This window comes from Ranitomeya variabilis, chromosome 3 (genome assembly GCF_051348905.1).
Source record: "Ranitomeya variabilis isolate aRanVar5 chromosome 3, aRanVar5.hap1, whole genome shotgun sequence".
NCBI classification, from domain to species: Eukaryota; Metazoa; Chordata; class Amphibia; order Anura; family Dendrobatidae; genus Ranitomeya; species Ranitomeya variabilis.
The window spans coordinates 435,350,768-435,639,125 of NC_135234.1; positions in this window are offsets into that span (position 1 = coordinate 435,350,768).

Genomic DNA, 288,358 nt, shown 5'->3' on the forward strand with positions numbered 1-288,358 from the left:
CAAGCCAAAAATGGCTGATTTTCAGCCAAATTTTTTTTTTCCACAAATCAAACATGCACTATACCCCCTCTTTGGGAACGCTTTTGGGATGCTTTACAACACAGTTTTAACCCTGTAGATGTAGAAGTAGGAGAATTAAGTGATTTTTCGCAAAACCTGAAAACGACAAAAAATCTAATACCCGGCCAAGCCAAAAATGGCTGATTTTCAGCCAAAATTTTTTTTTCCACAAATCAAACACGCACTATACCCCTTCTTTGGGAACTCTTTTGGGATGCTTTCCAACATAGTTTTAACCCTCTAGATGTAGAAGTAGGAGAATTAAGTGATTTTTCGCAAAACCTGAAAACGACAAAAAATCTAATACCCGGCCAAGCGAAAAATGGCTTATTTTCAGCCAAAATCTTTTTTCCACAAATCAAACATGCACTATACCCCCTCTTTGGGAACTCTTTTGGGATGGTTTCCCACATAGTTTTATCCCTCTTGATGTAGAAGTAGGAGAATTAAGTGATTTTTCGCAAAACCTGAAAACGTCAAAAAATCTAATACCCGGCCAAGCCAAAAATAGCTGATTTTCAGCCAAAATTTATTTTTCCACAAATCAAACACGCACTATACCCCCTCTTTGGGAACTCTTTTGGGATACTTTACAACATAGTTTTAACCCTCTAGATGTAGAAGTAGGAGAATTAAGTGATTTTTCGCAAAACCTGAAAACGTCAAAAAATCTAATACCCGGCCGAGCCAAAAATGGCTGATTTTCAGCCAAAAATTATTTTTCCACAAATCAAACACGCACTATACCCCCTCTTTGGGAACTCTTTTGGGATGCTTTCCAACATAGTTTTAACCCTCTAGATGTAGAAGTAGGAGAATTAAGTGATTTTTCGCAAAACCCGAAAACGACAAAAAATCTAATACCCGGCCAAGCCAAAAATGGCTGATTTTCAGCCAAATTTTTTTTTTCCACAAATCAAACACACACTATACCCCCTCTTTGGGAACTCTTTTGGGATGCTTTCTAACATAGTTTTAACCCTCTAGATGTAGAAGTAGGAGAATTAAGTGATTTTTCGCAAAACCTGAAAACGACAAAAAATCTAATACCCGGCCAAGCCAAAAATGGCTGATTTTCAGCCAAAATTATTTTTCCACAAATCAAACATGCACTATACCCCCTCTTTGGGAACAATTTTGGAATGCTTTACAACATAGTTTTAACCCTCTAGATGTAGAAATAGGAGAATTAAGTGATTTTTCGCAAAACCTGAAAACTTCAAAAAATCTAATACCCGGCCAAGCCAAAAATGGCTGATTCTCAGCCAAAAATTTTTTTTTCCACAAATCAAACACGCACTATACCCCCTCTTTGGGAACTCTTTTGGGATGCTTTCCAACATAGTTTTAACCCTCTAGATGTAGAAGTAGGAGAATTAAGTGATTTTTCGCAAAACCTGAAAACGTCAAAAAATCTAATACCCGGCCGAGCCAAAAATGGCTGATTTTCAGCCAAAAATTATTTTTCCACAAATCAAACACGCACTATACCCCCTCTTTGGGAACTCTTTTGGGATGCTTTCCAACATAGTTTTAACCCTCTAGATGTAGAAGTAGGAGAATTAAGTGATTTTTCGCAAAACCCGAAAACGACAAAAAATCTAATACCCGGCCAAGCCAAAAATGGCTGATTTTCAGCCAAATTTTTTTTTTCCACAAATCAAACACACACTATACCCCCTCTTTGGGAACTCTTTTGGGATGCTTTCTAACATAGTTTTAACCCTCTAGATGTAGAAGTAGGAGAATTAAGTGATTTTTCGCAAAACCTGAAAACGACAAAAAATCTAATACCCGGCCAAGCCAAAAATGGCTGATTTTCAGCCAAAATTATTTTTCCACAAATCAAACATGCACTATACCCCCTCTTTGGGAACAATTTTGGAATGCTTTACAACATAGTTTTAACCCTCTAGATGTAGAAATAGGAGAATTAAGTGATTTTTCGCAAAACCTGAAAACTTCAAAAAATCTAATACCCGGCCAAGCCAAAAATGGCTGATTTTCAGCCAAAATTTTTTTTTTCCACAAATCAAACACGCACTATACCCCCTCTTTGGGAACTCTTTTGGGATGCTTTCCAACATAGTTTTAACCCTCTAGATGTAGAAGTAGGAGAATTAAGTGATTTTTCGCAAAACCTGAAAACGACAAAAAATCTAATACCCGGCCAAGCCAAAAATGGCTGATTTTCAGCCAAATTTTTTTTTCCACAAATCAAACCTGCTCTATAACCCCTCTTTGGGAACTCTTTTGGGATGCTTTCTAACATAGTTTTAACACTCTAGATGTAGAAGTAGGAGAATTAATTGATTTTTCGCAAAACCTGAAATCGTCAAAAAATCTAATACCCGGCCAAGCCAAAAATGGCTGATTTTCAGCCAAAAATTTTTTTTCCACAAATCGAACACGCACTATACCCCCTCTTTGGGAACTCTTTTGTGATACTTTACAACATAGTTTTAACTCTCTAGATGTAGAAGTAGGAGAATTAATTGATTTTTCGCAAAACCTGAAAATGTCAAAAAATCTAATACCCGGCCAAACCAAAAATGGCTGATTTTCAGCCAAAATCTTTTTTCCACAAATCAAACATGCACTATACCCCCTCTTTGGGAACTCTTTTGGGATGCTTTCCAACATAGTTTTAACCCTCTAGATGTAGAAGTAGGAGAATTAAGTGATTTTTCGCAAAACCTGAAAACGTCAAAAAATCTAATACCCGGCAAAGCCAAAAATGGCTGATTTTCAGCCAAACTTTTTTTTACACAAATCAAACATGCACTATACCCCCTCTTTGGGAACGCTTTTGGGATGCTTTACAACACAGTTTGAACCCTGTAGATGTAGAAGTAGGAGAATTAAGTGATTTTTCACAAAACCTGAAAACGTCAAAAAATCTAATACCCGGCCAAGCCAAAAATGGCTGATTTTCAGCCAAAAATTTTTTTCCACAAATCAAACATGCACTATACCCCCTCTTTGGGAACAATTTTGGAATGCTTTACAACATAGTTTTAACCCTCTAGATGTAGAAATAGGAGAATTAAGTGATTAATCGCAAAACCTGAAAAATTCAAAAAATCTAATACCCGGCCAAGCCAAAAATGGCTGATTTTCAGCCAAAATTTTTTTTTTCCACAAATCAAACACGCACTATACCCCCTCTTTGGGAACTCTTTTGGGATGCTTTCCAACATAGTTTTAACCCTCTAGATGTAGAAGTAGGAGAATTAAGTGATTTTTCGCAAAACCTGAAAACGACAAAAAATCTAATACCCGGCCAAGCCAAAAATGGCTGATTTTCAGCCAAATTTTTTTTTTCCACAAATCAAACCTGCTCTATAACCCCTCTTTGGGAACTCTTTTGGGATGCTTTCTAACATAGTTTTAAACCTCTAGATGTAGAAGTAGGAGAATTAATTGATTTTCCGCAAAACCTGAAAACGTCAAAAAATCTAATACCCGGCCAAGCCAAAAATGGCTGATTTTCAGCCAAATTTTTTTTTCCACAAATCAAACATGCACTATACCCCCTCTTTGGGAACTCTTTTGGGATGCTTTCTAACATAGTTTTAACCCTCTAGATGTAGAAGTAGGAGAATTAAGTGATTTTTCGCAAAACCTGAAAACGACAAAAAAATCTAATACCCGGCCAAGCCAAAAATGGCTGACTTTCAGCCAAAATTATTTTTCCACAAATCAAACATGCACTATACCCCCTCTTTGGGAACAATTTTGGAATGCTTTACAACATAGTTTTAACCCTCTAGATGTAGAAATAGGAGAATTAAGTGATTTTTCGCAAAACCTGAAAACTTCAAAAAATCTAATACCCGGCCAAGCCAAAAATGGCTGATTTTCAGCCAAATTTTTTTTTTCCACAAATCAAACACACACTATACCTCCTCTTTGGGAACTCTTTTGGGATGCTTTCTAACATAGTTTTAACCCTCTAGATGTAGAAGTAGGAGAATTAAGTGATTTTTCGCAAAACCTGAAAACGTCAAAAAATCTAATACCCGGCCAAGCCAAAAATGGCTGATTTTTAGCCAAAAATTTTTTTTCCACAAATCGAACACGCACTATACCCCCTCTTTGGGAACTCTTTTGGGATGGTTTCCCACATAGTTTTATCCCTCTAGATGTAGAAGTAGGAGAATTAAGTGATTTTTCGCAAAACCTGAAAACGTCAAAAAATCTAATACCCGGCCAAGCCAAAAATAGCTGATTTTCAGCCAAAATTTATTTTTCCACAAATCAAATACGCACTTTACCCCCTCTTTGGGAACTCTTTTGGGATGCTTTCCAACATAGTTTTAACCCTCTAGATGTAGAAGTAGGAGAATTAAGTGATTTTTCGCAAAACCTGAAAACGACAAAAAATCTAATACCCGGCCAAGCCAAAAATGGCTGATATTCAGCCAAAATTGTTTTTCCACAAATCAAACATGCACTATACCCCCTCTTTGGGAACAATTTTGGAATGCTTTACAACATAGTTTTAACCCTCTAGATGTAGAAATAGGAGAATTAAGTGATTTTTCGCAAAACCTGAAAACTTCATAAAATCTAATACCCGGCCAAGCCAAAAATGGCTGATTTTCAGCCAAAAATTTTTTTTTCCACAAATCAAACCTGCTCTATAACCCCTCTTTGGGAACTCTTTTGGGATGCTTTCTAATATAGTTTTAACCCTCTAGATGTAGAAGTAGGAGAATTAATTGATTTTCCGCAAAACCTGAAAACGTCAAAAAATCTAATACCCGGCCAAGCCAAAAATGGCTGATTTTCAGCCAAAATTTTTTTTTTCACAAATCAAACATGCACTATACCCCCTCTTTGGGAACTCTTTTGGGATGCTTTCTAACATAGTTTTAACACTCTAGATGTAGAAGTAGGAGAATTAATTGATTTTTCGCAAAACCTGAAAACGTCAAAAAATCTAATACCCGGCCAAGCCAAAAATGGCTGATTTTCAGCCAAAATTTTTTTTTCCACAAATCGAACACGCACTATACCCCCTCTTTGGGAACTCTTTTGGGATGCTTTCCCACATAGTTTTAACCCTCTAGATGTAGAAGTAGGAGAATTAAGTGATTTTTCGCAAAACCTGAAAACGTCAAAAAATCTAATACCCGGCCAAGCCAAAAATAGCTGATTTTCAGCCAAAATTTATTTTTCCACAAATCAAACACGCACTATACCCCCTCTTTGGGAACTCTTTTGGGATGCTTTCCAACATAGTTTTAACCCTCTAGATGTAGAAGTAGGAGAATTAAGTGATTTTTCGCAAAACCTGAAAACGTCAAAAAATCTAATACCTGGCAAAGCCAAAAATGGCTGATTTTCAGCCAAATTTTTTTTTTCCACAAATCAAACATGCACTATACCCCCTCTTTGGGAACGCTTTTGGGATGCTTTACAACACAGTTTTAACCCTGTAGATGTAGAAGTAGGAGAATTAAGTGATTTTTCACTAAACCTGAAAACGTCAAAAAATCTAATACCCGGCCAAGCCAAAAATGGCTGATTTTCAGCCAAATTTTTTTTTTCCACAAATCAAACACGCACTTTACCCCCTCTTTGGGAACTCTTTTGGGATGCTTTCCAACATAGTTTTAACCCTCTAGATGTAGAAGTAGGAGAATTAAGTGATTTTTCGCAAAACCTGAAAACGACAAAAAATCTAATACCCGGCCAAGCCAAAAATGGCTGATTTTCAGCCAAAATTTTTTTTTCCACAAATCGAACACGCACTATACCCCCTCTTTGGGAACTCTTTTGGGATGCTTTCCCACATAGTTTTAACCCTCTAGATGTAGAAGTAGGAGAATTAAGTGATTTTTCGCAAAACCTGAAAACGTCAAAAAATCTAATACCCGGCAAAGCCAAAAATGGCTGATTTTCAGCCAAATTTTTTTTCTCCACAAATCAAACATGCACTATACCCCCTCTTTGGGAACGCTTTTGGGATGCTTTACAACACAGTTTTAACCCTGTAGATGTAGAAGTAGGAGAATTAAGTGATTTTTCACTAAACCTGAAAACGTCAAAAAATCTAATACCCGGCCAAGCCAAAAATGGCTGATTTTCAGCCAAATTTTTTTTTTCAACAAATCAAACACGCACTTTACCCCCTCTTTGGGAACTCTTTTGGGATGCTTTCCCACATAGTTTTAACCCTCTAGATATAGAAGTAGGAGAATTAAGTGATTTTTCGCAAAACCTGAAAACGTCAAAAAATCTAATACCCGGCCAAGCCAAAAATAGCTGATTTTCAGCCAAAATTTATTTTTCCACAAATCAAACACGCACTATACCCCCTCTTTGGGAACTCTTTTGGGATGCTTTCCAACATAGTTTTAACCCTCTAGATGTAGAAGTAGGAGAATTAAGTGATTTTTCGCAAAACCTGAAAACGTCAAAAAATCTAATACCCGGCCGAGCCAAAAATGGCTGATTTTCAGCCAAAAATTATTTTTCCACAAATCAAACACGCACTATACCCCCTCTTTGGGAACTCTTTTGGGATGCTTTCCAACATAGTTTTAACCCTCTAGATGTAGAAGTAGGAGAATTAAGTGATTTTTCGCAAAACCTGAAAACGACAAAAAATCTAATACCCGGCCAAGCCAAAAATGGCTGATTTTCAGCCAAAATTTTTTTTTCCACAAATCGAACACGCACTATACCCCCTCTTTGGGAACTCTTTTGGGATGCTTTCCCACATAGTTTTAACCCTCTAGATGTAGAAGTAGGAGAATTAAGTGATTTTTCGCAAAACCTGAAAACGTCAAAAAATCTAATACCCGGCAAAGCCAAAAATGGCTGATTTTCAGCCAAATTTTTTTTCTCCACAAATCAAACATGCACTATACCCCCTCTTTGGGAACGCTTTTGGGATGCTTTACAACACAGTTTTAACCCTGTAGATGTAGAAGTAGGAGAATTAAGTGATTTTTCACTAAACCTGAAAACGTCAAAAAATCTAATACCCGGCCAAGCCAAAAATGGCTGATTTTCAGCCAAATTTTTTTTTTCAACAAATCAAACACGCACTTTACCCCCTCTTTGGGAACTCTTTTGGGATGCTTTCCAACATAGTTTTAACCCTCTAGATGTAGAAGTAGGAGAATTAATTGATTTTTCGCAAAACCTGAAAACGTCAAAAAATCTAATACCCGGCCAAGCCAAAAATGGCTGATTTTCAGCCAAAAATTTTTTTCCCACAAATCGAACACGCACTATACCCCCTCTTTGGGAACTCTTTTGGGATGCTTTCCCACATAGTTTTAACCCTCTAGATGTAGAAGTAGGAGAATTAAGTGATTTTTCGCAAAACCTGAAAACGTCAAAAAATCTAATACCCGGCCAAGCCAAAAATAGCTGATTTTCAGCCAAAATTTATTTTTCCACAAATCAAACACGCACTATACCCCCTCTTTGGGAACTCTTTTGGGATGCTTTCCAACATAGTTTTAACCCTCTAGATGTAGAAGTAGGAGAATTAAGTGATTTTTCGCAAAACCTGAAAACGTCAAAAAATCTAATACCCGGCCGAGCCAAAAATGGCTGATTTTCAGCCAAAAATTATTTTTCCACAAATCAAACACGCACTATACCCCCTCTTTGGGAACTCTTTTGGGATGCTTTCCAACATAGTTTTAACCCTCTAGATGTAAAAGTAGGAGAATTAAGTGATTTTTCGCAAAACCTGAAAACGTCAAAAAATCTAATACCCGGCAAAGCCAAAAATGGCTGATTTTCAGCCAAATTTTTTTTTTCCACAAATCAAACACACACTATACCCCCTCTTTGGGAACTCTTTTGGGACGCTTTCTAACATAGTTTTAACCCTCTAGATGTAGAAGTAGGAGAATTAAGTGATTTTTCGCAAAACCTGAAAACGACAAAAAAATCTAATACCCGGCCAAGCCAAAAATGGCTGACTTTCAGCCAAAATTATTTTTCCACAAATCAAACATGCACTATACCCCCTCTTTGGGAACAATTTTGGAATGCTTTACAACATAGTTTTAACCCTCTAGATGTAGAAATAGGAGAATTAAGTGATTTTTCGCAAAACCTGAAAACGTCAAAAAATCTAATACCCGGCCAAGCCAAAAATGGCTGATTTTCAGCCGAATTTTTTTTTTCCACAAATCAAACACACACTATACCTCCTCTTTGGGAACTCTTTTGGGATGTTTTCTAACATAGTTTTAACCCTCTAGATGTAGAAGTAGGAGAATTAAGTGATTTTTCGCAAAACCTGAAAACGTCAAAAAATCTAATACCCGGCCAAGCCAAAAATGGCTGATTTTTAGCCAAAATTTTTTTTTCCACAAATCGAACACGCACTATACCCCCTCTTTGGGAACTCTTTTGGGATGGTTTCCCACATAGTTTTATCCCTCTAGATGTAGAAGTAGGAGAATTAAGTGATTTTTCGCAAAACCTGAAAACGTCAAAAAATCTAATACCCGGCCAAGCCAAAAATAGCTGATTTTCAGCCAAAATTTATTTTTCCACAAATCAAATACGCACTTTACCCCCTCTTTGGGAACTCTTTTGGGATGCTTTCCAACATAGTTTTAACCCTCTAGATGTAGAAGTAGGAGAATTAAGTGATTTTTCGCAAAACCTGAAAACGACAAAAAATCTAATACCCGGCCAAGCCAAAAATGGCTGATATTCAGCCAAAATTTTTTTTCCACAAATCAAACATGCACTATACCCCCTCTTTGGGAACAATTTTGGAATGCTTTACAACATAGTTTTAACCCTCTAGATGTAGAAATAGGAGAATTAATTGATTTTCCGCAAAACCTGAAAACGTCAAAAAATCTAATACCCGGCCAAGCCAAAAATGGCTGATTTTCAGCCAAAATTTTTTTTTTCACAAATCAAACATGCACTATACCCCCTCTTTGGGAACTCTTTTGGGATGCTTTCTAACATAGTTTTAACACTCTAGATGTAGAAGTAGGAGAATTAATTGATTTTTCGCAAAACCTGAAAACGTCAAAAAATCTAATACCCGGCCAAGCCAAAAATGGCTGATTTTCAGCCAAAATTTTTTTTTCCACAAATCGAACACGCACTATACCCCCTCTTTGGGAACTCTTTTGGGATGCTTTCCCACATAGTTTTAACCCTCTAGATGTAGAAGTAGGAGAATTAAGTGATTTTTCGCAAAACCTGAAAACGTCAAAAAATCTAATACCCGGCCAAGCCAAAAATAGCTGATTTTCAGCCAAAATTTATTTTTCCACAAATCAAACACGCACTATACCCCCTCTTTGGGAACTCTTTTGGGATGCTTTCCAACATAGTTTTAACCCTCTAGATGTAGAAGTAGGAGAATTAAGTGATTTTTCGCAAAACCTGAAAACGTCAAAAAATCTAATACCCGGCAAAGCCAAAAATGGCTGATTTTCAGCCAAATTTTTTTTTTCCACAAATCAAACATGCACTATACCCCCTCTTTGGGAACGCTTTTGGGATGCTTTACAACACAGTTTTAACCCTGTAGATGTAGAAGTAGGAGAATTAAGTGATTTTTCACTAAACCTGAAAACGTCAAAAAATCTAATACCCGGCCAAGCCAAAAATGGCTGATTTTCAGCCAAATTTTTTTTTTCCACAAATCAAACACGCACTTTACCCCCTCTTTGGGAACTCTTTTGGGATGCTTTCCAACATAGTTTTAACCCTCTAGATGTAGAAGTAGGAGAATTAATTGATTTTTCGCAAAACCTGAAAACGTCAAAAAATCTAATACCCGGCCAAGCCAAAAATGGCTGATTTTCAGCCAAAATTTTTTTTTCCACAAATCGAACACGCACTATACCCCCTCTTTGGGAACTCTTTTGGGATGCTTTCCCACATAGTTTTAACCCTCTAGATGTAGAAGTAGGAGAATTAAGTGATTTTTCGCAAAACCTGAAAACGTCAAAAAATCTAATACCCGGCCAAGCCAAAAATAGCTGATTTTCAGCCAAAATTTATTTTTCCACAAATCAAACACGCACTATACCCCCTCTTTGGGAACTCTTTTGGGATGCTTTCCAACATAGTTTTAACCCTCTAGATGTAGAAGTAGGAGAATTAAGTGATTTTTCGCAAAACCTGAAAACGTCAAAAAATCTAATACCCGGCCGAGCCAAAAATGGCTGATTTTCAGCCAAAAATTATTTTTCCACAAATCAAACACGCACTATACCCCCTCTTTGGGAACTCTTTTGGGATGCTTTCCAACATAGTTTTAACCCTCTAGATGTAAAAGTAGGAGAATTAAGTGATTTTTCGCAAAACCTGAAAACGTCAAAAAATCTAATACCCGGCAAAGCCAAAAATGGCTGATTTTCAGCCAAATTTTTTTTTTCCACAAATCAAACACACACTATACCCCCTCTTTGGGAACTCTTTTGGGACGCTTTCTAACATAGTTTTAACCCTCTAGATGTAGAAGTAGGAGAATTAAGTGATTTTTCGCAAAACCTGAAAACGACAAAAAAATCTAATACCCGGCCAAGCCAAAAATGGCTGACTTTCAGCCAAAATTATTTTTCCACAAATCAAACATGCACTATACCCCCTCTTTGGGAACAATTTTGGAATGCTTTACAACATAGTTTTAACCCTCTAGATGTAGAAATAGGAGAATTAAGTGATTTTTTGCAAAACCTGAAAACTTCAAAAAATCTAATACCCGGCCAAGCCAAAAATGGCTGATTTTCAGCCAAATTTTTTTTTTCCACAAATCAAACACACACTATACCTCCTCTTTGGGAACTCTTTTGGGATGCTTTCTAACATAGTTTTAACCCTCTAGATGTAGAAGTAGGAGAATTAAGTGATTTTTCGCAAAACCTGAAAACGTCAAAAAATCTAATACCCGGCCAAGCCAAAAATGGCTGATTTTCAGCCAAATTTTTTTTTTCCACAAATCAAACACACACTATACCTCCTCTTTGGGAACTCTTTTGGGATGCTTTCTAACATAGTTTTAACCCTCTAGATGTAGAAGTAGGAGAATTAAGTGATTTTTCACAAAACCTGAAAACGTCAAAAAATCTAATACCCGGCCAAGCCAAAAATGGCTGATTTTTAGCCAAAAATTTTTTTTCCACAAATCGAACACGCACTATACCCCCTCTTTGGGAACTCTTTTGGGATGGTTTCCCACATAGTTTTATCCCTCTAGATGTAGAAGTAGGAGAATTAAGTGATTTTTCGCAAAACCTGAAAACGTCAAATAATCTAATACCCGGCCAAGCCAAAAATAGCTGATTTTCAGCCAAAATTTATTTTTCCACAAATCAAATACGCACTTTACCCCCTCTTTGGGAACTCTTTTGGGATACTTTACAACATAGTTTTAACTCTCTAGATGTAGAAGTAGGAGAATTAAGTGATTTTTCGCAAAACCTGAAAACGTCAAAAGATCTAATACCCGGCCAAGCCAAAAATGGCTGATTTTCAGCCCAAAATTTTTTTCCACAAATCAAACACGCACTATACCCCCTCTTTGGGAACTCTTTTGGGATGCTTTCCAACATAGTTTTAACCCTCTAGATGTAGAAGTAGGAGAATTAAGTGATTTTTCGCAAAACCTGAAAACGTCAAAAAATCTAATACCCGGCCGAGCCAAAAATGGCTGATTTTCAGCCAAAAATTATTTTTCCACAAATCAAACACGCACTATACCCCCTCTTTGGGAACTCTTTTGGGATGCTTTCCAACATAGTTTTAACCCTCTAGATGTAAAAGTAGGAGAATTAAGTGATTTTTCGCAAAACCTGAAAACGTCAAAAAATCTAATACCCGGCAAAGCCAAAAATGGCTGATTTTCAGCCAAATTTTTTTTTCCACAAATCAAACACACACTATACCCCCTCTTTGGGAACTCTTTTGGGATGCTTTCTAACATAGTTTTAACCCTCTAGATGTAGAAGTAGGAGAATTAAGTGATTTTTCGCAAAACCTGAAAACGACAAAAAATCTAATACCCGGCCAAGCCAAAAATGGCTGATTTTCAGCCAAAATTATTTTTCCACAAATCAAACATGCACTATACCCCCTCTTTGGGAACAATTTTGGAATGCTTTACAACATAGTTTTAACCCTCTAGATGTAGAAATAGGAGAATTAAGTGATTTTTCGCAAAACCTGAAAACTTCAAAAAATCTAATACCCGGCCAAGCCAAAAATGGCTGATTTTCAGCCAAATTTTTTTTTTCCACATATCAAACACACACTATACCTCCTCTTTGGGAACTCTTTTGGGATGCTTTCTAACATAGTTTTAACCCTCTAGATGTAGAAGTAGGAGAATTAAGTGATTTTTCCCAAAACCTGAAAACGTCAAAAAATCTAATACCCGGCCGAGCCAAAAATGGCTGATTTTCAGCCAAAAATTATTTTTCCACAAATCAAACACGCACTATACCCCCTCTTTGGGAACTCTTTTGGGATGCTTTCCAACATAGTTTTTACCCTCTAGATGTAGAAGTAGGAGAATTAAGTGATTTTTCGCAAAACCCGAAAACGACAAAAAATCTAATACCCGGCAAAGCCAAAAATGGCTGATTTTCAGCCAAAAATTTTTTTTCCACAAATCAAACATGCACTATACCCCCTCTTTGGGAACGCTTTTGGGATGCTTTACTTAACCCTGTAGATGTAGAAGTAGGAGAATTAAGTGATTTTTCGCAAAACCTGAAAACGTCAAAAAATCTAATACCCGGCCGAGCCAAAAATGGCTGATTTTCAGCCAAAAATTATTTTTCCACAAATCAAACACGCACTATACCCCCTCTTTGGGAACTCTTTTGGGATGCTTTCTAACATAGTTTTAACCCTCTAGATGTAGAAGTAGGAGAATTAAGTGATTTTTCGCAAAACCTGAAAACGACAAAAAATCTAATACCTGGCCAAGCCAAAAATGGCTGATTTTCAGCCAAAATTTTTTTTCCACAAATCAAACATGCACTATACCCCCTCTTTGGGAACTCTTTTGGGATGCTTTCTAACATAGTTTTAACCCTCTAGATGTAGAAGTAGGAGAATTAAGTGATTTTTCGCAAAACCTGAACACGTCAAAAAATCTAATACCCGGCCAAGCCAAAAATAGCTGATTTTCAGCCAAAATTTATTTTTCCACAAATCAAACACGCACTATACCCCCTCTTTGGGAACTCTTTTGGGATGCTTTCCAACATAGTTTTAACCCTCTAGATGTAGAAGTAGGAGAATTAAGTGATTTTTCGCAAAACCTGAAAACGTCAAAAAATCTAATACCCGGCCGAGCCAAAAATGGCTGATTTTCAGCCAAAAATTATTTTTCCACAAATCAAACACGCACTATACCCCCTCTTTGGGAACTCTTTTGGGATGCTTTCCAACATAGTTTTAACCCTCTAGATGTAGAAGTAGGAGAATTAAGTGATTTTTCGCAAAACCTGAAAACGACAAAAAATCTAATACCCGGCAAAGCCAAAAATGGCTGATTTTCAGCCAAAATTTTTTTTTCCACAAATCAAACATGCACTATACCCCCTCTTTGGGAACTCTTTTGGGATGCTTTCTAACATAGTTTTAACCCTCTAGATGTAGAAGTAGGAGAATTAAGTGATTTTTTGCAAAACCTGAAAACGACAAAAAATCTAATACCCGGCCAAGCCAAAAATGGCTGATTTTCAGCCAAAATTTTTTTTTCCACAAATCAAACACGCACTATACCCCCTCTTTGGGAACTCTTTTGGGATGCTTTCTAACATAGTTTTAACCCTCTAGATGTAGAAGTAGGAGAATTAAGTGATTTTTCGCAAAACCTGAAAACGACAAAAAATCTAATACCCGGCCAAGCCAAAAATGGATGATTTTCAGCCAAAATTTTTTTTTCCACAAATCAAACACGCACTATACCCCCTCTTTGGGAACTCTCTTGGGATGCTTTCTAACATAGTTTTAACACTCTAGATGTAGAAGTAGGAGAATTAATAGATTTTTCGCAAAACCTGAAAATGTCAAAAAATCTAATACCCGGCCAAGCCAAAAATGGCTTATTTTCAGCCAAAATCTTTTTTCCACAAATCAAACATGCACTATACCCCCTCTTTGGGAACTCTTTTGGGATGCTTTACAACATAGTTTTAACCCTCTAGATGTAGAAGTAGGAGAATTAATTGATTTTTCGCAAAACCTGAAAACGTCAAAAAATCAAATACCCGGCCAAGCCAAAAATGGCTGATTTTTAGCCAAAATTTTTTTTCCACAAATCGAACACGCACTATACCCCCTCTTTGGGAACTCTTTTGGGATGGTTTCCCACATAGTTTTATCCCTCTAGATGTAGAAGTAGGAGAATTAAGTGATTTTTCGCAAAACCATAACGTCAAAAAATCTAATACCCGGCCAAGCCAAAAATAGCTGATTTTCAGCCAAAATTTATTTTTCCACAAATCAAACACGCACTATACCCCCTCTTTGGGAACTCTTTTGGGATACTTTACAACATAGTTTTAACCCTCTAGATGTAGAAGTAGGAGAATTAAGTGATTTTTCGCAAAACCTGAAAACGTCAAAAAATCTAATACCCGGCCGAGCCAAAAATGGCTGATTTTCAGCCAAAAATTATTTTTTCACAAATCAAACACGCACTATACCCCCTCTTTGGGAACTCTTTTGGGATGCTTTCCCACATAGTTTTAACCCTCTAGATGTAGAAGTAGGAGAATTAAGTGATTTTTCGCAAAACCTGAAAACGTCAAAAAATCTAATACCCGGCCAAGCCAAAAATGGCTGATTATCAGCCAAATTTTTTTTTTCCACAAATCAAACACGCACTATACCCCCTCTTTGGGAACTCTTTTGGGATGCTTTCCAACATAGTTTTAACCCTCTAGATGTAGAAGTAGGAGAATTAAGTGATTTTTCGCAAAACCTCAAAACGTCAAAAAATCTAATACCCGGCCGAGCCAAAAATGGCTGATTTTCAGCCAAAAATTATTTTTCCACAAATCAAACACGCACTATACCCCCTCTTTGGGAACTCTTTTGGGATGCTTTCCAACATAGTTTTAACCCTCTAGATGTAGAAGTAGGAGAATTAAGTGATTTTTCGCAAAACCCGAAAACGACAAAAAATCTAATACCCGGCCAAGCCAAAAATGGCTGATTTTCAGCCAAATTTTTTTTTTCCACAAATCAAACACGCACTATACCCCCTCTTTGGGAACTCTTTTGGGATGCTTTCTAACATAGTTTTAACCCTCTAGATGTAGAAGTAGGAGAATTAAGTGATTTTTCGCAAAACCTGAAAACGACAAAAAATCTAATACCCGGCCAAGCCAAAAATGGCTGATTTTCAGCCAAATTTTTTTTTCCACAAATCAAACATGCACTATACCCCCTCTTTGGGAACAATTTTGGAATGCTTTACAACATAGTTTTAACCCTCTAGATGTAGAAATAGGAGAATTAAGTGATTTTTCGCAAAACCTGAAAACTTCAAAAAATCTAATACCCGGCCAAGCCAAAAATGGCTGATTTTCAGCCAAATTTTTTTTTCCACAAATCAAACACACACTATACCTCCTCTTTGGGAACTCTTGGGATGCTTTCTAACATAGTTTTAACCCTCTAGATGTAGAAGTAGGAGAATTAAGTGATTTTTCGCAAAACCTGAAAGCGACAAAAAATCTAATACCTGGCCAAGCCAAAAATGGCTGATTTTCAGCCAAAATTTTTTTTCCACAAATCAAACATGCACTATACCCCCTCTTTGGGAACTCTTTTGGGATGCTTTCTAACATAGTTTTAACCCTCTAGATGTAGAAGTAGGAGAATTAAGTGATTTTTCGCAAAACCTGAACACGTCAAAAAATCTAATACCCGGCCAAGCCAAAAATAGCTGATTTTCAGCCAAAATTTATTTTTCCACAAATCAAACACGCACTATACCCCCTCTTTGGGAACTCTTTTGGGATGCTTTCCAACATAGTTTTAACCCTCTAGATGTGGAAGTAGGAGAATTAAGTGATTTTTCGCAAAACCTGAAAACGTCAAAAAATCTAATACCCGGCCGAGCCAAAAATGGCTGATTTTCAGCCAAAAATTATTTTTTCACAAATCAAACACGCACTATACCCCCTCTTTGGGAACTCTTTTGGGATGCTTTCCAACATAGTTTTAACCCTCTAGATGTAGAAGTAGGAGAATTAAGTGATTTTTCGCAAAACCTCAAAACGTCAAAAAATCTAATACCCGGCCGAGCCAAAAATCGCTGATTTTCAGCCAAAAATTATTTTTCCACAAATCAAACACGCACTATACCCCCTATTTGGGAACTCTTTTGGGATGCTTTCTAACATAGTTTTAACCCTCTAGATGTAGAAGTAGGAGAATTAAGTGATTTTTTGCAAAACCTGAAAACGACAAAAAATCTAATACCCGGCCAAGCCAAAAATGGCTGATTTTCAGCCATTTTTTTTTTTTTCCACAAATCAAACACGCACTATACCCCCTCTTTGGGAACTCTTTTGGGATGCTTTCTAACATAGTTTTAACCCTCTAGATGTAGAAGTAGGAGAATTAAGTGATTTTTCGCAAAACCTGAAAACGACAAAAAATCTAATACCCGGCCAAGCCAAAAATGGATGATTTTCAGCCAAAATTTTTTTTTCCACAAATCAAACACGCACTATACCCCCTCTTTGGGAACTCTCTTGGGATGCTTTCTAACATAGTTTTAACACTCTAGATGTAGAAGTAGGAGAATTAATAGATTTTTCGCAAAACCTGAAAATGTCAAAAAATCTAATACCCGGCCAAGCCAAAAATGGCTTATTTTCAGCCAAAATCTTTTTTCCACAAATCAAACATGCACTATACCCCCTCTTTGGGAACTCTTTTGGGATGCTTTACAACATAGTTTTAACCCTCTAGATGTAGAAGTAGGAGAATTAATTGATTTTTCGCAAAACCTGAAAACGTCAAAAAATCAAATACCCGGCCAAGCCAAAAATGGCTGATTTTTAGCCAAAATTTTTTTTCCACAAATCGAACACGCACTATACCCCCTCTTTGGGAACTCTTTTGGGATGGTTTCCCACATAGTTTTATCCCTCTAGATGTAGAAGTAGGAGAATTAAGTGATTTTTCGCAAAACCATAACGTCAAAAAATCTAATACCCGGCCAAGCCAAAAATAGCTGATTTTCAGCCAAAATTTATTTTTCCACAAATCAAACACGCACTATACCCCCTCTTTGGGAACTCTTTTGGGATACTTTACAACATAGTTTTAACCCTCTAGATGTAGAAGTAGGAGAATTAAGTGATTTTTCGCAAAACCTGAAAACGTCAAAAAATCTAATACCCGGCCGAGCCAAAAATGGCTGATTTTCAGCCAAAAATTATTTTTTCACAAATCAAACACGCACTATACCCCCTCTTTGGGAACTCTTTTGGGATGCTTTCCCACATAGTTTTAACCCTCTAGATGTAGAAGTAGGAGAATTAAGTGATTTTTCGCAAAACCTGAAAACGTCAAAAAATCTAATACCCGGCAAAGCCAAAAATGGCTGATTTTCAGCCAAATTTTTTTTTCCACAAATCAAACATGCACTATACCCCCTCTTTGGGAACGCTTTTGGGATGCTTTACAACACAGTTTTAACCCTGTAGATGTAGAAGTAGGAGAATTAAGTGATTTTTCACTAAACCTGAAAACGTCAAAAAATCTAATACCCGGCCAAGCCAAAAATGGCTGATTTTCAGCCAAATTTTTTTTTCCACAAATCAAACACACACTTTACCCACTCTTTGGGAACTCTTTTGGGATACTTTACAACATAGTTTTAACTCTCTAGATGTAGAAGTAGGAGAATTAAGTGATTTTTCGCAAAACCTGAAAACGTCAAAAGATCTAATACCCGGCCAAGCCAAAAATGGCTGATTTTCAGCCCAAAATTTTTTTCCACAAATCAAACACGCACTATACCCCCTCTTTGGGAACTCTTTTGGGATGCTTTCCAACATAGTTTTAACCCTCTAGATGTAGAAGTAGGAGAATTAAGTGATTTTTCGCAAAACCTCAAAACGTCAAAAAATCTAATACCCGGCCGAGCCAAAAATGGCTGATTTTCAGCCAAAAATTATTTTTCCACAAATCAAACACGCACTATACCCCCTCTTTGGGAACTCTTTTGGGATGCTTTCCAACATAGTTTTAACCCTCTAGATGTAGAAGTAGGAGAATTAAGTGATTTTTCGCAAAACCCGAAAACGACAAAAAATCTAATACCCGGCCAAGCCAAAAATGGCTGATTTTCAGCCAAATTTTTTTTTTCCACAAATCAAACACGCACTATACCCCCTCTTTGGGAACTCTTTTGGGATGCTTTCTAACATAGTTTTAACCCTCTAGATGTAGAAGTAGGAGAATTAAGTGATTTTTCGCAAAACCTGAAAACGACAAAAAATCTAATACCCGGCCAAGCCAAAAATGGCTGATTTTCAGCCAAAATTTTTTTTCCACAAATCAAACATGCACTATACCCCCTCTTTGGGAACAATTTTGGAATGCTTTACAACATAGTTTTAACCCTCTAGATGTAGAAATAGGAGAATTAAGTGATTTTTCGCAAAACCTGAAAACTTCAAAAAATCTAATACCCGGCCAAGCCAAAAATGGCTGATTTTCAGCCAAATTTTTTTTTTCCACAAATCAAACACACACTATACCTCCTCTTTGGGAACTCTTTTGGGATGCTTTCTAACATAGTTTTAACCCTCTAGATGTAGAAGTAGGAGAATTAAGTGATTTTTCGCAAAACCTGAAAGCGACAAAAAATCTAATACCCGGCCGAGCCAAAAATGGCTGATTTTCAGCCAAAAATTATTTTTTCACAAATCAAACACGCACTATACCCCCTCTTTGGGAACTCTTTTGGGATGCTTTCCAACATAGTTTTAACCCTGTAGATGTAGAAGTAGGAGAATTAAGTGATTTTTCGCAAAACCTGAAAACGTCAAAAAATCTAATACCCGGCCGAGCCAAAAATGGCTGATTTTCAGCCAAAAATTATTTTTCCACAAATCAAACACGCACTATACCCCCTCTTTGGGAACTCTTTTGGGATGCTTTCCAACATAGTTTTAACCCTCTAGATGTAGAAGTAGGAGAATTAAGTGATTTTTCGCAAAACCCGAAAACGACAAAAAATCTAATACCCGGCAAAGCCAAAAATGGCTGATTTTCAGCCAAAATTTTTTTTTCCACAAATCAAACATGCACTATACCCCCTCTTTGGGAACACTTTTGGGATGCTTTACAACACAGTTTTAACCCTGTAGATGTAGAAGTAGGAGAATTAAGTGATTTTTCGCAAAACCTGAAAACGTCAAAAAATCTAATACCCGGCCGAGCCAAAAATGGCTGATTTTCAGCCAAAAATTATTTTTCCATAAATCAAACACGCACTATACCCCCTCTTTGGGAACTCTTTTGGGATGCTTTCTAACATAGTTTTAACCCTCTAGATGTAGAAGTAGGAGAATTAAGTGATTTTTCGCAAAACCTGAAAACGACAAAAAATCTAATACCCGGCCAAGCCAAAAATTGCTGATTTTCAGCCAAAATTTTTTTTTCCACAAATCAAACACGCACTATACCCCCTCTTTGGGAACTCTTTTGGGATGCTTTCCAACATAGTTTTAACCCTCTAGATGTAGAAGTAGGAGAATTAAGTGATTTTTCGCAAAACCTGAAAACGACAAAAAATCTAATACCCGGCCAAGCCAAAAATGGCTGATTTTCAGCCAAAAATTTTTTTCCACAAATCAAACATGCACTATACCCCCTCTTTGGGAACAATTTTGGAATGCTTTACAACATAGTTTTAACCCTCTAGATGTAGAAATAGGAGAATTAAGTGATTTTTCGCAAAACCTGAAAACTTCAAAAAATCTAATACCCGGCCAAGCCAAAAATGGCTGATTTTCAGCCAAATTTTTTTTTTCCACAAATCAAACACACACTATACCTCCTCTTTGGGAACTCTTTTGGGATGCTTTCTAACATAGTTTTAACCCTCTAGATGTAGAAGTAGGAGAATTAATTGATTTTCCGCAAAACCTGAAAACGACAAAAAATCTAATACCTGGCCAAGCCAAAAATGGCTGATTTTCAGCCAAAATTTTTTTTCCACAAATCAAACATGCACTATACCCCCTCTTTGGGAACTCTTTTGGGATGCTTTCTAACATAGTTTTAACCCTCTAGATGTAGAAGTAGGAGAATTAAGTGATTTTTCGCAAAACCTGAACACGTCAAAAAATCTAATACCCGGCCAAGCCAAAAATAGCTGATTTTCAGCCAAAATTTATTTTTCCACAAATCAAACACGCACTATACCCCCTCTTTGGGAACTCTTTTGGGATGCTTTCCAACATAGTTTTAACCCTCTAGATGTAGAAGTAGGAGAATTAAGTGATTTTTCGCAAAACCTGAAAACGTCAAAAAATCTAATACCCGGCCGAGCCAAAAATGGCTGATTTTCAGCCAAAAATTATTTTTCCACAAATCAAACACGCACTATACCCCCTCTTTGGGAACTCTTTTGGGATGCTTTCCAACATAGTTTTAACCCTCTAGATGTAGAAGTAGGAGAATTAAGTGATTTTTCGCAAAACCTGAAAACGTCAAAAAATCTAATACCCGGCAAAGCCAAAAATGGCTGATTTTCAGCCAAATTTTTTTTTTCCACAAATCAAACATGCACTATACCCCCTCTTTGGGAACGCTTTTGGGATGCTTTACAACACAGTTTTAACCCTGTAGATGTAGAAGTAGGAGAATTAAGTGATTTTTCACTAAACCTGAAAACGTCAAAAAATCTAATACCCGGCCAAGCCAAAAATGGCTGATTTTCAGCCAAATTTTTTTTTTCCACAAATCAAACACGCACTTTACCCCCTCTTTGGGAACTCTTTTGGGATACTTTACAACATAGTTTTAACTCTCCAGATGTAGAAGTAGGAGAATTAAGTGATTTTTCGCAAAACCTGAAAACGTCAAAAGATCTAATACCCGGCCAAGCCAAAAATGGCTGATTTTCAGCCCAAAATTTTTTTCCACAAATCAAACACGCACTATACCCCCTCTTTGGGAACTCTTTTGGGATGCTTTCCAACATAGTTTTAACCCTCTAGATGTAGAAGTAGGAGAATTAAGTGATTTTTCGCAAAACCTGAAAACGTCAAAAAATCTAATACCCGGCCGAGCCAAAAATGGCTGATTTTCAGCCAAAAATTATTTTTCCACAAATCAAACACGCACTATACTCCCTCTTTGGGAACTCTTTTGGGATGCTTTCCAACATAGTTTTAACCCTCTAGATGTAAAAGTAGGAGAATTAAGTGATTTTTCGCAAAACCTGAAAACGTCAAAAAATCTAATACCCGGCCAAGCCAAAAATGGCTGATTTTCAGCCAAATTTTTTTTTTCCACAAATCAAACACACACTATACCCCCTCTTTGGGAACTCTTTTGGGATGCTTTCTAACATAGTTTTAACCCTCTAGATGTAGAAGTAGGAGAATTAAGTGATTTTTCGCAAAACCTGAAAACGACAAAAAATCTAATACCCGGCCAAGCCAAAAATGGCTGATTTTCAGCCAAAATTATTTTTCCACAAATCAAACATGCACTATACCCCCTCTTTGGGAACAATTTTGGAATGCTTTACAACATAGTTTTAACCCTCTAGATGTAGAAATAGGAGAATTAAGTGATTTTTCGCAAAACCTGAAAACTTCAAAAAATCTAATACCCGGCCAAGCCAAAAATGGCTGATTTTCAGCCAATTTTTTTTTTTCCACAAATCAAACACACACTATACCTCCTCTTTGAGAACTCTTTTGGGATGCTTTCTAACATAGTTTTAACCCTCTAGATGTAGAAGTAGGAGAATTAAGTGATTTTTCGCAAAACCTGAAAACGACAAAAAATCTAATACCTGGCCAAGCCAAAAATGGCTGATTTTCAGCCAAAATTTTTTTTCCACAAATCAAACATGCACTATACCCCCTCTTTGGGAACTCTTTTGGGATGCTTTCTAACAAAGTTTTAACCCTCTAGATGTAGAAGTAGGAGAATTAAGTGATTTTTCGCAAAACCTGAACACGTCAAAATATCTAATACCCGGCCAAGCCAAAAATAGCTGATTTTCAGCCAAAATTTATTTTTCCACAAATCAAACACGCACTATACCCCCTCTTTGGGAACTCTTTTGGGATGCTTTCCAACATAGTTTTAACCCTCTAGATGTAGAAGTAGGAGAATTAAGTGATTTTTCGCAAAACCTGAAAACGTCAAAAAATCTAATACCCGGCCGAGCCAAAAATGGCTGATTTTCAGCCAAAAATTATTTTTCCACAAATCAAACACGCACTATACCCCCTCTTTGGGAACTCTTTTGGGATGCTTTCCAACATAGTTTTAACCCTCTAGATGTAGAAGTAGGAGAATTAAGTGATTTTTCGCAAAACCCGAAAACGACAAAAAATCTAATACCCGGCCAAGCCAAAAATGGCTGATTTTCAGCCAAATTTTTTTTTTCCACAAATCAAACACACACTATACCTCCTCTTTGGGAACTCTTTTGGGATGCTTTCTAACATAGTTTTAACCCTCTAGATGTAGAAGTAGGAGAATTAAGTGATTTTTCGCAAAACCTGAAAACGAGAAAAAATCTAATACCTGGCCAAGCCAAAAATGGCTGATTTTCAGCCAAAATTTTTTTTCCACAAATCAAACATGCACTATACCCCCTCTTTGGGAACTCTTTTGGGATGCTTTCTAACATAGTTTTAACCCTCTAGATGTAGAAGTAGGAGAATTAAGTGATTTTTCGCAAAACCTGAACACGTCAAAATATCTAATACCCGGCCAAGCCAAAAATAGCTGATTTTCAGCCAAAATTTATTTTTCCACAAATCAAACACGCACTATACCCCCTCTTTGGGAACTCTTTTGGGATGCTTTCCAACATAGTTTTAACCCTCTAGATGTAGAAGTAGGAGAATTAAGTGATTTTTCGCAAAACCTGAAAACGTCAAAAAATCTAATACCCGGCCGAGCCAAAAATGGCTGATTTTCAGCCAAAAATTATTTTTCCATAAATCAAACACGCACTATACCCCCTCTTTGGGAACTCTTTTGGGATGCTTTCTAACATAGTTTTAACCCTCTAGATGTAGAAGTAGGAGAATTAAGTGATTTTTCGCAAAACCTGAAAACGACAAAAAATCTAATACCCGGCCAAGCCAAAAATTGCTGATTTTCAGCCAAAATTTTTTTTTCCACAAATCAAACACGCACTATACCCCCTCTTTGGGAACTCTTTTGGGATGCTTTCCAACATAGTTTTAACCCTCTAGATGTAGAAGTAGGAGAATTAAGTGATTTTTCGCAAAACCTGAAAACGACAAAAAATCTAATACCCGGCCAAGCCAAAAATGGCTGATTTTCAGCCAAAAATTTTTTTCCACAAATCAAACATGCACTATACCCCCTCTTTGGGAACAATTTTGGAATGCTTTACAACATAGTTTTAACCCTCTAGATGTAGAAATAGGAGAATTAAGTGATTTTTCGCAAAACCTGAAAACTTCAAAAAATCTAATACCCGGCCAAGCCAAAAATGGCTGATTTTCAGCCAAATTTTTTTTTTCCACAAATCAAACACACACTATACCTCCTCTTTGGGAACTCTTTTGGGATGCTTTCTAACATAGTTTTAACCCTCTAGATGTAGAAGTAGGAGAATTAATTGATTTTCCGCAAAACCTGAAAACGACAAAAAATCTAATACCTGGCCAAGCCAAAAATGGCTGATTTTCAGCCAAAATTTTTTTTCCACAAATCAAACATGCACTATACCCCCTCTTTGGGAACTCTTTTGGGATGATTTCTAACATAGTTTTAACCCTCTAGATGTAGAAGTAGGAGAATTAAGTGATTTTTCGCAAAACCTGAACACGTCAAAAAATCTAATACCCGGCCAAGCCAAAAATAGCTGATTTTCAGCCAAAATTTATTTTTCCACAAATCAAACACGCACTATACCCCCTCTTTGGGAACTCTTTTGGGATGCTTTCCAACATAGTTTTAACCCTCTAGATGTAGAAGTAGGAGAATTAAGTGATTTTTCGCAAAACCTGAAAACGTCAAAAAATCTAATACCCGGCCGAGCCAAAAATGGCTGATTTTCAGCCAAAAATTATTTTTCCACAAATCAAACACGCACTATACCCCCTCTTTGGGAACTCTTTTGGGATGCTTTCCAACATAGTTTTAACCCTCTAGATGTAGAAGTAGGAGAATTAAGTGATTTTTCGCAAAACCTGAAAACGTCAAAAAATCTAATACCCGGCAAAGCCAAAAATGGCTGATTTTCAGCCAAATTTTTTTTTTCCACAAATCAAACATGCACTATACCCCCTCTTTGGGAACGCTTTTGGGATGCTTTACAACACAGTTTTAACCCTGTAGATGTAGAAGTAGGAGAATTAAGTGATTTTTCACTAAACCTGAAAACGTCAAAAAATCTAATACCCGGCCAAGCCAAAAATGGCTGATTTTCAGCCAAATTTTTTTTTTCCACAAATCAAACACGCACTTTACCCCCTCTTTGGGAACTCTTTTGGGATACTTTACAACATAGTTTTAACTCTCCAGATGTAGAAGTAGGAGAATTAAGTGATTTTTCGCAAAACCTGAAAACGTCAAAAGATCTAATACCCGGCCAAGCCAAAAATGGCTGATTTTCAGCCCAAAATTTTTTTCCACAAATCAAACACGCACTATACCCCCTCTTTGGGAACTCTTTTGGGATGCTTTCCAACATAGTTTTAACCCTCTAGATGTAGAAGTAGGAGAATTAAGTGATTTTTCGCAAAACCTGAAAACGTCAAAAAATCTAATACCCGGCCGAGCCAAAAATGGCTGATTTTCAGCCAAAAATTATTTTTCCACAAATCAAACACGCACTATACTCCCTCTTTGGGAACTCTTTTGGGATGCTTTCCAACATAGTTTTAACCCTCTAGATGTAAAAGTAGGAGAATTAAGTGATTTTTCGCAAAACCTGAAAACGTCAAAAAATCTAATACCCGGCCAAGCCAAAAATGGCTGATTTTCAGCCAAATTTTTTTTTTCCACAAATCAAACACACACTATACCCCCTCTTTGGGAACTCTTTTGGGATGCTTTCTAACATAGTTTTAACCCTCTAGATGTAGAAGTAGGAGAATTAAGTGATTTTTCGCAAAACCTGAAAACTTCAAAAAATCTAATACCCGGCCAAGCCAAAAATGGCTGATTTTCAGCCAATTTTTTTTTTTCCACAAATCAAACACACACTATACCTCCTCTTTGAGAACTCTTTTGGGATGCTTTCTAACATAGTTTTAACCCTCTAGATGTAGAAGTAGGAGAATTAAGTGATTTTTCGCAAAACCTGAAAACGACAAAAAATCTAATACCTGGCCAAGCCAAAAATGGCTGATTTTCAGCCAAAATTTTTTTTCCACAAATCAAACATGCACTATACCCCCTCTTTGGGAACTCTTTTGGGATGCTTTCTAACATAGTTTTAACCCTCTAGATGTAGAAGTAGGAGAATTAAGTGATTTTTCGCAAAACCTGAACACGTCAAAATATCTAATACCCAGCCAAGCCAAAAATAGCTGATTTTCAGCCAAAATTTATTTTTCCACAAATCAAACACGCACTATACCCCCTCTTTGGGAACTCTTTTGGGATGCTTTCCAACATAGTTTTAACCCTCTAGATGTAGAAGTAGGAGAATTAAGTGATTTTTCGCAAAACCTGAAAACGTCAAAAAATCTAATACCCGGCCGAGCCAAAAATGGCTGATTTTCAGCCAAAAATTATTTTTCCACAAATCAAACACGCACTATACCCCCTCTTTGGGAACTCTTTTGGGATGCTTTCCAACATAGTTTTAACCCTCTAGATGTAGAAGTAGGAGAATTAAGTGATTTTTCGCAAAACCCGAAAACGACAAAAAATCTAATACCCGGCCAAGCCAAAAATGGCTGATTTTCAGCCAAATTTTTTTTTTCCACAAATCAAACACACACTATACCTCCTCTTTGGGAACTCTTTTGGGATGCTTTCTAACATAGTTTTAACCCTCTAGATGTAGAAGTAGGAGAATTAAGTGATTTTTCGCAAAACCTGAAAACGAGAAAAAATCTAATACCTGGCCAAGCCAAAAATGGCTGATTTTCAGCCAAAATTTTTTTTCCACAAATCAAACATGCACTATACCCCCTCTTTGGGAACTCTTTTGGGATGCTTTCTAACATAGTTTTAACCCTCTAGATGTAGAAGTAGGAGAATTAAGTGATTTTTCGCAAAACCTGAACACGTCAAAATATCTAATACCCGGCCAAGCCAAAAATAGCTGATTTTCAGCCAAAATTTATTTTTCCACAAATCAAACACGCACTATACCCCCTCTTTGGGAACTCTTTTGGGATGCTTTCCAACATAGTTTTAACCCTCTAGATGTAGAAGTAGGAGAATTAAGTGATTTTTCGCAAAACCTGAAAACGTCAAAAAATCTAATACCCGGCCGAGCCAAAAATGGCTGATTTTCAGCCAAAAATTATTTTTCCACAAATCAAACACGCACTATACCCCCTCTTTGGGAACTCTTTTGGGATGCTTTCCAACATAGTTTTAACCCTCTAGATGTAGAAGTAGGAGAATTAAGTGATTTTTCGCAAAACCCGAAAACGACAAAAAATCTAATACCCGGCCAAGCCAAAAATGGCTGATTTTCAGCCAAATTTTTTTTTTCCACAAATCAAACATGCACTATACCCCCTCTTTGGGAACGCTTTTGGGATGCTTTACAACACAGTTTTAACCCTGTAGATGTAGAAGTAGGAGAATTAAGTGATTTTTCGCAAAACCTGAAAACGACAAAAAATCTAATACCCGGCCAAGCCAAAAATGGCTGATTTTCAGCCAAAATTTTTTTTTCCACAAATCAAACACGCACTATACCCCTTCTTTGGGAACTCTTTTGGGATGCTTTCCAACATAGTTTTAACCCTCTAGATGTAGAAGTAGGAGAATTAAGTGATTTTTCGCAAAACCTGAAAACGACAAAAAATCTAATACCCGGCCAAGCCAAAAATGGCTTATTTTCAGCCAAAATCTTTTTTCCACAAATCAAACATGCACTATACCCCCTCTTTGGGAACTCTTTTGGGATGGTTTCCCACATAGTTTTATCCCTCTTGATGTAGAAGTAGGAGAATTAAGTGATTTTTCGCAAAACCTGAAAGCGTCAAAAAATCTAATACCCGGCCAAGCCAAAAATAGCTGATTTTCAGCCAAAATTTATTTTTCCACAAATCAAACACGCACTATACCCCCTCTTTGGGAACTCTTTTGGGATACTTTACAACATAGTTTTAACCCTCTAGATGTAGAAGTAGGAGAATTAAGTGATTTTTCGCAAAACCTGAAAACGTCAAAAAATCTAATACCCGGCCGAGCCAAAAATGGCTGATTTTCAGCCAAAAATTATTTTTCCACAAATCAAACACGCACTATACCCCCTCTTTGGGAACTCTTTTGGGATGCTTTCCAACATAGTTTTAACCCTCTAGATGTAGAAGTAGGAGAATTAAGTGATTTTTCGCAAAACCCGAAAACGACAAAAAATCTAATACCCGGCCAAGCCAAAAATGGCTGATTTTCAGCCAAATTTTTTTTTTCCACAAATCAAACACACACTGTACCCCCTCTTTGGGAACTCTTTTGGGATGCTTTCTAACATAGTTTTAACCCTCTAGATGTAGAAGTAGGAGAATTAAGTGATTTTTCGCAAAACCTGAAAACGACAAAAAATCTAATACCCGGCCAAGCCAAAAATGGCTGATTTTCAGCCAAAATTATTTTTCCACAAATCAAACATGCACTATACCCCCTCTTTGGGAACAATTTTGGAATGCTTTACAACATAGTTTTAACCCTCTAGATGTAGAAATAGGAGAATTAAGTGATTTTTCGCAAAACCTGAAAACTTCAAAAAATCTAATACCCGGCCAAGCCAAAAATGGCTGATTCTCAGCCAAAAAATTTTTTTTCCACAAATCAAACACGCACTATACCCCCTCTTTGGGAACTCTTTTGGGATGCTTTCCAACATAGTTTTAACCCTCTAGATGTAGAAGTAGGAGAATTAAGTGATTTTTCGCAAAACCTGAAAACGTCAAAAAATCTAATACCCGGCCGAGCCAAAAATGGCTGATTTTCAGCCAAAAATTATTTTTCCACAAATCAAACACGCACTATACCCCCTCTTTGGGAACTCTTTTGGGATGCTTTCCAACATAGTTTTAACCCTCTAGATGTAGAAGTAGGAGAATTAAGTGATTTTTCGCAAAACCCGAAAACGACAAAAAATCTAATACCCGGCCAAGCCAAAAATGGCTGATTTTCAGCCAAATTTTTTTTTTCCACAAATCAAACACACACTATACCCCCTCTTTAGGAACTCTTTTGGGATGCTTTCTAACATAGTTTTAACCCTCTAGATGTAGAAGTAGGAGAATTAAGTGATTTTTCGCAAAACCTGAAAACGACAAAAAATCTAATACCCGGCCAAGCCAAAAATGGCTGATTTTCAGCCAAAATTATTTTTCCACAAATCAAACATGCACTATACCCCCTCTTTGGGAACAATTTTGGAATGCTTTACAACATAGTTTTAACCCTCTAGATGTAGAAATAGGAGAATTAAGTGATTTTTCGCAAAACCTGAAAACTTCAAAAAATCTAATACCCGGCCAAGCCAAAAATGGCTGATTTTCAGCCAAAATTTTTTTTTTCCACAAATCAAACACGCACTATACCCCCTCTTTGGGAACTCTTTTGGGATGCTTTCCAACATAGTTTTAACCCTCTAGATGTAGAAGTAGGAGAATTAAGTGATTTTTCGCAAAACCTGAAAACGACAAAAAATCTAATACCCGGCCAAGCCAAAAATGGCTGATTTTCAGCCAAATTTTTTTTTCCACAAATCAAACCTGCTCTATAACCCCTCTTTGGGAACTCTTTTGGGATGCTTTCTAACATAGTTTTAACCCTCTAGATGTAGAAGTAGGAGAATTAATTGATTTTCCGCAAAACCTGAAAACGTCAAAAAATCTAATACCCGGCCAAGCCAAAAATGGCTGATTTTCAGCCAAAATTTTTTTTTCCAGAAATCAAACATGCACTATACCCCCTCTTTGGGAACTCTTTTGGGATGCTTTCTAACATAGTTTTAACACTCTAGATGTAGAAGTAGGAGAATTAATTGATTTTTCGCAAAACCTGAAATCGTCAAAAAATCTAATACCCGGCCAAGCCAAAAATGGCTGATTTTCAGCCAAAAATTTTTTTTCCACAAATCGAACACGCACTATACCCCCTCTTTGGGAACTCTTTTGTGATACTTTACAACATAGTTTTAACTCTCTAGATGTAGAAGTAGGAGAATTAATTGATTTTTCGCAAAACCTGAAAATGTCAAAAAATCTAATACCCGGCCAAACCAAAAATGGCTGATTTTCAGCCAAAATCTTTTTTCCACAAATCAAACATGCACTATACCCCCTCTTTGGGAACTCTTTTGGGATGCTTTCCAACATAGTTTTAACCCTCTAGATGTAGAAGTAGGAGAATTAAGTGATTTTTCGCAAAACCTGAAAACGTCAAAAAATCTAATACCCGGCCAAGCCAAAAATAGCTGATTTTCAGCCAAAATTTATTTTTCCACAAATCAAACACGCACTATACCCCCTCTTTGGGAACTCTTTTGGGATGCTTTCCAACATAGTTTTAACCCTCTAGATGTAGAAGTAGGAGAATTAAGTGATTTTTCGCAAAACCTGACAACGTCAAAAAATCTAATACCCGGCAAAGCCAAAAATGGCTGATTTTCAGCCAAATTTTTTTTTTCCACAAATCAAACATGCACTATACCCCCTCTTTGGGAACGCTTTTGGGATGCTTTACAACACAGTTTTAACCCTGTAGATGTAGAAGTAGGAGAATTAAGTGATTTTTCACAAAACCTGAAAACGTCAAAAAATCTAATACCCGGCCAAGCCAAAAATGGCTGATTTTCAGCCAAAATTTTTTTTCCCACAAATCAAACACGCACTATACCCCCTCTTTGGGAACTCTTTTGGGATACTTTACAACATAGTTTTAACTCTCTAGATGTAGAAGTAGGAGAATTAAGTGATTTTTCGCAAAACCTGAAAACGACAAAAAATCTAATACCCGGCCAAGCCAAAAATGGCTGATTTTCCGCCAAATTTTTTTTTTCCACAAATCAAACCTGCTCTATAACCCCTCTTTGGGAACTCTTTTGGGATGCTTTCTAACATAGTTTTAACACTCTAGATGTAGAAGTAGGAGAATTAATTGATTTTTCGCAAAACCTGAAAACATCAAAAAATCTAATACCCGGCCAAGCCAAAAATGGCTGATTTTCAGCCAAAATTTTTTTTTCCACAAATCGAACACGCACTATACCCCATCTTTGGGAACTCTTTTGGGATGCTTTCCCACATAGTTTTAACCCTCTAGATGTAGAAGTAGGAGAATTAAGTGATTTTTCGCAAAACCTGAAAACGTCAAAAAATCTAATACCCGGCCAAGTCAAAAATAGCTGATTTTCAGCCAAAAATTAATTTTTCCACAAATCAAACACGCACTATACCCCATCTTTGGGAACTCTTTTGGGATGCTTTACAACACAGTTTTAACCCTGTAGATGTAGAAGTAGGAGAATTAATTGATTTTTCGCAAAACCTGAAAACGTCAAAAAATCTAATACCCGGCCAAGCCAAAAATGGCTGATTTTCAGCCAAAATTTTTTTTCCACAAATCGAACACGCACTATACCCTCTCTTTGAGAACTCTTTTGGGATGCTTTCCCACATAGTTTTAACCCTCTAGATGTAGAAGTAGGAGAATTAAGTGATTTTTCGCAAAACCTGAAAACGTCAAAAAATCTAATACCCGGCCAAGCCAAAAATAGCTGATTTTCAGCCAAAATTTATTTTTCCACAAATCAAACACGCACTATACCCCCTCTTTGGGAACTCTTTTGGGATGCTTTCCAACATAGTTTTAACCCTCTAGATGTAGAAGTAGGAGAATTAAGTGATTTTTCGCAAAACCTGACAACGTCAAAAAATCTAATACCCGGCAAAGCCAAAAATGGCTGATTTTCAGCCAAATTTTTTTTTTCCACAAATCAAACATGCACTATACCCCCTCTTTGGGAACGCTTTTGGGATGCTTTACAACACAGTTTTAACCCTGTAGATGTAGAAGTAGGAGAATTAAGTGATTTTTCACAAAACCTGAAAACGTCAAAAAATCTAATACCCGGCCAAGCCAAAAATGGCTGATTTTCAGCCAAAATTTTTTTTCCCACAAATCAAACACGCACTATACCCCCTCTTTGGGAACTCTTTTGGGATACTTTACAACATAGTTTTAACTCTCTAGATGTAGAAGTAGGAGAATTAAGTGATTTTTCGCAAAACCTGAAAACGACAAAAAATCTAATACCCGGCCAAGCCAAAAATGGCTGATTTTCCGCCAAATTTTTTTTTTCCACAAATCAAACCTGCTCTATAACCCCTCTTTGGGAACTCTTTTGGGATGCTTTCTAACATAGTTTTAACACTCTAGATGTAGAAGTAGGAGAATTAATTGATTTTTCGCAAAACCTGAAAACATCAAAAAATCTAATACCCGGCCAAGCCAAAAATGGCTGATTTTCAGCCAAAATTTTTTTTTCCACAAATCGAACACGCACTATACCCCATCTTTGGGAACTCTTTTGGGATGCTTTCCCACATAGTTTTAACCCTCTAGATGTAGAAGTAGGAGAATTAAGTGATTTTTCGCAAAACCTGAAAACGTCAAAAAATCTAATACCCGGCCAAGTCAAAAATAGCTGATTTTCAGCCAAAAATTAATTTTTCCACAAATCAAACACGCACTATACCCCATCTTTGGGAACTCTTTTGGGATGCTTTACAACACAGTTTTAACCCTGTAGATGTAGAAGTAGGAGAATTAAGTGATTTTTCACAAAACCTGAAAACGTCAAAAAATCTAATACCTGGCCAAGCCAAAAATGGCTGATTTTCAGCCAAATTTTTTTTTCCACAAATCAAACACGCACTATACCCCCTCTTTGGGAACTCTTTTGGGATACTTTACAACATAGTTTTAACTCTCTAGATGTAGAAGTAGGAGAATTAAGTGATTTTTCGCAAAATCTGAAAACATCAAAAGATCTAATACCCGGCCGAGCCAAAAATGGCTGATTTTCAGCCAAAAATTATTTTTCCACAAATCAAAAACGCACTATACCCCCTCTTTGGGAACTCTTTTGGGATGCTTTCCAACATAGTTTTAACCCTCTAGATGTAGAAGTAGGAGAATTAAGTGATTTTTCGCAAAACCCGAAAACGTCAAAAAATCTAATACCCGGCCAAGCCAAAAATAGCTGATTTTCAGCCAAAATTTATTTTTCCACAAATCAAACACGCACTATACCCCCTCTTTGGGAACTCTTTTGGGATGCTTTCCAACATAGTTTTAACCCTCTAGATGTAGAAGTAGGAGAATTAAGTGATTTTTCGCAAAACCTGAAAACGTCAAAAAATCTAATACCCGGCAAAGCCAAAAATGGCTGATTTTCAGCCAAATTTTTTTTTTCCACAAATCAAACATGCACTATACCCCCTCTTTGGGAACGCTTTTGGGATGCTTTACAACACAGTTTTAACCCTGTAGATGTAGAAGTAGGAGAATTAAGTGATTTTTCACAAAACCTGAAAACGTCAAAAAATCTAATACCCGGCCAAGCCAAAAATGGCTGATTTTCAGCCAAAATTTTTTTTTCCACAAATCAAACACGCACTATACCCCCTCTTTGGGAACTCTTTTGGGATACTTTACAACATAGTTTTAACTCTCTAGATGTAGAAGTAGGAGAATTAAGTGATTTTTCGCAAAACCTGAAAACGTCAAAAAATCTAATACCCGGCCGAGCCAAAAATGGCTGATTTTCAGCCAAAAATTATTTTTCCACAAATCAAACACGCACTATACCCCCTCTTTGGGAACTCTTTTGGGATGCTTTCCAACATAGTTTTAACCCTCTAGATGTAGAAGTAGGAGAATTAAGTGATTTTTCGCAAAACCTGAAAACGTCAAAAAATCTAATACCCGGCCGAGCCAAAAATGGCTGATTTTCAGCCAAAAATTATTTTTCCACAAATCAAACACGCACTATACCCCCTCTTTGGGAACTCTTTTGGGATGCTTTCCAACATAGTTTTAACCCTCTAGATGTAGAAGTAGGAGAATTAAGTGATTTTTCGCAAAACCCTAAAACGACAAAAAATCTAATACCCGGCCAAGCCAAAAATGGCTGATTTTCAGCCAATTTTTTTTTTTCCACAAATCAAACACACACTATACCCCCTCTTTGGGAACTCTTTTGGGATGCTTTCCAACATAGTTTTAACCCTCTAGATGTAGAAGTAGGAGAATTAAGTGATTTTTCGCAAAACCTGAAAACGTCAAAAAATCTAATACCTGGCCGAGCCAAAAATGGCTGATTTTCAGCCAAAAATTATTTTTCCACAAATCAAACACGCACTATACCCCCTCTTTGGGAACTCTTTTGGGATGCTTTCCAACATAGTTTTAACCCTCTAGATGTAGAAGTAGGAGAATTAAGTGATTTTTCGCAAAACCCTAAAACGACAAAAAATCTAATACCCGGCCAAGCCAAAAATGGCTGATTTTCAGCCAAATTTTTTTTTCCACAAATCAAACACACACTATACCCCCTCTTTGGGAACTCTTTTGGGATGCTTTCTAACATAGTTTTAACCCTCTAGATGTAGAAGTAGGAGAATTAAGTGATTTTTCGCAAAACCTGAAAACGACAAAAAATCTAATACCCGGCCAAGCCAAAAATGGCTGATTTTCAGCCAAAAATTTTTTTCCACAAATCAAACATGCACTATACCCCCTCTTTGGGAACAATTTTGGAATGCTTTACAACATAGTTTTAACCCTCTAGATGTAGAAATAGGAGAATTAAGTGATTTTTCGCAAAACCTGAAAACTTCAAAAAATCTAATACCCGGCCAAGCCAAAAATGGCTGATTTTCAGCCAAAATTTTTTTTTTCCACAAATCAAACACGCACTATACCCCCTCTTTGGGAACTCTTTTGGGATGCTTTCCAACATAGTTTTAACACTCTAGATGTAGAAGTAGGAGAATTAAGTGATTTTTCGCAAAACCTGAAAACGACAAAAAATCTAATACCCGACCAAGCCAAAAATGGATGATTTTCAGCCAAATTTTTTTTTTCCACAAATCAAACCTGCTCTATAACCCCTCTTTGGGAACTCTTTTGGGATGCTTTCTAACATAGTTTTAACCCTCTAGATGTAGAAGTAGGAGAATTAATTGATTTTCCACAAAACCTGAAAACGTAAAAAAATCTAATACCCGGCCAAGCCAAAAATGGCTGATTTTCAGCCAAAAATTTTTTTTCCACAAATCAAACATGCACTATACCCCCTCTTTGGGAACTCTTTTGGGATGCTTTCTAACATAGTTTTAACCCTCTAGATGTAGAAGTAGGAGAATTAAGTGATTTTTCGCAAAACCCGAAAACGACAAAAAATCTAATACCCGGCCAAGCCAAAAATGGCTGATTTTCAGCCAAATTTTTTTTTTCCACAAATCAAACACACACTATACCCCCTCTTTGGGAACTCTTTTGGGATGCTTTCTAACATAGTTTTAACCCTCTAGATGTAGTAGGAGAATTAAGTGATTTTTCGCAAAACCTGAAAACGACAAAAAATCTAATACCCGGCCAAGCCAAAAATGGCTGATTTTCAGCCAAAATTTTTTTTCCACAAATCAAACATGCACTATACCCCCTCTTTGGGAACAATTTTGGAATGCTTTACAACATAGTTTTAACCCTCTAGATGTAGAAGTAGGAGAATTAAGTGATTTTTCGCAAAACCTGAAAACGACAAAAAATCTAATACCCGGCCAAGCCAAAAATGGCTGATTTTCAGCCAAAATTTTTTTTCCACAAATCAAACACGCACTATACCCCCTCTTTGGGAACTCTTTTGGGATACTTTACAACATAGTTTTAACTCTCTAGATGTAGAAGTAGGAGAATTAAGTGATTTTTCGCAAAACCTGAAAACGTCAAAAGATCTAATACCCGGCCGAGCCAAAAATGGCTGATTTTCAGCCAAAAATTATTTTTCCACAAATCAAAAACGCACTATACCCCCTCTTTGGGAACTCTTTTTGGATGCTTTCCAACATAGTTTTAACCCTCTAGATGTAGAAGTAGGAGAATTAAGTGATTTTTCGCAAAACCCGAAAACGACAAAAAATCTAATACCCGGCCAAGCCAAAAATGGCTGATTTTCAGCCAAATTTTTTTTTCCACAAATCAAACACACACTATACCCCCTCTTTGGGAACTCTTTTGGGATGCTTTCCAACATAGTTTTAACCCTCTAGATGTAGAAGTAGGAGAATTAAGTGATTTTTCGCAAAACCTGAAAACGACAAAAAATCTAATACCCGGCCAAGCCAAAAATGGCTGATTTTCAGCCAAATTTTTTTTTTCCACAAATCAAACACACACTATACCTCCTCTTTGGGAACTCTTTTGGGATGCTTTCTAACATAGTTTTAACCCTCTAGATGTAGAAGTAGGAGAATTAAGTGATTTTTCGCAAAACCTGAAAACGACAAAAAATCTAATACCTGGCCAAGCCAAAAATGGCTGATTTTCAGCCAAATTTTTTTTTCCACAAATCAAACATGCACTATACCCCCTCTTTGGGAACTCTTTTGGGATGCTTTCCAACATAGTTTTAACCCTCTAGATGTAGAAGTAGGAGAATTAAGTGATTTTTCGCAAAACCTGAAAACGACAAAAAATCTAATACCCGGCCAAGCCAAAAATGGCTGATTTTCAGCCAAATTTTTTTTTTCCACAAATCAAACACACACTATACCTCCTCTTTGGGAACTCTTTTGGGATGCTTTCTAACATAGTTTTAACCCTCTAGATGTAGAAGTAGGAGAATTAAGTGATTTTTCGCAAAACCTGAAAACGTCAAAAAATCTAATACCCGGCCAAGCCAAAAATGGCTGATTTTCAGCCAAAAATTATTTTTCCACAAATCAAACACGCACTATACCCCCTCTTTGGGAACTCTTTTGGGATGCTTTCCCACATAGTTTTAACCCTCTAGATGTAGAAGTAGGAGAATTAAGTGATTTTTCGCAAAACCTGAACACGTCAAAAAATCTAATACCCGGCCAAGCCAAAAATAGCTGATTTTCAGCCAAAATTTATTTTTCCACAAATCAAACACGCACTATACCCCCTCTTTGGGAACTCTTTTGGGATGCTTTACAACATAGTTTTAACCCTCTAGATGTAGAAGTAGGAGAATTAATTGATTTTTCGCAAAACCTGAAAACGTCAAAAAATCTAATACCCGGCCAAGCCAAAAATGGCTGATTTTCAGCCAAAATTTTTTCTCCACAAATCGAACACGCACTATACCCTCTCTTTGAGAACTCTTTTGGGATGCTTTCCCACATAGTTTTAACCCTCTAGATGTAGAAGTAGGAGAATTAAGTGATTTTTCGCAAAACCTGAAAACGTCAAAAAATCTAATACCCGGCCAAGCCAAAAATAGCTGATTTTCAGCCAAAATTTATTTTTCCACAAATCAAACACGCACTATACCCCCTCTTTGGGAACTCTTTTGGGATGCTTTCCAACATAGTTTTAACCCTCTAGATGTAGAAGTAGGAGAATTAAGTGATTTTTCGCAAAACCTGACAACGTCAAAAAATCTAATACCCGGCAAAGCCAAAAATGGCTGATTTTCAGCCAAATTTTTTTTTTCCACAAATCAAACATGCACTATACCCCCTCTTTGGGAACGCTTTTGGGATGCTTTACAACACAGTTTTAACCCTGTAGATGTAGAAGTAGGAGAATTAAGTGATTTTTCACAAAACCTGAAAACGTCAAAAAATCTAATACCCGGCCAAGCCAAAAATGGCTGATTTTCAGCCAAAAATTTTTTTCCCACAAATCAAACACGCACTATACCCCCTCTTTGGGAACTCTTTTGGGATACTTTACAACATAGTTTTAACTCTCTAGATGTAGAAGTAGGAGAATTAAGTGATTTTTCGCAAAACCTGAAAACGACAAAAAATCTAATACCCGGCCAAGCCAAAAATGGCTGATTTTCCGCCAAATTTTTTTTTTCCACAAATCAAACCTGCTCTATAACCCCTCTTTGGGAACTCTTTTGGGATGCTTTCTAACATAGTTTTAACACTCTAGATGTAGAAGTAGGAGAATTAATTGATTTTTCGCAAAACCTGAAAACATCAAAAAATCTAATACCCGGCCAAGCCAAAAATGGCTGATTTTCAGCCAAAATTTTTTTTTCCACAAATCGAACACGCACTATACCCCATCTTTGGGAACTCTTTTGGGATGCTTTCCCACATAGTTTTAACCCTCTAGATGTAGAAGTAGGAGAATTAAGTGATTTTTCGCAAAACCTGAAAACGTCAAAAAATCTAATACCCGGCCAAGTCAAAAATAGCTGATTTTCAGCCAAAAATTAATTTTTCCACAAATCAAACACGCACTATACCCCATCTTTGGGAACTCTTTTGGGATGCTTTACAACACAGTTTTAACCCTGTAGATGTAGAAGTAGGAGAATTAAGTGATTTTTCACAAAACCTGAAAACGTCAAAAAATCTAATACCTGGCCAAGCCAAAAATGGCTGATTTTCAGCCAAATTTTTTTTTCCACAAATCAAACACGCACTATACCCCCTCTTTGGGAACTCTTTTGGGATACTTTACAACATAGTTTTAACTCTCTAGATGTAGAAGTAGGAGAATTAAGTGATTTTTCGCAAAATCTGAAAACATCAAAAGATCTAATACCCGGCCGAGCCAAAAATGGCTGATTTTCAGCCAAAAATTATTTTTCCACAAATCAAAAACGCACTATACCCCCTCTTTGGGAACTCTTTTGGGATGCTTTCCAACATAGTTTTAACCCTCTAGATGTAGAAGTAGGAGAATTAAGTGATTTTTCGCAAAACCCGAAAACGTCAAAAAATCTAATACCCGGCCAAGCCAAAAATAGCTGATTTTCAGCCAAAATTTATTTTTCCACAAATCAAACACGCACTATACCCCCTCTTTGGGAACTCTTTTGGGATGCTTTCCAACATAGTTTTAACCCTCTAGATGTAGAAGTAGGAGAATTAAGTGATTTTTCGCAAAACCTGAAAACGTCAAAAAATCTAATACCCGGCAAAGCCAAAAATGGCTGATTTTCAGCCAAATTTTTTTTTTCCACAAATCAAACATGCACTATACCCCCTCTTTGGGAACGCTTTTGGGATGCCTTACAACACAGTTTTAACCCTGTAGATGTAGAAGTAGGAGAATTAAGTGATTTTTCACAAAACCTGAAAACGTCAAAAAATCTAATACCCGGCCAAGCCAAAAATGGCTGATTTTCAGCCAAAATTTTTTTTTCCACAAATCAAACACGCACTATACCCCCTCTTTGGGAACTCTTTTGGGATACTTTACAACATAGTTTTAACTCTCTAGATGTAGAAGTAGGAGAATTAAGTGATTTTTCGCAAAACCTGAAAACGTCAAAAAATCTAATACCTGGCCAAGCCAAAAATGGCTGATTTTCAGCCAAAATTTTTTTTCCACAAATCAAACATGCACTATACCCCCTCTTTGGGAACTCTTTTGGGATGCTTTCTAACATAGTTTTAACCCTCTAGATGTAGAAGTAGGAGAATTAAGTGATTTTTCGCAAAACCTGAAAACGTCAAAAAATCTAATACCCGGCCAAGCCAAAAATGGCTGATTTTCAGCCAAAAATTATTTTTCCACAAATCAAACACGCACTATACCCCCTCTTTGGGAACTCTTTTGGGATGCTTTCCCACATAGTTTTAACCCTCTAGATGTAGAAGTAGGAGAATTAAGTGATTTTTCGCAAAACCTGAACACGTCAAAAAATCTAATACCCGGCCAAGCCAAAAATAGCTGATTTTCAGCCAAAATTTATTTTTCCACAAATCAAACACGCACTATACCCCCTCTTTGGGAACTCTTTTGGGATGCTTTACAACATAGTTTTAACCCTCTAGATGTAGAAGTAGGAGAATTAATTGATTTTTCGCAAAACCTGAAAACGTCAAAAAATCTAATACCCGGCCAAGCCAAAAATGGCTGATTTTCAGCCAAAATTTTTTTTCCACAAATCGAACACGCACTATACCCTCTCTTTGAGAACTCTTTTGGGATGCTTTCCCACATAGTTTTAACCCTCTAGATGTAGAAGTAGGAAAATTAAGTGATTTTTCGCAAAACCTGAAAACGTCAAAAAATCTAATACCCGGCCAAGCCAAAAATAGCTGATTTTCAGCCAAAATTTATTTTTCCACAAATCAAACACGCACTATACCCCCTCTTTGGGAACTCTTTTGGGATGCTTTCCAACATAGTTTTAACCCTCTAGATGTAGAAGTAGGAGAATTAAGTGATTTTTCGGAAAACCTGACAACGTCAAAAAATCTAATACCCGGCAAAGCCAAAAATGGCTGATTTTCAGCCAAATTTTTTTTTTCCACAAATCAAACATGCACTATACCCCCTCTTTGGGAACGCTTTTGGGATGCTTTACAACACAGTTTTAACCCTGTAGATGTAGAAGTAGGAGAATTAAGTGATTTTTCACAAAACCTGAAAACGTCAAAAAATCTAATACCCGGCCAAGCCAAAAATGGCTGATTTTCAGCCAAAATTTTTTTTCCCACAAATCAAACACGCACTATACCCCCTCTTTGGGAACTCTTTTGGGATACTTTACAACATAGTTTTAACTCTCTAGATGTAGAAGTAGGAGAATTAAGTGATTTTTCGCAAAACCTGAAAACGACAAAAAATCTAATACCCGGCCAAGCCAAAAATGGCTGATTTTCCGCCAAATTTTTTTTTTCCACAAATCAAACCTGCTCTATAACCCCTCTTTGGGAACTCTTTTGGGATGCTTTCTAACATAGTTTTAACACTCTAGATGTAGAAGTAGGAGAATTAATTGATTTTTCGCAAAACCTGAAAACATCAAAAAATCTAATACCCGGCCAAGCCAAAAATGGCTGATTTTCAGCCAAAATTTTTTTTTCCACAAATCGAACACGCACTATACCCCATCTTTGGGAACTCTTTTGGGATGCTTTCCCACATAGTTTTAACCCTCTAGATGTAGAAGTAGGAGAATTAAGTGATTTTTCGCAAAACCTGAAAACGTCAAAAAATCTAATACCCGGCCAAGTCAAAAATAGCTGATTTTCAGCCAAAAATTAATTTTTCCACAAATCAAACACGCACTATACCCCATCTTTGGGAACTCTTTTGGGATGCTTTACAACACAGTTTTAACCCTGTAGATGTAGAAGTAGGAGAATTAAGTGATTTTTCGCAAAACCCGAAAACATCAAAAAATCTAATACCCGGCAAAGCCAAAAATGGCTGATTTTCAGCCAAATTTTTTTTTTCCACAAATCAAACATGCACTATACCCCCTCTTTGGGAACGCTTTTGGGATGCTTTACAACACAGTTTTAACCCTGTAGATGTAGAAGTAGGAGAATTAAGTGATTTTTCACAAAACCTGAAAACGTCAAAAAATCTAATACCCGGCCAAGCCAAAAATGGCTGATTTTCAGCCAAAATTTTTTTTTCCACAAATCAAACACGCACTATACCCCCTCTTTGGGAACTCTTTTGGGATACTTTACAACATAGTTTTAACTCTCTAGATGTAGAAGTAGGAGAATTAAGTGATTTTTCGCAAAACCTGAAAACGTCAAAAAATCTAATACCCGGCCGAGCCAAAAATGGCTGATTTTCAGCCAAAAATTATTTTTCCACAAATCAAACACGCACTATACCCCCTCTTTGGGAACTCTTTTGGGATGCTTTCCAACATATTTTTAACCCTCTAGATGTAGAAGTAGGAGAATTAAGTGATTTTTCGCAAAACCTGAAAACGTCAAAAAATCTAATACCCGGCCGAGCCAAAAATGGCTGATTTTCAGCCAAAAATTATTTTTCCACAAATCAAACACGCACTATACCCCCTCTTTGGGAACTCTTTTGGGATGCTTTCCAACATAGTTTTAACCCTCTAGATGTAGAAGTAGGAGAATTAATTGATTTTCCACAAAACCTGAAAACGTAAAAAAATCTAATACCCGGCCAAGCCAAAAATGGCTGATTTTCAGCCAAAATTTTTTTTTCCACAAATCAAACATGCACTATACCCCCTCTTTGGGAACTCTTTTGGGATGCTTTCTAACATAGTTTTAACCCTCTAGATGTAGAAGTAGGAGAATTAAGTGATTTTTCGCAAAACCCGAAAACGACAAAAAATCTAATACCCGGCCAAGCCAAAAATGGCTGATTTTCAGCCAAATTTTTTTTTTCCACAAATCAAACACACACTATACCCCCTCTTTGGGAACTCTTTTGGGATGCTTTCTAACATAGTTTTAACCCTCTAGATGTAGTAGGAGAATTAAGTGATTTTTCGCAAAACCTGAAAACGACAAAAAATCTAATACCCGGCCAAGCCAAAAATGGCTGATTTTCAGCCCAAATTTTTTTTCCACAAATCAAACATGCACTATACCCCCTCTTTGGGAACAATTTTGGAATGCTTTACAACATAGTTTTAACCCTCTAGATGTAGAAGTAGGAGAATTAAGTGATTTTTCGCAAAACCTGAAAACGACAAAAAATCTAATACCCGGCCAAGCCAAAAATGGCTGATTTTCAGCCAAATTTTTTTTTTCCACAAATCAAACCTGCTCTATAACCCCTCTTTGGGAACTCTTTTGGGATGCTTTCTAACATAGTTTTAACCCTCTAGATGTAGAAGTAGGAGAATTAAGTGATTTTTCGCAAAACCTGAAAACGTCAAAAAATCTAATACCCGGCCAAGCCAAAAATGGCTGATTTTCAGCCAAAATTTATTTTTCCACAAATCAAACACGCACTATACCCCCTCTTTGGGAACTCTTTTGGGATGCTTTCCAACATAGTTTTAACCCTCTAGATGTAGAAGTAGGAGAATTAAGTGATTTTTCGCAAAACCTGAAAACGTCAAAAAATCTAATACCCGGCAAAGCCAAAAATGGCTGATTTTCAGCCAATTTTTTTTTTTCCACAAATCAAACATGCACTATACCCCCTCTTTGGGAACGCTTTTGGGATGCTTTACAACACAGTTTTAACCCTGTAGATGTAGAAGTAGGAGAATTAAGTGATTTTTCACAAAACCTGAAAACGTCAAAAGATCTAATACCCGGCCAAGCCAAAAATGGCCGATTTTCAGCCCAAAAGTTTTTTTCCACAAATCAAACACGCACTATACCCCCTCTTTGGGAACTCTTTTGGGATGCTTTCCAACATAGTTTTAACCCTCTAGATGTAGAAGTAGGAGAATTAAGTGATTTTTCGCAAAACCTGAAAACGTCAAAAATTCTAATACCCGGCCGAGCCAAAAATGGCTGATTTTCAGCCAAAAATTATTTTTCCACAAATCAAACACGCACTATACCCCCTCTTTGGGAACTCTTTTGGGATGCTTTCCAACATAGTTTTAACCCTCTAGATGTAGAAGTAGGAGAATTAAGTGATTTTTCGCAAAACCCGAAAACGACAAAAAATCTAATACCCGGCCAAGCCAAAAACGGCTGATTTTCAGCCAAAAATTATTTTTCCACAAATCAAACATGCACTATACCCCCTCTTTGGGAACTCTTTTGGGATGCTTTCCAACATAGTTTTAACCCTCTAGATGTAGAAGTAGGAGAATTAAGTGATTTTTCGCAAAACCTGAAAACGTCAAAAAATTTAACCCCTTCACCCCCAAGGGTGGTTTGCACGTTAATGACCGGGCCAATTTTTACAATTCTGACCACTGTCCCTTTATGAGGCTATAACTCTGGAACGCTTTGACGGATCTTGGCGATTCTGACACTGTTTTCTCGTGACATATTGTACTTCATGTTAGTGGTAAAATTTATTCGATATAACTTGCGTTTATTTGTGAAAAAAATGGAAATTTGGCGAAAATTTTGAAAATTTTGCAATTTTCCAACTTTGAATTTTTATGCCCTTAAATCACAGACATATGTCACGCAAAATACTTAATAAGTAACATTTCCCACATGTCTACTTTACATCAGTACAATTTTGGAACCAAAATTTTTTTTTGTGACGGAGTTATAAGGGTTAAAAGTTGACCAGCAATTTCTCATTTTTACAACACCATTTTTTTTAGGGACCACATCTCATTTGAAGTCATTTTGAGGGGTCTATATGATAGAAAATACCCAAGTGTGACACCATTCTAAAAACTGCACCCCTCAAGGTGCTCAAAACCACATTCAAGAAGTTTATTAACCCTTCAGGTGTTTCACAGGAATTTTTGGAATGTTTAAATAAAAATGAACATTTAACTTTTTTTCACACAAAATTTATTTCAGCTCCAATTTGTTTTATTTTACCAAGGGTAACAGGAGAAAATGGACCCCCAAAGTTGTTGTACAATTTGTCCTGAGTACGCTGATACCCCATATGTGGGGGTAAACCACTGTTTGGGCGTATGGCAGAGCTCGGAAGGAAAGGAGCGCCATTTGACTTTTCAATGCAAAATTGACTGGAATTGAGATGGGACGCCATGTTGCGTTTGGAGAGCCCCTGATGTGCCTAAACACTGAAACCCCCTACAAGTGACACCATTTTGGAAAGTAGACCCCCTAAGGAACTTATCTTGATGTGTGGTGAGCACTTTGACCCACCAAGTGCTTCACAGAAGTTTATAATGCAGAGCCGTAAAAATAAAAAATCATATTGTTTCACAAAAATGATCTTTTCGCCCCCAATTTTTTATTTTCCCAAGGGTAAGAGAAGAAATTGGACCCCAAAAAATGTTGTGCAATTTGTCCTGAGTACGATGATACCCCATATGTGGGTGTAAACCATTGTTTGGGCGCATGGCAGAGCTTGGAAGGGAAGGAGCGCCATTTGACTTTTCAATGCAAAATTGACTGGAATTGAGATGGGACGCCATGTTGCGTTTGGAGAGCCCCTGATGTGCCTAAACATTGAAACTCCCTACAAGTGACACCATTTTGGAAAGTAGACCCCCTAAGGAACTTATCTAGATGTGTGGTGAGCACTTTGACCCACCAAGTGCTTCACAGAAGTTTATAATGCAGAGCCGTAAAAATAAAAAATCATATTTTTTCACAAAAATGATCTTTTCGCCCCCAATTTTTTATTTTCCCAAGGGTAAGAGAAGAAATTGGACCCCAAAAAATGTTGGCCAATTTGTCCTGAGTACGATGATACCCCATATGTGGGTGTAAACCATTGTTTGGGCGCATGGCAGAGCTTGGAAGGGAAGGAGCGCCATTTGACTTTTCAATGCAAAATTGACTGGAATTGAGATGGGACGCCATGTTGCGTTTGGAGAGCCCCTGATGTGCCTAAACATTGAAACTCCCTACAAGTGACACCATTTTGGAAAGTAGACCCCCTAAGGAACTTATCTAGATGTGTGGTGAGCACTTTGACCCACCAAGTGCTTCACAGAAGTTTATAATGCAGAGCCGTAAAAATAAAAAATCATATTTTTTCACAAAAATGATCTTTTCGCCCCCAATTTTTTATTTTCCCAAGGGTAAGAGAAGAAATTGGACCCCAAAAAATGTTGTGCAATTTGTCCTGAGTACGATGATACCCCATATGTGGGTGTAAACCATTGTTTGGGCGCATGGCAGAGCTTGGAAGGGAAGGAGCGCCATTTGACTTTTCAATGCAAAATTGACTGGAATTGAGATGGGACGCCATGTTGCGTTTGGAGAGCCCCTGATGTGCCTAAACATTGAAACTCCCTACAAGTGACACCATTTTGGAAAGTAGACCCCCTAAGGAACTTATCTAGATGTGTGGTGAGCACTTTGACCCACCAAGTGCTTCACAGAAGTTTATAATGCAGAGCCGTAAAAATAAAAAATCATATTTTTTCACAAAAATGATCTTTTCGCCCCCAATTTTTTATTTTCCCAAGGGTAAGAGAAGAAATTGGACCCCAAAAAATGTTGTGCAATTTGTCCTGAGTACGATGATACCCCATATGTGGGTGTAAACCATTGTTTGGGCGCATGGCAGAGCTTGGAAGGGAAGGAGCGCCATTTGACTTTTCAATGCAAAATTGACTGGAATTGAGATGGGACGCCATGTTGCGTTTGGAGAGCCCCTGATGTGCCTAAACATTGAAACTCCCTACAAGTGACACCATTTTGGAAAGTAGACCCCCTAAGGATCTTATCTAGATGTGTTTTGAGAGCTTTGAACCCCCAAGTGTTTCACTACAGATTATAACGCAGAGCCGTGAAAATAATTTTTATTTTTTTTCTCAAAAATGATTTTTTTAGCACCCAGCTTTGTATTTTTACAAGGGTAACAGAATAAATTGGACCCCAAAATTTGTTTTCCAATTTGTCCTGAGTACGCTGATACCCCATATGTGGGGGGGAACCACTGTTTGGGCGCATGACAGAGCTCGGAAGGGAAGGAGCGCCATTTGGAATGCAGACTTAAATGGATTGGTCAGCAGCCGTCACGTTGCATTTGCAGAGCCCCTGATGTACCCAAACAGTACAAACCCCCCACAAGTGACCCCATATTGGAAACTAGACCTCCCAAGGAACTTATCTAGATGTGTTTTGAGAACTTTGAACCCCCAAGTGTTTCACTAAAGTTTATAGCGCAAAGCCGTGAAAATAAAAATTCTTTTTTTTTTTCACAAAAATGATTTTTTAGCCCCCAGTTTTGTATTTTTACAAGGGTAACAGGATAAATTAGACCCCAAAAGTTGTTGTCCAATTTGTCCTGAGTACGCTGATACCCCATATGTGGGGGGGAACCACTGTTTGGGTGCATGACAGAGCTCGGAAGGGAAGGAGCGCCATTTGGAATGCAGCCTTAAATGGATTGGTCTGCAGGCGTCACGTTGCATTTGCAGAGCCCCTGATGTACCCAAACAGTACAAACCCCCCACAAGTGACCCCATATTGGAAACTAGACCTCCCAAGGAACTTATCTAGATGTGTTGTGAGAACTTTGAACCCCCAAGTGTTTCACTACAGTTTATAACGCAGAGCCGTGAAAATAAAACATCTTTTTTTTCCCACAAAAATGATTTTTAGCCCCCCAAATTTTTATTTTCCTAAGGATAACAAGAGAACTTGGACCCCAGAAGTTGTTGTTCAATTTGTCCCGAGTACGCTGATAACACATATGTTGGGGTAAACCCCTTTTTGGGCGCACGGGAGAGCTCGGAAGGGAAGGAGCACTGTTTTACTTTTTCAACGCAGAATTGGCTGGAATTGAGATTGGACGCCATGTCGCGCTTGGAGAGCCCCTGATGTGCCTGGACAGTGGAAACTCCCCAATTCTACCTGAAACCCTAACCCAAACACACCCCTAACCCTAATCCCAACGGTAACCCTAACCACACCCCTAGCCCTGACACACCCATAATTCTAATCCCAACCCTAATCCAAACGTAAATGTAATCCAAACCCTAACCCTAACTTTACCTCCAACCCTAGCCCTAACCCTAACCCTACCCCTCACCCTAACCCTAAACGTGACTGAAATACGTGTCACTAAAATACGTGTCACTAAAATACGTGGCACTGAAATACGTGGCACTGAAATACGTGGCACTGAAACACGTGGCACTGAAACACGTGGCACTGAAACACGTGGCACTGAAACACGTGGCACTGAAATACGTGGCCCTAAAATACGTGGCACTGAAATACGTGGCACTGAAATATGTGGCACTGAAATACGTGGCACTGAAATACGTGGCACTGAAACACGTGGCACTGAAATACGTGATACGTGGCACTGAAATATGTGGCACTGAAATACGTGGCACTTAAATACGTGGCACTGAAATATGTGATACGTGGCACTGAAATACGTGGCACTGAAATACGTGGCACTGAAATACGTGGCACTGAAATACGTGGCACTGAAATACGTGGCACTGAAATACGTGGCACTGAAATATGTGATACGTGGCACTTAAATACGTGGCACTGAAACACGTGGCACTGAAACACGTGGCACTGAAATACGTGGCACTGAAATACGTGGCACTGAAATACGTGGCACTGAAATACGTGGCACTGAAATACGTGGCACTGAAATACGTGGTACTAAAATATGTGGCACTGAAATACGTGATACGTGGCACTGAAATACGTGGCACTGAAACACGTGGCACTGAAATACGTGGCACAGAAATACGTGGCACTGAAATATGTGGCACTGAAATACGTGGTACTAAAATATGTGGCACTGAAATACGTGATACGTGGCACTGAAATACGTGGCACTGAAACACGTGGCACTGAAATACGTGGCACAGAAATACGTGGCACTGAAATACGTGGCACTGAAATACGTGGCACTGAAATACGTGGCACTGAAATACGTGGCACTATGACTGTCAGAAAATGTTCATTAAACGGTTAGGGGTGAGGTTAGGGGTAGAGTTAGGGTTAGGGTTTGGATCCCTTTATCACCTTGATGGTGGTGGGTGGCTTTTCAGTGTGTTTTCTGTTTTTTTTCGATAAAAATGCATGCGTTTTTAACGCAAACAAACGCATGTGCTTAAAAACGCAAGAAAATACTGCAGGTTGTATTTCTGAAAATGAACGCATGCAGAAAAAAACCGCATGCGTTTGAAAACGCGACCAAACGCGTACAAAAAAACCGCATGCGTTTTCAATGTCAAATATAGGGAAAAAACGCATGCGGTTTTTTGTGCAAAAAACGCTGCAGACAAAAACGCAAGTGTGAAACCAGCGACGCTTTTTATAGCAAAAAAGTTTTTGCGTCTCCACATTTTGAGACCTATAATTTTTCCACATTTTGCTCCACAGAGTCATGTGAGGTCTTGTTTTTTGCGGGACGAGTTGACATTTTTATTGGTAACATTTTCGGACACGTGACCATTTTTGATCGCTTTTTATTCCGATTTTTGTGAGGCAGAATGACCAAAAACCTGCTATTCATGAATTTCTTTTGGGAGAGGCGTTTATACCGTTCCGCGTTTGGTAAAATTGATAAAGTAGTTTTATTCGTCGGGTCAGTACGATTACAGCGATATCTCATTTATATCATTTTTTTATGTTTTGGCGCTTTTATACGATAAAAACTAAAATATAGAAAAAATAATTATTTTGGTATCGCTTTATTCTCAGGACTATAACTTTTTTATTTTTTTGCTGATGATGCTGTATGGCGGCTTTTTTTTTGCGGGACAAGATGACGTTTTCAGCGGTACCATGGATATTTATATCAGTCTTTTTGATCGTGTGTTATTCCACTTTTTGTTCGGCGGTATGGTAATAAAGCGTTGTTTTTTGCCTCGTTTTTTTTTTTTTTTTCTTACGGTGTTTACTGAAGGGGTTAACTAGTGGGGCAGTTTTATAGGTTGGGTCGTTACGGACGCGGCGATACTAAATATGTGTACTTTTATTGTTTTGTTTTTTTTATTTAGATAAAGAAATGTATTTATGGGAATAATATATTTTTTTAATATTATTTATTTAGGAATTTTTTTTTTATTTTTTTTTACACATGTGGAAAAATTTTTTTTTTACTTTTTTACTTTGTCCCAGGGGGGGACATCACAGATCATTGATCTGGCAGTGTGCACAGCACTCTGCCAGATCGACGATCTGCTGTGCAGGGCTGCAGGCTTTCCAAGTGTCTGCTCTGAGCAGACACTCGGTAAGCCACCTCCCTCCCTGCAGGACCCGGATGCCGCGGCCATCTTGGATCCGGGACCTGCGGCGAGGAGGGAGGTAGGAGACCCTCAGAGCAACGCGATCACATCGCGTTGCTCCGGGGGTCTCAGGGAAGCCCGCAGGGAGCCCCCTCCCTGCGCGATGCTTCCCTATACCGCCGGTACACTGCGATCATGTTTGATCGCGGTGTGCCGGGGGTTAATGTGCCGGGGGCGGTCCGTGACCGCTCCTGGCACATAGTGCCGGATGTCAGCTGCGATATGCAGCTGACACCCGGCCGCGATCGGCCGCGCTCCCCCCGTGAGCGCCGCTGATCGATGATGACGTACTATCCCGTCGGCGGTCATACGGGCCCACCCCACCTCGACGGGATAGTACGTCAAATGTCGGGAAGGGGCTAATACCCGGCCGAGCCAAAAATGGCTGATTTTCAGCCAAAAATTATTTTTCCACAAATCAAACACGCACTATACCCCCTCTTTGGGAACTCTTTTGGGATGCTTTCCAACATAGTTTTAACCCTCTAGATGTAGAAGTAGGAGAATTAAGTGATTTTTCGCAAAACCCTTAAACGACAAAAAATCTAATACCCGGCCAAGCCAAAAATGGCTGATTTTCAGCCAAATTTTTTTTTTCCACAAATCAAACACGCACTATACCCCCTCTTTGGGAACTCTTTTGGGATGCTTTCCAACATAGTTTTAACCCTCTAGATGTAGAAGTAGGAGAATTAAGTGATTTTTCGCAAAACCTGAAAACGTCAAAAAATCTAATACCTGGCCGAGCCAAAAATGGCTGATTTTCAGCCAAAAATTATTTTTCCACAAATCAAACACGCACTATAACCCCTCTTTGGGAACACTTTTGGGATGCTTTCCAACATAGTTTTAACCCTCTAGATGTAGAAGTAGGAGAATTAAGTGATTTTTCGCAAAACCCTAAAACGACAAAAAATCTAATACCCGGCCAAGCCAAAAATGGCTGATTTTCAGCCAAATTTTTTTTTTCCACAAATCAAACCTGCTCTATAACCCCTCTTTGGGAACTCTTTTGGGATGCTTTCTAACATAGTTTTAACCCTCTAGATGTAGAAGTAGGAGAATTAATTGATTTTCCACAAAACCTGAAAACGTAAAAAAATCTAATACCCGGCCAAGCCAAAAATGGCTGACTTTCAGCCAAAAATTTTTTTTCCACAAATCAAACATGCACTATACCCCCTCTTTGGGAACTCTTTTGGGATGCTTTCTAACATAGTTTTAACCCTCTAGATGTAGAAGTAGGAGAATTAAGTGATTTTTCGCAAAACCCGAAAACGACAAAAAATCTAATACCCGGCCAAGCCAAAAATGGCTGATTTTCAGCCAAATTTTTTTTTTCCACAAATCAAACACACACTATACCCCCTCTTTGGGAACTCTTTTGGGATGCTTTCTAACATAGTTTTAACCCTCTAGATGTAGTAGGAGAATTAAGTGATTTTTCGCAAAACCTGAAAACGACAAAAAATCTAATACCCGGCCAAGCCAAAAATGGCTGATTTTCAGCCCAAATTTTTTTTCCACAAATCAAACATGCACTATACCCCCTCTTTGGGAACAATTTTGGAATGCTTTACAACATAGTTTTAACCCTCTAGATGTAGAAGTAGGAGAATTAAGTGATTTTTCGCAAAACCTGAAAACGACAAAAAATCTAATACCCGGCCAAGCCAAAAATGGCTGATTTTCAGCCAAATTTTTTTTTTCCACAAATCAAACCTGCTCTATAACCCCTCTTTGGGAACTTTTTTGGGATGCTTTCTAACATAGTTTTAACCCTCTAGATGTAGAAGTAGGAGAATTAAGTGATTTTTCGCAAAACCTGAAAACGTCAAAAAATCTAATACCCGGCCAAGCCAAAAATGGCTGATTTTCAGCCAAAATTTATTTTTCCACAAATCAAACACGCACTATACCCCCTCTTTGGGAACTCTTTTGGGATGCTTTCCAACATAGTTTTAACCCTCTAGATGTAGAAGTAGGAGAATTAAGTGATTTTTCGCAAAACCTGAAAACGTCAAAAAATCTAATACCCGGCAAAGCCAAAAATGGCTGATTTTCAGCCAATTTTTTTTTTCCACAAATCAAACATGCACTATACCCCCTCTTTGGGAACGCTTTTGGGATGCTTTACAACACAGTTTTAACCCTGTAGATGTAGAAGTAGGAGAATTAAGTGATTTTTCACAAAACCTGAAAACGTCAAAAGATCTAATACCCGGCCAAGCCAAAAATGGCCGATTTTCAGCCCAAAATTTTTTTCCACAAATCAAACACGCACTATACCCCCTCTTTGGGAACTCTTTTGGGATGCTTTCCAACATAGTTTTAACCCTCTAGATGTAGAAGTAGGAGAATTAAGTGATTTTTCGCAAAACCTGAAAACGTCAAAAATTCTAATACCCGGCCGAGCCAAAAATGGCTGATTTTCAGCCAAAAATTATTTTTCCACAAATCAAACACGCACTATACCCCCTCTTTGGGAACTCTTTTGGGATGCTTTCCAACATAGTTTTAACCCTCTAGATGTAGAAGTAGGAGAATTAAGTGATTTTTCGCAAAACCCGAAAACGACAAAAAATCTAATACCCGGCCAAGCCAAAAATGGCTGATTTTCAGCCAAATTTTTTTTTCCACAAATCAAACACACACTATACCCCCTCTTTGGGAACTCTTTTGGGATGCTTTCTAACATAGTTTTAACCCTCTAGATGTAGAAGTAGGAGAATTAAGTGATTTTTCGCAAAACCTGAAAACGACAAAAAATCTATTACCCGGCCAAGCCAAAAATGGCTGATTTTCAGCCAAATTTTTTTTTCCACAAATCAAACATGCACTATACCCCCTCTTTGGGAACAATTTTGGAATGCTTTACAACATAGTTTTAACCCTCTAGATGTAGAAATAGGAGAATTAAGTGATTTTTCGCAAAACCTGAAAACTTCAAAAAATCTAATACCCGGCCAAGCCAAAAATGGCTGATTTTCAGCCAAATTTTTTTTTTCCACAAATCAAACCTGCTCTATAACCCCTCTTTGGGAACTCTTTTGGGATGCTTTCTAACATAGTTTTAACCCTCTAGATGTAGAAGTAGGAGAATTAATTGATTTTCCACAAAACCTGAAAACGTAAAAAAATCTAATACCCGGCCAAGCCAAAAATGGCTGATTTTCAGCCAAAAAATTTTTTTCCACAAATCAAACATGCACTATACCCCCTCTTTGGGAACTCTTTTGGGATGCTTTCCAACATAGTTTTAACCCTCTAGATGTAGAAGTAGGAGAATTAAGTGATTTTTCGCAAAACCTGAAAACGTCAAAAAATCTAATACCCGGCCGAGCCAAAAATGGCTGATTTTCAGCCAAAAATTATTTTTCCACAAATCAAACACGCACTATACCCCCTCTTTGGGAACTCTTTTGGGATGCTTTCCAACATAGTTTTAACCCTCTAGATGTAGAAGTAGGAGAATTAAGTGATTTTTCGCAAAACCTGAAAACGTCAAAAAATCTAATACCTGGCCGAGCCAAAAATGGCTGATTTTCAGCCAAAAATTATTTTTCCACAAATCAAACACGCACTATACCCCCTCTTTGGGAACTCTTTTGGGATGCTTTCCAACATAGTTTTAACCCTCTAGATGTAGAAGTAGGAGAATTAAGTGATTTTTCGCAAAACCCTAAAACGACAAAAAATCTAATACCCGGCCAAGCCAAAAATGGCTGATTTTCAGCCAAATTTTTTTTTCCACAAATCAAACACACACTATACCCCCTCTTTGGGAACTCTTTTGGGATGCTTTCTAACATAGTTTTAACCCTCTAGATGTAGAAGTAGGAGAATTAAGTGATTTTTCGCAAAACCTGAAAACGACAAAAAATCTAATACCCGGCCAAGCCAAAAATGGCTGATTTTCAGCCAAAATTTTTTTTCCACAAATCAAACATGCACTATACCCCCTCTTTGGGAACAATTTTGGAATGCTTTACAACATAGTTTTAACCCTCTAGATGTAGAAATAGGAGAATTAAGTGATTTTTCGCAAAACCTGAAAACTTCAAAAAATCTAATACCCGGCCAAGCCAAAAATGGCTGATTTTCAGCCAAATTTTTTTTTTCCACAAATCAAACCTGCTCTATAACCCCTCTTTGGGAACTCTTTTGGGATGCTTTCTAACATAGTTTTAACCCTCTAGATGTAGAAGTAGGAGAATTAATTGATTTTCCACAAAACCTGAAAACGTAAAAAAATCTAATACCCGGCCAAGCCAAAAATGGCTGATTTTCAGCCAAAATTTTTTTTTCCACAAATCAAACATGCACTATACCCCCTCTTTGGGAACTCTTTTGGGATGCTTTCTAACATAGTTTTAACCCTCTAGATGTAGAAGTAGGAGAATTAAGTGATTTTTCGCAAAACCCGAAAATGACAAAAAATCTAATACCCGGCCAAGCCAAAAATGGCTGATTTTCAGCCAAATTTTTTTTTTCCACAAATCAAACACACACTATACCCCCTCTTTGGGAACTCTTTTGGGATGCTTTCTAACATAGTTTTAACCCTCTAGATGTAGTAGGAGAATTAAGTGATTTTTCGCAAAACCTGAAAATGACAAAAAATCTAATACCCGGCCAAGCCAAAAATGGCTGATTTTCAGCCCAAATTTTTTTTCCACAAATCAAACATGCACTATACCCCCTCTTTGGGAACAATTTTGGAATGCTTTACAACATAGTTTTAACCCTCTAGATGTAGAAGTAGGAGAATTAAGTGATTTTTCGCAAAACCTGAAAACGACAAAAAATCTAATACCCGGCCAAGCCAAAAATGGCTGATTTTCAGCCAAATTTTTTTTTTCCACAAATCAAACCTGCTCTATAACCCCTCTTTGGGAACTTTTTTGGGATGCTTTCTAACATAGTTTTAACCCTCTAGATGTAGAAGTAGGAGAATTAAGTGATTTTTCGCAAAACCTGAAAACGTCAAAAAATCTAATACCCGGCCAAGCCAAAAATGGCTGATTTTCAGCCAAAATTTATTTTTCCACAAATCAAACACGCACTATACCCCCTCTTTGGGAACTCTTTTGGGATGCTTTCCAACATAGTTTTAACCCTCTAGATGTAGAAGTAGGAGAATTAAGTGATTTTTCGCAAAACCTGAAAACGTCAAAAAATCTAATACCCGGCAAAGCCAAAAATGGCTGATTTTCAGCCAATTTTTTTTTTTCCACAAATCAAACATGCACTATACCCCCTCTTTGGGAACGCTTTTGGGATGCTTTACAACACAGTTTTAACCCTGTAGATGTAGAAGTAGGAGAATTAAGTGATTTTTCACAAAACCTGAAAACGTCAAAAGATCTAATACCCGGCCAAGCCAAAAATGGCCGATTTTCAGCCCAAAATTTTTTTCCACAAATCAAACACGCACTATACCCCCTCTTTGGGAACTCTTTTGGGATGCTTTCCAACATAGTTTTAACCCTCTAGATGTAGAAGTAGGAGAATTAAGTGATTTTTCGCAAAACCTGAAAACGTCAAAAATTCTAATACCCGGCCGAGCCAAAAATGGCTGATTTTCAGCCAAAAATTATTTTTCCACAAATCAAACACGCACTATACCCCCTCTTTGGGAACTCTTTTGGGATGCTTTCCAACATAGTTTTAACCCTCTAGATGTAGAAGTAGGAGAATTAAGTGATTTTTCGCAAAACCCGAAAACGACAAAAAATCTAATACCCGGCCAAGCCAAAAATGGCTGATTTTCAGCCAAATTTTTTTTTCCACAAATCAAACACACACTATACCCCCTCTTTGGGAACTCTTTTGGGATGCTTTCCAACATAGTTTTAACCCTCTAGATGTAGAAGTAGGAGAATTAAGTGATTTTTCGCAAAACCCGAAAACGACAAAAAATCTAATACCCGGCCAAGCCAAAAATGGCTGATTTTCAGCCAAATTTTTTTTTCCACAAATCAAACACACACTATACCCCCTCTTTGGGAACTCTTTTGGGATGCTTTCTAACATAGTTTTAACCCTCTAGATGTAGAAGTAGGAGAATTAATTGATTTTCCACAAAACCTGAAAACGTAAAAAAATCTAATACCCGGCCAAGCCAAAAATGGCTGATTTTCAGCCAAAAAATTTTTTTCCACAAATCAAACATGCACTATACCCCCTCTTTGGGAACTCTTTTGGGATGCTTTCCAACATAGTTTTAACCCTCTAGATGTAGAAGTAGGAGAATTAAGTGATTTTTCGCAAAACCTGAAAACGTCAAAAAATCTAATACCCGGCCGAGCCAAAAATGGCTGATTTTCAGCCAAAAATTATTTTTCCACAAATCAAACACGCACTATACCCCCTCTTTGGGAACTCTTTTGGGATGCTTTCCAACATAGTTTTAACCCTCTAGATGTAGAAGTAGGAGAATTAAGTGATTTTTCGCAAAACCTGAAAACGTCAAAAAATCTAATACCTGGCCGAGCCAAAAATGGCTGATTTTCAGCCAAAAATTATTTTTCCACAAATCAAACACGCACTATACCCCCTCTTTGGGAACTCTTTTGGGATGCTTTCCAACATAGTTTTAACCCTCTAGATGTAGAAGTAGGAGAATTAAGTGATTTTTCGCAAAACCCTAAAACGACAAAAAATCTAATACCCGGCCAAGCCAAAAATGGCTGATTTTCAGCCAAATTTTTTTTTCCACAAATCAAACACACACTATACCCCCTCTTTGGGAACTCTTTTGGGATGCTTTCTAACATAGTTTTAACCCTCTAGATGTAGAAGTAGGAGAATTAATTGATTTTCCACAAAACCTGAAAACGTAAAAAAATCTAATACCCGGCCAAGCCAAAAATGGCTGATTTTCAGCCAAAATTTTTTTTTCCACAAATCAAACATGCACTATACCCCCTCTTTGGGAACTCTTTTGGGATGCTTTCTAACATAGTTTTAACCCTCTAGATGTAGAAGTAGGAGAATTAAGTGATTTTTCGCAAAACCCGAAAATGACAAAAAATCTAATACCCGGCCAAGCCAAAAATGGCTGATTTTCAGCCAAATTTTTTTTTTCCACAAATCAAACACACACTATACCCACTCTTTGGGAACTCTTTTGGGATGCTTTCTAACATAGTTTTAATCCTCTAGATGTAGTAGGAGAATTAAGTGATTTTTCGCAAAACCTGAAAACGACAAAAAATCTAATACCCGGCCAAGCCAAAAATGGCTGATTTTCAGCCCAAATTTTTTTTCCACAAATCAAACATGCACTATACCCCCTCTTTGGGAACAATTTTGGAATGCTTTACAACATAGTTTTAACCCTCTAGATGTAGAAGTAGGAGAATTAAGTGATTTTTCGCAAAACCTGAAAACGACAAAAAATCTAATACCCGGCCAAGCCAAAAATGGCTGATTTTCAGCCAAATTTTTTTTTTCCACAAATCAAACCTGCTCTATAACCCCTCTTTGGGAACTTTTTTGGGATGCTTTCTAACATAGTTTTAACCCTCTAGATGTAGAAGTAGGAGAATTAAGTGATTTTTCGCAAAACCTGAAAACGTCAAAAAATCTAATACCCGGCCAAGCCAAAAATGGCTGATTTTCAGCCAAAATTTATTTTTCCACAAATCAAACACGCACTATACCCCCTCTTTGGGAACTCTTTTGGGATGCTTTCCAACATAGTTTTAACCCTCTAGATGTAGAAGTAGGAGAATTAAGTGATTTTTCGCAAAACCTGAAAACGTCAAAAAATCTAATACCCGGCAAAGCCAAAAATGGCTGATTTTCAGCCAATTTTTTTTTTTCCACAAATCAAACATGCACTATACCCCCTCTTTGGGAACGCTTTTGGGATGCTTTACAACACAGTTTTAACCCTGTAGATGTAGAAGTAGGAGAATTAAGTGATTTTTCACAAAACCTGAAAACGTAAAAAGATCTAATACCCGGCCAAGCCAAAAATGGCCGATTTTCAGCCCAAAATTTTTTTCCACAAATCAAACACGCACTATACCCCCTCTTTGGGAACTCTTTTGGGATGCTTTCCAACATAGTTTTAACCCTCTAGATGTAGAAGTAGGAGAATTAAGTGATTTTTCGCAAAACCTGAAAACGTCAAAAATTCTAATACCCGGCCGAGCCAAAAATGGCTGATTTTCAGCCAAAAATTATTTTTCCACAAATCAAACACGCACTATACCCCCTCTTTGGGAACTCTTTTGGGATGCTTTCCAACATAGTTTTAACCCTCTAGATGTAGAAGTAGGAGAATTAAGTGATTTTTCGCAAAACCCGAAAACGACAAAAAATCTAATACCCGGCCAAGCCAAAAATGGCTGATTTTCAGCCAAATTTTTTTTTCCACAAATCAAACACACACTATACCCCCTCTTTGGGAACTCTTTTGGGATGCTTTCCAACATAGTTTTAACCCTCTAGATGTAGAAGTAGGAGAATTAAGTGATTTTTCGCAAAACCCGAAAACGACAAAAAATCTAATACCCGGCCAAGCCAAAAATGGCTGATTTTCAGCCAAATTTTTTTTTCCACAAATCAAACACACACTATACCCCCTCTTTGGGAACTCTTTTGGGATGCTTTCTAACATAGTTTTAACCCTCTAGATGTAGAAGTAGGAGAATTAATTGATTTTCCACAAAACCTGAAAACGTAAAAAAATCTAATACCCGGCCAAGCCAAAAATGGCTGATTTTCAGCCAAAAATTTTTTTTCCACAAATCAAACATGCACTATACCCCCTCTTTGGGAACTCTTTTGGGATGCTTTCCAACATAGTTTTAACCCTCTAGATGTAGAAGTAGGAGAATTAAGTGATTTTTCGCAAAACCTGAAAACGTCAAAAAATCTAATACCCGGCCGAGCCAAAAATGGCTGATTTTCAGCCAAAAATTATTTTTCCACAAATCAAACACGCACTATACCCCCTCTTTGGGAACTCTTTTGGGATGCTTTCCAACATAGTTTTAACCCTCTAGATGTAGAAGTAGGAGAATTAAGTGATTTTTCGCAAAACCTGAAAACGTCAAAAAATCTAATACCTGGCCGAGCCAAAAATGGCTGATTTTCAGCCAAAAATTATTTTTCCACAAATCAAACACGCACTATACCCCCTCTTTGGGAACTCTTTTGGGATGCTTTCCAACATAGTTTTAACCCTCTAGATGTAGAAGTAGGAGAATTAAGTGATTTTTCGCAAAACCCTAAAACGACAAAAAATCTAATACCCGGCCAAGCCAAAAATGGCTGATTTTCAGCCAAATTTTTTTTTCCACAAATCAAACACACACTATACCCCCTCTTTGGGAACTCTTTTGGGATGCTTTCTAACATAGTTTTAACCCTCTAGATGTAGAAGTAGGAGAATTAAGTGATTTTTCGCAAAACCTGAAAACGACAAAAAATCTAATACCCGGCCAAGCCAAAAATGGCTGATTTTCAGCCAAAATTTTTTTTCCACAAATCAAACATGCACTATACCCCCTCTTTGGGAACAATTTTGGAATGCTTTACAACATAGTTTTAACCCTCTAGATGTAAAAATAGGAGAATTAAGTGATTTTTCGCAAAACCTGAAAACTTCAAAAAATCTAATACCCGGCAAAGCCAAAAATGGCTGATTTTCAGCCAAATTTTTTTTTTCCACAAATCAAACCTGCTCTATAACCCCTCTTTGGGAACTCTTTTGGGATGCTTTCTAACATAGTTTTAACCCTCTAGATGTAGAAGTAGGAGAATTAATTGATTTTCCACAAAACCTGAAAACGTAAAAAAATCTAATACCCGGCCAAGCCAAAAATGGCTGATTTTCAGCCAAAATTTTTTTTTCCACAAATCAAACATGCACTATACCCCCTCTTTGGGAACTCTTTTGGGATGCTTTCTAACATAGTTTTAACCCTCTAGATGTAGAAGTAGGAGAATTAAGTGATTTTTCGCAAAACCCGAAAATGACAAAAAATCTAATACCCGGCCAAGCCAAAAATGGCTGATTTTCAGCCAAATTTTTTTTTTCCACAAATCAAACACACACTATACCCCCTCTTTGGGAACTCTTTTGGGATGCTTTCTAACATAGTTTTAACCCTCTAGATGTAGTAGGAGAATTAAGTGATTTTTCGCAAAACCTGAAAACGACAAAAAATCTAATACCCGGCCAAGCCAAAAATGGCTGATTTTCAGCCCAAATTTTTTTTCCACAAATCAAACATGCACTATACCCCCTCTTTGGGAACAATTTTGGAATGCTTTACAACATAGTTTTAACCCTCTAGATGTAGAAGTAGGAGAATTAAGTGATTTTTCGCAAAACCTGAAAACGTCAAAAAATCTAATACCCGGCCAAGCCAAAAATGGCTGATTTTCAGCCAAAATTTATTTTTCCACAAATCAAACACGCACTATACCCCCTCTTTGGGAACTCTTTTGGGATGCTTTCCAACATAGTTTTAACCCTCTAGATGTAGAAGTAGGAGAATTAAGTGATTTTTCGCAAAACCTGAAAACGTCAAAAAATCTAATACCCGGCAAAGCCAAAAATGGCTGATTTTCAGCCAATTTTTTTTTTCCACAAATCAAACATGCACTATACCCCCTCTTTGGGAACGCTTTTGGGATGCTTTACAACACAGTTTTAACCCTGTAGATGTAGAAGTAGGAGAATTAAGTGATTTTTCACAAAACCTGAAAACGTCAAAAGATCTAATACCCGGCCAAGCCAAAAATGGCCGATTTTCAGCCCAAAATTTTTTTCCACAAATCAAACACGCACTATACCCCCTCTTTGGGAACTCTTTTGGGATGCTTTCCAACATAGTTTTAACCCTCTAGATGTAGAAGTAGGAGAATTAAGTGATTTTTCGCAAAACCTGAAAACGTCAAAAATTCTAATACCCGGCCGAGCCAAAAATGGCTGATTTTCAGCCAAAAATTATTTTTCCACAAATCAAACACGCACTATACCCCCTCTTTGGGAACTCTTTTGGGATGCTTTCCAACATAGTTTTAACCCTCTAGATGTAGAAGTAGGAGAATTAAGTGATTTTTCGCAAAACCCGAAAACGACAAAAAATCTAATACCCGGCCAAGCCAAAAATGGCTGATTTTCAGCCAAAAATTATTTTTCCACAAATCAAACACGCACTATACCCCCTCTTTGGGAACTCTTTTGGGATGCTTTCCAACATAGTTTTAACCCTCTAGATGTAGAAGTAGGAGAATTAAGTGATTTTTCGCAAAACCTGAAAACGTCAAAAAATCTAATACCTGGCCGAGCCAAAAATGGCTGATTTTCAGCCAAAAATTATTTTTCCACAAATCAAACACGCACTATACCCCCTCTTTGGGAACTCTTTTGGGATGCTTTCCAACATAGTTTTAACCCTCTAGATGTAGAAGTAGGAGAATTAAGTGATTTTTCGCAAAACCCTAAAACGACAAAAAATCTAATACCCGGCCAAGCCAAAAATGGCTGATTTTCAGCCAAATTTTTTTTTCCACAAATCAAACACACACTATACCCCCTCTTTGGGAACTCTTTTGGGATGCTTTCTAACATAGTTTTAACCCTCTAGATGTAGAAGTAGGAGAATTAAGTGATTTTTCGCAAAACCTGAAAACGACAAAAAATCTAATACCCGGCCAAGCCAAAAATGGCTGATTTTCAGCCAAAATTTTTTTTCCACAAATCAAACATGCACTATACCCCCTCTTTGGGAACAATTTTGGAATGCTTTACAACATAGTTTTAACCCTCTAGATGTAAAAATAGGAGAATTAAGTGATTTTTCGCAAAACCTGAAAACTTCAAAAAATCTAATACCCGGCAAAGCCAAAAATGGCTGATTTTCAGCCAAATTTTTTTTTTCCACAAATCAAACCTGCTCTATAACCCCTCTTTGGGAACTCTTTTGGGATGCTTTCTAACATAGTTTTAACCCTCTAGATGTAGAAGTAGGAGAATTAATTGATTTTCCACAAAACCTGAAAACGTAAAAAAATCTAATACCCGGCCAAGCCAAAAATGGCTGATTTTCAGCCAAAATTTTTTTTTCCACAAATCAAACATGCACTATACCCCCTCTTTGGGAACTCTTTTGGGATGCTTTCTAACATAGTTTTAACCCTCTAGATGTAGAAGTAGGAGAATTAAGTGATTTTTCGCAAAACCCGAAAATGACAAAAAATCTAATACCCGGCCAAGCCAAAAATGGCTGATTTTCAGCCAAATTTTTTTTTTCCACAAATCAAACACACACTATACCCCCTCTTTGGGAACTCTTTTGGGATGCTTTCTAACATAGTTTTAACCCTCTAGATGTAGTAGGAGAATTAAGTGATTTTTCGCAAAACCTGAAAACGACAAAAAATCTAATACCCGGCCAAGCCAAAAATGGCTGATTTTCAGCCCAAATTTTTTTTCCACAAATCAAACATGCACTATACCCCCTCTTTGGGAACAATTTTGGAATGCTTTACAACATAGTTTTAACCCTCTAGATGTAGAAGTAGGAGAATTAAGTGATTTTTCGCAAAACCTGAAAACGTCAAAAAATCTAATACCCGGCCAAGCCAAAAATGGCTGATTTTCAGCCAAAATTTATTTTTCCACAAATCAAACACGCACTATACCCCCTCTTTGGGAACTCTTTTGGGATGCTTTCCAACATAGTTTTAACCCTCTAGATGTAGAAGTAGGAGAATTAAGTGATTTTTCGCAAAACCTGAAAACGTCAAAAAATCTAATACCCGGCAAAGCCAAAAATGGCTGATTTTCAGCCAATTTTTTTTTTCCACAAATCAAACATGCACTATACCCCCTCTTTGGGAACGCTTTTGGGATGCTTTACAACACAGTTTTAACCCTGTAGATGTAGAAGTAGGAGAATTAAGTGATTTTTCACAAAACCTGAAAACGTCAAAAATTCTAATACCCGGCCGAGCCAAAAATGGCTGATTTTCAGCCAAAAATTATTTTTCCACAAATCAAACACGCACTATACCCCCTCTTTGGGAACTCTTTTGGGATGCTTTCCAACATAGTTTTAACCCTCTAGATGTAGAAGTAGGAGAATTAAGTGATTTTTCGCAAAACCCGAAAACGACAAAAAATCTAATACCCGGCCAAGCCAAAAACGGCTGATTTTCAGCCAAAAATTATTTTTCCACAAATCAAACACGCACTATACCCCCTCTTTGGGAACTCTTTTGGGATGCATTCCAACATAGTTTTAACCCTCTAGATGTAGAAGTAGGAGAATTAAGTGATTTTTCGCAAAACCTGAAAACGTCAAAAATTCTAATACCCGGCCGAGCCAAAAATGGCTGATTTTCAGCCAAAAATTATTTTTCCACAAATCAAACACGCACTATACCCCCTCTTTGGGAACTCTTTTGGGATGCTTTCCAACATAGTTTTAACCCTCTAGATGTAGAAGTAGGAGAATTAAGTGATTTTTCGCAAAACCCGAAAACGACAAAAAATCTAATACCCGGCCAAGCCAAAAACGGCTGATTTTCAGCCAAAAATTATTTTTCCACAAATCAAACACGCACTATACCCCCTCTTTGGGAACTCTTTTGGGATGCATTCCAACATAGTTTTAACCCTCTAGATGTAGAAGTAGGAGAATTAAGTGATTTTTCGCAAAACCTGAAAACGTCAAAAAATCTAATACCCGGCCGAGCCAAAAATGGCTGATTTTCAGCCAAAAATTATTTTTCCACAAATCAAACACGCACTATACCCCCTCTTTGGGAACTCTTTTGGGATGCTTTCCAACATAGTTTTAACCCTCTAGATGTAGAAGTAGGAGAATTAAGTGATTTTTCGCAAAACCCTTAAACGACAAAAAATCTAATACCCGGCCAAGCCAAAAATGGCTGATTTTCAGCCAAATTTTTTTTTTCCACAAATCAAACACGCACTATACCCCCTCTTTGGGAACTCTTTTGGGATGCTTTCCAACATAGTTTTAACCCTCTAGATGTAGAAGTAGGAGAATTAAGTGATTTTTCGCAAAACCTGAAAACGTCAAAAAATCTAATACCTGGCCGAGCCAAAAATGGCTGATTTTCAGCCAAAAATTATTTTTCCACAAATCAAACACGCACTATAACCCCTCTTTGGGAACACTTTTGGGATGCTTTCCAACATAGTTTTAACCCTCTAGATGTAGAAGTAGGAGAATTAAGTGATTTTTCGCAAAACCCTAAAACGACAAAAAATGTAATACCCGGCCAAGCCAAAAATGGCTGATTTTCAGCCAAATTTTTTTTTCCACAAATCAAACACACACTATACCCCCTCTTTGGGAACTCTTTTGGGATGCTTTCCAACATAGTTTTAACCCTCTAGATGTAGAAGTAGGAGAATTAAGTGATTTTTCGCAAAACCTGAAAACGACAAAAAATCTAATACCCGACCAAGCCAAAAATGGCTGATTTTCAGCCAAATTTTTTTTTTCCACAAATCAAACCTGCTCTCTAACCCCTCTTTGGGAACTCTTTTGGGATGCTTTCTAACATAGTTTTAACCCTCTAGATGTAGAAGTAGGAGAATTAATTGATTTTCCACAAAACCTGAAAACGTAAAAAAATCTAATACCCGGCCAAGCCAAAAATGGCTGATTTTCAGCCAAAATTTTTTTTCCACAAATCAAACATGCACTATACCCCCTCTTTGGGAACAATTTTGGAATGCTTTACAACATAGTTTTAACCCTCTAGATGTAGAAATAGGAGAATTAAGTGATTTTTCGCAAAACCTGAAAACTTCAAAAAATCTAATACCCGGCCAAGCCAAAAATGGCTGATTTTCAGCCAAATTTTTTTTTTCCACAAATCAAACCTGCTCTATAACCCCTCTTTGGGAACTCTTTTGGGATGCTTTCTAACATAGTTTTAACCCTCTAGATGTAGAAGTAGGAGAATTAATTGATTTTCCACAAAACCTGAAAACGTAAAAAAATCTAATACCCGGCCAAGCCAAAAATGGCTGATTTTCAGCCAAAATTTTTTTTTCCACAAATCAAACATGCACTATACCCCCTCTTTGGGAACTCTTTTGGGATGCTTTCTAACATAGTTTTAACCCTCTAGATGTAGAAGTAGGAGAATTAAGTGATTTTTCGCAAAACCCGAAAATGACAAAAAATCTAATACCCGGCCAAGCCAAAAATGGCTGATTTTCAGCCAAATTTTTTTTTTCCACAAATCAAACACACACTATACCCCCTCTTTGGGAACTCTTTTGGGATGCTTTCTAACATAGTTTTAACCCTCTAGATGTAGTAGGAGAATTAAGTGATTTTTCGCAAAACCTGAAAACGACAAAAAATCTAATACCCGGCCAAGCCAAAAATGGCTGATTTTCAGCCCAAATTTTTTTTCCACAAATCAAACATGCACTATACCCCCTCTTTGGGAACAATTTTGGAATGCTTTACAACATAGTTTTAACCCTCTAGATGAAGAAGTAGGAGAATTAAGTGATTTTTCGCAAAACCTGAAAACGTCAAAAAATCTAATACCCGGCCAAGCCAAAAATGGCTGATTTTCAGCCAAAATTTATTTTTCCACAAATCAAACACGCACTATACCCCCTCTTTGGGAACTCTTTTGGGATGCTTTCCAACATAGTTTTAACCCTCTAGATGTAGAAGTAGGAGAATTAAGTGATTTTTCGCAAAACCTGAAAACGTCAAAAAATCTAATACCCGGCAAAGCCAAAAATGGCTGATTTTCAGCCAATTTTTTTTTTCCACAAATCAAACATGCACTATACCCCCTCTTTGGGAATGCTTTTGGGATGCTTTACAACACAGTTTTAACCCTGTAGATGTAGAAGTAGGAGAATTAAGTGATTTTTCACAAAACCTGAAAACGTCAAAAGATCTAATACCCGGCCAAGCCAAAAATGGCCGATTTTCAGCCCAAAATTTTTTTCCACAAATCAAACACGCACTATACCCCCTCTTTGGGAACTCTTTTGGGATGCTTTCCAACATAGTTTTAACCCTCTAGATGTAGAAGTAGGAGAATTAAGTGATTTTTCGCAAAACCTGAAAACGTCAAAAATTCTAATACCCGGCCGAGCCAAAAATGGCTGATTTTCAGCCAAAAATTATTTTTCCACAAATCAAACACGCACTATACCCCCTCTTTGGGAACTCTTTTGGGATGCTTTCCAACATAGTTTTAACCCTCTAGATGTAGAAGTAGGAGAATTAAGTGATTTTTCGCAAAACCCGAAAACGACAAAAAATCTAATACCCGGCCAAGCCAAAAACGGCTGATTTTCAGCCAAAAATTATTTTTCCACAAATCAAACACGCACTATACCCCCTCTTTGGGAACTCTTTTGGGATGCTTTCCAACATAGTTTTAACCCTCTAGATGTAGAAGTAGGAGAATTAAGTGATTTTTCGCAAAACCTGAAAACGTCAAAAAATCTAATACCCGGCCGAGCCAAAAATGGCTGATTTTCAGCCAAAAATTATTTTTCCACAAATCAAACACGCACTATACCCCCTCTTTGGGAACTCTTTTGGGATGCTTTCCAACATAGTTTTAACCCTCTAGATGTAGAAGTAGGAGAATTAAGTGATTTTTCGCAAAACCTTTAAACGACAAAAAATCTAATACCCGGCCAAGCCAAAAATGGCTGATTTTCAGCCAAATTTTTTTTTTCCACAAATCAAACACGCACTATACCCCCTCTTTGGGAACTCTTTTGGGATGCTTTCCAACATAGTTTTAACCCTCTAGATGTAGAAGTAGGAGAATTAAGTGATTTTTCGCAAAACCTGAAAACGTCAAAAAATCTAATACCTGGCCGAGCCAAAAATGGCTGATTTTCAGCCAAAAATTATTTTTCCACAAATCAAACACGCACTATACCCCCTCTTTGGGAACACTTTTGGGATGCTTTCCAACATAGTTTTAACCCTCTAGATGTAGAAGTAGGAGAATTAAGTGATTTTTCGCAAAACCCTAAAACGACAAAAAATCTAATACCCGGCCAAGCCAAAAATGGCTGATTTTCAGCCAAATTTTTTTTTTCCACAAATCAAACCTGCTCTATAACCCCTCTTTGGGAACTCTTTTGGGATGCTTTCTAACATAGTTTTAACCCTCTAGATGTAGAAGTAGGAGAATTAATTGATTTTCCACAAAACCTGAAAACGTAAAAAAATCTAATACCCGGCCAAGCCAAAAATGGCTGATTTTCAGCCAAAATTTTTTTTTCCACAAATCAAACATGCACTATACCCCCTCTTTGGGAACTCTTTTGGGATGCTTTCTAACATAGTTTTAACCCTCTAGATGTAGAAGTAGGAGAATTAAGTGATTTTTCGCAAAACCCGAAAATGACAAAAAATCTAATACCCGGCCAAGCCAAAAATGGCTGATTTTCAGCCAAATTTTTTTTTTCCACAAATCAAACACACACTATACCCCCTCTTTGGGAACTCTTTTGGGATGCTTTCTAACATAGTTTTAACCCTCTAGATGTAGTAGGAGAATTAAGTGATTTTTCGCAAAACCTGAAAACGACAAAAAATCTAATACCCGGCCAAGCCAAAAATGGCTGATTTTCAGCCCAAATTTTTTTTCCACAAATCAAACATGCACTATACCCCCTCTTTGGGAACAATTTTGGAATGCTTTACAACATAGTTTTAACCCTCTAGATGTAGAAGTAGGAGAATTAAGTGATTTTTCGCAAAACCTGAAAACGTCAAAAAATCTAATACCCGGCCAAGCCAAAAATGGCTGATTTTCAGCCAAAATTTATTTTTCCACAAATCAAACACGCACTATACCCCCTCTTTGGGAACTCTTTTGGGATGCTTTCCAACATAGTTTTAACCCTCTAGATGTAGAAGTAGGAGAATTAAGTGATTTTTCGCAAAACCTGAAAACGTCAAAAAATCTAATACCCGGCAAAGCCAAAAATGGCTGATTTTCAGCCAATTTTTTTTTTCCACAAATCAAACATGCACTATACCCCCTCTTTGGGAACGCTTTTGGGATGCTTTACAACACAGTTTTAACCCTGTAGATGTAGAAGTAGGAGAATTAAGTGATTTTTCACAAAACCTGAAAACGTCAAAAGATCTAATACCCGGCCAAGCCAAAAATGGCCGATTTTCAGCCCAAAATTTTTTTCCACAAATCAAACACGCACTATACCCCCTCTTTGGGAACTCTTTTGGGATGCTTTCCAACATAGTTTTAACCCTCTAGATGTAGAAGTAGGAGAATTAAGTGATTTTTCGCAAAACCTGAAAACGTCAAAAATTCTAATACCCGGCCGAGCCAAAAATGGCTGATTTTCAGCCAAAAATTATTTTTCCACAAATCAAACACGCACTATACCCCCTCTTTGGGAACTCTTTTGGGATGCTTTCCAACATAGTTTTAACCCTCTAGATGTAGAAGTAGGAGAATTAAGTGATTTTTCGCAAAACCCGAAAACGACAAAAAATCTAATACCCGGCCAAGCCAAAAACGGCTGATTTTCAGCCAAAAATTATTTTTCCACAAATCAAACACGCACTATACCCCCTCTTTGGGAACTCTTTTGGGATGCATTCCAACATAGTTTTAACCCTCTAGATGTAGAAGTAGGAGAATTAAGTGATTTTTCGCAAAACCTGAAAACGTCAAAAAATCTAATACCCGGCCGAGCCAAAAATGGCTGATTTTCAGCCAAAAATTATTTTTCCACAAATCAAACACGCACTATACCCCCTCTTTGGGAACTCTTTTGGGATGCTTTCCAACATAGTTTTAACCCTCTAGATGTAGAAGTAGGAGAATTAAGTGATTTTTCGCAAAACCCTTAAACGACAAAAAATCTAATACCCGGCCAAGCCAAAAATGGCTGATTTTCAGCCAAATTTTTTTTTTCCACAAATCAAACACGCACTATACCCCCTCTTTGGGAACTCTTTTGGGATGCTTTCCAACATAGTTTTAACCCTCTAGATGTAGAAGTAGGAGAATTAAGTGATTTTTCGCAAAACCTGAAAACGTCAAAAAATCTAATACCTGGCCGAGCCAAAAATGGCTGATTTTCAGCCAAAAATTATTTTTCCACAAATCAAACACGCACTATAACCCCTCTTTGGGAACACTTTTGGGATGCTTTCCAACATAGTTTTAACCCTCTAGATGTAGAAGTAGGAGAATTAAGTGATTTTTCGCAAAACCCTAAAACGACAAAAAATGTAATACCCGGCCAAGCCAAAAATGGCTGATTTTCAGCCAAATTTTTTTTTCCACAAATCAAACACACACTATACCCCCTCTTTGGGAACTCTTTTCGGATGCTTTCCAACATAGTTTTAACCCTCTAGATGTAGAAGTAGGAGAATTAAGTGATTTTTCGCAAAACCTGAAAACGACAAAAAATCTAATACCCGACCAAGCCAAAAATGGCTGATTTTCAGCCAAATTTTTTTTTTCCACAAATCAAACCTGCTCTCTAACCCCTCTTTGGGAACTCTTTTGGGATGCTTTCTAACATAGTTTTAACCCTCTAGATGTAGAAGTAGGAGAATTAATTGATTTTCCACAAAACCTGAAAACGTAAAAAAATCTAATACCCGGCCAAGCCAAAAATGGCTGATCTTCAGCCAAAATTTTTTTTCCACAAATCAAACATGCACTATACCCCCTCTTTGGGAACAATTTTGGAATGCTTTACAACATAGTTTTAACCCTCTAGATGTAGAAATAGGAGAATTAAGTGATTTTTCGCAAAACCTGAAAACTTCAAAAAATCTAATACCCGGCCAAGCCAAAAATGGCTGATTTTCAGCCAAATTTTTTTTTTCCACAAATCAAACCTGCTCTATAACCCCTCTTTGGGAACTCTTTTGGGATGCTTTCTAACATAGTTTTAACCCTCTAGATGTAGAAGTAGGAGAATTAATTGATTTTCCACAAAACCTGAAAACGTAAAAAAATCTAATACCCGGCCAAGCCAAAAATGGCTGATTTTCAGCCAAAATTTTTTTTTCCACAAATCAAACATGCACTATACCCCCTCTTTGGGAACTCTTTTGGGATGCTTTCTAACATAGTTTTAACCCTCTAGATGTAGAAGTAGGAGAATTAAGTGATTTTTCGCAAAACCCGAAAATGACAAAAAATCTAATACCCGGCCAAGCCAAAAATGGCTGATTTTCAGCCAAATTTTTTTTTTCCACAAATCAAACACACACTATACCCCCTCTTTGGGAACTCTTTTGGGATGCTTTCTAACATAGTTTTAACCCTCTAGATGTAGTAGGAGAATTAAGTGATTTTTCGCAAAACCTGAAAACGACAAAAAATCTAATACCCGGCCAAGCCAAAAATGGCTGATTTTCAGCCCAAATTTTTTTTCCACAAATCAAACATGCACTATACCCCCTCTTTGGGAACAATTTTGGAATGCTTTACAACATAGTTTTAACCCTCTAGATGAAGAAGTAGGAGAATTAAGTGATTTTTCGCAAAACCTGAAAACGTCAAAAAATCTAATACCCGGCCAAGCCAAAAATGGCTGATTTTCAGCCAAAATTTATTTTTCCACAAATCAAACACGCACTAAACCCCCTCTTTGGGAACTCTTTTGGGATGCTTTCCAACATAGTTTTAACCCTCTAGATGTAGAAGTAGGAGAATTAAGTGATTTTTCGCAAAACCTGAAAACGTCAAAAAATCTAATACCCGGCAAAGCCAAAAATGGCTGATTTTCAGCCAATTTTTTTTTTCCACAAATCAAACATGCACTATACCCCCTCTTTGGGAATGCTTTTGGGATGCTTTACAACACAGTTTTAACCCTGTAGATGTAGAAGTAGGAGAATTAAGTGATTTTTCACAAAACCTGAAAACGTCAAAAGATCTAATACCCGGCCAAGCCAAAAATGGCCGATTTTCAGCCCAAAATTTTTTTCCACAAATCAAACACGCACTATACCCCCTCTTTGGGAACTCTTTTGGGATGCTTTCCAACATAGTTTTAACCCTCTAGATGTAGAAGTAGGAGAATTAAGTGATTTTTCGCAAAACCTGAAAACGTCAAAAATTCTAATACCCGGCCGAGCCAAAAATGGCTGATTTTCAGCCAAAAATTATTTTTCCACAAATCAAACACGCACTATACCCCCTCTTTGGGAACTCTTTTGGGATGCTTTCCAACATAGTTTTAACCCTCTAGATGTAGAAGTAGGAGAATTAAGTGATTTTTCGCAAAACCCGAAAACGACAAAAAATCTAATACCCGGCCAAGCCAAAAACGGCTGATTTTCAGCCAAAAATTATTTTTCCACAAATCAAACACGCACTATACCCCCTCTTTGGGAACTCTTTTGGGATGCTTTCCAACATAGTTTTAACCCTCTAGATGTAGAAGTAGGAGAATTAAGTGATTTTTCGCAAAACCTGAAAACGTCAAAAAATCTAATACCCGGCCGAGCCAAAAATGGCTGATTTTCAGCCAAAAATTATTTTTCCACAAATCAAACACGCACTATACCCCCTCTTTGGGAACTCTTTTGGGATGCTTTCCAACATAGTTTTAACCCTCTAGATGTAGAAGTAGGAGAATTAAGTGATTTTTCGCAAAACCTTTAAACGACAAAAAATCTAATACCCGGCCAAGCCAAAAATGGCTGATTTTCAGCCAAATTTTTTTTTTCCACAAATCAAACACGCACTATACCCCCTCTTTGGGAACTCTTTTGGGATGCTTTCCAACATAGTTTTAACCCTCTAGATGTAGAAGTAGGAGAATTAAGTGATTTTTCGCAAAACCTGAAAACGTCAAAAAATCTAATACCTGGCCGAGCCAAAAATGGCTGATTTTCAGCCAAAAATTATTTTTCCACAAATCAAACACGCACTATAACCCCTCTTTGGGAACACTTTTGGGATGCTTTCCAACATAGTTTTAACCCTCTAGATGTAGAAGTAGGAGAATTAAGTGATTTTTCGCAAAACCCTAAAACGACAAAAAATGTAATACCCGGCCAAGCCAAAAATGGCTGATTTTCAGCCAAATTTTTTTTTCCACAAATCAAACACACACTATACCCCCTCTTTGGGAACTCTTTTGGGATGCTTTCCAACATAGTTTTAACCCTCTAGATGTAGAAGTAGGAGAATTAAGTGATTTTTCGCAAAACCTGAAAACGACAAAAAATCTAATACCCGGCCAAGCCAAAAATGGCTGATTTTCAGCCAAATTTTTTTTTTCCACAAATCAAACCTGCTCTATAACCCCTCTTTGGGAACTCTTTTGGGATGCTTTCTAACATAGTTTTAACCCTCTAGATGTAGAAGTAGGAGAATTAAGTGATTTTTCGCAAAACCTGAAAACGTCAAAAAATCTAATACCCGGCCAAGCCAAAAATGGCTGATTTTCAGCCAAAATTTATTTTTCCACAAATCAAACACGCACTATACCCCCTCTTTGGGAACTCTTTTGGGATGCTTTCCAACATAGTTTTAACCCTCTAGATGTAGAAGTAGGAGAATTAAGTGATTTTTCGCAAAACCTGAAAACGTCAAAAAATCTAATACCCGGCAAAGCCAAAAATGGCTGATTTTCAGCCAATTTTTTTTTTTCCACAAATCAAACATGCACTATACCCCCTCTTTGGGAACGCTTTTGGGATGCTTTACAACACAGTTTTAACCCTGTAGATGTAGAAGTAGGAGAATTAAGTGATTTTTCACAAAACCTGAAAACGTCAAAAGATCTAATACCCGGCCAAGCCAAAAATGGCCGATTTTCAGCCCAAAATTTTTTTCCACAAATCAAACACGCACTATACCCCCTCTTTGGGAACTCTTTTGGGATGCTTTCCAACATAGTTTTAACCCTCTAGATGTAGAAGTAGGAGAATTAAGTGATTTTTCGCAAAACCTGAAAACGTCAAAAATTCTAATACCCGGCCGAGCCAAAAATGGCTGATTTTCAGCCAAAAATTATTTTTCCACAAATCAAACACGCACTATACCCCCTCTTTGGGAACTCTTTTGGGATGCTTTCCAACATAGTTTTAACCCTCTAGATGTAGAAGTAGGAGAATTAAGTGATTTTTCGCAAAACCCGAAAACGACAAAAAATCTAATACCCGGCCAAGCCAAAAACGGCTGATTTTCAGCCAAAAATTATTTTTCCACAAATCAAACACGCACTATACCCCCTCTTTGGGAACTCTTTTGGGATGCTTTCCAACATAGTTTTAACCCTCTAGATGTAGAAGTAGGAGAATTAAGTGATTTTTCGCAAAACCTGAAAACGTCAAAAAATCTAATACCCGGCCGAGCCAAAAATGGCTGATTTTCAGCCAAAAATTATTTTTCCACAAATCAAACACGCACTATACCCCCTCTTTGGGAACTCTTTTGGGATGCTTTCCAACATAGTTTTAACCCTCTAGATGTAGAAGTAGGAGAATTAAGTGATTTTTCGCAAAACCCGAAAACGACAAAAAATCTAATACCCGGCGAAGCCAAAAATGGCTGATTTTCAGCCAAATTTTTTTTTTCCACAAATCAAACATGCACTATACCCCCTCTTTGGGAACAATTTTGGAATGCTTTACAACATAGTTTTAACCCTCTAGATGTAGAAATAGGAGAATTAAGTGATTTTTCGCAAAACCTGAAAACTTCAAAAAATCTAATACCCGGCCAAGCCAAAAATGGCTGATTTTCAGCCAAAATTTTTTTTTTCCACAAATAAAACACGCACTATACCCCCTCTTTGGGAACTCTTTTGGGATGCTTTCCAACATAGTTTTCACCCTCTAGATGTAGAAGTAGGAGAATTAAGTGATTTTTCGCAAAACCTGAAAACGACAAAAAATCTAATACCCGACCAAGCCAAAAATGGCTGATTTTCAGCCAAATTTTTTTTTTCCACAAATCAAACCTGCTCTATAACCCCTCTTTGGGAACTCTTTTGGGATGCTTTCTAACATAGTTTTAACCCTCTAGATGTAGAAGTAGGAGAATTAATTGATTTTCCGCAAAACCTGAAAACGTAAAAAAATCTAATACCCGGCCAAGCCAAAAATGGCTGATTTTCAGCCAAATTTTTTTTTTCCACAAATCAAACACACACTATACCCCCTCTTTGGGAACTCTTTTGGGATGCTTTCTAACATAGTTTTAACCCTCTAGATGTAGAAGTAGGAGAATTAAGTGATTTTTCGCAAAACCTGAAAACGACAAAAAATCTAATACCCGGCCAAGCCAAAAATGGCTGATTTTCAGCCAAAATTTTTTTTCCACAAATCAAACATGCACTATACCCCCTCTTTGGGAACAATTTTGGAATGCTTTACAACATAGTTTTAACCCTCTAGATGTAGAAGTAGGAGAATTAAGTGATTTTTCGCAAAACCTGAAAACGACAAAAAATCTAATACCCGGCCAAGCCAAAAATGGCTGATTTTCAGCCAAATTTTTTTTTTCCACAAATCAAACCTGCTCTATAACCCCTCTTTGGGAACTCTTTTGGGATGCTTTCTAACATAGTTTTAACCCTCTAGATGTAGAAGTAGGAGAATTAATTGATTTTCCGCAAAACCTGAAAACGTAAAAAAATCTAATACCCGGCCAAGCCAAAAATGGCTGATTTTCAGCCAAATTTTTTTTTTCCACAAATCAAACACACACTATACCCCCTCTTTGGGAACTCTTTTGGGATGCTTTCTAACATAGTTTTAACCCTCTAGATGTAGAAGTAGGAGAATTAAGTGATTTTTCGCAAAACCTGAAAACGACAAAAAATCTAATACCCGGCCAAGCCAAAAATGGCTGATTTTCAGCCAAAATTTTTTTTCCACAAATCAAACATGCACTATACCCCCTCTTTGGGAACAATTTTGGAATGCTTTACAACATAGTTTTAACCCTCTAGATGTAGAAATAGGAGAATTAAGTGATTTTTCGCAAAACCTGAAAACGTCAAAAAATCTAATACCCGGCCAAGCCAAAAATGGCTGATTTTCAGCCAAAATTTTTTTTTCCACAAATCGAACACGCACTATACCCCCTCTTTGGGAACTCTTTTGGGATGCTTTCCCACATAGTTTTAACCCTCTAGATGTAGAAGTAGGAGAATTAAGTGATTTTTCGCAAAACCTGAAAATGTCAAAAAATCTAATACCCGGCAAAGCCAAAAATGGCTGATTTTCAGCCAAATTTTTTTTTTCCACAAATCAAACATGCACTATACCCCCTCTTTGGGAACGCTTTTGGGATGCTTTACAACACAGCTTTAACCCTGTAGATGTAGAAGTAGGAGAATTAAGTGATTTTTCACAAAACCTGAAAACGTCAAAAAATCTAATACCCGGCCAAGCCAAAAATGGCTGATTTTCAGCCAAAATTTTTTTTTCCACAAATCAAACACGCACTATACCCCCTCTTTGGGAACTCTTTTGGGATGCTTTCCAACATAGTTTTAACCCTCTAGATGTAGAAGTAGGAGAATTAAGTGATTTTTCGCAAAACCTGAAAACGTCAAAAAATCTAATACCCGGCCGAGCCAAAAATGGCTGATTTTCAGCCAAAAATTGTTTTTCCACAAATCAAACATGCACTATACCCCCTCTTTGGGAACTCTTTTGGGATGCTTTCCAACATAGTTTTAACCCTCTAGATGTAGAAGTAGGAGAATTAAGTGATTTTTCGCAAAACCCGAAAACGACAAAAAATCTAATACCCGGCCAAGCCAAAAATGGCTGATTTTCAGCCAAATTTTTTTTTTCCACAAATCAAACCTGCTCTATAACCCCTCTTTGGGAACTCTTTTGGGATGCTTTCTAACATAGTTTTAACCCTCTAGATGTAGAAGTAGGAGAATTAATTGATTTTCCGCAAAACCTGAAAACGTAAAAAAATCTAATACCCGGCCAAGCCAAAAATGGCTGATTTTCAGCCAAAAATTTTTTTTCCACAAATCAAACATGCACTATACCCCCTCTTTGGGAACTCTTTTGGGATGCTTTCTAACATAGTTTTAACACTCTAGATGTAGAAGTAGGAGAATTAATTGATTTTTCGCAAAACCTGAAAATGTCAAAAAATCTAATACCCGGCCAAACCAAAAATGGCTGATTTTCAGCCAAAATCTTTTTTCCACAAATCAAACATGCACTATACCCCCTCTTTGGGAACTCTTTTGGGATGCTTTACAACACAGTTTTAACCCTGTAGATGTAGAAGTAGGAGAATTAAGTGATTTTTCACAAAACCTGAAAACGTCAAAAAATCTAATACCCGGCAAAGCCAAAAATGGCTGATTTTCAGCCAATTTTTTTTTTTCCACAAATCAAACATGCACTATACCCCCTCTTTGGGAACGCTTTTGGGATGCTTTACAACACAGTTTTAACCCTGTAGATGTAGAAGTAGGAGAATTAAGTGATTTTTCACAAAACCTGAAAACGTCAAAAGATCTAATACCCGGCCAAGCCAAAAATGGCCGATTTTCAGCCCAAAATTTTTTTCCACAAATCAAACACGCACTATACCCCCTCTTTGGGAACAATTTTGGAATGCTTTACAACATAGTTTTAACCCTCTAGATGTAGAAGTAGGAGAATTAAGTGATTTTTCGCAAAACCTGAAAACGACAAAAAATCTAATACCCGGCCAAGCCAAAAATGGCTGATTTTCAGCCAAATTTTTTTTTTCCACAAATCAAACCTGCTCTATAACCCCTCTTTGGGAACTCTTTTGGGATGCTTTCTAACATAGTTTTAACCCTCTAGATGTAGAAGTAGGAGAATTAATTGATTTTCCGCAAAACCTGAAAACGTAAAAAAATCTAATACCCGGCCAAGCCAAAAATGGCTGATTTTCAGCCAAATTTTTTTTTTCCACAAATCAAACACACACTATACCCCCTCTTTGGGAACTCTTTTGGGATGCTTTCTAACATAGTTTTAACCCTCTAGATGTAGAAGTAGGAGAATTAAGTGATTTTTCGCAAAACCTGAAAACGACAAAAAATCTAATACCCGGCCAAGCCAAAAATGGCTGATTTTCAGCCAAAATTTTTTTTCCACAAATCAAACATGCACTATACCCCCTCTTTGGGAACAATTTTGGAATGCTTTACAACATAGTTTTAACCCTCTAGATGTAGAAATAGGAGAATTAAGTGATTTTTCGCAAAACCTGAAAACGTCAAAAAATCTAATACCCGGCCAAGCCAAAAATGGCTGATTTTCAGCCAAAATTTTTTTTTCCACAAATCGAACACGCACTATACCCCCTCTTTGGGAACTCTTTTGGGATGCTTTCCCACATAGTTTTAACCCTCTAGATGTAGAAGTAGGAGAATTAAGTGATTTTTCGCAAAACCTGAAAATGTCAAAAAATCTAATACCCGGCAAAGCCAAAAATGGCTGATTTTCAGCCAAATTTTTTTTTTCCACAAATCAAACATGCACTATACCCCCTCTTTGGGAACGCTTTTGGGATGCTTTACAACACAGCTTTAACCCTGTAGATGTAGAAGTAGGAGAATTAAGTGATTTTTCACAAAACCTGAAAACGTCAAAAAATCTAATACCCGGCCAAGCCAAAAATGGCTGATTTTCAGCCAAAATTTTTTTTTCCACAAATCAAACACGCACTATACCCCCTCTTTGGGAACTCTTTTGGGATGCTTTCCAACATAGTTTTAACCCTCTAGATGTAGAAGTAGGAGAATTAAGTGATTTTTCGCAAAACCTGAAAACGTCAAAAAATCTAATACCCGGCCGAGCCAAAAATGGCTGATTTTCAGCCAAAAATTATTTTTCCACAAATCAAACATGCACTATACCCCCTCTTTGGGAACTCTTTTGGGATGCTTTCCAACATAGTTTTAACCCTCTAGATGTAGAAGTAGGAGAATTAAGTGATTTTTCGCAAAACCCGAAAACGACAAAAAATCTAATACCCGGCCAAGCCAAAAATGGCTGATTTTCAGCCAAATTTTTTTTTTCCACAAATCAAACCTGCTCTATAACCCCTCTTTGGGAACTCTTTTGGGATGCTTTCTAACATAGTTTTAACCCTCTAGATGTAGAAGTAGGAGAATTAATTGATTTTCCGCAAAACCTGAAAACGTAAAAAAATCTAATACCCGGCCAAGCCAAAAATGGCTGATTTTCAGCCAAAATTTTTTTTTCCACAAATCAAACATGCACTATACCCCCTCTTTGGGAACTCTTTTGGGATGCTTTCTAACATAGTTTTAACACTCTAGATGTAGAAGTAGGAGAATTAATTGATTTTTCGCAAAACCTGAAAATGTCAAAAAATCTAATACCCGGCCAAACCAAAAATGGCTGATTTTCAGCCAAAATCTTTTTTCCACAAATCAAACATGCACTATACCCCCTCTTTGGGAACTCTTTTGGGATGCTTTACAACACAGTTTTAACCCTGTAGATGTAGAAGTAGGAGAATTAAGTGATTTTTCACAAAACCTGAAAACGTCAAAAAATCTAATACCCGGCAAAGCCAAAAATGGCTGATTTTCAGCCAATTTTTTTTTTTCCACAAATCAAACATGCACTATACCCCCTCTTTGGGAACGCTTTTGGGATGCTTTACAACACAGTTTTAACCCTGTAGATGTAGAAGTAGGAGAATTAAGTGATTTTTCACAAAACCTGAAAACGTCAAAAGATCTAATACCCGGCCAAGCCAAAAATGGCCGATTTTCAGCCCAAAATTTTTTTCCACAAATCAAACACGCACTATACCCCCTCTTTGGGAACTCTTTTGGGATGCTTTCCAACATAGTTTTAACCCTCTAGATGTAGAAGTAGGAGAATTAAGTGATTTTTCGCAAAACCTGAAAACGTCAAAAATTCTAATACCCGGCCGAGCCAAAAATGGCTGATTTTCAGCCAAAAATTATTTTTCCACAAATCAAACACGCACTATACCCCCTCTTTGGGAACTCTTTTGGGATGCTTTCCAACATAGTTTTAACCCTCTAGATGTAGAAGTAGGAGAATTAAGTGATTTTTCGCAAAACCCGAAAACGACAAAAAATCTAATACCCGGCCAAGCCAAAAACGGCTGATTTTCAGCCAAAAATTATTTTTCCACAAATCAAACACGCACTATACCCCCTCTTTGGGAACTCTTTTGGGATGCTTTCCAACATAGTTTTAACCCTCTAGATGTAGAAGTAGGAGAATTAAGTGATTTTTCGCAAAACCTGAAAACGTCAAAAAATCTAATACCCGGCCGAGCCAAAAATGGCTGATTTTCAGCCAAAAATTATTTTTCCACAAATCAAACACGCACTATACCCCCTCTTTGGGAACTCTTTTGGGATGCTTTCCAACATAGTTTTAACCCTCTAGATGTAGAAGTAGGAGAATTAAGTGATTTTTCGCAAAACCCGAAAACGACAAAAAATCTAATACCCGGCCAAGCCAAAAATGGCTGATTTTCAGCCAAATTTTTTTTTTCCACAAATCAAACATGCACTATACCCCCTCTTTGGGAACAATTTTGGAATGCTTTACAACATAGTTTTAACCCTCTAGATGTAGAAATAGGAGAATTAAGTGATTTTTCGCAAAACCTGAAAACTTCAAAAAATCTAATACCCGGCCAAGCCAAAAATGGCTGATTTTCAGCCAAAATTTTTTTTTTCCACAAATAAAACACGCACTATACCCCCTCTTTGGGAACTCTTTTGGGATGCTTTCCAACATAGTTTTCACCCTCTAGATGTAGAAGTAGGAGAATTAAGTGATTTTTCGCAAAACCTGAAAACGACAAAAAATCTAATACCCGACCAAGCCAAAAATGGCTGATTTTCAGCCAAATTTTTTTTTTCCACAAATCAAACCTGCTCTATAACCCCTCTTTGGGAACTCTTTTGGGATGCTTTCTAACATAGTTTTAACCCTCTAGATGTAGAAGTAGGAGAATTAATTGATTTTCCGCAAAACCTGAAAACGTAAAAAAATCTAATACCCGGCCAAGCCAAAAATGGCTGATTTTCAGCCAAATTTTTTTTTTCCACAAATCAAACACACACTATACCCCCTCTTTGGGAACTCTTTTGGGATGCTTTCTAACATAGTTTTAACCCTCTAGATGTAGAAGTAGGAGAATTAAGTGATTTTTCGCAAAACCTGAAAACGACAAAAAATCTAATACCCGGCCAAGCCAAAAATGGCTGATTTTCAGCCAAAATTTTTTTTCCACAAATCAAACAGGCACTATACCCCCTCTTTGGGAACAATTTTGGAATGCTTTACAACATAGTTTTAACCCTCTAGATGTAGAAGTAGGAGAATTAAGTGATTTTTCGCAAAACCTGAAAACGACAAAAAATCTAATACCCGGCCAAGCCAAAAATGGCTGATTTTCAGCCAAATTTTTTTTTTCCACAAATCAAACCTGCTCTATAACCCCTCTTTGGGAACTCTTTTGGGATGCTTTCTAACATAGTTTTAACCCTCTAGATGTAGAAGTAGGAGAATTAATTGATTTTCCGCAAAACCTGAAAACGTAAAAAAATCTAATACCCGGCCAAGCCAAAAATGGCTGATTTTCAGCCAAATTTTTTTTTTCCACAAATCAAACACACACTATACCCCCTCTTTGGGAACTCTTTTGGGATGCTTTCTAACATAGTTTTAACCCTCTAGATGTAGAAGTAGGAGAATTAAGTGATTTTTCGCAAAACCTGAAAACGACAAAAAATCTAATACCCGGCCAAGCCAAAAATGGCTGATTTTCAGCCAAAATTTTTTTTCCACAAATCAAACATGCACTATACCCCCTCTTTGGGAACAATTTTGGAATGCTTTACAACATAGTTTTAACCCTCTAGATGTAGAAATAGGAGAATTAAGTGATTTTTCGCAAAACCTGAAAACGTCAAAAAATCTAATACCCGGCCAAGCCAAAAATGGCTGATTTTCAGCCAAAATTTTTTTTTCCACAAATCGAACACGCACTATACCCCCTCTTTGGGAACTCTTTTGGGATGCTTTCCCACATAGTTTTAACCCTCTAGATGTAGAAGTAGGAGAATTAAGTGATTTTTCGCAAAACCTGAAAATGTCAAAAAATCTAATACCCGGCAAAGCCAAAAATGGCTGATTTTCAGCCAAATTTTTTTTTTCCACAAATCAAACATGCACTATACCCCCTCTTTGGGAACGCTTTTGGGATGCTTTACAACACAGCTTTAACCCTGTAGATGTAGAAGTAGGAGAATTAAGTGATTTTTCACAAAACCTGAAAACGTCAAAAAATCTAATACCCGGCCAAGCCAAAAATGGCTGATTTTCAGCCAAAATTTTTTTTTCCACAAATCAAACACGCACTATACCCCCTCTTTGGGAACTCTTTTGGGATGCTTTCCAACATAGTTTTAACCCTCTAGATGTAGAAGTAGGAGAATTAAGTGATTTTTCGCAAAACCTGAAAACGTCAAAAAATCTAATACCCGGCCGAGCCAAAAATGGCTGATTTTCAGCCAAAAATTATTTTTCCACAAATCAAACATGCACTATACCCCCTCTTTGGGAACTCTTTTGGGATGCTTTCCAACATAGTTTTAACCCTCTAGATGTAGAAGTAGGAGAATTAAGTGATTTTTCGCAAAACCCGAAAACGACAAAAAATCTAATACCCGGCCAAGCCAAAAATGGCTGATTTTCAGCCAAATTTTTTTTTTCCACAAATCAAACCTGCTCTATAACCCCTCTTTGGGAACTCTTTTGGGATGCTTTCTAACATAGTTTTAACCCTCTAGATGTAGAAGTAGGAGAATTAATTGATTTTCCGCAAAACCTGAAAACGTAAAAAAATCTAATACCCGGCCAAGCCAAAAATGGCTGATTTTCAGCCAAAAACTATTTTTCCACAAATCAAACATGCACTATACCCCCTCTTTGGGAACTCTTTTGGGATGCTTTCCAACATAGTTTTAACCCTCTAGATGTAGAAGTAGGAGAATTAAGTGATTTTTCGCAAAACCCGAAAACGACAAAAAATCTAATACCCGGCCAAGCCAAAAATGGCTGATTTTCAGCCAAATTTTTTTTTTCCACAAATCAAACCTGCTCTATAACCCCTCTTTGGGAACTCTTTTGGGATGCTTTCTAACATAGTTTTAACCCTCTAGATGTAGAAGTAGGAGAATTAATTGATTTTCCGCAAAACCTGAAAACGTAAAAAAATCTAATACCCGGCCAAGCCAAAAATGGCTGATTTTCAGCCAAAAATTTTTTTTCCACAAATCAAACATGCACTATACCCCCTCTTTGGGAACTCTTTTGGGATGCTTTCTAACATAGTTTTAACACTCTAGATGTAGAAGTAGGAGAATTAATTGATTTTTCGCAAAACCTGAAAATGTCAAAAAATCTAATACCCGGCCGAGCCAAAAATGGCTGATTTTCAGCCAAAAATTATTTTTCCACAAATCAAACACGCACTATACCCCCTCTTTGGGAACTCTTTTGGGATGCTTTCCAACATAGTTTTAACCCTCTAGATGTAGAAGTAGGAGAATTAAGTGATTTTTCGCAAAACCCGAAAACGACAAAAAATCTAATACCCGGCCAAGCCAAAAATGGCTGATTTTCAGCCAAATTTTTTTTTTCCACAAATCAAACATGCACTATACCCCCTCTTTGGGAACAATTTTGGAATGCTTTACAACATAGTTTTAACCCTCTAGATGTAGAAATAGGAGAATTAAGTGATTTTTCGCAAAACCTGAAAACTTCAAAAAATCTAATACCCGGCCAAGCCAAAAATGGCTGATTTTCAGCCAAAATTTTTTTTTTCCACAAATAAAACACGCACTATACCCCCTCTTTGGGAACTCTTTTGGGATGCTTTCCAACATAGTTTTAACCCTCTAGATGTAGAAGTAGGAGAATTAAGTGATTTTTCGCAAAACCTGAAAACGACAAAAAATCTAATACCCGACCAAGCCAAAAATGGCTGATTTTCAGCCAAATTTTTTTTTTCCACAAATCAAACCTGCTCTATAACCCCTCTTTGGGAACTCTTTTGGGATGCTTTCTAACATAGTTTTAACCCTCTAGATGTAGAAGTAGGAGAATTAAGTGATTTTTCCGCAAAACCTGAAAACGACAAAAAATCTAATACCCGGCCAAGCCTAAAATGGCTGATTTTCAGCCAAAATTTTTTTTCCACAAATCAAACAGGCACTATACCCCCTCTTTGGGAACAATTTTGGAATGCTTTACAACATAGTTTTAACCCTCTAGATGTAGAAGTAGGAGAATTAAGTGATTTTTCGCAAAACCTGAAAACGACAAAAAATCTAATACCCGGCCAAGCCAAAAATGGCTGATTTTCAGCCAAATTTTTTTTTTCCACAAATCAAACCTGCTCTATAACCCCTCTTTGGGAACTCTTTTGGGATGCTTTCTAACATAGTTTTAACCCTCTAGATGTAGAAGTAGGAGAATTAATTGATTTTCCGCAAAACCTGAAAACGTAAAAAAATCTAATACCCGGCCAAGCCAAAAATGGCTGATTTTCAGCCAAATTTTTTTTTTCCACAAATCAAACACACACTATACCCCCTCTTTGGGAACTCTTTTGGGATGCTTTCTAACATAGTTTTAACCCTCTAGATGTAGAAGTAGGAGAATTAAGTGATTTTTCGCAAAACCTGAAAACGACAAAAAATCTAATACCCGGCCAAGCCAAAAATGGCTGATTTTCAGCCAAAATTTTTTTTCCACAAATCAAACATGCACTATACCCCCTCTTTGGGAACAATTTTGGAATGCTTTACAACATAGTTTTAACCCTCTAGATGTAGAAATAGGAGAATTAAGTGATTTTTCGCAAAACCTGAAAACTTCAAAAAATCTAATACCCGGCCAAGCCAAAAATGGCTGATTTTCAGCCAAAATTTTTTTTTTCCACAAATCAAACACGCACTATACCCCCTCTTTGGGAACTCTTTTGGGATGCTTTCCAACATAGTTTTAACCCTCTAGATGTAGAAGTAGGAGAATTAAGTGATTTTTCACAAAACCTGAAAACGACAAAAAATCTAATACCCGGCCAAGCCAAAAATGGCTGATTTTCAGCCAAATTTTTTTTTTCCACAAATCAAACCTGCTCTATAACCCCTCTTTGGGAACTCTTTTGGGATGCTTTCTAACATAGTTTTAACACTCTAGATGTAGAAGTAGGAGAATTAATAGATTTTTCGCAAAACCTGAAAACGTCAAAAAATCTAATACCCGGCCAAGCCAAAAATGGCTGATTTTCAGCCAAAATTTTTTTTTCCACAAATCGAACACGCACTATACCCCCTCTTTGGGAACTCTTTTGGGATGCTTTCCCACATAGTTTTAACCCTCTAGATGTAGAAGTAGGAGAATTAAGTGATTTTTCGCAAAACCTGAAAACGTCAAAAAATCTAATACCCGGCCAAGCCAAAAATAGCTGATTTTCAGCCAAAATTTATTTTTCCACAAATCAAACACGCACTATACCCCCTCTTTGGGAACTCTTTTGGGATGCTTTCCAACATAGTTTTAACCCTCTAGATGTAGAAGTAGGAGAATTAAGTGATTTTTCGCAAAACCTGAAAATGTCAAAAAATCTAATACCCGGCAAAGCCAAAAATGGCTGATTTTCAGCCAAATTTTTTTTTTCCACAAATCAAACATGCACTATACCCCCTCTTTGGGAACGCTTTTGGGATGCTTTACAACACAGCTTTAACCCTGTAGATGTAGAAGTAGGAGAATTAAGTGATTTTTCACAAAACCTGAAAACGTCAAAAAATCTAATACCCGGCCAAGCCAAAAATGGCTGATTTTCAGCCAAAATTTTTTTTTCCACAAATCAAACACGCACTATACCCCCTCTTTGGGAACTCTTTTGGGATGCTTTCCAACATAGTTTTAACCCTCTAGATGTAGAAGTAGGAGAATTAAGTGATTTTTCGCAAAACCTGAAAACGTCAAAAAATCTAATACCCGGCCGAGCCAAAAATGGCTGATTTTCAGCCAAAAATTATTTTTCCACAAATCAAACATGCACTATACCCCCTCTTTGGGAACTCTTTTGGGATGCTTTCCAACATAGTTTTAACCCTCTAGATGTAGAAGTAGGAGAATTAAGTGATTTTTCGCAAAACCTGAAAACGTCAAAAAATCTAATACCCGGCCGAGCCAAAAATGGCTGATTTTCAGCCAAAAATTATTTTTCCACAAATCAAACACGCACTATACCCCCTCTTTGGGAACTCTTTTGGGATGCTTTCCAACATAGTTTTAACCCTCTAGATGTAGAAGTAGGAGAATTAAGTGATTTTTCGCAAAACCCGAAAACGACAAAAAATCTAATACCCGGCCAAGCCAAAAATGGCTGATTTTCAGCCAAATTTTTTTTTTCCACAAATCAAACCTGCTCTATAACCCCTCTTTGGGAACTCTTTTGGGATGCTTTCTAACATAGTTTTAACCCTCTAGATGTAGAAGTAGGAGAATTAATTGATTTTCCGCAAAACCTGAAAACGTAAAAAAATCTAATACCCGGCCAAGCCAAAAATGGCTGATTTTCAGCCAAAAATTTTTTTTCCACAAATAAAACATGCACTATACCCCCTCTTTGGGAACTCTTTTGGGATGCTTTCTAACATAGTTTTAACACTCTAGATGTAGAAGTAGGAGAATTAATTGATTTTTCGCAAAACCTGAAAATGTCAAAAAATCTAATACCCGGCCAAACCAAAAATGGCTGATTTTCAGCCAAAATCTTTTTTCCACAAATCAAACATGCACTATACCCCCTCTTTGGGAACTCTTTTGGGATGCTTTACAACACAGTTTTAACCCTGTAGATGTAGAAGTAGGAGAATTAAGTGATTTTTCACAAAACCTGAAAACGTCAAAAAATCTAATACCCGGCCAAGCCAAAAATGGCTGATTTTCAGCCAAAATTTTTTTTTCCACAAATCAAACACGCACTATACCCTCTCTTTGGCAACTCTTTTGGGATACTTTACAACATAGTTTTAACTCTCTAGATGTAGAAGTAGGAGAATTAAGTGATTTTTCGCAAAACCTGAAAACGTAAAAAGATCTAATACCCGGCCAAGCCAAAAATGGCTGATTTTCAGCCAAAATTTTTTTTCCACAAATCAAACAGGCACTATACCCCCTCTTTGGGAACAATTTTGGAATGCTTTACAAAATAGTTTTAACCCTCTAGATGTAGAAGTAGGAGAATTAAGTGATTTTTCGCAAAACCTGAAAACGACAAAAAATCTAATACCCGGCCAAGCCAAAAATGGCTGATTTTCAGCCAAATTTTTTTTTTCCACAAATCAAACCTGCTCTATAACCCCTCTTTGGGAACTCTTTTGGGATGCTTTCTAACATAGTTTTAACCCTCTAGATGTAGAAGTAGGAGAATTAATTGATTTTCCGCAAAACCTGAAAACGTAAAAAAATCTAATACCCGGCCAAGCCAAAAATGGCTGATTTTCAGCCAAATTTTTTTTTTCCACAAATCAAACACACACTATACCCCCTCTTTGGGAACTCTTTTGGGATGCTTTCTAACATAGTTTTAACCCTCTAGATGTAGAAGTAGGAGAATTAAGTGATTTTTCGCAAAACCTGAAAACGACAAAAAATCTAATACCCGGCCAAGCCAAAAATGGCTGATTTTCAGCCAAAATTTTTTTTCCACAAATCAAACATGCACTATACCCCCTCTTTGGGAACAATTTTGGAATGCTTTACAACATAGTTTTAACCCTCTAGATGTAGAAATAGGAGAATTAAGTGATTTTTCGCAAAACCTGAAAACTTCAAAAAATCTAATACCCGGCCAAGCCAAAAATGGCTGATTTTCAGCCAAAATTTTTTTTTTCCACAAATCAAACACGCACTATACCCCCTCTTTGGGAACTCTTTTGGGATGCTTTCCAACATAGTTTTAACCCTCTAGATGTAGAAGTAGGAGAATTAAGTGATTTTTCACAAAACCTGAAAACGACAAACAATCTAATACCCGGCCAAGCCAAAAATGGCTGATTTTCAGCCAAATTTTTTTTTTCCACAAATCAAACCTGCTCTATAACCCCTCTTTGGGAACTCTTTTGGGATGCTTTCTAACATAGTTTTAACACTCTAGATGTAGAAGTAGGAGAATTAATAGATTTTTCGCAAAACCTGAAAACGTCAAAAAATCTAATACCCGGCCAAGCCAAAAATGGCTGATTTTCAGCCAAAATTTTTTTTTCCACAAATCGAACACGCACTATACCCCCTCTTTGGGAACTCTTTTGGGATGCTTTCCCACATAGTTTTAACCCTCTAGATGTAGAAGTAGGAGAATTAAGTGATTTTTCGCAAAACCTGAAAACGTCAAAAAATCTAATACCCGGCCAAGCCAAAAATAGCTGATTTTCAGCCAAAATTTATTTTTCCACAAATCAAACACGCACTATACCCCCTCTTTGGGAACTCTTTTGGGATGCTTTCCAACATAGTTTTAACCCTCTAGATGTAGAAGTAGGAGAATTAAGTGATTTTTCGCAAAACCTGAAAATGTCAAAAAATCTAATACCCGGCAAAGCCAAAAATGGCTGATTTTCAGCCAAATTTTTTTTTTCCACAAATCAAACATGCACTATACCCCCTCTTTGGGAACGCTTTTGGGATGCTTTACAACACAGCTTTAACCCTGTAGATGTAGAAGTAGGAGAATTAAGTGATTTTTCACAAAACCTGAAAACGTCAAAAAATCTAATACCCGGCCAAGCCAAAAATGGCTGATTTTCAGCCAAAATTTTTTTTTCCACAAATCAAACACGCACTATACCCCCTCTTTGGGAACTCTTTTGGGATGCTTTCCAACATAGTTTTAACCCTCTAGATGTAGAAGTAGGAGAATTAAGTGATTTTTCGCAAAACCTGAAAACGTCAAAAAATCTAATACCCGGCCGAGCCAAAAATGGCTGATTTTCAGCCAAAAATTATTTTTCCACAAATCAAACATGCACTATACCCCCTCTTTGGGAACTCTTTTGGGATGCTTTCCAACATAGTTTTAACCCTCTAGATGTAGAAGTAGGAGAATTAAGTGATTTTTCGCAAAACCTGAAAACGTCAAAAAATCTAATACCCGGCCGAGCCAAAAATGGCTGATTTTCAGCCAAAAATTATTTTTCCACAAATCAAACACGCACTATACCCCCTCTTTGGGAACTCTTTTGGGATGCTTTCTAACATAGTTTTAACACTCTAGATGTAGAAGTAGGAGAATTAATTGATTTTTCGCAAAACCTGAAAATGTCAAAAAATCTAATACCCGGCCAAACCAAAAATGGCTGATTTTCAGCCAAAATCTTTTTTCCACAAATCAAACATGCACTATACCCCCTCTTTGGGAACTCTTTTGGGATGCTTTACAACACAGTTTTAACCCTGTAGATGTAGAAGTAGGAGAATTAAGTGATTTTTCACAAAACCTGAAAACGTCAAAAAATCTAATACCCGGCCAAGCCAAAAATGGCTGATTTTCAGCCAAAATTTTTTTTTCCACAAATCAAACACGCACTATACCCTCTCTTTGGCAACTCTTTTGGGATACTTTACAACATAGTTTTAACTCTCTAGATGTAGAAGTAGGAGAATTAAGTGATTTTTCGCAAAACCTGAAAACGTAAAAAGATCTAATACCCGGCCAAGCCAAAAATGGCTGATTTTCAGCCCAAAATTTTTTTCCACAAATCAAACACGCACTATACCCCCTCTTTGGGAACTCTTTTGGGATGCTTTCCAACATAGTTTTAACCCTCTAGATGTAGAAGTAGGAGAATTAAGTGATTTTTCGCAAAACCTGAAAACGTCAAAAAATCTAATACCCGGCCGAGCCAAAAATGGCTGATTTTCAGCCAAAAATTATTTTTCCACAAATCAAACACGCACTATACCCCCTCTTTGGGAACTCTTTTGGGATGCTTTCCAACATAGTTTTAACCCTCTAGATGTAGAAGTAGGAGAATTAAGTGATTTTTCGCAAAACCTGAAAACGTCAAAAAATCTAATACCCGGCCGAGCCAAAAATGGCTGATTTTCAGCCAAAAATTATTTTTCCACAAATCAAACACGCACTATACCCCCTCTTTGGGAACTCTTTTGGGATGCTTTCCAACATAGTTTTAACCCTCTAGATGTAGAAGTAGGAGAATTAAGTGATTTTTCGCAAAACCTGAAAACGTCAAAAAATCTAATACCCGGCCGAGCCAAAAATGGCTGATTTTCAGCCAAAAATTATTTTTCCACAAATCAAACACGCACTATACCCCCTCTTTTGGAACTCTTTTGGGATGCTTTCCAACATAGTTTTAACCCTCTAGATGTAGAAGTAGGAGAATTAAGTGATTTTTCGCAAAACCTGAAAACGACAAAAAATCTAATACCCGGCCAAGCCAAAAATGGCTGATTTTCAGCCTAATTTTTTTTTTCCACAAATCAAACCTGCTCTATAACCCCTCTTTGGGAACTCTTTTGGGATGCTTTCTAACATAGTTTTAACCCTCTAGATGTAGAAGTAGGAGAATTAATTGATTTTCCGCAAAACCTGAAAACGTCAAAAAATCTAATACCCGGCCAAGCCAAAAATGGCTGATTTTCAGCCAAAATTTTTTTTTCCACAAATCAAACACGCACTATACCCCCTCTTTGGGAACTCTTTTGGGATGCTTTCTAACATAGTTTTAACACTCTAGATGTAGAAGTAGGAGAATTAATTGATTTTTCGCAAAACCTGAAAATGTCAAAAAATTTAATACCCGGCCAAACCAAAAATGGCTGATTTTCAGCCAAAATCTTTTTTCCACAAATCAAACATGCACTATACCCCCTCTTTGGGAACTCTTTTGGGATGCTTTCCAACATAGTTTTAACCCTCTAGATATAGAAGTAGGAGAATTAAGTGATTTTTCGCAAAACCTGAAAACGTCAAAAAATCTAATACCCGGCAAAGCCAAAAATGGCTGATTTTCAGCCAAATTTTTTTTTCCACAAATCAAACATGCACTATACCCCCTCTTTGGGAACGCTTTTGGGATGCTTTACAACACAGTTTTAACCCTGTAGATGTAGAAGTAGGAGAATTAAGTGATTTTTCACAAAACCTGAAAACGTGAAAAAATCTAATACCCGGCCAAGCCAAAAATGGCTGATTTTCAGCCAAAACTTTTTTTCCACAAATCAAACACGCACTATACCCCCTCTTTGGGAACTCTTTTGGGATACTTTACAACATAGTTTTAACTCTCTAGATGTAGAAGTAGGAGAATTAAGTGATTTTTCGCAAAACCTGAAAACGTCAAAAGATCTAATACCCGGCCAAGCCAAAAATGGCTGATTTTCAGCCCAAAATTTTTTTCCACAAATCAAACACGCACTATACCCCCTCTTTGGGAACTCTTTTGGGATGCTTTCCAACATAGTTTTAACCCTCTAGATGTAGAAGTAGGAGAATTAAGTGATTTTTCGCAAAACCCGAAAACGACAAAAAATCTAATACCCGGCCAAGCCAAAAATGGCTGATTTTCAGCCAAATTTTTTTTTTCCACAAATCAAACCTGCTCTATAACCCCTCTTTGGGAACTCTTTTGGGATGCTTTCTAACATAGTTTTAACCCTCTAGATGTAGAAGTAGGAGAATTAATTGATTTTCCGCAAAACCTGAAAACGTAAAAAAATCTAATACCCGGCCAAGCCAAAAATGGCTGATTTTCAGCCAAAAATTTTTTTTCCACAAATAAAACATGCACTATACCCCCTCTTTGGGAACTCTTTTGGGATGCTTTCTAACATAGTTTTAACACTCTAGATGTAGAAGTAGGAGAATTAATTGATTTTTCGCAAAACCTGAAAATGTCAAAAAATCTAATACCCGGCCAAACCAAAAATGGCTGATTTTCAGCCAAAATCTTTTTTCCACAAATCAAACATGCACTATACCCCCTCTTTGGGAACTCTTTTGGGATGCTTTACAACACAGTTTTAACCCTGTAGATGTAGAAGTAGGAGAATTAAGTGATTTTTCACAAAACCTGAAAACGTCAAAAAATCTAATACCCGGCCAAGCCAAAAATGGCTGATTTTCAGCCAAAATTTTTTTTTCCACAAATCAAACACGCACTATACCCTCTCTTTGGCAACTCTTTTGGGATACTTTACAACATAGTTTTAACTCTCTAGATGTAGAAGTAGGAGAATTAAGTGATTTTTCGCAAAACCTGAAAACGTAAAAAGATCTAATTCCCGGCCAAGCCAAAAATGGCTGATTTTCAGCCCAAAATTTTTTTCCACAAATCAAACACGCACTATACCCCCTCTTTGGGAACTCTTTTGGGATGCTTTCCAACATAGTTTTAACCCTCTAGATGTAGAAGTAGGAGAATTAAGTGATTTTTCGCAAAACCTGAAAACGTCAAAAAATCTAATACCCGGCCGAGCCAAAAATGGCTGATTTTCAGCCAAAAATTATTTTTCCACAAATCAAACACGCACTATACCCCCTCTTTGGGAACTCTTTTGGGATGCTTTCCAACATAGTTTTAACCCTCTAGATGTAGAAGTAGGAGAATTAAGTGATTTTTCGCAAAACCTGAAAACGTCAAAAAATCTAATACCCGGCCGAGCCAAAAATGGCTGATTTTCAGCCAAAAATTATTTTTCCACAAATCAAACACGCACTATACCCCCTCTTTGGGAACTCTTTTGGGATGCTTTCCAACATAGTTTTAACCCTCTAGATGTAGAAGTAGGAGAATTAAGTGATTTTTCGCAAAACCCGAAAACGACAAAAAATCTAATACCCGGCCAAGCCAAAAATGGCTGATTTTCAGCCAAATTTTTTTTTTCCACAAATCAAACCTGCTCTATAACCCCTCTTTGGGAACTCTTTTGGGATGCTTTCTAACATAGTTTTAACCCTCTAGATGTAGAAGTAGGAGAATTAATTGATTTTCCGCAAAACCTGAAAACGTAAAAAAATCTAATACCCGGCCAAGCCAAAAATGGCTGATTTTCAGCCAAAATTTTTTTTTCCACAAATCAAACATGCACTATACCCCCTCTTTGGGAACTCTTTTGGGATGCTTTCTAACATAGTTTTAACACTCTAGATGTAGAAGTAGGAGAATTAATTGATTTTTCGCAAAACCTGAAAATGTCAAAAAATCTAATACCCGGCCAAACCAAAAATGGCTGATTTTCAGCCAAAATCTTTTTTCCACAAATCAAACATGCACTATACCCCCTCTTTGGGAACTCTTTTGGGATGCTTTACAACACAGTTTTAACCCTGTAGATGTAGAAGTAGGAGAATTAAGTGATTTTTCACAAAACCTGAAAACGTCAAAAAATCTAATACCCGGCCAAGCCAAAAATGGCTGATTTTCAGCCAAAATTTTTTTTTCCACAAATCAAACACGCACTATACCCTCTCTTTGGCAACTCTTTTGGGATACTTTACAACATAGTTTTAACTCTCTAGATGTAGAAGTAGGAGAATTAAGTGATTTTTCGCAAAACCTGAAAACGTCAAAAGATCTAATACCCGGCCAAGCCAAAAATGGCTGATTTTCAGCCCAAAATTTTTTTCCACAAATCAAACACGCACTATACCCCCTCTTTGGGAACTCTTTTGGGATGCTTTCCAACATAGTTTTAACCCTCTAGATGTAGAAGTAGGAGAATTAAGTGATTTTTCGCAAAACCTGAAAATGTCAAAAAATCTAATACCCGGCAAAGCCAAAAATGGCTGATTTTCAGCCAAATTTTTTTTTTCCACAAATCAAACATGCACTATACCCCCTCTTTGGGAACGCTTTTGGGATGCTTTACAACACAGCTTTAACCCTGTAGATGTAGAAGTAGGAGAATTAAGTGATTTTTCACAAAACCTGAAAACGTCAAAAAATCTAATACCCGGCCAAGCCAAAAATGGCTGATTTTCAGCCAAAATTTTTTTTTCCACAAATCAAACACGCACTATACCCCCTCTTTGGGAACTCTTTTGGGATGCTTTCCAACATAGTTTTAACCCTCTAGATGTAGAAGTAGGAGAATTAAGTGATTTTTCGCAAAACCTGAAAACGTCAAAAAATCTAATACCCGGCCGAGCCAAAAATGGCTGATTTTCAGCCAAAAATTATTTTTCCACAAATCAAACATGCACTATACCCCCTCTTTGGGAACTCTTTTGGGATGCTTTCCAACATAGTTTTAACCCTCTAGATGTAGAAGTAGGAGAATTAAGTGATTTTTCGCAAAACCTGAAAACGTCAAAAAATCTAATACCCGGCCGAGCCAAAAATGGCTGATTTTCAGCCAAAAATTATTTTTCCACAAATCAAACACGCACTATACCCCCTCTTTGGGAACTCTTTTGGGATGCTTTCTAACATAGTTTTAACACTCTAGATGTAGAAGTAGGAGAATTAATTGATTTTTCGCAAAACCTGAAAATGTCAAAAAATCTAATACCCGGCCAAACCAAAAATGGCTGATTTTCAGCCAAAATCTTTTTTCCACAAATCAAACATGCACTATACCCCCTCTTTGGGAACTCTTTTGGGATGCTTTACAACACAGTTTTAACCCTGTAGATGTAGAAGTAGGAGAATTAAGTGATTTTTCACAAAACCTGAAAACGTCAAAAAATCTAATACCCGGCCAAGCCAAAAATGGCTGATTTTCAGCCAAAATTTTTTTTTCCACAAATCAAACACGCACTATACCCTCTCTTTGGCAACTCTTTTGGGATACTTTACAACATAGTTTTAACTCTCTAGATGTAGAAGTAGGAGAATTAAGTGATTTTTCGCAAAACCTGAAAACGTAAAAAGATCTAATACCCGGCCAAGCCAAAAATGGCTGATTTTCAGCCCAAAATTTTTTTCCACAAATCAAACACGCACTATACCCCCTCTTTGGGAACTCTTTTGGGATGCTTTCCAACATAGTTTTAACCCTCTAGATGTAGAAGTAGGAGAATTAAGTGATTTTTCGCAAAACCTGAAAACGTCAAAAAATCTAATACCCGGCCGAGCCAAAAATGGCTGATTTTCAGCCAAAAATTATTTTTCCACAAATCAAACACGCACTATACCCCCTCTTTGGGAACTCTTTTGGGATGCTTTCCAACATAGTTTTAACCCTCTAGATGTAGAAGTAGGAGAATTAAGTGATTTTTCGCAAAACCTGAAAACGTCAAAAAATCTAATACCCGGCCGAGCCAAAAATGGCTGATTTTCAGCCAAAAATTATTTTTCCACAAATCAAACACGCACTATACCCCCTCTTTGGGAACTCTTTTGGGATGCTTTCCAACATAGTTTTAACCCTCTAGATGTAGAAGTAGGAGAATTAAGTGATTTTTCGCAAAACCTGAAAACGTCAAAAAATCTAATACCCGGCCGAGCCAAAAATGGCTGATTTTCAGCCAAAAATTATTTTTCCACAAATCAAACACGCACTATACCCCCTCTTTTGGAACTCTTTTGGGATGCTTTCCAACATAGTTTTAACCCTCTAGATGTAGAAGTAGGAGAATTAAGTGATTTTTCGCAAAACCTGAAAACGACAAAAAATCTAATACCCGGCCAAGCCAAAAATGGCTGATTTTCAGCCTAATTTTTTTTTTCCACAAATCAAACCTGCTCTATAACCCCTCTTTGGGAACTCTTTTGGGATGCTTTCTAACATAGTTTTAACCCTCTAGATGTAGAAGTAGGAGAATTAATTGATTTTCCGCAAAACCTGAAAACGTCAAAAAATCTAATACCCGGCCAAGCCAAAAATGGCTGATTTTCAGCCAAAATTTTTTTTTCCACAAATCAAACACGCACTATACCCCCTCTTTGGGAACTCTTTTGGGATGCTTTCTAACATAGTTTTAACACTCTAGATGTAGAAGTAGGAGAATTAATTGATTTTTCGCAAAACCTGAAAATGTCAAAAAATTTAATACCCGGCCAAACCAAAAATGGCTGATTTTCAGCCAAAATCTTTTTTCCACAAATCAAACATGCACTATACCCCCTCTTTGGGAACTCTTTTGGGATGCTTTCCAACATAGTTTTAACCCTCTAGATATAGAAGTAGGAGAATTAAGTGATTTTTCGCAAAACCTGAAAACGTCAAAAAATCTAATACCCGGCAAAGCCAAAAATGGCTGATTTTCAGCCAAATTTTTTTTTCCACAAATCAAACATGCACTATACCCCCTCTTTGGGAACGCTTTTGGGATGCTTTACAACACAGTTTTAACCCTGTAGATGTAGAAGTAGGAGAATTAAGTGATTTTTCACAAAACCTGAAAACGTGAAAAAATCTAATACCCGGCCAAGCCAAAAATGGCTGATTTTCAGCCAAAACTTTTTTTCCACAAATCAAACACGCACTATACCCCCTCTTTGGGAACTCTTTTGGGATACTTTACAACATAGTTTTAACTCTCTAGATGTAGAAGTAGGAGAATTAAGTGATTTTTCGCAAAACCTGAAAACGTCAAAAGATCTAATACCCGGCCAAGCCAAAAATGGCTGATTTTCAGCCCAAAATTTTTTTCCACAAATCAAACACGCACTATACCCCCTCTTTGGGAACTCTTTTGGGATGCTTTCCAACATAGTTTTAACCCTCTAGATGTAGAAGTAGGAGAATTAAGTGATTTTTCGCAAAACCCGAAAACGACAAAAAATCTAATACCCGGCCAAGCCAAAAATGGCTGATTTTCAGCCAAATTTTTTTTTTCCACAAATCAAACCTGCTCTATAACCCCTCTTTGGGAACTCTTTTGGGATGCTTTCTAACATAGTTTTAACCCTCTAGATGTAGAAGTAGGAGAATTAATTGATTTTCCGCAAAACCTGAAAACGTAAAAAAATCTAATACCCGGCCAAGCCAAAAATGGCTGATTTTCAGCCAAAAATTTTTTTTCCACAAATAAAACATGCACTATACCCCCTCTTTGGGAACTCTTTTGGGATGCTTTCTAACATAGTTTTAACACTCTAGATGTAGAAGTAGGAGAATTAATTGATTTTTCGCAAAACCTGAAAATGTCAAAAAATCTAATACCCGGCCAAACCAAAAATGGCTGATTTTCAGCCAAAATCTTTTTTCCACAAATCAAACATGCACTATACCCCCTCTTTGGGAACTCTTTTGGGATGCTTTACAACACAGTTTTAACCCTGTAGATGTAGAAGTAGGAGAATTAAGTGATTTTTCACAAAACCTGAAAACGTCAAAAAATCTAATACCCGGCCAAGCCAAAAATGGCTGATTTTCAGCCAAAATTTTTTTTTCCACAAATCAAACACGCACTATACCCTCTCTTTGGCAACTCTTTTGGGATACTTTACAACATAGTTTTAACTCTCTAGATGTAGAAGTAGGAGAATTAAGTGATTTTTCGCAAAACCTGAAAACGTAAAAAGATCTAATTCCCGGCCAAGCCAAAAATGGCTGATTTTCAGCCCAAAATTTTTTTCCACAAATCAAACACGCACTATACCCCCTCTTTGGGAACTCTTTTGGGATGCTTTCCAACATAGTTTTAACCCTCTAGATGTAGAAGTAGGAGAATTAAGTGATTTTTCGCAAAACCTGAAAACGTCAAAAAATCTAATACCCGGCCGAGCCAAAAATGGCTGATTTTCAGCCAAAAATTATTTTTCCACAAATCAAACACGCACTATACCCCCTCTTTGGGAACTCTTTTGGGATGCTTTCCAACATAGTTTTAACCCTCTAGATGTAGAAGTAGGAGAATTAAGTGATTTTTCGCAAAACCTGAAAACGTCAAAAAATCTAATACCCGGCCGAGCCAAAAATGGCTGATTTTCAGCCAAAAATTATTTTTCCACAAATCAAACACGCACTATACCCCCTCTTTGGGAACTCTTTTGGGATGCTTTCCAACATAGTTTTAACCCTCTAGATGTAGAAGTAGGAGAATTAAGTGATTTTTCGCAAAACCTGAAAACGTCAAAAAATCTAATACCCGGCCGAGCCAAAAATGGCTGATTTTCAGCCAAAAATTATTTTTCCACAAATCAAACATGCACTATACCCCCTCTTTGGGAACTCTTTTGGGATGCTTTCTAACATAGTTTTAACACTCTAGATGTAGAAGTAGGAGAATTAATTGATTTTTCGCAAAACCTGAAAATGTCAAAAAATCTAATACCCGGCCAAACCAAAAATGGCTGATTTTCAGCCAAAATCTTTTTTCCACAAATCAAACATGCACTATACCCCCTCTTTGGGAACTCTTTTGGGATGCTTTACAACACAGTTTTAACCCTGTAGATGTAGAAGTAGGAGAATTAAGTGATTTTTCACAAAACCTGAAAACGTCAAAAAATCTAATACCCGGCCAAGCCAAAAATGGCTGATTTTCAGCCAAAATTTTTTTTTCCACAAATCAAACACGCACTATACCCTCTCTTTGGCAACTCTTTTGGGATACTTTACAACATAGTTTTAACTCTCTAGATGTAGAAGTAGGAGAATTAAGTGATTTTTCGCAAAACCTGAAAACGTCAAAAGATCTAATACCCGGCCAAGCCAAAAATGGCTGATTTTCAGCCCAAAATTTTTTTCCACAAATCAAACACGCACTATACCCCCTCTTTGGGAACTCTTTTGGGATGCTTTCCAACATAGTTTTAACCCTCTAGATGTAGAAGTAGGAGAATTAAGTGATTTTTCGCAAAACCTGAAAACGTCAAAAAATCTAATACCCGGCCGAGCCAAAAATGGCTGATTTTCAGCCAAAAATTATTTTTCCACAAATCAAACACGCACTATACCCCCTCTTTGGGAACTCTTTTGGGATGCTTTCCAACATAGTTTTAACCCTCTAGATGTAGAAGTAGGAGAATTAAGTGATTTTTCGCAAAACCTGAAAACGTCAAAAAATCTAATACCCGGCCGAGCCAAAAATGGCTGATTTTCAGCCAAAAATTATTTTTCCACAAATCAAACACGCACTATACCCCTTCTTTGGGAACTCTTTTGGGATGCTTTCCAACATAGTTTTAACCCTCTAGATGTAGAAGTAGGAGAATTAAGTGATTTTTCGCAAAACCCGAAAACGACAAAAAATCTAATACCCGACCAAGCCAAAAATGGCTGATTTTCAGCCAAATTTTTTTTTTCCACAAATCAAACACACACTATACCCCCTCTTTGGGAACTCTTTTGGGATGCTTTCTAACATAGTTTTAACCCTCTAGATGTAGAAGTAGGAGAATTAAGTGATTTTTCGCAAAACCTGAAAACGACAAAAAATCTAATACCCGGCCAAGCCAAAAATGGCTGATTTTCAGCCAAAAATTTTTTTACACAAATCAAACATGCACTATACCCCCTCTTTGGGAACAATTTTGGAATGCTTTACAACATAGTTTTAACCCTCTAGATGTAGAAATAGGAGAATTAAGTGATTTTTCGCAAAACCTGAAAACTTCAAAAAATCTAATACCCGGCCAAGCCAAAAATGGCTGATTTTCAGCCCCAAATTTTTTTTTCCACAAATCAAACACGCACTATACCCCCTCTTTTGGAACTCTTTTGGGATGCTTTCCAACATAGTTTTAACCCTCTAGATGTAGAAGTAGGAGAATTAAGTGATTTTTCGCAAAACCTGAAAACGACAAAAAATCTAATACCCGGCCAAGCCAAAAATGGCTGATTTTCAGCCTAATTTTTTTTTTCCACAAATCAAACCTGCTCTATAACCCCTCTTTGGGAACTCTTTTGGGATGCTTTCTAACATAGTTTTAACCCTCTAGATGTAGAAGTAGGAGAATTAATTGATTTTCCGCAAAACCTGAAAACGTCAAAAAATCTAATACCCGGCCAAGCCAAAAATGGCTGATTTTCAGCCAAAATTTTTTTTTCCACAAATCAAACACGCACTATACCCCCTCTTTGGGAACTCTTTTGGGATGCTTTCTAACATAGTTTTAACACTCTAGATGTAGAAGTAGGAGAATTAATTGATTTTTCGCAAAACCTGAAAATGTCAAAAAATTTAATACCCGGCCAAACCAAAAATGGCTGATTTTCAGCCAAAATCTTTTTTCCACAAATCAAACATGCACTATACCCCCTCTTTGGGAACTCTTTTGGGATGCTTTCCAACATAGTTTTAACCCTCTAGATATAGAAGTAGGAGAATTAAGTGATTTTTCGCAAAACCTGAAAACGTCAAAAAATCTAATACCCGGCAAAGCCAAAAATGGCTGATTTTCAGCCAAATTTTTTTTCCACAAATCAAACATGCACTATACCCCCTCTTTGGGAACGCTTTTGGGATGCTTTACAACACAGTTTTAACCCTGTAGATGTAGAAGTAGGAGAATTAAGTGATTTTTCACAAAACCTGAAAACGTGAAAAAATCTAATACCCGGCCAAGCCAAAAATGGCTGATTTTCAGCCAAAACTTTTTTTCCACAAATCAAACACGCACTATACCCCCTCTTTGGGAACTCTTTTGGGATACTTTACAACATAGTTTTAACTCTCTAGATGTAGAAGTAGGAGAATTAAGTGATTTTTCGCAAAACCTGAAAACGTCAAAAGATCTAATACCCGGCCAAGCCAAAAATGGCTGATTTTCAGCCCAAAATTTTTTTCCACAAATCAAACACGCACTATACCCCCTCTTTGGGAACTCTTTTGGGATGCTTTCCAACATAGTTTTAACCCTCTAGATGTAGAAGTAGGAGAATTAAGTGATTTTTCGCAAAACCTGAAAACGTCAAAAAATCTAATACCCGGCCGAGCCAAAAATGGCTGATTTTCAGCCAAATGTTTTTTTTCCACAAATCAAACACACACTATACCCCCTCTTTGGGAACTCTTTTGGGATGCTTTCTAACATAGTTTTAACCCTCTAGATGTAGAAGTAGGAGAATTAAGTGATTTTTCGCAAAACCTGAAAACTTCAAAAAATCTAATACCCGGCCAAGCCAAAAATGGCTGATTTTCAGCCAAAATTTTTTTTTTCCACATATCAAACACGCACTATACCCCCTCTTTGGGAACTCTTTTGGGATGCTTTCCAACATAGTTTTAACTCTCTAGATGTAGAAGTAGGAGAATTAAGTGATTTTTCGCAAAACCTGAAAGCGTCAAAAAATCTAATACCCGGCCAAGCCAAAAATGGCTGATTTTCAGCCAAATATTATTTTTCCACAAATCAAACACGCACTATACCCCCTCTTTGTTCTTTGGGAACTCTTTTGGGATGCTTTCCCACAAAGTTTTAACCCTCTAGATGTAGAAGTAGGAGAATTAAGTGATTTTTCGCAAAACCTGAAAACTTCAAAAAATCTAATACCCGGCCAAGCCAAAAATGGCTGATTTTCAGCCAAAATTTTTTTTTTCCACATATCAAACACGCACTATACCCCCTCTTTGGGAACTCTTTTGGGATGCTTTCTAACATAGTTTTAACCCTCTAGATGTAGAAGTAGGAGAATTAAGTGATTTTTCGCAAAACCTGAAAACTTCAAAAAATCTAATACCCGGCCAAGCCAAAAATGGCTGATTTTCAGCCAAAATTTTTTTTTTCCACATATCAAACACGCACTATACCCCCTCTTTGGGAACTCTTTTGGGATGCTTTCCAACATAGTTTTAACTCTCTAGATGTAGAAGTAGGAGAATTAAGTGATTTTTCGCAAAACCTGAAAGCGTCAAAAAATCTAATACCCGGCCAAGCCAAAAATGGCTGATTTTCAGCCAAATATTATTTTTCCACAAATCAAACACGCACTATACCCCCTCTTTGTTCTTTGGGAACTCTTTTGGGATGCTTTCCCACAAAGTTTTAACCCTCTAGATGTAGAAGTAGGAGAATTAAGTGATTTTTCGCAAAACCTGAAAACTTCAAAAAATCTAATACCCGGCCAAGCCAAAAATGGCTGATTTTCAGCCAAAATTTTTTTTTTCCACATATCAAACACGCACTATACCCCCTCTTTGGGAACTCTTTTGGGATGCTTTCCAACATAGTTTTAACTCTCTAGATGTAGAAGTAGGAGAATTAAGTGATTTTTCGCAAAACCTGAAAGCGTCAAAAAATCTAATACCCGGCCAAGCCAAAAATGGCTGATTTTCAACCAAAAATTATTTTTCCACAAATCAAACACGCACTATACCCCCTCTTTGGTCTTTGGGAACTCTTTTGGGATGCTTTCCCACAAAGTTTTAACCCTCTAGATGTAGAAGTAGGAGAATTAAGTGATTTTTCGCAAAACCTGAAAACGTCAAAAAATCTAATACCCGGCCGAGCCAAAAATGGCTGATTTTCAGCCAAAAATTATTTTTCCACAAATCAAACACGCACTATACCCCCTCTTTGGGAACTCTTTTGGGATGCTTTCCAACATAGTTTTAACCCTCTAGATGTAGAAGTAGGAGAATTAAGTGATTTTTCGCAAAACCTGAAAACGTCAAAAAATCTAATACCCGGCCGAGCCAAAAATGGCTGATTTTCAGCCAAAAATTATTTTTCCACAAATCAAACACGCACTATACCCCCTCTTTTGGAACTCTTTTGGGATGCTTTCCAACATAGTTTTAACCCTCTAGATGTAGAAGTAGGAGAATTAAGTGATTTTTCGCAAAACCTGAAAACGACAAAAAATCTAATACCCGGCCAAGCCAAAAATGGCTGATTTTCAGCCTAATTTTTTTTTTCCACAAATCAAACCTGCTCTATAACCCCTCTTTGGGAACTCTTTTGGGATGCTTTCTAACATAGTTTTAACCCTCTAGATGTAGAAGTAGGAGAATTAATTGATTTTCCGCAAAACCTGAAAACGTCAAAAAATCTAATACCCGGCCAAGCCAAAAATGGCTGATTTTCAGCCAAAATTTTTTTTTCCACAAATCAAACACGCACTATACCCCCTCTTTGGGAACTCTTTTGGGATGCTTTCTAACATAGTTTTAACACTCTAGATGTAGAAGTAGGAGAATTAATTGATTTTTCGCAAAACCTGAAAATGTCAAAAAATTTAATACCCGGCCAAACCAAAAATGGCTGATTTTCAGCCAAAATCTTTTTTCCACAAATCAAACATGCACTATACCCCCTCTTTGGGAACTCTTTTGGGATGCTTTCCAACATAGTTTTAACCCTCTAGATATAGAAGTAGGAGAATTAAGTGATTTTTCGCAAAACCTGAAAACGTCAAAAAATCTAATACCCGGCAAAGCCAAAAATGGCTGATTTTCAGCCAAATTTTTTTTTCCACAAATCAAACATGCACTATACCCCCTCTTTGGGAACGCTTTTGGGATGCTTTACAACACAGTTTTTACCCTGTAGATGTAGAAGTAGGAGAATTAAGTGATTTTTCACAAAACCTGAAAACGTGAAAAAATCTAATACCCGGCCAAGCCAAAAATGGCTGATTTTCAGCCAAAACTTTTTTTCCACAAATCAAACACGCACTATACCCCCTCTTTGGGAACTCTTTTGGGATACTTTACAACATAGTTTTAACTCTCTAGATGTAGAAGTAGGAGAATTAAGTGATTTTTCGCAAAACCTGAAAACGTCAAAAGATCTAATACCCGGCCAAGCCAAAAATGGCTGATTTTCAGCCCAAAATTTTTTTCCACAAATCAAACACGCACTATACCCCCTCTTTGGGAACTCTTTTGGGATGCTTTCCAACATAGTTTTAACCCTCTAGATGTAGAAGTAGGAGAATTAAGTGATTTTTCGCAAAACCCGAAAACGACAAAAAATCTAATACCCGGCCAAGCCAAAAATGGCTGATTTTCAGCCAAATTTTTTTTTTCCACAAATCAAACCTGCTCTATAACCCCTCTTTGGGAACTCTTTTGGGATGCTTTCTAACATAGTTTTAACCCTCTAGATGTAGAAGTAGGAGAATTAATTGATTTTCCGCAAAACCTGAAAACGTAAAAAAATCTAATACCCGGCCAAGCCAAAAATGGCTGATTTTCAGCCAAAAATTTTTTTCCCACAAATAAAACATGCACTATACCCCCTCTTTGGGAACTCTTTTGGGATGCTTTCTAACATAGTTTTAACACTCTAGATGTAGAAGTAGGAGAATTAATTGATTTTTCGCAAAACCTGAAAATGTCAAAAAATCTAATACCCGGCCAAACCAAAAATGGCTGATTTTCAGCCAAAATCTTTTTTCCACAAATCAAACATGCACTATACCCCCTCTTTGGGAACTCTTTTGGGATGCTTTACAACACAGTTTTAACCCTGTCGATGTAGAAGTAGGAGAATTAAGTGATTTTTCACAAAACCTGAAAACGTCAAAAAATCTAATACCCGGCCAAGCCAAAAATGGCTGATTTTCAGCCAAAATTTTTTTTTCCACAAATCAAACACGCACTATACCCTCTCTTTGGCAACTCTTTTGGGATACTTTACAACATAGTTTTAACTCTCTAGATGTAGAAGTAGGAGAATTAAGTGATTTTTCGCAAAACCTGAAAACGTAAAAAGATCTAATTCCCGGCCAAGCCAAAAATGGCTGATTTTCAGCCCAAAATTTTTTTCCACAAATCAAACACGCACTATACCCCCTCTTTGGGAACTCTTTTGGGATGCTTTCCAACATAGTTTTAACCCTCTAGATGTAGAAGTAGGAGAATTAAGTGATTTTTCGCAAAACCTGAAAACGTCAAAAAATCTAATACCCGGCCGAGCCAAAAATGGCTGATTTTCAGCCAAAAATTATTTTTCCACAAATCAAACACGCACTATACCCCCTCTTTGGGAACTCTTTTGGGATGCTTTCCAACATAGTTTTAACCCTCTAGATGTAGAAGTAGGAGAATTAAGTGATTTTTCGCAAAACCTGAAAACGTCAAAAAATCTAATACCCGGCCGAGCCAAAAATGGCTGATTTTCAGCCAAAAATTATTTTTCCACAAATCAAACACGCACTATACCCCCTCTTTGGGAACTCTTTTGGGATGCTTTCCAACATAGTTTTAACCCTCTAGATGTAGAAGTAGGAGAATTAAGTGATTTTTCGCAAAACCTGAAAACGTCAAAAAATCTAATACCCGGCCGAGCCAAAAATGGCTGATTTTCAGCCAAAAATTATTTTTCCACAAATCAAACACGCACTATACCCCCTCTTTGGGAACTCTTTTGGGATGCTTTCCAACATAGTTTTAACCCTCTAGATGTAGAAGTAGGAGAATTAAGTGATTTTTCGCAAAACCCGAAAACGACAAAAAATCTAATACCCGGCCAAGCCAAAAATGGCTGATTTTCAGCCAAAATTTTTTTTTACACAAATCAAACATGCACTATACCCCCTCTTTGGGAACTCTTTTGGGATGCTTTCTAACATAGTTTTAACACTCTAGATGTAGAAGTAGGAGAATTAATTGATTTTTCGCAAAACCTGAAAATGTCAAAAAATCTAATACCCGGCCAAACCAAAAATGGCTGATTTTCAGCCAAAATCTTTTTTCCACAAATCAAACATGCACTATACCCCCTCTTTGGGAACTCTTTTGGGATGCTTTACAACACAGTTTTAACCCTGTAGATGTAGAAGTAGGAGAATTAAGTGATTTTTCACAAAACCTGAAAACGTCAAAAAATCTAATACCCGGCCAAGCCAAAAATGGCTGATTTTCAGCCAAAATTTTTTTTTCCACAAATCAAACACGCACTATACCCTCTCTTTGGCAACTCTTTTGGGATACTTTACAACATAGTTTTAACTCTCTAGATGTAGAAGTAGGAGAATTAAGTGATTTTTCGCAAAACCTGAAAACGTCAAAAGATCTAATACCCGGCCAAGCCAAAAATGGCTGATTTTCAGCCCAAAATTTTTTTCCACAAATCAAACACGCACTATACCCCCTCTTTGGGAACTCTTTTGGGATGCTTTCCAACATAGTTTTAACCCTCTAGATGTAGAAGTAGGAGAATTAAGTGATTTTTCGCAAAACCTGAAAACGTCAAAAAATCTAATACCCGGCCGAGCCAAAAATGGCTGATTTTCAGCCAAAAATTATTTTTCCACAAATCAAACACGCACTATACCCCCTCTTTGGGAACTCTTTTGGGATGCTTTCCAACATAGTTTTAACCCTCTAGATGTAGAAGTAGGAGAATTAAGTGATTTTTCGCAAAACCTGAAAACGTCAAAAAATCTAATACCCGGCCGAGCCAAAAATGGCTGATTTTCAGCCAAAAATTATTTTTCCACAAATCAAACACGCACTATACCCCTTCTTTGGGAACTCTTTTGGGATGCTTTCCAACATAGTTTTAACCCTCTAGATGTAGAAGTAGGAGAATTAAGTGATTTTTCGCAAAACCCGAAAACGACAAAAAATCTAATACCCGACCAAGCCAAAAATGGCTGATTTTCAGCCAAATTTTTTTTTTCCACAAATCAAACACACACTATACCCCCTCTTTGGGAACTCTTTTGGGATGCTTTCTAACATAGTTTTAACCCCCTAGATGTAGAAGTAGGAGAATTAAGTGATTTTTCGCAAAACCTGAAAACGACAAAAAATCTAATACCCGGCCAAGCCAAAAATGGCTGATTTTCAGCCAAAAATTTTTTTACACAAATCAAACATGCACTATACCCCCTCTTTGGGAACAATTTTGGAATGCTTTACAACATAGTTTTAACCCTCTAGATGTAGAAATAGGAGAATTAAGTGATTTTTCGCAAAACCTGAAAACTTCAAAAAATCTAATACCCGGCCAAGCCAAAAATGGCTGATTTTCAGCCCCAAATTTTTTTTTCCACAAATCAAACACGCACTATACCCCCTCTTTTGGAACTCTTTTGGGATGCTTTCCAACATAGTTTTAACCCTCTAGATGTAGAAGTAGGAGAATTAAGTGATTTTTCGCAAAACCTGAAAACGACAAAAAATCTAATACCCGGCCAAGCCAAAAATGGCTGATTTTCAGCCTAATTTTTTTTTTCCACAAATCAAACCTGCTCTATAACCCCTCTTTGGGAACTCTTTTGGGATGCTTTCTAACATAGTTTTAACCCTCTAGATGTAGAAGTAGGAGAATTAATTGATTTTCCGCAAAACCTGAAAACGTCAAAAAATCTAATACCCGGCCAAGCCAAAAATGGCTGATTTTCAGCCAAAATTTTTTTTTCCACAAATCAAACACGCACTATACCCCCTCTTTGGGAACTCTTTTGGGATGCTTTCTAACATAGTTTTAACACTCTAGATGTAGAAGTAGGAGAATTAATTGATTTTTCGCAAAACCTGAAAATGTCAAAAAATTTAATACCCGGCCAAACCAAAAATGGCTGATTTTCAGCCAAAATCTTTTTTCCACAAATCAAACATGCACTATACCCCCTCTTTGGGAACTCTTTTGGGATGCTTTCCAACATAGTTTTAACCCTCTAGATATAGAAGTAGGAGAATTAAGTGATTTTTCGCAAAACCTGAAAACGTCAAAAAATCTAATACCCGGCAAAGCCAAAAATGGCTGATTTTCAGCCAAATTTTTTTTTCCACAAATCAAACATGCACTATACCCCCTCTTTGGGAACGCTTTTGGGATGCTTTACAACACAGTTTTAACCCTGTAGATGTAGAAGTAGGAGAATTAAGTGATTTTTCACAAAACCTGAAAACGTGAAAAAATCTAATACCCGGCCAAGCCAAAAATGGCTGATTTTCAGCCAAAACTTTTTTTCCACAAATCAAACACGCACTATACCCCCTCTTTGGGAACTCTTTTGGGATACTTTACAACACAGTTTTAACCCTGTAGATGTAGAAGTAGGAGAATTAAGTGATTTTTCGCAAAACCTGAAAACGTCAAAAAATCTAATACCCGGCCGAGCCAAAAATGGCTGATTTTCAGCCAAATGTTTTTTTTCCACAAATCAAACACACACTATACCCCCTCTTTGGGAACTCTTTTGGGATGCTTTCTAACATAGTTTTAACCCTCTAGATGTAGAAGTAGGAGAATTAAGTGATTTTTCGCAAAACCTGAAAACTTCAAAAAATCTAATACCCGGCCAAGCCAAAAATGGCTGATTTTCAGCCAAAATTTTTTTTTTCCACATATCAAACACGCACTATACCCCCTCTTTGGGAACTCTTTTGGGATGCTTTCCAACATAGTTTTAACTCTCTAGATGTAGAAGTAGGAGAATTAAGTGATTTTTCGCAAAACCTGAAAGCGTCAAAAAATCTAATACCCGGCCAAGCCAAAAATGGCTGATTTTCAGCCAAATATTATTTTTCCACAAATCAAACACGCACTATACCCCCTCTTTGTTCTTTGGGAACTCTTTTGGGATGCTTTCCCACAAAGTTTTAACCCTCTAGATGTAGAAGTAGGAGAATTAAGTGATTTTTCGCAAAACCTGAAAACTTCAAAAAATCTAATACCCGGCCAAGCCAAAAATGGCTGATTTTCAGCCAAAATTTTTTTTTTCCACATATCAAACACGCACTATACCCCCTCTTTGGGAACTCTTTTGGGATGCTTTCCAACATAGTTTTAACTCTCTAGATGTAGAAGTAGGAGAATTAAGTGATTTTTCGCAAAACCTGAAAGCGTCAAAAATTCTAATACCCGGCCAAGCCAAAAATGGCTGATTTTCAACCAAAAATTATTTTTCCACAAATCAAACACGCACTATACCCCCTCTTTGGTCTTTGGGAACTCTTTTGGGATGCTTTCCCACAAAGTTTTAACCCTCTAGATGTAGAAGTAGGAGAATTAAGTGATTTTTCGCAAAACCTGAAAACGTTAAAAAATCTAATACCCGGCCAAGCCAAAAATAGCTGATTTTCAGCCAAAATTTATTTTTCCACAAATCAAACACGCACTATACCCCCTGTTTGGGAACTCTTTTGGGATGCTTTCCAACATAGTTTTAACCCTCTAGATGTAGAAGTAGGAGAATTAAGTGATTTTTCGCAAAACCTGAAAACGTCAAAAAATCTAATACCCGGCCAAGCCAAAACTGGCTGATTTTCAGCCAAAAATTATTTTTCCACAAATCAAACACGCACTATACCCCCTCTTTGGGAACTCTTTTGGGATGCTTTCCAACATAGTTTTAACCCTCTAGATGTAGAAGTAGTAGAATAAAGTGATTTTTCGCAAAACCTGAAAATGACAAAAAATCTAATACCCGGCCAAGCCAAAAATGGCTGATTTTCAGCCAAAAATTATTTTTCCACAAATCAAACACGCACTATACCCCCTCTTTGGGAACTCTTTTGGGATGCTTTCCAACATAGTTTTAACCCTCTAGATGTAGAAGTAGTAGAATTAAGTGATTTTTCGCAAAACCCGAAAACGACAAAAAATCTAATACCCGGCAAAGCCAAAAATGGCTGATTTTTAGCCAAATTTTTTTTTCCACAAATCAAACATGCACTATACCCCCTCTTTGAGAACGCTTTTGGGATGCTTTACAACACAGTTTTAACCCTGTAGATGTAGAAGTAGGAGAATTAAGTGATTTTTCACAAAACCTGAAAACATCAAAAGATCTAATACCCGGCCAAGCCAAAAATAGCTGACTTTCAGCCAAAATTTATTTTTCCACAAATCAAACACGCACTATATACCCTCTTTGGGAACTCTATTGGGATGCTTTCCAACATAGTTTTAACCCTCTAGATGTAGAAGTAGGAGAATTAAGTGATTTTTCGCAAAACCTGAAAACGTCAAAAAATCTAATACCCGGCCGAGCCAAAAATGGCTGATTTTCAGCCAAAAATTATTTTTCCACAAATCAAACACGCACTATACCCCCTCTTTGGGAACTCTTTTGGGATGCTTTCCAACATAGTTTTAACCCTTTAGATGTAGAAGTAGGAGAATTAAGTGATTTTTCGCAAAACCTGAAAACGTCAAAAAATCTAATACCCGGCCGAGCCAAAAATGGCTGATTTTCAGCCAAAAATTATTTTTCCACAAATCAAACACGCACTATACCCCCTATTTGGGAACTCTTTTGGGATGCTTTCCAACATAGTTTTAACCCTCTAGATGTAGAAGTAGGAGAATTAAGTGATTTTTCGCAAAACCCGAAAACGACAAAAAATCTAATACCCGGCCAAGCCAAAAATGGCTGATTTTCAGCCAATTTTTTTTTTCCACAAATCAAACACACACTATACCCCCTCTTTGGGAACTCTTTTGGGATGCTTTCTAACATAGTTTTAACCCTCTAGATGAAGAAGTAGGAGAATTAAGTGATTTTTCGCAAAACCTGAAAACGACAAAAAATCTAATACCCGGCCAAGCCAAAAATGGCTGATTTTCAGCCAAAAATTTTTTTTTCCACAAATCAAACACGCACTATACCCCCTCTTTGGGAACTCTTTTGGGATGCTTTCCAACATAGTTTTAACCCTCTAGATGTAGAAGTAGGAGAATTAAGTGATTTTTCGCAAAACCTGAAAACGAAAAAAAATCTAATACCCGGCCAAGCCAAAACTGGCTGATTTTCAGCCACAAATTATTTTTCCACAAATCAAACACGCACTATACCCCCTCTTTGGGAACTCTTTTGGGATGCTTTCCAACATAGTTTTAACCCTCTAGATGTAGAAGTAGGAGAATTAAGTGATTTTTCGCAAAACCCGAAAACGACAAAAAATCTAATACCCGGCAAAGCCAAAAATGGCTGATTTTTAGCCAAAATTTTTTTTTCCACAAATCAAACATGCACTATACCCCCTTTTTGGGAACGCTTTTGGGATGCTTTACAACACAGTTTTAACCCTGTAGATGTAGAAGTAGGAGAATTAAGTGATTTTTCACAAAACCTGAAAACATCAAAAGATCTAATACCCGGCCAAGCCAAAAATAGCTGATTTTCAGCCAAAATTTATTTTTCCACAAATCAAACACGCACTATATACCCTCTTTGGGAACTCTTTTGGGATGCTTTCCAACATAGTTTTAACCCTCTAGATGTAGAAGTAGGAGAATTAAGTGATTTTTCGCAAAACCTGAAAACGTCAAAAAATCTAATACCCGGCCGAGCCAAAAATGGCTGATTTTCAGCCAAAAATTATTTTTCCACAAATCAAACACGCACTATACCCCCTCTTTGGGAACGCTTTTGGGATGCTTTACAACACAGTTTTAACCCTGTAGATGTAGAAGTAGGAGAATTAAGTGATTTTTCACAAAACCTGAAAACGTCAAAAAATCTAATACCCGGCCAAGCCAAAAATGGCTGATTTTCAGCCAAAATTTTTTTTTCCACAAATCAAACATGCACTATACCCCCTCTTTGGGAACGCTTTTGGGATGCTTTACAACACAGTTTTAACCCTGTAGATGTAGAAGTAGGAGAAGTAAGTGATTTTTCACAAAACCTGAAAACGTCAAAAAATCTAATACCCGGCCAAGCCAAAAATGGCTGATTTTCAGCCAAATTTTTTTTTTCCACAAATCAAACACGCACTATACCCCCTCTTTGGGAACTCTTTTGGAATGCTTTCCCACATAGTTTTAACCCTCTAGATGTAGAAGTAGGAGAATTAAGTGATTTTTCGCAAAACCTGAAAACGTCAAAAAATCTAATACCCGGCCAAGCCAAAAATGGCTGATTTTCAGCCAAAATTTTTTTTCCACAAATCAAACACGCACTATATACCCTCTTTGGGAACTCTTTTGGGATGCTTTCCAACATAGTTTTAACCCTCTAGATGTAGAAGTAGGAGAATTAAGTGATTTTTCGCAAAACCTGAAAACGTCAAAAGATCTAATACCCGGCCAAGCCAAAAATAGCTGATTTTCAGCCAAAATTTATTTTTCCACAAATCAAACACGCACTATATACCCTCATTGGGAACTCTTTTGGGATGCTTTCCAACATAGTTTTAACCCTCTAGATGTAGAAGTAGGAGAATTAAGTGATTTTTCGCAAAACCTGAAAACGTCAAAAAATCTAATACCCGGCCGAGCCAAAAATGGCTGATTTTCAGCCAAAAATTATTTTTCCACAAATCAAACACGCACTATACCCCCTATTTGGGAACTCTTTTGGGATGCTTTCCAACATAGTTTTAACCCTCTAGATGTAGAAGTAGGAGAATTAAGTGATTTTTCGCAAAACCCAAAAACGACAAAAAATCTAATACCCGGCCAAGCCAAAAATGGCTGATTGTCAGCCAATTTTTTTTTTCCACAAATCAAACACACACTATACCCCCTCTTTGGGAACTCTTTTGGGATGCTTTCTAACATAGTTTTAACCCTCTAGATGTAGAAGTAGGAGAATTAAGTGATTTTTCGCAAAACCTGAAAACGACAAAAAATCTAATACCCGGCCAAGCCAAAAATGGCTGATTTTCAGCCAAAATTTTTTTTCCACAAATGAAACATGCACTATACCCCCTCTTTGGGAACACTTTTGGAATGCTTTACAACATAGTTTTAACCCTCTAGATGTAGAAGTAGGAGAATTAATTGATTTTCCGCAAAACCTGAAAACGTCAAAAAATCTAATACCCGGCCAAGCCAAAAATGGCTGATTTTCAGCCAAAACTTTTTTTCCACAAATCAAACACGCACTATACCCCCTCTTTGGGAACTCTTTTGGGATACTTTACAACATAGTTTTAACTCTCTAGATGTAGAAGTAGGAGAATTAAGTGATTTTTCGCAAAACCTGAAAACGTCAAAAGATCTAATACCCGGCCAAGCCAAAAATGGCTGATTTTCAGCCCAAAATTTTTTTCCACAAATCAAACACGCACTATACCCCCTCTTTGGGAACTCTTTTGGGATGCTTTCCAACATAGTTTTAACCCTCTAGATGTAGAAGTAGGAGAATTAAGTGATTTTTCGCAAAACCTGAAAACGTCAAAAAATCTAATACCCGGCCGAGCCAAAAATGGCTGATTTTCAGCCAAATGTTTTTTTTCCACAAATCAAACACACACTATACCCCCTCTTTGGGAACTCTTTTGGGATGCTTTCTAACATAGTTTTAACCCTCTAGATGTAGAAGTAGGAGAATTAAGTGATTTTTCGCAAAACCTGAAAACGTCAAAAAATCTAATACCCGGCCGAGCCAAAAATGGCTGATTTTCAGCCAAAATTTTTTTTTTCCACATATCAAACACGCACTATACCCCCTCTTTGGGAACTCTTTTGGGATGCTTTCCAACATAGTTTTAACTCTCTAGATGTAGAAGTAGGAGAATTAAGTGATTTTTCGCAAAACCTGAAAGCGTCAAAAAATCTAATACCCGGCCAAGCCAAAAATGGCTGATTTTCAGCCAAAAATTATTTTTCCACAAATCAAACACGCACTATACCCCCTCTTTGGTCTTTGGGAACTCTTTTGGGATGCTTTCCCACAAAGTTTTAACCCTCTAGATGTAGAAGTAGGAGAATTAAGTGATTTTTCGCAAAACCTGAAAACTTCAAAAAATCTAATACCCGGCCAAGCCAAAAATGGCTGATTTTCAGCCAAAATTTTTTTTTTCCACATATCAAACACGCACTATACCCCCTCTTTGGGAACTCTTTTGGGATGCTTTCCAACATAGTTTTAACTCTCTAGATGTAGAAGTAGGAGAATTAAGTGATTTTTCGCAAAACCTGAAAGCGTCAAAAAATCTAATACCCGGCCAAGCCAAAAATGGCTGATTTTCAGCCAAAAATTATTTTTCCACAAATCAAACACGCACTATACCCCCTCTTTGGTCTTTGGGAACTCTTTTGGGATGCTTTCCCACAAAGTTTTAACCCTCTAGATGTAGAAGTAGGAGAATTAAGTGATTTTTCGCAAAACCTGAAAACGTTAAAAAATCTAATACCCGGCCAAGCCAAAAATAGCTGATTTTCAGCCAAAATTTATTTTTCCACAAATCAAACACGCACTATACCCCCTCTTTGGGAACTCTTTTGGGATGCTTTCCAACATAGTTTTAACCCTCTAGATGTAGAAGTAGGAGAATTAAGTGATTTTTCGCAAAACCTGAAAACGTCAAAAAATCTAATACCCGGCCAAGCCAAAACTGGCTGATTTTCAGCCAAAAATTATTTTTCCACAAATCAAACACGCACTATACCCCCTCTTTGGGAACTCTTTTGGGATGCTTTCCAACATAGTTTTAACCCTCTAGATGTAGAAGTAGTAGAATTAAGTGATTTTTCGCAAAACCTGAAAACGTCAAAAAATCTAATACCCGGCCAAGCCAAAACTGGCTGATTTTCAGCCAAAAATTATTTTTCCACAAATCAAACACGCACTATACCCCCTCTTTGGGAACTCTTTTGGGATGCTTTCCAACATAGTTTTAACCCTCTAGATGTAGAAGTAGTAGAATAAAGTGATTTTTCGCAAAACCTGAAAATGACAAAAAATCTAATACCCGGCCAAGCCAAAAATGGCTGATTTTCAGCCAAAAATTATTTTTCCACAAATCAAACACGCACTATACCCCCTCTTTGGGAACTCTTTTGGGATGCTTTCCAACATAGTTTTAACCCTCTAGATGTAGAAGTAGTAGAATTAAGTGATTTTTCGCAAAACCCGAAAACGACAAAAAATCTAATACCCGGCAAAGCCAAAAATGGCTGATTTTTTGCCAAATTTTTTTTTCCACAAATCAAACATGCACTATACCCCCTCTTTGAGAACGCTTTTGGGATGCTTTACAACACAGTTTTAACCCTGTAGATGTAGAAGTAGGAGAATTAAGTGATTTTTCACAAAACCTGAAAACATCAAAAGATCTAATACCCGGCCAAGCCAAAAATAGCTGACTTTCAGCCAAAATTTATTTTTCCACAAATCAAACACGCACTATATACCCTCTTTGGGAACTCTATTGGGATGCTTTCCAACATAGTTTTAACCCTCTAGATGTAGAAGTAGGAGAATTAAGTGATTTTTCGCAAAACCTGAAAACGTCAAAAAATCTAATACCCGGCCGAGCCAAAAATGGCTGATTTTCAGCCAAAAATTATTTTTCCACAAATCAAACACGCACTATACCCCCTCTTTGGGAACTCTTTTGGGATGCTTTCCAACATAGTTTTAACCCTCTAGATGTAGAAGTAGGAGAATTAAGTGATTTTTCGCAAAACCTGAAAACGTCAAAAAATCTAATACCCGGCCGAGCCAAAAATGGCTGATTTTCAGCCAAAAATTATTTTTCCACAAATCAAACACGCACTATACCCCCTATTTGGGAACTCTTTTGGGATGCTTTCCAACATAGTTTTAACCCTCTAGATGTAGAAGTAGGAGAATTAAGTGATTTTTCGCAAAACCCGAAAACGACAAAAAATCTAATACCCGGCCAAGCCAAAAATGGCTGATTTTCAGCCAATTTTTTTTTTCCACAAATCAAACACACACTATACCCCCTCTTTGGGAACTCTTTTGGGATGCTTTCTAACATAGTTTTAACCCTCTAGATGTAGAAGTAGGAGAATTAAGTGATTTTTCGCAAAACCTGAAAACGACAAAAAATCTAATACCCGGCCAAGCCAAAAATGGCTGATTTTCAGCCAAAAATTTTTTTTTCCACAAATCAAACACGCACTATACCCCCTCTTTGGGAACTCTTTTGGGATGCTTTCCAACATAGTTTTAACCCTCTAGATGTAGAAGTAGGAGAATTAAGTGATTTTTCGCAAAACCTGAAAACGAAAAAAAATCTAATACCCGGCCAAGCCAAAACTGGCTGATTTTCAGCCACAAATTATTTTTCCACAAATCAAACACGCACTATACCCCCTCTTTGGGAACTCTTTTGGGATGCTTTCCAACATAGTTTTAACCCTCTAGATGTAGAAGTAGGAGAATTAAGTGATTTTTCGCAAAACCCGAAAACGACAAAAAATCTAATACCCGGCAAAGCCAAAAATGGCTGATTTTTAGCCAAAATTTTTTTTTCCACAAATCAAACATGCACTATACCCCCTCTTTGGGAACGCTTTTGGGATGCTTTACAACACAGTTTTAACCCTGTAGATGTAGAAGTAGGAGAATTAAGTGATTTTTCACAAAACCTGAAAACATCAAAAGATCTAATACCCGGCCAAGCCAAAAATAGCTGATTTTCAGCCAAAATTTATTTTTCCACAAATCAAACACGCACTATATACCCTCTTTGGGAACTCTTTTGGGATGCTTTCCAACATAGTTTTAACCCTCTAGATGTAGAAGTAGGAGAATTAAGTGATTTTTCGCAAAACCTGAAAACGTCAAAAAATCTAATACCCGGCCGAGCCAAAAATGGCTGATTTTCAGCCAAAAATTATTTTTCCACAAATCAAACACGCACTATACCCCCTCTTTGGGAACGCTTTTGGGATGCTTTACAACACAGTTTTAACCCTGTAGATGTAGAAGTAGGAGAATTAAGTGATTTTTCACAAAACCTGAAAACGTCAAAAAATCTAATACCCGGCCAAGCCAAAAATGGCTGATTTTCAGCCAAAATTTTTTTTTCCACAAATCAAACATGCACTATACCCCCTCTTTGGGAACGCTTTTGGGATGCTTTACAACACAGTTTTAACCCTGTAGATGTAGAAGTAGGAGAATTAAGTGATTTTTCGCAAAACCTGAAAACGTCAAAAAATCTAATACCCGGCCGAGCCAAAAATGGCTGATTTTCAGCCAAATGTTTTTTTTCCACAAATCAAACACACACTATACCCCCTCTTTGGGAACTCTTTTGGGATGCTTTCTAACATAGTTTTAACCCTCTAGATGTAGAAGTAGGAGAATTAAGTGATTTTTCGCAAAACCTGAAAACTTCAAAAAATCTAATACCCGGCCAAGCCAAAAATGGCTGATTTTCAGCCAAAATTTTTTTTTTCCACATATCAAACACGCACTATACCCCCTCTTTGGGAACTCTTTTGGGATGCTTTCCAACATAGTTTTAACTCTCTAGATGTAGAAGTAGGAGAATTAAGTGATTTTTCGCAAAACCTGAAAGCGTCAAAAAATCTAATACCCGGCCAAGCCAAAAATGGCTGATTTTCAGCCAAAAATTATTTTTCCACAAATCAAACACGCACTATACCCCCTCTTTGGTCTTTGGGAACTCTTTTGGGATGCTTTCCCACAAAGTTTTAACCCTCTAGATGTAGAAGTAGGAGAATTAAGTGATTTTTCGCAAAACCTGAAAACTTCAAAAAATCTAATACCCGGCCAAGCCAAAAATGGCTGATTTTCAGCCAAAATTTTTTTTTTCCACATATCAAACACGCACTATACCCCCTCTTTGGGAACTCTTTTGGGATGCTTTCCAACATAGTTTTAACTCTCTAGATGTAGAAGTAGGAGAATTAAGTGATTTTTCGCAAAACCTGAAAGCGTCAAAAAATCTAATACCCGGCCAAGCCAAAAATGGCTGATTTTCAGCCAAAAATTATTTTTCCACAAATCAAACACGCACTATACCCCCTCTTTGGTCTTTGGGAACTCTTTTGGGATGCTTTCCCACAAAGTTTTAACCCTCTAGATGTAGAAGTAGGAGAATTAAGTGATTTTTCGCAAAACCTGAAAACGTTAAAAAATCTAATACCCGGCCAAGCCAAAAATAGCTGATTTTCAGCCAAAATTTATTTTTCCACAAATCAAACACGCACTATACCCCCTCTTTGGGAACTCTTTTGGGATGCTTTCCAACATAGTTTTAACCCTCTAGATGTAGAAGTAGGAGAATTAAGTGATTTTTCGCAAAACCTGAAAACGTCAAAAAATCTAATACCCGGCCAAGCCAAAACTGGCTGATTTTCAGCCAAAAATTATTTTTCCACAAATCAAACACGCACTATACCCCCTCTTTGGGAACTCTTTTGGGATGCTTTCCAACATAGTTTTAACCCTCTAGATGTAGAAGTAGTAGAATTAAGTGATTTTTCGCAAAACCTGAAAACGTCAAAAAATCTAATACCCGGCCAAGCCAAAACTGGCTGATTTTCAGCCAAAAATTATTTTTCCACAAATCAAACACGCACTATACCCCCTCTTTGGGAACTCTTTTGGGATGCTTTCCAACATAGTTTTAACCCTCTAGATGTAGAAGTAGTAGAATAAAGTGATTTTTCGCAAAACCTGAAAATGACAAAAAATCTAATACCCGGCCAAGCCAAAAATGGCTGATTTTCAGCCAAAAATTATTTTTCCACAAATCAAACACGCACTATACCCCCTCTTTGGGAACTCTTTTGGGATGCTTTCCAACATAGTTTTAACCCTCTAGATGTAGAAGTAGTAGAATTAAGTGATTTTTCGCAAAACCCGAAAACGACAAAAAATCTAATACCCGGCAAAGCCAAAAATGGCTGATTTTTAGCCAAATTTTTTTTTCCACAAATCAAACATGCACTATACCCCCTCTTTGAGAACGCTTTTGGGATGCTTTACAACACAGTTTTAACCCTGTAGATGTAGAAGTAGGAGAATTAAGTGATTTTTCACAAAACCTGAAAACATCAAAAGATCTAATACCCGGCCAAGCCAAAAATAGCTGACTTTCAGCCAAAATTTATTTTTCCACAAATCAAACACGCACTATATACCCTCTTTGGGAACTCTATTGGGATGCTTTCCAACATAGTTTTAACCCTCTAGATGTAGAAGTAGGAGAATTAAGTGATTTTTCGCAAAACCTGAAAACGTCAAAAAATCTAATACCCGGCCGAGCCAAAAATGGCTGATTTTCAGCCAAAAATTATTTTTCCACAAATCAAACACGCACTATACCCCCTCTTTGGGAACTCTTTTGGGATGCTTTCCAACATAGTTTTAACCCTCTAGATGTAGAAGTAGGAGAATTAAGTGATTTTTCGCAAAACCTGAAAACGTCAAAAAATCTAATACCCGGCCGAGCCAAAAATGGCTGATTTTCAGCCAAAAATTATTTTTCCACAAATCAAACACGCACTATACCCCCTATTTGGGAACTCTTTTGGGATGCTTTCCAACATAGTTTTAACCCTCTAGATGTAGAAGTAGGAGAATTAAGTGATTTTTCGCAAAACCCGAAAACGACAAAAAATCTAATACCCGGCCAAGCCAAAAATGGCTGATTTTCAGCCAATTTTTTTTTTCCACAAATCAAACACACACTATACCCCCTCTTTGGGAACTCTTTTGGGATGCTTTCTAACATAGTTTTAACCCTCTAGATGTAGAAGTAGGAGAATTAAGTGATTTTTCGCAAAACCTGAAAACGACAAAAAATCTAATACCCGGCCAAGCCAAAAATGGCTGATTTTCAGCCAAAAATTTTTTTTTCCACAAATCAAACACGCACTATACCCCCTCTTTGGGAACTCTTTTGGGATGCTTTCCAACATAGTTTTAACCCTCTAGATGTAGAAGTAGGAGAATTAAGTGATTTTTCGCAAAACCTGAAAACGAAAAAAAATCTAATACCCGGCCAAGCCAAAACTGGCTGATTTTCAGCCACAAATTATTTTTCCACAAATCAAACACGCACTATACCCCCTCTTTGGGAACTCTTTTGGGATGCTTTCCAACATAGTTTTAACCCTCTAGATGTAGAAGTAGGAGAATTAAGTGATTTTTCGCAAAACCCGAAAACGACAAAAAATCTAATACCCGGCAAAGCCAAAAATGGCTGATTTTTAGCCAAAATTTTTTTTTCCACAAATCAAACATGCACTATACCCCCTCTTTGGGAACGCTTTTGGGATGCTTTACAACACAGTTTTAACCCTGTAGATGTAGAAGTAGGAGAATTAAGTGATTTTTCTCAAAACCTGAAAACATCAAAAGATCTAATACCCGGCCAAGCCAAAAATAGCTGATTTTCAGCCAAAATTTATTTTTCCACAAATCAAACACGCACTATATACCCTCTTTGGGAACTCTTTTGGGATGCTTTCCAACATAGTTTTAACCCTCTAGATGTAGAAGTAGGAGAATTAAGTGATTTTTCGCAAAACCTGAAAACGTCAAAAAATCTAATACCCGGCCGAGCCAAAAATGGCTGATTTTCAGCCAAAAATTATTTTTCCACAAATCAAACACGCACTATACCCCCTCTTTGGGAACGCTTTTGGGATGCTTTACAACACAGTTTTAACCCTGTAGATGTAGAAGTAGGAGAATTAAGTGATTTTTCACAAAACCTGAAAACGTCAAAAAATCTAATACCCGGCCAAGCCAAAAATGGCTGATTTTCAGCCAAAATTTTTTTTTCCACAAATCAAACATGCACTATACCCCCTCTTTGGGAACGCTTTTGGGATGCTTTACAACACAGTTTTAACCCTGTAGATGTAGAAGTAGGAGAATTAAGTGATTTTTCACAAAACCTGAAAACGTCAAAAAATCTAATACCCGGCCAAGCCAAAAATGGCTGATTTTCAGCCAAATTTTTTTTTTCCACAAATCAAACACGCACTATACCCCCTCTTTGGGAACTCTTTTGGAATGCTTTCCCACATAGTTTTAACCCTCTAGATGTAGAAGTAGGAGAATTAAGTGATTTTTCGCAAAACCTGAAAACGTCAAAAAATCTAATACCCGGCCAAGCCAAAAATGGCTGATTTTCAGCCAAAATTTTTTTTCCACAAATCAAACACGCACTATATACCCTCTTTGGGAACTCTTTTGGGATGCTTTCCAACATAGTTTTAACCCTCTAGATGTAGAAGTAGGAGAATTAAGTGATTTTTCGCAAAACCTGAAAACGTCAAAAGATCTAATACCCGGCCAAGCCAAAAATAGCTGATTTTCAGCCAAAATTTATTTTTCCACAAATCAAACACGCACTATATACCCTCATTGGGAACTCTTTTGGGATGCTTTCCAACATAGTTTTAACCCTCTAGATGTAGAAGTAGGAGAATTAAGTGATTTTTCGCAAAACCTGAAAACGTCAAAAAATCTAATACCCGGCCGAGCCAAAAATGGCTGATTTTCAGCCAAAAATTATTTTTCCACAAATCAAACACGCACTATACCCCCTATTTGGGAACTCTTTTGGGATGCTTTCCAACATAGTTTTAACCCTCTAGATGTAGAAGTAGGAGAATTAAGTGATTTTTCGCAAAACCCAAAAACGACAAAAAATCTAATACCCGGCCAAGCCAAAAATGGCTGATTTTCAGCTAATTTTTTTTTTCCACAAATCAAACACACACTATACCCCCTCTTTGGGAACTCTTTTGGGATGCTTTCTAACATAGTTTTAACCCTCTAGATGTAGAAGTAGGAGAATTAAGTGATTTTTCGCAAAACCTGAAAACGACAAAAAATCTAATACCCGGCCAAGCCAAAAATGGCTGATTTTCAGCCAAAATTTTTTTTCCACAAATGAAACATGCACTATACCCCCTCTTTGGGAACACTTTTGGAATGCTTTACAACATAGTTTTAACCCTCTAGATGTAGAAGTAGGAGAATTAATTGATTTTCCGCAAAACCTGAAAACGTCAAAAAATCTAATACCCGGCCAAGCCAAAAATGGCTGATTTTCAGCCAAAACTTTTTTTCCACAAATCAAACACGCACTATACCCCCTCTTTGGGAACTCTTTTGGGATACTTTACAACATAGTTTTAACTCTCTAGATGTAGAAGTAGGAGAATTAAGTGATTTTTCGCAAAACCTGAAAACGTCAAAAGATCTAATACCCGGCCAAGCCAAAAATGGCTGATTTTCAGCCCAAAATTTTTTTCCACAAATCAAACACGCACTATACCCCCTCTTTGGGAACTCTTTTGGGATGCTTTCCAACATAGTTTTAACCCTCTAGATGTAGAAGTAGGAGAATTAAGTGATTTTTCGCAAAACCTGAAAACGTCAAAAAATCTAATACCCGGCCGAGCCAAAAATGGCTGATTTTCAGCCAAATGTTTTTTTTCCACAAATCAAACACACACTATACCCCCTCTTTGGGAACTCTTTTGGGATGCTTTCCCACAAAGTTTTAACCCTCTAGATGTAGAAGTAGGAGAATTAAGTGATTTTTCGCAAAACCTGAAAACTTCAAAAAATCTAATACCCGGCCAAGCCAAAAATGGCTGATTTTCAGCCAAAATTTTTTTTTTCCACATATCAAACACGCACTATACCCCCTCTTTGGGAACTCTTTTGGGATGCTTTCCAACATAGTTTTAACTCTCTAGATGTAGAAGTAGGAGAATTAAGTGATTTTTCGCAAAACCTGAAAACGTCAAAAAATCTAATACCCGGCCAAGCCAAAAATGGCTGATTTTCAGCCAAAAATTATTTTTCCACAAATCAAACACGCACTATACCCCCTCTTTGGGAACTCTTTTGGGATGCTTTCCAACATAGTTTTAACCCTCTAGATGTAGAAGTAGTAGAATTAAGTGATTTTTCGCAAAACCCGAAAACGACAAAAAATCTAATACCCGGCAAAGCCAAAAATGGCTGATTTTTAGCCAAATTTTTTTTTCCACAAATCAAACATGCACTATACCCCCTCTTTGAGAACGCTTTTGGGATGCTTTACAACACAGTTTTAACCCTGTAGATGTAGAAGTAGGAGAATTAAGTGATTTTTCACAAAACCTGAAAACATCAAAAGATCTAATACCCGGCCAAGCCAAAAATAGCTGACTTTCAGCCAAAATTTATTTTTCCACAAATCAAACACGCACTATATACCCTCTTTGGGAACTCTATTGGGATGCTTTCCAACATAGTTTTAACCCTCTAGATGTAGAAGTAGGAGAATTAAGTGATTTTTCGCAAAACCTGAAAACGTCAAAAAATCTAATACCCGGCCGAGCCAAAAATGGCTGATTTTCAGCCAAAAATTATTTTTCCACAAATCAAACACGCACTATACCCCCTCTTTGGGAACTCTTTTGGGATGCTTTCCAACATAGTTTTAACCCTCTAGATGTAGAAGTAGGAGAATTAAGTGATTTTTCGCAAAACCTGAAAACGTCAAAAAATCTAATACCCGGCCAAGCCAAAAATGGCTGATTTTCAGCCAATTTTTTTTTTCCACAAATCAAACACACACTATACCCCCTCTTTGGGAACTCTTTTGGGATGCTTTCTAACATAGTTTTAACCCTCTAGATGTAGAAGTAGGAGAATTAAGTGATTTTTCGCAAAACCTGAAAACGACAAAAAATCTAATACCCGGCCAAGCCAAAAATGGCTGATTTTCAGCCAAAAATTTTTTTTTCCACAAATCAAACACGCACTATACCCCCTCTTTGGGAACTCTTTTGGGATGCTTTCCAACATAGTTTTAACCCTCTAGATGTAGAAGTAGGAGAATTAAGTGATTTTTCGCAAAACCTGAAAACGAAAAAAAATCTAATACCCGGCCAAGCCAAAACTGGCTGATTTTCAGCCACAAATTATTTTTCCACAAATCAAACACGCACTATACCCCCTCTTTGGGAACTCTTTTGGGATGCTTTCCAACATAGTTTTAACCCTCTAGATGTAGAAGTAGGAGAATTAAGTGATTTTTCGCAAAACCCGAAAACGACAAAAAATCTAATACCCGGCAAAGCCAAAAATGGCTGATTTTTAGCCAAAAATTTTTTTTCCACAAATCAAACATGCACTATACCCCCTCTTTGGGAACGCTTTTGGGATGCTTTACAACACAGTTTTAACCCTGTAGATGTAGAAGTAGGAGAATTAAGTGATTTTTCACAAAACCTGAAAACATCAAAAGATCTAATACCCGGCCAAGCCAAAAATAGCTGATTTTCAGCCAAAATTTATTTTTCCACAAATCAAACACGCACTATATACCCTCTTTGGGAACTCTTTTGGGATGCTTTCCAACATAGTTTTAACCCTCTAGATGTAGAAGTAGGAGAATTAAGTGATTTTTCGCAAAACCTGAAAACGTCAAAAAATCTAATACCCGGCCGAGCCAAAAATGGCTGATTTTCAGCCAAAAATTATTTTTCCACAAATCAAACACGCACTATACCCCCTCTTTGGGAACGCTTTTGGGATGCTTTACAACACAGTTTTAACCCTGTAGATGTAGAAGTAGGAGAATTAAGTGATTTTTCACAAAACCTGAAAACGTCAAAAAATCTAATACCCGGCCAAGCCAAAAATGGCTGATTTTCAGCCAAAATTTTTTTTTCCACAAATCAAACACGCACTATATACCCTCTTTGGGAACTCTTTTGGGATGCTTTCCAACATAGTTTTAACCCTCTAGATGTAGAAGTAGGAGAATTAAGTGATTTTTCGCAAAACCTGAAAACGTCAAAAGATCTAATACCCGGCCAAGCCAAAAATAGCTGATTTTCAGCCAAAATTTATTTTTCCACAAATCAAACACGCACTATATACCCTCATTGGGAACTCTTTTGGGATGCTTTCCAACATAGTTTTAACCCTCTAGATGTAGAAGTAGGAGAATTAAGTGATTTTTCGCAAAACCTGAAAACGTCAAAAAATCTAATACCCGGCCGAGCCAAAAATGGCTGATTTTCAGCCAAAAATTATTTTTCCACAAATCAAACACGCACTATACCCCCTATTTGGGAACTCTTTTGGGATGCTTTCCAACATAGTTTTAACCCTCTAGATGTAGAAGTAGGAGAATTAAGTGATTTTTCGCAAAACCCAAAAACGACAAAAAATCTAATACCCGGCCAAGCCAAAAATGGCTGATTTTCAGCCAATTTTTTTTTTCCACAAATCAAACACACACTATACCCCCTCTTTGGGAACTCTTTTGGGATGCTTTCTAACATAGTTTTAACCCTCTAGATGTAGAAGTAGGAGAATTAAGTGATTTTTCGCAAAACCTGAAAACGACAAAAAATCTAATACCCGGCCAAGCCAAAAATGGCTGATTTTCAGCCAAAATTTTTTTTCCACAAATGAAACATGCACTATACCCCCTCTTTGGGAACACTTTTGGAATGCTTTACAACATAGTTTTAACCCTCTAGATGTAGAAGTAGGAGAATTAATTGATTTTCCGCAAAACCTGAAAACGTCAAAAAATCTAATACCCGGCCAAGCCAAAAATGGCTGATTTTCAGCCAAAACTTTTTTTCCACAAATCAAACACGCACTATACCCCCTCTTTGGGAACTCTTTTGGGATACTTTACAACATAGTTTTAACTCTCTAGATGTAGAAGTAGGAGAATTAAGTGATTTTTCGCAAAACCTGAAAACGTCAAAAGATCTAATACCCGGCCAAGCCAAAAATGGCTGATTTTCAGCCCAAAATTTTTTTCCACAAATCAAACACGCACTATACCCCCTCTTTGGGAACTCTTTTGGGATGCTTTCCAACATAGTTTTAACCCTCTAGATGTAGAAGTAGGAGAATTAAGTGATTTTTCGCAAAACCTGAAAACGTCAAAAAATCTAATACCCGGCCGAGCCAAAAATGGCTGATTTTCAGCCAAATGTTTTTTTTCCACAAATCAAACACACACTATACCCCCTCTTTGGGAACTCTTTTGGGATGCTTTCCCACAAAGTTTTAACCCTCTAGATGTAGAAGTAGGAGAATTAAGTGATTTTTCGCAAAACCTGAAAACTTCAAAAAATCTAATACCCGGCCAAGCCAAAAATGGCTGATTTTCAGCCAAAATTTTTTTTTTCCACATATCAAACATGCACTATACCCCCTCTTTGGGAACTCTTTTGGGATGCTTTCCAACATAGTTTTAACTCTCTAGATGTAGAAGTAGGAGAATTAAGTGATTTTTCGCAAAACCTGAAAACGTCAAAAAATCTAATACCCGGCCAAGCCAAAAATGGCTGATTTTCAGCCAAAAATTATTTTTCCACAAATCAAACACGCACTATACCCCCTCTTTGGGAACTCTTTTGGGATGCTTTCCAACATAGTTTTAACCCTCTAGATGTAGAAGTAGTAGAATTAAGTGATTTTTCGCAAAACCCGAAAACGACAAAAAATCTAATACCCGGCAAAGCCAAAAATGGCTGATTTTTAGCCAAATTTTTTTTTCCACAAATCAAACATGCACTATACCCCCTCTTTGAGAACGCTTTTGGGATGCTTTACAACACAGTTTTAACCCTGTAGATGTAGAAGTAGGAGAATTAAGTGATTTTTCACAAAACCTGAAAACATCAAAAGATCTAATACCCGGCCAAGCCAAAAATAGCTGACTTTCAGCCAAAATTTATTTTTCCACAAATCAAACACGCACTATATACCCTCTTTGGGAACTCTATTGGGATGCTTTCCAACATAGTTTTAACCCTCTAGATGTAGAAGTAGGAGAATTAAGTGATTTTTCGCAAAACCTGAAAACGTCAAAAAATCTAATACCCGGCCGAGCCAAAAATGGCTGATTTTCAGCCAAAAATTATTTTTCCACAAATCAAACACGCACTATACCCCCTCTTTGGGAACTCTTTTGGGATGCTTTCCAACATAGTTTTAACCCTCTAGATGTAGAAGTAGGAGAATTAAGTGATTTTTCGCAAAACCTGAAAACGTCAAAAAATCTAATACCCGGCCGAGCCAAAAATGGCTGATTTTCAGCCAAAAATTATTTTTCCACAAATCAAACACGCACTATACCCCCTATTTGGGAACTCTTTTGGGATGCTTTCCAACATAGTTTTAACCCTCTAGATGTAGAAGTAGGAGAATTAAGTGATTTTTCGCAAAACCCGAAAACGACAAAAAATCTAATACCCGGCCAAGCCAAAAATGGCTGATTTTCAGCCAATTTTTTTTTTCCACAAATCAAACACACACTATACCCCCTCTTTGGGAACTCTTTTGGGATGCTTTCTAACATAGTTTTAACCCTCTAGATGTAGAAGTAGGAGAATTAAGTGATTTTTCGCAAAACCTGAAAACGACAAAAAATCTAATACCCGGCCAAGCCAAAAATGGCTGATTTTCAGCCAAAATTTTTTTTTTCCACAAATCAAACACGCACTATACCCCCTCTTTGGGAACTCTTTTGGGATGCTTTCCAACATAGTTTTAACCCTCTAGATGTAGAAGTAGGAGAATTAAGTGATTTTTCGCAAAACCTGAAAACGAAAAAAAATCTAATACCCGGCCAAGCCAAAACTGGCTGATTTTCAGCCACAAATTATTTTTCCACAAATCAAACACGCACTATACCCCCTCTTTGGGAACTCTTTTGGGATGCTTTCCAACATAGTTTTAACCCTCTAGATGTAGAAGTAGGAGAATTAAGTGATTTTTCGCAAAACCCGAAAACGACAAAAAATCTAATACCCGGCAAAGCCAAAAATGGCTGATTTTTAGCCAAAATTTTTTTTTCCACAAATCAAACATGCACTATACCCCCTCTTTGGGAACGCTTTTGGGATGCTTTACAACACAGTTTTAACCCTGTAGATGTAGAAGTAGGAGAATTAAGTGATTTTTCACAAAACCTGAAAACATCAAAAGATCTAATACCCGGCCAAGCCAAAAATAGCTGATTTTCAGCCAAAATTTATTTTTCCACAAATCAAACACGCACTATATACCCTCTTTGGGAACTCTTTTGGGATGCTTTCCAACATAGTTTTAACCCTCTAGATGTAGAAGTAGGAGAATTAAGTGATTTTTCGCAAAACCTGAAAACGTCAAAAAATCTAATACCCGGCCGAGCCAAAAATGGCTGATTTTCAGCCAAAAATTATTTTTCCACAAATCAAACACGCACTATACCCCCTCTTTGGGAACGCTTTTGGGATGCTTTACAACACAGTTTTAACCCTGTAGATGTAGAAGTAGGAGAATTAAGTGATTTTTCACAAAACCTGAAAACGTCAAAAAATCTAATACCCGGCCAAGCCAAAAATGGCTGATTTTCAGCCAAAATTTTTTTTTCCACAAATCAAACATGCACTATACCCCCTCTTTGGGAACGCTTTTGGGATGCTTTACAACACAGTTTTAACCCTGTAGATGTAGAAGTAGGAGAATTAAGTGATTTTTCACAAAACCTGAAAACGTCAAAAAATCTAATACCCGGCCAAGCCAAAAATGGCTGATTTTCAGCCAAATTTTTTTTTTCCACAAATCAAACACGCACTATACCCCCTCTTTGGGAACTCTTTTGGAATGCTTTCCCACATAGTTTTAACCCTCTAGATGTAGAAGTAGGAGAATTAAGTGATTTTTCGCAAAACCTGAAAACGTCAAAAAATCTAATACCCGGCCAAGCCAAAAATGGCTGATTTTCAGCCAAAATTTTTTTTCCACAAATCAAACACGCACTATATACCCTCTTTGGGAACTCTTTTGGGATGCTTTCCAACATAGTTTTAACCCTCTAGATGTAGAAGTAGGAGAATTAAGTGATTTTTCGCAAAACCTGAAAACGTCAAAAGATCTAATACCCGGCCAAGCCAAAAATAGCTGATTTTCAGCCAAAATTTATTTTTCCACAAATCAAACACGCACTATATACCCTCATTGGGAACTCTTTTGGGATGCTTTCCAACATAGTTTTAACCCTCTAGATGTAGAAGTAGGAGAATTAAGTGATTTTTCGCAAAACCTGAAAACGTCAAAAAATCTAATACCCGGCCGAGCCAAAAATGGCTGATTTTCAGCCAAAAATTATTTTTCCACAAATCAAACACGCACTATACCCCCTATTTGGGAACTCTTTTGGGATGCTTTCCAACATAGTTTTAACCCTCTAGATGTAGAAGTAGGAGAATTAAGTGATTTTTCGCAAAACCCAAAAACGACAAAAAATCTAATACCCGGCCAAGCCAAAAATGGCTGATTTTCAGCCAATTTTTTTTTTCCACAAATCAAACACACACTATACCCCCTCTTTGGGAACTCTTTTGGGATGCTTTCTAACATAGTTTTAACCCTCTAGATGTAGAAGTAGGAGAATTAAGTGATTTTTCGCAAAACCTGAAAACGACAAAAAATCTAATACCCGGCCAAGCCAAAAATGGCTGATTTTCAGCCAAAATTTTTTTTCCACAAATGAAACATGCACTATACCCCCTCTTTGGGAACACTTTTGGAATGCTTTACAACATAGTTTTAACCCTCTAGATGTAGAAGTAGGAGAATTAATTGATTTTCCGCAAAACCTGAAAACGTCAAAAAATCTAATGATTTTCAGCCAAAACTTTTTTTCCACAAATCAAACACGCACTATACCCCCTCTTTGGGAACTCTTTTGGGATACTTTACAACATAGTTTTAACCCTCTAGATGTAGAAGTAGGAGAATTAAGTGATTTTTCGCAAAACCTGAAAACGTCAAAAAATCTAATACCCGGCCGAGCCAAAAATGGCTGATTTTCAGCCAAATGTTTTTTTTCCACAAATCAAACACACACTATACCCCCTCTTTGGGAACTCTTTTGGGATGCTTTCTAACATAGTTTTAACCCTCTAGATGTAGAAGTAGGAGAATTAAGTGATTTTTCGCAAAACCTGAAAACTTCAAAAAATCTAATACCCGGCCAAGCCAAAAATGGCTGATTTTCAGCCAAAATTTTTTTTTCCACATATCAAACACGCACTATACCCCCTCTTTGGGAACTCTTTTGGGATGCTTTCCAACATAGTTTTAACTCTCTAGATGTAGAAGTAGGAGAATTAAGTGATTTTTCGCAAAACCTGAAAGCGTCAAAAAATCTAATACCCGGCCAAGCCAAAAATGGCTGATTTTCAGCCAAAAATTATTTTTCCACAAATCAAACACGCACTATACCCCCTCTTTGGTCTTTGGGAACTCTTTTGGGATGCTTTCCCACAAAGTTTTAACCCTCTAGATGTAGAAGTAGGAGAATTAAGTGATTTTTCGCAAAACCTGAAAACTTCAAAAAATCTAATACCCGGCCAAGCCAAAAATGGCTGATTTTCAGCCAAAATTTTTTTTTTCCACATATCAAACACGCACTATACCCCCTCTTTGGGAACTCTTTTGGGATGCTTTCCAACATAGTTTTAACTCTCTAGATGTAGAAGTAGGAAAATTAAGTGATTTTTCGCAAAACCTGAAAGCGTCAAAAAATCTAATACCCGGCCAAGCCAAAAATGGCTGATTTTCAGCCAAAAATTATTTTTCCACAAATCAAACACGCACTATACCCCCTCTTTGGTCTTTGGGAACTCTTTTGGGATGCTTTCCCACAAAGTTTTAACCCTCTAGATGTAGAAGTAGGAGAATTAAGTGATTTTTCGCAAAACCTGAAAACGTTAAAAAATCTAATACCCGGCCAAGCCAAAAATAGCTGATTTTCAGCCAAAATTTATTTTTCCACAAATCAAACACGCACTATACCCCCTCTTTGGGAACTCTTTTGGGATGCTTTCCAACATAATTTTAACCCTCTAGATGTAGAAGTAGGAGAATTAAGTGATTTTTCGCAAAACCTGAAAACGTCAAAAAATCTAATACCCGGCCAAGCCAAAACTGGCTGATTTTCAGCCAAAAATTATTTTTCCACAAATCAAACACGCACTATACCCCCTCTTTGGGAACTCTTTTGGGATGCTTTCCAACATAGTTTTAACCCTCTAGATGTAGAAGTAGTAGAATTAAGTGATTTTTCGCAAAACCTGAAAATGACAAAAAATCTAATACCCGGCCAAGCCAAAAATGGCTGATTTTCAGCCAAAAATTATTTTTCCACAAATCAAACACGCACTATACCCCCTCTTTGGTCTTTGGGAACTCTTTTGGGATGCTTTCCCACATAGTTTTAACCCTCTAGATGTAGAAGTAGGAGAATTAAGTGATTTTTCGCAAAACCTGAAAACGACAAAAAATCTAATACCCGGCCAAGCCAAAAATGGCTGATTTTCAGCCAAACATTTTTTTTTCCACAAATCAAACACGCACTATACCCCCTCTTTGGGAACTCTTTTGGGATGCTTTCCAACATAGTTTTAACCCTCTAGATGTAGAAGTAGGAGAATTAAGTGATTTTTCGCAAAACCTGAAAACGAAAAAAAATCTAATACCCGGCCAAGCCAAAACTGGCTGATTTTCAGCCAAAAATTATTTTTCCACAAATCAAACACGCACTATACCCCCTCTTTGGGAACTCTTTTGGGATGCTTTCCAACATAGTTTTAACCCTCTAGATGTAGAAGTAGGAGAATTAAGTGATTTTTCGCAAAACCCGAAAACGACAAAAAATCTAATACCCGGCAAAGCCAAAAATGGCTGATTTTTAGCCAAAATTTTTTTTCCACAAATCAAACATGCACTATACCCCCTCTTTGAGAACGCTTTTGGGATGCTTTACAACACAGTTTTAACCCTGTAGATGTAGAAGTAGGAGAATTAAGTGATTTTTCACAAAACCTGAAAACATCAATAGATCTAATACCCGGCCAAGCCAAAAATAGCTGATTTTCAGCCAAAATTTATTTTTCCACAAATCAAACACGCACTATATACCCTCTTTGGGAACTCTTTTGGGATGCTTTCCAACATAGTTTTAACCCTCTAGATGTAGAAGTAGGAGAATTAAGTGATTTTTCGCAAAACCTGAAAACGTCAAAAAATCTAATACCCGGCCGAGCCAAAAATGGCTGATTTTCAGCCAAAAATTATTTTTCCACAAATCAAACACGCACTATACCCCCTCTTTGGGAACTCTTTTGGGATGCTTTCCAACATAGTTTTAACCCTCTAGATGTAGAAGTAGGAGAATTAAGTGATTTTTCGCAAAACCTGAAAACGTCAAAAAATCTAATACCCGGCCGAGCCAAAAATGGCTGATTTTCAGCCAAAAATTATTTTTCCACAAATCAAACACGCACTATACCCCCTATTTGGGAACTCTTTTGGGATGCTTTCCAACATAGTTTTAACCCTCTAGATGTAGAAGTAGGAGAATTAAGTGATTTTTCGCAAAACCCGAAAACGACAAAAAATCTAATACCCGGCCAAGCCAAAAATGGCTGATTTTCAGCCAAAAATTTTTTTTTCCACAAATCAAACACGCACTATACCCCCTCTTTGGGAACTCTTTTGGGATGCTTTCCAACATAGTTTTAACCCTCTAGATGTAGAAGTGGGAGAATTAAGTGATTTTTCGCAAAACCTGAAAACGAAAAAAAATCTAATACCCGGCCAAGCCAAAAATGGCTGATTTTCAGCCAAAATTTATTTTTCCACAAATCAAACACGCACTATATACCCTCTTTGGGAACTCTTTTGGGATGCTTTCCAACATAGTTTTAACCCTCTAGATGTAGAAGTAGGAGAATTAATTGATTTTCCGCAAAACCTGAAAACGTCAAAAAATCTAATACCCGGCCAAGCCAAAAATGGCTGATTTTCAGCCAAAACTTTTTTTCCACAAATCAAACACGCACTATACCCCCTCTTTGGGAACTCTTTTGGGATACTTTACAACATAGTTTTAACTCTCTAGATGTAGAAGTAGGAGAATTAAGTGATTTTTCGCAAAACCTGAAAACGTCAAAAGATCTAATACCCGGCCAAGCCAAAAATGGCTGATTTTCAGCCCAAAATTTTTTTCCACAAATCAAACACGCACTATACCCCCTCTTTGGGAACTCTTTTGGGATGCTTTCCAACATAGTTTTAACCCTCTAGATGTAGAAGTAGGAGAATTAAGTGATTTTTCGCAAAACCTGAAAACGTCAAAAAATCTAATACCCGGCCGAGCCAAAAATGGCTGATTTTCAGCCAAATGTTTTTTTTCCACAAATCAAACACACACTATACCCCCTCTTTGGGAACTCTTTTGGGATGCTTTCTAACATAGTTTTAACCCTCTAGATGTAGAAGTAGGAGAATTAAGTGATTTTTCGCAAAACCTGAAAACTTCAAAAAATCTAATACCCGGCCAAGCCAAAAATGGCTGATTTTCAGCCAAAATTTTTTTTTCCACATATCAAACACGCACTATACCCCCTCTTTGGGAACTCTTTTGGGATGCTTTCCAACATAGTTTTAACTCTCTAGATGTAGAAGTAGGAGAATTAAGTGATTTTTCGCAAAACCTGAAAGCGTCAAAAAATCTAATACCCGGCCAAGCCAAAAATGGCTGATTTTCAGCCAAAAATTATTTTTCCACAAATCAAACACGCACTATACCCCCTCTTTGGTCTTTGGGAACTCTTTTGGGATGCTTTCCCACAAAGTTTTAACCCTCTAGATGTAGAAGTAGGAGAATTAAGTGATTTTTCGCAAAACCTGAAAACTTCAAAAAATCTAATACCCGGCCAAGCCAAAAATGGCTGATTTTCAGCCAAAATTTTTTTTCCACATATCAAACACGCACTATACCCCCTCTTTGGGAACTCTTTTGGGATGCTTTCCAACATAGTTTTAACTCTCTAGATGTAGAAGTAGGAGAATTAAGTGATTTTTCGCAAAACCTGAAAGCGTCAAAAAATCTAATACCCGGCCAAGCCAAAAATGGCTGATTTTCAGCCAAAAATTATTTTTCCACAAATCAAACACGCACTATACCCCCTCTTTGGTCTTTGGGAACTCTTTTGGGATGCTTTCCCACAAAGTTTTAACCCTCTAGATGTAGAAGTAGGAGAATTAAGTGATTTTTCGCAAAACCTGAAAACTTCAAAAAATCTAATACCCGGCCAAGCCAAAAATGGCTGATTTTCAGCCAAAATTTTTTTTTTCCACATATCAAACACGCACTATACCCCCTCTTTGGGAACTCTTTTGGGATGCTTTCCAACATAGTTTTAACTCTCTAGATGTAGAAGTAGGAGAATTAAGTGATTTTTCGCAAAACCTGAAAGCGTCAAAAAATCTAATACCCGGCCAAGCCAAAAATGGCTGATTTTCAGCCAAAAATTATTTTTCCACATATCAAACACGCACTATACCCCCTCTTTGGTCTTTGGGAACTCTTTTGGGATGCTTTCCCACAAAGTTTTAACCCTCTAGATGTAGAAGTAGGAGAATTAAGTGATTTTTCGCAAAACCTGAAAACGTTAAAAAATCTAATACCCGGCCAAGCCAAAAATAGCTGATTTTCAGCCAAAATTTATTTTTCCACAAATCAAACACGCACTATACCCCCTCTTTGGGAACTCTTTTGGGATGCTTTCCAACATAGTTTTAACCCTCTAGATGTAGAAGTAGGAGAATTAAGTGATTTTTCGCAAAACCTGAAAACGTCAAAAAATCTAATACCCGGCCAAGCCAAAACTGGCTGATTTTCAGCCAAAAATTATTTTTCCACAAATCAAACACGCACTATACCCCCTCTTTGGGAACTCTTTTGGGATGCTTTCCAACATAGTTTTAACCCTCTAGATGTAGAAGTAGTAGAATTAAGTGATTTTTCGCAAAACCTGAAAATGACAAAAAATCTAATACCCGGACAAGCCAAAAATGGCTGATTTTCAGCCAAAAATTATTTTTCCACAAATCAAACACGCACTATACCCCCTCTTTGGTCTTTGGGAACTCTTTTGGGATGCTTTCCCACATAGTTTTAACCCTCTAGATGTAGAAGTAGGAGAATTAAGTGATTTTTCGCAAAACCTGAAAACGACAAAAAATCTAATACCCGGCCAAGCCAAAAATGGCTGATTTTCAGCCAAACATTTTTTTTTCCACAAATCAAACACGCACTATACCCCCTCTTTGGGAACTCTTTTGGGATGCTTTCCAACATAGTTTTAACCCTCTAGATGTAGAAGTAGGAGAATTAAGTGATTTTTCGCAAAACCTGAAAATGAAAAAAAATCTAATACCCGGCCAAGCCAAAACTGGCTGATTTTCAGCCAAAAATTATTTTTCCACAAATCAAACACGCACTATACCCCCTCTTTGGGAACTCTTTTGGGATGCTTTCCAACATAGTTTTAACCCTCTAGATGTAGAAGTAGGAGAATTAAGTGATTTTTCGCAAAACCCGAAAACGACAAAAAATCTAATACCCGGCAAAGCCAAAAATGGCTGATTTTTAGCCAAAATTTTTTTTCCACAAATCAAACATGCACTATACCCCCTCTTTGAGAACGCTTTTGGGATGCTTTACAACACAGTTTTAACCCTGTAGATGTAGAAGTAAGAGAATTAAGTGATTTTTCACAAAACCTGAAAACATCAATAGATCTAATACCCGGCCAAGCCAAAAATAGCTGATTTTCAGCCAAAATTTATTTTTCCACAAATTAAACACGCACTATATACCCTCTTTGGGAACTCTTTTGGGATGCTTTCCAACATAGTTTTAACCCTCTAGATGTAGAAGTAGGAGAATTAAGTGATTTTTCGCAAAACCTGAAAACGTCAAAAAATCTAATACCCGGCCGAGCCAAAAATGGCTGATTTTCAGCCAAAAATTATTTTTCCACAAATCAAACACGCACTATACCCCCTCTTTGGGAACTCTTTTGGGATGCTTTCCAACATAGTTTTAACCCTCTAGATGTAGAAGTAGGAGAATTAAGTGATTTTTCGCAAAACCTGAAAACGTCAAAAAATCTAATACCCGGCCGAGCCAAAAATGGCTGATTTTCAGCCAAAAATTATTTTTCCACAAATCAAACACGCACTATACCCCCTATTTGGGAACTCTTTTGGGATGCTTTCCAACATAGTTTTAACCCTCTAGATGTAGAAGTAGGAGAATTAAGTGATTTTTCGCAAAACCCGAAAACGACAAAAAATCTAATACCCGGCCAAGCCAAAAATGGCTGATTTTCAGCCAAAAATTTTTTTTTCCACAAATCAAACACGCACTATACCCCCTCTTTGGGAACTCTTTTGGGATGCTTTCCAACATAGTTTTAACCCTCTAGATGTAGAAGTAGGAGAATTAAGTGATTTTTCGCAAAACCTGAAAACGAAAAAAAATCTAATACCCGGCCAAGCCAAAAATGGCTGATTTTCAGCCAAAATTTATTTTTCCACAAATCAAACACGCACTATATACCCTCTTTGGGAACTCTTTTGGGATGCTTTCCAACATAGTTTTAACCCTCTAGATGTAGAAGTAGGAGAATTAAGTGATTTTTCGCAAAACCTGAAAACGTCAAAAAATCTAATACCCGGCCGAGCCAAAAATGGCTGATTTTCAGCCAAAAATTATTTTTCCACAAATCAAACACGCACTATACCCCCTCTTTGGGAACTCTTTTGGGATGCTTTCCAACATAGTTTTAACCCTCTAGATGTAGAAGTAGGAGAATTAAGTGATTTTTCGCAAAACCTGAAAACGTCAAAAAATCTAATACCCGGCCGAGCCAAAAATGGCTGATTTTCAGCCAAAAATTATTTTTCCACAAATCAAACACGCACTATACCCCCTATTTGGGAACTCTTTTGGGATGCTTTCCAACATAGTTTTAACCCTCTAGATGTAGAAGTAGGAGAATTAAGTGATTTTTCGCAAAACCCGAAAACGACAAAAAATCTAATACCCGGCCAAGCCAAAAATGGCTGATTTTCAGCCACAAATTATTTTTCCACAAATCAAACACGCACTATACCCCCTCTTTGGGAACTCTTTTGGGATGCTTTCCAACATAGTTTTAACCCTCTAGATGTAGAAGTAGGAGAATTAAGTGATTTTTCGCAAAACCCGAAAACGACAAAAAATCTAATACCCGGCAAAGCCAAAAATGGCTGATTTTTAGCCAAAATTTTTTTTTCCACAAATCAAACATGCACTATACCCCCTCTTTGGGAACGCTTTTGGGATGCTTTACAACACAGTTTTAACCCTGTAGATGTAGAAGTAGGAGAATTAAGTGATTTTTCACAAAACCTGAAAACGTCAAAAAATCTAATACCCGGCCAAGCCAAAAATGGCTGAGTTTCAGCCAAAAATTTTTTTTCCACAAATCAAACATGCACTATACCCCCTCTTTGGGAACGCTTTTGGGATGCTTTACAACACACTTTTAACCCTGTAGGTGTAGAAGTAGGAGAATTAAGTGATTTTTCACAAAACCTGAAAACGTCAAAAAATCTAATACCCGGCCAAGCCAAAAATGGCTGATTTTCAGCCAAATTTTTTTTTTCCACAAATCAAACACGCACTATACCCCCTCTTTGGGAACTCTTTTGGAATGCTTTCCCACATAGTTTTAACCCTCTAGATGTAGAAGTAGGAGAATTAAGTGATTTTTCGCAAAACCTGAAAACGTCAAAAAATCTAATACCCGGCCAAGCCAAAAACGGCTGATTTTCAGCCAAAATTTTTTTTCCACAAATCAAACACGCACTATATACCCTCTTTGGGAACTCTTTTGGGATGCTTTCCAACATAGTTTTAACCCTCTAGATGTAGAAGTAGGAGAATTAAGTGATTTTTCGCAAAACCTGAAAACGTCAAAAGATCTAATACCCGGCCAAGCCAAAAATAGCTGATTTTCAGCCAAAATTTATTTTTCCACAAATCAAACACGCACTATATACCCTCTTTGGGAACTCTTTTGGGATGCTTTCCAACATAGTTTTAACCCTCTAGATGTAGAAGTAGGAGAATTAAGTGATTTTTCGCAAAACCTGAAAACGTCAAAAAATCTAATACCCGGCCGAGCCAAAAATGGCTGATTTTCAGCCACAAATTATTTTTCCACAAATCAAACACGCACTATACCCCCTCTTTGGGAACTCTTTTGGGATGCTTTCCAACATAGTTTTAACCCTCTAGATGTAGAAGTAGGAGAATTAAGTGATTTTTCGCAAAACCCGAAAACGACAAAAAATCTAATACCAGGCAAAGCCAAAAATGGCTGATTTTTAGCCAAAATTTTTTTTTCCACAAATCAAACATGCACTATACCCCCTCTTTGGGAACGCTTTTGGGATGCTTTACAACACAGTTTTAACCCTGTAGATGTAGAAGTAGGAGAATTAAGTGATTTTTCACAAAACCTGAAAACATCAAAAGATCTAATACCCGGCCAAGCCAAAAATAGCTGATTTTCAGCCAAAATTTATTTTTCCACAAATCAAACACGCACTATATACCCTCTTTGGGAACTCTTTTGGGATGCTTTCCAACATAGTTTTAACCCTCTAGATGTAGAAGTAGGAGAATTAAGTGATTTTTCGCAAAACCTGAAAACGAAAAAAAATCTAATACCCGGCCAAGCCAAAAATGGCTGATTTTCAGCCAAAATTTATTTTTCCACAAATCAAACACGCACTATATACCCTCTTTGGGAACTCTTTTGGGATGCTTTCCAACATAGTTTTAACCCTCTAGATGTAGAAGTAGGAGAATTAAGTGATTTTTCGCAAAACCTGAAAACGTCAAAAAATCTAATACCCGGCCGAGCCAAAAATGGCTGATTTTCAGCCAAAAATTATTTTTCCACAAATCAAACACGCACTATACCCCCTCTTTGGGAACTCTTTTGGGATGCTTTCCAACATAGTTTTAACCCTCTAGATGTAGAAGTAGGAGAATTAAGTGATTTTTCGCAAAACCTGAAAACGTCAAAAAATCTAATACCCGGCCGAGCCAAAAATGGCTGATTTTCAGCCAAAAATTATTTTTCCACAAATCAAACACGCACTATACCCCCTATTTGGGAACTCTTTTGGGATGCTTTCCAACATAGTTTTAACCCTCTAGATGTAGAAGTAGGAGAATTAAGTGATTTTTCGCAAAACCCGAAAACGACAAAAAATCTAATACCCGGCCAAGCCAAAAATGGCTGATTTTCAGCCACAAATTATTTTTCCACAAATCAAACACGCACTATACCCCCTCTTTGGGAACTCTTTTGGGATGCTTTCCAACATAGTTTTAACCCTCTAGATGTAGAAGTAGGAGAATTAAGTGATTTTTCGCAAAACCCGAAAACGACAAAAAATCTAATACCCGGCAAAGCCAAAAATGGCTGATTTTTAGCCAAAATTTTTTTTTCCACAAATCAAACATGCACTATACCCCCTCTTTGGGAACGCTTTTGGGATGCTTTACAACACAGTTTTAACCCTGTAGATGTAGAAGTAGGAGAATTAAGTGATTTTTCACAAAACCTGAAAACGTCAAAAAATCTAATACCCGGCCAAGCCAAAAATGGCTGAGTTTCAGCCAAAAATTTTTTTTCCACAAATCAAACATGCACTATACCCCCTCTTTGGGAACGCTTTTGGGATGCTTTACAACACACTTTTAACCCTGTAGGTGTAGAAGTAGGAGAATTAAGTGATTTTTCACAAAACCTGAAAACGTCAAAAAATCTAATACCCGGCCAAGCCAAAAATGGCTGATTTTCAGCCAAATTTTTTTTTTCCACAAATCAAACACGCACTATACCCCCTCTTTGGGAACTCTTTTGGAATGCTTTCCCACATAGTTTTAACCCTCTAGATGTAGAAGTAGGAGAATTAAGTGATTTTTCGCAAAACCTGAAAACGTCAAAAAATCTAATACCCGGCCAAGCCAAAAACGGCTGATTTTCAGCCAAAATTTTTTTTCCACAAATCAAACACGCACTATATACCCTCTTTGGGAACTCTTTTGGGATGCTTTCCAACATAGTTTTAACCCTCTAGATGTAGAAGTAGGAGAATTAAGTGATTTTTCGCAAAACCTGAAAACGTCAAAAGATCTAATACCCGGCCAAGCCAAAAATAGCTGATTTTCAGCCAAAATTTATTTTTCCACAAATCAAACACGCACTATATACCCTCTTTGGGAACTCTTTTGGGATGCTTTCCAACATAGTTTTAACCCTCTAGATGTAGAAGTAGGAGAATTAAGTGATTTTTCGCAAAACCTGAAAACGTCAAAAAATCTAATACCCGGCCGAGCCAAAAATGGCTGATTTTCAGCCACAAATTATTTTTCCACAAATCAAACACGCACTATACCCCCTCTTTGGGAACTCTTTTGGGATGCTTTCCAACATAGTTTTAACCCTCTAGATGTAGAAGTAGGAGAATTAAGTGATTTTTCGCAAAACCCGAAAACGACAAAAAATCTAATACCAGGCAAAGCCAAAAATGGCTGATTTTTAGCCAAAATTTTTTTTTCCACAAATCAAACATGCACTATACCCCCTCTTTGGGAACGCTTTTGGGATGCTTTACAACACAGTTTTAACCCTGTAGATGTAGAAGTAGGAGAATTAAGTGATTTTTCACAAAACCTGAAAACATCAAAAGATCTAATACCCGGCCAAGCCAAAAATAGCTGATTTTCAGCCAAAATTTATTTTTCCACAAATCAAACACGCACTATATACCCTCTTTGGGAACTCTTTTGGGATGCTTTCCAACATAGTTTTAACCCTCTAGATGTAGAAGTAGGAGAATTAAGTGATTTTTCGCAAAACCTGAAAACGTCAAAAAATCTAATACCCGGCCGAGCCAAAAATGGCTGATTTTCAGCCAAAAATTATTTTTCCACAAATCAAACACGCACTATACCCCCTCTTTGGGAACGCTTTTGGGATGCTTTACAACACAGTTTTAACCCTGTAGATGTAGAAGTAGGAGAATTAAGTGGTTTTTCACAAAACCTGAAAACGTCAAAAAATCTAATACCCGGCCAAGCCAAAAATGGCTGATTTTCAGCCAAAATTTTTTTTTCCACAAATCAAACATGCACTATACCCCCTCTTTGGGAACGCTTTTGGGATGCTTTACAACACAGTTTTAACCCTGTAGATGTAGAAGTAGGAGAATTAAGTGATTTTTCACAAAACCTGAAAACGTCAAAAAATCTAATACCCGGCCAAGCCAAAAATGGCTGATTTTCAGCCAAATTTTTTTTTTCCACAAATCAAACACGCACTATACCCCCTCTTTGGGAACTCTTTTGGAATGCTTTCCCACATAGTTTTAACCCTCTAGATGTAGAAGTAGGAGAATTAAGTGATTTTTCGCAAAACCTGAAAACGTCAAAAAATCTAATACCCGGCCAAGCCAAAAATGGCTGATTTTCAGCCAAAATTTTTTTTCCACAAATCAAACACGCACTATATACCCTCTTTGGGAACTCTTTTGGGATGCTTTCCAACATAGTTTTAACCCTCTAGATGTAGAAGTAGGAGAATTAAGTGATTTTTCGCAAAACCTGAAAACGTCAAAAGATCTAATACCCGGCCAAGCCAAAAATAGCTGATTTTCAGCCAAAATTTATTTTTCCACAAATCAAACACGCACTATATACCCTCATTGGGAACTCTTTTGGGATGCTTTCCAACATAGTTTTAACCCTCTAGATGTAGAAGTAGGAGAATTAAGTGATTTTTCGCAAAACCTGAAAACGTCAAAAAATCTAATACCCGGCCGAGCCAAAAATGGCTGATTTTCAGCCAAAAATTATTTTTCCACAAATCAAACACGCACTATACCCCCTATTTGGGAACTCTTTTGGGATGCTTTCCAACATAGTTTTAACCCTCTAGATGTAGAAGTAGGAGAATTAAGTGATTTTTCGCAAAACCTGAAAACGTCAAAAGATCTAATACCCGGCCAAGCCAAAAATAGCTGATTTTCAGCCAAAATTTATTTTTCCACAAATCAAACACGCACTATATACCCTCATTGGGAACTCTTTTGGGATGCTTTCCAACATAGTTTTAACCCTCTAGATGTAGAAGTAGGAGAATTAAGTGATTTTTCGCAAAACCTGAAAACGTCAAAAAATCTAATACCCGGCCGAGCCAAAAATGGCTGATTTTCAGCCAATTTTTTTTTTCCACAAATCAAACACACACTATACCCCCTCTTTGGGAACTCTTTTGGGATGCTTTCTAACATAGTTTTAACCCTCTAGATGTAGAAGTAGGAGAATTAAGTGATTTTTCGCAAAACCTGAAAACGACAAAAAATCTAATACCCGGCCAAGCCAAAAATGGCTGATTTTCAGCCAAAATTTTTTTTCCACAAATGAAACATGCACTATACCCCCTCTTTGGGAACACTTTTGGAATGCTTTACAACATAGTTTTAACCCTCTAGATGTAGAAGTAGGAGAATTAATTGATTTTCCGCAAAACCTGAAAACGTCAAAAAATCTAATACCCGGCCAAGCCAAAAATGGCTGATTTTCAGCCAAAACTTTTTTTCCACAAATCAAACACGCACTATACCCCCTCTTTGGGAACTCTTTTGGGATACTTTACAACATAGTTTTAACTCTCTAGATGTAGAAGTAGGAGAATTAAGTGATTTTTCGCAAAACCTGAAAACGTCAAAAGATCTAATACCCGGCCAAGCCAAAAATGGCTGATTTTCAGCCCAAAATTTTTTTCCACAAATCAAACACGCACTATACCCCCTCTTTGGGAACTCTTTTGGGATGCTTTCCAACATAGTTTTAACCCTCTAGATGTAGAAGTAGGAGAATTAAGTGATTTTTCGCAAAACCTGAAAGCGTCAAAAAATCTAATACCCGGCCAAGCCAAAAATGGCTGATTTTCAGCCAAAAATTATTTTTCCACAAATCAAACACGCACTATACCCCCTCTTTGGTCTTTGGGAACTCTTTTGGGATGCTTTCCCACAAAGTTTTAACCCTCTAGATGTAGAAGTAGGAGAATTAAGTGATTTTTCGCAAAACCTGAAAACTTCAAAAAATCTAATACCCGGCCAAGCCAAAAATGGCTGATTTTCAGCCAAAATTTTTTTTTTCCACATATCAAACACGCACTATACCCCCTCTTTGGGAACTCTTTTGGGATGCTTTCCAACATAGTTTTAACTCTCTAGATGTAGAAGTAGGAGAATTAAGTGATTTTTCGCAAAACCTGAAAGCGTCAAAAAATCTAATACCCGGCCAAGCCAAAAATGGCTGATTTTCAGCCAAAAATTATTTTTCCACAAATCAAACACGCACTATACCCCCTCTTTGGTCTTTGGGAACTCTTTTGGGATGCTTTCCCACAAAGTTTTAACCCTCTAGATGTAGAAGTAGGAGAATTAAGTGATTTTTCGCAAAACCTGAAAACTTCAAAAAATCTAATACCCGGCCAAGCCAAAAATGGCTGATTTTCAGCCAAAATTTTTTTTTCCACATATCAAACACGCACTATACCCCCTCTTTGGGAACTCTTTTGGGATGCTTTCCAACATAGTTTTAACTCTCTAGATGTAGAAGTAGGAGAATTAAGTGATTTTTCGCAAAACCTGAAAGCGTCAAAAAATCTAATACCCGGCCAAGCCAAAAATGGCTGATTTTCAGCCAAAAATTATTTTTCCACAAATCAAACACGCACTATACCCCCTCTTTGGTCTTTGGGAACTCTTTTGGGATGCTTTCCCACAAAGTTTTAACCCTCTAGATGTAGAAGTAGGAGAATTAAGTGATTTTTCGCAAAACCTGAAAACGTTAAAAAATCTAATACCCGGCCAAGCCAAAAATAGCTGATTTTCAGCCAAAATTTATTTTTCCACAAATCAAACACGCACTATACCCCCTCTTTGGGAACTCTTTTGGGATGCTTTCCAACATAGTTTTAACCCTCTAGATGTAGAAGTAGGAGAATTAAGTGATTTTTCGCAAAACCTGAAAACGTCAAAAAATCTAATACCCGGCCAAGCCAAAACTGGCTGATTTTCAGCCAAAAATTATTTTTCCACAAATCAAACACGCACTATACCCCCTCTTTGGGAACTCTTTTGGGATGCTTTCCAACATAGTTTTAACCCTCTAGATGTAGAAGTATTAGAATTAAGTGATTTTTCGCAAAACCTGAAAATGACAAAAAATCTAATACCCGGCCAAGCCAAAAATGGCTGATTTTCAGCCAAAAATTATTTTTCCACAAATCAAACACGCACTATACCCCCTCTTTGGTCTTTGGGAACTCTTTTTGGATGCTTTCCCACATAGTTTTAACCCTCTAGATGTAGAAGTAGGAGAATTAAGTGATTTTTCGCAAAACCTGAAAACGACAAAAAATCTAATACCCGGCCAAGCCAAAAATGGCTGATTTTCAGCCAAACATTTTTTTTTCCACAAATCAAACACGCACTATACCCCCTCTTTGGGAACTCTTTTGGGATGCTTTCCAACATAGTTTTAACCCTCTAGATGTAGAAGTAGGAGAATTAAGTGATTTTTCGCAAAACCTGAAAACGAAAAAAAATCTAATACCCGGCCAAGCCAAAACTGGTTGATTTTCAGCCAAAAATTATTTTTCCACAAATCAAACACGCACTATACCCCCTCTTTGGGAACTCTTTTGGGATGCTTTCCAACATAGTTTTAACCCTCTAGATGTAGAAGTAGGAGAATTAAGTGATTTTTCGCAAAACCCGAAAACGACAAAAAATCTAATACCCGGCAAAGCCAAAAATGGCTGATTTTTAGCCAAAATTTTTTTTCCACAAATCAAACATGCACTATACCCCCTCTTTGAGAACGCTTTTGGGATGCTTTACAACACAGTTTTAACCCTGTAGATGTAGAAGTAGGAGAATTAAGTGATTTTTCACAAAACCTGAAAACATCAATAGATCTAATACCCGGCCAAGCCAAAAATAGCTGATTTTCAGCCAAAATTTATTTTTCCACAAATCAAACACGCACTATATACCCTCTTTGGGAACTCTTTTGGGATGCTTTCCAACATAGTTTTAACCCTCTAGATGTAGAAGTAGGAGAATTAAGTGATTTTTCGCAAAACCTGAAAACGTCAAAAAATCTAATACCCGGCCGAGCCAAAAATGGCTGATTTTCAGCCAAAAATTATTTTTCCACAAATCAAACACGCACTATACCCCCTCTTTGGGAACTCTTTTGGGATGCTTTCCAACATAGTTTTAACCCTCTAGATGTAGAAGTAGGAGAATTAAGTGATTTTTCGCAAAACCTGAAAACGTCAAAAAATCTAATACCCGGCCGAGCCAAAAATGGCTGATTTTCAGCCAAAAATTATTTTTCCACAAATCAAACACGCACTATACCCCCTATTTGGGAACTCTTTTGGGATGCTTTCCAACATAGTTTTAACCCTCTAGATGTAGAAGTAGGAGAATTAAGTGATTTTTCGCAAAACCCGAAAACGACAAAAAATCTAATACCCGGCCAAGCCAAAAATGGCTGATTTTCAGCCAAAAATTTTTTTTTCCACAAATCAAACACGCACTATACCCCCTCTTTGGGAACTCTTTTGGGATGCTTTCCAACATAGTTTTAACCCTCTAGATGTAGAAGTAGGAGAATTAAGTGATTTTTCGCAAAACCTGAAAACGAAAAAAAATCTAATACCCGGCCAAGCCAAAAATGGCTGATTTTCAGCCAAAATTTATTTTTCCACAAATCAAACACGCACTATATACCCTCTTTGGGAACTCTTTTGGGATGCTTTCCAACATAGTTTTAACCCTCTAGATGTAGAAGTAGAAGAATTAAGTGATTTTTCGCAAAACCTGAAAACGTCAAAAAATCTAATACCCGGCCGAGCCAAAAATGGCTGATTTTCAGCCAAAAATTATTTTTCCACAAATCAAACACGCACTATACCCCCTCTTTGGGAACTCTTTTGGGATGCTTTCCAACATAGTTTTAACCCTCTAGATGTAGAAGTAGGAGAATTAAGTGATTTTTCGCAAAACCTGAAAACGTCAAAAAATCTAATACCCGGCCGAGCCAAAAATGGCTGATTTTCAGCCAAAAATTATTTTTCCACAAATCAAACACGCACTATACCCCCTATTTGGGAACTCTTTTGGGATGCTTTCCAACATAGTTTTAACCCTCTAGATGTAGAAGTAGGAGAATTAAGTGATTTTTCGCAAAACCCGAAAACGACAAAAAATCTAATACCCGGCCAAGCCAAAAATGGCTGATTTTCAGCCAAAAATTTTTTTTTCCACAAATCAAACACGCACTATACCCCCTCTTTGGGAACTCATTTGGGATGCTTTCTAACATAGTTTTAACCCTCTAGATGTAGAAGTAGGAGAATTAAGTGATTTTTCGCAAAACCTGAAAACGACAAAAAATCTAATACCCGGCCAAGCCAAAAATGGCTGATTTTCAGCCAAAAAATTTTTTTTCCACAAATCAAACACGCACTATACCCCCTCTTTGGGAACTCTTTTGGGATGCTTTCCAACATAGTTTTAACCCTCTAGATGTAGAAGTAGGAGAATTAAGTGATTTTTCGCAAAACCTGAAAACGAAAAAAAATCTAATACCCGGCCAAGCCAAAACTGGCTGATTTTCAGCCACAAATTATTTTTCCACAAATCAAACACGCACTATACCCCCTCTTTGGGAACTCTTTTGGGATGCTTTCCAACATAGTTTTAACCCTCTAGATGTAGAAGTAGGAGAATTAAGTGATTTTTCGCAAAACCCGAAAACGACAAAAAATCTAATACCCGGCAAAGCCAAAAATGGCTGATTTTTAGCCAAAATTTTTTTTTCCACAAATCAAACATGCACTATACCCCCTCTTTGGGAACGCTTTTGGGATGCTTTACAACACAGTTTTAACCCTGTAGATGTAGAAGTAGGAGAATTAAGTGATTTTTCACAAAACCTGAAAACGTCAAAAAATCTAATACCCGGCCAAGCCAAAAATGGCTGATTTTCAGCCAAAAATTTTTTTTCCACAAATCAAACATGCACTATACCCCCTCTTTGGGAACGCTTTTGGGATGCTTTACAACACACTTTTAACCCTGTAGGTGTAGAAGTAGGAGAATTAAGTGATTTTTCACAAAACCTGAAAACGTCAAAAAATCTAATACCCGGCCAAGCCAAAAATGGCTGATTTTCAGCCAAATTTTTTTTTTCCACAAATCAAACACGCACTATACCCCCTCTTTGGGAACTCTTTTGGAATGCTTTCCCACATAGTTTTAACCCTCTAGATGTAGAAGTAGGAGAATTAAGTGATTTTTCGCAAAACCTGAAAACGTCAAAAAATCTAATACCCGGCCAAGCCAAAAACGGCTGATTTTCAGCCAAAATTTTTTTTCCACAAATCAAACACGCACTATATACCCTCTTTGGGAACTCTTTTGGGATGCTTTCCAACATAGTTTTAACCCTCTAGATGTAGAAGTAGGAGAATTAAGTGATTTTTCGCAAAACCTGAAAACGTCAAAAGATCTAATACCCGGCCAAGCCAAAAATAGCTGATTTTCAGCCAAAATTTATTTTTCCACAAATCAAACACGCACTATATACCCTCTTTGGGAACTCTTTTGGGATGCTTTCCAACATAGTTTTAACCCTCTAGATGTAGAAGTAGGAGAATTAAGTGATTTTTCGCAAAACCTGAAAACGTCAAAAAATCTAATACCCGGCCGAGCCAAAAATGGCTGATTTTCAGCCAAAAATTATTTTTCCACAAATCAAACACGCACTATACCCCCTATTTGGGAACTCTTTTGGGATGCTTTCCAACATAGTTTTAACCCTCTAGATGTAGAAGTAGGAGAATTAAGTGATTTTTCGCAAAACCCAAAAACGACAAAAAATCTAATACCCGGCCAAGCCAAAAATGGCTGATTTTCAGCCAATTTTTTTTTTCCACAAATCAAACACACACTATACCCCCTCTTTGGGAACTCTTTTGGGATGCTTTCTAACATAGTTTTAACCCTCTAGATGTAGAAGTAGGAGAATTAAGTGATTTTTCGCAAAACCTGAAAACGACAAAAAATCTAATACCCGGCCAAGCCAAAAATGGCTGATTTTCAGCCAAAATTTTTTTTCCACAAATGAAACATGCACTATACCCCCTCTTTGGGAACACTTTTGGAATGCTTTACAACATAGTTTTAACCCTCTAGATGTAGAAGTAGGAGAATTAATTGATTTTCCGCAAAACCTGAAAACGTCAAAAAATCTAATACCCGGCCAAGCCAAAAATGGCTGATTTTCAGCCAAAATTTTTTTTTCTACAAATCAAACATGCACTATACCCCCTCTTTGGGAACTCTTTTGGGATGCTTTCCAACATAGTTTTAACCCTCTAGATGTAGAAGTAGGAGAATTAAGTGATTTTTCGCAAAACCCGAAAACGACAAAAAATCTAATACCCGGCCAAGCCAAAAATGGCTGATTTTCAGCCAAAAATTTTTTTTTCCACAAATCAAACACGCACTATACCCCCTCTTTGGGAACTCATTTGGGATGCTTTCTAACATAGTTTTAACCCTCTAGATGTAGAAGTAGGAGAATTAAGTGATTTTTCGCAAAACCTGAAAACGACAAAAAATCTAATACCCGGCCAAGCCAAAAATGGCTGATTTTCAGCCAAAAAATTTTTTTTCCACAAATCAAACACGCACTATACCCCCTCTTTGGGAACTCTTTTGGGATGCTTTCCAACATAGTTTTAACCCTCTAGATGTAGAAGTAGGAGAATTAAGTGATTTTTCGCAAAACCTGAAAACGAAAAAAAATCTAATACCCGGCCAAGCCAAAACTGGCTGATTTTCAGCCACAAATTATTTTTCCACAAATCAAACACGCACTATACCCCCTCTTTGGGAACTCTTTTGGGATGCTTTCCAACATAGTTTTAACCCTCTAGATGTAGAAGTAGGAGAATTAAGTGATTTTTCGCAAAACCCGAAAACGACAAAAAATCTAATACCCGGCAAAGCCAAAAATGGCTGATTTTTAGCCAAAATTTTTTTTTCCACAAATCAAACATGCACTATACCCCCTCTTTGGGAACGCTTTTGGGATGCTTTACAACACAGTTTTAACCCTGTAGATGTAGAAGTAGGAGAATTAAGTGATTTTTCACAAAACCTGAAAACGTCAAAAAATCTAATACCCGGCCAAGCCAAAAATGGCTGATTTTCAGCCAAAAATTTTTTTTCCACAAATCAAACATGCACTATACCCCCTCTTTGGGAACGCTTTTGGGATGCTTTACAACACACTTTTAACCCTGTAGGTGTAGAAGTAGGAGAATTAAGTGATTTTTCACAAAACCTGAAAACGTCAAAAAATCTAATACCCGGCCAAGCCAAAAATGGCTGATTTTCAGCCAAATTTTTTTTTTCCACAAATCAAACACGCACTATACCCCCTCTTTGGGAACTCTTTTGGAATGCTTTCCCACATAGTTTTAACCCTCTAGATGTAGAAGTAGGAGAATTAAGTGATTTTTCGCAAAACCTGAAAACGTCAAAAAATCTAATACCCGGCCAAGCCAAAAACGGCTGATTTTCAGCCAAAATTTTTTTTCCACAAATCAAACACGCACTATATACCCTCTTTGGGAACTCTTTTGGGATGCTTTCCAACATAGTTTTAACCCTCTAGATGTAGAAGTAGGAGAATTAAGTGATTTTTCGCAAAACCTGAAAACGTCAAAAGATCTAATACCCGGCCAAGCCAAAAATAGCTGATTTTCAGCCAAAATTTATTTTTCCACAAATCAAACACGCACTATATACCCTCTTTGGGAACTCTTTTGGGATGCTTTCCAACATAGTTTTAACCCTCTAGATGTAGAAGTAGGAGAATTAAGTGATTTTTCGCAAAACCTGAAAACGTCAAAAAATCTAATACCCGGCCGAGCCAAAAATGGCTGATTTTCAGCCAAAAATTATTTTTCCACAAATCAAACACGCACTATACCCCCTATTTGGGAACTCTTTTGGGATGCTTTCCAACATAGTTTTAACCCTCTAGATGTAGAAGTAGGAGAATTAAGTGATTTTTCGCAAAACCCAAAAACGACAAAAAATCTAATACCCGGCCAAGCCAAAAATGGCTGATTTTCAGCCAATTTTTTTTTTCCACAAATCAAACACACACTATACCCCCTCTTTGGGAACTCTTTTGGGATGCTTTCTAACATAGTTTTAACCCTCTAGATGTAGAAGTAGGAGAATTAAGTGATTTTTCGCAAAACCTGAAAACGACAAAAAATCTAATACCCGGCCAAGCCAAAAATGGCTGATTTTCAGCCAAAATTTTTTTTCCACAAATGAAACATGCACTATACCCCCTCTTTGGGAACACTTTTGGAATGCTTTACAACATAGTTTTAACCCTCTAGATGTAGAAGTAGGAGAATTAATTGATTTTCCGCAAAACCTGAAAACGTCAAAAAATCTAATACCCGGCCAAGCCAAAAATGGCTGATTTTCAGCCAAAATTTTTTTTTCTACAAATCAAACATGCACTATACCCCCTCTTTGGGAACTCTTTTGGGATGCTTTCCAACATAGTTTTAACCCTCTAGATGTAGAAGTAGGAGAATTAAGTGATTTTTCGCAAAACCCGAAAACGACAAAAAATCTAATACCCGGCAAAGCCAAAAATGGCTGATTTTCAGCCAAATTTTTTTTTTCCACAAATCAAACATGCACTATACCCCCTCTTTGGGAACGCTTTTGGGATGCTTTACAACACAGTTTTAACCCTGTAGATGTAGAAGTAGGAGAATTAAGTGATTTTTCAGAAAACCTGAAAACGTCAAAAAATCTAATACCCGGCCAAGCCAAAAATGGCTGATTTTCAGCCCAAAATTTTTTGTTCCACAAATCAAACACGCACTATACCCCCTCTTTGGGAACTCTTTTGGGATGCCTTCCCACATAGTTTTAACCCTCTAGATGTAGAAGTAGGAGAATTAAGTGATTTTTCGCAAAACCTGAAAACGTCTAAAAATCTAATACCCGGCCAAGCCAAAAATAGCTGATTTTCAGCCAAAATTTATTTTTCCACAAATCAAACACGCACTATACCCCCTCTTTGGGAACTCTTTTGGGATGCTTTCCAACATAGTTTTAACCCTCTAGATGTAGAAGTAGGAGAATTAAGTGATTTTTCGCAAAACCTGAAAACGTCAAAAAATCTAATACCCGGCCGAGCCAAAAATGGCTGATTTTCAGCCAAAAATTATTTTTCCACAAATCAAACACGCACTATACCCCCTATTTGGGAACTCTTTTGGGATGCTTTCCAACATAGTTTTAACCCTCTAGATGTAGAAGTAGGAGAATTAAGTGATTTTTCGCAAAACCCAAAAACGACAAAAAATCTAATACCCGGCCAAGCCAAAAATGGCTGATTTTCAGCCAATTTTTTTTTTCCACAAATCAAACACACACTATACCCCCTCTTTGGGAACTCTTTTGGGATGCTTTCTAACATAGTTTTAACCCTCTAGATGTAGAAGTAGGAGAATTAAGTGATTTTTCGCAAAACCTGAAAACGACAAAAAATCTAATACCCGGCCAAGCCAAAAATGGCTGATTTTCAGCCAAATTTTTTTTTTCTACAAATCAAACATGCACTATACCCCCTCTTTGGGAACTCTTTTGGGATGCTTTCTAACATAGTTTTAACACTCTAGATGTAGAAGTAGGAGAATTAATTGATTTTTCGCAAAACCTGAAAATGTCAAAAAATCTAATACCCGGCCAAGCCAAAAATGGCTGATTTTCAGCCAAAAATTATTTTTCCACAAATCAAACACGCACTATACCCCCTCTTTGGGAACTCTTTTGGGATGCTTTACAACATAGTTTTAACCCTCTAGATGTAGAAGAAGGAGAATTAAGTGATTTTTCGCAAAACCCGAAAACGACAAAAAATCTAATACCCGGCCAAGCCAAAAATGGCTGATTTTCAGCCAATTTTTTTTTTCCACAAATCAAACACACACTATACCCCCTCTTTGGGAACTCTTTTGGGATGCTTTCTAACATAGTTTTAACCCTCTAGATGTAGAAGTAGGAGAATTAAGTGATTTTTCGCAAAACCTGAAAACGACAAAAAATCTAATACCCGGCCAAGCCAAAAATGGCTGATTTTCAGCCAAAAATTTTTTTCCACAAATCAAACATGCACTATACCCCCTCTTTGGGAACAATTTTGAAATGCTTTACAACATAGTTTTAACCCTCTAGATGTAGAAATAGGAGAATTAAGTGATTTTTCGCAAAACCTGAAAACTTCAAAAAATCTAATACCCGGCCAAGCCAAAAATGGCTGATTTTCAGCCCAAAATTTTTTTTTCCACAAATCAAACACGCACTATACCCCCTCTTTTGGAACTCTTTTGGGATGCTTTCCAACATAGTATTAACCCTCTAGATGTAGAAGTAGGAGAATTAAGTGATTTTTCGCAAAACCTGAAAACGACAAAAAATCTAATACCCGGCCAAGCCAAAAATGGCTGATTTTCAGCCTAATTTTTTTTTTCCACAAATCAAACCTGCTCTATAACCCCTCTTTGGGAACTCTTTTGGGATGCTTTCTAACATAGTTTTAACCCTCTAGATGTAGAAGTAGGAGAATTAATTGATTTTCCGCAAAACCTGAAAACGTCAAAAAATCTAATACCCGGCCAAGCCAAAAATGGCTGATTTTCAGCCAAAATTTTTTTTTCCACAAATCAAACACGCACTATACCCCCTCTTTGGGAACTCTTTTGGGATGCTTTCTAACATAGTTTTAACACTCTAGATGTAGAAGTAGGAGAATTAATTGATTTTTCGCAAAACCTGAAAATGTCAAAAAATTTAATACCCGGCCAAACCAAAAATGGCTGATTTTCAGCCAAAATCTTTTTTCCACAAATCAAACATGCACTATACCCCCTCTTTGGGAACTCTTTTGGGATGCTTTCCAACATAGTTTTAACCCTCTAGATATAGAAGTAGGAGAATTAAGTGATTTTTCGCAAAACCTGAAAACGTCAAAAAATCTAATACCCGGCAAAGCCAAAAATGGCTGATTTTCAGCCAAATTTTTTTTTCCACAAATCAAACATGCACTATACCCCCTCTTTGGGAACGCTTTTGGGATGCTTTACAACACAGTTTTAACCCTGTAGATGTAGAAGTAGGAGAATTAAGTGATTTTTCACAAAACCTGAAAACGTCAAAAAATCTAATACCCGGCCAAGCCAAAAATGGCTGATTTTCAGCCAAAACTTTCTTTCCACAAATCAAACACGCACTATACCCCCTCTTTGGGAACTCTTTTGGGATACTTTACAACATAGTTTTAACTCTCTAGATGTAGAAGTAGGAGAATTAAGTGATTTTTAGCAAAACCTGAAAACGTCAAAAGATCTAATACCCGGCCAAGCCAAAAATGGCTGATTTTCAGCCCAAAATTTTTTTCCACAAATCAAACACGCACTATACCCCCTCTTTGGGAACTCTTTTGGGATGCTTTCCAACATAGTTTTAACCCTCTAGATGTAGAAGTAGGAGAATTAAGTGATTTTTCGCAAAACCTGAAAACGTCAAAAAATCTAATACCCGGCCGAGCCAAAAATGGCTGATTTTCAGCCAAATGTTTTTTTTCCACAAATCAAACACACACTATACCCCCTCTTTGGGAACTCTTTTGGGATGCTTTCTAACATAGTTTTAACTCTCTAGATGTAGAAGTAGGAGAATTAAGTGATTTTTCGCAAAACCTGAAAGCGTCAAAAAATCTAATACCCGGCCAAGCCAAAAATGGCTGATTTTCAGCCAAAAATTATTTTTCCACAAATCAAACACGCACTATACCCCCTCTTTGGTCTTTGGGAACTCTTTTGGGATGCTTTCCCACAAAGTTTTAACCCTCTAGATGTAGAAGTAGGAGAATTAAGTGATTTTTCGCAAAACCTGAAAACTTCAAAAAATCTAATACCCGGCCAAGCCAAAAATGGCTGATTTTCAGCCAAAATTTTTTTTTTCCACATATCAAACACGCACTATACCCCCTCTTTGGGAACTCTTTTGGGATGCTTTCCAACATAGTTTTAACTCTCTAGATGTAGAAGTAGGAGAATTAAGTGATTTTTCGCAAAACCTGAAAGCGTCAAAAAATCTAATACCCGGCCAAGCCAAAAATGGCTGATTTTCAGCCAAAATTTATTTTTCCACAAATCAAACACGCACTATATACCCTCTTTGGGAACTCTTTTGGGATGCTTTCCAACATAGTTTTAACCCTCTAGATGTAGAAGTAGGAGAATTAAGTGATTTTTCGCAAAACCTGAAAACGTCAAAAAATCTAATACCCGGCTGAGCCAAAAATGGCTGATTTTCAGCCAAAAATTGTTTTTCCACAAATCAAACACGCACTATACCCCCTATTTGGGAACTCTTTTGGGATGCTTTCCAACATAGTTTTAACCCTCTAGATGTAGAAGTAGGAGAATTAAGTGATTTTTCGCAAAACCCGAAAACGACAAAAAATCTAATACCCGGCCAAGCAAAAAATGGCTGATTTTCAGCCAATTTTTTTTTTCCACAAATCAAACACACACTATACCCCCTCTTTGGGAACTCTTTTGGGATGCTTTCTAACATAGTTTTAACCCTCTAGATGTAGAAGTAGGAGAATTAAGTGATTTTTCGCAAAACCTGAAAACGTCAAAAAATCTAATACCCGGCCGAGCCAAAAATGGCTGATTTTCAGCCAAAAATTATTTTTCCACAAATCAAACACGCACTATACCCCTTCTTTGGGAACGCTTTTGGGATGCTTTACAACACAGTTTTAACCCTGTAGATGTAGAAGTAGGAGAATTAAGTGATTTTTCACAAAACCTGAAAACGTCAAAAAATCTAATACCCGGCCAAGCCAAAAATGGCTGATTTTCAGCCAAATTTTTTTTTTCCACAAATCAAACACGCACTATACCCCCTCTTTGGGAACTCTTTTGGGATGCTTTCCAACATAGTTTTAACCCTCTAGATGTAGAAGTAGGAGAATTAAGTGATTTTTCGCAAAACCTGAAAACGTCAAAAAATCTAATACCCGGCCGAGCCAAAAATGGCTGATTTTCAGCCAAAAATTATTTTTCCACAAATCAAACACGCACTATACCCCCTATTTGGGAACTCTTTTGGGATGCTTTCCAACATAGTTTTAACCCTCTAGATGTAGAAGTAGGAGAATTAAGTGATTTTTCGCAAAACCCAAAAACGACAAAAAATCTAATACCCGGCCAAGCCAAAAATGGCTGATTTTCAGCCAATTTTTTTTTTCCACAAATCAAACACACACTATACCCCCTCTTTGGGAACTCTTTTGGGATGCTTTCTAACATAGTTTTAACCCTCTAGATGTAGAAGTAGGAGAATTAAGTGATTTTTCGCAAAACCTGAAAACGACAAAAAATCTAATACCCGGCCAAGCCAAAAATGGCTGATTTTCAGCCAAAATTTTTTTTCCACAAATGAAACATGCACTATACCCCCTCTTTGGGAACACTTTTGGAATGCTTTACAACATAGTTTTAACCCTCTAGATGTAGAAGTAGGAGAATTAATTGATTTTCCGCAAAACCTGAAAACGTCAAAAAATCTAATACACGGCCAAGCCAAAAATGGCTGATTTTCAGCCAAAATTTTTCTTTCTACAAATCAAACATGCACTATACCCCCTCTTTGGGAACTCTTTTGGGATGCTTTCTAACATAGTTTTAACACTCTAGATGTAGAAGTAGGAGAATTAATTGATTTTTCGCAAAACCTGAAAATGTCAAAAAATCTAATACCCGGCCAAGCCAAAAATGGCTGATTTTCAGCCAAAATCTTTTTTCCACAAATCAAACATGCACTATACCCCCTCTTTGGGAACTCTTTTGGGATGCTTTACAACATAGTTTTAACCCTCTAGATGTAGAAGTAGGAGAATTAAGTGATTTTTCGCAAAACCCGAAAACGACAAAAAATCTAATACCCGGCAAAGCCAAAAATGGCTGATTTTCAGCCAAATTTTTTTTTTCCACAAATCAAACATGCACTATACCCCCTCTTTGGGAACGCTTTTGGGATGCTTTCCCACATAGTTTTAACCCTCTAGATGTAGAAGTAGGAGAATTAAGTGATTTTTCGCAAAACCTGAAAACGTCTAAAAATCTAATACCCGGCCAAGCCAAAAATAGCTGATTTTCAGCCAAAATTTATTTTTCCACAAATAAAACACGCACTATACCCCCTCTTTGGGAACTCTTTTGGGATGCTTTCCAACATAGTTTTAACCCTCTAGATGTAGAAGTAGGAGAATTAAGTGATTTTTCGCAAAACCTGAAAACGTCAAAAAATCTAATACCCGGCCGAGCCAAAAATGGCTGATTTTCAGCCAAAAATTATTTTTCCACAAATCAAAAACGCACTATACCCCCTATTTGGGAACTCTTTTGGGATGCTTTCCAACATAGTTTTAACCCTCTAGATGTAGAAGTAGGAGAATTAAGTGATTTTTCGCAAAACCCAAAAACGACAAAAAATCTAATACCCGGCCAAGCCAAAAATGGCTGATTTTCAGCCAATTTTTTTTTTCCACAAATCAAACACACACTATACCCCCTCTTTTGGAACTCTTTTGGGATGCTTTCTAACATAGTTTTAACCCTCTAGATGTAGAAGTAGGAGAATTAAGTGATTTTTCGCAAAACCTGAAAACGACAAAAAATCTAATACCCGGCCAAGCCAAAAATGGCTGATTTTCAGCCAAATTTTTTTTTTCTACAAATCAAACATGCACTATACCCCCTCTTTGGGAACTCTTTTGGGATGCTTTCTAACATAGTTTTAACACTCTAGATGTAGAAGTAGGAGAATTAATTGATTTTTCGCAAAACCTGAAAATGTCAAAAAATCTAATACCCGGCCAAGCCAAAAATGGCTGATTTTCAGCCAAAATCTTTTTTCCACAAATCAAACATGCACTATACCCCCTCTTTGGGAACTCTTTTGGGATGCTTTACAACATAGTTTTAACCCTCTAGATGTAGAAGTAGGAGAATTAAGTGATTTTTCGCAAAACCTGAAAACGACAAAAAATCTAATACCCGGCAAAGCCAAAAATGGCTGATTTTCAGCCAAATTTTTTTTTTCCACAAATCAAACATGCACTATACCCCCTCTTTGGGAACGCTTTTGGGATGCTTTACAACACAGTTTTAACCCTGTAGATGTAGAAGTAGGAGAATTAAGTGATTTTTCAGAAAACCTGAAAACGTCTAAAAATCTAATACCCGGCCAAGCCAAAAATGGCTGATTTTCAGCCAAAAATTATTTTTACACAAATCAAACACGCACTATACCCCCTCTTTGGGAACTCTTTTCGGATGCTTTACAACATAGTTTTAGCCCTCTAGATGTAGAAGTAGGAGAATTAAGTGATTTTTCGCAAAACCTGAAAACGTCAAAAAATCTAATACCCGGCCGAGCCAAAAATGGCTGATTTTCAGCCAAAAATTATTTTTCCACAAATCAAACATGCACTATACCCCCTCTTTGTGAACTCTTTTGGGATGCTTTCCAACATAGTTTTAACCCTCTAGATGTAGAAGTAGGAGAATTAAGTGATTTTTCGCAAAACCCGAAAACGACAAAAAATCTAATACCCGGCCAAGCCAAAAATGGCTGATTTTCAGCCAAATTTTTTTTTTCCACAAATCAAACATGCACTATACCCCCTCTTTGGGAACACTTTTGGAATGCTTTACAACATAGTTTTAACCCTCTAGATGTAGAAATAGGAGAATTAATTGATTTTCCGCAAAACCTGAAAACGTCAAAAAATCTAATACCCGGCCAAGCCAAAAATGGCTGATTTTCAGCCAAAATTTTTTTTTCCACAAATCAAACATGCACTATACCCCCTCTTTGGGAACTCTTTTGGGATGCTTTCTAACATAGTTTTAACACTCTAGATGTAGAAGTAGGAGAATTGATTGATTTTTCGCAAAACCTGAAAATGTCAAAAAATCTAATACCCGGCCAAGCCAAAAATGGCTGATTTTCAGCCAAAATCTTTTTTCCACAAATCAAACATGCACTATACCCCCTCTTTGGGAACTCTTTTGGGATGCTTTACAACATAGTTTTAACCCTCTATATGTAGAAGTAGGAGAATTAAGTGATTTTTCGCAAAACCCGAAAACGACAAAAAATCTAATACCCGGCAAAGCCAAAAATGGCTGATTTTCAGCCAAAATTTTTTTTTCCACAAATCAAACATGCACTATACCCCCTCTTTGGGAACGCTTTTGGGATGCTTTACAACACAGTTTTAACCCTGTAGATGTAGAAGTAGGAGAATTAAGTGATTTTTCGCAAAACCTGAAAACGACAAAAAATCTAATACCCGGCCAAGCCAAAAATGGCTGATTTTCAGCCAAAATCTTTTTTCCACAAATCAAACATGCACTATACCCCCTCTTTGGGAACTCTTTTGGGATGCTTTACAACATAGTTTTAACCCTCTAGATGTAGAAGTAGGAGAATTAATTGATTTTCCGCAAAACCTGAAAACGACAAAAAATCTAATACCCGGCCAAGCCAAAAATGGCTGATTTTCAGCCAAAAATTATTTTTCCACAAATCAAACACGCACTATACCCCCTCTTTGGTCTTTGGGAACTCTTTTGGGATGCTTTCCCACATAGTTTTAACCCTCTAGATGTAGAAGTAGGAGAATTAAGTGATTTTTCGCAAAACCTGAAAACGACAAAAAATCTAATACCCGGCCAATCCAAAAATGGCTGATTTTCAGCCAAATTTTTTTTTTCCACAAATCAAACACGCACTATACCCCCTCTTTGGGAACTCTTTTGGAATGCTTTCCCACATAGTTTTAACCCTCTAGATGTAGAAGTAGGAGAATTAAGTGATTTTTCGCAAAACCTGAAAACGACAAAAAATCTAATACCCGGCCAATCCAAAAATGGCTGATTTTCAGCCAAATTTTTTTTTTCCACAAATCAAACACGCACTATACCCCCTCTTTGGGAACTCTTTTGGAATGCTTTCCCACATAGTTTTAACCCTCTAGATGTAGAAGTAGGAGAATTAAGTGATTTTTCGCAAAACCTGAAAACGTCAAAAAATCTAATACCCGGCCAAGCCAAAAATGGCTGATTTTCAGCCAAATTTTTTTTTCCACAAATCAAACACGCACTATACCCCCTCTTTGGGAACTCTTTTGGGATACTTTACAACATAGTTTTAACCCTCTAGATGTAGAAGTAGGAGAATTAAGTGATTTTTCGCAAAACCTGAAAACGTCAAAAGATCTAATACCCGGCCAAGCCAAAAATGGCTGATTTTCAGCCCAAAATTTTTTTCCACAAATCAAACACGCACTATACCCCCTCTTTGGGAACTCTTTTGGGATGCTTTCCAACATAGTTTTAACCCTCTAGATGTAGAAGTAGGAGAATTAAGTGATTTTTCGCAAAACCTGAAAACGTCAAAAAATCTAATACCCGGCCAAGCCAAAAATAGCTGATTTTCAGCCAAAATTTATTTTTCCACAAATCAAACACGCACTATATACCCTCTTTGGGAACTCTTTTGGGATGCTTTCCAACATAGTTTTAACCCTCTAGATGTAGAAGTAGGAGAATTAAGTGATTTTTCGCAAAACCTGAAAACGTCAAAAAATCTAATACCCGGCCGAGCCAAAAATGGCTGATTTTCAGCCAAAAATTATTTTTCCACAAATCAAACACGCACTATACCCCCTATTTGGGAACTCTTTTGGGATGCTTTCCAACATAGTTTTAACCCTCTAGATGTAGAAGTAGGAGAATTAAGTGATTTTTCGCAAAACCCGAAAACGACAAAAAATCTAATACCCGGCCAAGCCAAAAATGGCTGATTTTCAGCCAAATTTTTTTTTTCCACAAATCAAACACACACTATACCCCCTCTTTGGGAACTCTTTTGGGATGCTTTCTAACATAGTTTTAACCCTCTAGATGTAGAAGTAGGAGAATTAAGTGATTTTTCGCAAAACCTGAAAACGACAAAAAATCTAATACCCGGCCAAGCCAAAAATGGCTGATTTTCAGCCAAAATTTTTTTTCCACAAATGAAACATGCACTATACCCCCTCTTTGGGAACACTTTTGGAATGCTTTACAACATAGTTTTAACCCTCTAGATGTTTAAGTAGGAGAATTAATTGATTTTCCGCAAAACCTGAAAACGTCAAAAAATCTAATACCCGGCCAAGCCAAAAATGGCTGATTTTCAGCCAAATTTTTTTTTTCTACAAATCAAACATGCACTATACCCCCTCTTTGGGAACTCTTTTGGGATGCTTTCTAACATAGTTTTAACACTCTAGATGTAGAAGTAGGAGAATTAATTGATTTTTCGCAAAACCTGAAAATGTCAAAAAATCTAATACCCGGCCAAGCCAAAAATGGCTGATTTTCAGCCAAAATCTTTTTTCCACAAATCAAACATGCACTATATCCCCTCTTTGAGAACTCTTTTGGGATGCTTTACAACATAGTTTTAACCCTCTAGATGTAGAAGTAGGAGAATTAAGTGATTTTTCGCAAAACCCGAAAACGACAAAAAATCTAATACCCGGCAAAGCCAAAAATGGCTGATTTTCAGCCAAAATTTTTTTTTCCACAAATCAAACATGCACTATACCCCCTCTTTGGGAACGCTTTTGGGATGCTTTACAACACAGTTTTCACCCTGTAGATGTAGAAGTAGGAGAATTAAGTGATTTTTCGCAAAACCTGAAAACGTCAAAAAATCTAATACCCGGCCAAGCCAAAAATGGCTGATTTTCAGCCAAAAATTATTTTTCCACAAATCAAACACGCACTATACCCCCTATTTGGGAACTCTTTTGGGATGCTTTCCAACATAGTTTTAACCCTCTAGATGTAGAAGTAGGAGAATTAAGTGATTTTTCGCAAAACCCAAAAACGACAAAAAATCTAATACCCGGCCAAGCCAAAAATGGCTGATTTTCAGCCAATTTTTTTTTCCACAAATCAAACTCACACTATACCCCCTCTTTGGGAACTCTTTTGGGATGCTTTCTAACATAGTTTTAACCCTCTAGATGTAGAAGTAGGAGAATTAAGTGATTTTTCGCAAAACCTGAAAACGACAAAAAATCTAATACCCGGCCAAGCCAAAAATGGCTGATTTTCAGCCAAAATTTTTTTTCCACAAATGAAACATGCACTATACCCCCTCTTTGGGAACACTTTTGGAATGCTTTACAACATAGTTTTAACCCTCTAGATGTAGAAGTAGGAGAATTAATTGATTTTCCGCAAAACCTGAAAACGTCAAAAAATCTAATACACGGCCAAGCCAAAAATGGCTGATTTTCAGCCAAAATTTTTCTTTCTACAAATCAAACATGCACTATACCCCCTCTTTGGGAACTCTTTTGGGATGCTTTCTAACATAGTTTTAACACTCTAGATGTAGAAGTAGGAGAATTAATTGATTTTCCGCAAAACCTGAAAACGTCAAAAAATCTAATACACGGCCAAGCCAAAAATGGCTGATTTTCAGCCAAAATTTTTCTTTCTACAAATCAAACATGCACTATACCCCCTCTTTGGGAACTCTTTTGGGATGCTTTCTAACATAGTTTTAACACTCTAGATGTAGAAGTAGGAGAATTAATTGATTTTTCGCAAAACCTGAAAATGTCAAAAAATCTAATACCCGGCCAAGCCAAAAATGGCTGATTTTCAGCCAAAATCTTTTTTCCACAAATCAAACATGCACTATACCCCCTCTTTGAGAACTCTTTTGGGATGCTTTACAACATAGTTTTAACCCTCTAGATGTAGAAGTAGGAGAATTAAGTGATTTTTCGCAAAACCCGAAAACGACAAAAAATCTAATACCCGGCAAAGCCAAAAATGGCTGATTTTCAGCCAAAATTTTTTTTTCCACAAATCAAACATGCACTATACCCCCTCTTTGGGAACGCTTTTGGGATGCTTTACAACACAGTTTTCACCCTGTAGATGTAGAAGTAGGAGAATTAAGTGATTTTTCGCAAAACCTGAAAACGTCAAAAAATCTAATACCCGGCCAAGCCAAAAATGGCTGATTTTCAGCCAAAAATTATTTTTCCACAAATCAAACACGCACTATACCCCCTATTTGGGAACTCTTTTGGGATGCTTTCCAACATAGTTTTAACCCTCTAGATGTAGAAGTAGGAGAATTAAGTGATTTTTCGCAAAACCCAAAAACGACAAAAAATCTAATACCCGGCCAAGCCAAAAATGGCTGATTTTCAGCCAATTTTTTTTTTCCACAAATCAAACTCACACTATACCCCCTCTTTGGGAACTCTTTTGGGATGCTTTCTAACATAGTTTTAACCCTCTAGATGTAGAAGTAGGAGAATTAAGTGATTTTTCGCAAAACCTGAAAACGACAAAAAATCTAATACCCGGCCAAGCCAAAAATGGCTGATTTTCAGCCAAAATTTTTTTTCCACAAATGAAACATGCACTATACCCCCTCTTTGGGAACACTTTTGGAATGCTTTACAACATAGTTTTAACCCTCTAGATGTAGAAGTAGGAGAATTAATTGATTTTCCGCAAAACCTGAAAACGTCAAAAAATCTAATACACGGCCAAGCCAAAAATGGCTGATTTTCAGCCAAAATTTTTCTTTCTACAAATCAAACATGCACTATACCCCCTCTTTGGGAACTCTTTTGGGATGCTTTCTAACATAGTTTTAACACTCTAGATGTAGAAGTAGGAGAATTAATTGATTTTTCGCAAAACCTGAAAATGTCAAAAAATCTAATACCCGGCCAAGCCAAAAATGGCTGATTTTCAGCCAAAATCTTTTTTCCACAAATCAAACATGCACTATACCCCCTCTTTGGGAACTCTTTTGGGATGCTTTACAACATAGTTTTAACCCTCTAGATGTAGAAGTAGGAGAATTAAGTGATTTTTCGCAAAACCCGAAAACGACAAAAAATCTAATACCCGGCAAAGCCAAAAATGGCTGATTTTCAGCCAAATTTTTTTTTTCCACAAATCAAACATGCACTATACCCCCTCTTTGGGAACGCTTTTGGGATGCTTTCCCACATAGTTTTAACCCTCTAGATGTAGAAGTAGGAGAATTAAGTGATTTTTCGCAAAACCTGAAAACGTCTAAAAATCTAATACCCGGCCAAGCCAAAAATAGCTGATTTTCAGCCAAAATTTATTTTTCCACAAATAAAACACGCACTATACCCCCTCTTTGGGAACTCTTTTGGGATGCTTTCCAACATAGTTTTAACCCTCTAGATGTAGAAGTAGGAGAATTAAGTGATTTTTCGCAAAACCTGAAAACGTCAAAAAATCTAATACCCGGCCGAGCCAAAAATGGCTGATTTTCAGCCAAAAATTATTTTTCCACAAATCAAAAACGCACTATACCCCCTATTTGGGAACTCTTTTGGGATGCTTTCCAACATAGTTTTAACCCTCTAGATGTAGAAGTAGGAGAATTAAGTGATTTTTCGCAAAACCCAAAAACGACAAAAAATCTAATACCCGGCCAAGCCAAAAATGGCTGATTTTCAGCCAATTTTTTTTTTCCACAAATCAAACACACACTATACCCCCTCTTTTGGAACTCTTTTGGGATGCTTTCTAACATAGTTTTAACCCTCTAGATGTAGAAGTAGGAGAATTAAGTGATTTTTCGCAAAACCTGAAAACGACAAAAAATCTAATACCCGGCCAAGCCAAAAATGGCTGATTTTCAGCCAAATTTTTTTTTTCTACAAATCAAACATGCACTATACCCCCTCTTTGGGAACTCTTTTGGGATGCTTTCTAACATAGTTTTAACACTCTAGATGTAGAAGTAGGAGAATTAATTGATTTTTCGCAAAACCTGAAAATGTCAAAAAATCTAATACCCGGCCAAGCCAAAAATGGCTGATTTTCAGCCAAAATCTTTTTTCCACAAATCAAACATGCACTATACCCCCTCTTTGGGAACTCTTTTGGGATGCTTTACAACATAGTTTTAACCCTCTAGATGTAGAAGTAGGAGAATTAAGTGATTTTTCGCAAAACCTGAAAACGACAAAAAATCTAATACCCGGCAAAGCCAAAAATGGCTGATTTTCAGCCAAATTTTTTTTTTCCACAAATCAAACATGCACTATACCCCCTCTTTGGGAACGCTTTTGGGATGCTTTACAACACAGTTTTAACCCTGTAGATGTAGAAGTAGGAGAATTAAGTGATTTTTCAGAAAACCTGAAAACGTCTAAAAATCTAATACCCGGCCAAGCCAAAAATGGCTGATTTTCAGCCAAAAATTATTTTTACACAAATCAAACACGCACTATACCCCCTCTTTGGGAACTCTTTTCGGATGCTTTACAACATAGTTTTAGCCCTCTAGATGTAGAAGTAGGAGAATTAAGTGATTTTTCGCAAAACCTGAAAACGTCAAAAAATCTAATACCCGGCCGAGCCAAAAATGGCTGATTTTCAGCCAAAAATTATTTTTCCACAAATCAAACATGCACTATACCCCCTCTTTGTGAACTCTTTTGGGATGCTTTCCAACATAGTTTTAACCCTCTAGATGTAGAAGTAGGAGAATTAAGTGATTTTTCGCAAAACCCGAAAACGACAAAAAATCTAATACCCGGCCAAGCCAAAAATGGCTGATTTTCAGCCAAATTTTTTTTTTCCACAAATCAAACATGCACTATACCCCCTCTTTGGGAACACTTTTGGAATGCTTTACAACATAGTTTTAACCCTCTAGATGTAGAAATAGGAGAATTAATTGATTTTCCGCAAAACCTGAAAACGTCAAAAAATCTAATACCCGGCCAAGCCAAAAATGGCTGATTTTCAGCCAAAATTTTTTTTTCCACAAATCAAACATGCACTATACCCCCTCTTTGGGAACTCTTTTGGGATGCTTTCTAACATAGTTTTAACACTCTAGATGTAGAAGTAGGAGAATTGATTGATTTTTCGCAAAACCTGAAAATGTCAAAAAATCTAATACCCGGCCAAGCCAAAAATGGCTGATTTTCAGCCAAAATCTTTTTTCCACAAATCAAACATGCACTATACCCCCTCTTTGGGAACTCTTTTGGGATGCTTTACAACATAGTTTTAACCCTCTATATGTAGAAGTAGGAGAATTAAGTGATTTTTCGCAAAACCCGAAAACGACAAAAAATCTAATACCCGGCAAAGCCAAAAATGGCTGATTTTCAGCCAAAATTTTTTTTTCCACAAATCAAACATGCACTATACCCCCTCTTTGGGAACGCTTTTGGGATGCATTACAACACAGTTTTAACCCTGTAGATGTAGAAGTAGGAGAATTAAGTGATTTTTCGCAAAACCTGAAAACGACAAAAAATCTAATACCCGGCCAAGCCAAAAATGGCTGATTTTCAGCCAAAATCTTTTTTCCACAAATCAAACATGCACTATACCCCCTCTTTGGGAACTCTTTTGGGATGCTTTACAACATAGTTTTAACCCTCTAGATGTAGAAGTAGGAGAATTAATTGATTTTCCGCAAAACCTGAAAACGACAAAAAATCTAATACCCGGCCAAGCCAAAAATGGCTGATTTTCAGCCAAAAATTATTTTTCCACAAATCAAACACGCACTATACCCCCTCTTTGGTCTTTGGGAACTCTTTTGGGATGCTTTCCCACATAGTTTTAACCCTCTAGATGTAGAAGTAGGAGAATTAAGTGATTTTTCGCAAAACCTGAAAACGACAAAAAATCTAATACCCGGCCAATCCAAAAATGGCTGATTTTCAGCCAAATTTTTTTTTTCCACAAATCAAACACGCACTATACCCCCTCTTTGGGAACTCTTTTGGAATGCTTTCCCACATAGTTTTAACCCTCTAGATGTAGAAGTAGGAGAATTAAGTGATTTTTCGCAAAACCTGAAAACGACAAAAAATCTAATACCCGGCCAATCCAAAAATGGCTGATTTTCAGCCAAATTTTTTTTTTCCACAAATCAAACACGCACTATACCCCCTCTTTGGGAACTCTTTTGGAATGCTTTCCCACATAGTTTTAACCCTCTAGATGTAGAAGTAGGAGAATTAAGTGATTTTTCGCAAAACCTGAAAACGTCAAAAAATCTAATACCCGGCCAAGCCAAAAATGGCTGATTTTCAGCCAAATTTTTTTTTCCACAAATCAAACACGCACTATACCCCCTCTTTGGGAACTCTTTTGGGATACTTTACAACATAGTTTTAACCCTCTAGATGTAGAAGTAGGAGAATTAAGTGATTTTTCGCAAAACCTGAAAACGTCAAAAGATCTAATACCCGGCCAAGCCAAAAATGGCTGATTTTCAGCCCAAAATTTTTTTCCACAAATCAAACACGCACTATACCCCCTCTTTGGGAACTCTTTTGGGATGCTTTCCAACATAGTTTTAACCCTCTAGATGTAGAAGTAGGAGAATTAAGTGATTTTTCGCAAAACCTGAAAACGTCAAAAAATCTAATACCCGGCCAAGCCAAAAATAGCTGATTTTCAGCCAAAATTTATTTTTCCACAAATCAAACACGCACTATATACCCTCTTTGGGAACTCTTTTGGGATGCTTTCCAACATAGTTTTAACCCTCTAGATGTAGAAGTAGGAGAATTAAGTGATTTTTCGCAAAACCTGAAAACGTCAAAAAATCTAATACCCGGCCGAGCCAAAAATGGCTGATTTTCAGCCAAAAATTATTTTTCCACAAATCAAACACGCACTATACCCCCTATTTGGGAACTCTTTTGGGATGCTTTCCAACATAGTTTTAACCCTCTAGATGTAGAAGTAGGAGAATTAAGTGATTTTTCGCAAAACCCGAAAACGACAAAAAATCTAATACCCGGCCAAGCCAAAAATGGCTGATTTTCAGCCAAATTTTTTTTTTCCACAAATCAAACACACACTATACCCCCTCTTTGGGAACTCTTTTGGGATGCTTTCTAACATAGTTTTAACCCTCTAGATGTAGAAGTAGGAGAATTAAGTGATTTTTCGCAAAACCTGAAAACGACAAAAAATCTAATACCCGGCCAAGCCAAAAATGGCTGATTTTCAGCCAAAATTTTTTTTCCACAAATGAAACATGCACTATACCCCCTCTTTGGGAACACTTTTGGAATGCTTTACAACATAGTTTTAACCCTCTAGATGTAGAAGTAGGAGAATTAATTGATTTTCCGCAAAACCTGAAAACGTCAAAAAATCTAATACCCGGCCAAGCCAAAAATGGCTGATTTTCAGCCAAATTTTTTTTTTCTACAAATCAAACATGCACTATACCCCCTCTTTGGGAACTCTTTTGGGATGCTTTCTAACATAGTTTTAACACTCTAGATGTAGAAGTAGGAGAATTAATTGATTTTTCGCAAAACCTGAAAATGTCAAAAAATCTAATACCCGGCCAAGCCAAAAATGGCTGATTTTCAGCCAAAATCTTTTTTCCACAAATCAAACATGCACTATACCCCCTCTTTGAGAACTCTTTTGGGATGCTTTACAACATAGTTTTAACCCTCTAGATGTAGAAGTAGGAGAATTAAGTGATTTTTCGCAAAACCCGAAAACGACAAAAAATCTAATACCCGGCAAAGCCAAAAATGGCTGATTTTCAGCCAAAATTTTTTTTTCCACAAATCAAACATGCACTATACCCCCTCTTTGGGAACGCTTTTGGGATGCTTTACAACACAGTTTTCACCCTGTAGATGTAGAAGTAGGAGAATTAAGTGATTTTTCGCAAAACCTGAAAACGTCAAAAAATCTAATACCCGGCCAAGCCAAAAATGGCTGATTTTCAGCCAAAAATTATTTTTCCACAAATCAAACACGCACTATACCCCCTCTTTGGGAACTCTTTTGGGATGCTTTCCCACATAGTTTTAACCCTCTAGATGTAGAAGTAGGAGAATTAAGTGATTTTTCGCAAAACCTGAAAACGTCTAAAAATCTAATACCCGGCCAAGCCAAAAATAGCTGATTTTCAGCCAAAATTTATTTTTCCACAAATCAAACACGCACTATACCCCCTCTTTGGGAACTCTTTTGGGATACTTTACAACATAGTTTTAACCCTCTAGATGTAGAAGTAGGAGAATTAAGTGATTTTTCGCAAAACCTGAAAACGTCAAAAGATCTAATACCCGGCCAAGCCAAAAATGGCTGATTTTCAGCCCAAAATTTTTTTCCACAAATCAAACACGCACTATACCCCCTCTTTGGGAACTCTTTTGGGATGCTTTCCAACATAGTTTTAACCCTCTAGATGTAGAAGTAGGAGAATTAAGTGATTTTTCGCAAAACCTGAAAACGTCAAAAAATCTAATACCCGGCCAAGCCAAAAATGGCTGATTTTCAGCCAAAAATTATTTTTACACAAATCAAACACGCACTATACCCCCTCTTTGGGAACTCTTTTCGGATGCTTTACAACATAGTTTTAACCCTCTAGATGTAGAAGTAGGAGAATTAAGTGATTTTTCGCAAAACCTGAAAACGTCAAAAAATCTAATACCCGGCCGAGCCAAAAATGGCTGATTTTCAGCCAAAAATTATTTTTCCACAAATCAAACATGCACTATACCCCCTCTTTGTGAACTCTTTTGGGATGCTTTCCAACATAGTTTTAACCCTCTAGATGTAGAAGTAGGAGAATTAAGTGATTTTTCGCAAAACCCGAAAACGACAAAAAATCTAATACCCGGCCAAGCCAAAAATGGCTGATTTTCAGCCAAATTTTTTTTTTCCACAAATCAAACATGCACTATACCCCCTCTTTGGGAACGCTTTTGGGATGCTTTACAACACAGTTTTCACCCTGTAGATGTAGAAGTAGGAGAATTAAGTGATTTTTCGCAAAACCTGAAAACGTCAAAAAATCTAATACCCGGCCAAGCCAAAAATGGCTGATTTTCAGCCAAAAATTATTTTTCCACAAATCAAACACGCACTATACCCCCTCTTTGGGAACTCTTTTGGGATGCTTTCCCACATAGTTTTAACCCTCTAGATGTAGAAGTAGGAGAATTAAGTGATTTTTCGCAAAACCTGAAAACGTCTAAAAATCTAATACCCGGCCAAGCCAAAAATAGCTGATTTTCAGCCAAAATTTATTTTTCCACAAATCAAACACGCACTATACCCCCTCTTTGGGAACTCTTTTGGGATACTTTACAACATAGTTTTAACCCTCTAGATGTAGAAGTAGGAGAATTAAGTGATTTTTCGCAAAACCTGAAAACGTCAAAAGATCTAATACCCGGCCAAGCCAAAAATGGCTGATTTTCAGCCCAAAATTTTTTTCCACAAATCAAACACGCACTATACCCCCTCTTTGGGAACTCTTTTGGGATGCTTTCCAACATAGTTTTAACCCTCTAGATGTAGAAGTAGGAGAATTAAGTGATTTTTCGCAAAACCTGAAAACGTCAAAAAATCTAATACCCGGCCAAGCCAAAAATGGCTGATTTTCAGCCAAAAATTATTTTTACACAAATCAAACACGCACTATACCCCCTCTTTGGGAACTCTTTTCGGATGCTTTACAACATAGTTTTAACCCTCTAGATGTAGAAGTAGGAGAATTAAGTGATTTTTCGCAAAACCTGAAAACGTCAAAAAATCTAATACCCGGCCGAGCCAAAAATGGCTGATTTTCAGCCAAAAATTATTTTTCCACAAATCAAACATGCACTATACCCCCTCTTTGTGAACTCTTTTGGGATGCTTTCCAACATAGTTTTAACCCTCTAGATGTAGAAGTAGGAGAATTAAGTGATTTTTCGCAAAACCCGAAAACGACAAAAAATCTAATACCCGGCCAAGCCAAAAATGGCTGATTTTCAGCCAAATTTTTTTTTTCCACAAATCAAACATGCACTATACCCCCTCTTTGGGAACACTTTTGGAATGCTTTACAACATAGTTTTAACCCTCTAGATGTAGAAATAGGAGAATTAATTGATTTTCCGCAAAACCTGAAAACGTCAAAAAATCTAATACCCGGCCAAGCCAAAAATGGCTGATTTTCAGCCAAAATTTTTTTTTCCACAAATCAAACATGCACTATACCCCCTCTTTGGGAACTCTTTTGGGATGCTTTCTAACATAGTTTTAACACTCTAGATGTAGAAGTAGGAGAATTGATTGATTTTTCGCAAAACCTGAAAATGTCAAAAAATCTAATACCCGGCCAAGCCAAAAATGGCTGATTTTCAGCCAAAATCTTTTTTCCACAAATCAAACATGCACTATACCCCCTCTTTGGGAACTCTTTTGGGATGCTTTACAACATAGTTTTAACCCTCTAGATGTAGAAGTAGGAGAATTAAGTGATTTTTCGCAAAACCCGAAAACGACAAAAAATCTAATACCCGGCAAAGCCAAAAATGGCTGATTTTCAGCCAAAATTTTTTTTTCCACAAATCAAACATGCACTATACCCCCTCTTTGGGAACGCTTTTGGGATGCTTTACAACACAGTTTTAACCCTGTAGATGTAGAAGTAGGAGAATTAAGTGATTTTTCGCAAAACCTGAAAACGACAAAAAATCTAATACCCGGCCAAGCCAAAAATGGCTGATTTTCAGCCAAAATCTTTTTTCCACAAATCAAACATGCACTATACCCCCTCTTTGGGAACTCTTTTGGGATGCTTTACAACATAGTTTTAACCCTCTAGATGTAGAAGTAGGAGAATTAATTGATTTTCCGCAAAACCTGAAAACGACAAAAATCTAATACCCGGCCAAGCCAAAAATGGCTGATTTTCAGCCAAAAATTATTTTTCCACAAATCAAACACGCACTATACCCCCTCTTTGGTCTTTGGGAACTCTTTTGGGATGCTTTCCCACATAGTTTTAACCCTCTAGATGTAGAAGTAGGAGAATTAAGTGATTTTTCGCAAAACCTGAAAACGACAAAAAATCTAATACCCGGCCAATCCAAAAATGGCTGATTTTCAGCCGAATTTTTTTTTTCCACAAATCAAACACGCACTATACCCCCTCTTTGGGAACTCTTTTGGAATGCTTTCCCACATAGTTTTAACCCTCTAGATGTAGAAGTAGGAGAATTAAGTGATTTTTCGCAAAACCTGAAAACGACAAAAAATCTAATACCCGGCCAATCCAAAAATGGCTGATTTTCAGCCAAATTTTTTTTTTACACAAATCAAACACGCACTATACCCCCTCTTTGGGAACTCTTTTGGAATGCTTTCCCACATAGTTTTAACCCTCTAGATGTAGAAGTAGGAGAATTAAGTGATTTTTCGCAAAACCTGAAAACGTCAAAAAATCTAATACCCGGCCAAGCCAAAAATGGCTGATTTTCAGCCAAAATTTTTTTTCCACAAATCAAACACGCACTATACCCCCTCTTTGGGAACTCTTTTGGGATACTTTACAACATAGTTTTAACCCTCTAGATGTAGAAGTAGGAGAATTAAGTGATTTTTCGCAAAACCTGAAAACGTCAAAAGATCTAATACCCGGCCAAGCCAAAAATGGCTGATTTTCAGCCCAAAATTTTTTTCCACAAATCAAACACGCACTATACCCCCTCTTTGGGAACTCTTTTGGGATGCTTTCCAACATAGTTTTAACCCTCTAGATGTAGAAGTAGGAGAATTAAGTGATTTTTCGCAAAACCTGAAAACGTCAAAAAATCTAATACCCGGCCAAGCCAAAAATAGCTGATTTTCAGCCAAAATTTATTTTTCCACAAATCAAACACGCACTATATACCCTCTTTGGGAACTCTTTTGGGATGCTTTCCAACATAGTTTTAACCCTCTAGATGTAGAAGTAGGAGAATTAAGTGATTTTTCGCAAAACCTGAAAACGTCAAAAAATCTAATACCCGGCCGAGCCAAAAATGGCTGATTTTCAGCCAAAAATTATTTTTCCACAAATCAAACACGCACTATACCCCCTCTTTGGGAACTCTTTTGGGATGCTTTCCAACATAGTTTTAACCCTCTAGATGTAGAAGTAGGAGAATTAAGTGATTTTTCGCAAAACCTGAAAACGTCAAAAAATCTAATACCCGGCCGAGCCAAAAATGGCTGATTTTCAGCCAAAAATTATTTTTCCACAAATCAAACACGCACTATACCCCCTCTTTGGGAACTCTTTTGGGATGCTTTCCAACATAGTTTTAACCCTCTAGATGTAGAAGTAGGAGAATGAAGTGATTTTCCGCAAAACCTGAAAACGACAAAAAATCTAATACCCGGCCAAGCCAAAAATGGCTGATTTTCAGCCAAAAATTATTTTTCCACAAATCAAACACGCACTATACCCCCTCTTTGGTCTTTGGGAACTCTTTTGGGATGCTTTCCCACATAGTTTTAACCCTCTAGATGTAGAAGTAGGAGAATTAAGTGATTTTTCGCAAAACCTGAAAACGACAAAAAATCTAATACCCGGCCAATCCAAAAATGGCTGATTTTCAGCCAAATTTTTTTTTTCCACAAATCAAACACGCACTATACCCCCTCTTTGGGAACTCTTTTGGAATGCTTTCCCACATAGTTTTAACCCTCTAGATGTAGAAGTAGGAGAATTAAGTGATTTTTCGCAAAACCTGAAAACGACAAAAAATCTAATACCCGGCCAATCCAAAAATGGCTGATTTTCAGCCAAATTTTTTTTTTCCACAAATCAAACACGCACTATACCCCCTCTTTGGGAACTCTTTTGGAATGCTTTCCCACATAGTTTTAACCCTCTAGATGTAGAAGTAGGAGAATTAAGTGATTTTTCGCAAAACCTGAAAACGTCAAAAAATCTAATACCCGGCCAAGCCAAAAATGGCTGATTTTCAGCCAAAATTTTTTTTCCACAAATCAAACACGCACTATACCCCCTCTTTGGGAACTCTTTTGGGATACTTTACAACATAGTTTTAACCCTCTAGATGTAGAAGTAGGAGAATTAAGTGATTTTTCGCAAAACCTGAAAACGTCAAAAAATCTAATACCCGGCCAAGCCAAAAATGGCTGATTTTCAGCCCAAAATTTTTTTCCACAAATCAAACACGCACTATACCCCCTCTTTGGGAACTCTTTTGGGATGCTTTCCAACATAGTTTTAACCCTCTAGATGTAGAAGTAGGAGAATTAAGTGATTTTTCGCAAAACCCGAACACGACAAAAAATCTAATACCCGGCCAAGCCAAAAATGGCTGATTTTCAGCCAAATTTCTTTTTCCACAAATCAAACACACACTATACCCCCTCTTTGGGAACTCTTTTGGGATGCTTTCTAACATAGTTTTAACCCTCTAGATGTAGAAGTAGGAGAATTAAGTGATTTTTCGCAAAACCTGAAAACGACAAAAAATCTAATACCCGGCCAAGCCAAAAATGGCTGATTTTCAGCCAAAATTTTTTTTCCACAAATGAAACATGCACTATACCCCCTCTTTGGGAACACTTTTGGAATGCTTTACAACATAGTTTTAACCCTCTAGATGTAGAAGTAGGAGAATTAATTGATTTTCCGCAAAACCTGAAAACGTCAAAAAATCTAATACCCGGCCAAGCCAAAAATGGCTGATTTTCAGCCAATTTTTTTTTTCTACAAATCAAACATGCACTATACCCCCTCTTTGGGAACTCTTTTGGGATGCTTTCTAACATAGTTTTAACACTCTAGATGTAGAAGTAGGAGAATTAATTGATTTTTCGCAAAACCTGAAAATGTCAAAAAATCTAATACCCGGCCAAGCCAAAAATGGATGATTTTCAGCCAAAATCTTTTTTCCACAAATCAAACATGCACTATACCCCCTCTTTGAGAACTCTTTTGGGATGCTTTACAACATAGTTTTAACCCTCTAGATGTAGAAGTAGGAGAATTAAGTGATTTTTCGCAAAACCCGAAAACGACAAAAAATCTAATACCCGGCAAAGCCAAAAATGGCTGATTTTCAGCCAAATTTTTTTTTTCCACAAATCAAACATGCACTATACCCCCTCTTTGGGAACACTTTTGGAATGCTTTCCCACATAGTTTTAACCCTCTAGATGTAGAAGTAGGAGAATTAAGTGATTTTTCGCAAAACCTGAAAACGACAAAAAATCTAATACCCGGCCAATCCAAAAATGGCTGATTTTCAGCCAAAATTTTTTTTTCCACAAATCAAACACGCACTATACCCCCTCTTTGGGAACTCTTTTGGAATGCTTTCCCACATAGTTTTAACCCTCTAGATGTAGAAGTAGGAGAATTAAGTGATTTTTCGCAAAACCTGAAAACGTCAAAAAATCTAATACCCGGCCAAGCCAAAAATGGCTGATTTTCAGCCAAAATTTTTTTTCCACAAATCAAACACGCACTATACCCCCTCTTTGGGAACTCTTTTGGGATACTTTACAACATAGTTTTAACCCTCTAGATGTAGAAGTAGGAGAATTAAGTGATTTTTCGCAAAACCTGAAAACGTCAAAAGATCTAATACCCGGCCAAGCCAAAAATGGCTGATTTTCAGCCCAAAATTTTTTTCCACAAATCAAACACGCACTATACCCCCTCTTTGGGAACTCTTTTGGGATGCTTTCCAACATAGTTTTAACCCTCTAGATGTAGAAGTAGGAGAATTAAGTGATTTTTCGCAAAACCTGAAAACGTCAAAAAATCTAATACCCGGCCAAGCCAAAAATAGCTGATTTATAGGCCAAAATTTATTTTTCCACAAATCAAACACGCACTATATACCCTCTTTGGGAACTCTTTTGGGATGCTTTCCAACATAGTTTTAACCCTCTAGATGTAGAAGTAGGAGAATTAAGTGATTTTTCGCAAAACCTGAAAACGTCAAAAAATCTAATACCCGGCCGAGCCAAAAATGGCTGATTTTCAGCCAAAAATTATTTTTCCACAAATCAAACACGCACTATACCCCCTCTTTGGGAACTCTTTTGGGATGCTTTCCAACATAGTTTTAACCCTCTAGATGTAGAAGTAGGAGAATTAAGTGATTTTTCGCAAAACCCGAAAACGACAAAAAATCTGATACCCGGCCAAGCCAAAAATGGCTGATTTTCAGCCAAATTTTTTTTTTCCACAAATCAAACACACACTATACCCCCTCTTTGGGAACTCTTTTGGGATGCTTTCTAACATAGTTTTAACCCTCTAGATGTAGAAGTAGGAGAATTAAGTGATTTTTCGCAAAACCTGAAAACGACAAAAAATCTAATACCCGGCCAAGCCAAAAATGGCTGATTTTCAGCCAAATTTTTTTTTCCACAAATGAAACATGCACTATACCCCCTCTTTGGGAACACTTTTGGAATGCTTTACAACATAGTTTTAACCCTCTAGATGTAGAAGTAGGAGAATTAATTGATTTTCCGCAAAACCTGAAAACGTCAAAAAATCTAATACCCGGCCAAGCCAAAAATGGCTGATTTTCAGCCAAATTTTTTTTTCTACAAATCAAACATGCACTATACCCCCTCTTTGGGAACTCTTTTGGGATGCTTTCTAACATAGTTTTAACACTCTAGATGTAGAAGTAGGAGAATTAATTGATTTTTCGCAAAACCTGAAAATGTCAAAAAATCTAATACCCGGCCAAGCCAAAAATGGCTGATTTTCAGCCAAAATCTTTTTTCCACAAATCAAACATGCACTATACCCCCTCTTTGAGAACTCTTTTGGGATGCTTTACAACATAGTTTTAACCCTCTAGATGTAGAAGTAGGAGAATTAAGTGATTTTTCGCAAAACCCGAAAACGACAAAAAATCTAATACCCGGCAAAGCCAAAAATGGCTGATTTTCAGCCAAAATTTTTTTTTCCACAAATCAAACATGCACTATACCCCCTCTTTGGGAACGCTTTTGGGATGCTTTACAACACAGTTTTCACCCTGTAGATGTAGAAGTAGGAGAATTAAGTGATTTTTCGCAAAACCTGAAAACGTCAAAAAATCTAATACCCGGCCAAGCCAAAAATGGCTGATTTTCAGCCAAAAATTATTTTTCCACAAATCAAACACGCACTATACCCCCTCTTTGGGAACTCTTTTGGGATGCTTTCCCACATAGTTTTAACCCTCTAGATGTAGAAGTAGGAGAATTAAGTGATTTTTCGCAAAACCTGAAAACGTCTAAAAATCTAATACCCGGCCAAGCCAAAAATAGCTGATTTTCAGCCAAAATTTATTTTTCCACAAATCAAACACGCACTATACCCCCTCTTTGGGAACTCTTTTGGGATGCTTTCCAACATAGTTTTAACCCTCTAGATGTAGAAGTAGGAGAATTAAGTGATTTTTCGCAAAACCTGAAAACGTCAAAAAATCTAATACCCGGCCAAGCCAAAAATGGCTGATTTTCAGCCAAAAATTATTTTTCCACAAATCAAACACGCACTATACCCCCTATTTGGGAACTCTTTTGGGATGCTTTCCAACATAGTTTTAACCCTCTAGATGTAGAAGTAGGAGAATTAAGTGATTTTTCGCAAAACCCGAAAACGACAAAAAATCTAATACCCGGCCAAGCCAAAAATGGCTGATTTTCAGCCAAATTTTTTTCTTCCACAAATCAAACGCACACTATACCCCCTCTTTGGGAACTCTTTTGGGATGCTTTCTAACATAGTTTTAACCCTCTAGATGTAGAAGTAGGAGAATTAAGTGATTTTTCGCAAAACCTGAAAATGTCAAAAAATCTAATACCCGGCCAAGCCAAAAATGGCTGATTTTCAGCCAAATTTTTTTTTCCACAAATCAAACCTGCACTATACCCCCTCTTTGGGAACTCTTTTGGGATGCTTTCTAATATAGTTTTAACACTCTAGATGTAGAAGTAGGAGAATTAATTGATTTTTCGCAAAACCTGAAAATGTCAAAATATCTAATACCCGGCCAAGCCAAAAATGGCTGATTTTCAGCCAAAATCTTTTTTCCACAAATCAAACATGCACTATACCCCCTCTTTGGGAACTCTTTTGGGATGCTTTACAACATAGTTTTAACCCTCTAGATGTAGAAGTAGGAGAATTAAGTGATTTTTCGCAAAACCTGAAAACATCAAAAAATCTAATACCCGGCCAAGCCAAAAATGGCTGATTTTCAGCCAAAATTTTTTTTTCCACAAATCAAACACGCACTATACCCCCTCTTTGGGAACTCTTTTGGGATACTTTACAACATAGTTTTAACCCTCTAGATGTAGAAGTAGGAGAATTAAGTGATTTTTCGCAAAACCTGAAAACGTCAAAAGATCTAATACCCGGCCAAGCCAAAAATGGCTGATTTTCAGCCCAAAATTTTTTTCCACAAATCAAACACGCACTATACCCCCTCTTTGGGAATTCTTTTGGGATGCTTTCCAACATAGTTTTAACCCTCTAGATGTAGAAGTAGGAGAATTAAGTGATTTTTCGCAAAACCTGAAAACGTCAAAAAATCTAATACACGGCCAAGCCAAAAATAGCTGATTTTCAGCCAAAATTTATTTTTCCACAAATCAAACACGCACTATACCCCCTCTTTGGGAACTCTTTTGGGATGCTTTCCAACATAGTTTTAACCCTCTAGATGTAGAAGTAGGAGAATTAAGTGATTTTTCGCAAAACCTGAAAAAGTCAAAAAATCTAATACCCGGCCGAGCCAAAAATGGCTGATTTTCAGCCAAAAATTATTTTTACACAAATCAAACACGCACTATACCCCCTATTTGGGAACTCTTTTGGGATGCTTTCCAACATAGTTTTAACCCTCTAGATGTAGAAGTAGGAGAATTAAGTGATTTTTCGCAAAACCCGAAAACGACAAAAAATCTAATACCCGGCCAAGCCAAAAATGGCTGATTTTCAGCCAAATTTTTTTCTTCCACAAATCAAACGCACACTATACCCCCTCTTTGGGAACTCTTTTGGGATGCTTTCTAACATAGTTTTAACCCTCTAGATGTAGAAGTAGGAGAATTAAGTGATTTTTCGCAAAACCTGAAAATGTCAAAAAATCTAATACCCGGCCAAGCCAAAAATGGCTGATTTTCAGCCAAATTTTTTTTTCCACAAATCAAACCTGCACTATACCCCCTCTTTGGGAACTCTTTTGGGATGCTTTCTAATATAGTTTTAACACTCTAGATGTAGAAGTAGGAGAATTAATTGATTTTTCGCAAAACCTGAAAATGTCAAAATATCTAATACCCGGCCAAGCCAAAAATGGCTGATTTTCAGCCAAAATCTTTTTTCCACAAATCAAACATGCACTATACCCCCTCTTTGGGAACTCTTTTGGGATGCTTTACAACATAGTTTTAACCCTCTAGATGTAGAAGTAGGAGAATTAAGTGATTTTTCGCAAAACCTGAAAACATCAAAAAATCTAATACCCGGCCAAGCCAAAAATGGCTGATTTTCAGCCAAAATTTTTTTTTCCACAAATCAAACACGCACTATACCCCCTCTTTGGGAACTCTTTTGGGATACTTTACAACATAGTTTTAACCCTCTAGATGTAGAAGTAGGAGAATTAAGTGATTTTTCGCAAAACCTGAAAACGTCAAAAGATCTAATACCCGGCCAAGCCAAAAATGGCTGATTTTCAGCCCAAAATTTTTTTCCACAAATCAAACACGCACTATACCCCCTCTTTGGGAATTCTTTTGGGATGCTTTCCAACATAGTTTTAACCCTCTAGATGTAGAAGTAGGAGAATTAAGTGATTTTTCGCAAAACCTGAAAACGTCAAAAAATCTAATACACGGCCAAGCCAAAAATAGCTGATTTTCAGCCAAAATTTATTTTTCCACAAATCAAACACGCACTATACCCCCTCTTTGGGAACTCTTTTGGGATGCTTTCCAACATAGTTTTAACCCTCTAGATGTAGAAGTAGGAGAATTAAGTGATTTTTCGCAAAACCTGAAAAAGTCAAAAAATCTAATACCCGGCCGAGCCAAAAATGGCTGATTTTCAGCCAAAAATTATTTTTACACAAATCAAACACGCACTATACCCCCTCTTTGGGAACTCTTTTCGGATGCTTTACAACATAGTTTTAACCCTCTAGATGTAGAAGTAGGAGAATTAAGTGATTTTTCGCAAAAACCTGAAAACGTCAAAAAATCTAATACCCGGCCGAGCCAAAAATGGCTGATTTTCAGCCAAAAATTATTTTTCCACAAATCAAACATGCACTATACCCCCTCTTTGGGAACTCTTTTGGGATGCTTTACAACATAGTTTTAACCCTCTAGATGTAGAAGTAGGAGAATTAAGTGATTTTTCGCAAAACCTGAAAACGTCAAAAAATCTAATACCCGGCCAAGCCAAAAATGGCTGATTTTCAGCCAAATTTTTTTTTTCTACAAATCAAACATGCACTATACCCCCTCTTTGGGAACTCTTTTGGGATGCTTTCTAACATAGTTTTAACACTCTAGATGTAGAAGTAGGAGAATTAATTGATTTTTCGCAAAACCTGAAAATGTCAAAAAATCTAATACCCGGCCAAGCCAAAAATGGCTGATTTTCAGCCAAAATCTTTTTTCCACAAATCAAACATGCACTATACCCCCTCTTTGAGAACTCTTTTGGGATGCTTTACAACATAGTTTTACCCTCTAGATGTAGAAGTAGGAGAATTAAGTGATTTTTCGCAAAACCCGAAAACGACAAAAAATCTAATACCCGGCAAAACCAAAAATGGCTGATTTTCAGCCAAAATTTTTTTTTCCACAATTCAAACATGCACTATACCCCCTCTTTGGGAACGCTTTTGGGATGCTTTACACCACAGTTTTCACCCTGTAGATGTAGAAGTAGGAGAATTAAGTGATTTTTCGCAAAACCTGAAAACGTCAAAAAATCTAATACCCGGCCAAGCCAAAAATGGCTGATTTTCAGCCAAAAATTATTTTTCCACAAATCAAACACGCACTATACCCCCTCTTTGGGAACTCTTTTGGGATGCTTTCCCACATAGTTTTAACCCTCTAGATGTAGAAGTAGGAGAATTAAGTGATTTTTCGCAAAACCTGAAAACGTCTAAAAATCTAATACCCGGCCAAGCCAAAAATAGCTGATTTTCAGCCAAAATTTATTTTTCCACAAATCAAACACGCACTATACCCCCTCTTTGGGAACTCTTTTGGGATGCTTTCCAACATAGTTTTAACCCTCTAGATGTAGAAGTAGGAGAATTAAGTGATTTTTCGCAAAACCTGAAAACGTCAAAAAATCTAATACCCGGCCAAGCCAAAAATGGCTGATTTTCAGCCAAAAATTATTTTTCCACAAATCAAACACGCACTATACCCCCTCTTTGGGAACTCTTTTGGGATGCTTTCCAACATAGTTTTAACCCTCTAGATGTAGAAGTAGGAGAATTAAGTGATTTTTCGCAAAACCTGAAAACGTCAAAAAATCTAATACCCGGCCGAGCCAAAAATGGCTGATTTTCAGCCAAAAATTATTTTTCCACAAATCAAACACGCACTATACCCCCTATTTGGGAACTCTTTTGGGATGCTTTCCAACATAGTTTTAACCCTCTAGATGTAGAAGTAGGAGAATTAAGTGATTTTTCGCAAAACCCGAAAACGACAAAAAATCTAATACCCGGCCAAGCCAAAAATGGCTGATTTTCAGCCAAATTTTTTTCTTCCACAAATCAAACACACACTATACCCCCTCTTTGGGAACTCTTTTGGGATGCTTTCTAACATAGTTTTAACCCTCTAGATGTAGAAGTAGGAGAATTAAGTGATTTTTCGCAAAACCTGAAAATGTCAAAAAATCTAATACCCGGCCAAGCCAAAAATGGCTGATTTTCAGCCAAATTTTTTTTTCCACAAATCAAACCTGCACTATACCCCCTCTTTGGGAACTCTTTTGGGATGCTTTCTAATATAGTTTTAACACTCTAGATGTAGAAGTAGGAGAATTAATTGATTTTTCGCAAAACCTGAAAATGTCAAAAAATCTAATACCCGGCCAAGCCAAAAATGGCTGATTTTCAGCCAAAATCTTTTTTCCACAAATCAAACATGCACTATACCCCCTCTTTGAGAACTCTTTTGGGATGCTTTACAACATAGTTTTAACCCTCTAGATGTAGAAGTAGGAGAATTAAGTGATTTTTCGCAAAACCCGAAAACGACAAAAAATCTAATACCCGGCAAAACCAAAAATGGCTGATTTTCAGCCAAAATTTTTTTTTCCACAATTCAAACATGCACTATACCCCCTCTTTGGGAACGCTTTTGGGATGCTTTACACCACAGTTTTCACCCTGTAGATGTAGAAGTAGGAGAATTAAGTGATTTTTCGCAAAACCTGAAAACGTCAAAAAATCTAATACCCGGCCAAGCCAAAAATGGCTGATTTTCAGCCAAAAATTATTTTTCCACAAATCAAACACGCACTATACCCCCTCTTTGGGAACTCTTTTGGGATGCTTTCCCACATAGTTTTAACCCTCTAGATGTAGAAGTAGGAGAATTAAGTGATTTTTCGCAAAACCTGAAAACGTCTAAAAATCTAATACCCGGCCAAGCCAAAAATAGCTGATTTTCAGCCAAAATTTATTTTTACACAAATCAAACACGCACTATACCCCCTCTTTGGGAACTCTTTTGGGATGCTTTCCAACATAGTTTTAACCCTCTAGATGTAGAAGTAGGAGAATTAAGTGATTTTTCGCAAAACCTGAAAACGTCAAAAAATCTAATACCCGGCCAAGCCAAAAATGGCTGATTTTCAGCCAAAAATTATTTTTCCACAAATCAAACACGCACTATACCCCCTCTTTGGGAACTCTTTTGGGATGCTTTCCAACATAGTTTTAACCCTCTAGATGTAGAAGTAGGAGAATTAAGTGATTTTTCGCAAAACCTGAAAACGTCAAAAAATCTAATACCCGGCCGAGCCAAAAATGGCTGATTTTCAGCCAAAAATTATTTTTCCACAAATCAAACACGCACTATACCCCCTATTTGGGAACTCTTTTGGGATGCTTTCCAACATAGTTTTAACCCTCTAGATGTAGAAGTAGGAGAATTAAGTGATTTTTCGCAAAACCCGAAAACGACAAAAAATCTAATACCCGGCCAAGCCAAAAATGGCTGATTTTCAGCCAAATTTTTTTCTTCCACAAATCAAACACACACTATACCCCCTCTTTGGGAACTCTTTTGGGATGCTTTCTAACATAGTTTTAACCCTCTAGATGTAGAAGTAGGAGAATTAAGTGATTTTTCGCAAAACCTGAAAACGTCAAAAAATCTAATACCCGGCCAAGCCAAAAATGGCTGATTTTCAGCCAAAATTTTTTTTCCACAAATCAAACACGCACTATACCCCCTCTTTGGGAACTCTTTTGGGATACTTTACAACATAGTTTTAACCCTCTAGATGTAGAAGTAGGAGAATTAAGTGATTTTTCGCAAAACCTGAAAACGTCAAAAGATCTAATACCCGGCCAAGCCAAAAATGGCTGATTTTCAGCCCAAAATTTTTTTCCACAAATCAAACACGCACTATACCCCCTCTTTGGGAACTCTTTTGGGATGCTTTCCAACATAGTTTTAACCCTCTAGATGTAGAAGTAGGAGAATTAAGTGATTTTTCGCAAAACCTGAAAACGTCAAAAAATCTAATACCCGGCCAAGCCAAAAATAGCTGATTTTCAGCCAAAATTTATTTTTCCACAAATCAAACACGCACTATATACCCTCTTTGGGAACTCTTTTGGGATGCTTTCCAACATAGTTTTAACCCTCTAGATGTAGAAGTAGGAGAATTAAGTGATTTTTCGCAAAACCTGAAAACGTCAAAAAATCTAATACCCGGCCGAGCCAAAAATGGCTGATTTTCAGCCAAAAATTATTTTTCCACAAATCAAACACGCACTATACCCCCTCTTTGGGAACTCTTTTGGGATGCTTTCCAACATAGTTTTAACCCTCTAGATGTAGAAGTAGGAGAATTAAGTGATTTTTCGCAAAACCCGAAAACGACAAAAAATCTAATACCCGGCCAAGCCAAAAATGGCTGATTTTCAGCCAAATTTTTTTTTTCCACAAATCAAACACACACTATACCCCCTCTTTGGGAACTCTTTTGGGATGCTTTCTAACATAGTTTTAACCCTCTAGATGTAGAAGTAGGAGAATTAAGTGATTTTTCGCAAAACCTGAAAACGACAAAAAATCTAATACCCGGCCAAGCCAAAAATGGCTGATTTTCAGCCAAATTTTTTTTTCCACAAATGAAACATGCACTATACCCCCTCTTTGGGAACACTTTTGGAATGCTTTACAACATAGTTTTAACCCTCTAGATGTAGAAGTAGGAGAATTAATTGATTTTCCGCAAAACCTGAAAACGTCAAAAAATCTAATACCCGGCCAAGCCAAAAATGGCTGATTTTCAGCCAAATTTTTTTTTCTACAAATCAAACATGCACTATACCCCCTCTTTGGGAACTCTTTTGGGATGCTTTCTAACATAGTTTTAACACTCTAGATGTAGAAGTAGGAGAATTAATTGATTTTTCGCAAAACCTGAAAATGTCAAAAAATCTAATACCCGGCCAAGCCAAAAATGGCTGATTTTCAGCCAAAATCTTTTTTCCACAAATCAAACATGCACTATACCCCCTCTTTGAGAACTCTTTTGGGATGCTTTACAACATAGTTTTAACCCTCTAGATGTAGAAGTAGGAGAATTAAGTGATTTTTCGCAAAACCCGAAAACGACAAAAAATCTAATACCCGGCAAAGCCAAAAATGGCTGATTTTCAGCCAAAATTTTTTTTTCCACAAATCAAACATGCACTATACCCCCTCTTTGGGAACGCTTTTGGGATGCTTTACAACACAGTTTTCACCCTGTAGATGTAGAAGTAGGAGAATTAAGTGATTTTTCGCAAAACCTGAAAACGTCAAAAAATCTAATACCCGGCCAAGCCAAAAATGGCTGATTTTCAGCCAAAAATTATATTTCCACAAATCAAACACGCACTATACCCCCTCTTTGGGAACTCTTTTGGGATGCTTTCCCACATAGTTTTAACCCTCTAGATGTAGAAGTAGGAGAATTAAGTGATTTTTCGCAAAACCTGAAAACGTCTAAAAATCTAATACCCGGCCAAGCCAAAAATAGCTGATTTTCAGCCAAAATTTATTTTTCCACAAATCAAACACGCACTATACCCCCTCTTTGGGAACTCTTTTGGGATGCTTTCCAACATAGTTTTAACCCTCTAGATGTAGAAGTAGGAGAATTAAGTGATTTTTCGCAAAACCTGAAAACGTCAAAAAATCTAATACCCGGCCAAGCCAAAAATGGCTGATTTTCAGCCAAAAATTATTTTTCCACAAATCAAACACGCACTATACCCCCTATTTGGGAACTCTTTTGGGATGCTTTCCAACATAGTTTTAACCCTCTAGATGTAGAAGTAGGAGAATTAAGTGATTTTTCGCAAAACCCGAAAACGACAAAAAATCTAATACCCGGCCAAGCCAAAAATGGCTGATTTTCAGCCAAATTTTTTTCTTCCACAAATCAAACGCACACTATACCCCCTCTTTGGGAACTCTTTTGGGATGCTTTCTAACATAGTTTTAACCCTCTAGATGTAGAAGTAGGAGAATTAAGTGATTTTTCGCAAAACCTGAAAATGTCAAAAAATCTAATACCCAGCCAAGCCAAAAATGGCTGATTTTCAGCCAAATTTTTTTTTCCACAAATCAAACCTGCACTATACCCCCTCTTTGGGAACTCTTTTGGGATGCTTTCTAATATAGTTTTAACACTCTAGATGTAGAAGTAGGAGAATTAATTGATTTTTCGCAAAACCTGAAAATGTCAAAATATCTAATACCCGGCCAAGCCAAAAATGGCTGATTTTCAGCCAAAATCTTTTTTCCACAAATCAAACATGCACTATACCCCCTCTTTGGGAACTCTTTTGGGATGCTTTACAACATAGTTTTAACCCTCTAGATGTAGAAGTAGGAGAATTAAGTGATTTTTCGCAAAACCTGAAAACGTCAAAAAATCTAATACCCGGCCAAGCCAAAAATGGCTGATTTTCAGCCAAAATTTTTTTTTCCACAAATCAAACACGCACTATACCCCCTCTTTGGGAACTCTTTTGGGATACTTTACAACATAGTTTTAACCCTCTAGATGTAGAAGTAGGAGAATTAAGTGATTTTTCGCAAAACCTGAAAACGTCAAAAGATCTAATACCCGGCCAAGCCAAAAATGGCTGATTTTCAGCCCAAAATTTTTTTCCACAAATCAAACACGCACTATACCCCCTCTTTGGGAATTCTTTTGGGATGCTTTCCAACATAGTTTTAACCCTCTAGATGTAGAAGTAGGAGAATTAAGTGATTTTTCGCAAAACCTGAAAACGTCAAAAAATCTAATACACGGCCAAGCCAAAAATAGCTGATTTTCAGCCAAAATTTATTTTTCCACAAATCAAACACGCACTATACCCCCTCTTTGGGAACTCTTTTGGGATGCTTTCCAACATAGTTTTAACCCTCTAGATGTAGAAGTAGGAGAATTAAGTGATTTTTCGCAAAACCTGAAAAAGTCAAAAAATCTAATACCCGGCCGAGCCAAAAATGGCTGATTTTCAGCCAAAAATTATTTTTACACAAATCAAACACGCACTATACCCCCTCTTTGGGAACTCTTTTCGGATGCTTTACAACATAGTTTTAACCCTCTAGATGTAGAAGTAGGAGAATTAAGTGATTTTTCGCAAAAACCTGAAAACGTCAAAAAATCTAATACCCGGCCGAGCCAAAAATGGCTGATTTTCAGCCAAAAACTATTTTTCCACAAATCAAACATGCACTATACCCCCTCTTTGTGAACTCTTTTGGGATGCTTTCCAACATAGTTTTAACCCTCTAGATGTAGAAGTAGGAGAATTAAGTGATTTTTCGCAAAACCCGAAAACGACAAAAAATCTAATACCCGGCCAAGCCAAAAATGGCTGATTTTCAGCCAAAGTTTTTTTTTTCCACAAATCAAACATGCACTATACCCCCTCTTTGGGAACTCTTTTGGGATGCTTTCTAACATAGTTTTAACACTCTAGATGTAGAAGTAGGAGAATTGATTGATTTTTCGCAAAACCTGAAAATGTCAAAAAATCTAATACCCGGCCAAGCCAAAAATGGCTGATTTTCAGCCAAAATCTTTTTTCCACAAATCAAACATGCACTATACCCCCTCTTTGGGAACTCTTTTGGGATGCTTTACAACATAGTTTTAACCCTCTAGATGTAGAAGTAGGAGAATTAAGTGATTTTTCGCAAAACCTGAAAACGTCAAAAAATCTAATACCCGGCCAAGCCAAAAATGGCTGATTTTCAGCCAAATTTTTTTTTTCTACAAATCAAACATGCACTATACCCCCTCTTTGGGAACTCTTTTGGGATGCTTTCTAACATAGTTTTAACACTCTAGATGTAGAAGTAGGAGAATTAATTGATTTTTCGCAAAACCTGAAAATGTCAAAAAATCTAATACCCGGCCAAGCCAAAAATGGCTGATTTTCAGCCAAAATCTTTTTTCCACAAATCAAACATGCACTATACCCCCTCTTTGAGAACTCTTTTGGGATGCTTTACAACATAGTTTTAACCCTCTAGATGTAGAAGTAGGAGAATTAAGTGATTTTTCGCAAAACCCGAAAACGACAAAAAATCTAATACCCGGCAAAACCAAAAATGGCTGATTTTCAGCCAAAATTTTTTTTTCCACAATTCAAACATGCACTATACCCCCTCTTTGGGAACGCTTTTGGGATGCTTTACACCACAGTTTTCACCCTGTAGATGTAGAAGTAGGAGAATTAAGTGATTTTTCGCAAAACCTGAAAACGTCAAAAAATCTAATACCCGGCCAAGCCAAAAATGGCTGATTTTCAGCCAAAAATTATTTTTCCACAAATCAAACACGCACTATACCCCCTCTTTGGGAACTCTTTTGGGATGCTTTCCCACATAGTTTTAACCCTCTAGATGTAGAAGTAGGAGAATTAAGTGATTTTTCGCAAAACCTGAAAACGTCTAAAAATCTAATACCCGGCCAAGCCAAAAATAGCTGATTTTCAGCCAAAATTTATTTTTCCACAAATCAAACACGCACTATACCCCCTCTTTGGGAACTCTTTTGGGATGCTTTCCAACATAGTTTTAACCCTCTAGATGTAGAAGTAGGAGAATTAAGTGATTTTTCGCAAAACCTGAAAACGTCAAAAAATCTAATACCCGGCCAAGCCAAAAATGGCTGATTTTCAGCCAAAAATTATTTTTCCACAAATCAAACACGCACTATACCCCCTCTTTGGGAACTCTTTTGGGATGCTTTCCAACATAGTTTTAACCCTCTAGATGTAGAAGTAGGAGAATTAAGTGATTTTTCGCAAAACCTGAAAACGTCAAAAAATCTAATACCCGGCCGAGCCAAAAATGGCTGATTTTCAGCCAAAAATTATTTTTCCACAAATCAAACACGCACTATACCCCCCTATTTGGGAACTCTTTTGGGATGCTTTCCAACATAGTTTTAACCCTCTAGATGTAGAAGTAGGAGAATTAAGTGATTTTTCGCAAAACCCGAAAACGACAAAAAATCTAATACCCGGCCAAGCCAAAAATGGCTGATTTTCAGCCAAATTTTTTTCTTCCACAAATCAAACACACACTATACCCCCTCTTTGGGAACTCTTTTGGGATGCTTTCTAACATAGTTTTAACCCTCTAGATGTAGAAGTAGGAGAATTAAGTGATTTTTCGCAAAACCTGAAAATGTCAAAAAATCTAATACCCGGCCAAGCCAAAAATGGCTGATTTTCAGCCAAAATCTTTTTTCCACAAATCAAACATGCACTATACCCCCTCTTTGGGAACTCTTTTGGGATGCTTTACAACATAGTTTTAACCCTCTAGATGTAGAAGTAGGAGAATTAAGTGATTTTTCGCAAAACCCGAAAACGTCAAAAAATCTAATACCTGGCCAAGCCAAAAATGGCTGATTTTCAGCCAAAATTTTTTTTTCCACAAATCAAACACGCACTATACCCCCTCTTTGGGAACTCTTTTGGGATACTTTACAACATAGTTTTAACCCTCTAGATGTAGAAGTAGGAGAATTAAGTGATTTTTCGCAAAACCTGAAAACGTCAAAAGATCTAATACCCGGCCAAGCCAAAAATGGCTGATTTTCAGCCCAAAATTTTTTTCCACAAATCAAACACGCACTATACCCCCTCTTTGGGAACTCTTTTGGGATGCTTTCCAACATAGTTTTAACCCTCTAGATGTAGAAGTAGGAGAATTAAGTGATTTTTCGCAAAACCTGAAAACGTCAAAATATCTAATACACGGCCAAGCCAAAAATAGCTGATTTTCAGCCAAAATTTATTTTTCCACAAATCAAACACGCACTATACCCCCTCTTTGGGAACTCTTTTGGGATGCTTTCCAACATAGTTTTAACCCTCTAGATGTAGAAGTAGGAGAATTAAGTGATTTTTCGCAAACCCTGAAAAAGTCAAAAAATCTAATACCCGGCCGAGCCAAAAATGGCTGATTTTCAGCCAAAAATTATTTTTACACAAATCAAACACGCACTATACCCCCTCTTTGGGAACTCTTTTCGGATGCTTTACAACATAGTTTTAACCCTCTAGATGTAGAAGTAGGAGAATTAAGTGATTTTTCGCAAAACCTGAAAACGTCAAAAAATCTAATACCCGGCCGAGCCAAAAATGGCTGATTTTCAGCCAAAAATTATTTTTCCACAAATCAAACATGCACTATACCCCCTCTTTGTGAACTCTTTTGGGATGCTTTCCAACATAGTTTTAACCCTCTAGATGTAGAAGTAGGAGAATTAAGTGATTTTTCGCAAAACCCGAAAACGACAAAAAATCTAATACCCGGCCAAGCCAAAAATGGCTGATTTTCAGCCAAAGTTTTTTTTTTCCACAAATCAAACATGCACTATACCCCCTCTTTGGGAACACTTTTGGAATGCTTTACAACATAGTTTTAACCCTCTAGATGTAGAAATAGGAGAATTAATTGATTTTCCGCAAAACCTGAAAACGTCAAAAAATCTAATACCCGGCCAAGCCAAAAATGGCTGATTTTCAGCCAAAATTTTTTTTTCCACAAATCAAACATGCACTATACCCCCTCTTTGGGAACTCTTTTGGGATGATTTCTAACATAGTTTTAACACTCTAGATGTAGAAGTAGGAGAATTGATTGATTTTTCGCAAAACCTGAAAATGTCAAAAAATCTAATACCCGGCCAAGCCAAAAATGGCTGATTTTCAGCCAAAATCTTTTTTCCACAAATCAAACATGCACTATACCCCCTCTTTGGGAACTCTTTTGGGATGCTTTACAACATAGTTTTAACCCTCTAGATGTAGAAGTAGGAGAATTAAGTGATTTTTCGCAAAACCCGAAAACGACAAAAAATCAAATACCCGGCAAAGCCAAAAATGGCTGATTTTCAGCCAAAATTTTTTTTCCACAAATCAAACATGCACTATACCCCCTCTTTGGGAACGCTTTTGGGATGCTTTACAACACAGTTTTAACCCTGTAGATGTAGAAGTAGGAGAATTAAGTGATTTTTCGCAAAACCTGAAAACGACAAAAAATCTAATACCCGGGCAAACCAAAAATGGCTGATTTTCAGCCAAAATCTTTTTTCCACAAATCAAACATGCACTATACCCCCTCTTTGGGAACTCTTTTGGGATGCTTTACAACATAGTTTTAACCCTCTAGATGTAGAAGTAGGAGAATTAAGTGATTTTTCGCAAAACCCGAAAACGACAAAAAATCTAATACCCGGCCAAGCGAAAAATGGCTGATTTTCAGCCAAAAATTATTTTTCCACAAATCAAACACGCACTATACCCCCTCTTTGGGAACTCTTTTGGGATGCTTTCCAACATAGTTTTAACCCTCTAGATGTAGAAGTAGGAGAATTAAGTGATTTTTCGCAAAACCTGAAAACGTCAAAAAATCTAATACCCGGCCAAGCCAAAAATAGCTGATTTTCAGCCAAAATTTATTTTTCCACAAATCAAACACGCACTATATACCCTCTTTGGGAACTCTTTTGGGATGCTTTCCAACATAGTTTTAACCCTCTAGATGTAGAAGTAGGAGAATTAAGTGATTTTTCGCAAAACCTGAAAACGTCAAAAAATCTAATACCCGGCCGAGCCAAAAATGGCTGATTTTCAGCCAAAAATTATATTTCCACAAATCAAACACGCACTATACCCCCTCTTTGGGAACTCTTTTGGGATGCTTTCCAACATAGTTTTAACCCTCTAGATGTAGAACTAGGAGAATTAATTGATTTTCCGCAAAACCTGAAAACGTCAAAAAATCTAATACCCGGCCAAGCCAAAAATGGCTGATTTTCAGCCAAAATTTTTTTTTCCACAAATCAAACATGCACTATACCCCCTCTTTGGGAACTCTTTTGGGATGCTTTCTAACATAGTTTTAACACTCTAGATGTAGAAGTAGGAGAATTTAGTGATTTTTCGCAAAACCCGAAAACGACAAAAAATCTAATACCCGGCAAAGCCAAAAATGGCTGATTTTCAGCCAAAATTTTTTTCCACAAATCAAACATGCACTATACCCCCTCTTTGGGAACGCTTTTGGGATGCTTTACAACACAGTTTTAACCCTGTAGATGTAGAAGTAGGAGAATTAAGTGATTTTTCACAAAATCTGAAAGCGTCAAAAAATCTAATACCCGGCCAAGCCAAAAATGGCTGATTTTCAGCCAAAATTTTTTTTTCCACAAATCAAACATGCACTATACCCCCTCTTTGGGAACGCTTTTGGGATGCTTTACAACACAGTTTTAACCCTGTAGATGTAGAAGTAGGAGAATTAAGTGATTTTTCACAAAATCTGAAAGCGTCAAAAAATCTAATACCCGGCCAAGCCAAAAATGGCTGATTTTCAGCCAAATTTTTTTGTTCCACAAATCAAACACGCACTATACCCCCTCTTTGGGAACTCTTTTGGGATGCCTTCCCACATAGTTTTAACCCTCTAGATGTAGAAGTAGGGGAATTAAGTGATTTTTCGCAAAACCTGAAAACGTCAAAAAATCTAATACCCGGCCAAGCCAAAAATGGCTGATTTTCAGCCAAAAATTATTTTTCCACAAATCAAACACGCACTATACCCCCTCTTTGGGAACTCTTTTGGGATGCTTTCCCACATAGTTTTAACCCTCTAGATGTAGAAGTAGGAGAATTAAGTGATTTTTCGCAAAACCTGAAAACGTCTAAAAATCTAATACCCGGCCAAGCCAAAAATAGCAGATTTTCAGCCAAAATTTATTTTTCCACAAATCAAACACGCACGATACCCCCTCTTTGGGAACTCTTTTGGGATGCTTTACAACATAGTTTTAACCCTCTAGATGTAGAAGTAGGAGAATTAAGTGATTTTTCGCAAAACCTGAAAACGTCAAAAAATCTAATACCCGGCCAAGCCAAAAATGGCTGATTTTCAGCCAAAAATTATTTTTCCACAAATCAAACACGCACTATACCCCCTCTTTGGGAACTCTTTTGGGATGCTTTCCAACATAGTTTTAACCCTCTAGATGTAGATGTAGGAGAATTAAGTGATTTTTCGCAAAACCTGAAAACGTCAAAAAATCTAATACCCGGCCAAGCCAAAAATAGCTGATTTTCAGCCAAAATTTATTTTTCCACAAATCAAACACGCACTATATACCCTCTTTGGGAACTCTTTTGGGATGCTTTCCAACATAGTTTTAACCCTCTAGATGTAGAAGTAGGAGAATTAAGTGATTTTTCGCAAAACCTGAAAACGGCAAAAAATCTAATACCCGGCCGAGCCAAAAATGGCTGATTTTCAGCCAAAAATTATTTTTCCACAAATCAAACACGCACTATACCCCCTCTTTGGGAACTCTTTTGGGATGCTTTCTAACATAGTTTTAACCCTCTAGATGTAGAAGTAGGAGAATTAAGTGATTTTTCGCAAAACCTGAAAATGTCAAAAAATCTAATACCCGGACAAGCCAAAAATGGCTGATTTTCAGCGAAATTTTTTTTTCCACAAATCAAACCTGCACTATACCCCCTCTTTGGGAACTCTTTTGGGATGCTTTCTAACATAGTTTGAACACTCTAGATGTAGAAGTAGGAGAATTTAGTGATTTTTCGCAAAACCCGAAAACGACAAAAAATCTAATACCCGGCCAAGCCAAAAATGGCTGATTTTCAGCCAAAATCTTTTTTCCACAAATCAAACATGCACTATACCCCCTCTTTGGGAACTCTTTTGGGATGCTTTACAACATAGTTTTAACCCTCTAGATGTAGAAGTCGGAGAATTAAGTGATTTTTCGCAAAACCTGAAAACGTCAAAAAATTGAATACCCGGCCAAGCCAAAAATGGCTGATTTTCAGCCAAAATTTTTTTTTCCACAAATCAAACACGCACTATACCCCCTCTTTGGGAACTCTTTTGGGATACTTTACAACATAGTTTTAACCCTCTAGATGTAGAAGTAGGAGAATTAAGTGATTTTTCGCAAAACCTGAAAACGTCAAAAGACCTAATACCCGGCCAAGCCAAAAATGGCTGATTTTCAGCTCAAAATTTTTTTCCACAAATCAAACACGCACTATACCCCCTCTTTGGGAACTCTTTTGGGATGCTTTACAACATAGTTTTAACCCTCTAGATGTAGAAGTAGGAGAATTAAGTGATTTTTCGCAAAACCCGAAAACGACAAAAAATCTAATACCCGGCCAAGCCAAAAATGGCTGAATTTCAGCCAAATTTTTTTTTCCACAAATCAAACACACACTATACCCCCTCTTTGGGAACTCTTTTGGGATGCTTTCTAACATAGTTTTAACCCTCTAGATGTAGAAGTAGGAGAATTAAGTGATTTTTCGCAAAACCTGAAAACGACAAAAAATCTAATACCCGGCCAAGCCAAAAATGGCTGATTTTCAGCCAATTTTTTTTTTCCACAAATGAAACATGCACTATACCCCCTCTTTGGGAACTCTTTTGGGATGCTTTACAACATAGTTTTAACCCTCTAGATGTAGAAGTAGGAGAATTAAGTGATTTTTCGCAAAACCCGAAAACGACAAAAAATCTAATACCCGGCCAAGCCAAAAATGGCTGATTTTCAGCCAAAAATTATTTTTCCACAAATCAAACACGCACAATACCCCCTCTTTGGGAACTCTTTTGGGATGCTTTCCCACATAGTTTTAACCCTCTAGATGTAGAAGTAGGAGAATTAAGTGATTTTTCGCAAAACCTGAAAACGTCTAAAAATCTAATACCCGGCCAAGCCAAAAATAGCTGATTTTCAGCCAAAATTTATTTTTCCACAAATCAAACACGCACTATACCCCCTCTTTGGGAACTCTTTTGGGATGCTTTCCAACATAGTTTTAACCCTCTAGATGTAGAAGTAGGAGAATTAAGTGATTTTTCGCAAAACCTGAAAACGTCAAAAAATCTAATACCCGGCCAAGCCAAAAATGGCTGATTTTCAGCCAAAAAATATTTTTCCACAAATAAAACACGCACTATACCCCCTCTTTGGGAACTCTTTTGGGATGCTTTCCAACATAGTTTTAACCCTCTAGATGTAGAAGTAGGAGAATTAAGTGATTTTTCGCAAAACCTGAAAACGTCAAAAAATCTAATACCCGGCCAAGCCAAAAATAGCTGATTTTCAGCCAAAATTTATTTTTCCACAAATCAAACACGCACTATATACCCTCTTTGGGAACTCTTTTGGGATGCTTTCCAACATAGTTTTAACCCTCTAGATGTAGAAGTAGGAGAATTAAGTGATTTTTCGCAAAACCTGAAAATGTCAAAAAATCTAATACCCGGACAAGCCAAAAATGGCTGATTTTCAGCCAAATTTTTTTTTCCACAAATCAAACCTGCACTATACCCCCTCTTTGGGAACTCTTTTGGGATGCTTTCCAACATAGTTTTAACCCTCTAGATGTAGAAGTAGGAGAATTAAGTGATTTTTCGCAAAACCTGAAAACGTCAAAAAATCTAATACCCGGCCGAGCCAAAAATGGCTGATTTTCAGCCAAAAATTATTTTTACACAAATCAAACACGCACTATACCCCCTCTTTGGGAACTCTTTTCGGATGCTTTACAACATAGTTTAACCCTCTAGATGTAGAAGTAGGAGAATTAAGTAATTTTTCGCAAAACCTGAAAACGTCAAAAAATCTAATACCCGGGGCCGAGCCAAAAATGGCTGATTTTCAGCCAAAAATTATTTTTCCACAAATCAAACACACACTATACCCCCTCTTTGTGAACTCTTTTGGGATGCTTTCCAACATAGTTTTAACCCTCTAGATGTAGAAGTAGGAGAATTAAGTGATTTTTCGCAAAACCCGAAAACGACAAAAAATCTAATTACCCGGCCAAGCCAAAAATGGCTGATTTTCAGCCAAATTTTTTTTTTCCACAAATCAAACATGCACTATACCCCCTCTTTGGGAACACTTTTGGAATGCTTTACAACATAGTTTTAACCCTCTAGATGTAGAAATAGGAGAATTAAGTGATTTTTCGCAAAACCTGAAAACGTCAAAAAATCTAATACCCGGCCAAGCCAAAAATGGCTGATTTTCAGCCAAAATTTTTTTTTTCCACAAATCAAACACGCACTATACCCCCTCTTTGGGAACTCTTTTGGGATGCTTTCCAACATAGTTTTAACCCTCTAGATGTAGAAGTAGGAGAATTAAGTGATTTTTCGCAAAACCTGAAAACGACAAAAAATCTAATACCCGGCCAAGCCAAAAATGGCTGATTTTCAGCCAAATCTATTTTTTCCACAAATCAAATCTGCTCTATAACCCCTCTTTGGGAACTCTTTTGAGATGCTTTCTAACATAGTTTTAACCCTCTAGATGTAGAAGTAGGAGAATTAATTGATTTTCCGCAAAACCTGAAAACGTCAAAAAATCTAATACCCGGCCAAGCCAAAAATGGCTGATTTTCAGCCAAAATTTTTTTTTCCACAAATCAAACATGCACTATACCCCCTCTTTGGGAACTCTTTTGGGATGCTTTCTAACATAGTTTTAACACTCTAGATGTAGAAGTAGGAGAATTAATTGATTTTCCGCAAAACCTGAAAACGTCAAAAAATCTAATACCCGGCCAAGCCAAAAATGGCTGATTTTCAGCCAAAATTTTTTTTTCCACAAATCAAACATGCACTATACCCCCTCTTTGGGAACTCTTTTGGGATGCTTTCTAACATAGTTTTAACACTCTAGATGTAGAAGTAGGAGAATTAATTGATTTTTCGCAAAACCTGAAAACGTCAAAAAATCTAATACCCGGCCAAGCCAAAAATGGCTGATTTTCAGCCAAAAATTATTTTTCCACAAATCAAACACGCACTATACCCCCTCTTTGGGAACTCTTTTGGGATGCTTTCCCACATAGTTTTAACCCTCTAGATGTAGAAGTAGGAGAATTAAGTGATTTTTCGCAAAACCTGAAAACGTCAAAAAATCTAATACCCGGCCAAGCCAAAAATGGCTGATTTTCAGCCAAAAATTATTTTTCCACAAATCAAACACGCACTATACCCCCTCTTTGGGAACTCTTTTGGGATGCTTTCCAACATAGTTTTAACCCTCTAGATGTAGAAGTAGGAGAATTAAGTGATTTTTCGCAAAACCCGAAAACGACAAAAAATCTAATACCCGGCAAAGCCAAAAATGGCTGATTTTCAGCCAAATTTTTTTTTTCCACAAATCAAACACACACTATACCCCCTCTTTGGGAACTCTTTTGGGATGCTTTCTAACATAGTTTTAACCCTCTAGATGTAGAAGTAGGAGAATTAAGTGATTTTTCGCAAAACCTGAAAACGACAAAAAATCTAATACCCGGCCAAGCCAAAAATGGCTGATTTTCAGCCAAAATTTTTTTTCCACAAATGAAACATGCACTATACCCCCTCTTTGGGAACACTTTTGGAATGCTTTACAACATAGTTTTAACCCTCTAGATGTAGAAGTAGGAGAATTAATTGATTTTCCGCAAAACCTGAAAACGACAAAAAATCTAATACCCGGCCAAGCCAAAAATGGCTGATTTTCAGCCAAAAATTATTTTTCCACAAATCAAACACGCACTATACCCCCTCTTTGGGAACTCTTTTGGGATGCTTTCCAACATAGTTTTAACCCTCTAGATGTAGAAGTAGGAGAATTAAGTGATTTTTCGCAAAACCTGAAAACGTCAAAAAATCTAATACCCGGCCAAGCCAAAAATAGCTGATTTTCAGCCAAAATTTATTTTTCCACAAATCAAACACGCACTATATACCCTCTTTGGGAACTCTTTTGGGATGCTTTCCAACATAGTTTTAACCCTCTAGATGTAGAAGTAGGAGAATTAAGTGATTTTTCGCAAAACCTGAAAACGTCAAAAAATCTAATACCCGGCCGAGCCAAAAATGGCTGATTTTCAGCCAAAAATTATTTTTCCACAAATCAAACACGCACTATACCCCCTCTTTGGGAACTCTTTTGGGATGCTTTCCAACATAGTTTTAACCCTCTAGATGTAGAACTAGGAGAATTAATTGATTTTCCGCAAAACCTGAAAACGTCAAAAAATCTAATACCCGGCCAAGCCAAAAATGGCTGATTTTCAGCCAAAATTTTTTTTTCCACAAATCAAACACGCACTATATCCCCTCTTTGGGAACTCTTTTGGGGTACTTTACAACATAGTTTTAGCCCTCTAGATGTAGAAGTAGGAGAATTAAGTGATTTTTCGCAAAACCCGAAAACAACAAAAAATCTAATACCCGGCAAAGCCAAAAATGGCTGATTTTCAGCCAAATTTTTTTTTTCCACAAATCAAACACACACTATACCCCCTCTTTGGGAACTCTTTTGGGATGCTTTCTAACATAGTTTTAACCCTCTAGATGTAGAAGTAGGAGAATTAAGTGATTTTTCGCAAAACCTGAAAACGACAAAAAATCTAATACCCGGCCAAGCCAAAAATGGCTGATTTTCAGCCAAAAATTTTTTTCCACAAATGAAACATGCACTATACCCCCTCTTTGGGAACACTTTTGGAATGCTTTACAACATAGTTTTAACCCTCTAGATGTAGAAGTAGGAGAATTAATTGATTTTCCGCAAAACCTGAAAACGACAAAAAATCTAATACCCGGCCAAGCCAAAAATGGCTGATTTTCAGCCAAAAATTATTTTTCCACAAATCAAACACGCACTATACCCCCTCTTTGGGAACTCTTTTGGGATGCTTTCCAACATAGTTTTAACCCTCTAGATGTAGAAGTAGGAGAATTAAGTGATTTTTCGCAAAACCTGAAAACGTCAAAAAATCTAATACCCGGCCAAGCCAAAAATAGCTGATTTTCAGCCAAAATTTATTTTTCCACAAATCAAACACGCACTATATACCCTCTTTGGGAACTCTTTTGGGATGCTTTCCAACATAGTTTTAACCCTCTAGATGTAGAAGTAGGAGAATTAAGTGATTTTTCGCAAAACCTGAAAACGTCAAAAAATCTAATACCCGGCCGAGCCAAAAATGGCTGATTTTCAGCCAAAAATTATTTTTCCACAAATCAAACACGCACTATACCCCCTCTTTGGGAACTCTTTTGGGATGCTTTCCAACATAGTTTTAACCCTCTAGATGTAGAACTAGGAGAATTAATTGATTTTCCGCAAAACCTGAAAACGTCAAAAAATCTAATACCCGGCCAAGCCAAAAATGGCTGATTTTCAGCCAAAATTTTTTTTTCCACAAATCAAACCTGCACTATACCCCCTCTTTGGGAACTCTTTTGGGATGCTTTCTAACATAGTTTTAACACTCTAGATGTAGAAGTAGGAGAATTAAGTGATTTTTCGCAAAACCCGAAAACGACAAAAAATCTAATACCCGGCAAAGCCAAAAATGGCTGATTTTCAGCCAAAATTTTTTTTTCCACAAATCAAACATGCACTATACCCCCTCTTTGGGAACGCTTTTGGGATGCTTTACAACACAGTTTTAACCCTGTAGATGTAGAAGTAGGAGAATTAAGTGATTTTTCACAAAATCTGAAAGCGTCAAAAAATCTAATACCCGGCCAAGCCAAAAATGGCTGATTTTCAGCCAAAATTTTTTTTTCCACAAATCAAACATGCACTATACCCCCTCTTTGGGAACGCTTTTGGGATGCTTTACAACACAGTTTTAACCCTGTAGATGTAGAAGTAGGAGAATTAAGTGATTTTTCACAAAATCTGAAAGCGTCAAAAAATCTAATACCCGGCCAAGCCAAAAATGGCTGATTTTCAGCCAAATTTTTTTGTTCCACAAATCAAACACGCACTATACCCCCTCTTTGGGAACTCTTTTGGGATGCCTTCCCACATAGTTTTAACCCTCTAGATGTAGAAGTAGGGGAATTAAGTGATTTTTCGCAAAACCTGAAAACGTCAAAAAATCTAATACCCGGCCAAGCCAAAAATGGCTGATTTTCAGCCAAAAATTATTTTTCCACAAATCAAACACGCACTATACCCCCTCTTTGGGAACTCTTTTGGGATGCTTTCCCACATAGTTTTAACCCTCTAGATGTAGAAGTAGGAGAATTAAGTGATTTTTCGCAAAACCTGAAAACGTCTAAAAATCTAATACCCGGCCAAGCCAAAAATAGCAGATTTTCAGCCAAAATTTATTTTTCCACAAATCAAACACGCACTATACCCCCTCTTTGGGAACTCTTTTGGGATGCTTTCCAACATAGTTTTAACCCTCTAGATGTAGAAGTAGGAGAATTAAGTGATTTTTCGCAAAACCTGAAAACGTCTAAAAATCTAATACCCGGCCAAGCCAAAAATAGCTGATTTTCAGCCAAAATTTATTTTTCCACAAATCAAACACGCACTATATACCCTCTTTGGGAACTCTTTTGGGATGCTTTCCAACATAGTTTTAACCCTCTAGATGTAGAAGTAGGAGAATTAAGTGATTTTTCGCAAAACCTGAAAACGTCAAAAAATCTAATACCCGGCCGAGCCAAAAATGGCTGATTTTCAGCCAAAAATTATTTTTCCACAAATCAAACACGCACTATACCCCCTCTTTGGGAACTCTTTTGGGATGCTTTCCAACATAGTTTTAACCCTCTAGATGTAGAACTAGGAGAATTAATTGATTTTCCGCAAAACCTGAAAACGTCAAAAAATCTAATACCCGGCCAAGCCAAAAATGGCTGATTTTCAGCCAAAATTTTTTTTTCCACAAATCAAACCTGCACTATACCCCCTCTTTGGGAACTCTTTTGGGATGCTTTCTAACATAGTTTTAACACTCTAGATGTAGAAGTAGGAGAATTAAGTGATTTTTCGCAAAACCCGAAAACGACAAAAAATCTAATACCCGGCAAAGCCAAAAATGGCTGATTTTCAGCCAAAATTTTTTTTTCCACAAATCAAACATGCACTATACCCCCTCTTTGGGAACGCTTTTGGGATGCTTTACAACACAGTTTTAACCCTGTAGATGTAGAAGTAGGAGAATTAAGTGATTTTTCACAAAATCTGAAAGCGTCAAAAAATCTAATACCCGGCCAAGCCAAAAATGGCTGATTTTCAGCCAAAATTTTTTTTTCCACAAATCAAACATGCACTATACCCCCTCTTTGGGAACGCTTTTGGGATGCTTTACAACACAGTTTTAACCCTGTAGATGTAGAAGTAGGAGAATTAAGTGATTTTTCACAAAATCTGAAAGCGTCAAAAAATCTAATACCCGGCCAAGCCAAAAATGGCTGATTTTCAGCCAAATTTTTTTGTTCCACAAATCAAACACGCACTATACCCCCTCTTTGGGAACTCTTTTGGGATGCCTTCCCACATAGTTTTAACCCTCTAGATGTAGAAGTAGGGGAATTAAGTGATTTTTCGCAAAACCTGAAAACGTCAAAAAATCTAATACCCGGCCAAGCCAAAAATGGCTGATTTTCAGCCAAAAATTATTTTTCCACAAATCAAACACGCACTATACCCCCTCTTTGGGAACTCTTTTGGGATGCTTTCCCACATAGTTTTAACCCTCTAGATGTAGAAGTAGGAGAATTAAGTGATTTTTCGCAAAACCTGAAAACGTCTAAAAATCTAATACCCGGCCAAGCCAAAAATAGCAGATTTTCAGCCAAAATTTATTTTTCCACAAATCAAACACGCACTATACCCCCTCTTTGGGAACTCTTTTGGGATGCTTTCCAACATAGTTTTAACCCTCTAGATGTAGAAGTAGGAGAATTAAGTGATTTTTCGCAAAACCTGAAAACGTCTAAAAATCTAATACCCGGCCAAGCCAAAAATAGCAGATTTTCAGCCAAATTTTTTTGTTCCACAAATCAAACACGCACTATACCCCCTCTTTGGGAACTCTTTTGGGATGCCTTCCCACATAGTTTTAACCCTCTAGATGTAGAAGTAGGGGAATTAAGTGATTTTTCGCAAAACCTGAAAACGTCAAAAAATCTAATACCCGGCCAAGCCAAAAATGGCTGATTTTCAGCCAAAATTTATTTTTCCACAAATCAAACACGCACTATACCCCCTCTTTGGGAACTCTTTTGGGATGCTTTCCAACATAGTTTTAACCCTCTAGATGTAGAAGTAGGAGAATTAAGTGATTTTTCGCAAAACCTGAAAACGTCAAAAAGTCTAATACCCGGCCAAGCCAAAAATGGCTGATTTTCAGCCAAAAATTATTTTTCCACAAATCAAACACGCACTATACCCCCTCTTTGGGAACTCTTTTGGGATGCTTTCCAACATAGTTTTAACCCTCTAGATGTAGAAGTAGCAGAATTAAGTGATTTTTCGCAAAACCTGAAAACGTCAAAAAATCTAATACCCGGCCAAGCCAAAAATAGCTGATTTTCAGCCAAAATTTATTTTTCCACAAATCAAACACGCACTATATACCCTCTTTGGGAACTCTTTTGGGATGCTTTCCAACATAGTTTTAACCCTCTAGATGTAGAAGTAGGAGAATTAAGTGATTTTTCGCAAAACCTGAAAACGGCAAAAAATCTAATACCCGGCCGAGCCAAAAATGGCTGATTTTCAGCCAAAAATTATTTTTCCACAAATCAAACACGCACTATACCCCCTCTTTGGGAACTCTTTTGGGATGCTTTCTAACATAGTTTTAACCCTCTAGATGTAGAAGTAGGAGAATTAAGTGATTTTTCGCAAAACCTGAAAACGACAAAAAATCTAATACCCGGCCAAGCCAAAAATGGCTGATTTTCAGCCAAATCTATTTTTTCCACAAATCAAATCTGCTCTATAACCCCTCTTTGGGAACTCTTTTGAGATGCTTTCTAACATAGTTTTAACCCTCTAGATGTAGAAGTAGGAGAATTAATTGATTTTCCGCAAAACCTGAAAACGTCAAAAAATCTAATACCCGGCCAAGCCAAAAATGGCTGATTTTCAGCCAAAATTTTTTTTTCCACAAATCAAACATGCACTATACCCCCTCTTTGGGAACTCTTTTGGGATGCTTTCTAACATAGTTTTAACACTCTAGATGTAGAAGTAGGAGAATTAATTGATTTTTCGCAAAACCTGAAAACGTCTAAAAATCTAATACCCGGCCAAGCCAAAAATGGCTGATTTTCAGCCAAAAATTATTTTTCCACAAATCAAACACGCACTATACCCCCTCTTTGGGAACTCTTTTGGGATGCTTTCCCACATAGTTTTAACCCTCTAGATGTAGAAGTAGGAGAATTAAGTGATTTTTCGCAAAACCTGAAAACGTCAAAAAATCTAATACCCGGCCAAGCCAAAAATGGCTGATTTTCAGCCAAAAATTATTTTTCCACAAATCAAACACGCACTATACCCCCTCTTTGGGAACTCTTTTGGGATGCTTTCCAACATAGTTTTAACCCTCTAGATGTAGAAGTAGGAGAATTAAGTGATTTTTCGCAAAACCCGAAAACGACAAAAAATCTAATACCCGGCAAAGCCAAAAATGGCTGATTTTCAGCCAAAATTTTTTTTTCCACAAATCAAACACGCACTATACCCCCTCTTTGGGAACTCTTTTGGGGTACTTTACAACATAGTTTTAACCCTCTAGATGTAGAAGTAGGAGAATTAAGTGATTTTTCGCAAAACCCGAAAACGACAAAAAATCTAATACCCGGCAAAGCCAAAAATGGCTGATTTTCAGCCAAATTTTTTTTTTCCACAAATCAAACACACACTATACCCCCTCTTTGGGAACTCTTTTGGGATGCTTTCTAACATAGTTTTAACCCTCTAGATGTAGAAGTAGGAGAATTAAGTGATTTTTCGCAAAACCTGAAAACGACAAAAAATCTAATACCCGGCCAAGCCAAAAATGGCTGATTTTCAGCCAAAATTTTTTTTCCACAAATGAAACATGCACTATACCCCCTCTTTGGGAACACTTTTGGAATGCTTTACAACATAGTTTTAACCCTCTAGATGTAGAAGTAGGAGAATTAATTGATTTTCCGCAAAACCTGAAAACGACAAAAAATCTAATACCCGGCCAAGCCAAAAATGGCTGATTTTCAGCCAAAAATTATTTTTCCACAAATCAAACACGCACTATACCCCCTCTTTGGGAACTCTTTTGGGATGCTTTCCAACATAGTTTTAACCCTCTAGATGTAGAAGTAGGAGAATTAAGTGATTTTTCGCAAAACCTGAAAACGTCAAAAAATCTAATACCCGGCCAAGCCAAAAATAGCTGATTTTCAGCCAAAATTTATTTTTCCACAAATCAAACACGCACTATATACCCTCTTTGGGAACTCTTTTGGGATGCTTTCCAACATAGTTTTAACCCTCTAGATGTAGAAGTAGGAGAATTAAGTGATTTTTCGCAAAACCTGAAAACGTCAAAAAATCTAATACCCGGCCGAGCCAAAAATGGCTGATTTTCAGCCAAAAATTATTTTTCCACAAATCAAACACGCACTATACCCCCTCTTTGGGAACTCTTTTGGGATGCTTTCCAACATAGTTTTAACCCTCTAGATGTAGAACTAGGAGAATTAATTGATTTTCCGCAAAACCTGAAAACGTCAAAAAATCTAATACCCGGCCAAGCCAAAAATGGCTGATTTTCAGCCAAAATTTTTTTTTCCACAAATCAAACATGCACTATACCCCCTCTTTGGGAACTCTTTTGGGATGCTTTCTAACATAGTTTTAACACTCTAGATGTAGAAGTAGGAGAATTAAGTGATTTTTCGCAAAACCCGAAAACGACAAAAAATCTAATACCCGGCAAAACCAAAAATGGCTGATTTTCAGCCAAAATTTTTTTTTCCACAAATCAAACATGCACTATACCCCCTCTTTGGGAACGCTTTTGGGATGCTTTACAACACAGTTTTAACCCTGTAGATGTAGAAGTAGGAGAATTAAGTGATTTTTCACAAAATCTGAAAGCGTCAAAAAATCTAATACCCGGCCAAGCCAAAAATGGCTGATTTTCAGCCAAATTTTTTTTTTACACAAATCAAACATGCACTATACCCCCTCTTTGGGAACGCTTTTGGGATGCTTTACAACACAGTTTTAACCCTGTAGATGTAGAAGTAGGAGAATTAAGTGATTTTTCACAAAATCTGAAAGCGTCAAAAAATCTAATACCCGGCCAAGCCAAAAATGGCTGATTTTCAGCCAAATTTTTTTGTTCCACAAATCAAACACGCACTATACCCCCTCTTTGGGAACTCTTTTGGGATGCCTTCCCACATAGTTTTAACCCTCTAGATGTAGAAGTAGGGGAATTAAGTGATTTTTCGCAAAACCTGAAAACGTCAAAAAATCTAATACCCGGCCAAGCCAAAAATGGCTGATTTTCAGCCAAAAATTATTTTTCCACAAATCAAACACGCACTATACCCCCTCTTTGGGAACTCTTTTGGGATGCTTTCCCACATAGTTTTAACCCTCTAGATGTAGAAGTAGGAGAATTAAGTGATTTTTCGCAAAACCTGAAAACGTCTAAAAATCTAATACCCGGCCAAGCCAAAAATAGCAGATTTTCAGCCAAAATTTATTTTTCCACAAATCAAACACGCACTATACCCCCTCTTTGGGAACTCTTTTGGGATGCTTTCCAACATAGTTTTAACCCTCTAGATGTAGAAGTAGGAGAATTAAGTGATTTTTCGCAAAACCTGAAAACGTCAAAAAATCTAATACCCGGCCAAGCCAAAAATGGCTGATTTTCAGCCAAATTTTTTTGTTCCACAAATCAAACACGCACTATACCCCCTCTTTGGGAACTCTTTTGGGATGCCTTCCCACATAGTTTTAACCCTCTAGATGTAGAAGTAGGGGAATTAAGTGATTTTTCGCAAAACCTGAAAACGTCAAAAAATCTAATACCCGGCCAAGCCAAAAATGGCTGATTTTCAGCCAAAAATTATTTTTCCACAAATCAAACACGCACTATACCCCCTCTTTGGGAACTCTTTTGGGATGCTTTCCCACATAGTTTTAACCCTCTAGATGTAGAAGTAGGAGAATTAAGTGATTTTTCGCAAAACCTGAAAACGTCTAAAAATCTAATACCCGGCCAAGCCAAAAATAGCAGATTTTCAGCCAAAATTTATTTTTCCACAAATCAAACACGCACTATACCCCCTCTTTGGGAACTCTTTTGGGATGCTTTCCAACATAGTTTTAACCCTCTAGATGTAGAAGTAGGAGAATTAAGTGATTTTTCGCAAAACCTGAAAACGTCAAAAAATCTAATACCCGGCCAAGCCAAAAATGGCTGATTTTCAGCCAAAAATTATTTTTCCACAAATCAAACACGCACTATACCCCCTCTTTGGGAACTCTTTTGGGATGCTTTCCAACATAGTTTTAACCCTCTAGATGTAGAAGTAGCAGAATTAAGTGATTTTTCGCAAAACCTGAAAACGTCAAAAAATCTAATACCCGGCCAAGCCAAAAATAGCTGATTTTCAGCCAAAATTTATTTTTCCACAAATCAAACACGCACTATATACCCTCTTTGGGAACTCTTTTGGGATGCTTTCCAACATAGTTTTAACCCTCTAGATGTAGAAGTAGGAGAATTAAGTGATTTTTCGCAAAACCTGAAAACGGCAAAAAATCTAATACCCGGCCGAGCCAAAAATGGCTGATTTTCAGCCAAAAATTATTTTTCCACAAATCAAACACGCACTATACCCCCTCTTTGGGAACTCTTTTGGGATGCTTTCCCACATAGTTTTAACCCTCTAGATGTAGAAGTAGGAGAATTAAGTGATTTTTCGCAAAACCTGAAAACGTCTAAAAATCTAATACCCGGCCAAGCCAAAAATAGCAGATTTTCAGCCAAAATTTATTTTTCCACAAATCAAACACGCACTATACCCCCTCTTTGGGAACTCTTTTGGGATGCTTTCCAACATAGTTTTAACCCTCTAGATGTAGAAGTAGGAGAATTAAGTGATTTTTCGCAAAACCTGAAAACGACAAAAAATCTAATACCCGGCCAAGCCAAAAATGGCTGATTTTCAGCCAAAAATTATTTTTCCACAAATCAAACACGCACTATACCCCCTCTTTGGGAACTCTTTTGGGATGCTTTCCAACATAGTTTTAACCCTCTAGATGTAGAAGTAGGAGAATTAAGTGATTTTTCGCAAAACCTGAAAACGTCAAAAAATCTAATACCCGGCCAAGCCAAAAATAGCTGATTTTCAGCCAAAATTTATTTTTCCACAAATCAAACACGCACTATATACCCTCTTTGTGAACTCTTTTGGGATGCTTTCCAACATAGTTTTAACCCTCTAGATGTAGAAGTAGGAGAATTAAGTGATTTTTCGCAAAACCTGAAAACGTCAAAAAATCTAATACCCGGCCGAGCCAAAAATGGCTGATTTTCAGCCAAAAATTATTTTTCCACAAATCAAACACGCACTATACCCCCTCTTTGGGAACTCTTTTGGGATGCTTTCCAACATAGTTTTAACCCTCTAGATGTAGAACTAGGAGAATTAATTGATTTTCCGCAAAACCTGAAAACGTCAAAAAATCTAATACCCGGCCAAGCCAAAAATGGCTGATTTTCAGCCAAAAATTTTTTTTCCACAAATCAAACATGCACTATACCCCCTCTTTGGGAACTCTTTTGGGATGCTTTCTAACATAGTTTTAACACTCTAGATGTAGAAGTAGGAGAATTAAGTGATTTTTCGCAAAACCCGAAAACGACAAAAAATCTAATACCCGGCAAAGCCAAAAATGGCTGATTTTCAGCCAAAATTTTTTTTTCCACAAATCAAACATGCACTATACCCCCTCTTTGGGAACGCTTTTGGGATGCTTTACAACACAGTTTTAACCCTGTAGATGTAGAAGTAGGAGAATTAAGTGATTTTTCACAAAATCTGAAAGCGTCAAAAAATCTAATACCCGGCCAAGCCAAAAATGGCTGATTTTCAGCCAAAATTTTTTTTTACACAAATCAAACATGCACTATACCCCCTCTTTGGGAACGCTTTTGGGATGCTTTACAACACAGTTTTAACCCTGTAGATGTAGAAGTAGGAGAATTAAGTGATTTTTCACAAAATCTGAAAGCGTCAAAAAATCTAATACCCGGCCAAGCCAAAAATGGCTGATTTTCAGCCAAATTTTTTTGTTCCACAAATCAAACACGCACTATACCCCCTCTTTGGGAACTCTTTTGGGATGCCTTCCCACATAGTTTTAACCCTCTAGATGTAGAAGTAGGGGAATTAAGTGATTTTTCGCAAAACCTGAAAACGTCAAAAAATCTAATACCCGGCCAAGCCAAAAATGGCTGATTTTCAGCCAAAATTTATTTTTCCACAAATCAAACACGCACTATACCCCCTCTTTGGGAACTCTTTTGGGATGCTTTCCAACATAGTTTTAACCCTCTAGATGTAGAAGTAGGAGAATTAAGTGATTTTTCGCAAAACCTGAAAACGTCAAAAAATCTAATACCCGGCCAAGCCAAAAATGGCTGATTTTCAGCCAAATTTTTTTGTTCCACAAATCAAACACGCACTATACCCCCTCTTTGGGAACTCTTTTGGGATGCCTTCCCACATAGTTTTAACCCTCTAGATGTAGAAGTAGGGGAATTAAGTGATTTTTCGCAAAACCTGAAAACGTCAAAAAATCTAATACCCGGCCAAGCCAAAAATGGCTGATTTTCAGCCAAATTTTTTTGTTCCACAAATCAAACACGCACTATACCCCCTCTTTGGGAACTCTTTTGGGATGCCTTCCCACATAGTTTTAACCCTCTAGATGTAGAAGTAGGGGAATTAAGTGATTTTTCGCAAAACCTGAAAACGTCAAAAAATCTAATACCCGGCCAAGCCAAAAATGGCTGATTTTCAGCCAAAAATTATTTTTCCACAAATCAAACACGCACTATACCCCCTCTTTGGGAACTCTTTTGGGATGCTTTCCCACATAGTTTTAACCCTCTAGATGTAGAAGTAGGAGAATTAAGTGATTTTTCGCAAAACCTGAAAACGTCTAAAAATCTAATACCCGGCCAAGCCAAAAATAGCAGATTTTCAGCAAAAATTTATTTTTCCACAAATCAAACACGCACTATACCCCCTCTTTGGGAACTCTTTTGGGATGCTTTCCAACATAGTTTTAACCCTCTAGATGTAGAAGTAGGAGAATTAAGTGATTTTTCGCAAAACCTGAAAACGTCAAAAAATCTAATACCCGGCCAAGCCAAAAATGGCTGATTTTCAGCCAAAAATTATTTTTCCACAAATCAAACACGCACTATACCCCCTCTTTGGGAACTCTTTTGGGATGCTTTCTAACATAGTTTTAACCCTCTAGATGTAGAAGTAGGAGAATTAAGTGATTTTTCGCAAAACCTGAAAATGTCAAAAAATCTAATACCCGGACAAGCCAAAAATGGCTGATTTTCAGCCAAATTTTTTTTTCCACAAATCAAACCTGCACTATACCCCCTCTTTGGGAACTCTTTTGGGATGCTTTCTAACATAGTTTTAACACTCTAGATGTAGAAGTAGGAGAATTAATTGATTTTTCGCAAAACCTGAAAATGTCAAAAAATCTAATACCCGGCCAAGCCAAAAATGGCTGATTTTCAGCCAAAATCTTTTTTCCACAAATCAAACATGCACTATACCCCCTCTTTGGGAACTAATTTTGGGATGCTTTACAACATAGTTTTAACCCTCTAGATGTAGAAGTCGGAGAATTAAGTGATTTTTCGCAAAACCTGAAAACGTCAAAAAATTTAATACCCGGCCAAGCCAAAAATGGCTGATTTTCAGCCAAAATTTTTTTTTCCACAAATCAAACACGCACTATACCCCCTCTTTGGGAACTCTTTTGGGATACTTTACAACATAGTTTTAACCCTCTAGATGTAGAAGTAGGAGAATTAAGTGATTTTTCGCAAAACCTGAAAACGTCAAAAGATCTAATACCCGGCCAAGCCAAAAATGGCTGATTTTCAGCCCAAAATTTTTTTCCACAAATCAAACGTGCACTATACCCCCTCTTTGGGAACTCTTTTGGGATGCTTTCCAACATAGTTTTAACCCTCTAGATGTAGAAGTAGGAGAATTAAGTGATTTTTCGCAAAACCCGAAAACGACAAAAAATCTAATACCCGGCCAAGCCAAAAATGGCTGATTTTCAGCCAAATTTTTTTTCCACAAATCAAACACACACTATACCCCCTCTTTGGGAACTCTTTTGGGATGCTTTCTAACATAGTTTTAACCCTCTAGATGTAGAAGTAGGAGAATTAAGTGATTTTTCGCAAAACCTGAAAACGACAAAAAATCTAATACCCGGCCAAGCCAAAAATGGCTGATTTTCAGCCAAATTTTTTTTTCCACAAATGAAACATGCACTATACCCCCTCTTTGGGAACACTTTTGGAATGCTTTACAACATAGTTTTAACCCTCTAGATGTAGAAGTAGGAGAATTAATTGATTTTCCGCAAAACCTGAAAACGTCAAAAAATCTAATACCCGGCCAAGCCAAAAATGGCTGATTTTCAGCCAAAATTTTTTTTTCCACAAATCAAACATGCACTATACCCCCTCTTTGGGAACTCTTTTGGGATGCTTTCTAACATAGTTTTAACACTCTAGATGTAGAAGTAGGAGAATTAATTGATTTTTCGCAAAACCTGAAAATGTCAAAAAATCTAATACCCGGTCTAGCCAAAAATGGCTGATTTTCAGCCAAAATCTTTTTTCCACAAATCAAACATGCACTATACCCCCTCTTTGGGAACTCTTTTGGGATGCTTTACAACATAGTTTTAACCCTCTAGATGTAGAAGTAGGAGAATTAAGTGATTTTTCGCAAAACCCGAAAACGACAAAAAATCTAATACCCGGCAAAGCCAAAAATGGCTGATTTTCAGCCAAAATTTTTTTTTCCACAAATCAAACATGCACTATACCCCCTCTTTGGGAACGCTTTTGGGATGCTTTACAACACAGTTTTAACCCTGTAGATGTAGAAGTAGGAGAATTAAGTGATTTTTCACAAAACCTGAAAACGTCAAAAAATCTAATACCCGGCCAAGCCAAAAATAGCTGATTTTCAGCCAAAATTTATTTTTCCACAAATCAAACACGCACTATACCCCCTCTTTGGGAACTCTTTTGGGATGCTTTCCAACATAGTTTTAACCCTCTAGATGTAGAAGTAGGAGAATTAAGTGATTTTTCGCAAAACCTGAAAACGTCAAAAAATCTAATACCCGGCCAAGCCAAAAATGGCTGATTTTCAGCCAAAAATTATTTTTCCACAAATAAAACACGCACTATACCCCCTCTTTGGGAACTCTTTTGGGATGCTTTCCAACATAGTTTTAACCCTCTAGATGTAGAAGTAGGAGAATTAAGTGATTTTTCGCAAAACCTGAAAACGTCAAAAAATCTAATTCCCGGCCAAGCCAAAAATAGCTGATTTTCAGCCAAAATTTATTTTTCCACAAATCAAACACGCACTATATACCCTCTTTGGGAACTCTTTTGGGATGCTTTCCAACATAGTTTTAACCCTCTAGATGTAGAAGTAGGAGAATTAAGTGATTTTTCGCAAAACCTGAAAACGTCAAAAAATCTAATACCCGGCCGAGCCAAAAATGGCTGATTTTCAGCCAAAAATTATTTTTCCACAAATCAAACACGCACTATACCCCCTCTTTGGGAACTCTTTTGGGATGCTTTCTAACATAGTTTTAACCCTCTAGATGTAGAAGTAGGAGAATTAAGTGATTTTTCGCAAAACCTGAAAATGTCAAAAAATCTAATACCCGGACAAGCCAAAAATGGCTGATTTTCAGCCAAATTTTTTTTTCCACAAATCAAACCTGCACTATGCCCCCTTTTTGGGAACTCTTTTGGGATGCTTTCCAACATAGTTTTAACCCTCTAGATGTAGAAGTAGGAGAATTAAGTGATTTTTCGCAAAACCTGAAAACGTCAAAAAATCTAATACCCGGCCAAGCCAAAAATAGCTGATTTTCAGCCAAAATTTATTTTTCCACAAATCAAACACGCACTATACCCCCTCTTTGGGAACTCTTTTGGGATGCTTTCCAACATAGTTTTAACCCTCTAGATGTAGAAGTAGGAGAATTAAGTGATTTTTCGCAAAACCTGAAAAAGTCAAAAAATCTAATACCCGGCCGAGCCAAAAATAGCTGATTTTCAGCCAAAAATTATTTTTACACAAATCAAACACGCACTATACCCCCTCTTTGGGAACTCTTTTCGGATGCTTTACAACATAGTTTTAACCCTCTAGATGTAGAAGTAGGAGAATTAAGTAATTTTTCGCAAAACCTGAAAACGTCAAAAAATCTAATACCCGGCCGAGCCAAAAATGGCTGATTTTCAGCCAAAAATTATTTATCCACATATCAAACACACACTATACCCCCTCTTTGTGAACTCTTTTGGGATGCTTTCCAACATAGTTTTAACCCTCTAGATGTAGAAGTAGGAGAATTAATTGATTTTTCGCAAAACCTGAAAATGTCAAAAAATCTAATACCCGGCCAAGCCAAAAATGGCTGATTTTCAGCCAAAATCTTTTTTCCACAAATCAAAAACGCACTATACCCCCTCTTTGGGAACTCTTTTGGGATGCTTTACAACATAGTTTTAACCCTCTAGATGTAGAAGTAGGAGAATTAATTGATTTTCCGCAAAACCTGAAAACGTCAAAAAATCTAATACCCGGCCAAGCCAAAAATGGCTGATTTTCAGCCAAAAATTATTTTTCCACAAATCAAACACGCACTATACCCCCTCTTTGTGAACTCTTTTGGGATGCTTTCCCACATAGTTTTAACCCTCTAGATGTAGAAGTAGGAGAATTAAGTGATTTTTCGCAAAACCTGAAAACGTCAAAAAATCTAATACCCGGCCAATCCAAAAATAGCTGATTTTCATCCAAAATTTATTTTTCCACAAATCAAACACGCACTATACCCCCTCTTTGGGAACTCTTTTGGGATGCTTTCTAACATAGTTTTAACCCTCTAGATGTAGAAGTAGGAGAATTAAGTGATTTTTCGCAAAACCTGAAAATGTCAAAAAATCTAATACCCGGACAAGCCAAAAATGGCTGATTTTCAGCCAAATTTTTTTTTCCACAAATCAAATTTGCACTATGCCCCCTTTTTGGGAACTCTTTTGGGATGCTTTCCAACATAGTTTTAACCCTCTAGATGTAGAAGTAGGAGAATTAAGTGATTTTTCGCAAAACCTGAAAAAGTCAAAAAATCTAATACCCGGCCGAGCCAAAAATGGCTGATTTTCAGCCAAAAATTATTTTTACACAAATCAAACACGCACTATACCCCCTCTTTGGGAACTCTTTTCGGATGCTTTACAACATAGTTTTAACCCTCTAGATGTAGAAGTAGGAGAATTAAGTAATTTTTCGCAAAACCTGAAAACGTCAAAAAATCTAATACCCGGCCGAGCCAAAAATGGCTGATTTTCAGCCAAAAATTATTTTTCCACAAATCAAACACACACTATACCCCCTCTTTGTGAACTCTTTTGGGATGCTTTCCAACATAGTTTTAACCCTCTAGATGTAGAAGTAGGAGAATTAAGTGATTTTTCGCAAAACCTGAAAACGTCAAAAAATCTAATACCCGGCCAAGCCAAAAATGGCTGATTTTCAGCCAAAATTTTTTTTTCCACAAATCAAACATGCACTATACCCCCTCTTTGGGAACTCTTTTGGGATGCTTTCTAACATAGTTTTAACACTCTAGATGTAGAAGTAGGAGAATTAATTGATTTTTCGCAAAACCTGAAAATGTCAAAAAATCTAATACCTGGCCAAGCCAAAAATGGCTGATTTTCAGCCAAAATCTTTTTTCCACAAATCAAACATGCACTATACCCCCTCTTTGGGAACTCTTTTGGGATGCTTTACAACATAGTTTTAACCCTCTAGATGTAGAAGTAGGAGAATTAATTGATTTTTCGCAAAACCTGAAAACGTCAAAAAATCTAATACCCGGCCAAGCCAAAAATGGCTGATTTTCAGCCAAAAATTATTTTTCCACAAATCAAACACGCACTATACCCCCTCTTTGTGAACTCTTTTGGGATGCTTTCCCACATAGTTTTAACCCTCTAGATGTAGAAGTAGGAGAATTAAGTGATTTTTCGCAAAACCTGAAAACGTCAAAAAATCTAATACCCGGCCAAGCCAAAAATAGCTGATTTTCATCCAAAATTTATTTTTCCACAAATCAAACACGCACTATACCCCCTCTTTGGGAACTCTTTTGGGATGCTTTCCAACATAGTTTTAACCCTCTAGATGTAGAAGTAGGAGAATTAAGTGATTTTTCGCAAAACCTGAAAAAGTCAAAAAATCTAATACCCGGCCAAGCCAAAAATGGCTGATTTTCAGCCAAAAATTATTTTTCCACAAATCAAACACGCACTATACCCCCTCTTTGGGAACTCTTTTGGGATGCTTTCCAACATAGTTTTAACCCTCTAGATGTAGAAGTAGGAGAATTAAGTGTTTTCGCAAAACCCGAAAACGACAAAAAATCTAATACCCGGCAAAGCCAAAAATGGCTGATTTTCAGCCAAAATTTTTTTTTCCACAAATCAAACACGCACTATACCCCCTCTTTGGGAACTCTTTTGGGGTACTTTACAACATAGTTTTAACCCTCTAGATGTAGAAGTAGGAGAATTAAGTGATTTTTCGCAAAACCTGAAAACGTCAAAAGATCTAATACCCGGCCAAGCCAAAAATGGCTGATTTTCAGCCAAAATTTTTTTCCACAAATCAAACACGCACTATACCCCCTCTTTGGGAACTCTTTTGGGATGCTTTCCAACATAGTTTTAACCCTCTGGATGTAGAAGTAGGAGAATTAAGTGATTTTTCGCAAAACCTGAAAACGTCAAAAAATCTAATACCCGGCCAAGCCAAAAATAGCTGATTTTCAGCCAAAATTTATTTTTCCGCAAATCAAACACGCACTATACCCCCTCTTTGGGAACTCCTTTGGGATGCTTTCCAACACAGTTTTAACCCTCTAGATGTAGAAGTAGGAGAATTAAGTGATTTTTCGCAAAACCTGAAAACGTCAAAAAATCTAATACCCGGCTGAGCCAAAAATGGCTGATTTTCAGCCAAAAATTGTTTTTCCACAAATCAAACACGCACTATACCCCCTCTTTGGGAACTCTTTTGGGATGCTTTCTAACATAGTTTTAACACTCTAGATGTAGAAGTAGGAGAATTTAGTGATTTTTCGCAAAACCCGAAAACGACAAAAAATCTAATACCCGGCAAAGCCAAAAATGGCTGATTTTCAGCCAAAATTTTTTTTTCCACAAATCAAACATACACTATACCCCCTCTTTGGGAACACTTTTGGGATGCTTTACAACAGTTTTAACCCTGTAGATGTAGAAGTAGGAGAATTAAGTGATTTTTCACAAAATCTGAAAGCGTCAAAAAATCTAATACCCGGCCAAGCCAAAAATGGCTGATTTTCAGCCAAAATTTTTTTTTCCACAAATCAAACATGCACTATACCCCCTCTTTGGGAACTCTTTTGGGATGCTTTCCAACATAGTTTTAACCCTCTAGATGTAGATGTAGGAGAATTAAGTGATTTTTCGCAAAACCTGAAAACGTCAAAAAATCTAATACCCGGCCAAGCCAAAAATAGCTGATTTTCAGCCAAAATTTATTTTTCCACAAATCAAACACGCACTATATACCCTCTTTGGGAACTCTTTTGGGATGCTTTCCAACATAGTTTTAACCCTCTAGATGTAGAAGTAGGAGAATTAAGTGATTTTTCGCAAAACCTGAAAACGGCAAAAAATCTAATACCCGGCCGAGCCAAAAATGGCTGATTTTCAGCCAAAAATTATTTTTCCACAAATCAAACACGCACTATATACCCTCTTTGGGAACTCTTTTGGGATGCTTTCTAACATAGTTTTAACCCTCTAGATGTAGAAGTAGGAGAATTAAGTGATTTTTCGCAAAACCTGAAAATGTCAAAAAATCTAATACCCGGACAAGCCAAAAATGGCTGATTTTCAGCGAAATTTTTTTTTCCACAAATCAAACCTGCACTATACCCCCTCTTTGGGAACTCTTTTGGGATGCTTTCTAACATAGTTTGAACACTCTAGATGTAGAAGTAGGAGAATTAATTGATTTTTCGCAAAACCTGAAAATGTCAAAAAATCTAATACCCGGCCAAGCCAAAAATGGCTGATTTTCAGCCAAAATCTTTTTTCCACAAATCAAACATGCACTATATCCCCTCTTTGGGAACTCTTTTGGGATGCTTTACAACATAGTTTTAACCCTCTAGATGTAGAAGTCGGAGAATTAAGTGATTTTTCGCAAAACCTGAAAACGTCAAAAAATTGAATACCCGGCCAAGCCAAAAATGGCTGATTTTCAGCCAAAATTTTTTTTTCCACAAATCAAACACGCACTATACCCCCTCTTTGGGAACTCTTTTGGGATACTTTACAACATAGTTTTAACCCTCTAGATGTAGAAGTAGGAGAATTAAGTGATTTTTCGCAAAACCTGAAAACGTCAAAAGATCTAATACCCGGCCAAGCCAAAAATGGCTGATTTTCAGCTCAAAATTTTTTTCCACAAATCAAACACGCACTATACCCCCTCTTTGGGAACTCTTTTGGGATGCTTTACAACATAGTTTTAACCCTCTAGATGTAGAAGTAGGAGAATTAAGTGATTTTTCGCAAAACCCGAAAACGACAAAAAATCTAATACCCGGCCAAGCCAAAAATGGCTGATTTTCAGCCAAATTTTTTTTTCCACAAATCAAACACACACTATACCCCCTCTTTGGGAACTCTTTTGGGATGCTTTCTAACATAGTTTTAACCCTCTAGATGTAGAAGTAGGAGAATTAAGTGATTTTTCGCAAAACCTGAAAACGACAAAAAATCTAATACCCGGCCAAGCCAAAAATGGCTGATTTTCAGCCAATTTTTTTTTTCCACAAATGAAACATGCACTATACCCCCTCTTTGGGAACACTTTTGGAATGCTTTACAACATAGTTTTAACCCTCTAGATGTAGAAGTAGGAGAATTAATTGATTTTCCGCAAAACCTGAAAACGTCAAAAAATCTAATACCCGGCCAAGCCAAAAATGGCTGATTTTCAGCCAAAATTTTTTTTTCCACAAATCAAACATGCACTATACCCCCTCTTTGGGAACTCTTTTGGGATGCTTTCTAACATAGTTTTAACACTCTAGATGTAGAAGTAGGAGAATTAATTGATTTTTCGCAAAACCTGAAAATGTCAAAAAATCTAATACCCGGTCTAGCCAAAAATGGCTGATTTTCAGCCAAAATCTTTTTTCCACAAATCAAACATGCACTATACCCCCTCTTTGGGAACTCTTTTGGGATGCTTTACAACATAGTTTTAACCCTCTAGATGTAGAAGTAGGAGAATTAAGTGATTTTTCGCAAAACCCGAAAACGACAAAAAATCTAATACCCGGCCAAGCCAAAAATGGCTGATTTTCAGCCAAAAATTATTTTTCCACAAATCAAACACGCACAATACCCCCTCTTTGGGAACTCTTTTGGGATGCTTTCCCACATAGTTTTAACCCTCTAGATGTAGAAGTAGGAGAATTAAGTGATTTTTCGCAAAACCTGAAAACGTCTAAAAATCTAATACCCGGCCAAGCCAAAAATGGCTGATTTTCAGCCAAAAATTATTTTTCCACAAATCAAACACGCACTATACCCCCTCTTTGTGAACTCTTTTGGGATGCTTTCCCACATAGTTTTAACCCTCTAGATGTAGAAGTAGGAGAATTAAGTGATTTTTCGCAAAACCTGAAAACGTCAAAAAATCTAATACCCGGCCAATCCAAAAATAGCTGATTTTCATCCAAAATTTATTTTTCCACAAATCAAACACGCACTATACCCCCTCTTTGGGAACTCTTTTGGGATGCTTTCTAACATAGTTTTAACCCTCTAGATGTAGAAGTAGGAGAATTAAGTGATTTTTCGCAAAACCTGAAAATGTCAAAAAATCTAATACCCGGACAAGCCAAAAATGGCTGATTTTCAGCCAAATTTTTTTTTCCACAAATCAAATTTGCACTATGCCCCCTTTTTGGGAACTCTTTTGGGATGCTTTCCAACATAGTTTTAACCCTCTAGATGTAGAAGTAGGAGAATTAAGTGATTTTTCGCAAAACCTGAAAACGTCAAAAAATCTAATACCCGGCCAAGCCAAAAATAGCTGATTTTCAGCCAAAATTTATTTTTCCACAAATCAAACACGCACTATACCCCCTCTTTGGGAACTCTTTTGGGATGCTTTCCAACATAGTTTTAACCCTCTAGATGTAGAAGTAGGAGAATTAAGTGATTTTTCGCAAAACGTGAAAAAGTCAAAAAATCTAATACCCGGCCGAGCCAAAAATGGCTGATTTTCAGCCAAAAATTATTTTTACACAAATCAAACACGCACTATACCCCCTCTTTGGGAACTCTTTTCGGATGCTTTACAACATAGTTTTAACCCTCTAGATGTAGAAGTAGGAGAATTAAGTAATTTTTTGCAAAACCTGAAAACGTCAAAAAATCTAATACCCGGCCGAGCCAAAAATGGCTGATTTTCAGCCAAAAATTATTTTTCCACAAATCAAACACACACTATACCCCCTCTTTGTGAACTCTTTTGGGATGCTTTCCAACATAGTTTTAACCCTCTAGATGTAGAAGTAGGAGAATTAAGTGATTTTTCGCAAAACCTGAAAACGTCAAAAAATCTAATACCCGGCCAAGCCAAAAATGGCTGATTTTCAGCCAAAAATTTTTTTTCCACAAATCAAACATGCACTATACCCCCTCTTTGGGAACTCTTTTGGGATGCTTTCTAACATAGTTTTAACACTCTAGATGTAGAAGTAGGAGAATTAATTGATTTTTCGCAAAACCTGAAAATGTCAAAAAATCTAATACCTGGCCAAGCCAAAAATGGCTGATTTTCAGCCAAAATCTTTTTTCCACAAATCAAACATGCACTATACCCCCTCTTTGGGAACTCTTTTGGGATGCTTTACAACATAGTTTTAACCCTCTAGATGTAGAAGTAGGAGAATTAATTGATTTTTCGCAAAACCTGAAAACGTCAAAAAATCTAATACCCGGCCAAGCCAAAAATGGCTGATTTTCAGCCAAAAATTATTTTTCCACAAATCAAACACGCACTATACCCCCTCTTTGTGAACTCTTTTGGGATGCTTTCCCACATAGTTTTAACCCTCTAGATGTAGAAGTAGGAGAATTAAGTGATTTTTCGCAAAACCTGAAAACGTCAAAAAATCTAATACCCGGCCAAGCCAAAAATAGCTGATTTTCATCCAAAATTTATTTTTCCACAAATCAAACACGCACTATACCCCCTCTTTGGGAACTCTTTTGGGATGCTTTCCAACATAGTTTTAACCCTCTAGATGTAGAAGTAGGAGAATTAAGTGATTTTTCGCAAAACCTGAAAAAGTCAAAAAATCTAATACCCGGCCAAGCCAAAAATGGCTGATTTTCAGCCAAAAATTATTTTTCCACAAATCAAACACGCACTATACCCCCTCTTTGGGAACTCTTTTGGGATGCTTTCCAACATAGTTTTAACCCTCTAGATGTAGAAGTAGGAGAATTAAGTGATTTTTCGCAAAACCCGAAAACGACAAAAAATCTAATACCCGGCAAAGCCAAAAATGGCTGATTTTCAGCCAAAATTTTTTTTTCCACAAATCAAACACGCACTATACCCCCTCTTTGGGAACTCTTTTGGGGTACTTTACAACATAGTTTTAACCCTCTAGATGTAGAAGTAGGAGAATTAAGTGATTTTTCGCAAAACCTGAAAACGTCAAAAGATCTAATACCCGGCCAAGCCAAAAATGGCTGATTTTCAGCCAAAATTTTTTTCCACAAATCAAACACGCACTATACCCCCTCTTTGGGAACTCTTTTGGGATGCTTTCCAACATAGTTTTAACCCTCTGGATGTAGAAGTAGGAGAATTAAGTGATTTTTCGCAAAACCTGAAAACGTCAAAAAATCTAATACCCGGCCAAGCCAAAAATAGCTGATTTTCAGCCAAAATTTATTTTTCCGCAAATCAAACACGCACTATACCCCCTCTTTGGGAACTCCTTTGGGATGCTTTCCAACACAGTTTTAACCCTCTAGATGTAGAAGTAGGAGAATTAAGTGATTTTTCGCAAAACCTGAAAACGTCAAAAAATCTAATACCCGGCTGAGCCAAAAATGGCTGATTTTCAGCCAAAAATTGTTTTTCCACAAATCAAACACGCACTATACCCCCTCTTTGGGAACTCTTTTGGGATGCTTTCTAACATAGTTTTAACACTCTAGATGTAGAAGTAGGAGAATTTAGTGATTTTTCGCAAAACCCGAAAACGACAAAAAATCTAATACCCGGCAAAGCCAAAAATGGCTGATTTTCAGCCAAAATTTTTTTTTCCACAAATCAAACATGCACTATACCCCCTCTTTGGGAACGCTTTTGGGATGCTTTACAACAGTTTTAACCCTGTAGATGTAGAAGTAGGAGAATTAAGTGATTTTTCACAAAATCTGAAAGCGTCAAAAAATCTAATACCCGGCCAAGCCATAAATGGCTGATTTTCAGCCAAAATTTTTTTTTCCACAAATCAAACATGCACTATACCCCCTCTTTGGGAACTCTTTTGGGATGCTTTCCAACATAGTTTTAACCCTCTAGATGTAGATGTAGGAGAATTAAGTGATTTTTCGCAAAACCTGAAAACGTCAAAAAATCTAATACCCGGCCAAGCCAAAAATAGCTGATTTTCAGCCAAAATTTATTTTTCCACAAATCAAACACGCACTATATACCCTCTTTGGGAACTCTTTTGGGATGCTTTCCAACATAGTTTTAACCCTCTAGATGTAGAAGTAGGAGAATTAAGTGATTTTTCGCAAAACCTGAAAACGGCAAAAAATCTAATACCCGGCCGAGCCAAAAATGGCTGATTTTCAGCCAAAAATTATTTTTCCACAAATCAAACACGCACTATATACCCTCTTTGGGAACTCTTTTGGGATGCTTTCTAACATAGTTTTAACCCTCTAGATGTAGAAGTAGGAGAATTAAGTGATTTTTCGCAAAACCTGAAAATGTCAAAAAATCTAATACCCGGACAAGCCAAAAATGGCTGATTTTCAGCGAAATTTTTTTTTCCACAAATCAAACCTGCACTATACCCCCTCTTTGGGAACTCTTTTGGGATGCTTTCTAACATAGTTTGAACACTCTAGATGTAGAAGTAGGAGAATTAATTGATTTTTCGCAAAACCTGAAAATGTCAAAAAATCTAATACCCGGCCAAGCCAAAAATGGCTGATTTTCAGCCAAAATCTTTTTTCCACAAATCAAACATGCACTATACCCCCTCTTTGGGAACTCTTTTGGGATGCTTTACAACATAGTTTTAACCCTCTAGATGTAGAAGTCGGAGAATTAAGTGATTTTTCGCAAAACCTGAAAACGTCAAAAAATTGAATACCCGGCCAAGCCAAAAATGGCTGATTTTCAGCCAAAATTTTTTTTTCCACAAATCAAACACGCACTATACCCCCTCTTTGGGAACTCTTTTGGGATACTTTACAACATAGTTTTAACCCTCTAGATGTAGAAGTAGGAGAATTAAGTGATTTTTCGCAAAACCTGAAAACGTCAAAAGATCTAATACCCGGCCAAGCCAAAAATGGCTGATTTTCAGCTCAAAATTTTTTTCCACAAATCAAACACGCACTATACCCCCTCTTTGGGAACTCTTTTGGGATGCTTTACAACATAGTTTTAACCCTCTAGATGTAGAAGTAGGAGAATTAAGTGATTTTTCGCAAAACCCGAAAACGTCAAAAAATCTAATACCCGGCCGAGCCAAAAATGGCTGATTTTCAGCCAAAAATTATTTTTCCACAAATCAAACACACACTATACCCCCTCTTTGTGAACTCTTTTGGGATGCTTTCCAACATAGTTTTAACCCTCTAGATGTAGAAGTAGGAGAATTAAGTGATTTTTCGCAAAACCTGAAAACGTCAAAAAATCTAATACCCGGCCAAGCCAAAAATGGCTGATTTTCAGCCAAAAATTTTTTTTCCACAAATCAAACATGCACTATACCCCCTCTTTGGGAACTCTTTTGGGATGCTTTCTAACATAGTTTTAACACTCTAGATGTAGAAGTAGGAGAATTAATTGATTTTTCGCAAAACCTGAAAATGTCAAAAAATCTAATACCTGGCCAAGCCAAAAATGGCTGATTTTCAGCCAAAATCTTTTTTCCACAAATCAAACATGCACTATACCCCCTCTTTGGGAACTCTTTTGGGATGCTTTACAACATAGTTTTAACCCTCTAGATGTAGAAGTAGGAGAATTAATTGATTTTTCGCAAAACCTGAAAACGTCAAAAAATCTAATACCCGGCCAAGCCAAAAATGGCTGATTTTCAGCCAAAAATTATTTTTCCACAAATCAAACACGCACTATACCCCCTCTTTGTGAACTCTTTTGGGATGCTTTCCCACATAGTTTTAACCCTCTAGATGTAGAAGTAGGAGAATTAAGTGATTTTTCGCAAAACCTGAAAACGTCAAAAAATCTAATACCCGGCCAAGCCAAAAATAGCTGATTTTCATCCAAAATTTATTTTTCCACAAATCAAACACGCACTATACCCCCTCTTTGGGAACTCTTTTGGGATGCTTTCCAACATAGTTTTAACCCTCTAGATGTAGAAGTAGGAGAATTAAGTGATTTTTCGCAAAACCTGAAAAAGTCAAAAAATCTAATACCCGGCCAAGCCAAAAATGGCTGATTTTCAGCCAAAAATTATTTTTCCACAAATCAAACACGCACTATACCCCCTCTTTGGGAACTCTTTTGGGATGCTTTCCAACATAGTTTTAACCCTCTAGATGTAGAAGTAGGAGAATTAAGTGATTTTTCGCAAAACCCGAAAACGACAAAAAATCTAATACCCGGCAAAGCCAAAAATGGCTGATTTTCAGCCAAAATTTTTTTTTCCACAAATCAAACACGCACTATACCCCCTCTTTGGGAACTCTTTTGGGGTACTTTACAACATAGTTTTAACCCTCTAGATGTAGAAGTAGGAGAATTAAGTGATTTTTCGCAAAACCTGAAAACGTCAAAAGATCTAATACCCGGCCAAGCCAAAAATGGCTGATTTTCAGCCAAAATTTTTTTCCACAAATCAAACACGCACTATACCCCCTCTTTGGGAACTCTTTTGGGATGCTTTCCAACATAGTTTTAACCCTCTGGATGTAGAAGTAGGAGAATTAAGTGATTTTTCGCAAAACCTGAAAACGTCAAAAAATCTAATACCCGGCCAAGCCAAAAATAGCTGATTTTCAGCCAAAATTTATTTTTCCGCAAATCAAACACGCACTATACCCCCTCTTTGGGAACTCCTTTGGGATGCTTTCCAACACAGTTTTAACCCTCTAGATGTAGAAGTAGGAGAATTAAGTGATTTTTCGCAAAACCTGAAAACGTCAAAAAATCTAATACCCGGCTGAGCCAAAAATGGCTGATTTTCAGCCAAAAATTGTTTTTCCACAAATCAAACACGCACTATACCCCCTCTTTGGGAACTCTTTTGGGATGCTTTCTAACATAGTTTTAACACTCTAGATGTAGAAGTAGGAGAATTTAGTGATTTTTCGCAAAACCCGAAAACGACAAAAAATCTAATACCCGGCAAAGCCAAAAATGGCTGATTTTCAGCCAAAATTTTTTTTTCCACAAATCAAACATGCACTATACCCCCTCTTTGGGAACGCTTTTGGGATGCTTTACAACAGTTTTAACCCTGTAGATGTAGAAGTAGGAGAATTAAGTGATTTTTCACAAAATCTGAAAGCGTCAAAAAATCTAATACCCGGCCAAGCCAAAAATGGCTGATTTTCAGCCAAAATTTTTTTTTCCACAAATCAAACATGCACTATACCCCCTCTTTGGGAACTCTTTTGGGATGCTTTCCAACATAGTTTTAACCCTCTAGATGTAGATGTAGGAGAATTAAGTGATTTTTCGCAAAACCTGAAAACGTCAAAAAATCTAATACCCGGCCAAGCCAAAAATAGCTGATTTTCAGCCAAAATTTATTTTTCCACAAATCAAACACGCACTATATACCCTCTTTGGGAACTCTTTTGGGATGCTTTCCAACATAGTTTTAACCCTCTAGATGTAGAAGTAGGAGAATTAAGTGATTTTTCGCAAAACCTGAAAACGGCAAAAAATCTAATACCCGGCCGAGCCAAAAATGGCTGATTTTCAGCCAAAAATTATTTTTCCACAAATCAAACACGCACTATATACCCTCTTTGGGAACTCTTTTGGGATGCTTTCTAACATAGTTTTAACCCTCTAGATGTAGAAGTAGGAGAATTAAGTGATTTTTCGCAAAACCTGAAAATGTCAAAAAATCTAATACCCGGACAAGCCAAAAATGGCTGATTTTCAGCGAAATTTTTTTTTCCACAAATCAAACCTGCACTATACCCCCTCTTTGGGAACTCTTTTGGGATGCTTTCTAACATAGTTTGAACACTCTAGATGTAGAAGTAGGAGAATTAATTGATTTTTCGCAAAACCTGAAAATGTCAAAAAATCTAATACCCGGCCAAGCCAAAAATGGCTGATTTTCAGCCAAAATCTTTTTTCCACAAATCAAACATGCACTATACCCCCTCTTTGGGAACTCTTTTGGGATGCTTTACAACATAGTTTTAACCCTCTAGATGTAGAAGTCGGAGAATTAAGTGATTTTTCGCAAAACCTGAAAACGTCAAAAAATTGAATACCCGGCCAAGCCAAAAATGGCTGATTTTCAGCCAAAATTTTTTTTTCCACAAATCAAACACGCACTATACCCCCTCTTTGGGAACTCTTTTGGGATACTTTACAACATAGTTTTAACCCTCTAGATGTAGAAGTAGGAGAATTAAGTGATTTTTCGCAAAACCTGAAAACGTCAAAAGATCTAATACCCGGCCAAGCCAAAAATGGCTGATTTTCAGCTCAAAATTTTTTTCCACAAATCAAACACGCACTATACCCCCTCTTTGGGAACTCTTTTGGGATGCTTTACAACATAGTTTTAACCCTCTAGATGTAGAAGTAGGAGAATTAAGTGATTTTTCGCAAAACCCGAAAACGACAAAAAATCTAATACCCGGCCAAGCCAAAAATGGCTGATTTTCAGCCAAATTTTTTTTTCCACAAATCAAACACACACTATACCCCCTCTTTGGGAACTCTTTTGGGATGCTTTCTAACATAGTTTTAACCCTCTAGATGTAGAAGTAGGAGAATTAAGTGATTTTTCGCAAAACCTGAAAACGACAAAAAATCTAATACCCGGCCAAGCCAAAAATGGCTGATTTTCAGCCAATTTTTTTTTTCCACAAATGAAACATGCACTATACCCCCTCTTTGGGAACACTTTTGGAATGCTTTACAACATAGTTTTAACCCTCTAGATGTAGAAGTAGGAGAATTAATTGATTTTCCGCAAAACCTGAAAACGTCAAAAAATCTAATACCCGGCCAAGCCAAAAATGGCTGATTTTCAGCCAAAATTTTTTTTTCCACAAATCAAACATGCACTATACCCCCTCTTTGGGAACTCTTTTGGGATGCTTTCTAAAATAGTTTTAACCCTCTAGATGTAGAAGTAGGAGAATTAATTGATTTTTCGCAAAACCTGAAAACGTCAAAAAATCTAATACCCGGCCAAGCCAAAAATGGCTGATTTTCAGCCAAAAATTATTTTTCCACAAATCAAACACGCACTATACCCCCTCTTTGTGAACTCTTTTGGGATGCTTTCCCACATAGTTTTAACCCTCTAGATGTAGAAGTAGGAGAATTAAGTGATTTTTCGCAAAACCTGAAAACGTCAAAAAATCTAATACCCGGCCAAGCCAAAAATAGCTGATTTTCATCCAAAATTTATTTTTCCACAAATCAAACACGCACTATACCCCCTCTTTGGGAACTCTTTTGGGATGCTTTCCAACATAGTTTTAACCCTCTAGATGTAGAAGTAGGAGAATTAAGTGATTTTTCGCAAAACCTGAAAAAGTCAAAAAATCTAATACCCGGCCAAGCCAAAAATGGCTGATTTTCAGCCAAAAATTATTTTTCCACAAATCAAACACGCACTATACCCCCTCTTTGGGAACTCTTTTGGGATGCTTTCCAACATAGTTTTAACCCTCTAGATGTAGAAGTAGGAGAATTAAGTGATTTTTCGCAAAACCCGAAAACGACAAAAAATCTAATACCCGGCAAAGCCAAAAATGGCTGATTTTCAGCCAAAATTTTTTTTTCCACAAATCAAACACGCACTATACCCCCTCTTTGGGAACTCTTTTGGGGTACTTTACAACATAGTTTTAACCCTCTAGATGTAGAAGTAGGAGAATTAAGTGATTTTTCGCAAAACCTGAAAACGTCAAAAGATCTAATACCCGGCCAAGCCAAAAATGGCTGATTTTCAGCCAAAATTTTTTTCCACAAATCAAACACGCACTATACCCCCTCTTTGGGAACTCTTTTGGGATGCTTTCCAACATAGTTTTAACCCTCTGGATGTAGAAGTAGGAGAATTAAGTGATTTTTCGCAAAACCTGAAAACGTCAAAAAATCTAATACCCGGCCAAGCCAAAAATAGCTGATTTTCAGCCAAAATTTATTTTTCCGCAAATCAAACACGCACTATACCCCCTCTTTGGGAACTCCTTTGGGATGCTTTCCAACACAGTTTTAACCCTCTAGATGTAGAAGTAGGAGAATTAAGTGATTTTTCGCAAAACCTGAAAACGTCAAAAAATCTAATACCCGGCTGAGCCAAAAATGGCTGATTTTCAGCCAAAAATTGTTTTTCCACAAATCAAACACGCACTATACCCCCTCTTTGGGAACTCTTTTGGGATGCTTTCTAACATAGTTTTAACACTCTAGATGTAGAAGTAGGAGAATTTAGTGATTTTTCGCAAAACCCGAAAACGACAAAAAATCTAATACCCGGCAAAGCCAAAAATGGCTGATTTTCAGCCAAAATTTTTTTTTCCACAAATCAAACATGCACTATACCCCCTCTTTGGGAACGCTTTTGGGATGCTTTACAACAGTTTTAACACTCTAGATGTAGAAGTAGGAGAATTAATTGATTTTTCGCAAAACCTGAAAATGTCAAAAAATCTAATACCTGGCCAAGCCAAAAATGGCTGATTTTCAGCCAAAATCTTTTTTCCACAAATCAAACATGCACTATACCCCCTCTTTGGGAACTCTTTTGGGATGCTTTACAACATAGTTTTAACCCTCTAGATGTAGAAGTAGGAGAATTAATTGATTTTTCGCAAAACCTGAAAACGTCAAAAAATCTAATACCCGGCCAAGCCAAAAATGGCTGATTTTCAGCCAAAAATTATTTTTCCACAAATCAAACACGCACTATACCCCCTCTTTGTGAACTCTTTTGGGATGCTTTCCCACATAGTTTTAACCCTCTAGATGTAGAAGTAGGAGAATTAAGTGATTTTTCGCAAAACCTGAAAACGTCAAAAAATCTAATACCCGGCCAAGCCAAAAATAGCTGATTTTCATCCAAAATTTATTTTTCCACAAATCAAACACGCACTATACCCCCTCTTTGGGAACTCTTTTGGGATGCTTTCCAACATAGTTTTAACCCTCTAGATGTAGAAGTAGGAGAATTAAGTGATTTTTCGCAAAACCTGAAAAAGTCAAAAAATCTAATACCCGGCCAAGCCAAAAATGGCTGATTTTCAGCCAAAAATTATTTTTCCACAAATCAAACACGCACTATACCCCCTCTTTGGGAACTCTTTTGGGATGCTTTCCAACATAGTTTTAACCCTCTAGATGTAGAAGTAGGAGAATTAAGTGATTTTTCGCAAAACCCGAAAACGACAAAAAATCTAATACCCGGCAAAGCCAAAAATGGCTGATTTTCAGCCAAAATTTTTTTTTCCACAAATCAAACACGCACTATACCCCCTCTTTGGGAACTCTTTTGGGGTACTTTACAACATAGTTTTAACCCTCTAGATGTAGAAGTAGGAGAATTAAGTGATTTTTCGCAAAACCTGAAAACGTCAAAAGATCTAATACCCGGCCAAGCCAAAAATGGCTGATTTTCAGCCAAAATTTTTTTCCACAAATCAAACACGCACTATACCCCCTCTTTGGGAACTCTTTTGGGATGCTTTCCAACATAGTTTTAACCCTCTGGATGTAGAAGTAGGAGAATTAAGTGATTTTTCGCAAAACCTGAAAACGTCAAAAAATCTAATACCCGGCCAAGCCAAAAATAGCTGATTTTCAGCCAAAATTTATTTTTCCGCAAATCAAACACGCACTATACCCCCTCTTTGGGAACTCCTTTGGGATGCTTTCCAACACAGTTTTAACCCTCTAGATGTAGAAGTAGGAGAATTAAGTGATTTTTCGCAAAACCTGAAAACGTCAAAAAATCTAATACCCGGCTGAGCCAAAAATGGCTGATTTTCAGCCAAAAATTGTTTTTCCACAAATCAAACACGCACTATACCCCCTCTTTGGGAACTCTTTTGGGATGCTTTCTAACATAGTTTTAACACTCTAGATGTAGAAGTAGGAGAATTTAGTGATTTTTCGCAAAACCCGAAAACGACAAAAAATCTAATACCCGGCAAAGCCAAAAATGGCTGATTTTCAGCCAAAATTTTTTTTTCCACAAATCAAACATGCACTATACCCCCTCTTTGGGAACGCTTTTGGGATGCTTTACAACAGTTTTAACCCTGTAGATGTAGAAGTAGGAGAATTAAGTGATTTTTCACAAAATCTGAAAGCGTCAAAAAATCTAATACCCGGCCAAGCCAAAAATGGCTGATTTTCAGCCAAAATTTTTTTTTCCACAAATCAAACATGCACTATACCCCCTCTTTGGGAACTCTTTTGGGATGCTTTCCAACATAGTTTTAACCCTCTAGATGTAGATGTAGGAGAATTAAGTGATTTTTCGCAAAACCTGAAAACGTCAAAAAATCTAATACCCGGCCAAGCCAAAAATAGCTGATTTTCAGCCAAAATTTATTTTTCCACAAATCAAACACGCACTATATACCCTCTTTGGGAACTCTTTTGGGATGCTTTCCAACATAGTTTTAACCCTCTAGATGTAGAAGTAGGAGAATTAAGTGATTTTTCGCAAAACCTGAAAACGGCAAAAAATCTAATACCCGGCCGAGCCAAAAATGGCTGATTTTCAGCCAAAAATTATTTTTCCACAAATCAAACACGCACTATATACCCTCTTTGGGAACTCTTTTGGGATGCTTTCTAACATAGTTTTAACCCTCTAGATGTAGAAGTAGGAGAATTAAGTGATTTTTCGCAAAACCTGAAAATGTCAAAAAATCTAATACCCGGACAAGCCAAAAATGGCTGATTTTCAGCGAAATTTTTTTTTCCACAAATCAAACCTGCACTATACCCCCTCTTTGGGAACTCTTTTGGGATGCTTTCTAACATAGTTTGAACACTCTAGATGTAGAAGTAGGAGAATTAATTGATTTTTCGCAAAACCTGAAAATGTCAAAAAATCTAATACCCGGCCAAGCCAAAAATGGCTGATTTTCAGCCAAAATCTTTTTTCCACAAATCAAACATGCACTATACCCCCTCTTTGGGAACTCTTTTGGGATGCTTTACAACATAGTTTTAACCCTCTAGATGTAGAAGTCGGAGAATTAAGTGATTTTTCGCAAAACCTGAAAACGTCAAAAAATTGAATACCCGGCCAAGCCAAAAATGGCTGATTTTCAGCCAAAATTTTTTTTTCCACAAATCAAACACGCACTATACCCCCTCTTTGGGAACTCTTTTGGGATACTTTACAACATAGTTTTAACCCTCTAGATGTAGAAGTAGGAGAATTAAGTGATTTTTCGCAAAACCTGAAAACGTCAAAAGATCTAATACCCGGCCAAGCCAAAAATGGCTGATTTTCAGCTCAAAATTTTTTTCCACAAATCAAACACGCACTATACCCCCTCTTTGGGAACTCTTTTGGGATGCTTTACAACATAGTTTTAACCCTCTAGATGTAGAAGTAGGAGAATTAAGTGATTTTTCGCAAAACCCGAAAACGACAAAAAATCTAATACCCGGCCAAGCCAAAAATGGCTGATTTTCAGCCAAATTTTTTTTTCCACAAATCAAACACACACTATACCCCCTCTTTGGGAACTCTTTTGGGATGCTTTCTAACATAGTTTTAACCCTCTAGATGTAGAAGTAGGAGAATTAAGTGATTTTTCGCAAAACCTGAAAACGACAAAAAATCTAATACCCGGCCAAGCCAAAAATGGCTGATTTTCAGCCAATTTTTTTTTTCCACAAATGAAACATGCACTATACCCCCTCTTTGGGAACACTTTTGGAATGCTTTACAACATAGTTTTAACCCTCTAGATGTAGAAGTAGGAGAATTAATTGATTTTCCGCAAAACCTGAAAACGTCAAAAAATCTAATACCCGGCCAAGCCAAAAATGGCTGATTTTCAGCCAAAATTTTTTTTTCCACAAATCAAACATGCACTATACCCCCTCTTTGGGAACTCTTTTGGGATGCTTTCTAAAATAGTTTTAACCCTCTAGATGTAGAAGTAGGAGAATTAATTGATTTTTCGCAAAACCTGAAAACGTCAAAAAATCTAATACCCGGCCAAGCCAAAAATGGCTGATTTTCAGCCAAAAATTATTTTTCCACAAATCAAACACGCACTATACCCCCTCTTTGTGAACTCTTTTGGGATGCTTTCCCACATAGTTTTAACCCTCTAGATGTAGAAGTAGGAGAATTAAGTGATTTTTCGCAAAACCTGAAAACGTCAAAAAATCTAATACCCGGCCAAGCCAAAAATAGCTGATTTTCATCCAAAATTTATTTTTCCACAAATCAAACACGCACTATACCCCCTCTTTGGGAACTCTTTTGGGATGCTTTCCAACATAGTTTTAACCCTCTAGATGTAGAAGTAGGAGAATTAAGTGATTTTTCGCAAAACCTGAAAAAGTCAAAAAATCTAATACCCGGCCAAGCCAAAAATGGCTGATTTTCAGCCAAAAATTATTTTTCCACAAATCAAACACGCACTATACCCCCTCTTTGGGAACTCTTTTGGGATGCTTTCCAACATAGTTTTAACCCTCTAGATGTAGAAGTAGGAGAATTAAGTGATTTTTCGCAAAACCCGAAAACGACAAAAAATCTAATACCCGGCAAAGCCAAAAATGGCTGATTTTCAGCCAAAATTTTTTTTTCCACAAATCAAACACGCACTATACCCCCTCTTTGGGAACTCTTTTGGGGTACTTTACAACATAGTTTTAACCCTCTAGATGTAGAAGTAGGAGAATTAAGTGATTTTTCGCAAAACCTGAAAACGTCAAAAGATCTAATACCCGGCCAAGCCAAAAATGGCTGATTTTCAGCCAAAATTTTTTTCCACAAATCAAACACGCACTATACCCCCTCTTTGGGAACTCTTTTGGGATGCTTTCCAACATAGTTTTAACCCTCTGGATGTAGAAGTAGGAGAATTAAGTGATTTTTCGCAAAACCTGAAAACGTCAAAAAATCTAATACCCGGCCAAGCCAAAAATAGCTGATTTTCAGCCAAAATTTATTTTTCCGCAAATCAAACACGCACTATACCCCCTCTTTGGGAACTCCTTTGGGATGCTTTCCAACACAGTTTTAACCCTCTAGATGTAGAAGTAGGAGAATTAAGTGATTTTTCGCAAAACCTGAAAACGTCAAAAAATCTAATACCCGGCTGAGCCAAAAATGGCTGATTTTCAGCCAAAAATTGTTTTTCCACAAATCAAACACGCACTATACCCCCTCTTTGGGAACTCTTTTGGGATGCTTTCTAACATAGTTTTAACACTCTAGATGTAGAAGTAGGAGAATTTAGTGATTTTTCGCAAAACCCGAAAACGACAAAAAATCTAATACCCGGCAAAGCCAAAAATGGCTGATTTTCAGCCAAAATTTTTTTTTCCACAAATCAAACATGCACTATACCCCCTCTTTGGGAACGCTTTTGGGATGCTTTACAACAGTTTTAACCCTGTAGATGTAGAAGTAGGAGAATTAAGTGATTTTTCACAAAATCTGAAAGCGTCAAAAAATCTAATACCCGGCCAAGCCAAAAATGGCTGATTTTCAGCCAAAATTTTTTTTTCCACAAATCAAACATGCACTATACCCCCTCTTTGGGAACTCTTTTGGGATGCTTTCCAACATAGTTTTAACCCTCTAGATGTAGATGTAGGAGAATTAAGTGATTTTTCGCAAAACCTGAAAACGTCAAAAAATCTAATACCCGGCCAAGCCAAAAATAGCTGATTTTCAGCCAAAATTTATTTTTCCACAAATCAAACACGCACTATATACCCTCTTTGGGAACTCTTTTGGGATGCTTTCCAACATAGTTTTAACCCTCTAGATGTAGAAGTAGGAGAATTAAGTGATTTTTCGCAAAACCTGAAAACGGCAAAAAATCTAATACCCGGCCGAGCCAAAAATGGCTGATTTTCAGCCAAAAATTATTTTTCCACAAATCAAACACGCACTATATACCCTCTTTGGGAACTCTTTTGGGATGCTTTCTAACATAGTTTTAACCCTCTAGATGTAGAAGTAGGAGAATTAAGTGATTTTTCGCAAAACCTGAAAATGTCAAAAAATCTAATACCCGGACAAGCCAAAAATGGCTGATTTTCAGCGAAATTTTTTTTTCCACAAATCAAACCTGCACTATACCCCCTCTTTGGGAACTCTTTTGGGATGCTTTCTAACATAGTTTGAACACTCTAGATGTAGAAGTAGGAGAATTAATTGATTTTTCGCAAAACCTGAAAATGTCAAAAAATCTAATACCCGGCCAAGCCAAAAATGGCTGATTTTCAGCCAAAATCTTTTTTCCACAAATCAAACATGCACTATACCCCCTCTTTGGGAACTCTTTTGGGATGCTTTACAACATAGTTTTAACCCTCTAGATGTAGAAGTCGGAGAATTAAGTGATTTTTCGCAAAACCTGAAAACGTCAAAAAATTGAATACCCGGCCAAGCCAAAAATGGCTGATTTTCAGCCAAAATTTTTTTTTCCACAAATCAAACACGCACTATACCCCCTCTTTGGGAACTCTTTTGGGATACTTTACAACATAGTTTTAACCCTCTAGATGTAGAAGTAGGAGAATTAAGTGATTTTTCGCAAAACCTGAAAACGTCAAAAGATCTAATACCCGGCCAAGCCAAAAATGGCTGATTTTCAGCTCAAAATTTTTTTCCACAAATCAAACACGCACTATACCCCCTCTTTGGGAACTCTTTTGGGATGCTTTACAACATAGTTTTAACCCTCTAGATGTAGAAGTAGGAGAATTAAGTGATTTTTCGCAAAACCCGAAAACGACAAAAAATCTAATACCCGGCCAAGCCAAAAATGGCTGATTTTCAGCCAAATTTTTTTTTCCACAAATCAAACACACACTATACCCCCTCTTTGGGAACTCTTTTGGGATGCTTTCTAACATAGTTTTAACCCTCTAGATGTAGAAGTAGGAGAATTAAGTGATTTTTCGCAAAACCTGAAAACGACAAAAAATCTAATACCCGGCCAAGCCAAAAATGGCTGATTTTCAGCCAATTTTTTTTTTCCACAAATGAAACATGCACTATACCCCCTCTTTGGGAACACTTTTGGAATGCTTTACAACATAGTTTTAACCCTCTAGATGTAGAAGTAGGAGAATTAATTGATTTTCCGCAAAACCTGAAAACGTCAAAAAATCTAATACCCGGCCAAGCCAAAAATGGCTGATTTTCAGCCAAAATTTTTTTTTCCACAAATCAAACATGCACTATACCCCCTCTTTGGGAACTCTTTTGGGATGCTTTCTAAAATAGTTTTAACACTCTAGATGTAGAAGTAGGAGAATTAATTGATTTTTCGCAAAACCTGAAAATGTCAAAAAATCTAATACCCGGTCTAGCCAAAAATGGCTGATTTTCAGCCAAAAATTATTTTTCCACAAATCAAACACGCACAATACCCCCTCTTTGGGAACTCTTTTGGGATGCTTTCCCACATAGTTTTAACCCTCTAGATGTAGAAGTAGGAGAATTAAGTGATTTTTCGCAAAACCTGAAAACGTCTAAAAATCTAATACCCGGCCAAGCCAAAAATAGCTGATTTTCAGCCAAAATTTATTTTTCCACAAATCAAACACGCACTATACCCCCTCTTTGGGAACTCTTTTGGGATGCTTTCCAACATAGTTTTAACCCTCTAGATGTAGAAGTAGGAGAATTAAGTGATTTTTCGCAAAACCTGAAAACGTCAAAAAATCTAATACCCGGCCAAGCCAAAAATGGCTGATTTTCAGCCAAAAATTATTTTTCCACAAATAAAACACGCACTATACCCCCTCTTTGGGAACTCTTTTGGGATGCTTTCCAACATAGTTTTAACCCTCTAGATGTAGAAGTAGGAGAATTAAGTGATTTTTCGCAAAACCTGAAAACGTCAAAAAATCTAATACCCGGCCAAGCCAAAAATAGCTGATTTTCAGCCAAAATTTATTTTTCCACAAATCAAACACGCACTATATACCCTCTTTGGGAACTCTTTTGGGATGCTTTCCAACATAGTTTTAACCCTCTAGATGTAGAAGTAGGAGAATTAAGTGATTTTTCGCAAAACCTGAAAATGTCAAAAAATCTAATACCCGGACAAGCCAAAAATGGCTGATTTTCAGCCAAATTTTTTTTTCCACAAATCAAACCTGCACTATACCCCCTCTTTGGGAACTCTTTTGGGATGCTTTCCAACATAGTTTTAACCCTCTAGATGTAGAAGTAGGAGAATTAAGTGATTTTTCGCAAAACCTGAAAACGTCAAAAAATCTAATACCCGGCCGAGCCAAAAATGGCTGATTTTCAGCCAAAAATTATTTTTACACAAATCAAACACGCACTATACCCCCTCTTTGGGAACTCTTTTCGGATGCTTTACAACATAGTTTAACCCTCTAGATGTAGAAGTAGGAGAATTAAGTAATTTTTCGCAAAACCTGAAAACGTCAAAAAATCTAATACCCGGGGCCGAGCCAAAAATGGCTGATTTTCAGCCAAAAATTATTTTTCCACAAATCAAACACACACTATACCCCCTCTTTGTGAACTCTTTTGGGATGCTTTCCAACATAGTTTTAACCCTCTAGATGTAGAAGTAGGAGAATTAAGTGATTTTTCGCAAAACCCGAAAACGACAAAAAATCTAATACCCGGCCAAGCCAAAAATGGCTGATTTTCAGCCAAATTTTTTTTTTCCACAAATCAAACATGCACTATACCCCCTCTTTGGGAACACTTTTGGAATGCTTTACAACATAGTTTTAACCCTCTAGATGTAGAAATAGGAGAATTAAGTGATTTTTCGCAAAACCTGAAAACGTCAAAAAATCTAATACCCGGCCAAGCCAAAAATGGCTGATTTTCAGCCAAAATTTTTTTTTCCACAAATCAAACATGCACTATACCCCCTCTTTGGGAACTCTTTTGGGATGCTTTCTAACATAGTTTTAACACTCTAGATGTAGAAGTAGGAGAATTAATTGATTTTCCGCAAAACCTGAAAACGTCAAAAAATCTAATACCCGGCCAAGCCAAAAATGGCTGATTTTCAGCCAAAATTTTTTTTTCCACAAATCAAACATGCACTATACCCCCTCTTTGGGAACTCTTTTGGGATGCTTTCTAACATAGTTTTAACACTCTAGATGTAGAAGTAGGAGAATTAATTGATTTTTCGCAAAACCTGAAAACGTCAAAAAATCTAATACCCGGCCAAGCCAAAAATGGCTGATTTTCAGCCAAAAATTATTTTTCCACAAATCAAACACGCACTATACCCCCTCTTTGGGAACTCTTTTGGGATGCTTTCCAACATAGTTTTAACCCTCTAGATGTAGAAGTAGGAGAATTAAGTGATTTTTCGCAAAACCTGAAAACGTCAAAAAATCTAATACCCGGCCAAGCCAAAAATGGCTGATTTTCAGCCAAAAATTATTTTTCCACAAATCAAACACGCACTATACCCCCTCTTTGGGAACTCTTTTGGGATGCTTTCCAACATAGTTTTAACCCTCTAGATGTAGAAGTAGGAGAATTAAGTGATTTTTCGCAAAACCCGAAAACGACAAAAAATCTAATACCCGGCAAAGCCAAAAATGGCTGATTTTCAGCCAAAATTTTTTTTTCCACAAATCAAACACGCACTATATCCCCTCTTTGGGAACTCTTTTGGGGTACTTTACAACATAGTTTTAGCCCTCTAGATGTAGAAGTAGGAGAATTAAGTGATTTTTCGCAAAACCCGAAAACGACAAAAAATCTAATACCCGGCAAAGCCAAAAATGGCTGATTTTCAGCCAAATTTTTTTTTTCCACAAATCAAACACACACTATACCCCCTCTTTGGGAACTCTTTTGGGATGCTTTCTAACATAGTTTTAACCCTCTAGATGTAGAAGTAGGAGAATTAAGTGATTTTTCGCAAAACCTGAAAACGACAAAAAATCTAATACCCGGCCAAGCCAAAAATGGCTGATTTTCAGCCAAAATTTTTTTTCCACAAATGAAACATGCACTATACCCCCTCTTTGGGAACACTTTTGGAATGCTTTACAACATAGTTTTAACCCTCTAGATGTAGAAGTAGGAGAATTAATTGATTTTCCGCAAAACCTGAAAACGACAAAAAATCTAATACCCGGCCAAGCCAAAAATGGCTGATTTTCAGCCAAAAATTATTTTTCCACAAATCAAACACGCACTATACCCCCTCTTTGGGAACTCTTTTGGGATGCTTTCCAACATAGTTTTAACCCTCTAGATGTAGAAGTAGGAGAATTAAGTGATTTTTCGCAAAACCTGAAAACGTCAAAAAATCTAATACCCGGCCAAGCCAAAAATAGCTGATTTTCAGCCAAAATTTATTTTTCCACAAATCAAACACGCACTATATACCCTCTTTGGGAACTCTTTTGGGATGCTTTCCAACATAGTTTTAACCCTCTAGATGTAGAAGTAGGAGAATTAAGTGATTTTTCGCAAAACCTGAAAACGTCAAAAAATCTAATACCCGGCCGAGCCAAAAATGGCTGATTTTCAGCCAAAAATTATTTTTCCACAAATCAAACACGCACTATACCCCCTCTTTGGGAACTCTTTTGGGATGCTTTCCAACATAGTTTTAACCCTCTAGATGTAGAACTAGGAGAATTAATTGATTTTCCGCAAAACCTGAAAACGTCAAAAAATCTAATACCCGGCCAAGCCAAAAATGGCTGATTTTCAGCCAAAATTTTTTTTTCCACAAATCAAACCTGCACTATACCCCCTCTTTGGGAACTCTTTTGGGATGCTTTCTAACATAGTTTTAACACTCTAGATGTAGAAGTAGGAGAATTAAGTGATTTTTCGCAAAACCCGAAAACGACAAAAAATCTAATACCCGGCAAAGCCAAAAATGGCTGATTTTCAGCCAAAATTTTTTTTTCCACAAATCAAACATGCACTATACCCCCTCTTTGGGAACGCTTTTGGGATGCTTTACAACACAGTTTTAACCCTGTAGATGTAGAAGTAGGAGAATTAAGTGATTTTTCACAAAATCTGAAAGCGTCAAAAAATCTAATACCCGGCCAAGCCAAAAATGGCTGATTTTCAGCCAAAATTTTTTTTTCCACAAATCAAACATGCACTATACCCCCTCTTTGGGAACGCTTTTGGGATGCTTTACAACACAGTTTTAACCCTGTAGATGTAGAAGTAGGAGAATTAAGTGATTTTTCACAAAATCTGAAAGCGTCAAAAAATCTAATACCCGGCCAAGCCAAAAATGGCTGATTTTCAGCCAAATTTTTTTGTTCCACAAATCAAACACGCACTATACCCCCTCTTTGGGAACTCTTTTGGGATGCCTTCCCACATAGTTTTAACCCTCTAGATGTAGAAGTAGGGGAATTAAGTGATTTTTCGCAAAACCTGAAAACGTCAAAAAATCTAATACCCGGCCAAGCCAAAAATGGCTGATTTTCAGCCAAAAATTATTTTTCCACAAATCAAACACGCACTATACCCCCTCTTTGGGAACTCTTTTGGGATGCTTTCCCACATAGTTTTAACCCTCTAGATGTAGAAGTAGGAGAATTAAGTGATTTTTCGCAAAACCTGAAAACGTCTAAAAATCTAATACCCGGCCAAGCCAAAAATAGCAGATTTTCAGCCAAAATTTATTTTTCCACAAATCAAACACGCACTATACCCCCTCTTTGGGAACTCTTTTGGGATGCTTTCCAACATAGTTTTAACCCTCTAGATGTAGAAGTAGGAGAATTAAGTGATTTTTCGCAAAACCTGAAAACGTCAAAAAATCTAATACCCGGCCAAGCCAAAAATGGCTGATTTTCAGCCAAATTTTTTTGTTCCACAAATCAAACACGCACTATACCCCCTCTTTGGGAACTCTTTTGGGATGCCTTCCCACATAGTTTTAACCCTCTAGATGTAGAAGTAGGGGAATTAAGTGATTTTTCGCAAAACCTGAAAACGTCAAAAAATCTAATACCCAGCCAAGCCAAAAATGGCTGATTTTCAGCCAAAAATTATTTTTCCACAAATCAAACACGCACTATACCCCCTCTTTGGGAACTCTTTTGGGATGCTTTCCCACATAGTTTTAACCCTCTAGATGTAGAAGTAGGAGAATTAAGTGATTTTTCGCAAAACCTGAAAACGTCTAAAAATCTAATACCCGGCCAAGCCAAAAATAGCAGATTTTCAGCCAAAATTTATTTTTCCACAAATCAAACACGCACTATACCCCCTCTTTGGGAACTCTTTTGGGATGCTTTCCAACATAGTTTTAACCCTCTAGATGTAGAAGTAGGAGAATTAAGTGATTTTTCGCAAAACCTGAAAACGTCAAAAAGTCTAATACCCGGCCAAGCCAAAAATGGCTGATTTTCAGCCAAAAATTATTTTTCCACAAATCAAACACGCACTATACCCCCTCTTTGGGAACTCTTTTGGGATGCTTTCCAACATAGTTTTAACCCTCTAGATGTAGAAGTAGCAGAATTAAGTGATTTTTCGCAAAACCTGAAAACGTCAAAAAATCTAATACCCGGCCAAGCCAAAAATAGCTGATTTTCAGCCAAAATTTATTTTTCCACAAATCAAACACGCACTATATACCCTCTTTGGGAACTCTTTTGGGATGCTTTCCAACATAGTTTTAACCCTCTAGATGTAGAAGTAGGAGAATTAAGTGATTTTTCGCAAAACCTGAAAACGGCAAAAAATCTAATACCCGGCCGAGCCAAAAATGGCTGATTTTCAGCCAAAAATTATTTTTCCACAAATCAAACACGCACTATACCCCCTCTTTGGGAACTCTTTTGGGATGCTTTCTAACATAGTTTTAACCCTCTAGATGTAGAAGTAGGAGAATTAAGTGATTTTTCGCAAAACCTGAAAACGACAAAAAATCTAATACCCGGCCAAGCCAAAAATGGCTGATTTTCAGCCAAATCTATTTTTTCCACAAATCAAATCTGCTCTATAACCCCTCTTTGGGAACTCTTTTGAGATGCTTTCTAACATAGTTTTAACCCTCTAGATGTAGAAGTAGGAGAATTAATTGATTTTCCGCAAAACCTGAAAACGTCAAAAAATCTAATACCCGGCCAAGCCAAAAATGGCTGATTTTCAGCCAAAATTTTTTTTTCCACAAATCAAACATGCACTATACCCCCTCTTTGGGAACTCTTTTGGGATGCTTTCTAACATAGTTTTAACACTCTAGATGTAGAAGTAGGAGAATTAATTGATTTTCCGCAAAACCTGAAAACGTCAAAAAATCTAATACCCGGCCAAGCCAAAAATGGCTGATTTTCAGCCAAAAGTTTTTTTTCCACAAATCAAACATGCACTATACCCCCTCTTTGGGAACTCTTTTGGGATGCTTTCTAACATAGTTTTAACACTCTAGATGTAGAAGTAGGAGAATTAATTGATTTTTCGCAAAACCTGAAAACGTCAAAAAATCTAATACCCGGCCAAGCCAAAAATGGCTGATTTTCAGCCAAAAATTATTTTTCCACAAATCAAACACGCACTATACCCCCTCTTTGGGAACTCTTTTGGGATGCTTTCCCACATAGTTTTAACCCTCTAGATGTAGAAGTAGGAGAATTAAGTGATTTTTCGCAAAACCTGAAAACGTCAAAAAATCTAATACCCGGCCAAGCCAAAAATGGCTGATTTTCAGCCAAAAATTATTTTTCCACAAATCAAACACGCACTATACCCCCTCTTTGGGAACTCTTTTGGGATGCTTTCCAACATAGTTTTAACCCTCTAGATGTAGAAGTAGGAGAATTAAGTGATTTTTCGCAAAACCCGAAAACGACAAAAAATCTAATACCCGGCAAAGCCAAAAATGGCTGATTTTCAGCCAAAATTTTTTTTTCCACAAATCAAACACGCACTATACCCCCTCTTTGGGAACTCTTTTGGGGTACTTTACAACATAGTTTTAACCCTCTAGATGTAGAAGTAGGAGAATTAAGTGATTTTTCGCAAAACCCGAAAACGACAAAAAATCTAATACCCGGCAAAGCCAAAAATGGCTGATTTTCAGCCAAATTTTTTTTTTCCACAAATCAAACACACACTATACCCCCTCTTTGGGAACTCTTTTGGGATGCTTTCTAACATAGTTTTAACCCTCTAGATGTAGAAGTAGGAGAATTAAGTGATTTTTCGCAAAACCTGAAAACGACAAAAAATCTAATACCCGGCCAAGCCAAAAATGGCTGATTTTCAGCCAAAATTTTTTTTCCACAAATGAAACATGCACTATACCCCCTCTTTGGGAACACTTTTGGAATGCTTTACAACATAGTTTTAACCCTCTAGATGTAGAAGTAGGAGAATTAATTGATTTTCCGCAAAACCTGAAAACGACAAAAAATCTAATACCCGGCCAAGCCAAAAATGGCTGATTTTCAGCCAAAAATTATTTTTCCACAAATCAAACACGCACTATACCCCCTCTTTGGGAACTCTTTTGGGATGCTTTCCAACATAGTTTTAACCCTCTAGATGTAGAAGTAGGAGAATTAAGTGATTTTTCGCAAAACCTGAAAACGTCAAAAAATCTAATACCCGGCCAAGCCAAAAATAGCTGATTTTCAGCCAAAATTTATTTTTCCACAAATCAAACACGCACTATATACCCTCTTTGGGAACTCTTTTGGGATGCTTTCCAACATAGTTTTAACCCTCTAGATGTAGAAGTAGGAGAATTAAGTGATTTTTCGCAAAACCTGAAAACGTCAAAAAATCTAATACCCGGCCGAGCCAAAAATGGCTGATTTTCAGCCAAAAATTATTTTTCCACAAATCAAACACGCACTATACCCCCTCTTTGGGAACTCTTTTGGGATGCTTTCCAACATAGTTTTAACCCTCTAGATGTAGAACTAGGAGAATTAATTGATTTTCCGCAAAACCTGAAAACGTCAAAAAATCTAATACCCGGCCAAGCCAAAAATGGCTGATTTTCAGCCAAAAATTTTTTTTCCACAAATCAAACATGCACTATACCCCCTCTTTGGGAACTCTTTTGGGATGCTTTCTAACATAGTTTTAACACTCTAGATGTAGAAGTAGGAGAATTAAGTGATTTTTCGCAAAACCCGAAAACGACAAAAAATCTAATACCCGGCAAAACCAAAAATGGCTGATTTTCAGCCAAAATTTTTTTTTCCACAAATCAAACATGCACTATGCCCCCTCTTTGGGAACGCTTTTGGGATGCTTTACAACACAGTTTTAACCCTGTAGATGTAGAAGTAGGAGAATTAAGTGATTTTTCACAAAATCTGAAAGCGTCAAAAAATCTAATACCCGGCCAAGCCAAAAATGGCTGATTTTCAGCCAAATTTTTTTTTTACACAAATCAAACATGCACTATACCCCCTCTTTGGGAACGCTTTTGGGATGCTTTACAACACAGTTTTAACCCTGTAGATGTAGAAGTAGGAGAATTAAGTGATTTTTCACAAAATCTGAAAGCGTCAAAAAATCTAATACCCGGCCAAGCCAAAAATGGCTGATTTTCAGCCAAATTTTTTTGTTCCACAAATCAAACACGCACTATACCCCCTCTTTGGGAACTCTTTTGGGATGCCTTCCCACATAGTTTTAACCCTCTAGATGTAGAAGTAGGGGAATTAAGTGATTTTTCGCAAAACCTGAAAACGTCAAAAAATATAATACCCGGCCAAGCCAAAAATGGCTGATTTTCAGCCAAAAATTATTTTTCCACAAATCAAACACGCACTATACCCCCTCTTTGGGAACTCTTTTGGGATGCTTTCCCACATAGTTTTAACCCTCTAGATGTAGAAGTAGGAGAATTAAGTGATTTTTCGCAAAACCTGAAAACGTCTAAAAATCTAATACCCGGCCAAGCCAAAAATAGCAGATTTTCAGCCAAAATTTATTTTTCCACAAATCAAACACGCACTATACCCCCTCTTTGGGAACTCTTTTGGGATGCTTTCCAACATAGTTTTAACCCTCTAGATGTAGAAGTAGGAGAATTAAGTGATTTTTCGCAAAACCTGAAAACGTCAAAAAATCTAATACCCGGCCAAGCCAAAAATGGCTGATTTTCAGCCAAATTTTTTTGTTCCACAAATCAAACACGCACTATACCCCCTCTTTGGGAACTCTTTTGGGATGCCTTCCCACATAGTTTTAACCCTCTAGATGTAGAAGTAGGGGAATTAAGTGATTTTTCGCAAAACCTGAAAACGTCAAAAAATCTAATACCCGGCCAAGCCAAAAATGGCTGATTTTCAGCCAAAAATTATTTTTCCACAAATCAAACACGCACTATACCCCCTCTTTGGGAACTCTTTTGGGATGCTTTCCCACATAGTTTTAACCCTCTAGATGTAGAAGTAGGAGAATTAAGTGATTTTTCGCAAAACCTGAAAACGTCTAAAAATCTAATACCCGGCCAAGCCAAAAATAGCAGATTTTCAGCCAAAATTTATTTTTCCACAAATCAAACACGCACTATACCCCCTCTTTGGGAACTCTTTTGGGATGCTTTCCAACATAGTTTTAACCCTCTAGATGTAGAAGTAGCAGAATTAAGTGATTTTTCGCAAAACCTGAAAACGTCAAAAAATCTAATACCCGGCCAAGCCAAAAATAGCTGATTTTCAGCCAAAATTTATTTTTCCACAAATCAAACACGCACTATATACCCTCTTTGGGAACTCTTTTGGGATGCTTTCCAACTTAGTTTTAACCCTCTAGATGTAGAAGTAGGAGAATTAAGTGATTTTTCGCAAAACCTGAAAACGGCAAAAAATCTAATACCCGGCCGAGCCAAAAATGGCTGATTTTCAGCCAAAAATTATTTTTCCACAAATCAAACACGCACTATACCCCCTCTTTGGGAACTCTTTTGGGATGCTTTCTAACATAGTTTTAACCCTCTAGATGTAGAAGTAGGAGAATTAAGTGATTTTTCGCAAAACCTGAAAATGTCAAAAAATCTAATACCCGGACAAGCCAAAAATGGCTGATTTTCAGCCAAATTTTTTTTTCCACAAATCAAACCTGCACTATACCCCCTCTTTGGGAACTCTTTTGGGATGCTTTCTAACATAGTTTTAACACTCTAGATGTAGAAGTAGGAGAATTAATTGATTTTTCGCAAAACCTGAAAACGTCTAAAAATCTAATACCCGGCCAAGCCAAAAATAGCAGATTTTCAGCCAAAATTTATTTTTCCACAAATCAAACACGCACTATACCCCCTCTTTGGGAACTCTTTTGGGATGCTTTCCAACATAGTTTTAACCCTCTAGATGTAGAAGTAGGGGAATTAAGTGATTTTTCGCAAAACCTGAAAACGTCAAAAAATCTAATACCCGGCCAAGCCAAAAATGGCTGATTTTCAGCCAAAAATTATTTTTCCACAAATCAAACACGCACTATACCCCCTCTTTGGGAACTCTTTTGGGATGCTTTCCCACATAGTTTTAACCCTCTAGATGTAGAAGTAGGAGAATTAAGTGATTTTTCGCAAAACCTGAAAACGTCTAAAAATCTAATACCCGGCCAAGCCAAAAATAGCAGATTTTCAGCCAAAATTTATTTTTCCACAAATCAAACACGCACTATACCCCCTCTTTGGGAACTCTTTTGGGATGCTTTCCAACATAGTTTTAACCCTCTAGATGTAGAAGTAGGAGAATTAAGTGATTTTTCGCAAAACCTGAAAACGTCAAAAAATCTAATACCCGGCCAAGCCAAAAATGGCTGATTTTCAGCCAAAAATTATTTTTCCACAAATCAAACACGCACTATACCCCCTCTTTGGGAACTCTTTTGGGATGCTTTCCAACATAGTTTTAACCCTCTAGATGTAGAAGTAGCAGAATTAAGTGATTTTTCGCAAAACCTGAAAACGTCAAAAAATCTAATACCCGGCCAAGCGAAAAATAGCTGATTTTCAGCCAAAATTTATTTTTCCACAAATCAAACACGCACTATATACCCTCTTTGGGAACTCTTTTGGGATGCTTTCCAACATAGTTTTAACCCTCTAGATGTAGAAGTAGGAGAATTAAGTGATTTTTCGCAAAACCTGAAAACGGCAAAAAATCTAATACCCGGCCGAGCCAAAAATGGCTGATTTTCAGCCAAAAATTATTTTTCCACAAATCAAACACGCACTATACCCCCTCTTTGGGAACTCTTTTGGGATGCTTTCTAACATAGTTTTAACCCTCTAGATGTAGAAGTAGGAGAATTAAGTGATTTTTCGCAAAACCTGAAAATGTCAAAAAATCTAATACCCGGACAAGCCAAAAATGGCTGATTTTCAGCCAAATTTTTTTTTCCACAAATCAAACCTGCACTATACCCCCTCTTTGGGAACTCTTTTGGGATGCTTTCTAACATAGTTTTAACACTCTAGATGTAGAAGTAGGAGAATTAAGTGATTTTTCGCAAAACCTGAAAATGTCAAAAAATCTAATACCCGGCCAAGCCAAAAATGGCTGATTTTCAGCCAAAATCTTTTTTCCACAAATCAAACATGCACTATACCCCCTCTTTGGGAACTCTTTTGGGATGCTTTACAACATAGTTTTAACCCTCTAGATGTAGAAGTCGGAGAATTAAGTGATTTTTCGCAAAACCCGAAAACGACAAAAAATCTAATACCCGGCAAAGCCAAAAATGGCTGATTTTCAGCCAAATTTTTTTTTTCCACAAATCAAACACACACTATACCCCCTCTTTGGGAACTCTTTTGGGATGCTTTCTAACATAGTTTTAACCCTCTAGATGTAGAAGTAGGAGAATTAAGTGATTTTTCGCAAAACCTGAAAACGACAAAAAATCTAATACCCGGCCAAGCCAAAAATGGCTGATTTTCAGCCAAAATTTTTTTTCCACAAATGAAACATGCACTATACCCCCTCTTTGGGAACACTTTTGGAATGCTTTACAACATAGTTTTAACCCTCAAGATGTAGAAGTAGGAGAATTAATTGATTTTCCGCAAAACCTGAAAACGACAAAAAATCTAATACCCGGCCAAGCCAAAAATGGCTGATTTTCAGCCAAAAATTATTTTTCCACAAATCAAACACGCACTATACCCCCTCTTTGGGAACTCTTTTGGGATGCTTTCCAACATAGTTTTAACCCTCTAGATGTAGAAGTAGGAGAATTAAGTGATTTTTCGCAAAACCTGAAAACGTCAAAAAATCTAATACCCGGCCGAGCCAAAAATGGCTGATTTTCAGCCAAAAATTATTTTTCCACAAATCAAACACGCACTATACCCCCTCTTTGGGAACTCTTTTGGGATGCTTTCCAACATAGTTTTAACCCTCTAGATGTAGAACTAGGAGAATTAATTGATTTTCCGCAAAACCTGAAAACGTCAAAAAATCTAATACCCGGCCAAGCCAAAAATGGCTGATTTTCAGCCAAAAATTTTTTTTCCACAAATCAAACATGCACTATACAGTTTTAACCCTGTAGATGTAGAAGTAGGAGAATTAAGTGATTTTTCACAAAATCTGAAAGCGTCAAAAAATCTAATACCCGGCCAAGCCAAAAATGGCTGATTTTCAGCCAAAATTTTTTTTTACACAAATCAAACATGCACTATACCCCCTCTTTGGGAACGCTTTTGGGATGCTTTACAACACAGTTTTAACCCTGTAGATGTAGAAGTAGGAGAATTAAGTGATTTTTCACAAAATCTGAAAGCGTCAAAAAATCTAATACCCGGCCAAGCCAAAAATGGCTGATTTTCAGCCAAATTTTTTTGTTCCACAAATCAAACACGCACTATACCCCCTCTTTGGGAACTCTTTTGGGATGCCTTCCCACATAGTTTTAACCCTCTAGATGTAGAAGTAGGGGAATTAAGTGATTTTTCGCAAAACCTGAAAACGTCAAAAAATCTAATACCCGGCCAAGCCAAAAATGGCTGATTTTCAGCCAAAAATTATTTTTCCACAAATCAAACACGCACTATACCCCCTCTTTGGGAACTCTTTTGGGATGCTTTCCCACATAGTTTTAACCCTCTAGATGTAGAAGTAGGAGAATTAAGTGATTTTTCGCAAAACCTGAAAACGTCTAAAAATCTAATACCCGGCCAAGCCAAAAATAGCAGATTTTCAGCCAAAATTTATTTTTCCACAAATCAAACACGCACTATACCCCCTCTTTGGGAACTCTTTTGGGATGCTTTCCAACATAGTTTTAACCCTCTAGATGTAGAAGTAGGAGAATTAAGTGATTTTTCGCAAAACCTGAAAACGTCAAAAAATCTAATACCCGGCCAAGCCAAAAATGGCTGATTTTCAGCCAAATTTTTTTGTTCCACAAATCAAACACGCACTATACCCCCTCTTTGGGAACTCTTTTGGGATGCCTTCCCACATAGTTTTAACCCTCTAGATGTAGAAGTAGGGGAATTAAGTGATTTTTCGCAAAACCTGAAAACGTCAAAAAATCTAATACCCGGCCAAGCCAAAAATGGCTGATTTTCAGCCAAATTTTTTTGTTCCACAAATCAAACACGCACTATACCCCCTCTTTGGGAACTCTTTTGGGATGCCTTCCCACATAGTTTTAACCCTCTAGATGTAGAAGTAGGGGAATTAAGTGATTTTTCGCAAAACCTGAAAACGTCAAAAAATCTAATACCCGGCCAAGCCAAAAATGGCTGATTTTCAGCCAAAAATTATTTTTCCACAAATCAAACACGCACTATACCCCCTCTTTGGGAACTCTTTTGGGATGCTTTCCCACATAGTTTTAACCCTCTAGATGTAGAAGTAGGAGAATTAAGTGATTTTTCGCAAAACCTGAAAACGTCTAAAAATCTAATACCCGGCCAAGCCAAAAATAGCAGATTTTCAGCCAAAATTTATTTTTCCACAAATCAAACACGCACTATACCCCCTCTTTGGGAACTCTTTTGGGATGCTTTCCAACATAGTTTTAACCCTCTAGATGTAGAAGTAGGAGAATTAAGTGATTTTTCGCAAAACCTGAAAACGTCAAAAAATCTAATACCCGGCCAAGCCAAAAATGGCTGATTTTCAGCCAAAAATTATTTTTCCACAAATCAAACACGCACTATATACCCTCTTTGGGAACTCTTTTGGGATGCTTTCCAACATAGTTTTAACCCTCTAGATGTAGAAGTAGCAGAATTAAGTGATTTTTCGCAAAACCTGAAAACGTCAAAAAATCTAATACCCGGCCAAGCCAAAAATAGCTGATTTTCAGCCAAAATTTATTTTTCCACAAATCAAACACGCACTATATACCCTCTTTGGGAACTCTTTTGGGATGCTTTCCAACATAGTTTTAACCCTCTAGATGTAGAAGTAGGAGAATTAAGTGATTTTTCGCAAAACCTGAAAACGGCAAAAAATCTAATACCCGGCCGAGCCAAAAATGGCTGATTTTCAGCCAAAAATTATTTTTCCACAAATCAAACACGCACTATACCCCCTCTTTGGGAACTCTTTTGGGATGCTTTCTAACATAGTTTTAACCCTCTAGATGTAGAAGTAGGAGAATTAAGTGATTTTTCGCAAAACCTGAAAATGTCAAAAAATCTAATACCCGGACAAGCCAAAAATGGCTGATTTTCAGCCAAATTTTTTTTTCCACAAATCAAACCTGCACTATACCCCCTCTTTGGGAACTCTTTTGGGATGCTTTCTAACATAGTTTTAACACTCTAGATGTAGAAGTAGGAGAATTAATTGATTTTTCGCAAAACCTGAAAATGTCAAAAAATCTAATACCCGGCCAAGCCAAAAATGGCTGATTTTCAGCCAAAATCTTTTTTCCACAAATCAAACATGCACTATACCCCCTCTTTGGGAACTAATTTTGGGATGCTTTACAACATAGTTTTAACCCTCTAGATGTAGAAGTCGGAGAATTAAGTGATTTTTCGCAAAACCTGAAAACGTCAAAAAATTTAATACCCGGCCAAGCCAAAAATGGCTGATTTTCAGCCAAAATTTTTTTTTCCACAAATCAAACACGCACTATACCCCCTCTTTGGGAACTCTTTTGGGATACTTTACAACATAGTTTTAACCCTCTAGATGTAGAAGTAGGAGAATTAAGTGATTTTTCGCAAAACCTGAAAACGTCAAAAGATCTAATACCCGGCCAAGCCAAAAATGGCTGATTTTCAGCCCAAAATTTTTTTCCACAAATCAAACACGCACTATACCCCCTCTTTGGGAACTCTTTTGGGATGCTTTACAACATAGTTTTAACCCTCTAGATGTAGAAGTAGGAGAATTAAGTGATTTTTCGCAAAACCCGAAAACGACAAAAAATCTAATACCCGGCCAAGCCAAAAATGGCTGATTTTCAGCCAAATTTTTTTTCCACAAATCAAACACACACTATACCCCCTCTTTGGGAACTCTTTTGGGATGCTTTCTAACATAGTTTTAACCCTCTAGATGTAGAAGTAGGAGAATTAAGTGATTTTTCGCAAAACCTGAAAACGACAAAAAATCTAATACCCGGCCAAGCCAAAAATGGCTGATTTTCAGCCAAATTTTTTTTTCCACAAATGAAACATGCACTATACCCCCTCTTTGGGAACACTTTTGGAATGCTTTACAACATAGTTTTAACCCTCTAGATGTAGAAGTAGGAGAATTAATTGATTTTCCGCAAAACCTGAAAACGTCAAAAAATCTAATACCCGGCCAAGCCAAAAATGGCTGATTTTCAGCCAAAATTTTTTTTTCCACAAATCAAACATGCACTATACCCCCTCTTTGGGAACTCTTTTGGGATGCTTTCTAACATAGTTTTAACACTCTAGATGTAGAAGTAGGAGAATTAATTGATTTTTCGCAAAACCTGAAAATGTCAAAAAATCTAATACCCGGTCTAGCCAAAAATGGCTGATTTTCAGCCAAAATCTTTTTTCCACAAATCAAACATGCACTATACCCCCTCTTTGGGAACTCTTTTGGGATGCTTTACAACATAGTTTTAACCCTCTAGATGTAGAAGTAGGAGAATTAAGTGATTTTTCGCAAAACCCGAAAACGACAAAAAATCTAATACCCGGCAAAGCCAAAAATGGCTGATTTTCAGCCAAAATTTTTTTTTCCACAAATCAAACATGCACTATACCCCCTCTTTGGGAACGCTTTTGGGATGCTTTACAACACAGTTTTAACCCTGTAGATGTAGAAGTAGGAGAATTAAGTGATTTTTCACAAAACCTGAAAACGTCAAAAAATCTAATACCCGGCCAAGCCAAAAATGGCTGATTTTCAGCCAAAAATTATTTTTCCACAAATCAAACACGCACTATACCCCCTCTTTGGGAACTCTTTTGGGATGCTTTCCCACATAGTTTTAACCCTCTAGATGTAGAAGTAGGAGAATTAAGTGAATTTTCGCAAAACCTGAAAACGTCTAAAAATCTAATACCCGGCCAAGCCAAAAATAGCTGATTTTCAGCCAAAATTTATTTTTCCACAAATCAAACACGCACTATACCCCCTCTTTGGGAACTCTTTTGGGATGCTTTCCAACATAGTTTTAACCCTCTAGATGTAGAAGTAGGAGAATTAAGTGATTTTTCGCAAAACCTGAAAACGTCAAAAAATCTAATACCCGGCCAAGCCAAAAATGGCTGATTTTCAGCCAAAAATTATTTTTCCACAAATAAAACACGCACTATACCCCCTCTTTGGGAACTCTTTTGGGATGCTTTCCAACATAGTTTTAACCCTCTAGATGTAGAAGTAGGAGAATTAAGTGATTTTTCGCAAAACCTGAAAACGTCAAAAAATCTAATTCCCGGCCAAGCCAAAAATAGCTGATTTTCAGCCAAAATTTATTTTTCCACAAATCAAACACGCACTATATACCCTCTTTGGGAACTCTTTTGGGATGCTTTCCAACATAGTTTTAACCCTCTAGATGTAGAAGTAGGAGAATTAAGTGATTTTTCGCAAAACCTGAAAACGTCAAAAAATCTAATACCCGGCCGAGCCAAAAATGGCTGATTTTCAGCCAAAAATTATTTTTCCACAAATCAAACACGCACTATACCCCCTCTTTGGGAACTCTTTTGGGATGCTTTCTAACATAGTTTTAACCCTCTAGATGTAGAAGTAGGAGAATTAAGTGATTTTTCGCAAAACCTGAAAATGTCAAAAAATCTAATACCCGGACAAGCCAAAAATGGCTGATTTTCAGCCAAATTTTTTTTTCCACAAATCAAACCTGCACTATGCCCCCTTTTTGGGAACTCTTTTGGGATGCTTTCCAACATAGTTTTAACCCTCTAGATGTAGAAGTAGGAGAATTAAGTGATTTTTCGCAAAACCTGAAAACGTCAAAAAATCTAATACCCGGCCAAGCCAAAAATAGCTGATTTTCAGCCAAAATTTATTTTTCCACAAATCAAACACGCACTATACCCCCTCTTTGGGAACTCTTTTGGGATGCTTTCCAACATAGTTTTAACCCTCTAGATGTAGAAGTAGGAGAATTAAGTGATTTTTCGCAAAACCTGAAAAAGTCAAAAAATCTAATACCCGGCCGTGCCAAAAATAGCTGATTTTCAGCCAAAAATTATTTTTACACAAATCAAACACGCACTATACCCCCTCTTTGGGAACTCTTTTCGGATGCTTTACAACATAGTTTTAACCCTCTAGATGTAGAAGTAGGAGAATTAAGTAATTTTTCGCAAAACCTGAAAACGTCAAAAAATCTAATACCCGGCCGAGCCAAAAATGGCTGATTTTCAGCCAAAAATTATTTATCCACATATCAAACACACACTATACCCCCTCTTTGTGAACTCTTTTGGGATGCTTTCCAACATAGTTTTAACCCTCTAGATGTAGAAGTAGGAGAATTAAGTGATTTTTGGCAAAACCTGAAAACGTCAAAAAATCTAATACCCGGCCAAGCCAAAAATGGCTGATTTTCAGCCAAAATTTTTTTTTCCACAAATCAAACATGCACTATACCCCCTCTTTGGGAACTCTTTTGGGATGCTTTCTAACATAGTTTTAACACTCTAGATGTAGAAGTAGGAGAATTAATTGATTTTTCGCAAAACCTGAAAATGTCAAAAAATCTAATACCCGGCCAAGCCAAAAATGGCTGATTTTCAGCCAAAATCTTTTTTCCACAAATCAAAAACGCACTATACCCCCTCTTTGGGAACTCTTTTGGGATGCTTTACAACATAGTTTTAACCCTCTAGATGTAGAAGTAGGAGAATTAATTGATTTTTCGCAAAACCTGAAAACGTCAAAAAATCTAATACCCGGCCAAGCCAAAAATGGCTGATTTTCAGCCAAAAATTATTTTTCCACAAATCAAACACGCACTATACCCCCTCTTTGTGAACTCTTTTGGGATGCTTTCCCACATAGTTTTAACCCTCTAGATGTAGAAGTAGGAGAATTAAGTGATTTTTCGCAAAACCTGAAAACGTCAAAAAATCTAATACCCGGCCAAGCCAAAAATAGCTGATTTTCATCCAAAATTTATTTTTCCACAAATCAAACACGCACTATACCCCCTCTTTGGGAACTCTTTTGGGATGCTTTCTAACATAGTTTTAACCCTCTAGATGTAGAAGTAGGAGAATTAAGTGATTTTTCGCAAAACCTGAAAATGTCAAAAAATCTAATACCCGGACAAGCCAAAAATGGCTGATTTTCAGCCAAATTTTTTTTTCCACAAATCAAATTTGCACTATGCCCCCTTTTTGGGAACTCTTTTGGGATGCTTTCCAACATAGTTTTAACCCTCTAGATGTAGAAGTAGGAGAATTAAGTGATTTTTCGCAAAACCTGAAAACGTCAAAAAATCTAATACCCGGCCAAGCCAAAAATAGCTGATTTTCAGCCAAAATTTATTTTTCCACAAATCAAACACGCACTATACCCCCTCTTTGGGAACTCTTTTGGGATGCTTTCCAACATAGTTTTAACCCTCTAGATGTAGAAGTAGGAGAATTAAGTGATTTTTCGCAAAACCTGAAAAAGTCAAAAAATCTAATACCCGGCCGAGCCAAAAATGGCTGATTTTCAGCCAAAAATTATTTTTACACAAATCAAACACGCACTATACCCCCTCTTTGGGAACTCTTTTCGGATGCTTTACAACATAGTTTTAACCCTCTAGATGTAGAAGTAGGAGAATTAAGTAATTTTTCGCAAAACCTGAAAACGTCAAAAAATCTAATACCCGGCCGAGCCAAAAATGGCTGATTTTCAGCCAAAAATTATTTTTCCACAAATCAAACACACACTATACCCCCTCTTTGTGAACTCTTTTGGGATGCTTTCCAACATAGTTTTAACCCTCTAGATGTAGAAGTAGGAGAATTAAGTGATTTTTCGCAAAACCTGAAAACGTCAAAAAATCTAATACCCGGCCAAGCCAAAAATGGCTGATTTTCAGCCAAAAATTTTTTTTCCACAAATCAAACATGCACTATACCCCCTCTTTGGGAACTCTTTTGGGATGCTTTCTAACATAGTTTTAACACTCTAGATGTAGAAGTAGGAGAATTAATTGATTTTTCGCAAAACCTGAAAATGTCAAAAAATCTAATACCTGGCCAAGCCAAAAATGGCTGATTTTCAGCCAAAATCTTTTTTCCACAAATCAAACATGCACTATACCCCCTCTTTGGGAACTCTTTTGGGATGCTTTACAACATAGTTTTAACCCTCTAGATGTAGAAGTAGGAGAATTAATTGATTTTTCGCAAAACCTGAAAACGTCAAAAAATCTAATACCCGGCCAAGCCAAAAATGGCTGATTTTCAGCCAAAAATTATTTTTCCACAAATCAAACACGCACTATACCCCCTCTTTGTGAACTCTTTTGGGATGCTTTCCCACATAGTTTTAACCCTCTAGATGTAGAAGTAGGAGAATTAAGTGATTTTTCGCAAAACCTGAAAACGTCAAAAAATCTAATACCCGGCCAAGCCAAAAATAGCTGATTTTCATCCAAAATTTATTTTTCCACAAATCAAACACGCACTATACCCCCTCTTTGGGAACTCTTTTGGGATGCTTTCCAACATAGTTTTAACCCTCTAGATGTAGAAGTAGGAGAATTAAGTGATTTTTCGCAAAACCTGAAAAAGTCAAAAAATCTAATACCCGGCCAAGCCAAAAATGGCTGATTTTCAGCCAAAAATTATTTTTCCACAAATCAAACACGCACTATACCCCCTCTTTGGGAACTCTTTTGGGATGCTTTCCAACATAGTTTTAACCCTCTAGATGTAGAAGTAGGAGAATTAAGTGATTTTTCGCAAAACCCGAAAACGACAAAAAATCTAATACCCGGCAAAGCCAAAAATGGCTGATTTTCAGCCAAAATTTTTTTTTCCACAAATCAAACACGCACTATACCCCCTCTTTGGGAACTCTTTTGGGGTACTTTACAACATAGTTTTAACCCTCTAGATGTAGAAGTAGGAGAATTAAGTGATTTTTCGCAAAACCTGAAAACGTCAAAAGATCTAATACCCGGCCAAGCCAAAAATGGCTGATTTTCAGCCAAAATTTTTTTCCACAAATCAAACACGCACTATACCCCCTCTTTGGGAACTCTTTTGGGATGCTTTCCAACATAGTTTTAACCCTCTGGATGTAGAAGTAGGAGAATTAAGTGATTTTTCGCAAAACCTGAAAACGTCAAAAAATCTAATACCCGGCCAAGCCAAAAATAGCTGATTTTCAGCCAAAATTTATTTTTCCGCAAATCAAACACGCACTATACCCCCTCTTTGGGAACTCCTTTGGGATGCTTTCCAACACAGTTTTAACCCTGTAGATGTAGAAGTAGGAGAATTAAGTGATTTTTCGCAAAACCTGAAAACGTCAAAAAATCTAATACCCGGCTGAGCCAAAAATGGCTGATTTTCAGCCAAAAATTGTTTTTCCACAAATCAAACACGCACTATACCCCCTCTTTGGGAACTCTTTTGGGATGCTTTCCAACATAGTTTTAACCCTCTAGATGTAGAAGTAGGAGAATTAAGTGATTTTTTGCAAAACCCGAAAACGACAAAAAATCTAATACCCGGCCAAGCCAAAAATGGCTGATTTTCAGCCAAAAATTATTTTTCCACAAATCAAACACGCACTATACCCCCTCTTTGGGAACTCTTTTGGGATGCTTTCCAACATAGTTTTAACCCTCTAGATGTAGAAGTAGGAGAATTAAGTGATTTTTCGCAAAACCCGAAAACGACAAAAAATCTAATACCCGGCAAAGCCAAAAATGGCTGATTTTCAGCCAAAATTTTTTTTTCCACAAATCAAACACGCACTATACCCCCTCTTTGGGAACTCTTTTGGGGTACTTTACAACATAGTTTTAACCCTCTAGATGTAGAAGTAGGAGAATTAAGTGATTTTTCGCAAAACCTGAAAACGTCAAAAGATCTAATACCCGGCCAAGCCAAAAATGGCTGATTTTCAGCCAAAATTTTTTTCCACAAATCAAACACGCACTATACCCCCTCTTTGGGAACTCTTTTGGGATGCTTTCCAACATAGTTTTAACCCTCTGGATGTAGAAGTAGGAGAATTAAGTGATTTTTCGCAAAACCTGAAAACGTCAAAAAATCTAATACCCGGCCAAGCCAAAAATAGCTGATTTTCAGCCAAAATTTATTTTTCCGCAAATCAAACACGCACTATACCCCCTCTTTGGGAACTCCTTTGGGATGCTTTCCAACACAGTTTTAACCCTCTAGATGTAGAAGTAGGAGAATTAAGTGATTTTTCGCAAAACCTGAAAACGTCAAAAAATCTAATACCCGGCCAAGCCAAAAATGGCTGATTTTCAGCCAAAAATTTTTTTTCCACAAATCAAACATGCACTATACCCCCTCTTTGGGAACTCTTTTGGGATGCTTTCTAACATAGTTTTAACACTCTAGATGTAGAAGTAGGAGAATTAATTGATTTTTCGCAAAACCTGAAAATGTCAAAAAATCTAATACCTGGCCAAGCCAAAAATGGCTGATTTTCAGCCAAAATCTTTTTTCCACAAATCAAACATGCACTATACCCCCTCTTTGGGAACTCTTTTGGGATGCTTTACAACATAGTTTTAACCCTCTAGATGTAGAAGTAGGAGAATTAATTGATTTTTCGCAAAACCTGAAAACGTCAAAAAATCTAATACCCGGCCAAGCCAAAAATGGCTGATTTTCAGCCAAAAATTATTTTTCCACAAATCAAACACGCACTATACCCCCTCTTTGTGAACTCTTTTGGGATGCTTTCCCACATAGTTTTAACCCTCTAGATGTAGAAGTAGGAGAATTAAGTGATTTTTCGCAAAACCTGAAAACGTCAAAAAATCTAATACCCGGCCAAGCCAAAAATAGCTGATTTTCATCCAAAATTTATTTTTCCACAAATCAAACACGCACTATACCCCCTCTTTGGGAACTCTTTTGGGATGCTTTCCAACATAGTTTTAACCCTCTAGATGTAGAAGTAGGAGAATTAAGTGATTTTTCGCAAAACCTGAAAAAGACAAAAAATCTAATACCCGGCCAAGCCAAAAATGGCTGATTTTCAGCCAAAAATTATTTTTCCACAAATCAAACACGCACTATACCCCCTCTTTGGGAACTCTTTTGGGATGCTTTCCAACATAGTTTTAACCCTCTAGATGTAGAAGTAGGAGAATTAAGTGATTTTTCGCAAAACCCGAAAACGACAAAAAATCTAATACCCGGCAAAGCCAAAAATGGCTGATTTTCAGCCAAAATTTTTTTTTCCACAAATCAAACACGCACTATACCCCCTCTTTGGGAACTCTTTTGGGGTACTTTACAACATAGTTTTAACCCTCTAGATGTAGAAGTAGGAGAATTAAGTGATTTTTCGCAAAACCTGAAAACGTCAAAAGATCTAATACCCGGCCAAGCCAAAAATGGCTGATTTTCAGCCAAAATTTTTTTCCACAAATCAAACACGCACTATACCCCCTCTTTGGGAACTCTTTTGGGATGCTTTCCAACATAGTTTTAACCCTCTGGATGTAGAAGTAGGAGAATTAAGTGATTTTTCGCAAAACCTGAAAACGTCAAAAAATCTAATACCCGGCCAAGCCAAAAATAGCTGATTTTCAGCCAAAATTTATTTTTCCGCAAATCAAACACGCACTATACCCCCTCTTTGGGAACTCCTTTGGGATGCTTTCCAACACAGTTTTAACCCTGTAGATGTAGAAGTAGGAGAATTAAGTGATTTTTCGCAAAACCTGAAAACGTCAAAAAATCTAATACCCGGCTGAGCCAAAAATGGCTGATTTTCAGCCAAAAATTGTTTTTCCACAAATCAAACACGCACTATACCCCCTCTTTGGGAACTCTTTTGGGATGCTTTCCAACATAGTTTTAACCCTCTAGATGTAGAAGTAGGAGAATTAAGTGATTTTTTGCAAAACCCGAAAACGACAAAAAATCTAATACCCGGCCAAGCCAAAAATGGCTGATTTTCAGCCAAAAATTATTTTTCCACAAATCAAACACGCACTATACCCCCTCTTTGGGAACTCTTTTGGGATGCTTTCCAACATAGTTTTAACCCTCTAGATGTAGAAGTAGGAGAATTAAGTGATTTTTCGCAAAACCCGAAAACGACAAAAAATCTAATACCCGGCAAAGCCAAAAATGGCTGATTTTCAGCCAAAATTTTTTTTTCCACAAATCAAACACGCACTATACCCCCTCTTTGGGAACTCTTTTGGGGTACTTTACAACATAGTTTTAACCCTCTAGATGTAGAAGTAGGAGAATTAAGTGATTTTTCGCAAAACCTGAAAACGTCAAAAGATCTAATACCCGGCCAAGCCAAAAATGGCTGATTTTCAGCCAAAATTTTTTTCCACAAATCAAACACGCACTATACCCCCTCTTTGGGAACTCTTTTGGGATGCTTTCCAACATAGTTTTAACCCTCTGGATGTAGAAGTAGGAGAATTAAGTGATTTTTCGCAAAACCTGAAAACGTCAAAAAATCTAATACCCGGCCAAGCCAAAAATAGCTGATTTTCAGCCAAAATTTATTTTTCCGCAAATCAAACACGCACTATACCCCCTCTTTGGGAACTCCTTTGGGATGCTTTCCAACACAGTTTTAACCCTCTAGATGTAGAAGTAGGAGAATTAAGTGATTTTTCGCAAAACCTGAAAACGTCAAAAAATCTAATACCCGGCTGAGCCAAAAATGGCTGATTTTCAGCCAAAAATTATTTTTCCACAAATCAAACACGCACTATACCCCCTCTTTGGGAACTCTTTTTGGATGCTTTCCAACATAGTTTTAACCCTCTAGATGTAGAAGTAGGAGAATTAAGTGATTTTTCGCAAAACCCGAAAACGACAAAAAATCTAATACCCGGCCAAGCCAAAAATGGCTGATTTTCAGCCAAATTTTTTTTTTCCACAAATCAAACACACACTATACCCCCTCTTTGGGAACTCTTTTGGGATGCTTTCTAACATAGTTTTAACCCTCTAGATGTAGAAGTAGGAGAATTAAGTGATTTTTCGCAAAACCTGAAAAAGTCAAAAAATCTAATACCCGGCCGAGCCAAAAATGGCTGATTTTCAGCCAAAAATTATTTTTACACAAATCAAACACGCACTATACCCCCTCTTTGGGAACTCTTTTCGGATGCTTTACAACATAGTTTTAACCCTCTAGATGTAGAAGTAGGAGAATTAAGTAATTTTTCGCAAAACCTGAAAACGTCAAAAAATCTAATACCCGGCCGAGCCAAAAATGGCTGATTTTCAGCCAAAAATTATTTTTCCACAAATCAAACACACACTATACCCCCTCTTTGTGAACTCTTTTGGGATGCTTTCCAACATAGTTTTAACCCTCTAGATGTAGAAGTAGGAGAATTAAGTGATTTTTCGCAAAACCTGAAAACGTCAAAAAATCTAATACCCGGCCAAGCCAAAAATGGCTGATTTTCAGCCAAAAATTTTTTTTCCACAAATCAAACATGCACTATACCCCCTCTTTGGGAACTCTTTTGGGATGCTTTCTAACATAGTTTTAACACTCTAGATGTAGAAGTAGGAGAATTAATTGATTTTTCGCAAAACCTGAAAATGTCAAAAAATCTAATACCTGGCCAAGCCAAAAATGGCTGATTTTCAGCCAATATCTTTTTTCCACAAATCAAACATGCACTATACCCCCTCTTTGGGAACTCTTTTGGGATGCTTTACAACATAGTTTTAACCCTCTAGATGTAGAAGTAGGAGAATTAATTGATTTTTCGCAAAACCTGAAAACGTCAAAAAATCTAATACCCGGCCAAGCCAAAAATGGCTGATTTTCAGCCAAAAATTATTTTTCCACAAATCAAACACGCACTATACCCCCTCTTTGTGAACTCTTTTGGGATGCTTTCCCACATAGTTTTAACCCTCTAGATGTAGAAGTAGGAGAATTAAGTGATTTTTCGCAAAACCTGAAAACGTCAAAAAATCTAATACCCGGCCAAGCCAAAAATAGCTGATTTTCATCCAAAATTTATTTTTCCACAAATCAAACACGCACTATACCCCCTCTTTGGGAACTCTTTTGGGATGCTTTCCAACATAGTTTTAACCCTCTAGATGTAGAAGTAGGAGAATTAAGTGATTTTTCGCAAAACCTGAAAAAGTCAAAAAATCTAATACCCGGCCAAGCCAAAAATGGCTGATTTTCAGCCAAAAATTATTTTTCCACAAATCAAACACGCACTATACCCCCTCTTTGGGAACTCTTTTGGGATGCTTTCCAACATAGTTTTAACCCTCTAGATGTAGAAGTAGGAGAATTAAGTGATTTTTCGCAAAACCCGAAAACGACAAAAAATCTAATACCCGGCAAAGCCAAAAATGGCTGATTTTCAGCCAAAATTTTTTTTTCCACAAATCAAACACGCACTATACCCCCTCTTTGGGAACTCTTTTGGGGTACTTTACAACATAGTTTTAACCCTCTAGATGTAGAAGTAGGAGAATTCAGTGATTTTTCGCAAAACCTGAAAACGTCAAAAGATCTAATACCCGGCCAAGCCAAAAATGGCTGATTTTCAGCCAAAATTTTTTTCCACAAATCAAACACGCACTATACCCCCTCTTTGGGAACTCTTTTGGGATGCTTTCCAACATAGTTTTAACCCTCTGGATGTAGAAGTAGGAGAATTAAGTGATTTTTCGCAAAACCTGAAAACGTCAAAAAATCTAATACCCGGCCAAGCCAAAAATAGCTGATTTTCAGCCAAAATTTATTTTTCCGCAAATCAAACACGCACTATACCCCCTCTTTGGGAACTCCTTTGGGATGCTTTCCAACACAGTTTTAACCCTCTAGATGTAGAAGTAGGAGAATTAAGTGATTTTTCGCAAAACCTGAAAACGTCAAAAAAATCTAATACCCGGCTGAGCCAAAAATGGCTGATTTTCAGCCAAAAATTGTTTTTCCACAAATCAAACACGCACTATACCCCCTCTTTGGGAACTCTTTTGGGATGCTTTCCAACATAGTTTTAACCCTCTAGATGTAGAAGTAGGAGAATTAAGTGATTTTTCGCAAAACCCGAAAACGACAAAAAATCTAATACCCGGCCAAGCCAAAAATGGCTGATTTTCAGCCAAAAATTATTTTTCCACAAATCAAACACGCACTATACCCCCTCTTTGGGAACTCTTTTGGGATGCTTTCCAACATAGTTTTAACCCTCTAGATGTAGAAGTAGGAGAATTAAGTGATTTTTCGCAAAACCCGAAAACGACAAAAAATCTAATACCCAGCAAAGTCAAAAATGGCTGATTTTCAGCCAAAATTTTTTTTTCCACAAATCAAACACGCACTATACCCCCTCTTTGGGAACTCTTTTGGGGTACTTTACAACATAGTTTTAACCCTCTAGATGTAGAAGTAGGAGAATTAAGTGATTTTTCGCAAAACCTGAAAACGTCAAAAAATCTAATACCCGGCCAAGCCAAAAATGGCTGATTTTCAGCCCAAAATTTTTTTCCACAAATCAAACACGCACTATACCCCCTCTTTGGGAACTCTTTTGGGATGCTTTCCAACATAGTTTTAACCCTCTGGATGTAGAAGTAGGAGAATTAAGTGATTTTTCGCAAAACCTGAAAACGTCAAAAAATCTAATACCCGGCCAAGCCAAAAATAGCTGATTTTCAGCCAAAATTTATTTTTCCGCAAATCAAACACGCACTATACCCCCTCTTTGGGAACTCCTTTGGGATGCTTTCCATCATAATTTTAACCCTCTAGATGTAGAAGTAGGAGAATTAAGTGATTTTTCGCAAAACCTGAAAACGTCAAAAAATCTAATACCCGGCTGAGCCAAAAATGGCTGATTTTCAGCCAAAAATTATTTTTCCACAAATCAAACACGCACTATACCCCCTCTTTGGGAACTCCTTTGGGATGCTTTCCATCATAGTTTTAACCCTCTAGATGTAGAAGTAGGAGAATTAAGTGATTTTTCGCAAAACCTGAAAACGTCAAAAAATCTAATACCCGGCTGAGCCAAAAATGGCTGATTTTCAGCCAAAAATAATTTTTCCACAAATCAAACACGCACTATACCCCCTCTTTGGGAACTCTTTTGGGATGCTTTCCAACATAGTTTTAACCCTCTAGATGTAGAAGTAGGAGAATTAAGTGATTTTTCGCAAAACCTGAAAACGACAAAAAATCTAATACCCGGCCAAGCCAAAAATGGCTGATTTTCAGCCAAAATTTTTCTTTACACAAATCAAACATGCACTATACCCCCTCTTTGGGAACACTTTTGGAATGCTTTACAACATAGTTTTAACCCTCTAGATGTAAAATAGGAGAATTAAGTGATTTTTCGCAAAACCCGAAAACGACAAAAAATCTAATACCCGGCCAAGCCAAAAATGGCTGATTTTCAGCCAAAATTTATTTTTCCACAAATCAAACACGCACTATACCCCCTCTTTGGGAACTCTTTTGGGATGCTTTCCAACATAGTTTTAACCCTCTAGATGTAGAAGTAGGAGAATTAAGTGATTTTTCGCAAAACCTGAAAACGACAAAAAATCTAATACCCGGCCAAGCCAAAAATGGCTGATTTTCACCCAAATTTTTTTTTTCCACAAATCAAATCTGCTCTATAACCCCTCTTTGGGAACTCTTTTGGGATGCTTTCTAACATAGTTTTAACCCTCTAGATGTAGAAGTAGGAGAATTAATTGATTTTCCGCAAAACCTGAAAACGTCAAAAAATCTAATACCCGGCCAAGCCAAAAATGGCTGATTTTCAGCCAAAATTTTTTTTCCACAAATCAAACATGCACTATACCCCCTCTTTGGGAACTCTTTTGGGATGCTTTCTAACATAGTTTTAACACTCTAGATGTAGAAGTAGGAGAATTAATTGATTTTTCGCAAAACCTGAAAATGTCAAAAAATCTAATGCCCGGCCAAGCCAAAAATGGCTGATTTTCAGCCAAAATCTTTTTTCCACAAATCAAACATGCACTATACCCCCTCTTTGGGAACTTTTTTGGGATGCTTTACAACATAGTTTTAACCCTCTAGATGTAGAAGTAGGAGAATTAAGTGATTTTTCGCAAAACCCGAAAACGACAAAAAATCTCATACCCGGCCAAGCCAAAAATGGCTGATTTTCAGCCAAAAATTATTTTTCCACAAATCAAACACGCACTATACCCCCTCTTTGGGAACTCTTTTGGGATGCTTTCCAACATAGTTTTAACCCTCTAGATGTAGAAGTAGGAGAATTAAGTGATTTTTCGCAAAACCCGAAAACGACAAAAAATCTAATACCCGGCAAAGCCAAAAATGGCTGATTTTCAGCCAAAATTTTTTTTTCCACAAATCAAACACGCACTATACCCCCTCTTTGGGAACTCTTTTGGGGTACTTTACAACATAGTTTTAACCCTCTAGATGTAGAAGTAGGAGAATTAAGTGATTTTTCGCAAAACCTGAAAACGTCAAAAGATCTAATACCCGGCCAAGCCAAAAATGGCTGATTTTCAGCCAAAATTTTTTTCCACAAATCAAACACGCACTATACCCCCTCTTTGGGAACTCTTTTGGGATGCTTTCCAACATAGTTTTAACCCTCTGGATGTAGAAGTAGGAGAATTAAGTGATTTTTCGCAAAACCTGAAAACGTCAAAAAATCTAATACCCGGCCAAGCCAAAAATAGCTGATTTTCAGCCAAAATTTATTTTTCCGCAAATCAAACACGCACTATACCCCCTCTTTGGGAACTCCTTTGGGATGCTTTCCAACACAGTTTTAACCCTCTAGATGTAGAAGTAGGAGAATTAAGTGATTTTTCGCAAAACCTGAAAACGTCAAAAAATCTAATACCCGGCTGAGCCAAAAATGGCTGATTTTCAGCCAAAAATTATTTTTCCACAAATCAAACATGCACTATACCCCCTCTTTGGGAACTCTTTTGGGATGCTTTCCAACATAGTTTTAACCCTCTAGATGTAGAAGTAGGAGAATTAAGTGATTTTTCGCAAAACCTGAAAACGACAAAAAATCTAATACCCGGCCAAGCCAAAAATGGCTGATTTTCAGCCAAAATCTTTTTTCCACAAATCAAACATGCACTATACCCCCTCTTTGGGAACTCTTTTGGGATGCTTTCCAACATAGTTTTAACCCTCTAGATGTAGAAGTAGGAGAATTAAGTGATTTTTCGCAAAACCTGAAAACGTCAAAAGATCTAATACCCGGCCAAGCCAAAAATAGCTGATTTTCAGCCAAAATTTATTTTTCCGCAAATCAAACACGCACTATACCCCCTCTTTGGGAACTCCTTTGGGATGCTTTCCAACATAGTTTTAACCCTCTAGATGTAGAAGTAGGAGAATTAAGTGATTTTTCGCAAAACCTGAAAACGTCAAAAAATCTAATACCCGGCCAAGCCAAAAATAGCTGATTTTCAGCCAAAATTTATTTTTCCGCAAATCAAACACGCACTATACCCCCTCTTTGGGAACTCTTTTGGGGTACTTTACAACATAGTTTTAACCCTCTAGATGTAGAAGTAGGAGAATTAAGTGATTTTTCGCAAAACCTGAAAACGTCAAAAGATCTAATACCCGGCCAAGCCAAAAATGGCTGATTTTCAGCCAAAATTTTTTTCCACAAATCAAACACGCACTATACCCCCTCTTTGGGAACTCTTTTGGGATGCTTTCCAACATAGTTTTAACCCTCTGGATGTAGAAGTAGGAGAATTAAGTGATTTTTCGCAAAACCTGAAAACGTCAAAAAATCTAATACCCGGCCAAGCCAAAAATAGCTGATTTTCAGCCAAAATTTATTTTTCCGCAAATCAAACACGCACTATACCCCCTCTTTGGGAACTCCTTTGGGATGCTTTCCAACACAGTTTTAACCCTCTAGATGTAGAAGTAGGAGAATTAAGTGATTTTTCGCAAAACCTGAAAAACGTCAAAAAATCTAATACCCGGCTGAGCCAAAAATGGCTGATTTTCAGCCAAAAATTATTTTTCCACAAATCAAACACGCACTATACCCCCTCTTTGGGAACTCTTTTGGGATGCTTTCCAACATAGTTTTAACCCTCTAGATGTAGAAGTAGGAGAATTAAGTGATTTTTCGCAAAACCCGAAAACGACAAAAAATCTAATACCCGGCCAAGCCAAAAATGGCTGATTTTCAGCCAAATTTTTTTTTTCCACAAATCAAACACACACTATACCCCCTCTTTGGGAACTCTTTTGGGATGCTTTCTAACATAGTTTTAACCCTCTAGATGTAGAAGTAGGAGAATTAAGTGATTTTTCGCAAAACCTGAAAACGACAAAAAATCTAATACCCGGCCAAGCCAAAAATGGCTGATTTTCAGCCAAAATCTTTTTTCCACAAATCAAACATGCACTATACCCCCTCTTTGGGAACTCTTTTGGGATGCTTTCCAACATAGTTTTAACCCTCTAGATGTAGAAGTAGGAGAATTAAGTGATTTTTCGCAAAACCTGAAAACGTCAAAAGATCTAATACCCGGCCAAGCCAAAAATGGCTGATTTTCAGCCCAAAATTTTTTTCCACAAATCAAACACGCACTATACCCCCTCTTTGGGAACTCTTTTGGGATGCTTTCCAACATAGTTTTAACCCTCTAGATGTAGAAGTAGGAGAATTAAGTGATTTTTCGCAAAACCTGAAAACGTCAAAAAATCTAATACCCGGCCAAGCCAAAAATAGCTGATTTTCAGCCAAAATTTATTTTTCCGCAAATCAAACACGCACTATACCCCCTCTTTGGGAACTCTTTTGGGGTACTTTACAACATAGTTTTAACCCTCTAGATGTAGAAGTAGGAGAATTAAGTGATTTTTCGCAAAACCTGAAAACGTCAAAAGATCTAATACCCGGCCAAGCCAAAAATGGCTGATTTTCAGCCAAAATTTTTTTCCACAAATCAAACACGCACTATACCCCCTCTTTGGGAACTCTTTTGGGATGCTTTCCAACATAGTTTTAACCCTCTGGATGTAGAAGTAGGAGAATTAAGTGATTTTTCGCAAAACCTGAAAACGTCAAAAAATCTAATACCCGGCCAAGCCAAAAATAGCTGATTTTCAGCCAAAATTTATTTTTCCGCAAATCAAACACGCACTATACCCCCTCTTTGGGAACTCCTTTGGGATGCTTTCCAACACAGTTTTAACCCTCTAGATGTAGAAGTAGGAGAATTAAGTGATTTTTCGCAAAACCTGAAAAACGTCAAAAAATCTAATACCCGGCTGAGCCAAAAATGGCTGATTTTCAGCCAAAAATTATTTTTCCACAAATCAAACACGCACTATACCCCCTCTTTGGGAACTCTTTTGGGATGCTTTCCAACATAGTTTTAACCCTCTAGATGTAGAAGTAGGAGAATTAAGTGATTTTTCGCAAAACCCGAAAACGACAAAAAATCTAATACCCGGCCAAGCCAAAAATGGCTGATTTTCAGCCAAATTTTTTTTTTCCACAAATCAAACACACACTATACCCCCTCTTTGGGAACTCTTTTGGGATGCTTTCTAACATAGTTTTAACCCTCTAGATGTAGGAGTAGGAGAATTAAGTGATTTTTCGCAAAACCTGAAAACGACAAAAAATCTAATACCCGGCCAAGCCAAAAATGGCTGATTTTCAGCCAAAATCTTTTTTCCACAAATCAAACATGCACTATACCCCCTCTTTGGGAACTCTTTTGGGATGCTTTCCAACATAGTTTTAACCCTCTAGATGTAGAAGTAGGAGAATTAAGTGATTTTTCGCAAAACCTGAAAACGTCTAAAGATCTAATACCCGGCCAAGCCAAAAATGGCTGATTTTCAGCCCAAAATTTTTTTCCACAAATCAAACACGCACTATACCCCCTCTTTGGGAACTCCTTTGGGATGCTTTCCAACATAGTTTTAACCCTCTAGATGTAGAAGTAGGAGAATTAAGTGATTTTTCGCAAAACCTGAAAACGTCAAAAAATCTAATACCCGGCCAAGCCAAAAATGGCTGATTTTCAGCCAAAATTTATTTTTCCGCAAATCAAACACGCACTATACCCCCTCTTTGGGAACTCCTTTGGGATGCTTTCCAACATAGTTTTAACCCTCTAGATGTAGAAGTAGGAGAATTAAGTGATTTTTCGCAAAACCTGAAAACGTCAAAAAATCTAATACCCGGCCAAGCCAAAAATGGCTGATTTTCAGCCAAAAATTATTTTTCCACAAATCAAACACGCACTATACCACCTCTTTGGGAACTCTTTTGGGATGCTTTCCAACATAGTTTTAACCCTCTAGATGTAGAAGTAGGAGAATTAAGTGATTTTTCGCAAAACCCGAAAACGACAAAAAATCTAATACCCGGCAAAGCCAAAAATGGCTGATTTTCAGCCAAAATTTTTTTTTCCAGAAATCAAACACGCACTATACCCCCTCTTTGGGAACTCTTTTGGGATGCTTTCCCACATAGTTTTAACCCTCTAGATGTAGAAGTAGGAGAATTAAGTGATTTTTCGCAAAACCTGAAAACGTCAAAAAATCTAATACCCGGCCAAGCCAAAAATGGCTGATTTTCAGCCCAAAATTTTTTTCCACAAATCAAACACGCACTATACCCCCTCTTTGGGAACTCTTTTGGGATGCTTTCCAACATAGTTTTAACCCTCTGGATGTAGAAGTAGGAGAATTAAGTGATTTTTCGCAAAACCTGAAAACGTCAAAAAATCTAATACCCGGCCAAGCCAAAAATAGCTGATTTTCAGCCAAAATTTATTTTTCCGCAAATCAAACACGCACTATACCCCCTCTTTGGGAACTCCTTTGGGATGCTTTCCATCATAGTTTTAACCCTCTAGATGTAGAAGTAGGAGAATTAAGTGATTTTTCGCAAAACCTGAAAACGTCAAAAAATCTAATACCCGGCCAAGCCAAAAATGGCTGATTTTCAGCCCAAAATTTTTTTCCACAAATCAAACACGCACTATACCCCCTCTTTGGGAACTCTTTTGGGATGCTTTCCAACATAGTTTTAACCCTCTGGATGTAGAAGTAGGAGAATTAAGTGATTTTTCGCAAAACCTGAAAACGTCAAAAAATCTAATACCCGGCCAAGCCAAAAATAGCTGATTTTCAGCCAAAATTTATTTTTCCGCAAATCAAACACGCACTATACCCCCTCTTTGGGAACTCCTTTGGGATGCTTTCCAACATAGTTTTAACCCTCTAGATGTAGAAGTAGGAGAATTAAGTGATTTTTCGCAAAACCCGAAAACGACAAAAAATCTAATACCCGGCCAAGCCAAAAATGGCTGATTTTCAGCCAAATTTTTTTTTTCCACAAATCAAACACACACTATACCCCCTCTTTGGGAACTCTTTTGGGATGCTTTCTAACATAGTTTTAACCCTCTAGATGTAGAAGTAGGAGAATTAAGTGATTTTTCGCAAAACCTGAAAACGACAAAAAATCTAATACCCGGCCAAGCCAAAAATGGCTGATTTTCAGCCAAAATCTTTTTTCCACAAATCAAACATGCACTATACCCCCTCTTTGGGAACTCTTTTGGGATGCTTTCCAACATAGTTTTAACCCTCTAGATGTAGAAGTAGGAGAATTAAGTGATTTTTCGCAAAACCTGAAAACGTCAAAAGATCTAATACCCGGCCAAGCCAAAAATGGCTGATTTTCAGCCAAAATTTTTTTCCACAAATCAAACACGCACTATACCCCCTCTTTGGGAACTCTTTTGGGATGCTTTCCAACATAGTTTTAACCCTCTGGATGTAGAAGTAGGAGAATTAAGTGATTTTTCGCAAAACCTGAAAACGTCAAAAAATCTAATACCCGGCCAAGCCAAAAATAGCTGATTTTCAGCCAAAATTTATTTTTCCGCAAATCAAACACGCACTATACCCCCTCTTTGGGAACTCCTTTGGGATGCTTTCCAACACAGTTTTAACCCTCTAGATGTAGAAGTAGGAGAATTAAGTGATTTTTCGCAAAACCTGAAAAACGTCAAAAAATCTAATACCCGGCTGAGCCAAAAATGGCTGATTTTCAGCCAAAAATTATTTTTCCACAAATCAAACACGCACTATACCCCCTCTTTGGGAACTCTTTTGGGATGCTTTCCAACATAGTTTTAACCCTCTAGATGTAGAAGTAGGAGAATTAAGTGATTTTTCGCAAAACCCGAAAACGACAAAAAATCTAATACCCGGCCAAGCCAAAAATGGCTGATTTTCAGCCAAATTTTTTTTTTCCACAAATCAAACACACACTATACCCCCTCTTTGGGAACTCTTTTGGGATGCTTTCTAACATAGTTTTAACCCTCTAGATGTAGAAGTAGGAGAATTAAGTGATTTTTCGCAAAACCTGAAAACGACAAAAAATCTAATACCCGGCTAAGCCAAAAATGGCTGATTTTCAGCCAAAAATTATTTTTCCACAAATCAAACACGCACTATACCCCCTCTTTGGGAACTCTTTTGGGATGCTTTCCAACATAGTTTTAACCCTCTAGATGTAGAAGTAGGAGAATTAAGTGATTTTTCGCAAAACCTGAAAACGACAAAAAATCTAATACCCGGCCAAGCCAAAAATAGCTGATTTTCAGCCAAAATTTATTTTTCCACAAATCAAACACGCACTATACCCCCTCTTTGGGAACTCTTTTGGGATGCTTTACAACATAGTTTTAACCCTCTAGATGTAGAAGTAGGAGAATTAAGTGATTTTTTGCAAAACCTGAAAACGTCAAAAAATCTAATACCCGGCTAAGCCAAAAATGGCTGATTTTCAGCCAAAAATTATTTTTCCACAAATCAAACACGCACTATACCCCCTCTTTGGGAACTCTTTTGGGATGCTTTACAACATAGTTTTAACCCTCTAGATGTAGAAGTAGGAGAATTAAGTGATTTTTCGAAAAACCTGAAAACGACAAAAAATCTAATACCCGGCCAAGCCAAAAATAGCTGATTTTCAGCCAAAATTTATTTTTCCACAAATCAAACACGCACTATACCCCCTCTTTGGGAACTCTTTTGGGATGCTTTACAACATAGTTTTAACCCTCTAGATGTAGAAGTAGGAGAATTAAGTGATTTTTTGCAAAACCTGAAAACGTCAAAAAATCTAATACCCGGCTAAGCCAAAAATGGCTGATTTTCAGCCAAAAATTATTTTTCCACAAATCAAACACGCACTATACCCCCTCTTTGGGAACTCTTTTGGGATGCTTTCCAACATAGTTTTAACCCTCTAGATGTAGAAGTAGGAGAATTAAGTGATTTTTCGCAAAACCCGAAAACGACAAAAAATCTAATACCCGGCAAAGCCAAAAATGGCTGATTTTCAGCCAAAATTTTTTTTTCCACAAATCAAACACGCACTATACCCCCTCTTTGGGAACTCTTTTGGGATGCTTTCCCACATAGTTTTAACCCTCTAGATGTAGAAGTAGGAGAATTAAGTGATTTTTCGCAAAACCTGAAAACGTCAAAAAATCTAATACCCGGCCAAGCCAAAAATGGCTGATTTTCAGCCAAAATTTTTTTTTCCACAAATCAAACACGCACTATACCCCCTCTTTGGGAACTCTTTTGGGATACTTTACAACATAGTTTTAACCCTCTAGATGTAGAAGTAGGAGAATTAATTGATTTTCGGCAAAAACCTGAAAACGTCAAAAAATCTAATACCCGGCCAAGCCAAAAATGGCTGATTTTCAGCCAAAATTTTTTTTTCCACAAATCAAACACGCACTATACCCCCTCTTTGGGAACTCTTTTGGGATACTTTCCAACATAGTTTTAACCCTCTAGATGTAGAAGTAGGAGAATTAAGTGATTTTTCGCAAAACCTGAAATCGTCAAAAGACCTAATACCCGGCCAAGCCAAAAATGGCTGATTTTCAGCCAAAATTTTTTTTCCACAAATCAAACACGCACTATACACCCTCTTTGGGAACTCTTTTGGGATGCTTTCTAACATAGTTTTAACCCTCTAGATGTAGAAGTAGGAGAATTAATTGATTTTCGGCAAAAACCTGAAAACGTCAAAAAATCTAATACCCGGCAAAGCCAAAAATGGCTGATTTTCAGCCAAAATGTTTTTTTCCACAAATCAAACATGCACTATACCCCCTCTTTGGGAACACTTTTGGGATGCTTTACAACATAGTTTTAACCCTGTAGATGTAGAAGAAGGAGAATTAAGTGATTTTTCACAAAACCTGAAAACGTCAAAAAATCTAATACCCGGCCAAGCCAAAAATGGCTGATTTTCAGCCAAATTTTTTTTTCCACAAATCAAACACGCACTATACCCCCTCTTTGGGAACTCTTTTGGGATTCTTTACAACATAGTTATAACCCTCTAGATGTAAAAGTAGGAGAATTAAGTGATTTTTTGCAAAACCTGAAAACGACAAAAAATCTAATACCCGGCCAAGCCAAAAATGGCTGATTTTCAGCCAAAATTTTTTTTCCACAAATCAAACACCCATCAAATACCCCCTCTTTGGGAACTCTTTTGTGATGCTTTCTAACATAGTTTTAACCCTCTAGATGTAGAAGTAGGAGAATTAATTGATTTTCCGCAAAACCTGAAAACGTCAAAAAATCTAATACCCGGCAAAGCCAAAAATGGCTGATTTTCAGCCAAAATTTTTTTTTCCACAAATCAAACATGCACTATACCCCCTCTATGGGAACGCTTTTGGGGTGCTTTACAACATAGTTTTAACCCTGTAGATGTAGAAGTAGGAGAATTAAGTGATTTTTCACAAAACCTGAAAACGTCAAAAAATCTAATACCCGGCCAAGCCAAAAATGGCTGATTTTCAGCCAAAATTTTTTTTTCCACAAATCAAACACGCACTATACCCCCTCTTTGGGAACTCTTTTGGGATGCTTTCCCACATAGTTTTAACCCTCTAGATGTAGAAGTAGGAGAATTAAGTGATTTTTCGCAAAACCTGAAAACGTCAAAAGATCTAATACCCGGCCAAGCCAAAAATGGCTGATTTTCAGCCAAATTTTTTTTTCCACAAATCAAACACGCACTATACACCCTCTTTGGGAACTCTTTTGGGATGCTTTACAACATAGTTTTAACCCTCTAGATGTAGAAGTAGGAGAATTAAGTGATTTTTTGCAAAACCTGAAAACGTCAAAAAATCTAATACCCGGCTAAGCCAAAAATGGCTGATTTTCAGCCAAAAATTATTTTTCCACAAATCAAACACGCACTATACCCCCTCTTTGGGAACTCTTTTGGGATGCTTTACAACATAGTTTTAACCCTCTAGATGTAGAAGTAGGAGAATTAAGTGATTTTTCGAAAAACCTGAAAACGACAAAAAATCTAATACCCGGCCAAGCCAAAAATAGCTGATTTTCAGCCAAAATTTATTTTTCCACAAATCAAACACGCACTATACCCCCTCTTTGGGAACTCTTTTGGGATGCTTTACAACATAGTTTTAACCCTCTAGATGTAGAAGTAGGAGAATTAAGTGATTTTTTGCAAAACCTGAAAACGTCAAAAAATCTAATACCCGGCTAAGCCAAAAATGGCTGATTTTCAGCCAAAAATTATTTTTCCACAAATCAAACACGCACTATACCCCCTCTTTGGGAACTCTTTTGGGATGCTTTCCAACATAGTTTTAACCCTCTAGATGTAGAAGTAGGAGAATTAAGTGATTTTTCGCAAAACCCGAAAACGACAAAAAATCTAATACCCGGCAAAGCCAAAAATGGCTGATTTTCAGCCAAAATTTTTTTTTCCACAAATCAAACACGCACTATACCCCCTCTTTGGGAACTCTTTTGGGATGCTTTCCCACATAGTTTTAACCCTCTAGATGTAGAAGTAGGAGAATTAAGTGATTTTTCGCAAAACCTGAAAACGTCAAAAAATCTAATACCCGGCCAAGCCAAAAATGGCTGATTTTCAGCCAAAATTTTTTTTTCCACAAATCAAACACGCACTATACCCCCTCTTTGGGAACTCTTTTGGGATACTTTACAACATAGTTTTAACCCTCTAGATGTAGAAGTAGGAGAATTAATTGATTTTCGGCAAAAACCTGAAAACGTCAAAAAATCTAATACCCGGCCAAGCCAAAAATGGCTGATTTTCAGCCAAAATTTTTTTTTCCACAAATCAAACACGCACTATACCCCCTCTTTGGGAACTCTTTTGGGATACTTTCCAACATAGTTTTAACCCTCTAGATGTAGAAGTAGGAGAATTAAGTGATTTTTCGCAAAACCTGAAATCGTCAAAAGACCTAATACCCGGCCAAGCCAAAAATGGCTGATTTTCAGCCAAAATTTTTTTTCCACAAATCAAACACGCACTATACACCCTCTTTGGGAACTCTTTTGGGATGCTTTCTAACATAGTTTTAACCCTCTAGATGTAGAAGTAGGAGAATTAATTGATTTTCGGCAAAAACCTGAAAACGTCAAAAAATCTAATACCCGGCAAAGCCAAAAATGGCTGATTTTCAGCCAAAATGTTTTTTTCCACAAATCAAACATGCACTATACCCCCTCTTTGGGAACACTTTTGGGATGCTTTACAACATAGTTTTAACCCTGTAGATGTAGAAGAAGGAGAATTAAGTGATTTTTCACAAAACCTGAAAACGTCAAAAAATCTAATACCCGGCCAAGCCAAAAATGGCTGATTTTCAGCCAAATTTTTTTTTCCACAAATCAAACACGCACTATACCCCCTCTTTGGGAACTCTTTTGGGATTCTTTACAACATAGTTATAACCCTCTAGATGTAAAAGTAGGAGAATTAAGTGATTTTTTGCAAAACCTGAAAACGACAAAAAATCTAATACCCGGCCAAGCCAAAAATGGCTGATTTTCAGCCAAAATTTTTTTTCCACAAATCAAACACCCATCAAATACCCCCTCTTTGGGAACTCTTTTGTGATGCTTTCTAACATAGTTTTAACCCTCTAGATGTAGAAGTAGGAGAATTAATTGATTTTCCGCAAAACCTGAAAACGTCAAAAAATCTAATACCCGGCAAAGCCAAAAATGGCTGATTTTCAGCCAAAATTTTTTTTTCCACAAATCAAACATGCACTATACCCCCTCTATGGGAACGCTTTTGGGGTGCTTTACAACATAGTTTTAACCCTGTAGATGTAGAAGTAGGAGAATTAAGTGATTTTTCACAAAACCTGAAAACGTCAAAAAATCTAATACCCGGCCAAGCCAAAAATGGCTGATTTTCAGCCAAAATTTTTTTTTCCACAAATCAAACACGCACTATACCCCCTCTTTGGGAACTCTTTTGGGATGCTTTCCCACATAGTTTTAACCCTCTAGATGTAGAAGTAGGAGAATTAAGTGATTTTTCGCAAAACCTGAAAACGTCAAAAGATCTAATACCCGGCCAAGCCAAAAATGGCTGATTTTCAGCCAAATTTTTTTTTCCACAAATCAAACACGCACTATACACCCTCTTTGGGAACTCTTTTGGGATGCTTTCTAACATAGTTTTAACCCTCTAGATGTAGAAGTAGGAGAATTAATTGATTTTCGGCAAAAACCTGAAAACGTCAAAAAATCTAATACCCGGCAAAGCCAAAAATGGCTGGTTTTCAGCCAAAAATTTTTTTTCCACAAATCAAACATGCACTATACCCCCTCTTTGGGAACACTTTTGGGATGCTTTACAACATAGTTTTAACCCTGTAGATGTAGAAGTAGGAGAATTAAGTGATTTTTCACAAAACCTGAAAACGTCAAAAAATCTAATACCCGGCCAAGCCAAAAATGGCTGATTTTCAGCCAAAATTTTTTTTCCCACAAATCAAACATGCACTATACCCCCTCTTTGGGAACTCTTTTGGGATGCTTTCTAACATAGTTTTAACACTCTAGATGTAGAAGTAGGAGAATTAATTGATTTTTCGCAAAACCTGAAAATGTCAAAAGATCTAATACCCGGCCAAGCAAAAAATGGCTGATTTTCAGCCAAAAATTTTTTTTCACAAATCACACACGCACTATACCCCCTGTTTGGGAACTCTTTTGGGATGCTTTACAACATAGTTTAACCCTGTAGCTGTAGAAGTAGGAGAATTAAGTGATTTTTCACAAAATCTGAAAACGTCAAAAAATCTAATACCCGGCCAAGCCAAAAATGGCTGATTTTCAGCCAAAATTTTTTTTCCACAAATCAAACATGCACTATACCCCCTCTTTGGGAACTCTTTTGGGATGCTTTACAACATAGTTTTAACCCTCTATATGTAGAAGTAGGAGAATTAAGTGATTTTTCGCAAAACCTGAAAACGTCAAAAAATCTAATACCCGGCCAAGCCAAAAATGGCTGATTTTCAGCCAAAATGTTTTTTTCCACAAATCAAACACGCACTATACCCCCTCTTTGGGAACTCTTTTGGGATGCTTTACAACATAGTTTTAACCCTCTAGATGTAGAAGTAGGAGAATTAAGTGATTTTTCGCAAAACCTGAAAACGACAAAAAATCTAATACCCGGCCAAGCCAAAAATGGCTGATTTTCAGCCAAAATTTTTTTTCCACAAATCAAACACCCATCAAATACCCCCTCTTTGGGAACTCTTTTGGGATGCTTTCTAACATAGTTTTAACCCTCTAGATGTAGAAGTAGGAGAATTAATTGATTTTCGGCAAAAACCTGAAAACGTCAAAAAATCTAATACCCGGCAAAGCCAAAAATGGCTGATTTTCAGCCAAAATTTTTTTTTCCACAAATCAAACATGCACTATACCCCCTCTTTGGGAACACTTTTGGGATGCTTTACAACATAGTTTTAACCCTGTAGATGTAGAAGTAAGGAGAATTAAGTGATTTTTCACAAAACCTGAAAACGTCAAAAAATCTAATACCCGGCCAAGCCAAAAATGGCTGATTTTCAGCCAAATTTTTTTTTTCCACAAATCAAACACGCACTATACCCCCTTTTTGGGAACTCTTTTGGGATGCTTTACAACATAGTTTTAACCCTCTAGATGTAGAAGTAGGAGTATTAAGTGATTTTTCGCAAAACCTGAAAACGTCAAAAAATCTAATACCCAGCCAAGCCAAAAATGGCTGATTTTCAGCCAAAAAATTTTTTTCCACAAATCAAACATGCACTATACCCCCTCTTTGGGAACTCTTTTGGGATGCTTTCTAACATAGTTTTAACACTCTAGATGTAGAAGTAGGAGAATTAATTGATTTTTCGCAAAACCTGAAAATGTCAAAAGATCTAATACCCGGCCAAGCCAAAAATGGCTGATTTTCAGCCAAAAAATTTTTTCCACAAATCACACACGCACTATACCCCCTATTTGGGAACTCTTTTGGGATGCTTTACAACATAGTTTTAACCCTGTAGATGTAGAACTAGGAGAATTAAGTTATTTTTCACAAAACCTGAAAATGTCAAAAAATCTAATACCCGGCCAAGCCAAAAATGGCTGATTTTCAGCCAAAATTTTTTTTTCCACAAATCAAACACGCACTATACCCCCTCTTTGGGAACTCTTTTGGGATGCTTTACAACATAGTTTTAACCCTCTAGATGTAGAAGTAGGAGAATTAAGTGATTTTTCGCAAAACCTGAAAACGTCAAAAAATCTAATACCCGGCCAAGCCAAAAATGGCTGATTTTCAGCCAAAATGTTTTTTTCCACAAATCAAACACGCACTATACCCCCTCTTTGGGAACTCTTTTGGGATGCTTTCCAACATAGTTTTAACCCTCTAGATGTAGAAGTAGGAGAATTAAGTGATTTTTCGCAAAACCTGAAAACGACAAAAAGTCTAATACCCGGCCAAGCCAAAAATGGCTGATTTTCAGCCAAAATGTTTTTTCCACAAATCAAACACCCATCAAATACCCCCTCTTTTGAAACTCTTTTGGGATGCTTTCTAACATAGTTTTAACCCTCTAGATGTAGAAGTAGGAGAATTAATTGATTTTCCGCAAAACCTGAAAACGTCAAAAAATCTAATACCCGGCAAAGCCAAAAATGGCTGATTTTCAGCCAAAATTTTTTCTTCCACAAATCAAACATGCACTATACCCCCTCTTTGGGAATGCTTTTGGGGTGCTTTACAACATAGTTTTAACCCTGTAGATGTAGAAGTAGGAGAATTAAGTGATTTTTCACAAAACCTGAAAACGTCAAAAAATCTAATACCCGGCCAAGCCAAAAATGGCTGATTTTCAGCCAAAATTTTTTTTTCCACAAATCAAACACGTACTATACCCCCTCTTTGGGAACTCTTTTGGGATGCTTTCCCACATAGTTTTAACCCTCTAGATGTAGAAGTAGGAGAATTAAGTGATTTTTCGCAAAACCTGAAAACGTCAAAAGATCTAATACCTGGCCAAGCCAAAAATGGCTGATTTTCAGCCAAAATTTTTTTTCCACAAATCAAACACGCACTATACACCCTCTTTGGGAACTCTTTTGGGATGCTTTCTAACATAGTTTTAACCCTCTAGATGTAGAAGTAGGAGAATTAAGTGATTTTTCGCAAAACCTGAAAACGTCAAAAAATCTAATACCCGGCCAAGCCAAAAATGGCTGATTTTCAGCCAAAATGTTTTTTTCCACAAATCAAACACGCACTATACCCCCTCTTTGGGAACTCTTTTGGGATGCTTTCCAACATAGTTTTAACCCTCTAGATGTAGAAGTAGGAGAATTAAGTGATTTTTCGCAAAACCTGAAAACGACACAAAATCTAATACCCGGCCAAGCCAAAAATGGCTGATTTTCAGCCAAAATGTTTTTTCCACAAATCAAACACCCATCAAATACCCCCTCTTTTGAAACTCTTTTGGGATGCTTTCTAACATAGTTTTAAACCTCTAGATGTAGAAGTAGGAGAATTAATTGATTTTCCGCAAAACCTGAAAACGTCAAAAAATCTAATACCCGGCAAAGCCAAAAATGGCTGATTTTCAGCCAAAATTTTTTCTTCCACAAATCAAACATGCACTATACCCCCTCTTTGGGAATGCTTTTGGGGTGCTTTACAACATAGTTTTAACCCTGTAGATGTAGAAGTAGGAGAATTAAGTGATTTTTCACAAAACCTGAAAACGTCAAAAAATCTAATACCCGGCCAAGCCAAAAATGGCTGATTTTCAGCCAAAATTTTTTTTTCCACAAATCAAACACGTACTATACCCCCTCTTTGGGAACTCTTTTGGGATGCTTTCCCACATAGTTTTAACCCTCTAGATGTAGAAGTAGGAGAATTAAGTGATTTTTCGCAAAACCTGAAAACGTCAAAAGATCTAATACCTGGCCAAGCCAAAAATGGCTGATTTTCAGCCAAAATTTTTTTTCCACAAATCAAACACGCACTATACACCCTCTTTGGGAACTCTTTTGGGATGCTTTCTAACATAGTTTTAACCCTCTAGATGTAGAAGTAGGAGAATTAAGTGATTTTTTGCAAAACCTGAAAACGTCAAAAGATCTAATACCTGGCCAAGCCAAAAATGGCTGATTTTCAGCCCAATTTTTTTTCCACAAATCGAACACGCACTATACCCCCTCTTTGGGAACTCTTTTGGGATGCTTTCCAACATAGTTTTAACCCTCTAGATGTAGAAGTAGGAGAATTAAGTGATTTTTCGCAAAACCTGAAAACGTCAAAAGATCTAATACCTGGCCAAGCCAAAAATGGCTGATTTTCAGCCAAAATTTTTTTTCCACAAATCAAACACGCACTATACACCCTCTTTGGGAACTCTTTTGGGATGCTTTCTAACATAGTTTTAACCCTCTAGATGTAGAAGTAGGAGAATTAAGTGATTTTTTGCAAAACCTGAAAACGTCAAAAGATCTAATACCCGGCCAAGCCAAAAATGGCTGATTTTCAGCCCAATTTTTTTTCCACAAATCGAACACGCACTATACCCCCTCTTTGGGAACTCTTTTGGGATGCTTTCCAACATAGTTTTAACCCTCTAGATGTAGAAGTAGGAGAATTAAGTGATTTTTCGCAAAACCTGAAAACGTCAAAAGATCTAATACCCGGCCAAGCCAAAAATGGCTGATTTTCAGCCAAAATTTTTTTTTCCACAAATCAAACACGCACTATACCCCCTCTTTGGGAACTCTTTTGGGATGCTTTACAACATAGTTTTAACCCTCTAGATGTAGAAGTAGGAGAATTAAGTGATTTTTCGCAAAACCTGAAAACGACAAAAAATCTAATACCCGGCCAAGCCAAAAATGGCTGATTTTCAGCCAAATTTTTTTTTCCACAAATCAAACACCCATCAAATACCCCCTCTTTGGGAACTCTTTTGGGATGCTTTCTAACATAGTTTTAACCCTCTAGAGGTAGAAGTAGGAGAATTAAGTGATTTTTCGCAAAACCTGAAAACGTCAAAAAATCTAATACCCAGCCAAGCCAAAAATGGCTGATTTTCAGCCAAAATTTTTTTTTCCACAAATCAAACATGCACTATACCCCCTCTTTGGGAACTCTTTTGGGATGCTTTCTAACATAGTTTTAACACTCTAGATGTAGAAGTAGGAGAATTAATTGATTTTTCGCAAAACCTGAAAATGTCAAAAGATCTAATACCCGGCCAAGCCAAAAATGGCTGATTTTCAGCCAAAATTTTTTTTCCACAAATCACACACGCACTATACCCCCTATTTGGGAACTCTTTTGGGATGCTTTACAACATAGTTTTAACCCTGTAGATGTAGAAGTAGGAGAATTAAGTGATTTTTCACAAAACCTGAAAATGTCAAAAAATCTAATACCCGGCCAAGCCAAAAATGGCTGATTTTCAGCCAAAATTTTTTTTTCCACAAATCAAACACGCACTATACCCCCTCTTTGGGAACTCTTTTGGGATGCTTTACAACATAGTTTTAACCCTCTAGATGTAGAAGTAGGAGAATTAAGTGATTTTTCGCAAAACCTGAAAACGTCAAAAAATCTAATACCCGGCCAAGCCAAAAATGGCTGATTTTCAGCCAAAATGTTTTTTTCCACAAATCAAACACGCACTATACCCCCTCTTTGGGAACTCTTTTGGGATGCTTTCCAACATAGTTTTAACCCTCTAGATGTAGAAGTAGGAGAATTAAGTGATTTTTCGCAAAACCTGAAAACGACAAAAAATCTAATACCCGGCCAAGCCAAAAATGGCTGATTTTCAGCCAAAATGTTTTTTTCCACAAATCAAACACCCATCAAATACCCCCTCTTTTGAAACTCTTTTGGGATGCTTTCTAACATAGTTTTAACCCTCTAGATGTAGAAGTAGGAGAATTAATTGATTTTCCGCAAAACCTGAAAACGTCAAAAAATCTAATACCCGGCAAAGCCAAAAATGGCTGATTTTCAGCCAAAATTTTTTTTTCCACAAATCAAACATGCACTATACCCCCTCTTTGGGAATGCTTTTGGGGTGCTTTACAACATAGTTTTAACCCTGTAGATGTAGAAGTAGGAGAATTAAGTGATTTTTCACAAAACCTGAAAACGTAAAAAAATCTAATACCCGGCCAAGCCAAAAATGGCTGATTTTCAGCCAAAATTTTTTTTTCCACAAATCAAACACGCACTATACCCCCTCTTTGGGAACTCTTTTGGGATGCTTTCCCACATAGTTTTAACCCTCTAGATGTAGAAGTAGGAGAATTAAGTGATTTTTTGCAAAACCTGAAAACGTCAAAAGATCTAATACCTGGCCAAGCCAAAAATGGCTGATTTTCAGCCCAATTTTTTTTCCACAAATCGAACACGCACTATACCCCCTCTTTGGGAACTCTTTTGGGATGCTTTCCAACATAGTTTTAACCCTCTAGATGTAGAAGTAGGAGAATTAAGTGATTTTTCGCAAAACCTGAAAACGTCAAAAGATCTAATACCTGGCCAAGCCAAAAATGGCTGATTTTCAGCCAAAATTTTTTTTCCACAAATCAAACACGCACTATACACCCTCTTTGGGAACTCTTTTGGGATGCTTTCTAACATAGTTTTAACCCTCTAGATGTAGAAGTAGGAGAATTAAGTGATTTTTTGCAAAACCTGAAAACGTCAAAAGATCTAATACCCGGCCAAGCCAAAAATGGCTGATTTTCAGCCCAATTTTTTTTCCACAAATCGAACACGCACTATACCCCCTCTTTGGGAACTCTTTTGGGATGCTTTCCAACATAGTTTTAACCCTCTAGATGTAGAAGTAGGAGAATTAAGTGATTTTTCGCAAAACCTGAAAACGTCAAAAGATCTAATACCCGGCCAAGCCAAAAATGGCTGATTTTCAGCCAAAATTTTTTTTTCCACAAATCAAACACGCACTATACCCCCTCTTTGGGAACTCTTTTGGGATGCTTTACAACATAGTTTTAACCCTCTAGATGTAGAAGTAGGAGAATTAAGTGATTTTTCGCAAAACCTGAAAACGACAAAAAATCTAATACCCGGCCAAGCCAAAAATGGCTGATTTTCAGCCAAATTTTTTTTTCCACAAATCAAACACCCATCAAATACCCCCTCTTTGGGAACTCTTTTGGGATGCTTTCTAACATAGTTTTAACCCTCTAGAGGTAGAAGTAGGAGAATTAAGTGATTTTTCGCAAAACCTGAAAACGTCAAAAAATCTAATACCCAGCCAAGCCAAAAATGGCTGATTTTCAGCCAAAATTTTTTTTTCCACAAATCAAACATGCACTATACCCCCTCTTTGGGAACTCTTTTGGGATGCTTTCTAACATAGTTTTAACACTCTAGATGTAGAAGTAGGAGAATTAATTGATTTTTCGCAAAACCTGAAAATGTCAAAAGATCTAATACCCGGCCAAGCCAAAAATGGCTGATTTTCAGCCAAAATTTTTTTTCCACAAATCACACACGCACTATACCCCCTATTTGGGAACTCTTTTGGGATGCTTTACAACATAGTTTTAACCCTGTAGATGTAGAAGTAGGAGAATTAAGTGATTTTTCACAAAACCTGAAAATGTCAAAAAATCTAATACCCGGCCAAGCCAAAAATGGCTGATTTTCAGCCAAAAATTTTTTTTCCACAAATCAAACACGCACTATACCCCCTCTTTGGGAACTCTTTTGGGATGCTTTACAACATAGTTTTAACCCTCTAGATGTAGAAGTAGGAGAATTAAGTGATTTTTCGCAAAACCTGAAAACGTCAAAAAATCTAATACCCGGCCAAGCCAAAAATGGCTGATTTTCAGCCAAAATGTTTTTTTCCACAAATCAAACACGCACTATACCCCCTCTTTGGGAACTCTTTTGGGATGCTTTCCAACATAGTTTTAACCCTCTAGATGTAGAAGTAGGAGAATTAAGTGATTTTTCGCAAAACCTGAAAACGACAAAAAATCTAATACCCGGCCAAGCCAAAAATGGCTGATTTTCAGCCAAAATGTTTTTTTCCACAAATCAAACACCCATCAAATACCCCCTCTTTTGAAACTCTTTTGGGATGCTTTCTAACATAGTTTTAACCCTCTAGATGTAGAAGTAGGAGAATTAATTGATTTTCCGCAAAACCTGAAAACGTCAAAAAATCTAATACCCGGCAAAGCCAAAAATGGCTGATTTTCAGCCAAAATTTTTTTTTCCACAAATCAAACATGCACTATACCCCCTCTTTGGGAATGCTTTTGGGGTGCTTTACAACATAGTTTTAACCCTGTAGATGTAGAAGTAGGAGAATTAAGTGATTTTTCACAAAACCTGAAAACGTAAAAAAATCTAATACCCGGCCAAGCCAAAAATGGCTGATTTTCAGCCAAAATTTTTTTTTCCACAAATCAAACACGCACTATACCCCCTCTTTGGGAACTCTTTTGGGATGCTTTCCCACATAGTTTTAACCCTCTAGATGTAGAAGTAGGAGAATTAAGTGATTTTTCGCAAAACCTGAAAACGTCAAAAGTAGTGTTGAGCGATACCGTCCGATACTTGAAAGTATCGGTATCGGAAAGTATCGGCCGATACCGGCAAAGTATCGGATCCAATCCGATACCGATACCCGATACCAATACAAGTCAATGGGACTCAAGTATCGGACGGTATTCCTGATGGTTCCCAGGGTCTGAAGGAGAGGAAACTCTCCTTCAGGCCCTGGGAACCATATAAATGTGTAAAAGAAAGAATTAAAATAAAAAATATCGCTATACTTTACCTCTCCGACGCAGCCGGGACCTCAGCGCAGGAACCGGCAGCGTTGTTTGTTTAAAATTCCCGCTTTTACATGGTTACGCGAACTCCCGGCTTGTGATTGGTCAGGGCGCCCATGTTGCCGGGCCGCGGACCAATCACAGCAAGCCGTGACGAAAATACGTCACGGCTTGCTGTGATTGGTCCGCGTCCCGGCAACATGGCCGCCATTAACCAATCACAAGCCGTGACGTCACGGGAGGCTGGACTTGCGCGCTTTTGAAAAAGCGCGCGTGTCCAGCCTCCAGTGACGTCCCGGCTTATGATTGGTCACGGCGCCATGTTGCCGGGACGCGGACCAATCACAGCAAGCCGTGACGAAAATACGTCACGGCTTGCTGTGATTGGTCCGCGGCCCGGCAACATGGCCGCCATTAACCAATCACAAGCCGTGACGTCACGGGAGGCAGGACAAGCGCGCATTTTAAAATTGCGCGCGTGTCCAGCCTCCCGGCTTGTGATTGGTTGATCGCGGCGCAACCAATCATAAGCCGGGACGTCACTGGAGGCTGGACACGCGCGCTTTTTCAAAAGCGCGCAAGTCCAGCCTCCCGTGACGTCACGGCTTGTGATTGGTTAATGGCGGCCATGTTGCCGGGACGCGGACCAATCACAGCAAGCCGTGACGTATTTTCGTCACGGCTTGCTGTGATTGGTCCGCGGCCCGGCAACATGGGCGCCCTGACCAATCACAAGCCGGGAGTTCGCGTAACCATGTAAAAGCGGGAATTTTAAACAAACAACGCTGCCGGTTCCTGCGCTGAGGTCCCGGCTGCGTCGGACAGGTGAGTATAGCGATATTTTTTATTTTAATTCTCTCTTTTACACATTTTAACAATGTTAAAATGTGTAAAAGAGAGAATTAAAATAAAATGTTGTTCCGATACCCGATACCCGATACCACAAGAGTATCGGAATCCCGGTATCGGAATTCCGATACAGCAAGTATCGGCCGATACCCGATACTTGCAGCATCGGAATGCTCAACACTAGTCAAAAGATCTAATACCTGGCCAAGCCAAAAATGGCTGATTTTCAGCCAAAATTTTTTTTCCACAAATCAAACACGCACTATACACCCTCTTTGGGAACTCTTTTGGGATGCTTTCTAACATAGTTTTAACCCTCTAGATGTAGAAGTAGGAGAATTAAGTGATTTTTTGCAAAACCTGAAAACGTCAAAAGATCTAATACCCGGCCAAGCCAAAAATGGCTGATTTTCAGCCCAATTTTTTTTCCACAAATCGAACACGCACTATACCCCCTCTTTGGGAACTCTTTTGGGATGCTTTCCAACATAGTTTTAACCCTCTAGATGTAGAAGTAGGAGAATTAAGTGATTTTTCGCAAAACCTGAAAACGTCAAAAAATCTAATACCCGGCCAAGCCAAAAATGGCTGATTTTCAGCCAAAATTTTTTTTTCCACAAATCAAACACGCACTATACCCCCTCTTTGGGAACTCTTTTGGGATACTTTCCAACATAGTTTTAACCCTCTAGATGTAGAAGTAGGAGAATTAAGTGATTTTTTGCAAAACCTGAAAACGTCAAAAGATCTAATACCCGGCCAAGCCAAAAATGGCTGATTTTCAGCCAAAATTTTTTTTTCCACAAATCAAACATGCACAATACCCCCTCTTTGGGAACACTTTTGGGATGCTTTACAACATAGTTTTAACCCTGTAGATGTAGAAGTAGGAGAATTAAGTGATTTTTCACAAAACCTGAAAACGTAAAAAAATCTAATACCCGGCCAAGCCAAAAATGGCTGATTTTCAGCCAAAATTTTTTTTTCCACAAATCAAACACGCACTATACCCCCTCTTTGGGAACTCTTTTGGGATGCTTTCCCACATAGTTTTAACCCTCTAGATGTAGAAGTAGGAGAATTAAGTGATTTTTCGCAAAACCTGAAAACGTCAAAAGATCTAATACCTGGCCAAGCCAAAAATGGCTGATTTTCAGCCAAAATTTTTTTTCCACAAATCAAACACGCACTATACCCCCTCTTTGGGAACTCTTTTGGGATGCTTTCCAACATAGTTTTAACCCTCTAGATGTAGAAGTAGGAGAATTAAGTGATTTTTCGCAAAACCTGAAAACGTCAAAAAATCTAATACCCGGCCAAGCCAAAAATGGCTGATTTTCAGCCAAAATTTTTTTTTCCACAAATCAAACACGCACTATACCCCCTCTTTGGGAACTCTTTTGGGATACTTTCCAACATAGTTTTAACCCTCTAGATGTAGAAGTAGGAGAATTAAGTGATTTTTTGCAAAACATGAAAACGTCAAAAGATCTAATACCCGGCCAAGCCAAAAATGGCTGATTTTCAGCCAAAATTTTTTTTTCCACAAATCAAACATGCACAATACCCCCTCTTTGGGAACACTTTTGGGATGCTTTACAACATAGTTTTAACCCTGTAGATGTAGAAGTAGGAGAATTAAGTGATTTTTCACAAAACCTGAAAACGTCAAAAAATCTAATACCCGGCCAAGCCAAAAATGGCTGATTTTCAGCCAAAATTTTTTTTTCCACAAATCAAACACGCACTATACCCCCTCTTTGGGAACTCTTTTGGGATGCTTTACAACATAGTTTTAACCCTCTAGATGTAGAAGTAGGAGAATTAAGTGATTTTTCGCAAAACCTGAAAACGACAAAAAATCTAATACCCGGCCAAGCCAAAAATGGCTGATTTTCAGCCAAATTTTTTTTCCACAAATCAAACACCCATCAAATACCCCCTCTTTGGGAACTCTTTTGGGATGCTTTCTAACATAGTTTTAACCCTCTAGAGGTAGAAGTAGGAGAATTAAGTGATTTTTCGCAAAACCTGAAAACATCAAAAAATCTAATACCCGGCCAAGCCAAAAATGGCTGATTTTCAGCCAAAATTTTTTTTTCCACAAATCAAACACGCACTATACCCCCTCTTTGGGAACTCTTTTGGGATACTTTCCAACATAGTTTCAACCCTCTAGATGTAGAAGTAGGAGAATTAAGTGATTTTTCGCAAAACCTGAAAACGTCAAAAGATCTAATACCCGGCCAAGCCAAAAATGGCTGATTTTCAGCCAAAATTTTTTTTCCACAAATCAAACACGCACTATACACCCTCTTTGGGAACTCTTTTGGGATGCTTTCTAACATAGTTTTAACCCTCTAGATGTAGAAGTAGGAGAATTAATTGATTTTCGGCAAAAACCTGAAAACGTCAAAAAATCTAATACCCGGCCAAGCCAAAAATGGCTGATTTTCAGCCAAAATTTTTTTTTCCACAAATCAAACATGCACAATACCCCCTCTTTGGGAACACTTTTGGGATGCTTTACAACATAGTTTTAACCCTGTAGATGTAGAAGTAGGAGAATTAAGTGATTTTTCACAAAACCTGAAAACGTCAAAAAATCTAATACCCGGCCAAGCCAAAAATGGCTGATTTTCAGCCAAAATTTTTTTTTCCACAAATCAAACACGCACTATACCCCCTCTTTGGGAACTCTTTTGGGATGCTTTACAACATAGTTTTAACCCTCTAGATGTAGAAGTAGGAGAATTAAGTGATTTTTCGCAAAACCTGAAAACGACAAAAAATCTAATACCCGGCCAAGCCAAAAATGGCTGATTTTCAGCCAAAATTTTTTTTCCACAAATCAAACACCCATCAAATACCCCCTCTTTGGGAACTCTTTTGGGATGCTTTCTAACATAGTTTTAACCCTCTAGAGGTAGAAGTAGGAGAATTAATTGATTTTCCGCAAAACCTGAAAACGTCAAAAAATCTAATACCTGGCCAAGCCAAAAATGGCTGATTTTCAGCCAAAATTTTTTTTTCCACAAATCAAACACGCACTATACCCCCTCTTTGGGAACTCTTTTGGGATGCTTTCCCACATAGTTTTAACCCTCTAGATGTAGAAGTAGGAGAATTAAGTGATTTTTTGCAAAACCTGAAAACGTCAAAAGATCTAATACCCGGCCAAGCCAAAAATGGCTGATTTTCAGCCAAAATTTTTTTTCCACAAATCAAACACGCACTATACACCCTCTTTGGGAACTCTTTTGGGATGCTTTCTAACATAGTTTTAACCCTCTAGATGTAGAAGTAGGAGAATTAAGTGATTTTTTGCAAAACCTGAAAACGTCAAAAGATCTAATACCCGGCCAAGCCAAAAATGGCTGATTTTCAGCCCAAATTTTTTTTCCACAAATCAAACACGCACTATACCCCCTCTTTGGGAACTCTTTTGGGATGCTTTCCAACATAGTTTTAACCCTCTAGATGTAGTAGGAGAATTAAGTGATTTTTCGCAAAACCTGAAAACGTCAAAAAATCTAATACCCGGCCAAGCCAAAAATGGCTGATTTTCAGCCAAAATTTTTTTTTCCACAAATCAAACACGCACTATACCCCCTCTTTGGGAACTCTTTTGGGATACTTTCCAACATAGTTTTAACCCTCTAGATGTAGAAGTAGGAGAATTAAGTGATTTTTCGCAAAACCTGAAAACGTCAAAAGATCTAATACCCGGCCAAGCCAAAAATGGCTGATTTTCAGCCAAAATTTTTTTTCCACAAATCAAACACGCACTATACACCCTCTTTGGGAACACTTTTGGGATGCTTTCTAACATAGTTTTAACCCTCTAGATGTAGAAGTAGGAGAATTAATTGATTTTCGGCAAAAACCTGAAAACGTCAAAAAATCTAATACCCGGCAAAGCCAAAAATGGCTGATTTTCAGCCAAAATTTTTTTTTCCACAAATCAAACATGCACTATACCCCCTCTTTGGGAACACTTTTGGGATGCTTTACAGCATAGTTTTAACCCTGTAGATGTAGAAGTAGGAGAATTAAGTGATTTTTCACAAAACCTGAAAACGTAAAAAAATCTAATACCCGGCCAAGCCAAAAATGGCTGATTTTCAGCCAAAATTTTTTTTTCCACAAATCAAACACGCACTATACCCCCTCTTTGGGAACTCTTTTGGGATGCTTTCCCACATAGTTTTAACCCTCTAGATGTAGAAGTAGGAGAATTAAGTGATTTTTCGCAAAACCTGAAAACGTCAAAAGATCTAATACCTGGCCAAGCCAAAAATGGCTGATTTTCAGCCAAAATTTTTTTTCCACAAATCAAACACGCACTATACACCCTCTTTGGGAACTCTTTTGGGATGCTTTCTAACATAGTTTTAACCCTCTAGATGTAGAAGTAGGAGAATTAAGTGATTTTTTGCAAAACCTGAAAACGTCAAAAGATCTAATACCCGGCCAAGCCAAAAATGGCTGATTTTCAGCCCAATTTTTTTTCCACAAATCGAACACGCACTATACCCCCTCTTTGGGAACTCTTTTGGGATGCTTTCCAACATAGTTTTAACCCTCTAGATGTAGAAGTAGGAGAATTAAGTGATTTTTCGCAAAACCTGAAAACGTCAAAAAATCTAATACCCGGCCAAGCCAAAAATGGCTGATTTTCAGCCAAAATTTTTTTTTCCACAAATCAAACACGCACTATACCCCCTCTTTGGGAACTCTTTTGGGATACTTTCCAACATAGTTTTAACCCTCTAGATGTAGAAGTAGGAGAATTAAGTGATTTTTTGCAAAACATGAAAACGTCAAAAGAACTAATACCCGGCCAAGCCAAAAATGGCTGATTTTCAGCCAAAATTTTTTTTTCCACAAATCAAACATGCACAATACCCCCTCTTTGGGAACACTTTTGGGATGCTTTACAACATAGTTTTATCCCTGTAGATGTAGAAGTAGGAGAATTAAGTGATTTTTCACAAAACCTGAAAACGTCAAAAAATCTAATACCCGGCCAAGCCAAAAATGGCTGATTTTCAGCCAAAATTTTTTTTTCCACAAATCAAACACGCACTATACCCCCTCTTTGGGAACTCTTTTGGGATGCTTTACAACATAGTTTTAACCCTCTAGATGTAGAAGTAGGAGAATTAAGTGATTTTTCGCAAAACCTGAAAACGACAAAAAATCTAATACCCGGCCAAGCCAAAAATGGCTGATTTTCAGCCAAATTTTTTTTTCCACAAATCAAACACCCATCAAATACCCCCTCTTTGGGAACTCTTTTGGGATGCTTTCTAACATAGTTTTAACCCTCTAGAGGTAGAAGTAGGAGAATTAAGTGATTTTTCGCAAAACCTGAAAACATCAAAAAATCTAATACCCGGCCAAGCCAAAAATGGCTGATTTTCAGCCAAAATTTTTTTTTCCACAAATCAAACACGCACTATACCCCCTCTTTGGGAACTCTTTTGGGATACTTTCCAACATAGTTTCAACCCTCTAGATGTAGAAGTAGGAGAATTAAGTGATTTTTCGCAAAACCTGAAAACGTCAAAAGATCTAATACCCGGCCAAGCCAAAAATGGCTGATTTTCAGCCAAAATTTTTTTTCCACAAATCAAACACGCACTATACACCCTCTTTGGGAACTCTTTTGGGATGCTTTCTAACATAGTTTTAACCCTCTAGATGTAGAAGTAGGAGAATTAATTGATTTTCGGCAAAAACCTGAAAACGTCAAAAAATCTAATACCCGGCCAAGCCAAAAATGGCTGATTTTCAGCCAAAATTTTTTTTTCCACAAATCAAACATGCACAATACCCCCTCTTTGGGAACACTTTTGGGATGCTTTACAACATAGTTTTAACCCTGTAGATGTAGAAGTAGGAGAATTAAGTGATTTTTCACAAAACCTGAAAACGTCAAAAAATCTAATACCCGGCCAAGCCAAAAATGGCTGATTTTCAGCCAAAATTTTTTTTTCCACAAATCAAACACGCACTATACCCCCTCTTTGGGAACTCTTTTGGGATGCTTTCCAACATAGTTTTAACCCTCTAGATGTAGAAGTAGGAGAATTAAGTGATTTTTCGCAAAACCTGAAAACGACAAAAAATCTAATACCCGGCCAAGCCAAAAATGGCTGATTTTCAGCCAAAATTTTTTTTCCGCAAATCAAACACCCATCAAATACCCCCTCTTTGGGAACTCTTTTGGGATGCTTTCTAACATAGTTTTAACCTTCTAGAGGTAGAAGTAGGAGAATTAATTGATTTTCCGCAAAACCTGAAAACGTCAAAAAATCTAATACCTGGCCAAGCCAAAAATGGCTGATTTTCAGCCAAAATTTTTTTTTCCACAAATCAAACACGCACTATACCCCCTCTTTGGGAACTCTTTTGGGATGCTTTCCCACATAGTTTTAACCCTCTAGATGTAGAAGTAGGAGAATTAAGTGATTTTTTGCAAAACCTGAAAACGTCAAAAGATCTAATACCCGGCCAAGCCAAAAATGGCTGATTTTCAGCCAAAATTTTTTTTCCACAAATCAAACACGCACTATACACCCTCTTTGGGAACTCTTTTGGGATGCTTTCTAACATAGTTTTAACCCTCTAGATGTAGAAGTAGGAGAATTAAGTGATTTTTTGCAAAACCTGAAAACGTCAAAAGATCTAATACCCGGCCAAGCCAAAAATGGCTGATTTTCAGCCCAAATTTTTTTTCCACAAATCAAACACGCACTATACCCCCTCTTTGGGAACTCTTTTGGGATGCTTTCCAACATAGTTTTAACCCTCTAGATGTAGTAGGAGAATTAAGTGATTTTTCGCAAAACCTGAAAACGTCAAAAAATCTAATACCCGGCCAAGCCAAAAATGGCTGATTTTCAGCCAAAATTTTTTTTTCCACAAATCAAACACGCACTATACCCCCTCTTTGGGAACTCTTTTGGGATACTTTCCAACATAGTTTTAACCCTCTAGATGTAGAAGTAGGAGAATTAAGTGATTTTTCGCAAAACCTGAAAACGTCAAAAGATCTAATACCCGGCCAAGCCAAAAATGGCTGATTTTCAGCCAAAAATTTTTTTCCACAAATCAAACACGCACTATACACCCTCTTTGGGAACACTTTTGGGATGCTTTCTAACATAGTTTTAACCCTCTAGATGTAGAAGTAGGAGAATAAATTGATTTTCGGCAAAAACCTGAAAACGTCAAAAAATCTAATACCCGGCAAAGCCAAAAATGGCTGATTTTCAGCCAAAATTTTTTTTTCCACAAATCAAACATGCACTATACCCCCTCTTTGGGAACACTTTTGGGATGCTTTACAGCATAGTTTTAACCCTGTAGATGTAGAAGTAGGAGAATTAAGTGATTTTTCACAAAACCTGAAAACGTCTAAAAATCTAATACCCGGCCAAGCCAAATATGGCTGATTTTCAGCCAAAATTTTTTTTTCCACAAATCAAACACGCACTATACCCCCTCTTTGGGAACTCTTTTGGGATGCTTTACAACATAGTTTTAACCCTCTAGATGTAGAAGTAGGAGTATTAAGTGATTTTTCGCAAAACCTGAAAACGTCAAAAAATCTAATACCAAGCCAAAAATGGCTGATTTTCAGCCAAAAATTTTTTTTCCACAAATCAAACATGCACTATACCCCCTCTTTGGGAACTCTTTTGGGATGCTTTCTAACATAGTTTTAACACTCTAGATGTAGAAGTAGGAGAATTAATTGATTTTTCGCAAAACCTGAAAATGTCAAAAAATCTAATACCCGGCCAAGCCAAAAATGGCTGATTTTCAGCCAAAATCTTTTTTCCACAAATTAAACATGCACTATACCCCCTCTTTGGGAACTCTTTTGGGATGCTTTACAATGTAGTTTTAACCCT